This window comes from Felis catus, chromosome A3, assembly GCF_018350175.1.
Source record: "Felis catus isolate Fca126 chromosome A3, F.catus_Fca126_mat1.0, whole genome shotgun sequence".
NCBI classification, from domain to species: domain Eukaryota; kingdom Metazoa; phylum Chordata; class Mammalia; order Carnivora; family Felidae; genus Felis; species Felis catus.
The window spans coordinates 10253819-10497611 of NC_058370.1; the positions used below are offsets into that span (position 1 = coordinate 10253819).

General features: G+C 49.3%; 2 protein-coding genes and 2 long non-coding RNA genes across 10 annotated transcripts; 2 read left to right on the forward strand and 2 right to left on the reverse strand.

The window, feature by feature from the left end:
• The first annotated feature begins 77587 nt into the window (after positions 1–77587).
• On the forward strand, positions 77588–100107 carry SALL4 (spalt like transcription factor 4). Of its 5 annotated transcripts, none has more exons than XM_045053486.1 (4): positions 77588–77742; positions 92983–95328; positions 96432–96712; positions 99449–100106. In XM_045053486.1, the coding sequence occupies exons 1-4, from the start codon at positions 77727–77729 to the stop codon at positions 99866–99868; spliced, it is 3063 nt and encodes a 1020-aa protein (XP_044909421.1). In that variant the 5' UTR covers positions 77588–77726; the 3' UTR covers positions 99869–100106. The 5 variants fall into 5 exon arrangements, with proteins under 5 accessions (XP_044909421.1, XP_019681902.2, XP_003983429.2 ...); XM_019826343.3 differs by lacking the exon at positions 77588–77742 and adding an exon at positions 81057–81411 and having other exon boundaries at positions 92983–94002; positions 99449–100107; XM_003983380.6 differs by lacking the exon at positions 77588–77742 and adding an exon at positions 81057–81411.
• A 12252-nt stretch (positions 100108–112359) lies between these two features.
• On the forward strand, positions 112360–243144 carry ATP9A (ATPase phospholipid transporting 9A (putative)). 3 transcript variants are annotated; one of them, XM_023251092.2, is made up of 28 exons: positions 112360–112509; positions 143106–143250; positions 145131–145244; positions 150688–150796; positions 164509–164567; positions 165716–165767; positions 168174–168268; positions 172466–172546; positions 173336–173411; positions 179132–179208; positions 181093–181253; positions 182243–182385; positions 183339–183451; positions 191204–191416; positions 208140–208301; positions 218727–218819; positions 219879–219962; positions 221327–221497; positions 223733–223831; positions 226180–226269; positions 226391–226535; positions 227355–227419; positions 228740–228895; positions 232427–232491; positions 234326–234434; positions 235089–235146; positions 237308–237511; positions 238769–243144. In XM_023251092.2, the coding sequence occupies exons 1-28, from the start codon at positions 112442–112444 to the stop codon at positions 238903–238905; spliced, it is 3144 nt and encodes a 1047-aa protein (XP_023106860.2). In that variant the 5' UTR covers positions 112360–112441; the 3' UTR covers positions 238906–243144. The 3 variants fall into 3 exon arrangements, with proteins under 3 accessions (XP_023106860.2, XP_019681912.2, XP_006929719.2); XM_019826353.2 differs by lacking the exon at positions 112360–112509 and adding an exon at positions 123238–123275; XM_006929657.3 differs by lacking the exon at positions 112360–112509 and adding an exon at positions 130087–130239.
• Positions 177360–186418, reverse strand: LOC109497932. The gene is made up of 3 exons (XR_002154399.2): positions 185993–186418; positions 185009–185446; positions 177360–178333 (listed from the first exon to the last, which is right to left on the reverse strand). It is a non-coding gene; the product is annotated as an uncharacterized LOC109497932 (long non-coding RNA).
• On the reverse strand, positions 214318–216222 carry LOC123384271. The gene is made up of 3 exons (XR_006595081.1): positions 216034–216222; positions 215347–215403; positions 214318–214870 (listed from the first exon to the last, which is right to left on the reverse strand). It is a non-coding gene; the product is annotated as an uncharacterized LOC123384271 (long non-coding RNA).
• Positions 243145–243793: the final 649 nt, after the last annotated feature.

Genomic DNA, 243793 nt, shown 5'->3' on the forward strand with positions numbered 1-243793 from the left:
GTCGTGAGTTCAAGCCCCATGTCGGGTTCAGAGTTTACCTCCAAACAAAAAGCAGGAGTCTGGTATGCCGCTGGGAACTCAGTACAGATCTGTAGAGTGATTGGGTCCCCGTCATCAGGTTATGCCTTCACGTTATATACTGTTTTGAAATCAATAACGGACGTGTATGATCTGGAGGTAAATAAATGCATCATTTGCTCATAGGCTGCCAGCTCCTGAGAAGCCACATCCGGACTAAAGCAGAGGAAGGCCCATCACCTAGAAGTACTCGGAGACTGAAGTGCCTCCTGTTGGGTGAGTCTGCTTTACTATGTTAACGCAGGGCAGCTGAGGTGGCATTTTTAGAATTTTGTGCAAGGACGGAAGCCGGTTGGAGCTTGAGACTTCCTGTCATTGCAGATCCTTCAGTCACTTTGTCCGCCGGCACGGATGTTTCTCTTTCTTCGTATGATGATCAGGGATCCGAAAGGCTAGGGAGGCACCGTTTGTTCCCGGCGGAATGGCAGGCTTTGCAGCAATTGTTGCGTATGGACCATATCAATTGAAGAGCAGGGGAGGTACTAGAAGGTCTGTTCAGCTGATCCACGTGCGTGTGGCAGCCCAAGGCTTTGTCGTGGGAGCAATGACCCTGGGTATGGGCTATCCCATGTGTAAGGAATTCTGGGCAAAACCTAAACCTTGGAAAAAGAGAAGCTGTCATGGGACGCCTGGGTGGCTCGGTCGGTTGGGCGTCCGACTTCAGCTCAGGTCGTGATCTCGCGGTTTGTGAGTTCGAACCCCCGCGTTGGGCTCTGTGCCGACCGCTCAGAGCCTGGAGCCTGCTTCGGATTCTGGGTCTCCCTCGCTCTCTGCCCCTCCCCCGCTCATGCTCGGTCTCTCTCTCTCTCTTTCTCAAAAATAAACATTCCAAAAAAAAAAACATTTAGGGGCGCCTGGGTGGCGCAGTCGGTTGGGCGTCTGACTTCAGCCAGGTCATGATCTTGCGGTCCGTGAGTTCGAGCCCTGCGTCAGGCTCTGGGCTGATGGCTCAGAGCCTGGAGCCTGTTTCCAATTCTGTGTCTCCCTCTCTCTCTGCCCCTCCCCCGTTCATGCTCTGTCTCTCTCTGTCCCAAAAAATAAATAAACGTTGAAAAAAAAAAAACATTTAAAAAGAAAAAGAGAAGCCATCCTGGTGTTGTTGGTGGTGCTAGCTCTGTACATCTCATGTTGAGTTTATATGTTGAAAATAAATGGCTTGAGTGGGTCAGACAACAACATGGGAATTTAAATATTGTCTTCCTTTCTTGCAGGCTCAATTTGCCTGGTAACCAAATTACTAATGACTAGTTAGCCGGGTCATTCCGGGGAGTCACATTAGCCCAAAGGAAACACGTCACTTATAAACATACTCGTTAGTGGTAAAACGTGCATCTTAAAGTCTTCTGACGAAATGAGTGGCAAAGAGAACAACTTGGCAATCCCGAACTCCTCCCAGTGGCTGCAGATTGTCCCGTGCTTTGGATGTTGTGTAGGAATCCTGTGTAATTTAACTTTTTTCTGCCTGTTTTGCAGATTGGTCGAGTACTTCAGTTTCTAGGGCTGGTTGGCTGTTAGACCCCTTTCAGAGCAATGCATAGAATATGCTTGCCCACAACTGAACGTGTGTGTGTGTGTGTGTGTGTGTGTGTGTGTTTAAACCAAACCTAAAAACCTGATGACAGCTGCTTAGAAGTAGTATTTATTTCAGAATCATGTGTACACCTGAGAATAACTTAAGTATGGGTCCCAGTTTACCTTTTTTTTATAACCGCAGAATTATATTTATGCTGCTGTTGTATTAGAATAATTTTTAAATGTCATCTGGAAATGGGAATGTGTATTTTAAGGACTAACGCAAAGGTAAATGGAAAACACTTTTTAAATGTATGAAATTTGTTTATGTTTCTTTGTAAGAAGCATTGATGTGAACAAATTACCTATAATCGAAGTGATTAGTGATTTGTCAGCAAGGTGGTTTGGTCAGACATTATACACAAACTTTGGTATACTTCAGAATGCTTTATTGCACTTGTGGAATTTTCTTGTCTGACCTGAATTTACATTCCGTGGTGATAACATGGTAAATGTAGTGTTATTAAAGTAAGTGAACACACACACACACACACACACACACACACACACACACAATTTGTGCAAGGACGAAGGACATTTACGTCCGTGTGATTCTCTGAGAATGATGGCCCCTGGGGTTGGGCAACAGATTGCTCCTGTCTTCCAGCAAGGTTTCTTCCATGGCCACTCTGCTTTCCTTGGAGAACTCCCTCCCCACCTGGACCATGGGGAGACTGCCAGTCAAGGTGTCTTATTGTGTCTCCCCCACCCACTCACCCAGAGATCAGCCAATTAGAGAGCTCTAGTCCAGTCCCCTACCAACAGTGCCTCCCTGATTGGTTCAGAGATGAGCAAGGGCTGACACTGAGCCTATCAGAGCACACCTTGGGGCTCCTCTGCCAGAGTTAGCATGGAGAATAAACTTAGCCTTAAAGGTTAAGGAAAGCTCCCCAAATTGGATGCCTTTAGGTCCAAGTTATCCTCCGCTTCAGCTCTGTCCCAGACATTAGATCTACTTAGTGGCCTTATCGCGAAGGCACAGAGGTTTCTCTCCCTCCCCGTAATGGCCATCCTCACAATACCGATTCACATATACCCAGAAATTCAATTTGGGAAGAGAGATGGGCTGGCAATCGTAGGGGGGAAAGAAAGTAGTGGCCTCCTAGCTTTATATTTAGAGTATTCTTTAAAAAAAAAAAATGGAGGGGTGCCTGGCTGGCGCAGTCGGTGGAGACGTGACTCTTGATCTTGAGGTTGTGAGTTTGAACCCCATGTTGAGTGTAGAGATTACTTAGAGTTAAAATCTTGGGGTGCCTGGTGACTCAGTCAGTTAAACGTCCGACTTCGTCTGAGGTCATGATCTCACCGTTGGTGAGTTTGAGCCCCGTGGGGGGCTCTGGGCTGACAGCTCAGAACCTGGAGCCCACTTTGGATTCTGTGTCTCCCTCTCTCTCTGCCCCCTCCTCTGCTCTCCCTCTCTCTCTCTTTCAAATATAAACTTAAAAAAAAAACAAAATTAAATGTAAAATCTTTAAAAAAAAAAAAAAGGCAGAGGGGAGGGGAACTCTGGCTGCGTATTGGTACCAACAGTGACCAGGTTTAAATTTGGATGCTGAATTCCTGGCACTGAAGGGTTTGACCCAGCCTCTCATGCTTACTCCTGTCTATTGCACAGTGATTCGATGCTAGTCATTGTGATAAGCTCTGAGAACACAACCATGAGAAGACGGACCGTGCTGGGGAGGAACAGCGGAACATCAGAATTCAACTCCCCCTGGCCATTCGCTATGAGAATTATTTTCTAAACCCACTTACCAAGAGGTAGCCTCAAACCTGTGTAGCCTCAAACCTGAAAGACCCATTTTCTTCCTCAGGGTACTTGAAGTTCGATAAATTCCAGAAAATATTCTCAGATTTGTCTCCCACCCTGGCTACCTGGTCACTGAACTTGAAACAAGTTGAACTTTCCGAGTTTGGTTTTATTTTGTGGGGGCCATTTGTTTTTTATTTCAAAATAAATTGATCACAGAGGTTATCCAGATTCCAGAGTTGTTAAAAAAGTGGGCAAAAAGGTTTGAACGATGGGCTACGTGGGCGGCTCTGTCGGTGGAGCGTCTGACTCTTGATTTCCGCTCAGGTCACACTCTACGGGTTCATGGGATTGAGCCCCTGCATGGTATTAGCATGGAGCCCACTTGGGATTTTCTCTCTCCTTCTCTCTCTCTCTCTCTCTCTCTCTCTCTCTGCACCCCACCCCTGCTCTCTCACTCTGTCTCCAAAACAAAAAACAAAACAAAAAAAAATGAACTTAAAAAAAAATGTTTTTGGGGCGCCTGGGTGGCGCAGTCAGTTAAGCGTCTGACTTCAGCCAGGTCACGATTTCGCGGTCGGTGAGTTCGAGCCCCGCGTCGGGCTCTGGGCTGATGGCTCAGAGCCTGGAGCCTGTTTCCGATTCTGTGTCTCCCTCTCTCTCTGCCCCTCCCCCGTTCATGCTCTGTCTCTCTCTGTCCCAAAAATAAATAAACGTTGGAAAAAAAAATGTTTTTAAAAACTCAATCCAAAAGAAAGCAAGAAAAAATAAAAAGATGAGACAATAGCAAACAAAGAGCGAGATAGCAGACTTAATTCCAACCATAGAAAAAAATCACTCTAAGTATAAATGTGTAAATGACCTAAACATTCCGATTAAACAACCAGAGCTTGTCGGGCTGCATAAAAAAGCAAGAGCCAGGCCACCTGGGTGGGTCAGTCAGTTGCGGGTCAGTTGAGTCCTGGGATCGAGCCCCGCCTTGGGCTCCCCGGCCGAGCATGGAGCCTGCTCGGGATGCTCTTTCTCTCTCTTTCGATGCCCCTAAGAAAAAAAAAAAAGACAGGGGCCAAAAAACCAACTTTAAATATAAAGACACAGATTAGAGGGGCGCCTGGGTAGCTCAGTCAGTTAAGCCTCGGACTCGATTTCAGCTCAGGTCATGATTTCACAGGATTCTCTCTCTCCCTCTCTCTCTGCCTCTCCCCGCCCCCCCCCATCTCAAAAATAAATAAACATAAAAAAAAAACCCCGACAGCTAAGATTCTTTTGAGGACCTACTGTGTGCCAGGCTATTCCCATTTATTTTATTGTTATGAGAGGGCACTCTGCTTCTGTCCCCCCACCTTTTTTTTTCTTTTTTTTTTGAGAGAGAGAGAGAGCACGCGTGCACAAGCAGGGGGCAGGGGCAGAGGGAGAGAGAATCTTAAGGAGGCTCCACACTCAGCGCAGGGCCTGACAAGGGGTTCGATCCCACAACGGCGAGATCATGACCTGAGCCAAAGTCGGGTCGAATGCTCAGCTGACTGAGCCACCCAGGCGCCCCACTTCTGTCTCACTTTAGAGCCGATCATAAAAGGGACTGTGAATGCAGGGGGGAACTCAAGTTCCGATCATCACAAATTCTGGATATCTTCCCTTACACACGTTTTTCACTCTTCCTGCCTAGTTAGGGGGCCGAAAATGGAGAACAGAGTAACTGGTTCATCTCCCATGTTTCCCTGGCTCATAGGATCGCTTTGCTTCACTATTTTAGCCCCAGAGGCTGGGCGCTGCGTTACGATAAAGTTTTCTTTTCTTTTTTTTTTTTTTTTAACGTTTATTTATTTTTGAGACAGAGAGAGACAGAGCATGAACGGGGGAGGGTCAGAGAGAGAGGGAAACACAGAATCCGAAACAGGCTCCAGGCTCTGAGCAGGTCAGCACAGAGCCCGACGCAGGGCTCGAACTCACGGACCGCGAGATCATGACCTGAGCCGAAGTCGGCCGCCCAACCGACTGAGCCACCCAGGCGCCCCACGATAAAGTTTTCTTAACGGAGATGGAAATATAGTCGCATAACGTTCTTATGCCTCGTGAAATAGCCTTTTTTTTTTTTTATTGTTTCTCAGCCATTAGCCGGAATAAAGTGTTGCACGTTGCTGTGTGTGTGTGCACTGCGTGTAAACCGAACACCGTACCCCTCCCTTTCAAAGATTTTCAACCGCCTCCACACCCCCACCCCACCCCCACCCAGCTTAACATGTTTCCTTCTATTGTGAAGAGAAAATTCCGTGCATGCAGAAGCTGAGGCTCATGAATTTTTTTTCTCCTCAAGGTGCTTACCTAAGATGAGCTTTGCGATTGGAATGCAAAGGGGCACCAAACAGAATCTCAATCGCATTAGAGAAGATAAGCAGTTATCAGATGGCTTGACTGATTGGGTGGTTAAGGATTTTGCTAAGGAAGCCACTTTCGGTATTGCATTCGAGGGGCTTAAGCTGGAGGTGGCCTGGTAAAGTCCTGTCACTAACTTGCTTTTTGGTAATATCACTTTTTTTTTCTCCTAATCTGTTGCTGCCAACCCAGGTTGTGATTTTCCAAATTAAAAGCCTGGAAGATCTCCCTACTTTCCTGCCCACCGAGGCAGTCCCCAAATCAGTGGGGTCATCCCCCCTGCAATCAAAGTCATCGGTCTTCTTCTAAAACGAGGGTGTGGAAGTAAGGCTGTCTGGGGCTCCCTGCCAAGATGCACGCAAGGAAAATTCCAAGCCCAGTTGAGAGCCACCCGTGGAAATTCTGAGGTTCGAAAACCAAAGTGCACAACGGCCTCCAAAGCAGACCGATCATTTCGAATCCACTTTTCGTTCTGCCTAAAGACATTCGCAGCATCTGAAAAAGCCCATTCAGCGGGCAAGAGGTGATAATTATCATACTCCTAAAAATGACAAGGGTTTAAAAAGCCAGATGCCAACCCAGGGAGACTAGGGCTTAACAGGGCTTTGGGCAGAGGGACCCAGAGAAGTTTCCCATCTGCGGTGCGTCACTGGAAGGGAAATCCTGACTCCAATTATAAAGCAAAGACAAAATCCCTTGAATCCTTTCAATACATCCATCTTCCCCAGCCAAATTGTGTTCTTTTTCCTCCCCACACCCTCCGCCCTCCCGCATTTCCATAAACAATATGACTATCGGCTGAGCCCCTTGGTCAGCAAATAAAGGCAGAGGGCTAAGTAAATTTGCTTCCCAGCAATTATTTTTGTGAGGTCACGGAGTTAAGCATTAAAAGAACACGGCTGCGGCTGGGGGTATTCAGTAACTGTATGATTTGTGCTCAAAACTGACAAAAGGGCCCGGCCAGTCTTTTACTTCCATACCCACAGAAATCATTGACCACGAGGGCTTTGTTCCCTAAATTCATCTAAGAGGAATCTTTCACATGAACGCCCCTGCATGACAGCTAATCCCTCCTGCACTCTGCTTGCCAAAGAAAGTCCGTTTGGTTAGTCGGTCTGAGTCTACACCTGCAAATTATCAGGATAATTATGATCTTTAAAAAAAAAAAATGGAAGAAAGTAAAAGAAAAGACAAAGGTGGGGGGCGGGCTGGGGAGAAAAAGGAAAATCCACCAAGATCTTTAGTCTCCGGAGTAGGAATTAGCCAGCTTTGTCTGTAATGGGGCAGAGAGGGAGCATTTTTTTTTTTTTAACGTTTGTTTATTTTTGAGACAGAGAGAGACAGAGCATGAACGGGGGAGGGTCAGAGAGAGGGAGACACAGAATCGGAAGCAGGTTCCAGGCTCCGAGCTGTCAGCACAGAGCCCGACACGGGGCTCGAACTCACGGACCGCGAGATCGTGACCTGAGCCGAAGTCGGCTGCTCAACCGACTGAGCCATCCAGGCGCCCCGAGAGGGAGTATTTTCAGCTTTGAGGGTCACACACAGGGTTTGTGTGGCGAGATCACTAACTCTGCCTTGTGGCGCAAAAGCAGCCAGATAATACTGAATGACGGTCGCACAGGGTTCCGAGACAACTTTATTTATAGTCACCAGAATTTGAGTTGATACAATTCGCATGTGTCATAAAAATCTTCTTCTTTTGATTGTTTCCCAACCATCTAAAATGTAAAAATTGTTGCAGGTTGGGCCCAGGGGCTGTAGCTGATCTAGAACAGCCAGGCTTGGAAACCCCTTTTGGTCTTGGTGATGTGAATCATTTTTGAGGGGTCTCACTACACTCACAGGGAAGCGTGGACCCTTGACGACACGGCTGGACAGTGGTTTCTGGATTTGAATATGCTCTTCAAAATGTAATGAGGGACTCCAGGGATTGAAGCGGGCTATCAGTGCCACAGGCACTGAAGCGTCCTCGTCGGGCTTTTAATTGCAGATTAATCCATCTAAATCTTGGGAAACTTAGCGTTCTGGTCGTGCAGAGAAAATTCTCACCCAAGTGTCTTCCTGTAAACCACGTTTCTCAACTTCAGCACTACTGACCGGTTGGACCAAGTAACTCCTCGGTGGGGGCATCCCTGGCCTCTGCCCTCAGTTGGTTAAGCGTCCAACTCTGGATCTCGGCTCAGGTCATGTCTCACGGATCGTGGGTTGGAGCCCCGAGCTGGGCTCTGTGCTTGCACTGACAGTTTGGAGGCTGCTTGGGATTCTCTCTCTCTCTCCCTCTCTCTCTCTGCCCCTCCCCTGCCCATGCTTGCCCATGCTCTCTCTCCCTCTGAAAATAAATAAACTGAAAAAAAAAAAGTCTCTAGGGACACGGGGGTGGCTCAGCCGGTTGAGCACCTGACTTCAGCTCAGGCGACCGTCTCACAGCTTGTGGGTTCGAGCCCCGTGTCGGGCTCTATGCTGACGGCTCGGAGCCTGGAACCTGCTTCGGATTCTGGGTCTCCCTCTCTCTGCCCCTCCCCTGCTCGTGCTCTCTTTCTCCTTTAAAAATAAATAAACATTAAAAAAAAAGTTAAAAAATATATATATCTAAAAAATGTATTTAAAAAAATTTTTTTAACGTTTATTTATTTTTGAGACAGAGAGAGACAGAGCATGAACGGGGGAGGGGCAGAGAGAGAGGGAGACACAGAATCGGAAGCAGGCTCCAGGCTCCGAGCCATCAGCCCAGAGCCTGACACGGGGCTCGAACTCACAGACCGCGAGATCGTGACCTGAGTCGAAGTCGGACGCTTAACCGACTGAGCCACCCAGGCGCCCCTAAAAAATGTATTTCAAAAGAAGTCTGTAAACATAGCCAAGGGCCCCTGGCTCTAAGTCAGCTGTGTCAATAGAACTTTCTGTGATGATAGAAATGCGCTCTTATCTAGGCTACCTAGTACCACTGAGTGCTTGAGTACTCAGTACTTGTGTGTACCGAGTACTTGAAATGTGCTAGTGTGCCTGGGGAGCCAAATCTCTACTTTTATTTAATTTTAATTCCTTGAAAGTTAAATTTGAGTAGCCACTAATGGCTACCAGATTAGATGGTGCTGCTCTAACCTCAGGACCATGACCGACCCCCCCCCCCCACCCATCCCCAGCACCCTCCCCATCACTGTGTAGGTCACGAGAGGAAGCACAGCTTTAGTGCCTGCAGCAGGGACTCAAGTCAGACATGGAATCTGAGGCTCATTCATTTATTTAGTTAACAAATTCATTGAGCACCTACTGCATGCCTCGGGATAGACATATAGATGAAAGGGAGGAATAAAATCCCTTCGGGGACCTGCATTCTCCCGTTGAGAATTGACCACACATAAATGTAAATAAAGTAAATGTGGGGCGCCTGGGTGGCGCAGTCGGTTAAGCGTCTGACTTCAGCCAGGTCACGATCTCGCGGTCGGTGAGTTCGAGCCCCGCGTCGGGCTCTGGGCTGATGGCTCGGAGCCTGGAGCCTGTTTCCGATTCTGTGTCTCCCTCTCTCTCTGCCCCTCCCCCGTTCATGCTCTGTCTCTCTCTGTCCCAAAAATAAATAAATGTTGAAAAAAAAATTTTTAAATAAAGTGAATGAAAGCCATGATCCGGGCTCTGTGCAATAGAAAAAGTGGGGTTGGGAGAGGTTCTCCTTTAGATCAGATATCCAGCGATGGCTCTCCAAAGCGCCACTTAAATGAACTTTGCAATGTGGATTGCTTAACACAGTGCACGCTGCCTGGAACAGAACAAAGACTTAGTGAATGTGACCCACTTTGCCTTTTAAAAGCCAGCACTCCTTGACCTTGTAAGACATTTCCTGTGCGGCAGGTACCCTCGTAATCGTTACAACAAGGTTGTGTCTATTACCCCCATTTTACAGATGAAGAAAACTGAGTCCCATTAACTTGTTCAACAGTACACATCTATGTTACGAGAACGCTAGGATTAGAACCCAGACAACCAAAGTGCCTGCTGGTACGTGAATGTGAGCAGCACGTTTGAATTTTCCAGAGCCCAAATATACTAGCATCAGTTTTTAAATATGCCTCACGAATTAGAGATAGGGAGGTAACAAGAATGTGCCTTCCTGTCCTGGAGAAGAAGGACTTCTGCAGTCTTCACCTCTTGATGGAAATCTCCTGGCCACTGAGAATTCTTCAGTAACAAATTGTAACTTGTCTTGAATGTGTAGAAATCTCTGGTGTTTAGATACGATGGAAAACATCGCTTTTGCTTCATGATTCCTGAAATACGAGAAGCTGGGTCAGCTGGGAGACTCACAGATGCAAACAACTGAGAAACTTTACCGCAACGTTTCCCCTGCCCTGACACCTTGATCATCATGAGGAGGCTGCCTCATCTGACCGCATGAACACCAACGTGATCTTCAAAAGGCAGTGGATTCCCATCATTCCAGAATTGCATATTTTAGCTGCCCACAAAAGCTTATTTCCAACCCCAAAATCAATACTCTGGGTATTTTCTCAGTCATTTGCAGACCTATGCAAAGAGCAGTGCCCGGTACACATGGCAATTTCTTTTTTCTTTAAGATTTAAAAAAATATTTATTTATTGAGAGAGAGAGAGAGAGAGAGAGAGAGAGAAAGCAAGCACAAGCAGGGGAGGGACAGAGAGGGAGAGAGAGAATCCCAAGCAGGCTCCGTGCTCAGCTCAGAGCTCAACACGGAGCTCGATCTCACAAATCATGAGACCACGACCTTAGCCGAAATCAAAGAGGACTCTCAACCGACTGAGCCAGCTAGGTGCCCCTAAAGAGTTTATTTATTTTATTTAATTTTTTTTAATTTTATTTTTTATTTTTTAAAATTTACATCGAAATTAGTTAGCATCTAGTGCAACAATGATTTCAGGAGTAGATTCCTTAGTGCCCCTTCCCCATTTAGCCCATCCCCCCCTCCCACAACCCTTCCAGTAACCCTCAGTTTGTTCTCCATATTTTTGAGTCTCTTCTGTTTTGTCCCCCTCCCTGTTTTTATATTATTTTTGTTTCCCTTCCCTCTGTTCATCTGTTTTGTCTCTTAAAGTCCTCATATGAGTGAAGTCATGTGACTTTTGTCTTTCTCGGACTAATTTCACTTAGCATAATACCCTCTGGTTCCATCCACGTAGTAGCAAATGGCAAGATTTCATTCTTTTCAATTGCCGAGTAATACTCCATTGTATATATATACCACATCTTCTTTATTCATTCATCCATCAATGGACATTCGGGCTCTTTCCATACTTTGGTTACTGTCAATAGTACTGCTAGAAACATGGGGGTGCATGTGTCCCTTCGAAATAGCATACCTGTATCCCGTGGATAAATGCCTAGTAGTGCAATTGCTGAGTCTTAGGTAGTTCCATTTCCAATTTTTTGAGGAACCTCCATACTGTTTTCCAGAGTGGCTGCACCAGTTTGCATTCCCACCAGCAGTGCAAAAGAGAGCCTCTCTCTCCACATCCTCGCCAACATCTGTTGTCGCCTGAGTTGTTAATGAGCCATTCTGACAGGTGTGAGGTGGTATCTCATTGTGGTTTTGATTTGTCTTTCCCTGATGATGAGTGATGTGGAGCATTTTTTCATGTGTCGGTTGGCCATCGGGATGTCTTCTTTGGAGAAGTGTCTGTTCATGTCTTTTGCCCATTTCTTCACTGGATTATTTGTTTTTTGGGTGTTGAGTTTGCTAAGTTCTTTATAGATTTTGGATACTCACCCTTTATCTGATCTGTCATTTTTAAGTAACCTCCACACCCAAGGCAGGGCTTGAACTCGCAACGCCAAGATCAAGAGTTGCACGCATTGACTGAGCCAGCCAGGCACCCTCCACCCCTATCATTACAATTTCTCACTTCAGCTCTCATGCTATACCCATGTCCTTTCCCCCACCTATTTGTTGCCATGTTTTGCATATCTTTGTGCTTTTTGTTGGAGACTGCGTTGCTTAGAATGGGCAGGGAGGTTCTGACAAGTTCTGAAGCAGGGGAAGACTGGCATGTGCCTTAGGAGGCAAATCCTAGTGTTAATTAGGCTGCCTTCAGGCATGAGTTACAGTCATGTTGGCCATGAGCTCAACGTTAATGAATCACCGTTGTATATTAAATAAGGTGTCTTTGAACAGAGACACATGTGAAACAAGGATGTGTATTGATTGGTGGATGAAAATGTTGTGACCATAGGCTCGGAGGAGGAACCTAACTCTGTATTTGTTCTAACAGCAATGGTTCGGCATTTGAGAATTCGGTGTTCACGGCAACTTTATAGAACACGGCTACCTTGAATAAGGAGAATCAGCATGGGTAGCTAATTTGGCAGGTGCCAGTCAGAATACACCCTGGATATAAACCCCCTGGGTGGTACCACCAGTTCATACAAGCGAACCCCTGCTCAGAGCCGGCCATAGCAAGCACTCACTATACGTCAGCAAGGCTTATCCTGCCGATCTTGTTTTCTCTTTTCCGGTGTGAATTTTTCTTTTTATTCTTTATCTACTTTGTATACAAGTCTTTTGTCAGATATCATAATATCTGTCTTGGGGCGCCTGGGTGGCTCAGCCTGTTGAGCATCCGACTTCAGCTCAGGTCATGATCTCCCGGTCTGTGAGTTCGAGCCCCGCGTCGGGCTCTGTGCTGACAGCTCGGAGCCTGGAGCCTGCTTGCGATTCCATGTCTCCCTCTCTCTCTGCCCCTTCCCTGCTCATGCTCAGTCTGTCTCCGTCTCTCAACAATAAATAAATGTTAAAAAAAAATTTTTTTTTTAATAATATCTGTCTTGCCGCCTCACGGGACTGGGCAGATAAGATAATGAGCAGGAAAACGGTCTGCAAATGGGGGAACATAATTCAAATATTATTCATTAAGGGCGTAAAATCCTTCCTGTTGTGGTCACAGAAGCCGCCTCTCCTTGCTTTTCATAGACCAGTGCTGTGGAGCCGCCCAGGCCGCCTGTGTTGGGTGCTATTAATCAGAGGGTTTTTGTCTGTCTTTCCTTCCCATGTCATTCCAATTTGCGACACACAGTCAACCACCATGTGTGTTTTTGGTTATGACGCTGGCCTTGGAGGCCAAGAAGTGATGTGAAGCGGGTTTCCCTGATTTTGCAAACAATTGTGTGTGTCGCGGGTCTTATTACGCCGTCTTCTTCCAACACGAATTCATGGCGAGAGACCTCGAAGACCTTCTCCCTTCTTTCTGAATTTGATTTCTCATTATTGTAATGTCTGTTTGTTACTTTATTCTTTTTAAAAATAATTTATTTCTTAATGTACATCCAAATTAGTTAGCATCTAGTGCAACAATGATTTCAGGAGTAGATTCCTTAATGCTCCTTACCTATTTAGCCCATCCCCTCTCCCACAGCCCCTCCAGTAACCCTCTGTTCTCTGTATTTAAGAGTCTCTTAGGTTTTGTCCCCCTCCCTGTTTTTATATTATTTTTGCTTCCCTTCCTTTGTGTTCATCTGCTTTGTCTCTTAAAGTCCTCATATGAGTGAAGTCATATGATATTTGTCTTTCTCTGACTGACTAATTTCACTTAGCATATTACCCTCCAGTTCCATCCACGTAGTTGCAAATGGCAAGATTTCATTCATTTTGATTGCTGAGTAATACTCCATTGGATATATAGACCACATCTTCTTTATCCATTCATCCATTGATGGACATCTGGGCTCTTTCCATACTTTGGCTATTGTCGATAGAGCTGCTATAAACATGGGGGTGCATGTGTCCCTTTGAAACAGCACCCCTGTATCCTGAGGATAAATGCCTACTAGTGCAATTGCTGCATCATAGGGTAGTTCTATTTTTAATTTTTCAGAAACTTCCACACTGTTTTCCAGAGTCACTGCATCAGTTTGCATTCCCATCAACAGTGCAAAAGAGATCCTCTTCCTCCCCATCCCCGCCAACATCTGTTGTCGCCTGAGTTGTTCATGTGCGCCATTCTGATGGGTGTGAGGTGGTATCTCATTGTGGTTTTGATTTGTCTTTCCCTGATGATGAGTGATGTGGAGCATTTTTTCATGTGTCGGTTGGCCATCGGGATGTCTTCTTTGGAGAAGTGTCTGTTCATGTCTTTTGCCCATTTCTTCACTGGATTATTTGTTTTTTGGGTGTTGAGTTTGCTAAGTTCTTTATAGATTTTGGATACTCACCCTTTATCTGATATGTCATTTGCAAGTATCTTCTCCCATTCTGTCAGTTGCCTTTTAGTTTTGCCGATTGTTTCCTTCGTTGTGCAGAAGCTTTTTATTTTGATGAGGTCCCGGTAGTTCATTTTTGCTTTTGTTTCCCTTGCCTCCAGAGACACGTTGAGTAAGGAGTTGCTGTGGCCAAGATCAAAGAGGTTTTTGCCTGCTTTCTCCTCCAGGATTTTGATGGCTTCCTGTCTTAGGTTTAGGTCTTTCATCCATTTTGAGTTTATTTTTGTGTCTGGTGTAAGAAAGGGATCCAGGTTCATTCTTCTGCATGTCGCTGTCCAGTTTTCCCAGCACCACTTGCTGAAGAGACTGTCTTTATTCCATTGAATGTTCTTTCCTGCTTTGTCACAGATGAGTTGGCCATACGTTTGTGGGTCCATTTCTGGGTTCTCTATTCTGTTCCATTGATCTGAGTGTCTGTTTCTGTGCCATACGGTATGAATTTTTAATACGTGTAAGATGGAGAGCAGAAAAATCCTTTAGGCTGTTCATCAGGTGCACCAGAATAGTATAACCTTGGCAGCCTAAATAATAAGAACAGCCAACACTTATTGGGTAGAAACTAGGTGCCAGCCATTCTTATAAGGGATTTGCTTGAGTTTGCTTATAACCCTCCCAACTATTCTGTAAGGCAAATTCTATTATCGTGTCCATTTTACAGATGAGGAAACTAAGGTCTCAGGAAACTAAGGGTACTGGCACCACCTCACACAACATGTAAGCCATTGAGCCAGGATGTGAATTCAGAGCCCATGCTCAGAACCATGAAATTGTTCTGCTGTCTAGTCCCTGTGCCCTCTGTCTCCCTCCCTGTCGCGTCACCTTGTGCCTTCAGTGGGTGTCAAAGAGGAAGGAGCACATCTGTTCTTTGACTCCAGTTAAACACTGCAAATTTGCCTTCCCAGAAGATAGATCCCGAGAGGCTGCCTTTCCAGAGGAGCTTCTGTAGAAAGAAAGGCTGTCGAATTTTGATGATATTCTTTTGTAGCAAAAATCTGATCACATAGGACTGTCTATGCAAGTGTCCCCCAGTTCAGATGACCAAGGTGTCTTCGTTGTGCCTTAGCCCATGCGTGCCTCTATGCCCAGAACCCCCCTGGGACTTGTCACCGTCTTAGATTAGTAATTGATCAACTCCCAGGATTTCTTGAACACTATTTATTAAGTGCCTACTGTGTGCCAGGCACTATTCTAGGCTCGAACGGTGAACAAAACAGACACACCACTGGCATTCACAGCGTCTAACAAGAGAGGCAAAATTTTAACAAGAACTTACAGAAATCACTTAATTTTGCTTTGGAGCACTGCCACGACGGAGACACCCAGGACTGAAGGGCAGGGAGAAGGCAGATGTGGCTGTCACATGAGAAAAATGGCACCAGAGTACAGAGAGTGAGGCTCAGATGTGAGTTGGGGCCACGATTCAGGGGGTCTGGGGGGCAGCAGAGAATGGGGACTTTCTCCTGACACAACTGAGAGTAATGGAAAGTGGGGATTGTTTCTGCCAACACTATTTTTTTTCAATTAAGATGTAACTCAAGGGTGTCTGGCTAGCTCAGTCAGTAGAGCAAGCAACTCTTTTTAAAAAAAAAATTTATTAACAATGTTTATTTTTGAGAGAGACAGAGACAGAGCATGAGCCAGGGAGGGGCAGAGAGGGGGGGGAGACACGGAATCCAAAGCAGGCTTCAGGCTCTGAGCTGTCAGCGCAGAGCCCGATGCAGGGCTCAAACCCACAAACTGTGAGATCGTGACCTGAACTGAAATTGGACATTTAACCAACTGAACCACCCAGGCGCCCCTAGAGCATTCAACTCTTGATCTCAAGGTCATGAGTTCAAGTCCCATGTTGAGTATAGAGCTTTGTTAAAGAAAGAAAGGAAATAATATGACTCATATACTATAAAATTTGTTCTTTTATTTATTTAAAGATTTTATTTTATTATTTAAAAAAAATTTTTTTAACGTTTATTTATTTTTGAGACAGAGAGAGACAGAGCATGAATGGGGGAGGGGCAGAGAGAGAGGGAGACACAGAATCCAAAACAGCCTCCAGGCTCTGAGCTGTCAGCACAGAGCCCCACACGGGGCTCGAACTGACAAATCATGAGATCATGACCTGAGCCAAAATCAGGCACTTAACTGACTGAGCCACCCAGGCGCCCCAAAGATTTTATTTTTTTAAAGTAATCTTGGGGCGCCTGGGTGGCTCAGCCGGTTGAGCGGCCGACTTCAGCTCAGGTCATGATCTCGCGGTCCGTGAGTTCGAGCCCCGCGTCGGGCTCTGTGCTGACAGCTCAGAGCCTGGAGCCTGTTTCGGATTCTGTGTCTCCCTCTCTCTCTGACCCTCCCCCGTTCATGCTCTGTCTCTCTCTGTCTCAAAAAATAAAAACGTTAAAAAAAAATTATAAAGTAATCTCTACACCTAATGTGGGGCTCGAACCTACAGCCCCAAGATCAACAGCCTCATGGTTCACTGACGAAGCCAGGTAGGCGCCCCTGAAATTCACCTTTTTTTTTTTCCTTTTTAATTTTATTTATATTCAAGTTAATAAGCGTACAGTGTTGTCTTGGCTTCAGGAGTAGAACCCAGTGATTCATCCCTTATGTATAACGCCCAGTGTTCATCCTGAGAATGCCCTCCTTAATGCCCATCACCCGTTTAACCCATCTCCATCTTCCCTTTAGCAATCCTCAGTTTGTTCTCTGTGTTGAAGTCTCTTACGGTTTGCCTCCCTCTGCTTTCCTCTTATTTTTTCCTGCCCTTCCCCTACGTTCATCCGTTGTGTTTCTTAAATTCCACACACGAGTGAAATCATATATTTGTCTTTCTCTGACTTACTTTGCTCAGCATAATACCCTCTAGTTCCATCCATGTCGTTGCATGACTTTCACCTTTTTAAAGTGTACGATTCAGCCTGGGACGGCTCAGTAGGTTGAGCGTCCGACTTCGGCTCGGGTCGTGATCTCGCGGTCTGTGAGTTCGAGCCCCGCGTCGGGCTCTGTGCTGACAGCTCGGAGCCTGGAGCCTGCTTGGGATTCTGTGTCTCCCTCTTTCTCTGCCCCTCCCCTGCTTGTTCTCTCAAAAATGAATAAACATTAAAAAAAAAAAATTGAAGTGTAAGATTCAGTGCTTTCTGAGTATGTTCCCGGAACTGTGCCACCATCACCACTATCTAAGTTGGGAACATTTTCCTCCTTCTCCCCAACCCCCATAAGGAGGAGTACCCACCAGCACTGACCCCCCATCCTCCACTCCCTCCAGCCTCACCTAGTTTCTGTCTCTATTGATTTGCCTGTCTGGACATGTCACATACATGGGTTCACGCGGCACGTGGCCCTTTGTGTCTGGCTTCTCTCGCCCGGCCGTGTGTTTTCAAGGCTCATCCGCGTTGTCGCGTGTCAGCACTTCATCGCTTTTTCTTTGTTGTGTTTCTCCCACTTTCTCTTTTGTTTCAGTTGGTGTGCTTGGTTTTTTGTGTTTGTGCTTTAAAGATTTCATCTTTGGGGCACCTGGGTGGCTCAGTCGGTTAAGTGTCCAGCTCTTGATTTCGACCCAGGTCGTGATCTCACGACTCGTGGGTTTGAGCCTTGCCTAGGGCTCTGTGCTGACAGCACGAGGCCTGCTTGGGATTTTCTCTCTCCCTCTCTCTCTCTGCCCCTCCCCTCCTGGAGTTCTCTCTCTCTCCCTTTCTCCCTCTCTCTCTCAAAATAAATACACATTTAAAGATTTTATCTCCGAGGGAACCTCTACACCAAACACGGGGCTCGAAACGCACAACCCTGAGATCAAGAGTCATACACTCCACCGACTGAGCCAGCCAGGCACCCCTGTTTTGTTTTTTCAATGTGCCCTCCTAACAGTGTTTAAGTGTATATTACAGTAGCATGCCCACTGCAATCCCACAGACCCCCAGAACCCGTTCGTCTTCCAGGGCTGAAACTCTGTCCCCACTGAACAGCAACTCTCCGTTTTTCCCTCCTCCCAGACCCTGGCCACCGCTCTTCCACTTGCCATTGTTGTAGGTTGGTTATTTTTGATGCTTCCTAGAACCAGAGTGATGAAGTGTTTGTCTTTGTGTGGCGGGCGCATTTCGCTTAGCATAACGTGCCCTAGGTTCATCCATGTTGCAGCACGGGACAGAATTTCCTTCTTTTTGAAGACCGAGTAATACTCCATCGCACGGAGATACTCCGTCGCCCTCATTCACATGTCAGCGGACGTCCGAGTTGCTTCCACATCTTGGCTACTGTGCGTAATGCCGGAATGAACGTAGAGGTGCACGTCTCTCTGTGAGGCCCCGTTTTCAACTGTTTCGGTTAAATTCGCAGCAGTGAGATTGCTGGATCGCGTGGTAATTGTTAAAGGAAACTTCACACCGTTTCTGTCAGTGGCCGCACCGTTTTACAACCCCACCAAGGGTGTGCAAGTGTTTCAATTTCTCTACACTCTTGTCAACACTTATTATTTTCAGGGTTTTGTTTTTTTTTTTGACGGTGACCATCCTAATGAGCATGAGATGATACATCATTGTGGTTTGGATTTGTATCTTCCTGATGATCGGGGATGTTGAGTATCTTTTCCTATGCTTGTTAACCATTTGTATATCTTTGGAGAAATACAAACCTTTGCCCATTTTTAATTTAAATTTTTTTTTCAACGTTTATTTATTTTTTTTTTTGGGACAGAGAGAGACAGAGCATGAACGGGGGAGGGGCAGAGAGAGAGGGAGACACAGAATCGGAAACAGGCTCCAGGCTCTGAGCCATCAGCCCAGAGCCTGACGCGGGGCTCGAACTCACAGACCGCGAGATCGTGACCTGGCTGAAGTCAGACATTTAACCAACTGCGCCACCCAGGCACCCCCCTTTGCCCATTTTTAAATCAGTTTTTTGTTGTTGCTCTTTATTTATTATTGAGTTGTAGTTTTTTTTTTTTTAAGTAATCTCCATGCCCAATGTGGGGCTTAAACTCACAACATTGAGTGTGTATGTGTGTATACACACACACACACACACACACACACACACACATACGCATATACATATATATACACACACACATACATATATATATACGTAAGTAAAAATATTTATATTTATATTTATATTTATTTATATTTATGTATTTGATCAAAATATGGCTTGCAGGGGCACCTGGGTGGCTCAGTTAGTTAAGTGTCTGACTTTGGCTCAGGTCATGATCTCGTGGTTCGTGGGTTCAAGTCCGATGTCGGGCTCTGTGCTGACAGCTCGGAGCCTGGAGCCTGCTTCAGATTCTGTGTCTCCTTCTCTCTCTGCCCCTCCCCTGTTAGCACACTGTCTCTCTCTCTCTCTCTCTCAAAAATGAATAAACATTAAAAAAAACTTTTTTTTAATATGGCTTGCAAATACTTTCTCCCCTTCCATCTGGGACAAAATGATCACTCTGTTGATTGTTTCCTTTGCTCTGCAGAAGTTTTTAAGTTTGATTGTGGTCCCATTTGTCTATTTTTGTTTTTGTCACCTGTGCTTTTGGTGTTGGGTCCAAGAAATCATTGCCCATTCCGATGTCACAACGCTTTTCCCTATGTTTTCTTGTGGGAAGTTCATAGTTTCAGATCTTATGTGTAAATTAATCCATTTTGAGCTAATTTTTGTATATGGTGTAACAGTCCATCTTTATTCTTTTATTTTTCTAAGTTTATATACTTATTTTCAGAAAGAGAGAGAGCACAAGCGGAGGAGGGACAGAGAGAGGGAGAGAATCCCAAGCAGGATTTGCTCTGTCAGCATAGAGCGCATTGTGAGGCTCGATCTCAGGAACCGTGAGTTCATGACCTGAACCGAGATTGAGAGTCAGACATTTAACTGACTGAGCCATCCAGGCGTCCCGTCCATCTTTATTCTTTTGCATGTGGACATCCAGTTTTCCCAATGCTGTTTGTTGATGAGACTATCCTTTCCTTACTGTATTGTCTTGTCACCCTTGTTGAAGGTCATTGGACCATATACATGAGGGCTTATTTCTGGGCTCTGTTCCATTGGTCTGCTTCATTCCTTCATTGTTGTTGTGGTTGTTTGAGAGAGACAGAGTGTGTGTGCAAGTGGGGGAAGGGCAGAGGGATCCGGAGGGAGAGGATCTTAAGCAGGCTCCACACCCAGCAGGGGTCCAACGCAGGGCCCCATCTCACAAGTATGAGATCATGACCTGAGCCAAAATCAAGAGCTGGACGCTCAACCAACTGAGTCACCCAGGCAACCCTACTTCATTCCTTTTCATGACTAAATGATATTCCATTGTGTAAACGTACCACATTTTATTTAGTCATCACTAGATAGACATTTGGGTTGTTTCCAATTTTTTCGATGGGGAATAAGGTTGCCATAAACATTCATGTACAAGTTTTTGTGTAGACATACGTTTTCAATTCTCATGCCTAAATACCTAGACATAGAGTTTCTAGGTCAATGGAAATTCTGTGTTTAATATTTTAAGGCGCTGTGAAACTGTTTTCCAAGGTGGTTACACCATTTTGCATTCCCATGGCAATGTGTGAGCATTCCAATTTCTCTACATTTTTATCAATGTCACTTTAACATTTTTATTATTATAGCCACTCTAGAGGGTGTGAAATGATATCTAATTGTGGTTTTGATTTGCATTTTCCTAATAACTAATGGTGTTGAGCATCTTTTCATGCGCTTATTGGCCATTATGTGTCTTCTTCGGAGAAATATCTATTCAAATTTTTGCCTACTTTTAATTGGATAATTTTATGGTCTTAAAAGCAATCAAATTGTTAGGTTGTTGTATTTTTTTTTTAATTTTTTTTCAACGTTTTTATTTATTTTTGGGACAGAGAGAGACAGAGCATGAACGGGGGAGGGGCAGAGAGAGAGGGAGACACAGAATCGGAAACAGGCTCCAGGCTCCGAGCCGTCAGCCCAGAGCCCGACACGGGGCTCGAACTCACGGACCGCGAGATTGTGACCTGGCTGAAGTCGGACGCTCAACCGACTGCGCCACCCAGGCGCCCCGGTTGTTGTATATTTTGAATACTAGTCCCTTATCAGATATATGATTTGCAAATATTTTATGACAAGGTGTTAATCAGGCAGCGACATGATCAGATTAACGGTATACAAAGATGTCTGTACAGGTTCATCCATTCTTACTGGTTTACCAGCGGATGGAGTCAGTAATGATACACATAGGTGTCTTTGTGTGTTCAACTCATCAACTACGAATGGTATAGATTTTAAGAATATTAGTAGTGGCTAGGGGCACCTGGGTGGCTCATTCAGTTGAGCGTGTGACTTCGGCTCAGGTCATGATCTCATAGCTTGTGAGTTCAAGCCCCACGTCGGGCTCTGTGCTGACAGCCTGGAGCCTGGAGCCTGCTTTGGATTCTGTGTCTCCCTCTCTCTCTGCCCCTAACCCACTCGCATTCTGTCTCTCTCTCAAAAAAAATAAATAAACATTAAAAAAAAAAATTTTTTTTTAAGTTTTATTTATTTTTGAGACAGGGAGAGACAGAGCATGAACAGGGGAGGGTCAGAGGAGAGGGAGACACAGAATCCGAAGCAGGCTCCAGGCTCCGAGCTGTCAGCACAGAGCCCAACATGGGGCTCGAACTCACGGACTGCGAGATCATGACCTGAGGTCGGCCACTTAAACGACTGAGCCACCCAGGCGCCCCTAAAAAAAATTTTTTTTAAAGAATATTAGTGGTGGTTAGATCAATGGTATATTTGTAAGTACATAATTTCCCATGTGTCAGATACTGTCTTAAGCATTTTACATGTTTTAAACTCATTTAATTACTACTGTAATTACTCTCATCTGCATTTTACAGACACAGAAGCTAAGGTATAAAGAATGTTAGGTACTTTGCCTAGGGTCCTACAGCTGGTCAATGGTGGAGCTCAAATTTGAACCCAGGCCTCTGGCTCTCAAATCTGAGTGTTTAGCCACAGCACCGCAGTGAGTCTCGTGGGCAACTGGGGATCTTTCTTTTCATCTGGAATATCTTTTCTAGTTTGTGACCCAAGGTAGGCTTCCAGCCTCATCGTTTTAAAACTGGGTTGTTCAGGGGCGCCTGGGTGGTGCAGTCAGTTCCATGTCCAACCTCAGCTGAGGTCACGATCTCACATTTCATGGGTTTGAGCCCCACATCGAGCTCAGTGCTGACAGCTCGGAGCCTGGAGCCTGCTTCGGATTCTGTGTTTCCCTGTCTCTCTGCCCCTCCCCTGCTCATGCTCTGTCTGTCTCTCTCTCAATAATAAAGAAACGTTAAAAAAATATTTTTAATTGGGTTGTTTAATAAGATGATTCCAGTGCCTTTTTCTTCTCAAAAATCTGTGATGTCATGGCCACATCTCTTTCCACCAGGCATTTAGAGATGACTTTACAGCTTACAGTTCATCTCATTTACATCATCCCAGAGACGCCGCTTTAGGTTGAGTGACTTAGAGTACGGTTTTTGCCATCAGGTGTTCCTGGGTTCAAGTCCCAGCTGTGCCACTTGGAGGCTGTATGACCGACCGCAGGCAAGTCCCACAACACCTCTGTGGTCCAGGGTCTTCCCTCCCCCCACCATCACATGGGGGTGCTAATAACTCCCACTTGATGAGTTATTTTGGAAGTATAATGGTACATTCACAGCACCTTGCTCATAGTTTATACCCAATTAAATCACTTGCAATTACAATGAAAATAAATAATAATAATTGATCAGGAACATAGGTATTATCAGCTTCATTTTACCAATAAGAATATTTGGGATCAAAGACAATGAGTTAAGGGCTCAAGACCACACTGTTGCCAGGTGTCAGGGTAGGACTTTCCCTCTGGCCTTCCAACACCACGTCTTGTGGGGATTTTCTCCCGTGCCCTCCCCCAGAGGACCTGGAAATCAAACATACACATTTCACATATGAATTATTTATTCGATTGGATTCTGGAAATGCCATAAAATCTTGTGTGAGTTTATGCAACAGTTTGTCCACTTTTCTTTTTCTTCATATTTCATCCCGGGAAATACAAATATATATTTCCAAGTTAAATATAAATTGTATTCTGTTTTTTATTTTATTTGGTGAATATTTATTTTATTATTTTTTTAATGTTTTTATTTATTTTTGAGACAGAGAGAGACAGAGCATGAGCAGGGGAGGGGCAGAGAGAGAGGGAGACACAGAATCCGAAACAGGCTCCAGGCTCTGAGCTGTCAGCACAGAGCCCGACGCGGGGCTCGAACTCACAGACCGTGAGATCATGACCTGAGCCGAAGTCGGACGCTTAACCGACTGAGCCACCCAGGCACCCCAGTATTTATTTATCTTTGAGAGAGAGAGTGTGCACGAGCAGAACAGGGGTGGGGGGTGGGGGGTCGGGGGGAGAGAATCCCAAGCAGGCTCTGTACTGTCAGGGGAGCGCCCTTACGCAGGGCTCGAACTCACGAGCCCTGAGATCATGACCTGATCTGAAACCAAGAGGGGGACACTCAACCGACTGAGCCACCCAGGCTCAATACACCCCCAAACTGCATTATGTGAAAAGGAACTATGCAAACCAAATGGGGACGGGGTAAAGTGCTGATACCACAACTTAACAACAACGACAAAAAAGTAACATTCAGTTGTAAGATTTGAGTGAGTAGTCAGGAAGGGTCAATGGATATTGTGGCATATGCGTTTTTCTGTAAAAAAAAAAAAAAAAAATGGGAGCGCCACAATGAGCAGGATTGGAAGGAGTAACCTATTTCCTTGTTCCTTCAAATTACAGATTCCGAGATTAAACCTGAGGTATCGGTCACACACTCTGGTTTGTTTCTCATCACTCATGGGTAGCACATCTGGGGGGGGGGGGGCACCCTCAGCCTTCAACCAGGCCTATTTCAGGAAGAATGTCCACTGATTGGTTACAAAAACAAAACAAAAAAACCCCACCGTATTTATTTGTCCAGAAACTCCTCTCCCCGCTGAGAGGCAACAGTTGCCTGGCTTTGTCCGTGTTAAATTCCTCATCAGTGAGCCATGTGGGCCATCTGCAGACGCTCGCTCGCCGTCCGGGCTCAGCACAAAACTGCACTCCTGGCGGGCGGACCCGCCCAAGATGAGCATCCTGGCGGGACAGTCCTCGCTGGACGCTTGATGCGGTTTCGTGGGTTTCATTCCGCCGCGGCCCGAGCAGCTTAGGCGTGTAAATTGCAGGAAGCACTGCGGAGCCAAAGACGCTTCCTCGGAAGCTCGGTCAGGAAGGGGTGGGATCGAGGGTCGTAAATTGCCCTGTGGCTTTTCAGGACTTTATGAGCTCCCAGGCCCCCTCCACAATAGGCTGCAGGATGACTCTTAACACCTCATTAAGGGTGGTTTTTACCAAATGCTAATAATAAAAAGGAGCCCTAAAAGCCTGGCTCATTTTTATTCAGAATCCTCTCCTCTGGAATAGAAAAAGATGTCATAAAATGGAAAACACAATGGAGAGCCCACATCTCGGGGAGCCCCATTGAGATTTTCTTGTTGACAAGAACCCAGGGAAGTCAAGGCTAGGCCCCTGGGGTGGAGGGGCCTCCTTCCCCTCCTGGCAAAGGTACCTTCTGTCTCTGCAGAAAAGTAATGCCTCTGAGGCCTGAAATTCGTATATTGCCCATTTCCGGCTGTGCAATATTATTTAGATCTTTTTCTTTCTGATCACAACACCGGGGCCTTCTCATGAGCTGTCTCTGAAGGCCTTTTATTTATCATATAGTCCACAGCATCTACTAGGGCCAAAACCAATTTAAAAATAAATAAAAGAGGGGTCAGTGCGAAAAAGAGGGGTATGTTCATAAAAACCGGGACGGGGGGAGAAAAGATACTGCGTACGAGCTCTGAAAATTGTTCTTGTTTCTGGATGTCCTGGTGTGGGACAACACAGTGCGATGGGGAACCACCTTAGAGACCCACAAAGTCTCTGTCCGGCTGTCTGGCCCCAGCATGGGACCACTCCTCTCTGCGCCTGCCTCCCTACTCTGCAGACAAAGTCCAAGGGTAACAGTACCTGCCTCTGAGATGTGGGCAGATGTTCTGCGAATTGAATGACCCACGCTCCCTGGGGTGCCTGGCGGACAGAAAGCCTTCAGTGAATGCTACTTAGTATTCTTTCATGCATCCATTCAACACGTATTTCCAGAGCATCTGTGTTGTGCCCAGCACTGTTCCAATATCAGACAAACAAAATGTCCATACCTTCCTGGGCTAAGCTTTTAGTAACTGTTCTCCAAGGTACATGACAAGAAGGGCAGGAGGGAACCTGTCACTACTCTGCCCCTTTTGCTGGGCATGGGACGACAGATACATCCCTTGAGCTCTGGGATGAGGACGCATGGGCCCTTTCTTGGGTTAGACCAGTTTCTCAGCCTTGGCGCTTTTGACATTTGTGCCTGGAAAATTCTTTGTTGGGGGAGAGGGGGTCGTTCTGTGCACTGCAGGATGTTTAGCGCTCCCCCCCCCATCTGCGATAACCAGAAACATCTCCAGAATTGCCCTGTGTCCCCTGGGATTGAAGTTGCCCCTGGTTGGGGAACCCCTGCTCTGGATGACTCTCTCAAGCTCCCCACACCTCAGTTTCCTCATCTCTGAGCTAGAATAACAATCTTATCTATTTCGCAGATAGTTAGATGTGAGAAGTGAATGGAATAAAGCCCCGCCTGGCACGTAGTAAGCCCTCAATAAAAGTGATCTATTAGCTGACGTTGATGCTTCGGGGAGGCCAGGGTTTCCCCTGTGGTCACAGGTGCTCTGAATGCTGCTATGCCTTGAATTTGGTGGGGCAACCTCGCCTCATCCCATCTCTCGTCCTCCCCGGTGCTGGGACAAACAGGATGTGTACATCTGCGAGTGATTTATTGACCGTCCTTCCAACTTGGCCTCTGCCAGTGAAAAGGTCCAGGCAGCCCTCGAAAATTAGACTTGACTTTTTAACACACAAATGCATTTCAGCTGCAAGTCCGACCCCTCGCGGGGCATTCTCCTACCATCCTGGTGCCCAAGTCTGCTTGCTCCCAAGTCTCTCTTTGTGGGAAGCTTCTGAACCCCACCCCCCAAGAAAGCCCAGTTTGTGCAGGAGACAGGTCAAGAAGGAAGAGGGAGAAGAGAACAATTCGGGGGATGAGTTATGGAGACATAGACACCGTCCAAGGACGACCTTAGGTAAGTCACTTCAGCGCTCGGAGCCTCAACTTCTGAACCTGTCAAATAAGAACAGTGGTTGATTGGAGGGAGAAAATGCACGAAAAGGGCTGTCTTGACACGTAGAAATGGCAGCTAAATACGAAAAAAAATTCTGTTGCCCTGCTGAGTTCCAAGACATGTTTTTCCTCCGGGGACAGAGGAAATGGGGTGACTTTTTCATTCCAGGTTTGCCTGGGACTTTCTGGGGTTGAGCCCTGAAAATCTCAAGCCCCAGGAAATCCTGCGGTCCTGGGCTAAGAAGGACAGTTGGCCACCCTACGGGATGACTTTGAGAGAGATTTTCTGGTTCAGTGTCCTGGGCAGAGAGCCCAGCAGGGTTAAACTGTGAGCAGCTGGTGGTTTTGGGGGAAAAACTGTGAGCCCCTCACCACATGGGCCACTCGGGAGAGAATCTGCTTTGTGAGTTTGGAGAGAGGGTTTACGAGCACTCTTCGTGATGGTTTAATGGTCCCGGGTGATTTATCCTATCTGGAGAGTCATTGCGCTGAGGAGAAACCTGCTTCTCTGAGCTTCGGCTTTCCTTTATCATCAAACCTTTCATCTTCCCTCAGAGTGGTCTCCATCCTCCATAAATAACCTTATTACGGCCACACAAAGGCAGGACCCGGCCGCCTGTGAGACTGGACTTCTCAGACTGTGGTTTCATAAACCAGTTCGACCAGAACCTGGGAATACTTAATGGGATCTGCTGGGGATGTTTTAAATGGATGGAAAGATGGGGGGTGGGGGTGGGGGTCCATGGAATGATAAGCTCAGAATCACACACAACCCACTCTCCAAAGTGGCAGCTTAATAAAGAAAAGGTATCCGCTAAATTACCTCTTCCTGGACATCTCTGAGTACTTCAAATGCAAGAATGCCTTCCCACGGAAAAAATCCTATCAAATGAGGTAGACAATGCTTTAAACCAGTACTATTCAATAGAAGTTTCCACTTCGATGGACATGGTCTATAATCTGCACCATCCAATATGGCGGCCACTAGCCACAAGCAACTGCTGGGCGCTTGGAATGGTGTTAGTGTGCCCTGATTACACTCCCTATGCTATATGGACAGCACGGTTTTAAAGGAATAAAATTGACGATAAAATACGTCAAGGGCAGGCTGTGCTTATAATTTTCCTTTCAGATCCAACAGTATGAAGGGAATGTTACCAACTGCATCGGAGCAATGGTCCTATGCTCTTGTAGCCCATGCGTGCTGGTCGGTTCTGAGCCACACACCCCCTCAGGGTGGGGACATTCTGGGTCCTTAGAGATTTGCTTTGTTTTTCACACCTGTGATGGTCAACAGAAAATGTGGACACTTACAAAGAATAATTTGCAAAAATAGGTTTGTAAAAGAACAATAGAAATATGGGACACCTGGCTGGCTTAGAGGAGCATGTGACTCTTTATCTCAGGGTCATGAGTTCAAGCTGCACATTGGGTGTAGAGATTACTTAAGAATAAACAAATAAGTAAACAAACTTTAAAGTGGATAATAATATATACCACTCCTGCAGCCTCTAACCTTACCAACCTCTTAACTCTGGGCCTTTTTCTCTATGCATTTAAAAAAATTATGTGTTTATGTCTTTAAAAAAAAATTTTTTTTGAATATTTATTTTTGAGAGAGAGACACAGAGCATGAGTGGGGGATGGGCAGAGAAAGAGGGAGACACAGAATCCGAAGCAGGCTCCAGGCTCTGAGCTGTCAGCACAGAGCCCGACGTGGGGCTCCAACTCACAGACTGTGAGATCATGATCTGAGCTGAAGCCAGACGCTCAACCGACTGAGCCACCCAGGCGCCCCGTGTTTATGTCTTTTTTTTGTATGAAAATGGGATCAGTTACACACATACTGATCTATATCTTGATGAACTTTTATTTTAATTTTTTTTATAAATTTTTTTAATGTTTATTTCTGAGACAGAGAGACAGAGCATGAGTGGGGGAGGGGCAGAGAGAGAGGGGGACACAGAATCTGAAGCAGGCTCCAGGCTCTGAGCTGTCAGCACAGAGCCCCACGCGGGGCTCAGACTCACAGACTGCGGGATCATGACCTGAGCTGAAGCCGGACGCTCGACCGACTGAGCCACCCAGGAGCCCCACTTTTATTTTAATTTTATAGGAAGTATATTAAAACATTTTTATTGTAGAGGCACCTGGGTAGCTAAGTGGGTTAAGCTTCTGACTCTTGATTTGGGCTCAGGTCATGATCTCATGGTTCATGAATTCAAGCCCCTCATAGGGCTCTGTGCTGAGAGAGCCCTATGAGGATTCCCTCTCTCCCTCTCTATCCCTCCACAATTTGTTCTCTCTGTCTCTCTCTCAAAATAAACTTTAAAAAAAAAAAGAAAGAAAGCAAGAAAAGAGAAGAGACACAGAGACATAAGAAGAGAGCGTTACTTGAAGACAGGAGAGATCAGGGCAGTGCACCCACGAGACAAAGATTCCCAGGAGCCACAGGAAGCTGGACGAGGCAAGGAAGGATCTGGTCTCTGAGCCTCCAGAGGGAGGATGGCCTTGCGACCCCTTGGTAGCAGACTTGCAGCCTCCAGAACTGTTGGAGAATAACCTCCATTGTTTTCAACCACCTCATTTGTGGTTTAGGAAACCGACATACCCTTAAAAAGGTTCGACCAGTTGATACTCCTACAAAACAACACGCGAGAATCCTCAATAGTCCTTCCTTAATTCCGTACCTTCCCCAACACTGAATGTTATCCCTCTTTTTTTTTTAAAGTAGGCTCCACACCCAGCGTGGAGCCCAACACTGGGCTTGAACTCATGACCCTGAGATCAAGAGCTGAGCTGAGACCAAGAGTCGACTGCTTAACTGACTGAGCCACCCAGGCGCCCCATCCATCTTTTTTTTTTTTTTAATAAACTTTTTGTTTCGGAATAACGTAAATTTACAGTAACATTGCAAAGATAGTATGGAGTGTCCCATAAGCTCTTCATTCAGCTTCCCCTAAAGTTAACACGTTGCCCTGGAGTGTTTGTCAAAACTGAGAAATTTGTGTTGGTAAGATGCTACTAACTAAACTACAAACTTCATTTGGAGGTCACCAGCTTTTTCATTATTGTCATTTTTCTGTTCCAAGATCCAACCCAGAAAACTGCATTATTTGTTTAAACACATGCTCTCATATGTATATATATATATATTTTTTTTAATGTGTATTTATTTATTTATTTATTTAATGTTTAGATATTTTGGAAGAGAGAGCACGAGCCGGGGGACAGGCAGAGAGAGAGAGGGAGACACAGAATTCGAAGCAGGCTCCAGGCTCCGAGCTGTCAGCAGAGAGCCAGATGTGGGGCTTGAACCCATGAACTGCAAGATCACGACCTGAGCCAGAGTTGGAAGCTCAACCTCATGAGCCACCCAGGTGCCCCTAAAATATATATTTTTTAAATTGTTTAAAGTTTATTTATTTTGAGAGGGAGATAGAGCGCAAATGGGGGAGGGGAGGGGCAGAGAGGGAGGGAGACAGAATCCCGAGCAGGCTCCAGACTCTGAGCTGTCACTGCAGAGCCCCATTTGGGGCTCAGACTCACAAACCATGAGATCATGACCTGAGCTGAAATCAGGAGTTAGACACTTAGGCAACTGAGCCACCCAGGCCCCCCTAAAAAAAATTTTTTTTAATAGGTGTTTTCATTTACTACCTGAGCAAAACAGTTTGAGAAGGATCCTTCTAATCTTTTAATAAAAGTTTTAATAATCTTGGGACACCTGGCTGGCTCAGTCAGAACAGTATGAGACTGTTGGTCTCCGTGTCATGAGTTTGAGCCCCATATTGGACGTAAACCCTACTTTAAATTTTTTTTTAATGTTTATTTCTTTTGAGAGAGAGACACAGCATGAGTGGGGGAGGGGCAGAGAGAGAGGAGAGAGAATCCCAGGCAGGCTCCACACTGTCATTGCAGAGCCGGATGTGGGGCTCAAACTCACGAAAACTATGAGATCATGACCTGAGCCGAGATTGAGAGTTGGACAGTTAACCAACCGAGGCACCCAGCTGCCTCTGGAACCTAGTTTGTTTGTTTTTTTTAAGTTTTAATGGGACATCTGGGTGGCTCAGTTGTGTCTGACTTTTGATTTCAGATCAGGTCATGATCTTGTGGTTCGTGAGATTGAGCTCCATGCTTGGGATTCTCTCTCTCCCTTTCTCTCTGCCCATCCCCCCTCTCAAAATAAATAAATAAACTTAAAAAAAATTAATGATCTATTTGGAAGCATTTCGGACATTCAGAGAAGTACAAATAATGCAACAGATGGACCTGTTTTGTACCATCCAGATTTAATAATGTTAATACCTGCAAATCCATGAGTCCTTATTTTCAGTTGCAAAATGTAAAAAGCCCTGAAACCCACAAGTTAATGTGAGGCTATTTGTCATCCTCAGATTTTACTTAATTTGAAGTACATATGTTTTATTGCAAATATATCAGTGTGTTTGATTACAGGGGCTGCCCCAGGTCCCTTGGGAACACTGTGTAATATAGGTATATGCACCATATTACCTTCCTAAATTCTAGAAAGTTCTAAATTTTGAAACACACCTGGCCCCAAGAGTTTCAGATAAGGCATTGTGGGTCCATCGAATTAGTTTCAAATCTCTTGATACACAGTTTTTAAGAGAAATAAGTCATCACAGATAAAGCTCATGTCCCACCCACCCTCCATGATCTCAGTTCCCTCCACCCCCCTCCCCAGAGAAAACCCCCAACGTGAAGCTGAAGTTGATGTTCAGTCAATGGTGCAAGATAATTAGTTATCCCTAAGGAGAAAAATAAAATTAGATCTCACCCTCATATCATGCATAAAAATCTGTTCTAAAGGGTGAATTTTGGGGTGCCTGGGTGGCTCAGTCGGTTAAGCGGCCGACTTCGGCTCAGGTCATGATCTCGTGGTCCGTGATTTCGAGCCCCGTGTCGGGCTCTGTGCTGACCGCTCAGAGCCTGGAGCCTGTTTCGGATTCTGTGTCTCCCTCTCTCTGACCCTCCCCCGTTCATGCTCTGTCTGTGTCAAAAATAAATAAACGTTAAAAAAAAAAATTAAAGGATGAATTTTATGGTATGTGAATTACATCTCAAAACCAAAATCAATTCCAGGTGATCAAAGACTAAAAAGTGAAAGGCCAATTTTGAAGATACAATATAGAAAAGTGTTTTTATATGCTTACATTAGGAAATGCTTTCTTTTTTTTTTTAAGATTTTATTTGTAAGTGATCTCTACACCCAGTGTGGGACTGAAACTCACAACCCTGAGAGCAAGAGTCACATGCTCTACTGACCCTGCCAGCCAAGTGCCCCTGAAATGACTTTTTACATAAAACACAGAAGATACAACCATAAAGGGAAAAAATTGATAAACGCAACTACATTAAAATAAATAAAATTGATAAATACAGCCACATCAGAGGACACCACAAAAAAATTGAAAGGATGAGCTAGTGTCTGGGAGAGAATACATTTACAGTTATAAGAAGATTATCCAGCATATGTAAAGAGCTTCTGTAAATCAATAAGAAAAAGACAAAGAACTTAAGAGAAAATGGACAAAATACTTGAATGGGCATTTCACAGAAGAGGAAACATGAATGCCCAACAAATGTGCAAAGTAATTATCGACCTCCTTCATCATTAAGAAGATGCAAATTAAAACCACCAGATTGGCAAAAGCTCATACATTTGAGAGCATCAGTGTCGGTGAGGATGTGGGTCAACCAAAACAGTTTTGCACTGTTAGTGAAAAGTGTAATTGGTATAATCAGTTTGAAAAATAATTTTGAAATATCAGGTAAATCTGAGGATGCACATAGTCTATGACCAAGTAATTCTACTTTTAGGGCACGTACCCTAAAAATGTCTTGCATTTACACACCAGGCACGATGTATGAGAATGCTCCCGGCGGCACTGTGAGAAATAGCAGGAAACGTGGACGCAACACAAATGCTTCTTCACAAGAAAATGGGTAAATAAAGTATGTGGCAGCCGTACAGGAGAATACGATACAGCAGTGAAAATTAATAGTGTTCCTGTATGAACCTCGAGAACATAATCTTCAGTAAAAACGGGAAATACAAAAGAAGGTGTAATACATTTCCAAACAAGTATACAAGAATTAAAAGAATAATTGTTGGGGGCACCTGGGTGGCTCAGTCGGTTAAGCGGCCGACTTCGGCTTAGGTCACTCTCGCAGTCCTTGAGTTCGAGCCCCGCGTCGGGCTCTGGGCTGACGGCTCGGAGCCTGGAGCCTGCATCCGATTCTGTGTCTCCCTCTCTCTCTGCCCCTCCCCCATTCATGCTCTGTCTCTCTCTGTCTCAAAAATAAATAAAAAACATTAAAAAAAATAATAAAATAAAAGAATAATTGTTTACTGATGTAGGTATAATGCAGTCGTACTATTAAAAAAAATGGGAGGGGCAGTAATAGGTCTAAAATTCATTATATGGATGGTGTTGGAAGTGAGCTAGGGGATAAGATATGAAAGATTCCGGAATATGGTGATTCAGGGCAGTGGATGGATGAGTGTTTGTAGTATTGTGATTGTATCTACCCATCATAGATCTCTTGTGGATTTCTTTCAAATATTCAAATTTTAATTTTTAAAAAGTGATTTTTAAATTTTTAAAAATTTTATTTAAATCCAAGTTCACATATAGTGGAATAATGGTTTCAGGAGCTGAATTTAGTGATTCATCACTTACAAACAGCACCCAGTGCTCATCCCAAGTGCCTCCCTTAATGCCCGTCACTCACCTAGCCCATCCCCCCCCCATCTCCCCTCCAGAAACCCTCAGTTTGTTCTCTGTATTGAAGAGTCTCTTATGGTTTGCCTCTCTCTATTTTTACCTTATTTTTCCTTCCCTTCCCCTATGTTCATCTGTTTGGTTTCTTAAATTCCACGTATGAGTGAAATCATGTATTTGTTTCTGTCTTATTTCGCTTAGCATTATGCACTCTAATTCTATCCATGTTGTTGCAAAAATAAAAAAGTGAATTTTTTTTCATGATAGAAACTTGGGTTCAAATCTCCACTCCCTCCTTTATAAACTTAGATCTCAGGCAATTATTTACTTCCCTAAACTCTAGCTTTCCCAACTTTAAAATAGGAATTCTCGGGGCACCTGGATGGCTCAGTCGGTTAAGCGTCCAACTTCGGCTCAGGTCATGATCTCGTGGTCTGTGAGTTCAAGCCCCGCATCAGGCTCTGTGCTGACAGCTCAGAGCCTGGAGCCTGCTTCAGATTCTGTGTCTTCTCCTCTCTCTGCCCCTCCCATACTCATACTCTGTCTCTCTCTGTCTCTCAATAATGAATAAATGTTAAAAATTAAAAAAAAAATTTAAATAGGAATTCTCTGCAACTCGTATAAATAAAAAAAAAGAGGAGATAAAGCAACTGTGGCAAAATATTAATTGGTGAGTTTAGCTGATGCTAAACTTGTCATCATCTTGCAACGTAAAGCAACAGGTGACATAACTCAAACTTACACAATTTATATGTTAATTATATCTCAATAAAGGTACGAAAACTGGTGGGAGGAAAAGAAAAGGTGAGCTTTCGATTATAAATCTGATTTCTTAATCCTTAGCTACTACTTCCTAAAAGATACTTTCAAAAGTTTTATGTTTGAAAGAGAAAAGTAGCACAGTGGCTGACGATGTAGGGCTTTAGCAACAAGGAGACTTGGGTTGCATCTTACAGCTGGCTAACGGTGCCTAATATTTCTTTTTTTTTAATGTTTTATTTATTTTTGAGAGAGAGAGAGAATGAGCAGGGGAGAGGCAGAGAGAGAGGGAGACACAGAATCCGAAGCAGGCTCCAGGCTCCGAGCCATCAGCACAGAGCCCGATGCGGGGCTTGAACTTGTGAACCCCGAGATCATGACCGGAGCCAAAGTCGGACGCTTAACCAACTGAGCCACCTAGACGTCCCTAATATTTCTAAGTCCCAATTTCCTCATCCCAAAGAGATAAGAATAGCACCTACTCGGCGAGGATGCGAATGACAATCAAATGCTGGGCTCTTTGAAAGGTCATTTATGTCTTATTTCTGTGTCTCTAGCATCTAACTGTAGTGCCTGCTGCATAAATATGTGTTGGATGATCCTGATAAATGTATAAGCTTGTACCCCCAATATGGTCATGATTCCAACCAAATTTCCCATTCATACTTCTCATCTGAATGTCAATGCTGTGTCTACACATGTCTACTCTACAGGTACTCATTCAGCCAATTTATCCATGCAACAAATACTTACTGAAGGCCAGACACAGCTCTAAGTTCTGGAGACACAGCAGTGACCAGGAGAGACAAAGTCACTGCCCTCATGGAGGAGACATTCTGCGAGGGTGAGAGGGATATTAAACAAATGAATAATTGAATGGAAAAAATATCTTGGTATGAAGTCACAGAAGGAGATGGAGTGGTAGGGAGGGGGAGATATGTTGACTAGATGGTCAAGGAAGGTCCTTCCGGAGAAGTATCTAGAAACATCTGGGCAGTGCATTTCAGAATGACAGCAAGTACAAAAGCCCTGAGGTGGGAACAAGTTTGGCTTGTGCAAGAGAAGTCAAGAGAGCCAGTGCAGGGCGCCTGGGTGGGTCAGTCAGCTGAGCATCCAACTCTTGATTTTGGCTCAGGTCATGATCTCACGGTCACGAGATCAAGCCCCACATCGGGCTCTGCACTGAGCATGGAACGTTCTTGGGATTCTCTCTCTCCCTCTCTCTCTTTCTGCCCCTCCCCTGCACACGCACACACACACACACACACACACACACACACACACACTTTCTCTCAAAATAAATAAACTAAAAAAAAAAAAAAAATAGAGCTCTCATGCCCGTGCAACAGGAGAAGAGAGTGAGCACAGGGTTGAATCATAAGGTGTCAGGACGGGAGAGGCCAGGTTGTGTAGGGTTTGGAAGTCCAAAGAACGTGCTCCAGGTTTTGTTCCACGAGTGAAAGGTAGTCACCGAAGGACTTTGAGCAGAGGAGTGAGGGGCTCTGGGTTCCTTTTTTAAGGTATAACTTACCTACAATAAAATTATATAGTGTTATTATACAATAATAGTTCAATTAGTTTAAACTTTTATAATCACCACCCAAAAACAAGTAGAGACATTTTTTCCCATCGCTCCAGAAAGTTCCTTGATGCTCCTTTCCAATCTGTCCTCCTTCACCCTTCTACCGGCAACTGTTTTCTGACTTACATCATCACTCATTAGCTTTGCCTTTTCTAGAAACTGATTTTATGTAAATAAAATCATCCGGTATACCCAGCCCCTTTCATCCTGCAGAATGTCTATAAGATTGACCTCTGTCATCGCTTGTACCCGTACGTCATTTCTTGCACTGATAAGTATCCCATTGCATGAACGCACTACAATTGGTCCGTCTGTTCTCCTGCTGGTAGTGATTGGAGTGGGTTTTGGTTTGCAACATTATGAGCAAAGCTGTTATGAACATTCAAAACCTTGTGGGCAAATATCTAGGGGGAGGATTGCTAGGTTATAAGGTACGTGTACCTTTCACGTCGTAAGAAATGTCTAAACATTTATTCAACATGTTTGCACCATTTTCCATCCCCACCACCTGCGTGTGAGAGTTCCGGTGACTCCAGATCCTTGCTGGCGTTTGATATCGTCAAATGTCATTCTTGTGCAGGACACGTTCAGATGCTGCACCCACCATCCAGTATGGAGGATGGTCAGTCTTTTTTATGTTAGCCATTCTAGTGGGCCTGCGGTGACCCAGTGGGTCTCATTGTGGTTTAATCTGTATTTCCCCGATGACTAAATGAAGCTAAGCATCTTTTCATGCTGAGTTTCATTTTTACTAGATTTCACTCTGGCTGTTTGACAGAGACCAGCCTGGAAAGGTTCAGCAGAGGAAGTCAGGGGATGTCTTAGAAAGTGAGCTGGGGCAAGGGTAAGGAGGGACTCGAATGGACGTCTATTTGGGGATACAGGTGGCAGGAGTTCCTAACAGGTGGGATGTGGGTTGTGAGAGAAAGAGAAGAGTCAAGGAAATTGCTCAGCTCTTGCCCTGAAACAAGGGGGTGACTGGTGACATCAATCCCTGAGCTGGAACCCACTGGGGAAAGGCAGGTCTGGACCCGTTACTCTTGTGCGAGGAGATGTCTATTGAGCATCTCAACGGTGATGTTGAGGAAAGAGATAAGCAGGTCTGGAACTCCCAAAAGAGGTCACAGCTGGCGTCATCTGTGGACTGAAGCCGTAGCGATGGCTAAGGCCACCAGGCAGTGGATGTCGGCTTTGGCTGTGGTTTGGAATCACCTGGGAGGGAGCTTTAGAAACACTGATGCTCATATATTGAGTCGGTCTAGGGGCGAGGCTCAGGCTTCAGGATTTCTAGAAGTGTTCTGGGTGATTCTAAAGTACAACCTTCCAGGATTGAGAACCACTGATGGGAAGGAGTGGAGGTGAGGAGAGGAACTTTGAGAGCCCCTGGGCACTCTGTGTTGCCCATAAGGTCCACTCGGTAGCCTCAACCCCATTTGCCGTGTCTTATCCCCTACCGGTGTTCAGCTTCCCAAACTTCTCCAGTTAAGCTCAACAATACGCATCCATGGGAGAGTGGGAATGAGTGTATTGACTGTGCGGATAGCAGAATCTCTGGGCCTCTGAATCTCAGAGTTTGAAATGACATTAAAGGTCGTGCCCACCTCTGTGTTATGGGAAGTTTTCTGCCTCTGGTTGAGTGCTCCAATCAGTGGGGGGCTCACTGTGGCTGGGATAAAAGTGGGGGGAGAGAATAAGTCCAGGGAGAGCTTGGATGGAGAGCTGGAGGCAAGAGAATCCAGCTGGAACCAGGGGCATCGGTGTGGGGACAAGGCAACACTTCCTGCCTGTCCCCCGAGGAGCGTTATTTTCTGGGATATGGACTTCAGGGAATATGTAAGCCATGCCTGCACACATTACAGCCTTTCCCAGTAAAGGAAACTTTTTTTTTTTAACGTTTATTTATTTTTGAGAGAGAGAGAGTGTGTGCACGCACACGTGAATAAGCGGGGTTGGGACAGAGAGAGAGGGAGACACCGAATCGGAAGCAGGCTCCAGGCTCTGAGCTGTCAGCACAGAGCCCGATGCGGGGCTCGAACTCGTGAACCGTGAGATCATGACCTGAACCGAAGTCGGACACTTAACCGACTGAGCCACCCAGGCGCCCCCCAAAATATACAGAATTTAAAGAATAAAGGGGGTGACAGAGTCTGGTAGTGGCCATCCCCAATGAAGAACACAGGCCCCCGTGCAGTCGTGTGACTAGATTCACGTCAATGGGATGCATGTGGACGTGCCTGAGAAGCTTCTGGAACTCCTTCTGGGGAGTTCACCCTCTTCCCTTCCTCTTGGCGGGAGTGGGGGATGTGGAGGAGAGCCACCTCGGGCCTGGAGACGAGGCCAGGCCCCAGGCCCGGCAGCAAGAGGGAAGCTGGGACCCAGGGCGGGGGCTGCTCTCCCAGGCCTGGACTGCTCATATCGGAGGTCGGAGGTCGGCATGTGAGAAAGACATCCCTTCCGTTCTAGTTTATTTATTTATTTATTTATTTTAATTTTTTTTTAAACATTTATTTATTTTTGAGACAGAGAGAGAGCATGAACAGGGGAGGGGCAGCGAGAGAGGGAGACACAGAATCTGAAACAGGCTCCAGGCTCTGAGCTGTCAGCACAGAGCCCGACGCGGGGCTTGAACCCACGGACCGCGAGATCATAACCTGAGCCGAAGTCGGATGCTTAACCGACTGAGCCACCCAGGCGCCCCCCTTCCGTTCTAGTTAAACCTCAGTTTAGCCGACCTACACCCTAAACTAATAGCAACACAATGGCAGCTGGTGCTGGCCCCTAGCTTGTGCCTCAATCTGACAGGAGTCCCCTGACCTCACCCCGCCACACCTCTGCAGCTGCCCTTTGACCGGGCCAAGTGATTCAATGTTTATTTATTTTGAGAAAGAGACAAGATGAGCTGGGCAGGGGCAGAGAAACAGGGAGAGAGAGAATCCCAAGCAGGCTGTCAGCACAGAGCCCGAGGTGGGTCTCGATCTCACAAGGGTGAGATCACTACCCGAGCCGAAATCAAGAGCCAATTGTTTCACCGACTGAACCCCCCGGGGCGCCCCGGTCTTTGATTCTTTTTCCAACCATTTTGAAACGTGGAAACCATTCCTAGAGCACAGGTGGTACAGAAACTTGTCTGTGGCTGTGGCTGGCCAACCCCTGACCTTAGGCAGACCCTTATCTGGAATGATCCATTTAGGGATGGACGTGTGAGCAAAGACAGCAGACCAGAGTGAATCCTGACATTTGCGGTGAAACTCATTGGAAAGACCATCTCCTGAATTTCTTCTGGGCTTGCTGAGCGGATAGTCTGCAAACCAGCATCCCAAGGGGCTCATCACGAGTTGGTTGAATGAACCAGGAAAGCAGATCCAGAGACTAAGAGGTCCGTACCTGAGGACACGGTCGGAGACCCTGGATTCAGCCGTACCTGCAGCCTGCGGGGTTTTGTTTGGTAATTAACTTATTTTTATTTAAAATGTTTTCCTTTTCGGGGCGCCTGGGTGGCTCAGTCGGTTAAGCGTCCAACTTCGACTCAGGTCACGATCTCGCGGTCCGTGAGTTCAAGCCCCTCGTCGGGCTCTGGGCTGACACCTCGGAGCCTGGAGCCTGCTTCCGATTCTGTGTCTCCCTCTCTCTGCCCCTCTCCCCCATTCATGCTCTGTCTCTCTCTGTCTCAAAAATAAATAAGGAAGCCTTGGAGAGGGCATAAAATTATATGCAAGATGGCCTGGGAAGATATCTTTAGAAGCTGAGTTTTGAGGGGACACCTGGGTGGCTCAGTTGGCTAAGCGTCCGACTTCAGCTCAGGTCATGATCTCATGGTTTATGGGTTCGAAACCCGCATCAGGCTCTGTGCTGACAGCTCAGAGCCTGGAGCCTGCTTCGGATTCTGTGTTTGCCTCTCTCTTTGCCCCACCCCTGCTCATTCTGTCTGTCTGTCTGTCTGTCTCTCTCTCTCTCAAAAATAAACATTAAAAAAACGTTTAGAAGCGGAGTTTTGAGTAAAAACCTGCAGGAAGTGAGGAGCAAGCCATGCAGATACCTGGTAGAAAGGAGCAACAAAGGTAACAGCAAGTGCAAAGGTCCTGAGGTTGAAGTTGCGTGAAGATTTCAACGAACAGCAAGGAGGCCAGTGTAGTGGGATGGAGGGAGCAAGAGTGAGAATAGCAGGAAATTACAGCAGAGAGGTGATGGGGGCCAGATGATGTAGGGTCTTGTACATGATAGTCAAGATTTTGGCTTTTATCCCAAGTGAGGGTGGGAGCCATGGGAGTGTTTTGAGCTGAGAATGGATGCAAACTCACTTAGGTTTGTTTTTGTTTTTGTTTTTGTTTTTGTTTGTAATCTTTATACCCAATGTGGGGCTCAAACTCGTGACCCCCAGATCAAGAGTCTCGTGTTCCACAGACTGAGGAGCTAGCCAGACACCCCTCCATGCTTCTCTCTTGGTCTCTCCTGATAGACATTGAGCCTCATAAGGACGGGGCTGGTGACCAGTGTGCATGTCTGATTAAGGACCAGGATAAAATACAGCGGCTCCCTGGGGGCTGAGGCAAAAGACTGTAGGAACAACACGCTTTCCCAGGTTTTCTCTCTCTGGTCCCTTCAGGATTGAATGCTTCCTACAGCCAGAGGCCGAATTTTGCCTTTGCATCTAAACTGGGGTCTCCATGGAGTCCGTTATGTTCTATTTGTTTCTGTAATCTCAACAATCTTGCAGCAAGCACCAGGCAAGGGAGGCATCAATAAGTGAGTGGATAGGTGAATGGATGGATGGATGCATGCATGGATGGATGGACAGTATATAGAAAGAAGGAAGGCAGCAAGAAAAGAAAAGAAGGAAGTGTGGATTGATGAATGGATGAATGCATTAAAGGAAGGAGGAAAGGTGGATGGATGGATGGATAGATGGATGGGTGGATGGATAGATGGATGGATGGATGGATGGATGGATGGATGGATGGATAGATGGACAGGTAGATGGATGGATGGATGGATGGATGGATGGATGGATGGATGGATAGATGGATGGATGGATAAATGGACAGGTAGATGGATGGATGGATGGATAGATGGATGGATGGATGGATAAATGGACAGGTAGATGGATGGATGGATGGATGGATGGATGGATGGATGGATGGATAGATGGATGGATGGATGGATGGATGGATGGATGGGCAAGTGGATGGATGGATGGATGGATGGATGTATAGGTGGATGGATGGATGGATGGATGGACAGGTGGATGGATGGATGGATGGATGGATGGGCAAGTGGATGGATGGATAGATGGACAGGTAGATGTATGGATGGATGGATGGATGGATAGATGGACAGGTAGATGGATGGATGGATGGATGGATGGAGGGAGGGAGGGAGGGAGGGATGACGGATGGGTGGGTGGATGGATAGATGGATGGTGAGTGAGTTGTTGGATAGATGAATGCATAATTTTGTCTTTCCATCAAAGGCAAAAATTTTTGAGCTCTCATTCCATGCCAAACAATGTAAGGAGACCATTTGATCTGATCATCCCCACCATTTTCAATATATGGAAAATAAACTTCAAGAAGGTTCAATCACAAGCCCAGAATGACACCATATTCTGCCGACTCCTGAGTGGACCTGCTAAACCATTATATCCTAATGCTGAAAAATTGATGAGTAAATGAATGAAAGATTTGTCTGGAAACAGGTTTTTCCCAGGGCATATACACAAGGTAAACAAGAATAAAACTGATCTGATATCTTCAGTGTTACCATTGCCAGGAACAAACCTGCAAATTCTTCTCCCGTTGCTTTGCAAACCAAGCACCGTATTTGTGGAGTTTGGAGCATTGAAACAAACAGACAAACAAACAAAACCATAGTGTGGGTGTTTAAGAGGGTTCCAGGGGCGCCTGGGTGGCGCAGTCGGTTAAGCGTCCGACTTCAGCCAGGTCACGATCTCGCGGTCCGTGAGTTCGAGCCCCGCGTCGGGCTCTGGGCTGATGGCTCAGAGCCTGGAGCCTGTTTCCGATTCTGTGTCTCCCTCTCTCTCTGCCCCTCCCCCGTTCGTGCTCTGTCTCTCTCTGTCCCAAAAATAAATAAACGTTGAAAAACAAAAATTAAAAAAAAAAAAAAAAAGAGGGTTCCAACTTATAAATTAGCTTGGGGCCCTTGACCATAAAAGGGTAGAAAGCCTGTGGATAGAGCAGCAGTCAGAGAGCCAGGATAGAAACTGGAATCTGCCCCTGGTTGTCCCTGTGTGACCACAGAACCCACATAGGCTCTCCAGACCTCAGAATCGTACTGGTCTGGTCAGTAGGTTGGATGATCATGAATGTCCTTTCCAGAGACTGTTCTGGTCAAGATTTGCACTCACGCTTGACCAGGACAGGGTGGAGTCCCCCTGAGCCAGGAAGCAGCCATGATGGCGTGATGATGGCGTGATTATGGCGTGGGCTCCAGATTCAGTCAGACTCGGCCTCTGATTCCGACTCCGCGGGCTTTAGACTACTGACTTCACATCTGTGCCTCACTTTCCTCCTCTGTAAAATTAGACTAGAAATAATTGACACCCCATAGGACGGTTGGAAAGCATTATCACAGTGTCGGCTACTGGTAACCTCAATTCAATATCAGCTATTGGGTTTTTTTTTTTCATTTTTAATATTAATTCAAAAAATAAAAATACATAGTCATCACGATTCTTCTTTTTTTGAATGGAGTTAGTCTAGAATATCCTAGAATAAAGTTATTGTATATGTCCTTCTAGAATTTCTACAAGGGCGCCTGCGTGGCTCAGTCGGTTAAGCATCCGACTTCGGCTCAGGTCACGATCTCACGGTTTGTGGGTTCGAGCCCCGTGCCGGGCTCTGTGCTGACAGCTCAGAGCCTGGAGCCTGCTTCCGATCCTGTGTCTCCCTCTCTCTCTCTGCCCCTCCCCCGCTCATGCTCTGCCTCTGTCTTTCAAAAATAAATAAATGTAAAAATTTTTTTAGAATTTCTACATAAATACAATCATTCCGTATAAAGCACTCCTGCCGTTTACTCTTTTTGCTTGATAATGGGACTTGGAGGGATTTCAGCAGAGTGGATATGTCTTTGCCTTATTAATTTAAAAAAAAAATTAATGTTTACTTATTTTTGAGAGAGAGAGAGAGAGCACGCAAGTGGGAGAGGAGCAGAGAGAGAGGGAGATACAGAATCCGAAGTAGGCTCCGGGCTCTGAGCTGTCCGCACAGAGCACAACGTGGGGCTCGAATTCACAAACCGTAAGATCATGACCTGAGACAAAGTCGGATGCCCGACCAACTGAGCCACCCAGGCACCCCTCTGTCTTATTAGTTGTAATGCTGCATTCTATTTTGTGGGTTGTTGGGGTTACAATTTACGCACCTAGTCTTCTACAGATGGCTTTCTTCTTTACTTTTTTTTTTTTTTTACTTTTTTTTTCAACGTTTATTTATTTTTGGGAGAGAGACAGAGCATGAACGGGGGAGGGGCAGAGAGAGAGGGAGACACAGAATCAGAAACAGGCTCCAGGCTCTGAGCCATCAGCCCAGAGCCTGACGCGGGGCTCGAACTCACGGACCGCGAGATCGTGACCTGGCTGAAGTCGGACGCTTAACCGACTGCACCACCCAGGCGCCCCTCTTCTTTACTTTTTAAGCTCACTAATAATGCATGAACATATTCCCTTTGCCAAAAAGAAAAACTAAAACCTTATAAATAAGGTTAAAGTCCACTTTGATGGCCTGCTTACCCAATTTCTTTCCCTCGCTTCCCCAGTGAAAAACCTCAGCCATCACTTTGAAATGTAGGTTCCTAGAACCTTTTCAGTGCATGTCCATACGTAATTATGTAGCCGTGGAGAACGTACAGCACTGTTGTGTGTTTTCTGTGTTTTGTCTTGCAACTTGCTCTGCCCACTCCGTAATGTATGTAGAGCTTCCAAAGTCAGCTCATACAAACCCATCTCTTTTGCTTAAAAAAAATATTTTTAATGTTTTTATTTATTTTTGAGAGACAGAGAGAGAGAGAGAGACAGAGCGCGAGCAGGGGAGGGGCAGAGAGAGAGGGAGACCCAGAAACTGAAGCAGGTTCCAGGCTCTGAGCTGTCAGCACGGAGCCCGACGCGGGGCTCGAACTCACGAACTGTGAGATCGTGACCTGAGCGGAAGTGGGATGCCTAATCGACCGAGCCACCCAGACGCTCCCCCCCCCCCCACCTTTGTCTTTAACTCCGGCAGAATATTTCTAGAGTCTGGACACATCCCAGGGCTTCAGTGTTTAGTTCCCTATCAGTGGGTGGTGTTCAGTTTCTCTGTCTTACCATTAATGCTACAGCCCACGTCCCCCTCCGTGTGCACATGGGACGTCCATTCGTCAGTTGCTTGGAAGCCATGTACGGGATACAGAGTCATCGACCAAGTGAAGGGATTTCTTCTCCATCGGTTTACACCGTGTGACCTGGTAGAAGGAGGGAGGGCGGCAGAACCAATAGAACTCCTCTTCATCCCAGCCTCTTACCAACAGCTTTGAGACCTTAGGCAAACTGCTCTTTCAGAGAAGCTGAACCCCTCCCGGGACTGTCGCGAGGACCGACTTACACAGCATGGCAGGCACCTGCCCCTTAGGGAAGCCTTAGTAGATACAGACTGTTAAAATGTAGTCTCTAGGGGCGCCTGGGTGGCTCAGGCAGTTGAGCGTCTGACTTTGGCTCAGGTCATCCTCTCCTGGTCTGTGGGTTCGGGCCCTACATGGGGCTCTGAGCTGACAGCTCAGAACCTGGAGGCTGCTTCGGATTCTGTATCTCTCTCTCTCTGCCCCTCCCTCCCTCTCTCTCTCTCTCTCACACACACATACACACACACTCTCAAAAATAAATAAACATTAGAAAAACATTTTTTTAACGTAGTCTCCTTTCTGTCATCCCGTAGAACCCGCAGTCTCCAGCTTAGTTCCCATGCTGCTAACTTTTAAAAGGTTACTTCTCGCAACCTCTTTCTAAAGTGACAGTCAAGCGACTTAGCCAAGGTTTAAGCAAAATCCAAAGATTTAGATTTCCTGCCAATATGCCAGCATTATGTAGCGAAACGTGGCACATCAAGGGGGGGGGGGCACTTAGGAGGTTACTTCTGGCAAGATCCAAGCTTCTCGCACTCACCCCAACCCAATAATTAATAGGAGCCAGGGCGAAGCCGCCGCATTTCTAAGTGCCGATCCCCGCTGTACGGGCGCTGCAAACATCTGAAGGAAAAACAGTTTGTTAATTGCTGTCTAGACAGTTTATTGCGGCAATAAGATCAAAACCCAGAATCCTAAGGTTTGTGCTATGAATCATGCAGACTAAACAATTGTTTTATTGCATTTACAGAGAACTTGATTTATAGTGTCACCGGGTAATAAAATTCCTTCATGGTTTATCCAAAATAATTTTGCTCCATTTACACCACTCTGTGATAATTCCACCTCTCCGGGCCATTAAAATGTGTTCTCTGTCACATCTAAACAGTTTCTTGTCAGATGTCTTGTCATCAGGGGCCAGGATTCACCCCGTCCCGGCACAGCCCCTGTGAGGGCAGGCAGCCCGGCTGGGTGGCCTTTGTGACCCAGCTCTCATGGCCGGGTCTGGCCACCCCAGGCGGACAGTTTCTGGGTCGGACACCTTCCTTTGTCGGCAAAGTCAGGTCTGATGGCTCTGCCTTCACCCCACTGACCGGTTCTTGGATGAAATGGGCCCCACTGACCAGTTCCTTGTGCCTCTGAGCCGTAGGGCTGACTTCCTCTACTGCTTACAGCCCCGTCTATACCCCGGTCACCTACGGCATATAGAGAAGGAAGGAACAGGCCAACAGGCACACGTATCCTTACTTCCCCCAGTCCCCACGGTTGCCCAGTAGAACGGGGCTGCCCCCCGTTCAGAGGAGGGGCTCAAAGCTCAGAAAGTCTAAGCAGCTCAGGCATGGTCGGATATTGGGATACTGGTCCTTCAGGCTCCGAGGCCAGTGCGCTTTGGTGCCAGACGCCATTTCTGGGCGTTTATTCCACCACGATGAAAACCTAACATTCACACCAAAACCTGTACTTGAGTGTTTATAGCAGTTTTATTTGCTAACGGGCCCAAAGTGGAAACACCGCCGATGTTCCCGGCAGGTGAATGGTTAAAGTGTGGCGCATCCTGCGGCGCCTGGCCGGGTTAAGCGGCGGACTCCCAGCTCAGGTCATGATCTCGTGGTTCGTGAGTTCGAGCCCCGCATCGGGCTCTGTGCTGTCGGTGCAGAGCTCGCTTCGGATCCTCTGTCCTCTGCTCGCTCGCTCGCTCTCTGTCTCTCAAAAATAAATAAACAACAAAAAACCCCCAAAACAAAACTGTGGTACATCCTTACCACAGAGTGCCATTCACTAATGAAAAGGAACAAGCTGTTGATACATTTAACAGCCTGGATGAGCCTCCAGGGAATAACAGGCATGAAAAAAGCAAATCCCAGAAAGTTACATAATATATAATTTGATTGATGTAACTCCTTGAAAGGGTAAAACAATGGAAATGTAGAACAGATCAGTCCTTGACACCCCCCCCCCACCTACACTCCACCCCCTTGCTGGAGAGGGGGGCAGGGGGAAAGTAGATGGGGCCACAAAAGGACAACAGGAAGGGTCCCTGTGTCCTTATTGTATCCAAATCAACATGCTGGCCGTGATATTGTGCTATGGTTTGCAAGACGTTACCATCAGGGGAACCAGACAAAGGCTGCAACCAACTTTTTTTTTTTTTTTTTTTTTTTACTTTTAATTTTATCTTTATTTTAGAGAGAGAGAGTGCACAAGGTGGGGGAGAGGGGCAGAGAGAGGGAGAGAGAGAATATCAAGCAGGCTCCACACTCAGCACGGAGTCCGACGCAAGGAACTCAATCCCACCACCTTGGGATCATGACCTGAGCCGAAATCGAGTCAGACGCTCAACTGACTGAGCCACCCAGGTGCCCCTCCGCATGGTTTCTTACAACTGCATGTGAATCTACACATATCTCAAAATTAAGGTTAAGTGAAATATATACCTGTTATGTTGCATCATGTCAAAGTTTTGTGCTTCTATGTCAAAAATGGTTTCATATTGACACTTTCACGCGGTTCGACCTAACTTTTTCTTTCTTTTTTGTGCTATTCTACTGAGTCGGTAGCACCTAAAACACAGTGTGATGGCTTCTTTTTTTTCATTTCACTCTACCCCTCGTAGAATATTCCATATCAGCACAGACAGCTGCCTCCAGCTGCGGAACTACAATGCTGTATTATATAGATGACCGTCACTTATTTCGACAGTTTCCTCCCGCGGTGGTTTTGGTTGTTTCCATTATTTGACTTTTACATACAATGTTGCAGAGTATTTCCTCCTCCTGACCTCATTTGTCATGTGTTCAGTATAGGGATCTGTAGGATACATTTCCAGCAGAATAATTGTTAGGTCAAAGGATATGCACATCTTTTATTTTAGTAAGTGTTTCCAAATACCCCCCAGGGAGGTGGAACCAATTTTTAACTCCCACCCACCAAGCCCAGGTATGAAAGAGCCTGTTTCTCCACACTTTACAAAGACAATGTTATCAAACTTTGTATCTGCTCATCTGATAAATGGGAAAAAAAAAAAAAGAGAGAGAGAGATAGCTCATAGGAATTTATATTTGCATTTGTCTTATAATGCCTGAGGGTTAAGAATCTTTTTTTATACATCCTGCTGACCTAATTCACAATATTCATTTGCAATCTCATAAAAGGATTTTGTTTTCTATTTCTTTTTATCACATAGAGTATTTGCATTCAGTGGAAACACTTAATAGCCACACCTGGACCCGGCCCCCTCCCTTCTGAGCCTCGCCCTCACCTCCTGAGGCTACCATAGAAATGGCAATGAGAAATCAGAAATGTGCTCTAAGATGAGTAGCAAATGGAATTCGAGGCAGGGTGGGTCAGTTCCAGTGGAAAGTCAAGCGTTGTTTTCCGGGTGATTTTTACAGGCTGTCAGGACACTAGATCCGAAGACCTATGAGCTTTGCAGAAGCCGAAGAAAAATGCGGAACTCCTAAATAGCTACAAAATGTATCATCATGCTAATTGGCACCTGCTACTGAACTGAGCTAGTTTTTAGGAGTCTTTCAATCCAAAGAGCTAAAGATTCCATTTTTAACAAAATCAATCATTGCACATTTAATTTTTGAAATGTTCAAACCGTATGTGTGTATATATTATAAATGTGTTATATAGTAACATCCATAGAGCAAATTTTAAAGGGCTGTTTATTAGTCCTGATCATTTAGCATAAACAATGAGACGTTCATTGAAACATTCCTTAAAACAGTCTTCGAAGATGCATTTATATGAATTTCTGAATCTGAACCAAAGGCAAAGACCTCTGTTGACCCAATAATAGATCCCAAGATAGCAGAAGCTTCTTATTTTGAAAAATGGGTGGGACTCGAGCTGATAAGGAACTTTCTGTGCATTAATGAATGCTAACTAGGAAGATAGTTGGGAACTTTCCAGATGTTTATTCCTTTGCTCTCGCTCTCGCTCGCGCTCTCTCTCTCTCTCTCCCTCCCTCCGTCCCTCTCTCCCTCTCTCCCTCCCTCTCTCTCCCTCTCTCTCCCTCTCTCCCTCCCTCCTTCTCTCTCCCTCTCTCCCTCTCTCCCTCCCTCCCTCTCTCTCCCTCTCTCCCTTTCCCTCCGCCCCCCCCTTCTCCTTGGGTGCTCCTAGATAACCATCATGGCACTTGGAAACTTCTTTTATTAAGCTGTCGCATTGTATGCTAAGTTATGGTGGGCTCAAGACTGATCCCTTCACAAAAGTCCTTTGTTTGGGGATTCCTTCTATAAACTGGAATCTGTGATCTTTAGCCTATTATATTTACCTAAATAAGTATTATTCTCTGCCTCCTTTTCTTCTTTTTCTCAAGCATTATTCAGATCTCGGGAAAGCATGAAAAAGACAAGGAAATTGCTAGCAAATGACAAGGTATTTCTGGCTTCTATAGTTTGAAAAGGATTGCGTTTGGGGTTTGTTTGTTTGTTTCCCCTAACAAGCATGTGCCTGTTTTTGAAAAATTTTATTTCCCAGGTACTGGGGCCATGGGCTTTTACAGAGGACCTGTTTTCTGCCCCCAGCCCTGGAGATGGCCTGAAATGTTTTGATTTTGCAATATTTTTCCTTTTCTACTGTTCCTGTTCACTTTCATTTTTATTAGTTTTATTTCAGTAGTCAGGGTGGGAGAAAAAAGGATGAAACTAGCTATTGCCTAGTCATTATTGTCATTCTAGAATAAGATCTTTATTCTTTTCTTCTTCTTTTCTTTTTTTTAATGGGATGGGGGTGTGCTTTAAAAGCAAAATTACAGAAATTTTTATTTTCAGTACTCGTTAAAGAACATTGGTGAGACCTTTAAGAAAAAAAAGGCTGAGCCCCATAAAATGAGAACAGCAAAGGAGGAGATGGTAATAAAGCGGGCATTGGGGGATGTGTGTGCGTCCCCTTAGGATGGAGAATGTCCCTCTCCTCCCGTGAAAAGCAGTTTTCTTTTCATGGGAAACCAAGCCCCTGGGTTATTAGGTTCACAATGAGTTCCCCAGATGTAGTTCCCATGAGCGAGGATTCTCAGAGGAATAAAGAGAACCCTCGAGGCTTCTGTTTGTTTTGTTTTGTTCTTGTTTCAGTAAAGTTTTGAATAGGTAATGCGCCCAAGGGGTGCCAACCTCACAAAGTGCAAAGTGAAAAGTCTCTCCGTGGTCCTGGAACCGCCCCGTTTCCCTTCGCGGGGTCAAACACGAGTACTTTTTTTGAGATAGGCTAAGAATCAGAGGTTTACTGTGTACACGTTAACAAATACATACGTTCTGCCTCCTCCCGTTTCTACACCACGTCGGCACAACTTACAGATCGTTCGGCACTTTTCTCCTCGCGGGACCCATTTCCTTGGCCACAGTCCCTCCCCGGACAGGCAAAGCCCATCAACCTTTTCTGTGGCTGCAGAGGGTGTTCCAGTGTCAAGGTGCCTTCACCTACGTAACCGCTCCCAGTCGATGGGCATGCGTTTAGCTGGTCTCTGATCCTCTGCCCTCCTGAGCGACGCTCCCTGGACCAATCTCAGTTGGACATCATTTCACACGCGGGTGGACAATTCTGAAGGGTGAATCCCTCCGAGTGGAAAAGGGAGGTCAGAGGGTGTTATCAGCCACTGGTGCAGGGGAAGGGCTTGAGACACACATATTATCCGTAAAGTGAGCTTTTCTTTCCTTTAAGACTTTCTTGGGGGGGACGCCTGGGTGGCTCCGTTGATGAAGCGTCTGACTCTCGATTTTTGGCTCAGGTCATGACCTCACAATTTGTGAGTTCGAGCCCCGTGTCGGGCTCTGGGCTGGGAGCGCAGAGTTCTGCGTCTCTCTCTCTCTCTCTCTCTCCTCTCTCTCTCTTTCTCTGCCCCTCCCCTGCTCACGCTCTCTCTTTCTCTCCCTCTCTCCCTCTCTCTCTCAAAAAAGAGAGGCTCCGTACCCAATATGGGGCTTGAACTGCAACCCCAAGATCAGGAGTCACACGTTCTCCTGACGGAGGCAGCCCAGTGCCCTTATAAAGCAAGCTTTTCATGCCCTCAGTTTTAGACGATCTTAATAGTCAAATTTGAGTTACCCTAGTCATACATTAACCGGTTCTTCCTGTAGATTAAACAAGAAAGAATCAGAAGGATAGATGGGAAAATGTGGAAGTCCCGCTTGAATTCCCAAGCCCCACCACATTCTCCTTCTTAAAAGCCATTTGCCTTCTCAAAATTCACCACGGTGAGCAATTAATGCATATAATTCCAGACCTTTCTACCCATTTATATTTTTATTCATGTACATACTTCTTTGTATTCGATACACGGATAGCTACAAGGTGCATACGGGTGTTTATGTGTCAGTGTGCAAATGTAAAAGTTTACAGTGATACTTGCAAAACTTTTACGTGCTAAAAAAAAAGTTTGTTAAATTGCAGGCTTTGAGTCATTGTATCTGGGGTTGGGATCTGAGATTCCCCATTTCTGACAAGCTCCCTGATGAGGCCAATGCTTCTGAGTCCGAGTGGGTTTTTTGCTCTGTCTTGTTGTGATGTGTTTTGTTTTGTGTCTACATAAATGAGATCATAGCTACTGATTGTGAACTCATTTTTTCTTGGCCGGGTCATTGGGGAAGGTAATGCGGATAAGGCCTTGAGCAGGTATGTACATATTGATACCATAAGCTTTTATGAAAGAAAAATCGTGGGTTTTTTTAATGTTTATTTTGAGAGACAGAGTGTGCGAGTTGAGGGCAGAGAGAGAGAGAGAGAGACAGAGAATTCCAAGCAGACTCTGTGTTGTCAGCACAGAGCCCAACCAGAGGCTCAAATGCACAAACCATGAGATAATGACCTGAGCCGAGATCAAGAGTCAGACGCTCAACCAACTGAGCCACCCAGGCGCCCCATGAAAGAAAAATCACTTTAATCGATTGTCCACTTGGGAAGCTTCCGAGACCTTCCCCAACTGATGAAGCGGAATTTAAAGGGCCAGTGGTGGTAAATAGCAGCAGTGTTTATTTGCTAATGAAATGAAGCTAGTTTAGCTATTTGCTCATCAAGCGACATGAGAATTTTTTCTGACCCGTTAGCCCATCCCGGCACCGCGCGACAACGTGTCTTTTGAGAATGCAAACAGGCGTGAAAAGAGGAGAGATTCGAGGTTCTCCACATTAATTCTCTTCACTGGCCCAAGCAAGTTTCCGGTGGGGATTTCAATTAACATAGAGAAAAACATAGCCCCGCACAGGCCTTTCCTCAACAGATGTGCTTCTAGATCGGTTCTCACCGGTGCAAGGCAGGGGTGGATGGTTTGAATTTGGGAAGGTCACTGGATCTGCTATTGCTCTAGTCCCTTGAGCCGGAGGCGCGGGGTCTCTGAGTCTCCTGCCCACTCGGGCTCCAGGACCAGACCTCTGAACTACATCGCGAACCCCTCCATCGCACCCCCGTGCAATACTGCCATTGTCTCATCTGTATGGTGGAGGGACCTTCCTCACTGGTCTTCCCCTCCTCTCCCACTCCCTCCAGTGGGTTCTCCAACTGTAGCCAGAGGAGAACTGACCGAACCCAGAGCGAATCCCCTTGCACAAGTGCCCCCTGCAAGATGGTGCAGGTGTTCCCGATTGACCCTCACATGCTGGCCTCGAGGCCGTCCCACGTCCGTGACCGTCTTCCTCCCCAGGCTCGTAACTGGGCCCTCCTCCTTGCTCAGCATCCTCTGACGCCAAGGGCTTTGGTTCCTTTGCTCACCCAACTACCTATAAGACCATGCCATTTCCCCTCTGCCTAGAATGTTCTTCCTGCCCACCTCACCCAGTGACTTCGACCTACAGGATTCAGCTCAGAGGTCCCCTCCCCAGAGAAGCCCTCTCGCACTAACCCTACCTCCTCCCAGTAGCACCCACATCGTTTCTTCATACCAGTCATCTGGAGTGTGATGGCATCTCTCTACGTCTTTGGGAGTGACTATTCGACATCTGTTTCCCTACAATAGAGACTGGATTCCACGAGGACAGGTGCCACGTCTGCTCTTGCTTATGGTTGTGCCCCAGTGCTAAACACAGGGCTCGGTATGTGACGGGCAGTCAGGTCATAATTTTGTTGTTCAAAGAAAGGAGAAGAGAGGACTCGGGGCATGTCGGCTGTTGATGTTGTTGTTGACACTGTTGCAAACGTGAGTCGGGGGGGATGTCGAGGGAGGTGACAGACGGGGACAGTTTGGGTTGGGACGGCGAAAGGGGCCAGAAAGCTCAACTGGAGGCTTTCTTCGCGGCTGGACCAGAAGGTGGGATATCGATGGCACCTCGGAGGCTACCTGGGGTGATTGAGTCTTGGCAGGGCTATCATTTGACAAGGAAAAAGGAGAGCCCCTGCCTGTATATCAAGGCAATATGTTGATTCCGGCCCACCCACAAAGAATTGAGTAAGACTCAACCAGACTCAACCAATCTTAGGCAACGAGTGTGGAGTGGTAAGAAAGCACCACTCAAGGGTCATTTGGATCAGCCTTGCGGGTCATCCCCCCCAAGTTACGGACCAACCCTGACCTCAGTCTGGAAAGATGGTGATAATCAGAGGTCCCACCTCAGGGCGTATGGCAGAGATTAGATTGGTCAGTGCATCGATAGCATCAGGCATCGGTAAGTAATTCAGGAAGTGGGATGTCCCATTGTGCAAGCCGGTCCTGAGCCACAAAGGACAACCTGGCGAGGCCGAGTGGGAAATCAAGCAAAGCAAGACTGCAGGGGAGGTCAGTTAGGACCTGTAAGGTGAGGGGTGGGCCCAAAACTCTGTTTCTAACAGGACCGACCGAGCACCAACATATCCGGCCCCAGAATGCGGAGACCTGATCATTTATCCAGCGTTTCTTTCTTTCCCCTCATTTGTTTTGTTCGCCGCCGTAGTCCCAGTGCCCGGAACAGTGCCTGGCATGGCGCGTGCGTCTTGTGCCCCGGGTACCCGTCTTGCCTCACATTCGATCCCAGCCTGGCCGGGCACATGGCAGGTGTTCCGTAAATAGTTGTTGAGTGAATGACTCCAGATACGTGGAAACAACCAGATCTCTGAGTTAAGATTTGCTCCCAGATGTTTTGACCTCAGCTTGGAGCAGCCTCAGGCTAATTTGGTGACAGTTTCTCTGATCTTTGCCTCCCAGAAAACAAACGTTATGATCACCAGCACTTCGGTGATACTATTGTTCTCCGGCCCGTCTGGAACCTTGTATCTCTGTCTTCTACAGTTCTCGCCAGAACATCTGAAGGAACTGTATTTGCTTGTCATGTGCCACCATTGTGAAATAGGTCATGCGAGCAAGTGAGGGAAAAAGGAGAGAGAGACGATTGGCTACCGTTGTGGAAGATAATTTCCATGTAGAAAAGATAATACAAGGGCCAGCCTCATCGATGTTTCAATCCTGCTCTGACCGGCTTGCCAGCTAATTTAGTTCCGCACTTGCCCTTTACGTCAAAAGCAAGGTGATGCTGTTTGAAGACTTTGGGACGTGTCCCCTTTGCATTCCTGAAAGTTTCTTCGTTTTCTCCTGTTTGTTTTAAATGTTTAAAAAAAAAAAAAAAGCTTCTCAAATTTAATTTTTTTTTAACTTTTACATTTCTATCTCCGCAGAAGGTTTTGGAAAAATATTCAGGGACGCCTGGGTGGCTCAGTCGGTTAAGCGTCCGGCTTCGGCTCAGGTCATGATCTCGCGGTTTGTGGGTTCGAGCCCCGCGTCGGGCTCTGTGCTGACAGCTCGGAGCCTGGAGCCTGCTTCACATTCTGTGTCTCCCTCTCTCTCTGCCCCTCCCCAGCTCACGCTCTGTCTCTCTCTCTCCCTCAAAAATAAATAAAAACATTTTTCAAAAATTAAAAAAAGAAAAGAAAAACATTCACATCGTCAAATAGGTGATACATTCACATGACCCCAAACCTAGACAGAATCAGCATAATGGGAAGATGCCCCCAGGTCTCCTCCCTCCTCCACCCAGGCCCTCCCCATAATCTCCATTCTTGCAGGGCGTTGCCATGCAAGTAACTCCCCCTGTTTCTTTGACATACCGTAGCCCGCTGTGCACATTCTTTCCCCCTGCAGCTCGCTTGTTTTCTCTTTGTCGCGTTACCTTGAAGATCATTTCATATCTGTTTCTAGGAGCTTCCTCCTTCCCCCCTTTTTTTTTTCAAGTGAGCTCTGTGCCCAACATGGGGCTCGAACTCACAACCCTGAGATCAAGAGTCGCATGTTCCTCTGACTGAGCCAGCCAGGCACTCTTTCTTTCTTTCTTTCTTTCTTTCTTTCTTTCTTTCTTTCTTTCTTTCTTTCTTTCTTTTTCTTTCTTTCTTTCTTTCTTTCTTTCTTTCTTTCTTTCTCTTTCTTTCTGTCCCTTCCTTCGTTCCTTCCTTCTTTCTTTCTCTTTCTTCTTTCTCTTTCCTTCTTTCTTTCTTTCCTTCCTTCTTTCTCTTCCCGAAGCAGGCTCCAGGCCCCGAGTCGCTAGTCCAGACCCCAACGCGGGGCTCGAACTCACGAGCGGTGAGATCACGACCTGAGCTGAAGTCAGACGCTTCACTGACTGAGTCACCCAGGCGCCCCTGAGACTTGCTTCTTTTTTTTTTTTTTAATTTTTTTTTTAACATTTATTTATTTTTGAGACAGAGAGAGACAGAGCATGAACGGGGAGGGGCAGAGAGAGAGGGAGACACAGAATCGGAAACAGGCTCCAGGCTCTGAGCCATCAGCCCAGAGCCCGACGCGGGGCTCGAACTCCCGGACCGCGAGATCGTGACCTGGCTGAAGTCGGACGCTTAACCGACTGCGCCACCCAGGTGCCCCGAGACTTGCTTCTTAAACATAATAATATGTATCGGGCATTTTTTTCCTATCGTCACTTATAGTTTTGACCCTTCCTTTTAAATTTGGTTTTATTCTTAACAGTTGTATAGCATTCTAGAATGTGACCAAAACACACTGTCTTTAACCATTCTTCTATTGATCTGGCCAACGTCTTAAAATAATTTCTCTCATAAGGAACATTTGCAGCACGTTACAAAGGATGAACACAACATGAGAAAGGAGGACGGCCATGCAGCAGTCGTGAGGAAGGAGCCCACTGAGGGCTGTCGATAGATCAGGGAATTAGGAGGGTAGCACCTTAACCAAGGGGTCAGGGTGAACATCAGTAATAAGACACGTGGACAACAGGAAGCCCTGGATAAGATGCACTGGAAAGGACACATCCCTTCTATAGCATTTTTGCCGAAAAGGCATAACCTCTTTCGAATCACGAGACATCCGATAATCTCAAGCTAAGGGGCGTTTTAGAAAATAAGTGATGGGTGCTCTTGAAACGTGTCAGAGTCATGACAAGGGAAAATGGAGGAGCTGTCACAGATACAGTGGGGGATCCTGTCTCGGACCCTGGAAATGGAAAAAGGGGGAAACATCAGTGGGAACACTGCTGACATTGGAATGAAGTCTGGAGCTTAGTTCATCGTATTGTATCCGTGTCACTAGTAATGTGCTGGTGTTAATTTCCTGATCTTGGTCATTGTAGTTGGTCATGTCAGATCCCGGCACCTGGGCGGCTCAGTCAGTTGAGCATCCAACTCTCGACTTCGGCTCAGGCCATGATCTCAGGGTCGTGAGATCAAGCCCTGCGTTGGGCTCCGTGCTGAGCATGGAGCCTGCTTATTATTCTCTCCTCTTCCCGCCCCCGCCCCCCGTCTCCCTCTGCCCCTCCCCTGCTTGCTCTTCCTAAAAAAAAAAAAAAAATTGTAAGAGATCTTAACGTAGGGGACAGTGGCGAAAGATATAAAAGAATGTCTGTAGGGGCACCTGGCTGGCCCAGTCGGTGGAGCGGGCAATCCTTTTTTTTTTTTTAATGTTTATTTATTTTTGAGAGAGAGACACACACACACAGTATAAGCAGGGCAGAAGCAGAGAGAGGGGGAGACACAGAATCCGAAGCAGGCTCCAAGCTCTGAGCTGTCAGCACAGAGCCCGACGCGGGGCTCAAACCCACGAATTGTGAGATCATGACCTGAGCCCAAGTCGGAGGCTTAATCGACTGAGCCACCCAGGGGCCCCAGAGTGTGCAATTCTTGGTCTCCAGGTTGTAAGTTTGAGCCCCATGGTGGATGGAGGGATTACTTAAAAATAAAATCTTTAAAAAAAGAAAAGAAAAGAAAGGAATCTCTGTGATATTTCACAACATGTCATTTATATAAATTGAACATAATACTATATACACGTGTATATGTATAGTTAAAGACACATAAATAAAAGTACAGATACATAGAAAGTGGATGGGAAGGATTCATTTTATTCATCTATTTGTTGTTTATTTATTTGTTTGTTTGTTTATTTATTTATTTATTTATTTATTTATTTATGTTTAGAGACACAGAGAGAGAGAGTGAGCAGGAGAGAGGCAGAGAGAGGGAGAAAGATCCTAAGCAGACTCTACGCTCAGTGCAGAGCCCAACACTGGGCTTGATCTCATGACCCTGTGATCATGACCTGAGCTGAAATCAAGAGTCGGGTGCTCAACTGACCGAGCCACCCAGGGGCCCCTGGAAGGATTCATTTTAAGTACACAAGAGTAGTAGCTCTGTATGACAAAGAAGGACATGGGATTAGAGATGAAGGGGAAGAATTGTAAACCAATATTCTACTCCTGCATATGGGTCCTGTACATACACTTGCATGTGGGAAATTGTGTATAAAATGATAGATACACTCTCCCCTCCCCCTCCAAGGGCACTGCTTATAATCACAAAATACTACAAACAGCCTAAATACTTAGATTGAGGGTTCTGATCCCATTAATCCTGGTCCATCACATGGTGAAATGATATGCACCTATTAAGAAAAATGGAATGGGGCGCCTGGGTGGCTCAGTCGGTTAAGCGTCTGACTTCGGCTCAGGTCACGATCTCACGGTCCGTGAGTTCGAGCCCCGCGTCGGGCTCTGGGCTGATGGCTCAGAGCCTGGAGCCTGCTTCCGATTCTGTGTCTCCCTCTCTCTCTGCCCCTCCCCCGTTCATGCTCTGTCTCTCTGTCTCAAAAATAAAATAAACATTAAAAAAATTAAAAAAAGAAAAAAGAAAAATGGAGTAACTCCATGGGCGGGGCTATGGAATAAATCCCAAACTAGTTGTTAAATGAAAAAAGCAAAAAGCAAGACAAGTACGTAAACAGAAAGGCAAGTCTGTGCGTCCGTGGACTCTCACTCTCAAAAGAGACACAAAGAAACTACTCCCCGAGGGACCTAGTGGGAGGGAGAATTTGGTGGCTGGGGCATAGGGAGAGGGAGACCCTCTTTCCCTGTTAACACCCGTTTGAACCTTTTCAATTTGCTAACACTTTCATTGCGTAAAGAAGTAAGAGATTTTAGCAAAGAGTCCTCGTGCACAAACCCATGATGAAAGCATGAATGGGAGTGCACGGTCAGTTCATTATGCGCCCTGGAGGTTCCTCAGAATCAATCCAAAGGCTCCGTGACAATGTGCAGATGATAATACCAGTGAGCATCCGTTGATAGGCCCAGCCTCTGCTCCAATTAGCTCTGTGACCGTCAACAAACCATGGCACCTCTCTGTGTCTCAGGGTCTTTGTCTGTAAGATGGAAACAAAAGTGTCGCCCTCCCTGCCGAGACCTTGGGAGGATGACTATGAAATTGAGATCGTGCACAAGCAGCATTTAGAACTGCCTGGCCCAGAGTGCATTCCTTTTCTTCCTTTTTTTTCTAAGGAAATGTTTGGGCACCTGGTTGGCTCAGCTGGTTAAGCGTCTGACTTTAGCTCAGGTCATGATCTCACAGTTTGTGAGTTCGAGCCCCGCAGAGGGCTCTGTGCTGATGGCTCAGAGCCTGGAGCCTGCTTCGGATTCTGTGTCTTCGTCTCTCTCTCTGCCCCTATCCTGCTTGCCTCTGTCTCTCTCTCTTTCTCAAAAATAAATAAACATTTAAAAAACATTTTTTAAATTTTTTTAAAGTTTATTTATATATATTTTTTTGAGAGACAGAGTACAAACGGAGGAGGGCCAGAGAGAGAGAGAGAATCCCAAGCAGGGAGCCCTATGTGGGGCTTGAACTCACAAACTGTGAGTTCATGACCTGAGCTGAAAAGAAGAGTTGGACGCTTAACCAGCTGAGCCAGGCGCCCAGGCGCCCCCCTCCCCAGGAAAATTTTTAAATAAGGGAAATTTTTTATTTTTTTTCAAGTTTATTTATTTATTTTTGAGAAAAAGAGCACGCAAGTGGTGTAGGGACAGAGAGAATCCCGAGCAGGCTCCCCGCTGTCAGTGCAGAGCCCCAGCGGGGCTCGAACCCGTGAACCGCAAGACCATGACCTGAGTCGTCACGTTTAACCGCCTGAGCCCCCCCAGGTGACGCCCGCGCCCCAGAGCGCCCTCCTAATGACTCCACTTCATGTTCCTTCTGCCACCTCTAAGCATTTCAAACTAGATTGACTTCAGGAATCCGAATCATCGAGTGTTGGCAGAGAGAAAAAGGGTGCTTCGTTTCAGGGATGGTTCAAGAAATCTGCCTGTGGTGGGGCTGCTTTAGGCTTTCCCTCTCCACCTTCTCCGAAGAAAGAGCTGGAGATTTGAGGTTTCTACAGGCTGTGCAGGTTGCCTAAGGGCCGTGGGGCCGGGGCAACCCTCGGTCATTCATTGTCCTCCTTTCAGCCTGTTCCTGTGTTTATACTACCTTGTTTAGCTTAATGCACATCCCAAGATTACCCCTAATACACATCCTCAGAAATGTTTATGGAAATTCTTTATAAGCAAACGGCTTTATTTCCCTTGAGTAGCTGCAGATACAAAGCAGGGGTCACTTTTTTTCTTATTGACAGGCTTAAACACCTCGTGATGCCCCGGGCCCCCACCCGGGGTGGGTCTGTTACCCCAGCCCACCCACGCTTACATCGTGGGATACCGCAGTTATGACAGGCCAATGCTTGCCCACTCTGGATCCGTCCTGGATTCCCAGCCCCTGGCCATCTTTCCAAAGCAGGATCTTGGCGGTTCTTTTAGACATCTGGCTCTTTCCTCTGCTGGTGATTTTGTGCAGGTAGGGGGAGGAAGAGGGAGGAGAGAAGCACACATTATTCTGTATTTGTTTCTCCCCCCCCCACCCCTCCCCACATCTGTTAATGTCAGGCAGTGTTCTAGGCCCCACAGATTCAGCAGTGAGCAAGTGACAGCATTGGCTACCAGAGAGAGAAATCGCATTCCGACGACAGAGGCAGATCATGGGGAAACCCGCAAGTACATAAACATGATAACTCCTGAGGGTGATAAGTACTGTGAGGACAATAATAGAAAAGGAGGCAGTTAAGAGCTGGGGGAGCAGGAGAGCCAAGCTAACCAGGAAAGGGTGGCCAAGGAGGACCTCAAGGAGGCAGTGTTCAAGAGGACACCTGAGAGGTGGGGAGGAAGCCAGAGTTCTGGGAAGGGCATTCCACGCGGAGGGATCAGTAAGTGCAAAGGCCCTGGTGCTGGAGTCACTTGATACATTGGAAGAAGAGCAAGAAGGCACATGTGGATGTGCGGAAGGCAGTGATCAGGGAGGAGAGTAGGAAGTGACATTGGTGGGGCAGACACAGACCAGTTTATCGGGGCCTTGGAAGCTAGAGCAAGTGCATGTGGATTTTGTTCTATTTCTTTTTTTCTTTTCTTTTCTTTTCTTTTCTTTTCTTTTCTTTTCTTTTCTTTTCTTTCTTTTCTTTTCCTTTTCTTTTCTTTTCCTCCCTTTTCTCTTTCTTTTCTTTCTTTCTTTCTTTCTTTCTTTCTTTCTTTCTTTCTTTCTTTCTTTCTTTCTTTCTCTATCATCTTTCTATCTTTCTTCCAGTAGATTTTGTTCTAATTTTAATGGAAAGCTACCAGGAGCTTTAAGTAGGGAAAGACATGATGTGATTTGTGTTTTTAAAGGATCTCTTTGGGGCGGCCTGGCTGGCTCCGTGGATAGAGCATGCCACTCTTTTTTTTTTTTTTTAATTTTTTTTTTCAACGTTTATTTATTTTTGGGACAGAGAGAGACAGAGCATGAACGGGGGATGGGCAGAGAGAGAGGGAGACACAGAATCGGAAACAGGCTCCAGGCTCTGAGCCATCAGCCCAGAGCCTGACGCGGGGCTCGAACTCACGGACCGCGAGGTCGTGACCTGGCTGAAGTCGGACGCTTAACCGACTGCTCCACCCAGGTGCCCCAAGAGCATGCCACTCTTGATCTCAGGGTCGTGAGTTCAAGCCCCACCTTGAGAGCATAGAGATTACTTAAAAAAAAAATTTCATGGGGCTCCTGGGTGGCTCATCTCTCTCTCAAAAATAAATTTTTTTAAAAAGATCTCTGTAGCTCCTATATAGAGGATGATTAGTATGGGAGAGAGTGAAATAATAATACTGAATTTAGGAGGTCACTGTTAGCTCAAGAGATTGTCCAAGAGAGGATGGTGATACAGCTCCTTCTGACATCTAACTTGGGGAGGAGGACAGAGAGTGTCCTAGGAGAGAGAGCAGTCGGGCTCACTGATGGCATGAAATGGAGATGATAAGAAGGCAGGAAGGGGCGCCTGGGTGGCTCAGTCGGTTGAGCGTCCGACTTCAGCTCCGGTCATGATCTCACGGTCTGTGAGTTTGAGCCCCAAAAGTCGGGCTCTAGGCTGCCGGCTCGGAGCCTGAAGCCTGCTTCAGATTCTGTGTCTCCCTCTCTCTCCGCCCCTCCCCCGCTCATGCTCTGTCTCTCTGTCAAAAATAAATAAACATTAAAAAAAAAATCAGAAGGAAGGAATCGTGGATGGTTGAGCAAGGGGGGGTGGGCTTTTTCATAGATGGGTAAGATCAGAAAAGGAGCCAACTGAGTGGGGACACCTGTAGACATCCCAATGCACATGGCGCCCAGAGGTCTAACACTTGGACATTAATAAAAGAAAGGCCCCAATTCATGCAACATCTGTCATGGGCCGGGCACTTTGGAAACATTCTCGCACACATGGTTTCAAAACCATCATCCTGAGAAGCAACGTGGCAAGATTATCTCCATGTGTTAGATGAGGGACTGGAGACACTGGACAGTTTAAGTAACTGGATTTGAACTCCTACACATCGGACTCTGTGGTGGGGTAAATTGTCTACCCTGAAAAGACATACACTGTAGTCCTGTCTCCAGGATCTCAGAATGTGACCCTGTTTGGAAATAAGTTCTTTCCAGAGTTAATCAAGTTAAGATGAGGTCATTAGGGTGGGCCCTTGTCCAATATGACCGATGGCATTTTGGGGAAAGGTAGACTCAGAGACCTGATAGAGGGAAGACCGTATGAAGAGACATGCGGAGAAGACAGGCTTCTAGAAACCAAGGAGAGAGGCCTGGAACAGACCCCTGCTTTGCAACCCGCCCCCCCCCCCCCAAAAGAACCAGCCCTGCTGAAACCTTGACCTTGGACTTTTCTGGTCTCCACAACTGTGAGACAATTCATTTCGGTGGCTTAAGCCACTCAGTCCGTTATAGCAGAACATTAATTAAGTTAATTAATGTTAATTTTGAGAATCCCTGCCTTAGAGAAGAGCTTCATTTACACACACTCCCAAACTCTACTGCCAGACCCTAACACCCATGCTCTCCAACTGCTAAGTCATGTTACGGTTTCTCATGGAATTCTCTATCTTCTCCGCTGACACAGATGCTCTCTGGACAGTTGGAATCACGAATAGCTTGCGTCTCCGGTATCTGATGTGTGAAAGGCGCCTACGTGACATCAAATATTTGGTGTTTGGCTACCGTCTTGAGCTTGACCTCTCTGTGGCAAGGACTGCCTTCCACGGGGACAGGGAAGCCATCACGATATAAAGGCCCAAAGCTCCTGTAAGACTTTGAGTTCTGACCGTCCTATGACAGCTGTAAGTGGGTCCGTTCGGGGGTGCCAGCAAGAATTAGAAGGCTTGGGGTGCCTGGGTGGCTCGGTCGGTTAAGCATCCGACTTCGGCTCAGGTCATGGTCTCGCGGTCCGTGAGTTCGAGCCCCGCGTCGGGCTCTGTGCTGACAGCTCAGAGCCTGGAGCCTGTTTCAGATTCTGTGTCTCCCTCTCTCTGTGACCCTCCCCCATTCATGCTCTGTCTCTCTCTGTCTCAAAAATAAATAAACGTTAAAAAAAAAAATTAAAAAAAAAAAAAGAATTAGAAGGCTTATCCAAATAGGCTAACTGAGGAGTGTTTAATTAGGGGATGTTTACAAAGGTGCAGGTAGGGTGTGGAGGGTTGAGTGGCACCCTGGAGCTCCCAGCAGCAGGGGGCCCTTCCTTCCCTCCTCTAGGGCCTGAAAAGGCAGCAGGAAGTGACCTTGCGAGAGCTGTGGGAGAGGGTCACCCCACAGGAGCTGTGACTTCAGTACAGGGGCACAGCCACAGCTCAGTCCAGCAGGCCAGGGAGTCAATACCTTGTCCTCACTCTCCCCTAAACTCACATCTCCGGCCCCTGCTCCCTCTTGGCCGAAGCCAGCAAAAACCCCCGGTGTCGCAGGAGCTAGAGAACGCAGTCCCCACAGCTCGGCAGGAAGGAGAACATGGAGAGTGGAGCAGCAAGGGCAGATAGAATATTCCGCACACTCCAGATGTCCACGCGGCTCACACCGGGTGAGTCGACAGACCCCATTTCTCGAAAACCATCCAATCGCCGCTGGTTATTTATGTCGCTACCCTTTCGCAAGAACCACATAAAATATTTTACATGCTTTTAAAACTCATAAATGTAATGAAGCCAAGATGTTTCAGCAAATGTGCTTGACAGACAAATCCTGCCGAAGATCCGCTCTTAGCTGATGTCGGGACCAAAGGCGATCTCATGACCTGCAGAACGTCTGACATGGAAACCAATAAATTCATCCCCTGGCCCGCGTGGCTCCCAAGACGTCCAGGCTGTCACTGCATCTTGAGAAGGCGTCTGTCCCTTCATTTGCTTCCTGCCGGCTTGCAAGTATTTACTACTCTTTAAAAACCGAATCTGGAAATTCGAAGTTGGAAATGTATCAGTTTGCAAATGCAAAGAGAGATCCCTGCACTTCGGCTGGGCCTCATGCACACAACCTCTGATACGGGCTTACCTGAGACATTAATAAAAACCCGTGTGTCCCAAACCCGGGTCGATCATTTCGAGGGGCTCAGCGAAAGAAAATCAGTAACAGTTTAACACAAAGTCTGGTATGCGAAAATAGCTCATTTGAGTGATACATCACGTGTCAAGGATGGTTCTGGCCTGTTCCGTGTAGTGACCCCATTCATCTTCCTAGTGGATGTAAAATGCATGTTATTCTTCCCATTTTGCAGATGGGTAAGTGCGGACCAGAGGCAGCTGAATCAACTGGCCTGGGGCCACACAGCTGGCAGAGGGCGCCAGGAGTCCAGTCTAGACAGTCTGGTTCCAGAGGACGTTTTCAGCCTCTGTGTAATGCCACCATGACAAATGAAGGATATTCTTGGGAAAATAGTTTAGGGCAGTGGCACATGTGCATGGCATGGGTTTAAGTGTTCGATAAACGGGTATCGATGGTACATTTGGAAACTCAGTCTTTAAACCTGGAGCTCAGGCTGAGCCACGGTTCTGGTACGTGAGAGTACCCAAAGGCACACTCAGGGCACTAGGGATCCAAGACGGGGTCAAACGGGTGTGGCCCCCCACTCGGCTGACACCTACCGTCTAGAGAAGGAAGAGAGACCTTAGTCAAGTAAACTCACAAATAAAGCAACATTGTACCCATGATAAATGCTAGTGGAGAGGTGTCCAGCTCTCCAAGGGCCTTGGGTGAAGGAGCCTATTCTAGTGGTGGCCGAAGGGGAGACAGGACTGAGTTAGGGCTCACGTTTGAGTCATTCACAAGATTAGGGAAGGCAGAACGTTTCAGGCAGGGAGTTGCAAAGGCACTGTGGTACGGGAGAAGGTCTGAAAAGAAGCTGGTGGAGGCTTGGAGGCTGAAAGTGAGGAGGTCAGGAAGATTTGGCAAGAGCTGTGACTTCTCTCCCTGGGAAAAGAATATGCAGGCCTACACAAAATGTTTTACACGGTGGCAAAGGGTTCGTGGCCCCATCCCTCAGACCTTAGACTGCGGCTAAAAATTGTTGTCTTGGGGATGGGAGGGAGAGGGGGGTGGGTGATGGGTATCGAGGAGGGCACCTTTTGGGATGAGCACTGGGTGTTGTATGGAAACCAATTTGACAATAAATTTCATAGTTAAAAATAAAAATTGTTGGGGCGCCTGGGTGGCTCAGTCGGCTAGGCATCCGACTTCGGCTCAGGTCACGATCTCACGGTCTGTGAGTTCGAGCCCCGCGTCGGGCTCTGGGCTGATGGCTCAGAGCCTGGAGCCTGCTTCCGATTCTGTGTCTCCTTCTCTCTCTGCCCCTTCCCCATTCGTGCTCTGTCTCTCTCTGTCTCAAAAATAAATAAAAACGTTAAAAAAAAATTAAAAATAAAAATTGTTGTCTTAGGGGTGCCTGGGTGGCTCAGTCAGTTAAGCGTCCGACTCCTGGTTTCGGCCGAGGTCGTGATCTAACAGTTCTGTGATTTTGAGCCCTTCCTTGGGCTCCACGCTGACAGTGCAGAGCCTGCTTGGGATGGTCTCTCTGCGCTTTCTCTCTCTCTCTCTCTCTCTCAATAAATAAATAAACTAAAAAAAAAAAAAATATTGATTTAAAAAAAAAAATCTCTGCCTTAGAGAAGAGCTTCATTTACACGTACAAAGGGCTCAAAAACTCTGACCTAGAAACTAACATTTGTATCACAATAACGTGATATTAAGTCACCTGATGAATTAAGCAACAAACTTCCATGCCTCCAGTGCGGATTCTTTTCAGCCACACCCACGAGACTTCAAGCACAAACACTAAAGAACAAAAGAATAGAGGAAAGCGGGGAGGAGGCTGAAATACGGAGGATATTAGAATGTGAGCATAACACAGGAGATGGCAGAGCCCCGAAATTCTAGAAAGAGATTTTTTTTTTAATTTTTTTTTTTAACATTTATTTATTTTTGAGACAGAGCATGAACGGGGGAGGGTCAGAGAGAGAGATGGAGACACAGAATCCGAAACAGGCTCCAGGCTCTGAGCAGTCAGCACAGAGCCCGACGCGGGGCTCGAACTCACATACCGCGAGATCGTGACCTGAGCTGAAGTCAGACGCTTAACCGACTGCGCCACCCAGGCGCCCCTAGAAAGAGATTTTTTTTTTTCCCCCACGCTGGGACACACCTACAACTCCACCCTCAGACGCTTCCTGTTTGATTCTCCAGCTCAGAAACCAGAATGGTTTGAGGCGACTGGCTTAAGGTCATGCCTGAAAGCAAAGGCAAGGATCGGGCTCTTGCTGTAATTGACGGGCCAAGCTCTCGAATGTTCAAATGCAGGTACAGGTTCAAATGCAGACTCCGGGAACCCGGGAAGGTCCCTTGACCTCTCTGGGCCTTTTGTTTGCTCATCTGTAAGACGGGTAGAACGGTAGGTCCTTCCCGCTCGCTTCTTCCTCCTTTCTTGCTCACTCTGGGATTTTCTCCTATTTCTGCCAAACCGGCCAGTGCTGGTTCTCACCCCTGCTTGTGAACAACACTCTTGTCAAGATGGCCCACGGATTCCCTTGCCCTAGCCCCAGAAGCACAACCACAAATTAAACCACGCTCCACTTTCTCTAGGCTCTAGAGCCTTCCGTCCTCAAGTATCTGAACATCTCCCCTTCCCCACCTAGCGCTCCAAGGAACACAGGAGGGGGACTCCATCAGAAGGGGGAAAGCCCCCACTTGCCCAACCGAATGTGCAAGCCCAGTTATTCCTGGATGCACTCATTCATTCACAAACAATTCTCAAGCATTTACTGTCTGCCCTACACTGTAGCAGGAGGTGGGGATACAGCCATGAGGACACCGGACAAAGGCAGGGAGCCTAAATTCTAAGAAGGAGACCATGGGACATGAATAAATAAATGGCAAACACTTAGGACAGGGTGGGATGGTGCCACGCAGAGAAACTCAAGCGGGACCAGGGACAGGAAGTCGATGATCACGAGGACCTTGAAGGCAGAAGGATGCTGTTGCCCAGGGGGGTGGTCAGGGAAGGTTCTGGAAAAGGGACATGAGTGCAGAGACTCCCGGAAGCCAGGCACCTGGCCACGTGGGTCTCTGCAGCAGGTGTGCGTAGCAGAGGGAAAAGGGAAACAAAGGCAGGAGCCTGGCTGCAGGACTTGAGCAAAGACCAGAGGGGACGGGCAGCTGAGCAGAGTGGGGACGAGGCCCCAGGCAGATGAGCCAGAGCAGAGCAAGGACCCTGTGGGGAGGGATTTCCTGCCTCGGAAGGTCTCTGGCTTTGCCCATCTCCGTAGCTTCTTGCCTCCTGTTGAAGGTTTCTTGGGTTTCGATTTAGGACATTGGCAGGTGAGCCCAGAGCCCCTCTGAGCACGTAAGGAAAGCTATGGACCTTCTCCCCCAGGAACATACCCCAAATTTGGCATGCACTGTTAGATGACACAAGCACCCAGGGAACCTACTTATGGAATTTTTTTTTTAATGTTTATTTATTTTTTTTGACAGAGAGAGAGACGGAGCATGGGCAGGGGAGGGGCAGAGAGAGAGGGAGACACAGAATGCGAAGCAGGCTCCAGGCTCTGAGCCGTCTGCACAGAGCCCGACGCGGGGCTCGAACTCACAGACCTCGAGATCATGACCTGAGCCGAAGTCGGACGCCCAACCGACTGAGCCACCCAGGCGCCCCACAGGGAACCTACTTATGGATCACAGAACTAAGATTATGAGCCCCAGAGTTCATGTCTCATTTACGTGGGTCATTCAAAATCTTGGCCGCCATGTTGCAATTTAAAAAAGGCAGATCTTCTGTTTTTCCAACAACTGAGCAATTCATTTGGAAGTGGATTATTCTCCTGTAACAGGTGGGATCTTGGGCCCCCCCTACAAATAGGACGAATGGTGTAGAAGAGAGGGGTATAAAAGGGGATAAATAACAAAAGAAAGGCCACTCTCCCTCCATCCTGAGTGTGGGGCTGACCAGCGCCATCACTGAAGGAGCATACCTCACCCCCCAAGTAAAACGCATAATCTCATTTAATCCTGACAACAACATCCCTGTGAAGCAGGAACTCTGTTCCTCCCCCTTCACAGTTGTAGAAACGGGGGCTCAGAGAGGTGCCGACTACTGCCCAGCTAGCCAACGATGGAGCCTCTGACCCCCGACTGCCTAATTCCAGAGTCTGACCGTCTCCAAGGCTGAGCCAGGGTCTTGCAACCTTCTCCCGGTTTGAGTTTCCAGACCCTCCTCGTTTCTGATCTTCAGACTCTTCAAGCTCCTTCCTGCCTTGGGGCCCTTCCTGTTTTCAAGAACATTCTTCCCTGAGCTCGGAGCGGTCACCCATGAACATCCCAACTCAGGTGGCCTCCACCTCCGAGTCAGTCGCGTATTATCTTACCCTGTTTATTCCCTTCATGACCTAGAGAACAATCTGGACTTATTTGGTGTATAATTTACCTGTTTATTGTCTGTCTTCCCCACTGGGCCGTGAGCTCCAAGAGGCAGGACTTCTATTGCTGAATCGTGGGGCCTAGAACCTTGCCTGCCCCGTGAGTTGTACAAGGAAGCAAACGGATGACTGACTGACAGGCAGACAAGCTGACCCAAAGCCCGCATTGGCTGCTTCCAAGGTGTGTGCCCTGGGACACATCACAAATTTCCCCATCCTTGGTTTCTGCCTCTATAAAATGGAAATAGTGAAATCTGTTTCTCAGAAACGTGAGGACATTTACATAAGGGCACATTGCCTTCAATTTAGTTGAAACCAGTAAATACTGGTCTTTCCTGATAAACTCTTCTCACGGGACCCGCCCTCCAGAACCTTCTCCCACACCTCCCAACCACACCCAGTCTTTTATATTCCCTATAAAAATATCCCAGAGGTATACAGGGCTTTCTGCAGAGCTATGGAATTTCCTATCGGGGTCAGATATGAAGGGCAATCGCAGATTTGTTCAGATTCAGTTAACGCTGTGGGGGTCTACGCTGACCAAATGAACCCATTTCTGAAACTAAATTCACTGTTTCTGACTCACCCTCTCTTGATATGTTCTCTGTCATGGTGAAAGATGCTATCAATTTCAACCTCCCCCCTCTCTCCTCCCGCCCACCAATTCATTCAAAAGCTAACATTTATCTAATACCTTTTGGGCAACACCACAGGGCTGGACTCACAGCCTGATTGTTGTTAAGTTCCTACGAATTGGGCGCCAATGATCATCCTGAGGTCAACAATGACAACTAACACTTAGGGCACCTGGCTGGCTCGGTAGGTAGAGTGTGCAACTCTTAAGCTCAGGGTTGTGAGTTCAAGCCCTACGTTTGGCATTCAGCTTGGAGCCTACTTGAAAAATAAAAGTCATAAAAATTTAAAAAATTAAAATAAATTAAAAAGCTAAAACAAAAATCTGACAGTTGCCGAGCATTTCCTCCACTGAGAGCTCTTTGAACATAGTCCAGAGGTCAGAAAGCTTTTCTGGTAAAGGGTCAGATGAAACATGTTAGGTTTTGCAGGCCAAGAGGCAAAACTGAGGATATTCTGCAGATTCCTACACAAGAGGGGAAAAAAAAAAAAAGATTTTCACAAATTTTCTTTTTTTTTTAAATTTTTAAAATGTTTATTATTTATTTTTGAGAGAGAGAGAGAGAGACACAGAGTGAGAGTGGGGGAGGGGCAGAGAGAGACAGAGACCCAGACTCGGAAGCAGGCTCCAGGCTCCGAGCCGTCAGCACAGAGCCCGACGCGGGGCTCGAACTCACGGAGTGTGAGATCACGACCTGAGCCGAAGTCGGACGCCCAACCGACTGAGTCACCCAGGTGCCCCGACCCTTCACTCTTTGAAACCGTGAGATCCTGACCCGAGCCGAAGTTGGACCCTTGACTGACTGAGCCACCCAGGCGCCCCTTGATTTTCACAAATTTTCAACGAATGAAGTACGAAACGTAATAATAACTGATTATAATTTTTCCTAATACAGATCTACTGATGAAAAGAATGGAATTGTGTGGGACGATAACATTCTGTTTGACTGGGGTTCAAAGTACATGTTTCTCGTCCCCAAATAGACGGTGAATGTTCATGCGCAAAGCTTGCCGGTCACGCACAAAGAAATGTCAGGTGGACTTGACCTTCAGGCCGCTTGATCCCTGGTATGGTCCTGAGGAAGTTGCCTAGTTCTGAATGTTGGCCTAAGGCTGTGAGACCCTGGGCAGGTCACTTACTTTCCTCGTATCCTCGTCCTCACCTGGAAAATGATTACGATAATAATCATAATAATAATTGCCCCCCAGGATAAATGATTAGATACATGCGCAGTGGTTAGAACCGTGCCGGACCCCGAGTAACTAATTCCACAAACCCAGTTACGTCTACGACCCGATCTGCACCCAACCCCCAACCCCCAACTTTCTCCAGTGTCTTCTGGTCTCTCGTGGCAAAATCTCCCTTATGCCCATCCTTTCCTCTGAGTGTCCCCCCCATCCTTTTGTTCTAAGCGACCCTCGGTTCTGCCCTGGGGACACTGCTTCCCCTCCAGCTCTCTCAAGGCCACCATCCTGGAGTTAGGTTACGCGAGCTCCTTGCTTATTCCCTCAATTATCCCCCTTTTTCTTCTTCAAACCGTTCAGCCCACTGGGGGCCCAGAACTCAGAGATTCGTGTCCACACCCCCTCCCCACTACATCCTCCGCGCACCCGTGAGATCCTGCCCCTCGGTATCTCGCTCACCTGTAAGGATTCTTGGCGTGTCTATACCTATGACGAGGGTCCTTTGCGTGGCCTGGGTGCCGAGTCCCGAGACCGCCTCTCCATTCGGGGGCTTGGCACGCACTCTGTGCTCAGACTCTCCTCGTTCCCGATAATGACCTCACCCCCAACACCCCAATTTCAAACCTCTTCCCCTTCAACCTCGTCCCAGTATCTTTCTAGCTCAGTCCCTTTGGGACCCCGAGCCCACCGGTTCCTTGCCCTTCCCATAGCTTCTGCATCTGCTGGCCCTCACCGTTTTCCTCGTCACCCCTTCCTGCCCTGCCAGGCGTGGGTGCTGTTCCGCCCTACACACCCGACCTTCACCCTGAGCACCCTTGCTCTTTTCTTTCTCTGCTGGCGTAACCCAGCCCGGGCTACATCCGACTCTTCGCTCCTTCTGCGCCTTCGTGGAAACAGCCGAAGACTGGGGGAAGAAACACACAATCCTGAGAACTTTTCTTCAAATGTGCCACCACCCACGTGGGCCCGGTCCCCTCCCTGCGTTTCCCTCTTCCATTCATGGTCCCGGTCTCCTGGAAGACGGCTTCCCCCTTCCTTTCTCAGCAACTCTCCCTTCCTTACTTTTTCTTTCTCTTGTTCGTTCGTTCTTTCTTTGTCTTTCTTCCTTTCTTTCTTTTGTTCTTTCTTTTTCTCTTTCTTTCTTTCTCCTTCTCTCTGTCTCTCTTTCTTCCTTTTGTTCTTCCTCTTTCTCTTTCTTCTTTCTTTCTTCCTTTCTTTCTTTTGTTCTTTCTTTCTTTCTTTTGTTCTTTCTCTTTCTCTCTTTGTCTTTCTCTCTTTCTTCCTTTTGTTTTTCCTCTTTCTTTTTTTTTCTTTTGTTCTTTCTTTTTCTTTCTCTTTTTCTGTCTTTCTCTCTTCCTTTCTTTCTTTTGTTCTTTCTTCCTCTCTTTCTTTGTCTTTCTCTCTTCCTCTCTTTCTTTTGTTCTTTCTTTCTCTTTCTTCTTTCTCTTTTTCTTTCTTTCTTTTGTTCTTTCTTTGTCTCTCTTCCTTTCTTTCTTTCTGAGAGAGAGATTGTGAGAGGTAGAGGGAGAGAGAGAGAGAGAGAGAGAGAGAGAGAGAGAATCTTAAGCAGGCTCCATGCTCAGCACAGACATGGGGCTCTATCTCACAAACCTGGGATCACAGCCTGAGCTGAAATCAAGAGTTGGACGCTCAACCGACTGAGCCCCCCAGGTTCCCCGTCCACGGAGCCGCTCTTGATGACCGTCCATCTTTACGTTGCCCCAACTCGGTGGTCAGCCCAGGGCTTGTCTGCCTTGACAGACAGTGGATCGGCCCCTCCTTACGAGGCACGTTCCTTTCTCGGCTTCCTGGACGGCTCACTCTCCGTCCTTCTGATTCACTGGCTCCTCCTTCCCAGGCACCTTTGCACGTTCCTCCTCAGCCTCCCTCCTTTCAAGTCGGGAGGTCCCCAGGCCTCAGCTTTGCACTTGTCTCTTCCTTATCTCCCTCCCTCAGAAGGTCCCAGCCAGTCCTGCGGCTTCAAATATCATCTCATGCCGTTGTCACCGGACTCCTGGGCTTCACCCCTGAACTCCAGACTGATCTATCCTCCTCCTGATAGGGCTTTTCAACTCGAATGTCAAATTGGCATCTCAGACGTAAGTCCCGAGCGAGTGAAGTCTCTCATTCCAGGCATCCTCTCTGCCGGGCTGGGAAATCGGCTTCTCCCGAAGCCTTCCCTGTTCGTGCACACGGCACTTGCCTCCTTCCGGGTGCTTGGGGCACAGCCCTAGGAGTCACCCTTGACCTCCCTGTCTCATAGCAAGCCCTGTCAGCCAAACAATCACGGCGCATCCCTCGGTCCAAGTGCTTCCCCCCCCCCCCCCCCGGGCCGGCCGCCACTTCTGCCTTGATCCCAGCCTCCATCCCGTCCCTCCTGGACTACTGCCCTAGCATCCTCCCTGCCCTTCCCCCATCCACTTTCCCCACCCCCGCATGCCCCTGTCTACCGCGGCATATTCAGAGCTCTCCTAAATCTAAGGAAAACGTGTGATTCCTCTCTGCTCAAAACCCTCCAACAACTTTTCATCTCACTAATGAAAAAAAAAAATGTTCTTTCAGAAAACAAAAGGAGGGGGAGGGCTGTACTGCTATGGTCTTAGCATTAAGATGAAGCCTAGTAAATATTTCAACTCTTAGATGGTCTTGGTGCAGGACGATTAAGACTTCCTTAAGCGTCCTGCTCATCACCGCTTCTGAGTTCTGCTTTGCATCCTTGAAATGCCCTAGTACTTGTTGGGGTATCTGTCTGGTAAGGTGCCAGTGTGAGAAGACCCTTAAAATACATGGAGAAGGACAGCAGCTTTTGTTTGGGAGAAAAATGCAGATATAAAGCCTGGAAAAAGACGCTTGGTCTCACCAATCGTTAGGGGACTGCAAATCGAGACCACGATGAGATCCTGCCTCACACCTGTCAGATGGTTACTGTAAAAAAACAGAAGGCAAAAGAGGGGCACGGGGCTGGCTCAGTCAGAAGAGCAAGCGACTCTCGATCTCGGGGTTGTTTCAGCCCAGCGTTGGGTGTGGAGATTACTTACATAAGCACACACACACACACACACACACACACACAGAGTAACACATGCTGGTGAGGATGCAGAGAAATTGGAACCCCCATGCACTGTTAGTGGAGGGAGGGGCACGTGGAGAGTTATGATCTAATGGGAATAGAGTTTCATGGAGTTTCAGTTGCTCAAGATGGAAACACTTTTGGACATTGCACAACAACGTGAATGTTCGTAATGCCACTAAACTGTACGATTAAAAAGGATTAAGATATTGAATTCTATGTTATGTATATTTCACAATTTTTTTAATTGGAAAAAAAAACACACAAAAAACCTAGATTACTAAAGCCATACAACTCCACCTCCATGACCTCTCACTTACTCTACTCCAGCTCCACTGGCCTTTTTAAGGTTCTTCAAACACGTCAAACATGTTCCTGCCTCAGGGCCTTTGCACTGTCTGTTGCCTCTGCCTGGAATGCTCTTCCCATAGTTATCTGCCTGGCTCACCTCCTTCATGTCTCTGCTCACATGTCTTCTTATCAGTGAATCCTTTCCTGACCACCCTACGAAAAAGCATCCACTGACGTTCTCTATCCCTTTACCTTGCTTTAACTTTTTGCAGCCCTCGCTTTTGACATATATTAAAGGTATTTGCTTATGCAATGGTGAATGTGATGACCACGGCCCCTGTCATGTCGTGTCTAGTCTGGAAGGGGATGTGTCCTTATTTATGCCGTTCATGACTTCAACTCACCCCCAGCCCCATTCCAGGCAGAGTCCATGTATCACGGATCACAATTTTTAAAAAAATGTTCATTTATTATTTATTTTGAGAGGGTGGGGGAGAGGCAGAGACAGAGGGAGAGAGAGAGAATCCCAAGCAGACTCTGGGCTATCAGCACAGAGCCCGACATGGGGCTCAATCTCATGAACTGTGAGAGATCATGACCTGAGCTGAGATCAAGAGTCAGACACTTAACTGACTGAGCCACCCAGGTGCCCCTACATAGGTCCGTCTTTGCATGAGCCCACAATGCTGATGTTAAGCTTTCACACATACGAGGTTGTGACTCTTTGAAATTTTCATCTCTAACATTCTGGGCACCTAGCTCAAGTCCTGGTACACAGTGGGCAAAAGGATGACTCATTAAATGGAGGCATGAATGACCTAGTAAATCAAGTAATTCTGATCCCCGAACTAACACATAGATGGTGGGTCAACCTAATATTATGAGCATCCCCAGATAAATATTCCCGCCCGAAACAATGTGTGCGATAATGATAGATGTTTCCTGAACACCAGTTATATGCCCTAGACTTTACTGAAGAGGCAATGCCACAAGCAGACATTAGTCTCCCCACAGAAACTACATGGAAACTACAGGCATGGAGAGACTGAGACAGCCTGGACAGTCTTGCAAGGGCAAGACCCACACCGAAGCCTGTCTTCGTGGGCTTGTCCACGTCGAGGCTTTCACACATTAACTTTGAGATCACCTGGAGGGTGAGAAGTGAAGGAAAACTGTCTCGTTCTTCCCTGTGCTCAACTCCCGTTCTGTTTCCTTGGAATATGATTCCTTCTTTTTTGCTGTCTTTGATGTATTCCCCGGCCCGCTGTAGTTTTCTTCTTTAACATTTGCCTCCTTCCGCTCTTGGGTGCGTCCTTGGCTTCGCCCCCACCTCTCGCCTCCACTTTGGTATCCCCAGTCCTTTGGTAAGCCAACCGGACTGGGACCGGGCCGTTTGTTGACCTCGGAGTCTGGGATGAAAAAAAAAAAAAAAGAAGAAGAAGAAGTTAAAATCTCTCCACACATTAAAACAAAGAAAAGAACATTTTATATTCCCTTTCATGGTCAAAAGATGATCCTTTCTTCCCGTGCACAAAATCCATTTAGGTGTTTATAGACCAGTTATCTTAACAATGACTGTCCTTCGCTCTTCTCTCAAAAGGTGCCAATTAACATTCTTAATTGCCTCGCTCCAACTGTCTCACTTTTTGTGTGTTGGGGAGAATTCCCTGACAAGTTTATTTTCAATTATAATTTATATCGCAAAGACGGGGAGATATTTATGACAGTAAACTTTCCTGCGTGCTGGGCTTTTAGCTCTCTAAAGGTTTGTTATAATAAAGAACACTTGTGGCAAATTTACAGAAGTGCCTTCTCGGTGAGTTTTTTTTTTTAAAGACAGAGTTCAGAACAAGCACTTTTGGGGAGAGGGAGGCAGTATTTGTGTCTGGTAGATTAAAAAAAAAAAAGCGGGAGAAACCTTTAGAAAAGGTTGTGGGTGCCAATACAGAAATGTTTTCGGTAAAGAATGAATCAGAACTGCCAAAAAAGGAAATGGAGTGGAAAAGCGTTTTTAGCTGAAAAGTTGTTCAATCAATTGAACCTTCAACTTGCTTTTGAAAATCTATATATTTCTCCTGTCCGGTTACGAAATATGTGAGTGTCCTGATAAGCATGTTTATGGGCTCAGCCATTTAGCTTGATCACTCATGTTACCAAGGTGCACGTCTTGCACAAGAGCCCGCAAAGGGAGTAAGATAGTATTTGGAAAAAGCTCTTGAAGGGTCGTGAATCTGTGAAATACCAACATTCGTTTCAGAAAAACTCAGGACATGAGGCCGTGGGGAAAGAAATCCAAAATTTGAACAGAGCTGTATGCACAGGAGGTTCACTGAAGTATTATCTGTAACAGAGGCAAACAATTCGAATGTAATGACAGGCGCTGCTGAGGCAAATTAAGAATTCGTTCACAGAGTGAAACATTGCACTGTGAAACACATCTACAGTGTGTTTGTTTTTTAATGTGGTGGGAAAGGCTTGTGACATCCTGGTTCCGTGAAATAGAACGCCGGACTCTATTTTCAAATTGATCTCGATTATGTTACAGGTATGATATTCATGGAGGAAAGATTAGAAGAAAATTCACTAGAATGTTATCTTTTTCTGATCTACAGAGGAAGCAGATAAATTACTCAAATCATCCCACAAGCGAATATAAGATTGCGGTTGTGCAATCTTTGAGGGAAAAGGCAAGAATGCAGGGGTTTGATTTAGTTGGGGGAGGTGAAGAAGGCTCCCCTGGAAAAGATGAAAGGATTTGATCGTGACTTCGCGTTTTAAATTTTATTAGAAAATGTTTTGCTGTTAAAAAAGAAACAAACGTATCAGGTGGGTGCCATGGTCTTGAAGTCATACTTCCTATAGACCTGGTTTTTCAACTCGGGCACTATCGACACTTGGGATCAGATCATTTCTTGTTGGGGGTGGGGGGGTGGCGTCCTGGGTACTGGAGGCTGTTAGCAGGATCCCTGGCCTCTACCGTCTAGACGCCAGTGGCACTCTTGAGTTGTGACAACCAAAAACCGGCTCCGGACATTGCCAAATGTCCCCGGTTGGGGAGAGAGAAAAATCGCTCCCCCCCCCTCCCCATTGAGAACCTCTGCTGTGGACTCAGAGACCCAACATTCTCTCCAGCACGTGAGTGCCTGAGATTGACCTCAAGATCTGCATGCCTGGACTGGAGTGAGCTAGTCAAGTGGCTGAGGCACATAAGTGGCCGTCAGATCCACTCTTCAACGGAAGAATCTACAGGAGCAATTCTCCTTGCTGCACTTCATTCCTGCTTTAACGAACTCTCTGGAGTATTAATACTTTTTCCTTTTCTTTTTGAATGTACACGTACAGGCTTCCATATATTAGCAGCAACTAGGAAGGCTCATTAGAGCAGGAAATTGTTCGATACCAATTTGGGATTGATAAAATGGGAACAAGCAGAGAGATATCAAAACGAGGGAGGGGGACTATCATTAGTTAAGTGGTGATTATTGCAATTAGCCAGACTTTGCAACCATAAATCATCCCAACGGAGGGGCTCCGGGCCAGGACGCTCAGAAAAGTGGACATGTGGCCCCATCATAAAGCACTCGCGGTGAATTACAAGCATGATTTCTTCAGCGATTTTAGCTCGACTTCTAAATCTCCAGAATTTGAAGAGTTCCTTCCAGAAATAAAGCCTTCCAGGAGGCAGGCAGATATCAAATCGATGAAAGTCGGCTGCCTCCAAGAGGCTGATCCATGCTGAGAATACTTCCGGAATCCAAACCTTGCATTTCCCAAATTAAAGCAGCTGGGGTGACCATGCCGGTCCACATGGCCGTTTCCTGGCACGAATAATTAGAGACCCAAAGGGGCATACTTTTGCAGTCGTAGATCATGATTTATGGACACACCAGCCTTGCCACTGCAGCCGTTTCAAGCTTGCGATGCTGGGAATCCCACATAGGAAAAAAACCAACGCATACTTATGGCCCTTTCAATTATAGGGATAACCAACTATCTAATCGCCTTCTTCAAAACAGCTTCTATTAGGTATGCTTTACATGTCATAAAACCCACCCACTGGAAGTTTGATACTTTGTAATAAAGCGCTACAATTGGGCAGCCATCACTTTGCAATTGCCTTCTTCCCCCAACTGTGAGAAAACAAAATAAAATTCTTTAACCTAAAGATGGTAAGAGTTTCCCATCTTCACTGTCTTTAGGTGCACTGCTCAGTGGTATTAAGAACATTCACATTGCTGTGCAATCTCCAGATCTGTCTCCGTCTTGCAAAACTCCGTACCCATTAAACAACTAACTCTCCACCCCCCCCCCCACTAAGTACCTCATATAAGTGGAATCAAATGGTATTTGTCTTTTTGTGACCAGCTTACTTCCTGTAGTATGATGTCCCCGAGGTTCACCCATGTTGGAGCATGTGTCAGAATTTCTTTCATTTTTAAGGCTGGATAATATTTCTTTGTATGTATACACCACATTTTACTTATCCATTCATCTGTTGATCAACCCTTGGGTGGCTTCCGCCTTTTAGCTATTGTGAATAATGCTGTTATCAACACAGGCGTACAAAGATCTCTTCACATCCCTGGTTTTTGGTTCTTTTGGGCACATACCCACAACTGGAAATGCAACGTCATATGGTAATTCCGTGTTTGATTTAAAAAAAAATTTTTTTTAATGTTTATTTATTTTTGAGACAGAGAGAGACAGAGCATGAATGGGGGAGGGGCAGAGAGAGAGGGAGACACAGAATCGGAAGCAGGCTCCAGGCTCTGAGCCATCAGCCCAGAGCCCAACGCGGGGCTCGAACTCACAAACCGTGAGATCGTGACCTGAGCTGAAGTCGGACGCTCAACCGACTGAGCCACCCAGGCGCCCCCCGTGTTTGATTTTTTGAGGAACTGCCATACTGTTTTCCATGGTAGCTGTACTAATTTACATTGTCACCAACAGGAATTACCTTTTAATACTTTATTTTGATATTCTGGCCTGCAGAGTCATTGGCCATTGACAGAGTCATTCATTATCACTTATTGTGACTTCTGTGTTCCATTGCCATGGCTAAGCGCCAGGAACTCGGTGGTGAAGGGGTCTGCCTTAATGTCATGGCTTGCACTGTGGAAAAAACAAGCAACAGACAGATATACAATGAAATCTATAATCATACATTTTGAACCATGCTATGAAAGAATTAGAAGGTAAGTAGTTGAGACCCGATTTGGATGAGGAAAGGTGGGTGGTAGGCAGGGAACTCTGCACTGAGACTGGACGCTTAGTAAGGGAGGGCCGGGTGAAGCAGACGGGGAAGTTTTGCAGAACAGGGCAGATGCGCTGAGTGCAACAGGGACCTACACCCTTTAACTGGACAGTCATAGCATTCACACATCCGGCTTATACTTGTCGCTCTGAGCTTGTTTTCCCATCTTGAAGCAGGAATGAAAACGGATTTTAATGAGGATGCCGTAGGATTATGTATCCCGAAGATTCTCATTGACAGTAAAGCCTCGGTTTTCATAGAGCGCCTGCCTGAAAGATAGAACAAGACATGAATTTCCCGGGGCACCTGGGGGGCTCAGTCGGTTAAGCATCCGGCACTTGATTTTGGCTCAGGTCATGATCTCACGATTGGCTTCGTGGGATCGAGCTCCACGTCAGGCTCTACGCCGATAGTGAGAAGCCTGCTTGGGAGTCTCTCTCTCCCTCTCTTTCTGTTCCCCAGCCCCCACTCCCACATGATCTCTCATTCTCTAAGTACATAAATAAATAAATACATAAGCAGTAAAAACAATAATTTCCCAACAATTTCTGCCTGGGGCAAACAGTAAGAATGATTGGATTATATAAACCCAGTCACCTAACGAAAGCTTAATATCTCTTGCTTTGATTTTTTTTTTTTTAAGATTTATTTTATTTTGAGAGAGAGCAAGAGTGGGGGAGAGGAGCTGAGGGAGAGAGACAGAGAGAGAGAGAGAGAGAGAGAGAGAGAGAGAATCTTAAGCAGGCTCCACACTCAGCACAGACCCCAACTTGGGGCTCGATCCCATAACCCTGAGATCATGACCTAAGCCTAAATCAAGAGTTGGACACTCAACAGAGTCAACGGGGGGCCTCAATCCTTTTTTTTTTTCCTAACTCTGGTCCCACCCAGGTCTTTTGGTTGTTTAAGGAGTATTAAATAATCAGAAAAATTACCTTTGATTAGGGAGTTGCCCATAGTCCTGCTGTCTGCATTTACCCTCTCTCTGCTCTGCTCTGGTGGCTTCACCTCCTGCCCCTGGCTCTTTGATGCAGCTCACCATTGGAGGCAGATTCAAAACGTGTACTGCGTCTTTCTTTTCTTGACACGGCGTTCATGGAAGGTTTCCGTTTGAGGAAAATCTCTCCTGGATTTTACCTGTGGAATTTACTTCTACAGACCCTGGGATTTTCAGGACATGCTTCACTTAACATGTTTTCTTTTACCACCATTTTTTTTCTTGTTCAATCATCTTGTCTATATTCAGCTTCGGATGCATGACTGGTGTGGGGATATAAGAATAATTTTGGAGCTGGGTTTAGGGATTGACCCCCAGCTCAGACACTTCCTATTTAAGTCACCTGACGTCTCTGAGCCTCAGTTTCCTCATTTTCCAGATGGACAAAGCAATGCTGACCTCCCTGGGAAGAGAAAACAAAGGAGTGTGCATTTAGCGAGTCTGAGGCATACAACCGGGGCTCAAACAAGAATTGTTATCATCACCACTTGGAGACGCAAGAGACATAGTTTTATGACCTCGTTCTAAGTAGAAATGGTGAAACGATCATCAACTAAAATAACTAAATATAAGCAGCCGTATCTTTAATGAAGGTTTCTTAAGCCACTAACATGGCTTGAGCTGTAAACCTATTGTACATTCATTTAGGCTTGTCATTTACATGTCCCACCACGCTATGTTAAGCAGAAAAGGTGTTGGGAATAGAAGTAAATTAGTCAGCAAGGCAGGTGTTAATTGGCCTTTTTACTCAGTATGAGAATTCTAAATGGCTTCTATGTATTATTAAGCCAAATTCCTACCTTCCCAACTTTGGCCATTGACTGTTAATTCTATCTTTTTTGCTTTAGGGGACTTACATAAAACAATGCAAAACATTTTCAAACAGATTCAAAAACTGGAGGTTAACCTTCCTTCAGTAAGTCTTTATTGACGGCCATGAATATCAAAAAGATGATCAAACTGATTTATTTTCTGCCTTGGGATGTCCAAACACCCAGGTGAATGTATTTATGAGCCCGGCATTCTGGGCTTGTGTTTCTGATGAGCTTACAAGAAGCTCTTACAAGCTGGGAACTTGATATATAACTAATCGAGAAAATGTAAGGCGCAAATGTGGGTGGTTTACAGTTGCACAGTCTCTTACAATGAAGCAAATGCCAAATAAAGACTCAGGCCCAGAGGCATCGTATGGAAACACCAACCCAAGACTCAGAAGGCTGCACATTTCATCTTGGCTCAACGCTTACTGAGCATTTACATTGCACAAGGTGGTGGAATTAAATACCTATTTACTGTATCGATATATGTGCATGTAATATGCACACGCAGTTTTAGAAAGTGCCAGGCGTCCCGGGTCAGGATGATCCAATCGCTTTGAACTAAATCCCTTTTCCATAATGAAGCCATGCAAAAAATTTCAACAATGGTTAAGATTACCCATAACGAGTTACTCTGACAGGACTCATTGCTATTTCGTGGGAGATGTTAAGAACATTGTCTCCGTAATAAAATATGATGTTATCAGACATTTATGGCTTGCGGGGGGGAAAAAATGCAATTGCTTGCTGTTTTGATATTATCTCTGACTATACTCGCCTTGAATCTGCCTTGTCTGTATTTAGTATCCAGTCATTTTAGAGTAAAAATAAACCCCCGAAGCAAAAATCAAGGTCGCACTGCAACAACAAACGAATCCTTGTGAATATGAATGGGGGGGAGGGGGTGCTATTATTTAGTATTTAAAGGAAATAAATGGTCTGAAATCCTGGAAAGTCCAAGGCCACTTTAAGGGGTGAGACGGACTGGTAAGGTTGAATAAAACACCCTTTCGATCATCCTTCAGGCATCTCGAAATTCAATTTAAACATTTCAATCCAAAATAAGATCTAAGGAGACAGGGGTCCTCTCTCAGTTTTTTTTGTTTGTGACTTCTTTTGGTAGATGTAAAAATCGAGCCAAACTATTCCACCGAAAAGCCCTTCCGACCTGGGCTTGCGCGGATATCAGCCTTACAAAAGTAATTTCTGGAGCCCACTGCCAAACACGCTCGTTCCAAAACTTTTAAGCTCCTAGTTTTTAATAAGCACACAATTATTTTCATTCTTCTCTCCAAGGACTCAGAGAGCGGGGGCGAGGACGGGTCCCCCTCCGATTTCGTGCACGACCTAGCCAATCTGAGCCCGGATGCTAATTAGTTGCCCTCCCCAGATGAACACGCCTTTGTCGCCTGTAGGGCCGGACTACAAAGCCCAGAATGCCTCGCCCCTCCCTGATCAATGAGGGCTTATTTAAATGATCTCTGAGGTCTTGGACCCAGGCCAATCAGCTGTCAGGGCTCATGATAAATCGCAATGCATTATTGATAATAATAATTACTGGGACATGCGCGTTCTGGCCGAAGGGGGGTAAATTTCCTAACTCCAGGAATTTGTGGCGGAGTGGGCAAATTACCGCGGCTCTCCAGGCGGCCCGATGCTCGCACCATGTCGAGGCGCAAGCAGGCGAAACCCCAGCACATCAACTCCGAGGAGGACCAGGGCGAGCAGCTGCCGCAGCGGCCGGCCGCGGAGTTTGCAGATGCGGCCCCAGCGGCGCCGGCGACGGGGGAGCCGGGTGAGTGGGGCTGGGGGCGCGCACCGGGGGCGTGCAGTTTCCCGGACGTTCGTGGGACCCTCCACGAACTGGCTTCGGGGAGCCAGCGGCTTCTAGCGCGGATTCTGGAACCAAGATCTGGGGGCTCGGTCCTAGGAAGTCACCCTCATCCCCCCCCCCCACCCCCGCCCTTGTTCATTTTACACTTTTACCGCGTCCCTCTCGTGTAAGTTTCACCCCCAGGTCCGGCTCCTCTTGTAAGATTGACCCCCCCCCACCCCCTCTTGTCCCTCTTATTCCTGAAAGGTTCCCTTCTCGTTCCTAGCCCCTCTCTTAATTGGTTCCACTCCCCTCGCTAGTAGTAACCTCCCCCCCCACTTGTAACTTAGGTTCCCTCCCTCTCGGGCGCCGCTTTTAAAAGAAAGACCCCGAGGGTCCCCACCTTTTCCTTCACCCCTTGGGGGCTTTTCTAGGAGGCTGGAGAAGGGGCACACCCCTAGAAGACCCCCCCGGGGGGAGGGCGATCTGTTGCACGCGCCCCTCCCGGGCCCAGCGGGGGGAGGGGGCGCGACCTCTCCCCACCTCCCGGAGCTGGGGTGCGAGCCACCCGCTCCGTGGAGGGGACTGGAGGGCCCGAGGAGGTGGGGGAGGAGGGCCCGGTATTGCCCCTTTTCAGAATTTACTGAGGGTTTTGGCTTTTTCTCCCTGGGCTTTGCCGCCTGCGGATCTTCGCCCTAACCTTTCGGGGCCTGACCTCCAGCCATCTTTGATTTCCGACTTCCTAAAAATAACCGCGGCGAGCCGGAGGGGTGCAGGCCCCCAGGGGCCGGGGTCGCGGGCGCGCGGCCGCCCCTCTGGGGTGCACCCGCCTGGCGTTTTGCAGGGCTTTTCTGGGGCGCCCGGCTTTTCAGAAGCGCGCCCCAGGGGCCAGAGGGGAGAGGTCGGGCCAGGACTGGGCGGTCGCGGCCAGGGCGAGCTCCCGGGGCTGACCCGCCCCACGCTTCCGCGACCAGCGTCTCCGGGGTCGGGAGGCGTTCGGGACCCCAGCCCCGCCGGGAGCGGCCGGGCAGACTCCCCTCCTCCTAGTCACTTAACCGAGGCGGTTGTAGGAGCGAGTCGATTTCCCACTATCGCCCCTCCGTCCTGGCCCGCCAAATTGTCGCCTGATAAGTTTCTAGCGTACGCGTGGGGGAGGGGGCGTCGTAAACCTCCTCTTGGGCCTTGTGGGTCGCTTCCCTTCTGCTCCCCGCCTGCTTTCTAATTTCTCAGCCGCTGATGGGGGTGAGCGCTGCACGCCCAGACGCTCTGAGCCACAATTCCGATGGGAAGGAATTGGCCACCTTCTCTTTTTTTTTTTTTTTCCCCGGGAAGGGAATGTAATAACGTTTCCCAAGTTTGTAATAGGTGAATGTAAACCCCTTTTTTTCCCGCAAATAACATTTTTCCAGGGCAAATTAAAGAGATCGGCTTCACCAGGGGAGGCTGTGCGTTTTCGGGGCGTCTGATGGTCAGGGCTGCGCGCACCCGAGGTCCCAGGAGGATGGACTCTTCTTTGTGCCTCGGGTGGGGGGGTGCTGGGGGGGGGAGCATGGAGAGGCTCGTCGCCTGGCCCACCTGGAACAAAAGGGTTAACCCTCCGCCCGCCCGCTTCCTCCCAAGAGGAGGGGCGAGCTCCGGGCTCTGACCCCTCCCCTGGTTCTGCTCTGACCTCCCCATTCTCCTACCCCCTTCATTTTTGGTGGGCGCATGCAAGTGGTGCTTTTCGAGTTGTTTGGCACCTTTGGGGGGGAGCTTGTTACGGGGTAGCTTCTTAAATGAACCCTGGTTGGAGTTGGCAATCAGTTAACCCGAACTGGGCTTAGGATCTCTGGCCTGGCTGTGCGCTATCTCCACGATTTGGGAGGGGGTGGGTTCGCTATTGATCGCTGGGTTGGAGCGGACCGCCGAGTTGCGCGCGGGCGCCCCCTGGAGGCCCGGCTTGGAGCAGCACGCTTTGCTGAGAGGCGGGTCCCCTTCGCAGGTACCGGCTCACACCTGATGGGTGGGATGGGTTGGGGGTGGAGATGCAGAGCCCTGGGCTGGGCCAAAGGACGGGCGCCCCCGGGGACTTGAGCCGGTGGCTAGCGCGATCCCTGGCTGTGCCTGGCCTTCTTTGCCAAGTCTTTGGAATTCTTGAAAAGAATTCCTCGAGATCCTAGATTGTGTTTGCAGAGGCTCCGGTTGCCAGCGTGGGACAGGAGGTAGTGTCCCCAAGCAGTACTTTTCAATGGCTGCATTTTGCATTTGAGCAGCCTGGGTGTATGGACCTATCTGTGTATTATGGATGTGTAACTATACAGATACACGTGTCTGTATAGACCTGTATAGACAGATCCGTATATATATAAATAGAGACATAGATAGGTATAATTAAAAACAGATTGGGCCGGTCCTGTTTTGCAAGACCAATTGGAGATCCACTTGTAAAAAGAACGCAGTTCTAGAGGGAGGAAAATGGAGCTTGGCGATCAATTAATTAGATTTAAAAATCTGCAGGTGGGCAGGGGACTCCGCGCTACATACGGGAAAATTAGCATTTTCTCAAAAGAATTTCGAATGCCCTTTGTGCTAAACTGGATTACAACCACCAACGATTAAGATCCCCAACTTTCAAACAAGGGCCTACCCCTGGCTGTAATGACTCGGAGGAGAGGGCACTTGGGAGTTCCTATTTTAATTGCGGGGGAGAGGGAAATCTCGTTGATAGTAGCTTGCGTGTTGCAGGCCGACTTTCTGTGCTTGGATCCGAGTTTGCGATAAAGGGGCTCCAACTTGCCCGCAGCCCCTTTTGTTCCGTTAAAAGTAAATTGCACCAGTCGGTACTTGGTCATTTAAGCCTCTGCTAGCTTCCTCATGGGTGAAGAGTTGGGGAGCCATCTTGGGAGACAGAAGATGGGCTCAACACTTCACCTCTTTGTAAATGAAGTTAGGCTTTTGGTAAGGTTTTAGAGATGTGCATTCCTGTCGGGTATAGCTTTCAGCTGTGTAACCTTGAGACCTGCTCGGTTTCTCTGAGCGTTTGGATTTTTTCCTTCCCTCTCTACAGTGGAGGTAAAGAATCCTGTTCAGATAATTTCAACTACAAAGACCCAACTGTGTGCTGGGAATGTGATGAGTAATTAGTTTTGTTCACAATAACCATGTTTTCCATTGTATTTACTTACCGTGTCAAGATGGGTACGAGCTAATTGAGAGGCTGCCGCCTACCAGGCTGGGGACCTCAAGTACATTATCTGTAATTCTCATTTTTACTCGTTTTGAGTAAACAGCAGCTCCCAGTTGAAATGGCATGCTCACGGTGGGTTTTAGCCATGCTGGGAATCCAAGGGACTGTTTTATCATGGTCTGACTCGGATTGGTTATGGGATGGGGTTTTCTATCAGTCCCTTTGGATGAGGAAGCCACGATGAGTGTTTAATGTTTGAGGTGTGCCTTTTTGGACTTTGGATTAAGGGATCCTTGGGAAGAGAGTTCCAAATAAAGCCAGCGTTTGCATCTCATGCTCTGGGCCTTCTTGCCCTGGAAAGATGATGGGAAGAGTTCAGCAAGTTCTCCTTTTCATCAGCCCTTAACCTGTTGTACTTGTGATTCTTGAGAGCAAGCATCCGAACCGTTTTTAAAAGACTGAATCCAGACAAGCTGCGCATCTCCAGTCGCCACCGTCCTTTTTTTTTTTTTTTTTCTCTCCCAAATGAATTTCACGTCTAGGTCAGTCTTTGTTCTGGAGGGGCTCTGTGGAAGGGGACAATAAAAGCCCCTGCCTGCATGGAGTTTACAAGTTTGCCTAAAAGTTGAGGGAAAAGGGGGACATATCTCTTCATGTAAATAGCCAAAGTCAGACGCTTTACCAGCGATTATAGCCTTCTTTGGTTCTTTGTTTTTTTCCCTTTTCAGCAGAGCCCCTGAATTTTGATCCAAGACTGTTTGCAACAAGTTTTTAGCTCTTAATCAAGTAGAACTTAATTATAGCTCTAATTTGCCCACTATGAATTGAATTAAAGCCGTGTTACTGAAGCCTTTCTCTCCGATTGCTGAATTGAGATGTAAAACTAAACTGGTAAACGGGCACTTTCAACTGGTTCAAAGAACGTCTCCATTTCCTTTTGTTTTTTGGTAAGCAATTATCCTGTGGGTGGGGGAGGGTGGAAGATAGTGTATACTTCAGATAATCTACTCATTGTGGTTCTTTTAATATAGGAATGGGGGAAAAAGATAAGCTTGAGTCCTAATGCTTTGCTCAAGATTATGGAGGTTTTATTTTTGAAGCATTTCAAGTCTGCAGAATGTGATTGGCTTCTAGTAGATGAGCTTTTCTTCTATACAATAGTAAGAGTATTTTCTATCCATTTGGCAGTGATTGAATCTAGGACCCCTGCTGGGTTTACTGCATTCTTCCAACTTATTGGATAACTAGATGCTGAGAGATAACATTCCTAAAATTCGGAGTGGGGGTGGGGGGGGATGGAAGAACGAGTTGCTGGGTAATCTCTCTGAACTTTGCTTTTTTCCTTTTGGGAAGGGTTAACGCGCGCATACCCAGCAGTTGTTCATAACCGAGCCCTCTTAACGCTCTGGCGAATACGGATTCGGTTATTTGCCGGTGGTGGTCTGGATGTGGAAGCACTTTTTACTGCACATGCATTCAGAGCTGCTGTTTTAAGACCCAAGTGGGATGTTGCTGGTAATGCATGGACGCTACAGAGGAGGCCAGCCTGTGTATACAGTGAAGGCAAGCTGGTATTCAGGCTGTAAATCACTCTTGGAAACGGTTAGCTCCTTCGGGGGGGGGGGGGGGCTTAACCTTTTTTATGCCGTAGACGCCTTCTCAACAGAATGTATTTCACTGCAAAAAATAAAGGGCCTAGAAATACCAAGGAAACTACCTGGAAATAGAGTTCTCAAGAACATTTGTGATGTCATAACATGTGCTTCTTTATGAACACATTAAGTAAGATTAGCACAGCTGGTCAGGTAACTACCAGAATTGTCACTCCTGCAACAGCATTAATATCATAGGAAAATACCTGTTTTCTGTTGATGATGAAGTTACAGGTTCTGCAAATACCACTGTGGTATGTTCTCTACATTTATCATGGAAAGAGATGTTAAATTTTAGTTCGGATTAGTGAAAATAAAGATCTCATTTTTTTCCCTTACCTAATTTCATGGACTCCAGTTAAATTTTTTTTTTTTTTACATTTATTTATTTTTGAGAGACTGAGAGAAACAGAGCGCAAGTGGGGGAGAGACAGAGATAGAAGGAGATACGGAATCCGAAGCAGGCTCCAGGCTCTGAGCTGCCAGCACAGAGCCTGATGTGGGGCTCGAACTCACAAACCGCCAGATCATGACCTGAGCTGAAGTTGGACACTTAACCGCCTGAGCCACCCAGGCGCCCCTCATGGACTCCAGTTTAAGAATGCTGGTTTACAACCTGTTTTCAGTGAGGGAATATTGTCCCCAAGGGGGGGGGGTGAACATTTCTTGGGGGGGGGGGCAGAAAATGTGATTACAGTGGTTTGTGGCCTTCGGAAGGCCCATGGTGCATAAACACATACAATATATTTGTGGCATTAAAATTTAATGGGCGGGGGGAGCCATGATTAGGAAAGAAGCTTTAGAAGCCTCCATAGAAGGATGGAATGAAGGTTTGAGAAATAAATGACACCACTAAGTTTAGTGCCCTTGTAAATAGTATTTAAGAGTCCAATCCCTGGTCGTCTTCTGGTTCGTCTGTTACCCTGGGCCACCTAATTATGTCTGCTCGTGCCTCAGTTTCCACATCTGCGAAATGGGCACAAAGATGCTTGTTTATGTGGCTGCAAAGATGGAGTTAAGATGCACGTATTTTGTTGTTTGTGGAAGGTGGTGGTCGTTTTCTTTTGCAAAGTGGAATGGGCGTTCTCGCGTGGGCTTTATTGGGAATTTCCAGGAGTTAGAATTGTTTGAGTCCAAGGGTAGGATGTGCTAATTAAAAAAAAAAAAATTTTTTTTTAATGTTTATTCATTTTTGAGAGAGAGACAGTGTGAGGTGGGGAGGGGCAGAGAGAGAGGGAGACCCAGAATCCAAAGCAGGCTCCAGGCTCTGAGCTGTCAGCACAGAGCCGGACGCAGGGCTCAAACTCCCGAACCGGGAGATCGTGACCTGAGCCAAAGTCAGACACTTAACTGACTGAGCCACCCAGGCGCCCCCATCTGAAAATTTTTTTTTTAATGTTTATTTTTGACACAGAGAGAGAGACAGGCAGACAGACAGAGCATGAGCGGGGGAGGGGCAGAGAGAGAGAGGGAGACCCAGAATCCAAAGCAGGCTCCAGGCTCTGAGCTGTCAGCACAGAGCCCGACGCAGGGCTTGAACCCACGAACCGCGAATCATGACCTGAGCTGAAGTCAGACGCTCAACCAACCGAGCCACCCAGGCACCCCAGGAACATGCTAATTTAAAAGAAACCATAGTATAAAAGCATATATTGAAAATTTTTCTCTTCTACCCTCAATCTTCAGGCCCATACTCTAAGACCTAGAAAGCAGCCTCAGTTTCTTTTCAGAAAATTTCCAGGTACAAATTTATATCTCTACCCACAAACGCAGATGAGACCACACATAGATACACATCCCATCCTCTACCTGTTTTTCCTCCCCTTGAAATCAATCTCCGGCATTTGTCCTGAAGCAGCACGTGTAACATAGACCTGGTTTTATTTTTGTAGGGACCAAGTGCCCCCTGCCTTTTTCTTTCTGTAGCCTGGTTTATTTAACCAGAACCTTACTGCCTGACCAGGGTGCGTCCGTTTTTGTTTTTGCTGTTTGTTAATATGAGAAATGTATCCTTGTGTTATACAGAGTAAGTTCCTCACAAAGATTCATGCGAACATGATGTAGCCCAGAGTTCTGGAGGAGCACCTACCACCGCGTATTTCCCGCCAAGAGAAACTTTTTAAAAAGTTCCTTTTCAAGTTCTTGACACATAATTGCCAGGATTGCTTTTAAGAGTGCCGCTTAACATCCTCACAAACACCTCATTTCAAGTCTTAGGAAAGTGTGGAGATAGATACTATATTCTTGGAATTGACGCGTGTGTATGTGTGTGTGTGTGTGTGTGTGTGTGTGTGTGTGTGTGTGTGTGTTTCCAAATATTTTTAACTTGATTCTTGGGCTATGACTGATGGGGAAACAGTATTAGGGCTGTAAGGAAGGAGGTACCTGTTGGGCTCCACCTGGACGTAGCAGGAGTATATTGTGTCCTAACTTAATTTATTTTTATTTATTGATTTAATTGTTTTTAATGTGTATTTTTGAGAGTGAGACAGAGCGTGAGCAGGGGAGGGGCAGGGGGAGAGAGAGACAGACAGACAGAGAGAAGGAGACAAAGAATCCTAAGTGGGATCCTGGCTCCCAGCTCCCAGCTGTCAGCACAGAGCCAGACGCAGGGCTCAAACTGCTGCAAGATCTTGACCTGAGCCGAAGTCAAGACACTTAATAGACTGATCCAGCCGCCCTATACATTGTGTCCTAACTTTTAAAGTGGCTTGGGGTGGGGGGGGGGGGGGGTGGAAGGATGGCAGCAGGTGTCCTAGTCTCCTTTCCCTCTTGCCAACCTGACCCTCAGGCTTTTCTGTCCTCCCTAGGGGGTCTTTGAGAGGAAATAGAGTTGCAGTCTTAACAGAAGAAACATATTATGGTAGGAAGTGTAGGAAGAGGGAGGATCTGGGCGCTGCATGCCGGGGTTTTAGTATTGGCCCTGCAGTTTATCAAATGTATTACTTTGGGCAAATCAAGGTCTCCTGTGCCTCAGTTTCCCCCTCTGTTACATAGAATAGCCCCTACCTCATAGAGTTGTTAATAATGTATACGTTGTTTAGAATCACACCTAGATGGGGCACCAGGGTGGCTCAGGGAGCCTTAAGTCGGTCTTTGTGTTGACAGCCCGGAGCCTGCTTGGGATTTGCTCTCCCTGTCTCTCTGCCCCTCCCATGCTCTTGCTTGCTCGCTCGCTCTCCCTCTCTCTTTCTCTCTGTGTGTCTTACAAAATAAACTTTAAAAACAGAATTATAAGGCTCCTGGGTGGCTCAGTGGGTTGAGCATCCAACTTTAGCCCAGGTCATGATCTCCCGGTTCGTGAGTTCGAGCCCCGAGTCAGGCTCTGTGCTGACAGCTCGGAGCCTGGAGCCTGCTTCGGATTCTGTGTCTCCCTCTCCCTCTGCCCCTCCCCTGCTCATGCTCTGTCTCAAAAATAAATTAAAACATTTTTTAAAAGTTTTAAAAATAAAAAAAGAATTCTGCCTGGCACACAGTAAGTGCTCAAAAGCTATTTATGACTATTTTCATCTGTAAATGGGGCCAGTATTTAATAGGCTTGTGTGATATACATATGGGGCACCTAGAGGTCCCTAGTCCGAACTGTAGTGCAGGACATAAGCCTCATTCGCGAGCTCTCCCCCGCCTTGCACACAGTAGGGAGTGGGAACTGTTAGTGACTTAGGCTTTGGATGACCATTTTTCTACGTCTTCTTCTCCCACAGACCTAGTTGACCTGCTAACCATTTGAGCCATTAGAGATAAATACGGAGAAACTAATGTTCCCTGAACACCTGCCAAGTCTGCACTTTCCCCACATCCCATCCAGGGTGGTGCCCCAGGCACATTAGTGGTACTTGACTCATTTGTTAATCGCTTCACTTAACCCGGACACATCTACCTTACGAGGGTGTCATGATTATGCATGTTTCAGGCAAATTCTGAGGGGGAAGGCTACCATATCACACCTGTTTACAGGCAAATGCTGCTGGATCAGCCCTAACCTGATTTCCCTTCCCTGGCCAGACCTGTGTATGGTGGTTGGCTCTTTCTCCCTGGCCCCCCCAACCCATACACACCTTGCAAAACTTCCTATTACTGGGTCTAAAATTCATAAAGATTAGGCTACCTTACATAAATTTTAAAAGAGAAATAAACTTTTTCAAGATGAACTCCTGTTTCATACTGTGGGCCTCCTGTCAAAACCCCATGGTTTTAGGGAGTGTAATCACCCAAGGAGTTGAGAAGCAAAATAAATTAGTTTGCTTTAAGCAACAGGAATTGAACGGGGCACCTGGGTGGCTCAGTAGGTTAAGCTGTTTGGCATTAGCTCAGGTCATGATCGTGAGTTTGAGCCGGGCTCAAACTGAGTCGGGCTCTGGAACCTGCTTCAAATTCTGATTCCCTCTCTCTCTGCCCTCCCCTGCTCATGCACTCTCTCTCTGTCAACAATAAATAAACATTAAAAAAAAATTTTTTTTAATTAAAAAAAAGAAGCAACAATTTATTTAAAAGTAATGTGTATCGGGGCTCCTGGGTGGCTCAGACGGTTGAGCGTCCGACTTCGGCTCAGGTCATGATCTCACAGTCCGTGAGTTCGAGCCCCACGTCGGGCTCTGTGCTGACAGCTCAGAGCCTGGAGCCTGCTTCGGATTCTGTGTCTCCCTCTCTCTCTGCCCCTCCCCTGCTCATGCTCTGTCTCTCTCACTGTCAAAAATAAATAAACATTAAAAAATTTAAAAGTAATGTGTGTCTTTCTTGGCCTTCCCTCCACACATCGGTACATTTGAAACAGGTTTTCAACAAAAATGGTCACGTTTTACATACTGTTCTGCAGCCTGTTTCTTTCACCTAACTTCTGTCTCCATGTCAGAGCGTACAGAAGTTAATGCAGTTTTTGGTCTATGAGTGAATCAAAATTTACTTTTGCTGCTGTAAACGTTGCTTTTAAAAAAATCCCTACTTATATGGATCTTTATATTTGTGCAATTATTTGTGTGATTTAGATCTGTATGCCTAGAGTTGGCTGGCTCCGAGGTATACTGCCTCTGTGACTAATTAGTTGGGGGGGTGGGGTATACATAGACTAGGATAGCCAGGAAGTGAGAGCAAGTAGTTTACTCTCAGGACCCAGGCATCCAGATAAAGCAGTCCCAAGATGGGCGCTTTATTTATTTTTTAATATTTTTATTTCTTTTTGAAAGATACAGCATGAGCGGGGGAAGGGCAAAGAGCGAGGGAGACAGAATCCGAAGCAGGCTCCAGGCTCCGAGCTGTCAGCACAGAGCTCAACATGGGGCTCGAACTCATGAACCGTGAGATTACAACCTGAGCGGGAGTGGGATGCTTAACTGACTAAACCACCCAGGCGCCCCCAAGATGGGCATTTGAATGTGCAGGCTATCATGAACCCCGAAGGGAATAGTGCCTAATTACAAAAGAAATATGCACACACACACACACACACACAAGGAAATCCACAGACCAATCCTTTTTAGGAATGTAACTGTCCAGAATTGATCCTATGCATGTAATTCCAGGTATATAACAGTAGTAGAAGTTGCCAGTTCAGGGAGAGGCGTGAAACCCTTCGTTCCCCTCCCCTCTTCCCATTCTGGGGCTTCTCATTATATGTGAGGTCGTTGAAGTCTTTCTCTATCGTCATGCCTTCCTTGAACATGAAAGCATTTCTGGGAATATCTGCTTGGCCTTCCTCGTCTAAATGTACTGTTTAGACAGTGTGCTGTCTCCATATTTTCGGTGAATTAGGCACTGCGGTCGTTGTTGGCATCTTGGAAGTGGGAAGGTGCACTGGTCACACTGAATGAGTGATTTACTGCAGTTTCGCTTTCGGTGGCTTCAGGATGGGGATGAGCACCTGTGATTTGAGCAGGTCTCCAATGTCATTTGTGTTGACTGCATGAAATTCACTTGCCTTTACAGGCAGACCCCGAGTAGGGTGCAGAGCTCTAAGGGGATTACTTTAATAATAAATTGTGTGAGTTTCCTACGGTTGCCACAACAAATTGCTACAAATTGGATGGCTTAAAGCAAAAGAAATTTAGGGGCCCCTGGGCGGCTTGGGCAGTTAAGCGTCCGACTTCAGCTGGTGAGTTCGAGCCCTGCGTCGGGCTCTGTGCTGACAGCTCGGAGCCTGGAGCCTGCTTCGGATTCTGGGTCTCCCTCTCTCTCTGCCCTGCCCATCTTGAGCTCTGTCTCTCTCAAAATTAAGTAAACATTCAAAGAAAATTAAAAACAAAAAACAAAACAAAACATAGAAATTTAGTCCTACCTTCCTGGAGGCTAGACATCCAACATTGAGCTATCAGTGGGGTCCGGCCCTTCTGGAGACGCTGAGGAAGAAGCCATTCCAGGCCTCCTTTCTACCTTCTGATGGCTTCCCACATTCCTGGCTTAGGGCCACATAAGTCTTTCACGTGGCTTTTATTCTGTTTTGTCTCTTTCCCCTATCTCTTTAAGGACACCCGGGCATTGGGTTAGGGACTCACCCCAACTACATCTGCAAAGACCCTATTCCAAATCAGGTCATGTGCACAGGTATCTGGGACGTATTTTTTTTTGGGGGGGGGGTATCACAATTCAACCCCCTGCATAAGTTCCCTTTTACAGTCTCCTGCCTGTGGGGACGGGACCCGGGTCGCCGAGGCCTCTGCGTGGTGAGCTGCGGTTTTTGCCTAGAAGTCGCCCCGCCTCCTTTCTCGGGCAGAATTCTTAGCTTTTTCTCTCTTGTCCCAGGTGCTCCAATGAACCACCCAGGGAGTGGCAATGACGTCAGCAGGGCTGGGGTGTCAGGGAAGAGGCCTCGTCGGGAGGAGACTCACGTCTGCGAGAAATGCTGCGCGGAGTTCTTCAGCCTCTGCGAGTTCCTGGAACACAAGAAAAGTTGCACTAAAAATCCCCCCGTCCTCATCATGCCCGACGGCGAGGGGCCGGTGCCTTCAGAAGACTTCTCCGGGGCGGTGCTGGGCCACCAGCCGCCCAGTCCAAGCAGTAAGGACGGTCCCAGGGAGGATGGCGGCGGCCCGGGGGACACGAAGGAGAAGCTGGGGGCCGAGTCCGTCGTGTTCTTGAAGACTGAGACGGCCCCGCCGCCCGCGTCCCAGGACGTGAGCTGTCTGCCCAAAGGCAAGGTGGCCAGCACCAACGTCACCCTCCAGGCCCTGCGGGGCACCAGGGTGGCCGTGAACCAGCGAAGCGTCGAGGCGCCGCCGGCCCCCGTGCCCGGCGCCAGCAGCATCCCGTGGGTCCTCGAGCAGATCCTGTGCCTCCAACAGCAGCAGCTGCAGCAGATCCAGCTCACGGAGCAGATCCGCGTTCAGGTGAACACGTGGGCCTCCCACGCCCTCCACTCCGGCGTGGCGGGGGCCGACACCCTCAAGACCTTGGGCAGCCACGTGTCCCAGCAGGTGTCTGCGGCCGTGGCCTTGCTGAGCCAGAAAGCTGCGGGCCAGGGCCTGGCTCTGGACGCCTTGAAACAGGCCAAGCTACCTCACGCGCACGTCCCCGCCACGAGCGGCTCCGTGTCCCAGGGGCTGGCGCCCTTCGCCCTGAAGCCGGACGGGACGAGGGTCCTGCCCAACGTCGTGTCGCGCCTTCCCGGCGCCCTGCTACCTCAGGCCCCCGGCTCTGTGCTCTTCCCGAGCCCTTTCTCCACCGTGGCGTTAGACCCGTCCAAGAAGGGGAAGGGGAAGCCCCCGAACGTGTCCCCGGTGGAGGTCAAGCCCAAAGACGAGGCCGTCCTCTGCAAGCACAAGTGTAAGTACTGTAGCAAGGTTTTTGGGACCGATAGCTCCTTGCAGATCCACCTGCGCTCCCACACCGGCGAGAGACCCTTCGTGTGCTCTGTCTGCGGCCACCGCTTCACCACCAAGGGCAACCTCAAGGTGCACTTTCATCGACATCCCCAGGTGAAGGCGAACCCCCAGCTGTTTGCCGAGTTCCACGACAAAATGGTGGCGGGCAATGGCGTCCCCCATGCGCTCTCTGCACCGGTCCCCGTAGACGAATCGAGCCTCTCGTTAGACAGCAAGCCCGTCCTCGTGACAGGGACCCCCAGTGCAGGGCTACCTCAGAGTCTCTCTGCGGGGACTAACCCCAGGGACCTCGCGGGCGGCCCCCCGCCCGGCGACCTGCAGCCCGGGCCTTCTCCAGAGGGCGGGGATGGCTCCCTGCTGCTCTCCGGGCTGGGGCCACACCACAGTTCCCCCAGGGTCGGTGGCTTCCAAGGGAGCGGGACGCCCGAGCCGGGCTCGGAGACCCTGAAGCTGCAGCGGCTGGTGGAGAACATCGACAAGGCCACCGCCGAGCCCAACGAGTGTCTCATCTGCCACCGGGTCCTGAGCTGCCAGAGCTCCCTCAAGATGCATTACCGCACCCACACCGGGGAGAGGCCGTTCCAGTGTAAGATCTGCGGTCGGGCCTTCTCCACCAAGGGCAACTTGAAGACGCACCTCGGGGTCCACCGGACCAACACGTCCGCCAAGACGCAGCATTCGTGCCCCATCTGTCAGAAGAAGTTCACCAACGCGGTCCTGCTGCAGCAGCACATCCGGATGCACATGGGCGGCCAGATTCCCAACACGCCGCTGCCCGAGAATCCCTGTGACTTCGCGGGCCCCGAGCCAGCGATGGTCAGCGAAGACGGCGGTGCGGGGGCCGTCTGTCACGACGATCTCATCGAAAGCATCGACGTCGACGAGCTCGGCCCCCAGGAGGCCCCCGGGAGCTCCTTGAAGGTCCCGCTGCCCCTCCCCAGCGGGCAGGCCGCGTCCCCCACCCTGGGGTTCGCCGTGACGGCTTCCCTAGACGCCCCCCCCGGGAAGGCGGGTCCCGCTCCTCTCGTCCTGCAGCGGCAAAGCAGCAGAGAAAACGGTTCGGTGGAGAGTGACGGCTTGACCAACGACTCGTCCTCCTCGGTGATGGGAGACCAGGAGTACCAGAGCCGAAGTCCGGACGTCCTGGAGACCACGTCCTTCCAGGCGCTGTCCCCCGCCAACAGCCAGGCAGAAAGCATCAAGTCCAGATCTCCCGATGCCGGTGGCAAAGCAGACAGCGCCGAGAACGGCCGCGCTGACATGGAAGGTGATAGAGCTTTGGATTTCGCTTAGGTCCATTTTGGGCACGAGGTCGTCCCGCAGGAACCCGGGTCGAACGTCACAAACGGACAGTGTGATCTTTGCAAAGCAGCTCTCCCTCATTAGGGCAGTTAGCCTCTCTGGGTAGAGGGAGATGATAACTCCCCCCCGTCCTAGTACTCACATCGTGTTCTTTGCGGTGGTTAATGCGCACGGGGGATGGACGACAGCAGGCTTGTTGGTCTTTGCTTCTGTGTGTGTGTGAGCCCCGGGGAGACACTTGGGTAATCTTCGGGAAGTGCTCCGGGGGGAGAATGTGTGCAAAAGTGGGCGCCCGCCTTCTTGGCCACCGAGATGAGTCCTAGGTCTTGCTTCTGAGGTCCCGCTCCCTAATGTAAGGTCCACAGGTTAATAAATGTTGACAGGGAGAGAAAGAATCTAACCCATTATAAACGCACACGTAAATCGTGGGGTACCTGTTGGTGTCGTTAATACTTGTCTTTAAGTAGTAGTCTCTCGGGGCGCCTGGGTGGCTCGGTCGGTTAAGCGGCCGACTTCGGCTCAGGTCACGATCTCGCGGTCCGGGAGTTCGAGCCCCGCGTCAGGCTCTGGGCTGATGGCTTGGAGCCTGGAGCCCGTTTCAGATTCTGTGTCTCCCTCTCTCTCTGCCCCTCCCCCGTTCATGCTCTGTCTCTCTCCGTCTCAAAAATAAATAAATGTTAAAAAAAAAATTTTTTTTTAAAGTAGTAGTTTCTCTACACCCAACGTGGGGCTCGAACTGCCGACCCCGAGGCCAAGAGTCGCGTGCTCCACCGACTGAGCCAGCCAGGCGCCCCTTTTAAAGATAAAAACGTCTGATGCAGGAGCTTGAATTTCAGGTGTTTCCTGTCCATACCTCTCTGCCCCAGTGGTGACTTTTCGGAAGCGTTTGAGTTGTCGCTCCCGAGCGGGTCAACACGCTAAGGAGGAAAAGCCGCCTCTGAGGCACACGATTCCAGAAAGCCGTTTCCTGGCTGTCGATGGGCAGTGGTCATCACAGCTCTTTTTTGGTTTGAGAAGGAATGAGTACGGGATGATAAAGGTCTGGGGTTTCTTTTCTCTGGATACTAGGTCGTAGCAGCCTGCCATCGACATTTATCCGCGCCCAGCCAGCCTATGTGAAAGTCGAAGTCCCTGGCGCGTTTGTTGGACCTGCGACCGTGTCCCCAGGCATGACTCCTTTGCTGGTGGCCCAGCCACGCCGGCAGGCCAAACAGCACGGCTGTGCACGGTGCGGGAAGAACTTCTCCTCGGCGAGCGCCCTCCAGATTCACGAGAGGACTCACACTGGGGAGAAGCCTTTCGTGTGTAACATATGTGGGCGTGCCTTTACCACCAAAGGCAACCTGAAGGTGAGTTTCTTCGGGCTCTCCGCAGGGATGGGGGCTAGGCGTTGGCCAGCACAGCCTTGTTGGTGTCCCCCATTCGTGATGAATTCTTCCATTAAGACCAGATGGGATGGGGGTGCCCCGGTGGCTCAGTCGGTTAAGCGTCCGACTTCAGCTCGGGTCGTGATCTCATGGTTCGTGAGTTTGAGCCCCGCGTCGGGCTCTGTGCCGACAGCTCGGAGCCTGGAGCCTGCTTTGGATGCTGTGTCTCCCTCTCTCTCTGCCCCTCCCCTGCTCATGCTCTGTCTCTCTCTCTCTCTCAAAAATAAATAACCATTTAAAAAAAAAAAAAAAAAGATCAGATGGGATACTGTATAGCCCTATCTCCCAGCTGACTCTTGAAATAATTCATTAGACAGTATATTTTCTCACATCACAACATGCTGAAATTGGGATGCTTCTTATGGTCAGTGCCTGAAATTGGTATTTTTTTTTTTTTTTCCTAATCTTAGGGGCACAAGGAATAGTGATGCATTTTACAAAGGATTCTGTCTAGGAATAGGACACATGGTCTATTAGAGATGCTCTTGTCTCTTAGTATAAAGTAGTTAGTTACACTTTAGGGTTGTTTTCCCTCCAATATTGGGGCAGACCATGACGTCTTTCAACAATAATCGAGTAGATAGGTAAAATCTAGCCTGGAAACCAGTGATAAATGTCACACAGTATAATGTGTGGAGAAATCATTTATGGGTTTGTGTGTACATCCAGACTTGATGAGCACCCTGTATGTTTTGTTTTCCTAGCCTGCTAGGTTGAAATAAATAGCAGGAGTTAAACATTTATAGGATCCAGTGCCAGTGCAGTTAAAAAGAAAAAAGGCCTCAGGTTATCCGCTGTGCTTTCGAAACTGAGCAGCTGGGTCCTTCTGGAGAAGAGCCTGATATCAATAGGGACAGTCGACCTAAGATTTTACCTGGGGAGCTGGGAAGGAGACCTCCCCCACATGAGGCCTGAACGTGGCCTGTGTAAGCACAAGGGATGAGAACTGGGGACCTGGGGTTTTCCCTTTTGCCCTGTCTGTGGTTTGTGAGAACCGGGCCTCTGGATCTCTGCCTGTCTCCGATGAGTAGACTAATTGAATTCTTTGTGGTTCAAATAAAGGTTGAAACTTAAAAGTTGACCAAGGAGACCGTATATCATTTAAAAAATGAAACGTACTTATTATAAAAGCAAGCTGTCCTCTTTGATTTATTTTTTAAGTTTGTTTATTTTTGAGAGAGTGCGAACAGGGGAGGGGCGGAGAGAGGGGGAGGCAAGAGGGACGGAAGGGTGGTTCTGCACCGTCCACACAGAGCCCGACGCAGGCCTCGAACTCAACGGACCGTGAGATCATGACCTGAGCCAAAGTCGACGGTGCCAGGTGCCCCCAAGCTATATTCTTTTAATTTTTTAGTTGGTGAAAACGACTAGGTAAGGGGCATGAAGTAATTTCTTCTCTAATACCAACTTCTAGAAACAGAAAGCTTAAATTACGTCACAGGCCCTGGGATCAGCCCAGGGAAGGTCTGGAGCTGCTGTGTTTGTTTTTGTTTTTTGTTTTGTTGTTTCTCTCTGCACAAGTGGCTTTGGGCAGATGGCTCCTTGTGCCTCAGTTTCCCAGGCAGATGGGTCCTTGTGCCTCAGTTTCCCAGTTTCCCATGACTCACTAATGGTAGTGACAACTTGAGAGTGCTCCTAAAGATGAAATGAATTCTATTCCTAAATGTTTCAAATACAGCTTATAGCGATTAAGAGCAGGTCGCTTCTGAGCGCACTTGGCCAGCTAACTACTAACTTCTCAGCTTGTCAGGAAAGCTGAAACTGGGTACCTGAGAAACCTAGTGCCCATCACATTCTCCCCACTCTTTTTTTTTTAAGTTTATTTATTTTGAGAGAGAGAGAGAGACAGTGGGGAAGGAGCAGAGAGAGAGAATCCCAGGCAGGCTCCAAGCTGTCAGCGCAGAGCCTGATGTAGGGCTTGAACCCACAAACTGTGAGATCATGACCTGAGCCGAAATCAAGAGTTGACGCTTAACTGACTGAGCGGCCCAGGCACCCCTCTTCCGACTCTTTTTGAAGAAGCTCAAAGGGAGTTAGAAACTCAAAAGCCAGACTTTTCACTACTCTGGAGTAGTGATGATGATCATTGACGTCCTGTGTATCTGGTCTGTCCGTGCCATCATCAGGGCAGCATCTGTTCTGTTCCAGAGTTATTTGTTAACTCACATTTTTTATTCAGGTAACGGTGGACTCCCGTGCAGTGAGAATTCACAGATCCTTACACGCTCTGCCCAGTTCCCCCAGTGGTAGAATTTCGCGAAAACTATGATGTAACCGATAAGAACCAGGATATTGGCATGGATGGAACCTACTGGTCTCCTAGATTTCCCCCCATTTTATTTGTACTCCACGTGTGTAAGTGTGTTACCTTCTGCACAACTGTGTAGGTTTGTAATTCACAAGTTTTAAATCTAGCACTTGAGAGGATACATAGTATCCTAGTATTTGAGCCTGACACATAGTAAGGGTTCCTGTAGGTGCACCCTGGAACAGTGGGACGGGGACAGAATTGGAGCCTGTGGCCCTGCCTCGCTGGGCTTTACTTGCCTCTAGGCAGGAATGTGGGCCCCTTGTTGCCAGATCCTCTGCTTCCTCCCCTCCCCCACCCCAAGCCGAGTCCCCGTTTTGGTGGGAACCTCTCTGTTCCTGTTCCCACAGGTCCACTACATGACGCACGGAGCCAACAACAGTTCTGCACGCCGAGGGAGGAAGCTGGCCATCGAGAACACCATGGCTCTGTTAGGAACTGATGGGAAGAGAGTTCCCGAGATGTTTCCCAAGGAAATCCTGGCCCCTTCGGTGAGCGTGGACCCCGTCGTGTGGAACCAGTACACCACCATGCTCAACGGAGGTCTGGCCATGAAGACCAACGAAATCTCCGTGATCCAGAGTGGCGGCATCCCCACGCTCCCAGTTTCCCTGGGGGCTAGCTCCATTGTGAACAACACCACTATCTCCAAGTTGGACGGCTCCCAGTCTGCCCTCGGTGCCGAAGTGGAAAAACCGGGTGCTGCTGACGGTGTCCCCAAACACCAGTTCCCTCACTTCCTGGAAGAAAACAAGATTGCAGTCAGCTAAGCTCCGGAAGGGATCCCTGGTTGAGGGAGAAATGCAGAGGCAGAATGACCTCCCCGACTATACTTCCCCCCCCCCTTTTTAAAAGAACCCATCCCCTCCTGTTTGTTTTCTTACTGATGTGCAAATGATGTTTACAGTGTGAGATCACAACCTCAGGCAAATCCTACAATCAGATGTTATGCTGCTTTGCAAAAAAAAAAAAAAAAAATTGAAAAAAAATTGAAAAAAGAAAAATTGAAAAAAGAAAAAATTGAAAAACAAAAAAAACTAAAAAAGAAAAAATGCATACTAAAAAACAGACTAGGATTTTTTTTTTTTTTTTTTTTTTTAATTTTGGAAGCGGGTCTTGCAAAGTAGCTTTGTTACTTGCGACAAACTGTATACATAAAACCTTTGTACAACCTAGAGTAACTATTTCCAAAGATGATCCCCCTTGTTTCAAGTTGGAACTTACTGAACCACAGTGGAAAAGGCAACTGTTAGCCTAATTGTGGGGGGTGCTGTATACTTCCCCAGTGACTGTCTGTATGCGGGTACACGGACAAGATCTAGCATCTGTTTAGGGACCTGTTTTGTATGACCCCCAACCCTGCACCCATCCTTTGTTTTTTGGTTTTTTTCCCCTGAATGTACTTTTTTTTTTCTTTTTAACTAAGGTTGTCAAACGAATTCCAAAATTCCTTCAACCTTGGAACCTTAAATAGGATGCCCTCGAATGGACTGATTTTTGTCCTTAGGGAGTCAATGCGTGTTGCTGCTTATTTAAATACAGTTCAGTTGGAACCCCAAGAGTGCCAATGTACTCCCTATGCTTTGCAAATGCCTCCTTCCTGAACCAGCAGGAGAGGTGGCCTTCGCAGGGACCCTCAGGTGACTTATTTTGGTTCGCCAGTGCCTACGCTGTGGAACGGGGTTTCCATTCTTTAAGAAACTCATGGAAGGGCGTGTTTCTTCTAGGTACACATACTAATTTGTACAAAAATGTCCTTGGTGCAACTTAAATGCCAAGTGATTGTGAAGATTGTTTTTGAGTATTGCATGAAGGCTACGAACAGGCAAGTCATGGGTGTGAAAGCTTTAATTTATCTACCTCATTTATTTTTATTTTTGTAGCCATAGTCTCTATTTTCCTATTTTATGACCGCTGAAGTGTTCTGACACCCTGTCTTCAACCTGAGTTGATGTATGGTGGGAGTGACTGGACATTTAAGATATCTTGATGGTTCTTTGTTGTAAACGCCCCCTCCCCCTGTTTGTATATGTAATATGAAACGAATGAGGGCACATTGCTCTAATGGTTTAACAAGGAAGGAGAAAGAAAGACCTTAATTTCTGAGTGGAGAAGTCTCCTTCTATGTGGAAAAGTAGATCAAGACTGTTATCAAAAGTTTGTGTTATTGCACCTGACTTTAGGATCCAAAAAAAAAAAAAAAATTTTTTTTTTTTTTTTTTTTTTTTTTTTTGCCACATTGTGCCTTTCTTCCTGGAATTGTAAGTGGGACACAATAACTAGTACCTGTCTACACTGTGAAGTGGATATTGTTACAGAGAACACCAGAGGCTTTCTTACTGTCAAGCAAACAATGCCTTGTGAATGTATGATCTATGGAGAAACCCCTGTAGTTTCACCTGCTGATGCTGTCTGTGTTGTTGGAGAATAAATTTCGGATGTTTTTTTTTTTGTCTTCCCCCCCCCACCGGGTGCATATGTCTCTGGTTAGTTTCTGCTCTAAACCTGAGAGTTCTCATTTGAACAATCACTTGCCCTCGTGACCCCCCCCCCCCCCCCCCCCCAGGTCTTAGAATCAAAATACATCCGCTTACGTCCCTACTGGACCCATTTCTCAAGCACACACAAAGAACTACTTGCTGGTTGTTTTCTTGCTTTCTTCAGGCATACAAGTTGTGTTAGAGTAAACTGAGTCTAGAGAACTTTTGCTTGTGTTCCCTTGTGACCGCAGACGGCTTATCGGGCTGTAGATTACCCCATATTTCAATCCCAACCTGGTACCAGTCATTGGGCAGAGGGAACCACGTAGGAGGTGGCACTTAATTCCAAGAGAAGATTCTTTGAGAGGGTGGTGGAAAAGTACCCCCTGGGGAGAGACACAAAGGCAAGGCCAGGGTAGTGTCCAACTGGCAAAGTACCCTGTTACCTCCCTTTTGTTGTGTTTCTCTTTGCAAACCCAGTGGCAAGAACCAGCATCAGATTCTAGGAGAATCTTCCTGGATGCAGATAGGACTACATCTGTGAATGGATGCTCCTGACATCAGAGAAGGCTGGGGATTATGTTCCCCAGATAGGAGCCCTGCATGGCAATTTCCTTTGCGGGTGGATGCCCTCTCCAAGGTCTGTCTGTTCTTTGGCCTCAACTCCTCTAGATTTGGGGTGGGATGGTCACTCTTGACTCCGAAAGCAAGATTAACGAGGTCCTTCAGATAACTGAAGTGGAATTACCTAAGCCAAGATCCATTAGTTCCAAGTGTCTATGCTGACCCCTTCTCTCACTTGATAACTAACCCACAGTGAAGTTTTAGGTTTAGCTTGAAATGTATGAGGATTATTTTTACTTGCGTGAAAGTCGTTTCCTCTTCTCCCAACATGTTTCAGACGTTATTTCAAGGGAACAGCCGTTTCTGGCTAATCCTTGTTAAATACATGCGGTAATACCAAAATGTTCAATCAGCTATTGCTGGACAAACTCTTGTTTTCCTCCAAACTATTAAATAGCTTGGGTCATCATTGTGGCATAGTTTTCCTTCCACCCAGTTAACTGCAGGGTAAATTCTTCCTTGAGAGATTGCTAGGGCAAAGATGAACATTTCCATGTGTTTGCAGTTGTGCATAAGAGTGTTGTGTCTGTACCTATGTTCTCAGCCCTAATCTTTAAAGCTAGTCCTCCAGTAGATTGCGATGTGAGCACACTACCATCCATGATCTAGGGCATTTCTCTGTTTAAGGAGCAGTACGGGTGCCATAAAACTTGCTCTTTGAGACCTGCCTACCTCTTTGCATGTTCCTTTATGGGTTCTGTGTATTCAAAGCTTTTTTTTTTTCTTAATAAAAAAAATTTTTTTTGATGTTTATTTATTTTTGAGACAGAGGGAGACAGCACGAGTGGGGGAGGGGCAGAGAAGAGAGGGAGACACAGAATCCGAAAACAGGCTCCAGGCTCCGAGCTGTCAGCACAGAGCCCGACACGGGGCTCGAACTCACGAACCGTGAGATAGTGACCTGAGCCGAAGTCGGCCGCTCAACTGACTGAGCCACCCAGGCGCCCCTAAAAAAATTTTCTTAATGTTTGCTTCTTTTTGAGAGAAAGTGTGGGTGAGCACGGGGAGGTGCAGAGAGAGAGAGAGGGAGACACAGAATCTGAAGCAGTCTCCAGGCTCGGGGCTGGCAGCACAGAGCCCAACACAGGGCTTGAACTTGTGAACTGTGAGATCATGACCAGAGCCAGAAGTCGGATGCCTAAGCAACTGAGCCACTCAGGTGCCCCTAAAGCGCGTTTTTCATACGGGATGGAGGATTTAAGGGAATCGCAACATCTTGACTTTAAGAATAAACGGGCAATCAGTGAGATTGGGGGGAGGGGGAGAATAAACTTCCATATTTCCCCCTGACGCTCTGCCCTCAGTTTAAAGACAGGTGTTCTGGGGGAAGGAATTGTTGCTTTGTATGGGGTAGCTGTGTTTGTAGAGAGAGGGTCTTGGGGTGGATGGGGCAGGCCCCTCCCTCCAGGTGAAGTTTGTACTTATTTGGCAGAACTCGCCTAAGAGCTGCGCAGAAGGGGGAGGCAGTGTGCGAGGTGGCTTGTCCCGTTCTGTGGGGCAGGGCCAGGTGTCACTCGAGCTAAACTGTGCCAGAAGTTCTTCGGTTTCAAAGGCAACTCTCGCAGCAATATGACCTGTTTACAATGCAGTAGATAGCTTGAGCCCAAACAGGAAAGTTCATGCACGCTGGCATGCGTAGAACACTCAGAAACAAAATCAGTAAGGGGTTTGATGATCCGGGTACGTTTCAAGTCTGGGGAAAGGATGGGTTCGCGAGGTAACTGGTCATTTGGAAAGGAAGTCTCAGGCCGACATATAAGCTGGGTGCCCTACGGCAAGATAATCTGTAGAACCCCAAGTACCTCATTTGCACAATAGGGATAATTTTTTTTTTTTAAGTTTTTCTTTAATGTTTTATTTCTGAGACAGAGAGAGCATGAGCGGGGAAGGGTCAGAGAGAGGGAGACACAGAATCAGAAGTAGGCTCCAGGCTCTGAGCAGTCAGCCCAGAGCCCGACTCGGGGCTCGAACTCACAAACCGTGAGATCGTGACCTGAGCCAAAGTCGGAGGTGTAACTCACTGAGCCACCCAGGTGCCCCGAAATGTATGTTTATTTTTGAGAGAGAGAGAGACACTGTGAGCAGGGGAGGGTCAGAGAGAGAGACACATCTCCAGGCTCCAGGCTCCGAGCTACCAGCACAGAGACCAACGCGGGGCTCAAATCCATGAACCGTGAGATCATGACCCAAGGTGAAGTTGGATGCTTAACGGACTGAGCCACCCAGACACCCTCTATTTCTTAATATCAAAAGAAAACGAGCATTAGTTAAACTAGGCCAAAATCAAGATAAGGAAGTAAATTTACTCTTCAAAAGTGGACAATTTTCACAGTTAAGACCTTGCAAATGTGTTCGAAAGAAGCATCAAGCTCTGCTTTCAAGTCTAAAGTATATTGGAAAGTGACCCTTGTGGGAGAAGAAACATCCCACATGGCCTGCAGAACCACCCCTTTGTCCCCTCCCTTATTATTTCTACCCTCCAACCTTTTGTAAACAACTGAATGTTTTAAGCAAAGAGTGAGTTGGAAGGAAAAGGAGTGTCCTAACTGAGCCATGGAACAAGGATGAAGTCAGTTTTATCCTGAGTGGATCGTTATGGGTCCTTAAAAGCTGGAGACCAATGACGTTGTGCCCGCTGGCCCGTGCTGCAGGCATGCCCAGTGTTGAAGATGCTTTGCCCTTCTGTTTACTTCCCATAAGTCAGTTTTGGGTTTTTTTTTTTTTTTTTTAATGTGTATTTATTTTTGAGAGAGAAACAGAGCGTGAGTGGGGGAGGGGCAGACAGAGAGGGAGACACAGAATCCAAAGCAGGTTCTAGGCTCTGAGCTGTCAGCATGGAGCCCTACGAGGGGCTCGAACTCACGGACCGCAAGATCATGACCTGAGCCGAAGTCGGACGCTCAACCGACTGAGCCACCCGGGTGCCCCTTTTTAAATTTTTTTAACGTTTATTCATTTTTGAGAGAGCATGAGTGGGGGTGGAGGGGCAGAGAGAGAGGGAGACACAGAACCCAAAGCAGGCTCCAGGCTCCGAGCTGTCAGCACAGAGCCCGACGCGGGGCTTGAACCCGTGAACCAGGAGATCATGACCTCAGCAGAGGTGGAACCCTCAACCAACTGAGCCACCCAGGCCGCCCCTTGTTTTTTGGTTTTTAATGTTTGCTGTTACTCTGATGGCTTTGGGGCCATCCTGATGGGAAAAATTACTTTCACTGAATTCTCTAACAGTCCTTGAGTTACTTGACATGTCAGAGGCCAATTCCGTCTTCATGTTCATTTTCTCACTTGGCGAAGACCCCAGAAAAGGGAGAAAAGGAGGCGGTACCAGAATTTCAGTTTGCTGCTCTTTGGGATTGCACAGGCCAGTGAAATAAGGGGGAAAGAGGAGGAGACTGTGTAGGTTTTGACTTTATCAAGTAAAGATGATTAACAACTCAACAAACATGTCGTTCCCAACCATATCGCATTTTGTACTCTTAAGAATGTTTACTTGTTGATTTGCTGTCTACTCTTATAATATTTAAAACAAAGGAAAGTCATGGCTCCCACAAATGTAAGATGACAAAGATTTTACTCTAACAGATGTCCAACGGATTCAAAGGAGAAACAAAGACCTCTCAAACCCAGGCAATCAGGAATGTCAAAGTAAATTTACAAATAGATGGAAAACATAGTCAGTATCTACAGGGCAATAATCAATTGCATTCCTCTGGATAGCACCATTTGCATTTCTATGGTGTATTACTGTTGTTTCACAACAGAGTTGTGAAATAGCTCAAAGACATCGAAAGGCATTGGTAATCTGGAGAAGAATGCCGGCCAGTCTACCTTTGTTACTCATCTCAGAGCCTTCTATAACATCTAGAAACCAGGGATTGTGTGTCTGTTACCTGTGTCCCCAGTGCCCCGAATCTTGCAGGCCCCCAGTGAAGATTACGTGAATGAATGACTGTTCTGTACAATTTTGCCTAAACTCCCTAGTGTCTTTTTGGAGGTAAAAAGCAGTACCACACAGACCAAATGGTATTATTAAATCGTAGGGAAGTATTGTTGTTTGTGAAAAGCTCTTAAGCAGTTCTTATTTTTTACCAAAAAATGGGGTGGGGGGATAGAGTGGGGAGGATGAGATTAGTGTTAGAGACACAGCCTTACTAGAGGTTTAAAAATTATCTAACCTCCCGTTCTAGCCTGGTGGGTCTCAACCAGGGACAATTATGCCCTCCAGGACATTTCACAATATCTGAAGGCATCTGTGGTGGTTTGGGGGTGGGGTGGGGAGCTGCCGTCGGCATGTAGTGTAGAGAAACCAGGGTTACTGCTAAGCATCCTACGATGCACGAGAAAGCCCCCACCATAAAGGAATGTTCAGCCCAAATGTCCGTAGTGCCCCGTGCCCCGGTTGAGAAACGGATCTAGGGACCTAGCACGTTCACCGAAAACCATTCAGAGAGAAGATTCCAGGCACCCGAGGAATTTCATCGCTTCTCCCCTCAGCTGAAGTTTACCCGAAACATTTTTTATTAATTCTGGGTTCCCATATTCCCTGCCTCCCTGTCAGCCCTGCTCATGCCCTTGACTTCTTGTCTACTTACTGCCAATACACTGTAAGCAGGAGGAGCCCGTCTGGAGGCCTGTGAAAACAAGGCCTGTACTGAGAGACTCCACATAGATTGGGCCTCCGCCTACCATCTGTTGGTGAGGTTGGGTGGCATCTTGCACCTCAGTTTCTCTGCTTTCTGGAAAGCAGAGGCTGGACTAGGTTGGCTTACCTGTCAAAGACCTTTCTGTTCCAGCTATCAGTACCAGGAGCTTCCTGTGCTCAGGGCCTACTGGTTAGAGAGGGCTCTCAAGGGTCCCTGAAAGGGGCTGTTCCTCTGAAAGCAGAACCCTGAGGTGACCATTCCTAGGACCATGAAGAGAAGGCAGGGCCGGGCCAGGAAGAGGGAAGCCGTGTCCTGCCGGGTGGGACCCCAGTTACCTGCCCCTCCAATTACTGTCCTGCCCCAGCCCTGCCTCTCTCCCGGCCCCTCGCACTGCTCTCAGAGGCCCCAGGGGCCTCTCTCCTACCTCCTGCAAGCATCTAGATCTCTCTCAAGATGAGATGAATGCTTTTAAGTGCTTCTCTTCCTGTGGAGTTGCTTTTCTGGAAGGGTCTTAAAAAGTGCCTTCTCCAATGGTTATAAAAGTGCCCTGGAAAAAAATTTTGGAAAATACACTAACAGTCACCTCCCGCCTCTTTTTTAAATTTTTTTTTTTAACATTTATTTATTTTTGAGACAGAGAGAGACAGAGCATGACCGCCTCTTTTTTAAAATTAATGTATTTTTTTAGATTTGCATCCAACTTAGTTAACGTATAGTGTGATCATGATTTCGGGAGTAGAACCCAGTGGTTCATCCCCTACATATAAAACTCAGTGCTCCTCCCAACAAGCACCCTCCTTAATGCCCATCCCCCATTTAGCCCATCCCCCCCCACCTCCCCTCCAGCAGCCATCAGTTTGCTCTGTATATTTGAGTCTCTTATGTTTTGTCCCCTTCCCGTTTTTATACTATTTTTGCTTCCTTTCCCCTGTATTCATCTATTTTGTATCTTAAATTCCGCATATGAGTGAAGTCATATGATACTTGCTTTTCTCCAACTGACTAATTTCGCTTAGCATAATACCCTCCAGTTCCATCCACGTGGTTGCAAATGGCAAGATTTCATTCTTTTTGATGGCCGAGTAATACTCCATTGGATATATAGACCACATCTTCTTTATCCATTTATCCATCAGTAGACATTTGGGCTCTTTCCATACTTTGGCTACTGTTGATCATGCTGCTATAAACATGGGGTGCATGTGCCCCTTCGAAACAGCACACCCGTGGATAAATGCCTAGTAGTGCAACTGCTGGGTCATGGGGTGGTTCTATTTTTTATTTTTTGAGGAACCTCCATCTGTTTTCCAGAGTGGCTACACCAGCTGATTCCCACACCCCTCTCTTTTCATATGAAAATGTTACCACCTCTGGAGACTCAGAGGAGGCTCTGTGGTCTTTTAAAAAAATTATTTATTTGGGGTGCCTGGGTGGCGCAGTCGGTTAAGCGTCCGACTTCAGCCAGGTCACAATCTCGCGGTCCGGGAGTTCGAGCCCCACGTCGGGCTCTGGGCTGATGGCTCGGAGCCTGGAGCCTGTTTCCGATTCTGTGTCTCCCTCTCTCTCTGCCCCTCCCCCGTTCATGCTCTGTCTCTCTCTGTCCCAAAAATAAATAAACGTTGAAAAAAAAAAAGTTAAAAAAAATTATTTAAAAACATTATAAAAGTGATACATATTCGCTAAAGAAAATAGAAAGGATAAACAAAAGTTATAAGATTCGCCTGGATGTACCCCACTAATGCAAGATGTTAATAATGTGGAAACTGCTGAGTTTGGGGTTGGGAGGGGTGGATATGGGATGGGTATAGGAAGCTCTTTCTGCTATCTGCTCCAATTTTCTGTAAATCTCAAACTACTAAATACATAGTGTATAAATTAAGTTACATTTTATTTTTTATTTTATTTTAAAAATCTTTTTAGTTGTTTTTATTTTTTATGCTTTTTTCAATATATGAAATTTATTGTCAAATTGGTTTCCAATATTTTATTTTATTTTATTTTATTTAAAAAAATTTTTTTTAACGTTTATTGATTTTTTTTGAGACAGAGAGAGACAAAGCATGAACGGGGGAGGGTCAGAGAGAGGGAGACACAGAATCTGAAACAGGCTCCAGGCTCTGAGCTGTCAGCACAGAGCCCGACGTGGGGCTCGAACTCACGGACCGCGAGATCATGACCTGAGCCGAAGTCGGACACTTAACCGACTGAGCCACCCAGGCGCCCCTCCAATATTTTATTTTTTAAAGATTATTTATTTATTTATTTATTTAATTTTTTTGAGAGAAGGAGAGAGCACAAGCCGGGGAGGAAAAGAAAGAGAGAGGGAGACAGAGAAGTCATGGCAGGTGCCACACTGTCAGTGCAGAGCCCAACACAGGGGCTCGAACTCACGAACCATGAGATCATGGCCTGAGCCAAAATCAAGAGCTGGAGGTTTAACCGACTGAGCCACACAGGCACCCCTACACTATATTTTAAATATCTACCTAGAATCTTTTTTGTCCAGAGACAACCACTGGATGATCCCATTTTGCTCACTCTTTAATTAGGGGAAAATAAAAATATCCCTAGCAGTAGGGGGTGGAAGGATTGGAATGGCTGACCTTCTAGGAGTGTTAACCACGTGCTCGCATTGTGCTCTGTGCTTTATGCTCCCGTGACGCACTGAACTTTTCCAACTCTGTAACAAGCCTTACACAGCGCTTCCTCTGGGTAGCCACTCTTCCGACCGTCTTGTATTCACGACGAACTCATCTAATCCTTCCAACAATCCTGTGAGGCTGGTACTATCCCCGTTTTGCAGGAGGAAACTGAGGTCTGGCAGTTTGTAAGTTGTCTCAGCCTCTGCAGTGGGGAGGTGGTGAAAGTTATACAGGATCTCTGACGACACAGTCACTTGGATGTTACTCGAGATTTTAGAAAATGAGGGCACGGTCCGGTGATGGTGGCCACGCATAGGTTCCACAGGAACCAGAGGAAGCTTGGAGAATGTTCGGAATCGGGGTAAATACCTACTAACCGGAAGGGTCATCACTGTGATTCAGCTGATCACAGGAGGCCCTTTGTCCGGCCTGCCAGAGCATGGAAAAGCAAGGCCCTGGAACCCAGCCTCGTCCCTTCCCTAACCGTGTTGCTCTGTGCGGGCCACTCTGAGCTTCAGTTTCCTCACCTGCAAAATGGGTTTGATTTAGGCCTAGCTGGCAGAACCGTGGGAGGATTAAATATGAAACTCCGTGCGTGTTTTAGGCACAGGATGAAAACCAAAGCTCACGTGTATTGACCCCCAGCTGTGTGGGGGGACACCGGACTACAGGTGGTCACAATCCCTGGCCTTTTCTCTTAGTCTGTGTGGTAGTGGAGTGGAGAAGGGGGTCTGGGTGTGAACCGGGTGGGGCTTGAGGCAGACTTCCCTTCCCGGGGAGCACGCGGGAGGGGGTGGGGCCTACTTTGATGCCAGGATGGGGACAACTGGTGTTTCCATTTCCTCCACTCAACAAGCACTCGTTGATGGGGCGCCTGGGTGGCTTGGTGAAGCACCTGGCTTGATTTCGGCTCAGGTCGTGATCTCGCTGTTCCTGAGATGGAACCCCAAGATGGGACAGCACAGGGCACGTTTGGGATTCTTTCCCTCTCTCTCTCTCTCTGCCCCTCCCACACTTGCACATTTGTGTGTGCGTGCCCTGTCTCTCTCTCAAAAACCCAAAAAACCCCAAGCATTTGCTGACTGTTGATCGTGCTCTGTGTCACGTGCCCAGCAGTGTTGTGGATGCAGGAGAAAGCAGGAAGCAAGGCAGACCAGGTCTGTTTGCCAAACTGTGCTATTTTCCCCAAGAAAGGTGCAATGCGGCAATTCTAAAGGCATGTTTCTTTTCATGAGGAGCTTCATGTGGCCTGAGGTAAGTCACACTTCTTAGTTGGGGATCTGCCCTTCCTCAGCCAGGGTCCCAGAAACACATATTTGGTGGCTCCACCCTTACTCACAGCAGACATATGAAAAGGCACCCGTACTCTGCGTGAAATAGATTAGGTGTCACTACTTTAAACTTTGCTTTGGCTGTAGCAGGTTAGTTTATAGGGTTTTACGTTTTGATGGTCTTCAATCACATACGGCTTAAAAAATTTTTTTGTTCATTTATTTAAAAAAAATTTTTTTTTAACGTCTATTTATTTTTGAGACAGAGAGAGACAGAGCATGAACGGGGGAGGGTCAGAGAGAGAAGGAGACACAGAATCTGAAACAGGCTCCAGGCTTTGAGCTGTCAATACAGAGCCCAACGTGGGGCTCGAGCCCACGGACCATGAGATCATGACCTGAGCTGAAGTCAGACGCTTAACCGACTGAACCACCCAGATGCCACATTACCTACAGATTCTTAACCTACCCCAGCCTTCCCTCCTGTCCTTCCTCCCATCACCACTACTCGTTTTCTTTCTGTTCTCAAAATTTAACAGGTCCTTGAAAGTTAATGGATCCTCAACACTGTGGGAGAGGGTATAAGCAAGTAAGTGTGGCTGTAGGTCTGGGTGGGAGGATTCATGTGTGTGTGTGTGTGTGTGTGTGTGTGTGTGTGTGTGTGATTCTCAGCACGCTTGAATGTGTTGGAGCGACTGAGAGGGCAAGTGTAAGCCCCAGAGGTAGTTGAGGGAATGTGAGAATGAGTGAGTGCACGTGTGTGTGATTGTGAATCCCAGGGATCCAGGGGGGCGGGTGAGGGTGGGTGGTGGTAAGGGATGGTGGGTGAGGGAGTCTGGAAGTGGAGTGAGTGAGGTGGGGGTGTCTGTCCCTATGCCATTGTGATTCTGGGGCACAAACGTGTGAGGCCTAAGGTTCAGGATTGGCCGACGAGGGGGAATAACGGGCGTTGAGTGTGGTAGGGTGTGCAGGTGTGCGATTGCGAATGTCAGATGTTGAGGAGTGAGGTGGCAGGGTGTGTGTGCAAGGCGTGCCCGTGTGATGGTGAATGTCAGGCAGTGAGGCGGGGGGTGTGCATTCGCGCGGTTGGGAATGGGCATGTTGCCGGGGAGCGAGCGGGTTAGAGTGAGCGTGTGTGTGTGCGGGGCTCGTGTGTGCAACTGCATGCCAGTGCCGGCGTGAGCACGCGAGGAAGTGCCTGCGGTGGGGTGGGGGGAGCGCGGCCGGGGGTGCGCGTTTGCGGGTGAGGCGCGGCTGGCTGCTGGGGGGGCGGGGGGACGACGGGCGCGCGCGCGCACGGCGGGGCGTGGGCGGGGGGCGCGTGGCCGGGTGGGCGCGCGTGGGGGGCGCGCGGCGCGGGCGGGGGGCGGGGACACTGCGGCGGCGGCGGCGGCGGCGCGGACACAGCCGGCCGCCCCCCGTGGCAGGCGCGGGGCGAGCGGGCGCAGCGCGGAGCTCGGGCCCATGGTGCGCCCGTGTCCGTCGGTCGGGCCGCGCGGGCGGCTCCGCGCGTGGCCCGGCGCTCGCGAGCTCGCCCCCTCGCTGCGGGCCCGGCCCGCCCGCTGCCGCCGCCTCCTCCCCCGGGGCGGCGCGGCGCCGGCGGGCGGCGGCGCGGAGGCCGGACCGGGCGGCGGCCCAGGCGGCGCGGGGGGCGCGGCGGCCAAGGCGGGCGGCGCGGGCGACATGACGGACAACATCCCGCTGCAGCCGGTGCGCCAGAAGAAGCGGATGGACAGCAGGCCCCGCGCCGGGTGAGCGGGGCCCGGGGACGCCGGCCGCCTTTGTCCGCGCGGGCCGGGGCGGCCTGGCCGGGCCTGACAGCTTGGCCGCGCCCGGCGCCATGAGCTCGCGGCCGGCGGGGGAGGCGGGCGGGTCGTCGCGGCTGCAGCTCCGGCCCGGGCCCCCCCTGCGCGACCGCGTCCCCCTGGGGCCCGAGCGCGCGGCTGCCTCCGCCCCGGCCCAGCTCTCCTTGGAAGCCCCGGGAAGCCCGGCCCGCCCCAGCGCCGTGCCCCGCGCGCGGAACTGGGACCAGCCATGGCTTTCCACCGTTTTATTGTTTCCTGATTATCCTTGTTGTGATTACGCTTCGGTCCCCAGCAAACCCTGCTCCGCGCCTGGAACAGCCCTCGGGAGCCCGGATGTGCTGGGCTTACTGGGGCGGGGGAGACGCGGCCTTCGCCGCAGACCCGCGCCACGGGGGTCCCGCATCAGCGCCTCGGGGTCCCGGCCCCTGGTCGGCCGCCTTCCCCTCCCGGCCCCGGGTGGGTCAGAAACCGGCAGCCGCAGGAGGCCGGGCGGGGCTCCTCCTGGCCGACCGGAGAACCTCCGGCTCCCCACAGTTGGAGGGAAGGCGTCCCCTGGCCCGGGTGGGGGTTCCACCTGCTGTGGCCTTTCCCGCCCCGGCCGACCCCATGGCCGCCTAGGCGTGGGTTTCCCTCCTGGAGGGCGAGCGGACGGGTTGTCGATTTCCGCCCAGCCGTCCTGTCTTGCTGAGGTTGTAAGGGACTCTGTGGCATCGCCCGCGACAGTTACCTGGGGGTAAGGGCTGGGGGGGGGGGGGGGCTGGTTAAATTGCACATTCTCTGGCCCCTCCCAGGCCCTCCGATCGGAGTTTGGGGGCGGGGGTGGGTGGGAGCTGGAAAGGTGCTTTTTTCTCAGGCTGCCCAGGTGAGGCTGACGTCCCCTGAAGGCTGAGCCCGGCAGCTGGGCGGGGCTGCGGCCTTGGACCCGCCCTGCCTCCTAACATCCTGTCGGCTCTGGGCATTTCCTTGTGGCGGCGGCTTAGTGCGGAGTCGGTTGCTTCGTGCCGGAGGTGGAGAGGGGGAACCCTTAGGGCTGCTTGCTTCCATCAGGTGTCCATGGAATTAAAAAAAAAAAAAAAAAAAAAAAGTCATGATGCTAGCTGCCATTTTGTGCGGTCTTTGTCCCTGTCTTCCTTGAATGTTCCGGAGGCCCGGTTGATGTAAGACAGGAGGACCCGAACGCAGTGAGGTTAAGGACTGCCGGGAAGATGCTGCAAAATGGAGATTGAAGTCGGGATCACTGGGCTCCCAGACAGTGCTCCCTCCCTTCCTTCCCTGTTCTCCCTCGTTATACTCCTGACTACTCAAGGCGCAAGAAAGATCCTTGAGCTCTATGCCTGGATAGCGTATGCGTGCAGTTTCCAGCCTCAGTAAATCATGAATTTGTGTATTCAGTGGACTCGAGTCCTCTAGATGTTCGCGTTTAAAGCAATTATGAGATGATTACAGTGTGCAGGGGCGGTGCCAGGCGACTGGGATACAAAGATGAATTAAATTAAACAAGCCATGTCTGACCCGTGCAGGCCTCCTGACTCTGGCTGTGTGCAGTCGCTCAGGGAGCTTAGCAAACCACTGCCCCTGCCCTGTTTTAGACCTTTGAAATTATCTGGAGTGGGACCGGGTTATCTATTCTATTTTTTATTTTTTTTTTAAGCTCCCAGATGATTTTAACATGCTGTCATAGTTGAGAACTCCTGATGCAGTGCATGAGAGGAAAATGTAGATAATTCTTTAAAAGTGTTAATTAACCATGATAGAAATATGCACTGTTAACGTGGGGGCTGACAGGGAGCGGTGCAGACAGTTAAAAATTTTTCTGTTTGGTATTTGAATGGAAGATCACATCCCCTTTTAGAATTTGCCACTTTGGAACTAATTTGTTTCCTAAACAGTGACACAGATGCATATTCAAAGCATGTATCAGGAGAGCCAGGCAATTGTGTATATATATGTTCCTGTGTTTAATTTGCAGTTTTAGGAGTAGCTACCTCAAGGTGGGAAGCTGGGGTTTTGGAAACACTTTTGGAAGCAAAGTGATGGAGAGTCTCCCCGAAATATAATGGGGGCGAGGAGTTAAAGAAAGAAGAAACTAATATAGATGTTTCTTTACTTTCCAAGGGATTACATCCCGGTAAACCTATTGTAAGTTGAAAATACCTTAAGGTGAAAATGCATTTACTACACCTAACCTACTCAACATCGTAGCATCGCTTAGCCTGCCTTAAACATACTCAGAACATTTACATTAGCCTACAGTTGGGCAAAATCATGTAGCATAAATAGCCTATTTGATAGTAAAGTGTTGATTACCTTATGTAATGTACTGACTACTGGACTGAAAGTGGAAGACGGAGTGGCCGTATGGGTGTGGGATGGTTGTCAGTGTGTCAGTATTTACCCTCCTGAGTTCCTGGCCGGCTGGGGCTCCTTGCTGGCCAGCATCACAGCGGAGGGTTGCACCTCCCGGAAGAGATTACAATTCAAACTACAGTTCATATGAAACGCATGTTGATTTTGTACCATTGTAACAGCGAAAAATCTGAGGCGGAACATCAGAAGTCAGGAATTGTATCGAATGGTCAGGCTCTCTGCTTGGGTGCTTGACATAAATAGCCCTGTTTTATTTTTTTTAACTTTTTTTTTTAATGTTTATTTATTTTGAGAGACAGAGAAAGGGAGAGCAAGCAGGGGAGGGGCAGAGAGAGAGAGAGAGAATTCCAAGCAGGGTCCCATGCGGGGCTCAGACTCACGAACTGTGAGATTGTGACCCCAGCCGAAATCAAGAGTCCATCGCTCAGCCGACTGAGCCACCCAGGTGCCCCTATTTATTAAAATTTTTTTTTAAATTCTATTTATTGATAGTGCAAGTGTGTGAGTGGGGGAGGGGCAGAGAGAGGGAGACACAGAATGTGAAGCAGGCTCCAGGCTCTGAGCTGTCAGCAGGCCTTGAACCCACGAACCATGAGATCGTGACCTGAGCCGAAGTCGGACGCTCAACCGACTGAGCCAGCCAGGCACCCCAAATGGTTGGTGATTTTATGGTTAAACCCCAAAATGGGCACCAAGGCGGCACAGTCAGCTGAGTGTCAGACTCTTGATTTCTGCTCAGGTCAACATCTCAGGATTCAGGAGTTCAAGCCCTGCACCAGGCTCTGTGTGGATGGCAAGGAGCCTGCTTGGGATTCTGTCTCTCCTTTTCTCTACCCCCCTCCCCATAAAAAAAATTAAAAAAGAAAACAAAACCCCAAAACATAGATGCCATGAGCCCCAGGAGACAGTTTAATTAATGCTGGGGTTACTCAGGGTATGTTTCCAAGACATGCACTTTATTTGCTGAGGGCATCTTGTGGCCCCAGTGCTGTTTTCTCTCTCTCAAGAAAGTTACCGCATCCCGATGCTGAGAAAACCCTTGCCGGGGTTAGGAAACGCGGCCTGTGCGGCACATTGCTGGAAGCCGTAGTCTGACTTCACGCGCTTTGCTGCCAGCTGAACGTTCCCTTCTTGGTGAAACACCAGAGGTTGGTCGGTAGGAGCGTGGGTCCCAGAGGGGAAGAGCTTGGTTCGAGCTCAGGCTCCATCACAACTCGCGTTCGACTTTGGGAAAATTATCTTCCCTCTCTGGGTCTCAGTGCTTTCATCTGTAAAGTGGGAGCGACAAGAATTATGGAGACCTCAGAGGGTTGTTTTAGAGATTTCATCCATGTAAAGTTTAGAACAGTAAGCACTTAGTACACCCTAGTATTTGCTGGGGCTGAGGGTGATAAACAGGTCTTTGTAGGAGGTTTGCTACCGGGGACTCTTGAGAATGCTCCTTTGATGGGGGGACATTTAAAAATACTATGAGGGCATCTGAGTGGCTCAGTTGCTTGAGCATCCGACTTTGGCTCAGGTCATGATCTCGCAGTCTGTGAGTTCAAGGCCCACGTCGGGCTCTGTGCTGACAGCTCGGAGCCTGGAGCCCGCTTCGGATTCTGTGTCTCCCTCTCTCTGCCCCTCCCCCACTCATGCTCTGTCTCTGTCTCTCTCAAATATAGATAAACATTAAACTTTTAACAAGTATTACGGATTTCATGACTCTGTTCTGATCAAATCTGGGGAAATGATTCTGCATAAGTGTCCAACCAGATATGTAAAGGCTCTGTTGTGCTGTGTAGGGCAGGGAGCAGGTGCTGTGGCTAAACTAAGACTTTGCCTTCAGGTTTTGTGACCAGACTGGAGGAGAATGCTTTGATTTTTGATGTATTTGGACTAGGAAGTTTTAGATGGGAACTGGGCTTAGAAAGAGCTGACTAGGTTCATATTCTACCACATTTTTTTTTTTAATTTTTTTTTTCAACGTTTATTTATTTTTGGGACAGAGAGAGACACAGCATGAACGGGGGAGGGGCAGAGAGAGAGGGAGACACAGAATCGGAAACAGGCTCCAGGCTCCGAGCCATCAGCCCAGAGCCTGACGCGGGGCTCGAACTCACGGACCGCGAGATCGTGACCTGGCCGAAGTCGGACGCTTAACCGACTGCGCCACCCAGGCGCCCCCCACATTTTTTTTTTAAACAACTTTGAGGCATACTTTACATAGCATAAAATATTTATATAGGAAATGTACGGTTCATCGATTTTTTTCTTAAAGTTGCAGAGTTTGTGCAGCCATTACCACAGTCTAGTTTTCAAACATTTCCATCACCCCAAAGTCCCTCATGCCCATTTACATTCAGTCCCACTGATCTTTCTGTTTCCGTAGGCTTGCATTTTTTGGAAATTTCATACAAATGGAATCATGCAGTATGTTGTCTTTGTGATTGGTTTCTTTCAGCACAACAGTTTTGAAGTTCCTTTTTATTGCTTAGTCAAATTCGTTTGCCTGGATATGCCACTTTTTGTTTATTTACCGAGATGGACATTTGAGTTATTTCCAGTTTTTGCATATTATAAACAATACTGCAGTGAATATAAATGTGTCTGTGTGGACATATGTTTCCATTCCCCCTGTCTATCCTGAGACTGATTGATTGATTGATTCTTGTTTTTTAAGTTTATTTATTTGAGAGAGTGAGAGAGATGGTGGGGGGTGGGAGAGAGAGAGAGAGAGAGAGAGAGAGAGAGAGAGAGAGAGAATATGAATGAATCCCAAGCAGGCTCCAAACTGTTAGCCTTATGTGGGGATCGATCCCATGAACTGTGAGATCATGACCTGAGCTAAAATCAAGAGTCAGACGCTTAACCGACTGAGCTACCCAGGCACCCCTATTTATTTACTTACTTGTATTTTTTTTTAATTTTTTTTTAACATTTATTTTTTGAGACAGAGACAGAGCATGAATGGGGGAGGGGCAGAGAGAGAGGGAGACACAGAATCGGAAGCAGGCTCCAGGCTCTGAGCCATCAGCCCAGAGCCCCACGCGGGGCTCGAACTCATGGACTGCGAGATCGTGACCTGAGTTGAAGTCAGACTCTCAACCGACTGAGCCACCCAGGCACCCCTACTTACTTCTGTTTTTAAAACTGTATTTTAAAACTGTATTCAAAAACTGCCAACTTTTTTCCAAAGCAATTCTATTTTAGAATTAGGAATTGTAGGTACTCCATATTCTTGCCAGCAGTTGGTATAGTTTTTTTTTTCTTTTCAAATTTTTAATTTAAATTCTAGTTAGTTAGCATACAGTGCAATATTGTTTCAGGAGTAGAGTAGAATTCAGTGACTGATCACTTACGCACAGTACCGAGTGCTCATCACAAGTGCCCTCCTTGAGACCCATCACCATCTAGCCCATCCCCCACCCACCTCCCTCCACCAACCTTGGTTTGTTCTCTGTCTTTGAGAGTCTCTTGGGTGGCTCAGTCAGTTAAGCATCTGACCTGATCAGCTCAGGTCTTGATCTCAGGGTCATGAGTTCAAGCCCCATGTTGGGCTCTGTGCTAGGGCTGGAGCCTACTTAAAAAAGAAGAGTCTCTTATGGTTTGTTTCCCTCTCTTTTTTTCCCCTTTCCGTGTGCTCAGCTGTTTTGTTTCTTAAATTCCACAGGAGTGAAATCATACGGTATTTGTCTTTATCCGACTGACTTAATTTGCTTAGCATAATACACTCTAGCTCCATCCACGTCATTGCAAATGGCAAGATTTCATTCTTTTTGGTGGCTAATATTCCATTGTACATATATATATATACACACCACGTCTTCTTTATCCATTCATCAGTTGGTGGACAGTTGGCCCTTCTCCATAGTTTGGCTATGGTACCCTGGGTTTTAGAGACACGGGATGTTGGTGTTTCCTATATCCTCTGTGAGAGTCGAGTTCTCCTGCCCATCTTTGACCATTAAACGTTGCAGTTGCTCAAGATTTGGTCTTGGACCTCCTTGCCCTTAGAAGTTGGGTTGAGCTCAGTATCTCCTCCTAGGCTCCCTCTTGACATAGGACCCTTGCACCTCCTGTTCTCTGCCTGAAATGTCCCCTCCTCTCTTCATCTAGTCAAAGCTCAGTCTTCCATTAAGCCTTACTGGACGTCCTCAGGGGAGCCTTTCCTGATGTTCCTGACTAGAGATCAGATCCCACTTGGAGCGTCTCTGAGCACTGGCTCCTTTTCTTTCTCTCACAGTTGCCGCGTGACATGTGCTCATGTGATCATTCATCTGGGAACACCCTGGGCCCCAGTTGGGGACAACTTAATCACCATCACCCAGAGCCTGGCACAGAGTAGGTGCCCAATGAATCCTTTCTGAGAGAAGGGAATGCCTGAAGCTGATCTCCAGTTTATGCTGTCCTGGGGGCGAGGAGAGGATGCCTTTTCTAGAAGGTCCAGGCAGGGAGAGGTCTTTTGGACATTCCCAGATGGCTGCCTACTCATTCTTCTGATCTCCGTGGCTCAGAGATCTTCACTTGGTGGCACCAAGTCTTCACCACGTGATTTGAGCACGAGGGTGGGGAGTTTGGGGTGTGAGGAGCAGAAGGGAGCCGCAGGCAAAGAGAAGGCCTCCTGGGGCCCCTCTGCCTTGGTGTCGTTCCCTCCACTGAAGGGCAGCAGCTTAGGAGGTGCTCGGGCTTGGGAGGTGAGGTAGTTTTCATCTTTAAACACAAGGCGCATGATCGTGTGAAGAGTTTTTTTGGTGGATGATTTATGGGAAAACCTTGATATGCTATTAATGCAAGAAGTCAAGCATTTAATGGAAAAGAATAAAAACATAGGAAATCTGGATTGTTCCAGAGGTTATGGCATGTAAGGTGTGGTGGGCAGAATAGTGGCCCCCCCGGGACCTGTGAGTGTGTGACCTTTCATGGCAAAAGGAGCTTTGCCATTGGGATTCAGTTAATGATTTCAAGATGGGGAGACTGTCCTGGATTAGCCAGGTGGCCCCGGTGTCATCATCACAAGAGTCCTTGAAAGAGAGGAGACTGAATCTGAGAGATGGCAAGGGGCGCCACTGCTGGCTTGGAGGGGGGAGAAAGCGGCATGCAGGGGGCATCCAGAAACCGAAAATATCCGGAGAAACAGCCTCCAGGGGGAACCTGGCCCTGCCGACGTCTTGATTGGAGGCCCGTGGGACCTGCTGTGGACGCCTGAAGTGTATGATCGTGAATTTGTGGTGACCGCTTACAGCAGCAAGCAGTGACCAGTGCAGACAGGTGCACCCCGTAAGCCTGGGGGACACATGCCTGCCCTGGCTTCGTGTCCCAGGGAGGCTGTGGGGGGCGGGGAGGGGACAGGGGCCACCTGCCTGCTGGGCGTGGGGGAGGCATCTTGGGGGCTCAGGCTTACGTTTTACTTGAGGACGCAGGATGTAAGTGGACACGTTGTGCGGCCCATTCCCTGACCACTGAGGAGGAGCCCAGACTTAGGGTCTGCGGTGCCTTGGGTCTGGACCCAGGTTTTCTTGCTCCTGCTGAACGGTGGCCCTTTGATGTTGGTATTTTTTTTTTAATGCTTTATTTATTTTTGAGACAGAGACAGAGCACAAGCAGGGGCAGGGTGGAGAGAGAGGGAGACACAGAATCTGAGCAGGCTCCAGACCCCGAGCTGTCAGCACAGAGCCCGACCCGGGGCTTGAACTCACGAACCGTGAGATCATGACCTGATCTGAAGTCGGATGCTCAACCCACTGAGCCGCCCAGGTGCCCCTGATGTTGGTATTTTTTTGTTTGTTTTACTGATAAGGAAACTGAGGCTCAGAAAAGTGAAGCAATTAATCCAGGGCAAGAACGAGTGGCAGAAACTAACAAGAAGTCGGGTGGGCTTGCCGCCAGCCTCGGAGAACTTGGGAGGGTTTCCCAGAGCAGCGAGACAGGTGGCTGCAGGTGTTGGGCGGGTCAGCTCTGCCCCCTCGATGCGGTTTTCCCCAGTTATTTTTCCCTCTAGTAACACTGAATGATTTTTCTTTTTGCTTTTGCTTTTTGTTTTTTGCCACTGGCTGAGAATTGGGGAGAAATCAGAGAGAAATGTGTATCGCATTTTGAAAACTGCCAGAAGAAGAAAGATAATATTGTGGGCTGTACTTTAAATATTTTTTTATTTTTTACCTTTTCAATGTTCATTCGTTTTTGAGAAAGAGAATGCGAGCGGGGGGAGGGGCAGAGAGAGGGGGACAGAGGGTCTGAAGCATGATCGGAGCTGACAGCACAGAGCCCGATGTGGGGCTTGAACTCACGAACCGTGAGATCATGACCTGAGCCAGAAGTTGGACGCTCAACTGACGGAGCGTCACTCAGGCACCCCTGTGGACGGACAGGCTGCTGGCCTTGTCGATCTGCAGTTAAGAGTCTGGATTCCAGGGTCACACAGACCAGTTTTGCCATTTTATTGCTTGTATTATTCCGGGCGACTGTCTTCTCCCCTCTGCGCTTCAGCTTCCTGTTTTGTAAGTTGGGGACCCAGGAAGGGCGCCTGGATGATGAGGCATCGAGCGCGCAGAGTAGCGTCATGAGCGCTGGTGAGCATCAGAAAGTGTTCTTCTCCCAGAGCCTCATGGGGACTCTTGTACTGGCTGACATCACCTCCTCTTCCTTCTGGGTCTTGGTAGAAGGTCTTCTTGAGTGAGAACTCCAGCTGGAAAATGCCCGCAGGCCAGAGACTGGCCGCCGCCGGAAGCCATCTCAGACCTCGCATTACTTAGCCTAATGACAGGTTTGTGGCTGGCCGAGTGCGTCTTTGCAGCGGCTCTCGGCATCGTTCCAGGACCAGATCCATCAGTAACCTGGGCTTTTCACTGTTTATGTGAATGAAAACAATTAATGCCAATATAGGGAGTTCTTGTTTTTTTTTTTAATTTTTTAAACGTTTATTCATTTTTGAGAGACGGAGACAGAGCGTGAGCAGTGGAGGGGCAGAGAGAGAGGGAGGGAGACACGGAATCCGAAGCAGGCTCCAGGCTCCGAGCTGTGAGCACAGAGCCCGACGCAGGGCTTGAACCCATGAAATGTGACATCATGACCTGAGCCGAAGTCAGATGCTTAGCCACCTTAGCCATCCAGGTGCCCCAGGAGGTCTTCTTATAGATACATTCACTGAGCTGGCAGGTCTGAAGCTGCCCCTTCTAATTTGCGGGGTTCCAGTGCCCTTTCTCTTTTGACATAATGGAGGGGGTATTAGGTTTATAGCTTAGTTGATTCTTGTTATTCACGGTGATTGTGTTTCAGAAAGTCATTCAGGGTTTCTGCCAACCCCGAATTAACGGGTACCGAATCATTGCTCCTAGGGGAGGTACAGGGTCAGTTTCCTGCAAGCCTCTGGTCATGGTTTACCTTGTGGTAAAGGGATATTTTGGTTTCCAGCCACTATTTAACATGCATTGTTGATTCATTAATGTTGAACTCCTGACCAACAGCACTGCAGCTCACAAGCTTCCTGTTGTCAGGGGACTGGACAGCAGGCCAGCCTTATGCTTGGGGGCCGTAGTGATGTCATGAACAAAAGGCTCCAGTACAGAAAGGAAAGCACTAAATAGACCGTGAACAGGACACGTGCTTACAGTAGGAGAGCTGAGACAGGAAGGCAGCGGCGTTGCCTTGTTTGACCTCAGCTGGGGAAGCCGCGTGAGGTGATACAGGTGTTTTTACCACTCCGCACCTGTCCGTGAGTGACCACAGCGATGCTGCGAGTATTGACTTTGAGGTTATAACTTTCAGGCAGTAGGTGAATTTGCAAATACAGAAAGCACACATAACGAGGATCGAATGTACGTAGGCGCGTGTACGTGTTCAGGGTCCTTCTGACACGGTGGAGGTGGTGTTAGGTACACAGCGTATGGCGGTGTGTCGGGGGCAGGATGAGGACGAGGCTGTGCTGATCGGTGACATCCGCAGAGCCCCGCCCCTCCCCTCTCCATGGCGGAGCGGAGAGTTGCGTAAACAGCTCTTGGCCCCCTTGGATGCGAACAGTCAGAACAAGCCTTGGCAGCGGCCCATTGGAAAGTGCCCTCCGTGTCCTCCGCCAGCCAGCCCAGCTGCCCTAGTGCCATCCACTTCCTGTTACGGAGTCCCTGCCCGGGACCAGGTCAGGTGCCACCACAGGCAGTAACACCAGGGGATGTGGAATCACATACCCAGGCACGAATGCTGAAGGGTACGGGTGGATACCAGAGCCATGCTTTGGGCTGGGGTGGGGTGGTGGGGGGGCTTTCCTGAGACAGGCCAGCGACTGGAGGCCCTGCATGCCAGTCCCGAGGAAAGAGCATGGCCATTTGACCTTGACCTAAGGCACCCATGCAACAAGTTGGAAGGGAGAGGTGAGGCACCGACCCATCTGTCGTTGGACTTGGGGTGGTTACTCCTCAGGATAGAACTTTCTTTTAGGATCGTTACCCAGGTGCAAACGATGAAGGTTCTGAATTTGCTCTGGCCGTATTTTGGGGCCACCTTTGGGAATGGACATGGCGTGTTGTCTCCAGCTTCACTTATGACAGCGAGTGGAATTTGGTTTAGTTTCCAAAGAAAAAGACTATTCGTCATGTTCTTATCGAGGCCTCTCACCTACAGAACTAGAACAGTGCTGATTTCTCAACGCTAATGTCTGTTTTCTTTCATTTGTGTGACTTGGAAAGATTGATGGAGAAACGTCGCCAAAGATCACTTTGGGTGGCTCGTGGCCAGAGACTGAAAGGCTAGCAATTATTTTCATGGTTCTTTCTCTTTGTGCCAAGTGATACTTGCTTTGTTTTTGCAGTCGGGACAGGGAGTTTCCTTTTGGAGTACGTTTACAAGAAAAAAGCAGAGAATTGGCTTTAAGAAAAGTATGAACTCAAAGTTCATGAGGTTTGTAGATGCGCCCCCCTCCCAGCCACGTCTGACCTTTAGGAATTGGCCGCCTATGCTAAAATCTTGCTTTTAGTCTAAAAATATATCGCTGTAAGGGGGAGGAGGTGGGATAATCTGATTTTGTTAAGAGATTGAGCTTTTTTTTTTTTTTTTTTTTTGCCATGTTACCCGTGAAAAACATGATTTCTTTCTTTAAAAACGTGATTTTAAAACCGCGGTTACTTTACCACATCGATTGGGGATCCCGTTGTTGCTTCTCTCATTGTAGAAACAGTTTGAGGGGGATTATGGGAGAGGCAGTTGGAAGGGGTCCTGGGGAAGGAGAGGCTCCCTGTGGGAAGTGGAAGGGTGGCCGGGTGCTGTTGTCACCACAGCGAGATCTCTGTGGCATTTGCTGAAAGCCAGGAGGGGGAGGCTGCTGGCTGGCCGCCCTGAGGAAGGAGCAGTGTGGACGGGGACCACGCTGTCCCCATACGACAGGGCCCGGCAGGGTCTCCTCCCCCCCTCCGCCGGGCCATCTGCTGTGACACAGGGTGAAGTCAGACCTGGCCAGGTTGGACCTCAGGGGTTCTCAGCTCAGCACTACTGACGGTTGGGGTTGGCTAATTCTCTGCTGTGGGGCTGTCCTGCTCCTCGTAAGAGTGTGACAGCAGTCCTGGCCTCGCCCGCTGGATGCCTGCAGCACCATCCACCCGGTTGTGACAACTGAAGATGTCTCCAGACGTTACCGAGTGTCCCTGTGTGCTGCGGGGGGCGGGGCGTGCGTGGGCAGAACCACACCTGTTAGGAGCCACTGGACTAATGGAATGAATATTCCCTGTGCATGGCCAGGTCCCTATTGTCCTTCAAAGGCTGCCTCCTTCTCTCTCTCTCTCCCTCTCCCTCTCTCCCTCTCCCTCTCTCCCTCTCTCCCTCTCCCTCTCTCTCTCTCTCTCTCTCTCTCTCTCTCTCTCTCTCTCTGTCTCAAGAAAAACCTGTTAGGCAAGAAGTTCATGTTTGGACTGTCCTACTTCACTAGGAGTTCAGCTTTCTGATAGTGACTATGAAGCCTTGAGCGGTCGGAAGAGACTGGGAAGTGTTAGGGGCTGCGGTGCATCCCTTCACCCAGTCCTGTGCTGAGCCCTTAACCCCCAGTACCTCAGATCGTGACCCCTCTCTTTGCAGATGGAGCCTTTAAAAAGACATCATTAAGTTAAAGCGAGAGGCCTTTAGGGTGGGCCCTATTCCGGTATGACTGGGTCCTTATGAGAAGCGGAGATCAGGACGCACAGAGAGAGGCCAGGGGGTGAGAGGAAGAGACGACTCGAGGACACAGGAGCAGGGCGGCCGTCCTCAAGCCGCGGGGAGAGGCCCCAGAAGAAACCAGAGCTGCCCACACCTTGCCCTTGGACTTGTAGCCTCCAGAACCGTGAGAAAATAAATTTCTGTTTAAGCCACCCAGCCTGTGGTATTTGGTGATGGCCGCCCAAGCAGATTCATACAGGAAGCGCCTCATTTTTGGCCATTTTGGCAAACGTGGGGCCTCTTGCTGTTAGTAATAAGCCTTCGTTCTGAATTGATGATGAGTTCGTGAGGAATTTCCTTTAGAGAGTCCGGTCTCAAGAGCTCTGTATAAGCACATTGCAAAGTCACGTGGACCTGAGCTGACCTGACCACCCCCCCCCCCACTTCCTTTTGCTTAAAAGAGTTCCCAGGAGCCTGTCACACACCCATGTTGTGCTTTGCGTGGTTTGTTGTTAGCTCATGTTGCATAGACTGTGCGAGATTAATTTGATGAGAGTTATAATAGTTGCTCACCACTACTCCGTGCTTATCAGGTGCCCGGCGCTGTTCTAGAGCTTTAAGTGGATCATCCTCTTTCTCCCGACAACCCTACTTTACAGATGGGGAGACTGAGGAACGGAGGGTTTTTTTTTCCTTTTAGAATGGTACGGGCTTAGAATGACAAAGACTTCCTTTCCGTGTTTTTAAAAGGCTCATTTTAATTTGAACAGAGGCAGCAAATTGCAGCTTGTGACCCGTCTTGATGACTTCTACTCTTTGACTTTTTCTGGAATACCTATTCAGAGCAGGTGATTATCGTTGAGGGGAAAGGATTGAAGGTTTGTGAGACTTCAGTAATTTGGAGACGAGTGTGTGTGAATTCCACTGTTACTTGTGAAGGCTGGTTGCAGAGGAAAATTCTAGAAACTTCAAATTACCCCAATAGCTATGAATTCTTGAGAAACATAGTATCTGTTTCCAGAGTTACATGTTGATTCTTATTTTGTTTTTCTTTTTAATGTTTATTTATTTATTTGGGCAGGGGAAGGGGCAGAGGGAGATCGAGAATCCCAAGCAGGCTGGTAGCCCTGGGTATTGTCAGTGCAGAGTCCGACGTGGGGCTCGATCCCATGAACTGGGAGATCATGACCTGAGCCGGAATCAAGAGACGCCCAACCGATGGAGCCCCCCAGGCGCCCCTCTTATTTTCTTTCTTGCCCTCTCTGTATGAGACATGTTCATGCTAATGGGGGGAGAGTGCAGAATATGCTAATGGGGGGAGAGTGCAGAATATCCATTTCTAAAATAGCTATACTCACCCCACAAAAGGAAATAATCCGATGCTGAATGCTTTTTAAAGCTTTTATATAGTCAGTCCCCATAAAAGTGCAACTGTATAAACGGGAGAACTCCCTCCTCCCTGCCACTATCCTCCCTCTCGTTCTTCTCCCCGAACTAGAGGCACCTGGGGGCTCTCATACAAGGAATGACACCCTCGTGTCCTGATAAATCACACAACCAGGTAGTAAACACGTAAGGCGGCTTGTACTACCTGGCAGGGTTCTTTCCCCCCTAACTAAGCTGATTATGCATACTACGTGCATAAAAATTGTGCATAAATATGCATACATACATGCACATTAACACACAGAAAAGTGTGCAAATCATGCACAGCTCCGTGGATTTTCATAAAGTGAACACCCTCCTGTAGCCAGCCGGAGAACAGGCTGTCGCCACGGGAGCCCTCTCATGCTGCCTCCTCCCGCACCTTACCCTGTGTCCTGACTTCGTCGTGTAGGGATGGGTTTTCCCTGGCTTTGAACTTTCCGTAGATGCAGTCATGTGGCACATGCCCCCTCGTGCCTGGCTTCTCCTGCCCCATGCTCCATCATTCAACCACGTCGCACGCGTATTGTAATCTGTTCATCCCTGTTGCTGTGTATGTAGTCATTTGTGTGACTGTATCATGATCTCTCTACTCACCTCTTTAAAAAAAAAATTATATTTATTTTTTGAGAGGGAGAGAGAATGCAAGTGGGGCGGGGGCAGAGAGAGAGGGGACAGAGGATCCAAAGTGGGCTCCGTGCTGACAGCAGCGAGCCCAGTGTGGGGCTCGAGCCCTGGAACCATGAGATCATGACCTGAGCCAAAGTCAGAGGCTCAACATCTCTTGATGACGTTTGGGTCATTTCCAGTTTTGCCTGTCGGGAATAGCGCTCAAACATATCTGTCGGTACATGTATTATGTGGCTTTGCTGGGCCCTAGGGTATATTTGTGTGTGGTTTTCCAAAGTGTTTGTATTAATTTGGGCTTCTCCGGCCGGGAGAGTTCTGGGCGCTGGCACTGGTCCTGTCTGTCTCCTTCATTTCAGCCATTCTCGTGAGAGTAGTGCTGTCGCAAGAAGTGTGTCTTCTATGGTTCATCTGAGACAGGCCGCCTTTTCTCTATCCGAGGGTAAGCTGTAAACTTAGAGGTTAGCCAAGCCATGGTAACCCTGAGCCTAAACTTGGCAAAATGGTCCCCTCGTGGTGGCTTTTCCTCTCTGACCAAACACCTTCTTAAGTGGTTCTACATTACAAGAGAAGGGTAAAAAGTATATAAAATTTATTTTCTTTCAGTTGCAAAATGAGCGCATGTGTATTAAGAACAATTACGGAGCAGAGAGGAGTAGAACACGGGTGTTGGCTTTCCCTTCAAAGACAACTGCCCATAACACCAACACCTACGACGCGCTGTTTTCCCCCTGCCTTGTTTCTGTGTGTACAGTGTTCTACGCATGATAACCCATGTTTTTGCTTCCTACTGTTTTTTCTGTCTCATGAGGTACTTTGTAAGTTACCTTTTTAATGGCAACATGCTATTTCTTTGAGTAGCTGTGGCTAATTTGCTTTAACCAGCGCCCTTTATTTTCACAAGTTGTTTCTTATTTTATTTTTTTTATTTTTAAATTTTTGTTTCAACGTTTTTATTTATTTTTGGGACAGAGAGAGACAGAGCATGAACGGGGGAGGGGCAGAGAGAGAGGGAGACACAGAATCGGAAACAGGCTCCAGGCTCTGAGCCATCAGCCCAGAGCCTGACGCGGGGCTCGAACTCACGGACCGCGAGATCGTGACCTGGCTGAAGTCGGACGCTTAACCGACTGCGCCACCCAGGCGCCCCAAGTTGTTTCTTATTTTAGTTTCACTTTTTTAAAATACATTTTTAAAATTTGATGGGGGAGGGGGGCGGGAAGAAAGAGAATCGTAAGCAGGTTCCAAACTCAGCACAGAGCCAGAGGCATGACCTGAGCTGAAATCAACAGACACTCCACCAACTGAACCACCCAGGCTCCCCTGGTGTTACTTTTTAAATGTTTTCATTCTGAATGCTGGCCCTTGAACCAGAGGCCCCCCAAAGACACATAAAGGGAAAGCTGAGGGAGGCACAGACCCCTGGGCTTGAGAAGTGACTTGTCTGGGTCGGGATGAGCTCAGTCTGCAAGGTGACTCTCGAAACAGCAGTGCTTACTGCCCCGGAGAAAAACCGGAAACTCAGCAGTGAGTTTTGTACATTTCAGAGGATTGCTGTTTGTTCACTGGGTATTTGTGAGCAGCTACTCTGCCCAGGCACAGTTTCTGTTGTTGTTGTTCTTTTAATGTTTATTTATTTATTTGAGAGAGAGAGAGAAGCAGAGAGAGAGGGAGACAGAGAATCCCAAGTGGACTCTCACTGCAAAGCCCAGGGGAAAGCCTCGAACTCATAAACAAAGAGATCATGACCTGAGCTGATATCAAGAGCTGGACCCTTAATGACTGAGCCACCCAGGTGCCCCTTAAAATAAATCAACTTGAAAGAAAGAAAGAGAGAGAGAGAGAGAGAGAGAGAGAGAGAGAGAGAGAAAGAAAAGGAAGGAAGGAAGGAAGGAAGGAAGGAAGGAAGGAAGGAAGGAAGGAAGGAAGGAAAGAAAGAACAGAACATTTTAATAGGCTAGACTCTCCAGGTCACCGGGTTAAATGGAACATATGACCACATGTCCAGGGGCTGTAACTGTGTTTTACTAAGGGGTTTTCTGGAAGGGCTCTGCCATGTTGTGCCCTGTGAGAGCCAGAGTTGCCCTGTGTTCCAGGGTCGGGATCAGGTGATGGCCTTCTTCACCCACCACCGTTTTCATTTTGCCTTTTGTCCAGTGGGTGCCAGTGAGATTGGGAAGGTTTAAAAAAAGAAAGACAGGAGCTCGCGGCTTGCTCAGCTGGTTAAGTGTCTGGCTCTTGATTTCAGCTCAGGTCACGATCTCACGGGTCATGGGTTTGGGCCCCACTTCCGGCTCTGTGCTGACAGCGTGAAGCCTGCATGGGATTCTCTCCCTGTCCCTCTCTCTGCACCTCCTTCACTCGTGTGTGCATGCACACTCTCTCTCTCTCTCTCAAAAAAAAAGAAAAGTGTCAAAAACTTTGAAAAAGTAATGAAAAAATGAAACCACAGATTTACTATTTATGTTTCCTGATGTGTGGGACGGGTGGGGGGCAGAAGCAGCCCCTGGGTGGTTGAGACGCTCCTTACACGCCAAGCCTCAGTTTGCTACCTTTGGGAGCACCGGACACGTATTTGTTGAATACGAGAAACTCTTCCCGTGCGTACCGTGGCTCCGGGCAAAGCTGTGCGGAGACCCCAGGGCCAAGGGCAGGGACGTCTGGCTTCCCTGCAGAGAGCGGAGGTGTGCGGCGCAGGCCTCTGGGGGCCCGGGCTGGCATCCCCCTGCCGCAGTACCGGAAAAGGCGTGGCCGCGCGCGCCACCGGGCGAGTGCCCTTCCCCACCTGGGCCGTCACTGTGCCCGACCCTCCGCCGCTCCGCCGCCTGCGGCCAGAGGCGACCTCCGGGTAGGGGGCCGGAGTGGTGCGCTCCGGCGGTTCGCGAGCCCGCGCCCTTGGCGGCCTCCCCCTGGCCTTCCCGGGGCTGCGGCCGCGCCAGAGCCACGCCCCAGGCGCGGCGGTGCCGTGGCTGCTCACGTCCCCACGGGAGCCGGGGCGGGGCCGGGAGCCAGAGTCCGGGAAGGAAAGGGGCCCCGGCCGAGGCGACAGCGGCCCGCGGGTTGGTTGCGCGGCATCCTGAGGGGTTGCGAGCGCGGATTCGAGCCGGGCTGTCCCGGTGCGGGTTCGGGCTCCCTCCCTGGCCCCATGGCCTTGGGCAAGTGAGTTCCCCTCCCGAAAGCCAGCGTGTGGGTAGGGCCGCGCGGTTGGGGGGGAGGGAGGGAGCCCGCGTCCCGAAGGCCGAGACCCCCCCCCCCCCCCCCCCCCCCCCCCCCCGGCGCCTGGCAGGTGGAAGGACGAGGGGCGGGGCAGTGGCGGCAGCGGCGCAAGCTGAGCGAGCTTGGAGGGAGGAGCCAGGTGGCCAGGCCGGGCGCGGGGACCCTCGATGTGTGCTCCTGCTGTGTCCCCATCACGGGGCTCCTCCCCAGGGCGCTGTCGTCCCCGCTCCCCCCTCCTCCCTGTTCAGAGGCGGCGCTCAGATCCTACCGTGGGGCGAGATCCCCGGACGCCGGGGGGGGGGGGGGGGGGGCCAGAGTGCTGGCTCGGAGGGCAGCAGCACCGGCGGCGGCTGGGCCTGTCCTCATGGACTGCAGGGCTTGGGTCTGCGTTTCCTCCTCTCCCGCCCGGAGCCACCCTGGCGAGGCCCGAGGGACCGGTACTGCGGGCTGTGCTGGCGCCCCAGCCCCGTGTTAGAACCTGCGAGCAAATAGCCCGACAAAGCGCAGACGCAGGAGGTTAAGGCGGAAGGTCTCTGGGTGCTGAGGCCCAGGGGCCACCCCTCCCTGCATCCACGCGGAGGCCCTGAGCGCCTTCTGTGTACCAGGTCTGGGGTGTGAGAGGAGCACTGTCACCAGGGCTCTGGTGTCCGAGCCCCGAGCTGCGGCCCAGATCCGAAGCTGCAGAGGGAGAGCTGCGTGCTGCGTGGGCCGCAGGGTGGGGTTTTTTGTACTGTTTGCAAATTACCTTCACCGTTTAAAAGGTACGGAAGTGTGTCCATTGCTGACTCAGTCTCCCTCCACCTCCCCCCGCCACTTTAGCCACCCTGTACCCCTCCTGAGGCACCCACTGTCCAATTTCTTCTGTGTCCTTCTAGAGAATTTTCAACCATTTCCCCAAAAAGGCCCATGTGCTTTACATTTATCTATTTGCACACACACAGAGTTTTACCTTCTTTATGCAGTTGTTCGCATATGTTGCACAGTACGATGTATTTCTTCTACTTAACAGTACACGCTGGGCCTGTTCCGTAGCAGGTGCATAAAAAGCCTTTTCCTTCCCTTTTTAAAGAAATGGCACTAAAGGATTTCATTGAGCAGACTTACCACACTTTTTTTTTTTTTTTTAACCAATCTATCACTGGTGGACGTCTAGGTTATTTCTAATGGTTTGTTATTGCTAGAGCGTTATGGTGAATGGCGTTGAACATAAGGCTTTGTGGCCATGGTAGGATGTCTGGAATATCTCAAAGGGGAATCACTGAGTCAAAGAGAATGTAAATTTGTAATTTTGAGAGCTGTTGCTAGGTTACCCTCCCTCAAGGTTCTACTGATTTGGACCCACCCCCCTCCCCCAGCAGTAAAAGTGTCCGTTTGCCCATCCTGACCAACACAGGTGTTATTAAGCTTTTTGATTTTGGTTATCATGCTAAGTAAAAACTGATACCTCTGTGTGGTTTTAGTTTTGTATAATATTTAAACATTGCATCAGTTACCAACATTTAAAAACTGAGGGTTTGGGCTTCAAAATGTGTGCTTTTTGTCTTGGTCATGAAGAATCTTACAGTCTGTCGTGTTAGGCTTGTGTGAGGGTGTATCTTGGTCAAGGTAGGATGGCCACTCCCTTCCCACACCTCTGGGCTCTGCAGTGTGCCCTGTCCCACTGGACCCTGTGTTTATTTTTCTTCATTTATTACTGTATGTTGCTCGCTGGGCGTCTGTAGGTTTGAGTTTTCCAGGCAGGTGAAGCGTAAGGGAGAACAGAGCTGCTTTCTCTTCTCTCTGTGAAGAGCGTGGAGTTGGGTTTTGAAGGATACGTAGAAGGGGGAGAACGGGTTGCCCAAGGACATCTGATGTGAATGAGTCTTGCAGAGGGGTTGGAAGTTGGAGAGAAGTACAGCAGAGTTCTGAGCTCACTTGCTTTGGCTGTAGTCAGTGGCTTGATAACCGAGGACCTGGGATGAAAGGTGACAGGCTTGGGCTTGAGTCCACGATGATTGACTCATGGTGGGGGCAGGATGCAGCATGAGTCACACTTTTGTGAGAGGTGTCCTGCACTCCTGAGCAGGAGGGCACCGGCAGGGAAAGACTTCCAGGGTCGGAGAACTAGGGATGGCGACAGATGCCCCCACCCGTGACTGCCCCCTTCTCCCAAGAGAGCCGGAGTCAACAGTCTGGTGTGTGTGTGTATTTGTTTCTCAGTATTATTTCCCCATTATATATTACTATGCTATTTTGATCAAAGTACGGCATAATAAATTGCATATCTTTTGCTGTAGGTTTTTTCCCCTCCCCCTTCATCACTTGGGTCTTCCCCGGTCAGTGTGTGCGTCAGCCTCACTCTTTGATTGTCGCAGGTCCATTGCACGGTGCTTCCTCTCTGATGGGCATTTGTTCATTTCCAGGGTTTTGCTTTCTTGCGGCTGTGAGCATCCTTGTGTCTTTCCTGATGTTCACCCATGCTAGAACCCCTATATGATACACCCCTCCAGGTGGGCTTGCTAGATCAGAGGATCTGTTTCTGTTTAGAGAGAAATTGCCACATTGACTTGGCCTTTTCCTTTGATACGACCCAATTTTTCCTCCAGCCAGTTTTCCTTCCTTTGATACGGCCATTGCTATGGTCAGAGATACATTCAGGCGTCAGTGAACTAGCTTCCTTTTATGCATTCTTTCTGATTTAAGATTTTATTTTTATTTTTAGTTTTTAAAGGTTTAATTTATTTAAAAATGTTTAACATTTATTTATTTTTGAGAGAGAGAGAGAGCGTGAGTGCGTGAGCGTGAGCGGGGGAGGTGCAGAGAGCGAGGGAGACACAGAATCCAAAGCAGGCTCCAGGCTCCCAGCTCCCAGCTATTGGCACAGGACCCAGTGTGGGGCTTGAACCCACAAGCTGTGAGATCATGACCCGAGCCGAAGTCGGATGCTCAACCGACTGAGCCACCCAGGCGCCCCAAGATTTTAGTTTTTTTTAAGTAATCTCTACACCCAACATGGGGCTCAGACTCACCACACCGGATCAAGAGTCACATGCTTTACCAACTGAGCCAGCCAGGTATCCCTGACTTCAGGGTTTATATTGCCCTAGTTAAAAAAAAAAAAAAAAAAAGCCTCCTAGATGTTTTTAGAACACAGAGCAAAAATTTCCCTGGTACCTTCCTTTCCATGCCTTCTAGCACCCACTCCCCAGGCATCTGTGCTTATTAACAGCTTGAGTTCTGTTCTTCCAGTCCTGTTATGCAGCATGCTATACACAGACCTATGTGGCTGTTTAAATTAATTAATGGAATAAACTGTAAACGTCACATTGTGATCGCTCAACAGCCACATGTGGCTCGAGAGAACATTTCCATCATTGCAGAAATGTACCAGGCAGAGCTGCTCCAGGCCAGGGTTCTCAGACTCAGGACTATTGGCATTTGGGGCTGGACGGTCCTCTGTGTGGGGCTGTCCTGTGCATTGTACCCGCTAGATGCCAAGAGTACCTCCCTGCACCTGCAGTTGTGACCAAACGGGTCTCCAGACATGGCCACGTGTCCCCCGGGCACGGGGCAAATCCCCACTCCTCCCACCCTGTGGAGAACCATCGCTGTAGACTGTTTTTTCCATACGGCTTTTATTTATTTATCTATTTTTAATATAATTATTGTCAAGTTAGCCAACTCTGTATTGCTTTTGATCTTCTTTACATTTTTTTTAAAAAATCTTTTAAAAATTTTTATATAATTTTGAGAGAGAGCGAGTGAGACAGCGTGAATGGGGGAGGGGCAGAGAGAGAGAGGGAGACACAGAATCCGAAACAGGTTCCAGGCTCTGAGCTGTCAGCACAGAGCCCGACGCGGGGCTCGAACCCCACTAACTCGCAACATCGTGACCTGAGCTAAAGTCGGACGCCCAACTAACTGAGCCACCCAGGCGCCCCTTTCTTTACATTCTCCCTGGATCTTCCTGGTGTCAACACAGAGACTACAACTTCCCAGACTCTGGCTTTAGGAAAGTTCAGCAACACCGTGCAGGCAATTCAGCAAATATTTACTGAGTGCCCACGGATTGCGGTTACACCCAGAGCTGAGATGTTCATTTCTTCGGGTTGCAGCTCCTCGTTACAGTAGTTACTTTTCCAGAAACATTGTTCCCTTGGAGCTTCCCTCTGTGATCTTGGCTTTTCCCTTGCCTTTCGGCCAGATTGTGTGAAACCACCTGACATCTGGTCAGCGGGCTGTCCTCCAGCAAGACCTTCGTCTGTTTTAGTCAGATCATAAGAAAAATTTCCTTTAGGTTTCCTTTGTTTAAATGGTCTAAGCTAAAAGCAGTGTGAACTAAACTATTTGTAGCCTTACATCTTAACCTAGTTGAATAGCTGTTGCTGCCAACAGGTAAAAACATTGTTTCACATTTTCTTTTCTTTCTTTCCTTTTTTTAATCTGGAAAGGTAACAAGAGAAATAACATATATGTACCGTTAAGGGAATGCCTGTCATGTGCTGGGTATTGTCCTATCCCTTTCATATATAAAGTCCTGAATCCTAGTAATTCAGCAAGGCAAGTCTTACTGTCATTTTATAGAGAGAAAGAGTGGGGATCACAGAAAATGAGGAGGCCCAAGCCACACAGCCAGTGTGGAGCTGGGCTGGGCTGGGCTGGGCTGGGCTTTGCACCCAAGTCCGTCTGACTTCAAAGCTGGCGTTTCCTACTCTACCCCTTAGGGGCCTGCTGTTTCCAAGCTGTGGCTCTCACCCGTTACTTCTTCTGTAGTCTCTCCAGTAATTTCTCGTTCTTAAGGAATCCTGTCTTGTAACCCCTCACCCTAGGGACGTAGGAGTTACTTCGTCATGGCAAGTGACAGCCTGGTTTGGTGTTAAGAAACAGTAGCAGCAATCCAGGGCACCAGGGTGGTGGCGGCCACAACCAGCGCCAGACAGCTGCCCCTCTGGGGCCTCCAGGGGACTGTGGTCCGTGCTCTAGACCGATGGGGTGTGGTGGCAGCCTCCAGGGGTAGCGAGAGTCACAGGTATAAACGCAGATGTTGAGAAGGAGCCTGGCTGCCATCTCTTCTGTTTGGAATGGGGTGGGGGTTGGGGGGCGGTGGGGATGTGGTGGCTTATAAATTTGCCACCAAGCCCAAAGCTTCTACTGCGGGACAGTAGTTCCCCAAATATGGGCAGGCAGATACGTAGGTACAGCTGTGAAAAGGTCCACACAATTCATGGACAGGAACTAAATCACGTTGAGACTTGCAGTAGGGTACTTACTTCCTTTTTCAGTTTTCCTTCAATGTTTCTAAGCCCGTGGGGGCCCACTTTTTAGGAGCCGGCACTTGCTTATCTCTGCATTATAATGGGGAGAAGTGGCTGGAGGCTCAGAGACACTGCATCCAGTTTGAATTTAGTAACATTGTTTGCTTTTCATTGTGTTGATTTTTGATGTTTACCTTGTGTTTATGGGGAGTGATACTGGTTTTCCATTTATGATAATACTACAAAGTTACCTTTTACAGTTTACGTAGGGGCGCCTGGGTGGCTCTGTCTGGTAAGCCCAAGACTCTTGATTTGGGCTCAGGTCATGGTCTCATGGTTCGTGGGTTCGAGCCCCTGCGTCGGGCTCCACAGCTAGTGGTGCAGAGCCTGCTTGGGGTTCTCTCTGTCGCCCCCCTCGGTGCCCCTCCCCTGCTCACCATGTCTCTGTCTCTCTCAAAACAAATGAACTTATATACATTAAAAAAAAAAAAAAAAGAAAATTCCCTTTAAAATTTATGTAAATAAAATCTAGAGCAGGAGTTCTCAACCCCGGGTGCTGCTGGCATTTGGGGTCAGACCATTCTCTGCTGGGGGGCTGCCCCGTGCACTGTAGGACGTTTAGCAGGATCCCCGACCCCCACCCCCACTGGACGCCCCTTTCCCCAGTTGTGACGACCAAAAATGTCTCAACATCATCAGGTACTCCTGGGGTGGGACCAAAATTGACCCTAGTTTAAGGTAAGCAAGTTTAGCCTGTACCATGACGGTAGGAGATAGGGATGGTTGGATATTGTAGGAAATACCACGTGTGTATGAAAATCTCTTAGCCTGATTTCTGTCAGTTGTGAGGTCCGCTGACCGATGTTCCTGTGTGTGTCCTGGGCGCTGATACCGCACAAAGATGAGGCGGAAGGAGATGTCTAGAAAGGGATGCTCTAAGCAGCGCTGTCCAGTGTAACTTCCTGCTATGCCTGGAACGTTCTGAATCTGCACAGCCCAGTCCCTAGCTGTGGGCCACATGTGGCCATAGAGCACTCAGAATGTGGCTAGCGGGAATAGGGAATTGAATTCTTCGATTTTAATTAACTAATTTAAATTAAAAAAAATTTTTTTAAGTAGGCTCCATGCCCAACGTGGGACTTGAACTCACACCAGCCAGGCAGCCCTCTTCCATTTTAATTAAATTTACACATAAATAGCCACATGCAGGAGAAGCTACCACATCGGACAGCGCTGCTGGAGAAGTCAGAGCAGTGAGGTCAGGGTAATAGGATGCAGGCTGGAAGGTGTTGACTGTACCCTTTAAAAGCTTAGAATTGGATGGGGCGCCTGGGTGGCTCAGTTGGTTGGGCGTCCGGTTTCGGCTCAGGTCATGATCTCGCGGTCCGTGAGTTCGAGCCCCGCGTCGGGCTCTGGGTGGACGGCTCAGAGCCTGGAGCCTGCTTCTGATTCTGTGTCTCCCTCTCTCTGACCTTCCCCCATTCATGCTCTGTCTCTCTCTGTCTCAAAAATGAATAAATGTTAAAAAAAAAAAAAAAAGGTTAGGATTGGAGACACACAGAACCCATAGGATTGTGTCTTCAAGGACAGTGCAGCTCTGTGGTAGACAGGAATAGCAGACAGGAGGTTTGAGGCAGTGGTTAACACAGACCCAGCTAAAACTGCCTTGAGCGAAAGTAAAATGAAACCGACGAACTGATTCCTAAGACGGAAAAGCCCAGGGCGTGGACAGACGGACCGACCTATGCCCGAGGGTGTCAGGAACCTGTTGTGGTCTTTGCCTTCCTCCTCGTGACTCCGTTCTCAGCCCGACTGTCCCCTAAAGAAGGACAAGGTGGCCACCTGCAGCCCCACACTTGTTTTCTGCCACCTTAGCAACGTCGCGGTGAAGGGCACTTCTTTCCTAGTATTTCTGGTGAGACTCTCAGCCGGGGTCTTGCTGCCCTTTGCTGAGCCCCTCGCCATGTCGGGGGCTCTGCTCGGCCACGCCTGGATCCGTGTGCTCACCACACCTGGGGCTAGGGGGTGGGTCTGGCTCAGCTAACCCGGGTGGAGAGATGGAGGGAATTGGCTTAATAAGTGATGATAAAGGATAATTGTAGAAGAAAACCCTGGGGTAGTGTAGGCTAAGGGAGTGGACCCAAGAAGGATGCATTTGGAAGGGGGCCCTTCCCCAAGGCTGGGGCCCAGATGTAGGTGGAGACGGGCGAGTGCAGGCTGCTGGAAGGCAGGGCAGGAGCTGCTCTGCAGGCACGGGGCAAGCAGAAAGCGACCCCCAGGGTGCACGTGGGGCGGCCGGCACAGCTGGTGGTTGACACGGTGGCTGTGCCGGGGGAATGGGACACTGGGGCTACAGTGACAGGAGGACCTCGGAAGACAAGCCTGCGGGTGAAGGGATCAGGGTGCTGGTGCAGAGGAGACAGGATGTCCCTACTGTGAGGGCCCCGGGGAGGTCTCCACAAGGCCACGGCAGGGCCTGGAGGACTCCAAGGGACAGCACGTCCTGGGCGTGGGGCTGGGCAGAGCGCCATCGGGTGGCCTCACGCCCGTGCCACTGATCCCCTGGGCCGCTGCCTGGGCAGCACAGGAGAGCCTGTCCTCCAGCGGTGTCCCTCCGGGGCCCTCTACGCGAAAGCTCAGCACTGTGCTCACTGTACGGGAGAGGCAGAAGGGACCTACGTCTGTCATCCCAGAGCAGATATTGAAGGGCGGCTGTGCGTGGAGCCGAGAGGCGGAAAGTTCACAACAGGTGTGACGGTGAGTGGCTGTGGGGCAGGCACGGCCCCGAGGAGCACGCAGGCAGGTGGCCACGGCTCTCGGCCCCTACGGTGTCTTCCAACCTCAGGAGATGAAAGCCTAGGAAAACGCTGTGAAATAATTGTGCTGATCAGGCCATTAATGGCGGTGCAGGGGGCTCTCAGGCGCTGAGGATCTGGATCCCACAGGCCTGGGCTTAAGGCCAGCTTCCCCTGCTCAGGCGGAGCCAGTGAAGTGTAGATGTTGGGGAAATCACTGAGTCCCCTCGGGCTCAGTGTCTCCACTGTGAAAATGGAGGCAGGGGCGCCTGGGTGGTTCCGTCGGTTGGGCGTCCAGCTCTTGGTTTTTGCTCGGGTCGTGCTCTCGCACTTCGTGGGTCTGAGCCCCGCATCGGGCTCTGTGCTGACAGTGTTGAGCCTGCTTGGGATTCTCTCTCTCTTTGCGCCTGCCCCACTTTCACTTTCTGCCCCTCCCCAGCTCACTCGCTCGCGCTCTCTCTCTCTCTCTCTCTCTCTCTCTCTCAAGAATAGAAAAACTTAGGGGTGCCTGGGTGGTGCAGTCTGTTGGGCGTCCGACTTCAGCCAGGTCACGATCTCGCGGTCCGTGAGTTCGAGCCCCGCATCAGGCTCTGGGCTGATGGCTCAGAGCCTGGAGCCTGTTTCCGATTCTGTGTCTCCCTCTCTCTCTGCCCCTCGCCCGTTCATGCTCTGTCTCTCTCTGTCCCAAAAATAAATGAACGTTGAAAAAAAAAAAAAAGAATAGAAAAACTTAAAAAAAAAAAAAAAATGGGGCAATGCTCTTACACACCATGTAGGATTGCTGTGAACGTTACATGAAATAATGCATTTTTTTTTTATGTTTGTTTAAAGAGGGTGCATTTCTACATCCGCAACATTTTGGAACTCTGTACCCGCTTGCCCCACTCTAGTCTGGACGGCTGTCTCTGCTTGCCTGGATGATGGCCAGAGCTTGCTAAACAATCCCCGTTTCCCCTTTTTTGGGGGTAAACACACAGCCTTATTAAGATACGGTTCACGTACCCTGCAGTTCACCTATGGAAAGTGTGCAATTAGCAGATTTAAGTATATTCACAGAGTTGCGTGACCGTCACCCCAGTCAATATTCAAACACATCATGACCCCAAAAAGCAACCTCACAGCTATTACCTGTTCTTACTCTTGCCCACTGCAGTGTCTTCTCTGCTCAGCAGGCAGACAAGACCGTTCAATAATGTCAGTCGGATCAGGCCAGCCCCTGCCGGTGACCCTCAGTGATCCCCGCTGTGCACGGAGTAGACTCCAGACTCCCTGCCCCAGACAAGGCCCCGTGTTTTCTGGCTGCCCCTTCCTCCTCTGCCCTGCTCCCCTGGGGTTGGAGTATTCCAGCCACGCCAGTCTTTCCCCGAGCACGTGCACCAGGCTGCCTCCCACCTCTGGATCTTGGGTTTCCGTTCCAGTTTGTCCAGATTGTGCTTCCTTCGTACGGTTGCATGCAGCCGCTGCTTGTCCCCCGGCTCAGCCGTCACACCAGCCTCCCTGACCATCCAGTCTCCCTGAGCCACACGCCTCCACCCCCCTCGCCCTGCTTGCCCAGGCCTTATTTAATTTGGGTGGTTGTACCCTGTCTCCCTCCCTCCACTAGAGAATAAGCTCCAGAGGGGGAAGAGCCGTCTGTTTTGTTCACTCCCGAATGCCCAGTGTCCAGGTGAGGGCCCGGCACGCCGAACACACAAGACAGAGTAAGTAGGTGAAGGAGCAGGGGACCAAAGAGAAGCAGTGATTGCTGGTCTTATGTTATTGTTGTTGGTACGTGTCCAGTAAATGCTATTGACCTGAAAGTCAGCTTGATCGTGTATCGAACGTGTGCGGGTTAGGTCCAGTGCAGGTGAAAGTGAATAAATGAGGTCAAGTGGGCTAAATGACATGGCCTCGGGGCTAACTGCGCTTGGCTCAGGTGACATGAAGTTTTTTGTTTTGTTTTTGGTTTTGCTTTTATTTATTTGTTTATTAAATTTACATCCAAATTAGTTACAATATATAGTGCAACAGTGATTTCAGGAGTAGATTCCTTAATGCTCCTTATGCATTTAGCCCATCCCCCCCCCCCCCAACCCCTCCAGTAACCCTCGGTTTGTTCTCCATATTTTTGAGTGTCTTCTGTTTTGTCCCCCTCCCTGTTTTTATATTATTTTTGCTTCCCTTCCCTTCTGTTCATCTGTTTTGTCTCTTAAAGTCCTCATATGAGTGAAGTCATATGACTTTTGTCTCTCTGACTAATTTCACTGAGCATAATACCCTCCAGTTCCATCCACATAGCTGCACATGGCAAGATTGCATTCTTTTTGATTGCCGAGTAATACTCCATTGTGTGTGTATGGATAGACATAGATATATAGATATAGGTATAGATATAGATATAGATACAGATACAGATATACATCACATCTTCTTTATCCATTCATCCATCGATGGACATTTGGGCTCTTTCCATACTTTGGCTACTGTTGATCGTGCTGCTATAAACATGGGGGTGCGTGTGTCCCTTCGAAACAGCACCCCTGTATCCCGTGGAGAAATGCCTAGTAGTGCGATTGGTGGGTCTAGGGTAGTTCTGTTTTTAGTTTTTTGAGGAACCTCCATACTGCTTTCCAGAGTGACTGCACCAGCTTGCACTCCCACAAAGTTTTTATTTTAGCCTGTGCCGAACGCTCACCCCTGTTTTGTTGTGGGGCTGTGAGAAAGGAGCAAAGATGCTGCTCCAACATGCGGTTCCCGGACCAAATTGTCCTTCGTTCCAGCGGGACGCTCGATAAATGCTTACTGTTCTGAATTTCGCAGAGAATGAACCACACCGAGCCCCTCTCCCATCTTTTGCCACCACAGTGCATCCTGCGACGACCCTCCTGCTACTTCGTGCACGTGCACACGTCTGCGGCTTACGTGACGAGCGGCCCGACCTTGCAGCTTGCTGTGCAGAACGTTCTGCTAAAACAAAACAGACAAAACTCATGTGAACAGCCGACCTGATGGTTTTGTTAAGGTCATTCTGTAGCTTTCGCTTAGAAACCCTCAACTGCGGGAGCCATCGTTACAGGATTATTACAGGATGGGGAGAGGGGTGCTGGTTCACATCACGGAGGGGTCAGTCATGACCGCGGTTTCCACTAACCCAGAGGTCTGCTCCCCGTCAAGTGATTCCCCCTCTCTCCTTCCTGTTTCCTGCCTTCAGTGTGCACTTAGCGAGTGTCCACCGATGGCCAGCACGGGTGCTGCTTGTACACAGACAGCGGCGGTTTGGGTCCCTCTGGTCCAGGCCTGCGTGTGTCTCTGGCCTTTGGACAACCGAGAACAGGGCCAACACAGATGAGTTACTAGGAGTAAAACCTGTCCTGATCACATATGCTCCACTCGAGCACCGATTTACTGGAATGAAGATGCTAGTTGTATTTCTTTGATTTTTTGTTAACTGTTTATTTCTGAGAGAGAGAGAGAGAGAGAGAGAGAGAGAGAGAGAGACAGAGTGCGAGTAAGGTAGGGGGCAGAGAGAGAGGGAGACACAGAAGCAGAAGCAGGCTCCAGGCTCCAAGCTGTCAGCACAGAGTCTGATGCCAGGCTTGGGCTCACGAACTGGGAAATCATGACCTGAGCCAAAGTCAGATGCTTAACCGACTGGGCCACCCAGGTGCCCCCGAAGATCCTATTTTTAAGGAAGAGCATTGTGTTTCGTCATGGGAATTTTGAGCATCTGCACAGGCAGCTTGCTGATGACCAGGGCGCTGAGTCTGCTCCGCTCTGTACCCCAGCACCCCACCAGGGCCTGCCTGGCGCGTAGGAGGATGGGAAGAAGGGAGGACCGTGGTGGACCTGTAATTACATAAGTCACCATTTCCCTGTCTGCTTGGTTTCACTTCACTTGGCAACGTGGTGGGGGGGCCGGCAGGGCTGGGGTTTCTGCCTTGTGTTTGGGCTCTCCGGAAGGACAGGTGTTCTCAAGAGTGGCTTCATTCCCCCGGACGTGGATTGCCCTGCCTTGTGCGGGCCACCTGGGAGCAGGTGCACGAATGCGCCGACCTCGCAGGGCAGCCCGGGCAGCTGGGGGCTCGGTCGGCCCACAGTGGGCACGCCGGCCTGGCTCTGGGTGACACCGGGCCCCGAGCCCGGTGCTTGGAGGAGGCTGCTCGGAGGTGCTCGGAGGCTGGCTCCTCTGGGCTGTGGCTCAAAGGAGATCCCGGTGTGGAGAGATTCTTCCCCTTCTTTACCTGGTCATCTTGGCGCAGCCGGGCAGCATGCTGGAGAGACACCAGGTTTTCTATCAAGACGGAAGTCGTTCAAGGCCGGACTCTGTGGTTTCTCACATCTTGGCGCGCTTGGTTGCTTTACTTTTTATTTTGTTTATTTTTAAGCAAATAGACATTTTTGGGGGTGATTAGAATTGCGATTTGAGAGACACAGATTGAGGTAGACATCTGAATGAGATTCTCCGTGGGTGCCGTATTATAACTGCTGTGGGCTCTCCTCTCTCATCAGCAAAATGTAAAGTAGAGGTAATGTGTTGCTCTGTATTTACTTTTTAACTTAAATCTCCTTTTAAAAATGAATCTTACACTTTGATGACGTAAGTAATCTGGGCTTGCGGACAAAGCATATTTTGGACCACAGCTTCTTAGAAGCCTTGGCTCTGTTTTCCCCTCTCATGATGATGAAGTCCCATTCGTGGCCGTTGTCCTGACCCAGTAAAGTTGCTCTAGAGGAACACGTTCGGAGAGGAGTGGACAGGTGTGGGCGTGGCCTTGACGGTGTGGCTGTGTCTTTCCCACAGGTGCTGTGAGTGGCTGAGATGCTGCGGCGGAGGGGAGCCCAGGCCCCGCACTGTGTGGTTGGGGCACCCCGAGAAGAGGGACCAGAGGTACCCTCGGAATGTCATCAACAATCAGAAGTACAATGTCTTCACCTTTCTTCCTGGGGTGCGTACGGGCAGAGGCCACAGCCTTTTCTTCTCACACCGGATGTGGGTGGTGGTACCGGGTTTTAGAAGACCGAGGTCCCCGGGATACCTGGGTGGCTCAGTCGGGTAGGCGGCCGACTCTTGGTTTTGGCTCAGGCCATGATCTCACGGTTGGTGAGTTCGAGACCCGAGTCTGACAGCAGGGAGTCTGCTTGGGATTCTTTCTCTCTCTCTCTCTTGCCCCTTCCCCACTCACACTCTTCCTGTCTCGCAAAAATAAATAAATATTTTTTAAAAAGAGAAAAAAGACAAACGTCCCTGTGGCCGGATAACCTGGGTCTTTTCCAGGCTGCCTTCGCTGCTGCCTGTCCATCTCCCGTGTCCTGAGTACCTAGCGGTGGGGGGGTGCTGCCTTCTGAGATTTCTGCTTTGAGACGCCACCTGATCCATTAGAATAACTTCACATTTAGTTGGTGTGTTAGGGGCAGGAGTGAAAAAGATATTTTGGGGACCCAGCATTGTAACCAAAGTACCAAAAAAAAATCTACAAAAACCAAAACCCCATCATTGCCTAAAGTATCCCTTCTGTCATCATGAAACGCATATTCAGTGTAGGGAAGTCAGGAGATACAAGTATGGAGATGTTTTTTTTTTTAAAGGTAAGTTTTAATCCTACCATCCAGAAGGAATTGCTGTTGGCGTTTTTGCTAATGAATATTTTGGTTGTGCTTACTTATTATTTTGTGCTCTGGAGTCCTGGTCCTAGCATTTCCACATTAGCTTAGGCCAATCTGTGGATTTCAGCTCTACAGACCTTCCCCCGCCTCCCAACATGTGCTTGAATTGAATGCCTATTTTTACCCGACACACACTGGCTGACTTTAGAAGCAGCAGCAGTGATCAGTTCCAGTGCTGGAAGGGGAAAGGAAAAAAAAAAAAAATGAGTGTTTGATTTATTGAGAGAGGTTCCAGAAACACAAACGTGTAATGCTGTAGCTTACGGTCAATTTGAATGTTTTTTTAAGGGCAACTCTGACTGCCTTCACTGCTGCGTTCGACCCACATCTCCCCCCTCCCACCCCCCCCCACCCCCCCCCCAAATGTCAGCATCTTAAATCAAGAAAAATTTTATTTCTCCTTCATGGAAATTCTGGTGCCGAGCGGCCACACTCTCTTCCGTGTTGCGGCTACACCGTCTGGAACACGAGGCCTCCAGTATCTCCATGACTGAGCAAGAGTGAGTGGGCTGAAAAAAGGCTCTTTACTGCCTCAGCCTCCAAGAGACACATCATTTCCGCTCAGCGCCCCAGGCAAGGCGTGTGGTGCTAGACTCCCCCCCCCCCCCCCCCCACCTCCCAGGGCACTTGGGAGCCATCGAGGCTCCCCCACAACCCGCCTCCACACAGGACAGGATTCTGCTCTATTTTATGGTGTTGAGATCATATCGTGGAGATGAGAGGTTACCTCGTTTTCTTGATCAATAAAGACATTTCCCACTAAAACCTCTTCTGAGCATTTTGAGCGGCCTCCCTGTACTTACAAAACAGTTTTTAAGAAACAACTTGTCACAGATAAAGTCGAAGCCCCCGGCATGCCCTCCCCGGCCCCAGAGGCACCCACTCTCTTGAATTTGGTGTTAATAATTTCCATGTGTATCATTGTTTGTTTCTTCATTTTTTTTTTTTTTTGACTTTTACGAATTCTGTTTTGATTACCCACACGTGTTTTCCTAAACAATACGCAGGAGCGTTGAACCTCTACGTAAAAGGCATCATGGGAGTTGTGCTCGTCTGCAGGGCCGCTCTCAACTGTTAATCACCTCGGACTCGACCCCCCGCAGGTGCATCACTCGAGCCGTGACTGTCTCTCTTCTCTCTCTCCTCTCTCTTGTCATTCCAGGTGTTGTTCAACCAGTTCAAGTATTTTTTCAACCTCTATTTCTTGCTTCTTGCCTGCTCTCAGTTTGTTCCTGAAATGAGACTTGGTGCACTCTACACCTACTGGGTCCCGCTGGTGAGTAAGGGGCGTGGTTTGTTTGCTGACCCTGGGGTTTGGGAACAGACGCTTCTTTGTCTCTCTCACCCGGGCATCTGCAGCCTTTTACGCGACAGGACAGCCTCAAGCCTCCCCCCTCCCCCCCCCCAGGATTAAAAAAATTTTTTAATGTTTATTTATTTTTGAAGGAGAGAGAGACAGAGCATGAGCGAGGGAGGGGCAGGGAGAGAGGGAGACACAGAATCCCAAGCAGGCTCCAGGCCCTGAGCCCGATGTGGGGCTCAAACCCACAAACCACGAGATCATGACTTGAGCTGAAGTTGGACACTTAACTGACTGAGCTGCCCAGGCACCCCAATATTTTTTAATTAAAAAAAATTTTAATGTTTATTTTTGAGAGAGAGAGAAAGAGAGAGAGAGCGCACAAGTGGGGGAGAGGCAGAGAGAGAGGGAGACACAGAATCGGAAGCAGGCTTCAGGCTCTGAGCCATCAGCCCAGAGCCTGATGCGGGGCTTGAACTCCCGGACCGCGAGATCGTGACCTGGCTGAAGTCGGACGCTTAACCGACTGCGCCACCCAGGCGCCCCCTGTGTCCGCATTCTTAAAAAAAAAAAAGAAAAAAATTTTTTTTTCAACGTTTATTTATTTTTGGGACAGAGAGAGACAGAGCATGAACGGGGGAGGGGCAGAGAGAGAGGGAGACACAGGATCGGAAGCAGGCTCCAGGCTCCGAGCCATCAGCCCAGAGCCCCACGCGGGGCTCAGACTCACAGACCGCGAGATCATGACCTGAGCCGAAGTCGGACGCTCCACCGACTGAGCCCCCCAGGCGCCCCAAGCCCCCCCAGGATTTTAATGGCGAGGCTGCATTTTGTACACCACCGGGGCCAGACTGGTGAAGTGGTGAAGGCCGGGCCCTTCATTCGTCCTGTCCTTCAGCCAGTCCGTCTTTTCAGCAACTGTGCATTTCATGCTTACGGCCTGTCTCACCCGTTTCTAGACTCTGGGGATGCAGTGTCAGGCCAGAAGGACAAGGCTTCTATCTCTGTGGGTTGTGCTATTTGAATTGTTTTCTGAGATCCTGTTTTCTGTCCCTGTAGAGTCTGCCAGCAGGAGGGTTTGAAAAGTACCAGGTTTTGCGCTTTGTGTCTGAAGTGAGACAGAACTGACCAGAAGGCCCCTCCATTCCCTCCCTTGCCGCCTTTGGGCAAATGGTTATCGACTAGCGACTGTGTGCCGGGTTGGGGGGAGGGGGCCTGTGCTATGTGCTGGGGGCACAGCGGTGAATGAAACATAAAAATTCCTGCCCCTGTCCAGTTGGTTTTCAGAGGAGACAGACAGTAAACATTTCAAATTGTGAAAAGTCCTGCAGAGGTTCTAAGAATAAGGCCACGGGCCAGATAGGGTATCCCAGGCCCATTTAATATTTGTTGAATGGATGAGGTGGGGGTGGGGGATGTAGAGGGGCAGCCTTGGCCAGTGTGGCCATGGAAAACATCTCGAGGAGGGGATGGGCTGAATAGGAAGGCGGGAGTATCCCAGGTACAGAGAGCAGCAGTGCAAAGGCCCTGCTGTAGGCATTTGCCCAGAGCATTTGAAGAACAGAAGGAAGCCCAGTGTGACCGGGGTGTGGAGAGGGTGGAAGTGACATCTCTTTCTATCCAGGTAGAAGCTGTGTATTTCACATGAAGTGGGGCTTTATTTATGTATTTATTTATGGTGGCAGGTGGGAGAGGATAGGGATTTGGTGCACTGACACAGACGGTGTAGGGAGCCAGTTGCTAAGAGACCCGTGAGTGGCCGGGTGGCCATAAACCGCGAGTGCCGTGTCATCAGACAGGTTAGGCCGGCAGCTCCAGCCCAGAGAAGGGAGAGGGGGTTGGGTTTTTCCACACGAACAGCAAAGGTGCTTTGGGGATGTGCAAACAGTTCTCTCCCGACCTGAGTCATTTGTGGGTGAGTTAGGACCCTGGGAGCGGGAGGAGGCTTTTGTCACACATCCTTGCCTCGCGTAACAAACATTCCTGTCGGCGCGTTCTCACCCACGAACGCTGCAGACTCAGAGGCCCGGCTGACACAAGCAGGCCTCGGGAGAACCGGGGAGCTCACATCCCATGCAGAACGGAAGGGTCCGCTCTGTTCCAGCAGGTGCGAACGTGGTCCTGGAGTTGCCAGGCCCAAGAGTTAGAAGCTTTGGAGTTTTATGTGAAATACCCCAACGTCCTTGGAGGTTTTTAGTTCCACAGCTGCTAACTACATACCTATCTAGAGTCAAACCCTAAGTTACTTGTGTAAAAAAAGTTAGTCTCTAATGTATACAAAATGTAACTTATCACCTTGCCTTTTCCGGGGTGCCTTTTTAAAGTGTGGTTATTTGAAAGGTAAGACGTTCACATGATTCAAGAAACATAGAAATCGCCCCAGTGAAAATTTCCCTCTGGTCCAGTCCAGGTGGGCGGGAGCAAGTAGCCAGCACTGGGGTGCCCCTCCCCACCCCCATTCCCCAGCTCCTGCCCACATCGCCTTGCTGAAATGATGCCAGGAGTTCCCAGAAGCCTGACCTTCTGTGCATGCAGTCAGAGTGGCCTTTGCCCCCCCCCCCCCCCCCCCCCCCGGAACGGTGGCCGCAGGTGGGAAGCAGGCAGGGTCACAGCTGCCGCTGGCGGTCCTGACATGTTCGACTCCGCATCTGGGTCTCTCTTACAGCCACATTTTCACTGTGAAGGTTTAGGATGTTGGTCTTACCGCCCTGCCTCTTCCCAGGGGCTACAGAGAAGAAGGTTTGGGGGTCGAAGAGAGACGAAGTGGATGGCATGTTTCTAGGGGACAAGAGCTGATGTCCCCTAGATTTTTGTGCGCAGAATCACTTTCCGGTTCTTGACCAGAACGCATTTTGAAATGTCTCTGACCACCCTGAAAGGCCTCTCGTTTCAGAGCTAGCTATGGATAAGGGCTGAGTGAGGGCTGCGGTGTGGTCCCTGGCTACATGTTGGGAAGTTGTGTAATTTGAACCTCAGTTTTCTCATCTGCAAAACAGGCGTGATCGTGTCCACTTGCTTGGCTCATTGGGAGGATTAAAAGGAAGCCCTGCAAATAAATTGCCTCCTTTTGCTCCCAATGGACAGGAAATTCTCAGGAAATACGCTCATTTGAATTTTAAATTTCTGGCACTGGTGTCATTGTTCCTTGTCTGGATTAAGGTTTAGCTTTTGATAACTTTTTTCTTGGTACTAATATGTTAGAGGGAGAAATTCCTCAATAGGTAGCTGAAATGATCCCTAAAATTGTTTGTATGAAGAGCTAGATTTTTTCGTTACTGAGATATAATCTGTGTATCATGAAATACACAGATAATACGTTGACATTTGTCAACACCGTGGAAACACCACCTCGGTCAAAATACAGAGCATTTCCACCACCCTAGTCCCCGAGTGCCCCTTTCCAGTCAATCCCTCCTGAACCAGAGGGCACTGCTTTTCTGATTTCTAGCTCATAGATTGGTTTTGCTTCAGGAAATCTATTTTTGATGTACGACTTTACAAAAGGAGGCTTAACACTTTCAGAATGGCCTGTCTGGCCACTGTCACTGCCTCTGAGTCCCTTTCCGAGCTCAGACAATCCCAGCCCTCCCTGTTAAAGCCTCTTTCTAAATATCCGTGGATCTTAAGGACCTCTGAAGTTGGATGGTTGGAATTTATTTCTGGACGACATTTGCATCTCTGAGCAAAAGCATTTTCTAGCCTAAGGGATGGCAGGTCCTTTGGGTTTAATGGGAACTGTGTGTTGGGGGGGGCGGGGCAGGGGGAGTAGATGGGATAACTTAGGAGGCGGTATTTATTTGCAGCGGGGAGGTCACGGCTCCTGTCTTTGTATGAGCGCACACTTTCCGTTAACATCAGTGGGATTTCGCTAGGCCCACGCAGCAAGGGATAGGAACGGGAACATTTGCAAAAACAAACAGCAAACGCCTGGGTTCTGGCCCGGAACAACGACCCGGCGGCCTGGGAGGGGCGCCCGTTCTGCAGACTGGGTCTGTGCCCTGCCACCACAGGCTTCCTCTCACCTCCGGCTCTAGAGCTCTCATTCTGGAATGTCCCAGTCTTGCTCTGGCTGCATCTTGATTGGAAACAGGAGCAATCCTTTGATTGGAAAGACAAACGAGCCCTTGGAGAAGTCCCACAAAGGAGCGCATCTCTGGCTAGATTTACATAAGAGATTTAAAGTCCTTTGAATGGAAGTTCATCTATTTCACAGGATAAACAATATAAAAATGAAATCCCCAAAGAATCACGGCTGCTAACCTTCAGGGCGATGGTGCTTTCTGTATTAAAAAAAAAAAAAAAAAAAAAAAAAAAAACTTGAAAAGGAGAGATGACAAGGGTATTTTGTAAGAAAAAATGAACGAATGCTCTTGCCTTTATTGACACAAGAGGAGGAATCTGGATGGAAATAGATTCCTGTTACGGCTGACTCACACCCCAGCCCCCGCCAAATTTTGTATGAGTTGAGGTACCTGACCCGGGAAAGGTCGGGCAGTTTCAGTGTTCTTTTTATTAGCTGCTATTTATGCAATCAATACTTCGATGTGTTTTCTTTTTTTTTTTTTTCAGTATATGAAATTTATTATCAAATTGGTTTCCATACAACACCCAGTGCTCATCCCTCAATGTGTTTTCTTTAGAAGGTTTGAAAGCGTTACAGAGAAGACTGGAGTCCCCTTCGGCCCTTCCCTCTCCCTCCCGTCTTTTCCTTGCGTAGGAATCTAGCCACTGGTTAAGGAAATTGGAAACTCTGTACAGAGTGTGGTCATTGCAGTTGGTGCTTGTATGCACGGGGTTACATTGTATGTGGTGAAGAGTTGATGTCCCTACTTGGGAGGTCAGTGCAAAAGTGATGGCTCTCACTCTTCTTAACTGGTCCGGGTGTGCTCTGTGTTGTTGGCTGATCTCCTTCCCACGTTTCTCTGGACGCTGAACGATGTGGCTGTTAAGGGCAAGGACTCCGGAGCCAGTGTCCTGCCTGTCACTTAGGAGCTTTGTGTCCTTGGCAAGATTACTCAACCTTTCTGTGCCTCAGAGCCCTCATGTCCGCAGTGGTAAGAGCAGGGCTGTTGTGGGGCCGTGACACCCCTCCAGTAACGTCCGCTGGATGCGGTACAGATGTCACCAGGTACCATCGCTCGGCCACTGCCTGTGGACCGACCACCTTCTTGACTCTTAGAAACCCTGCCGTGGTGGTGGGTAGGGATGCCCCCGTCTGTGTGCGTCAGCCAGTGTTCCCCCAGGGTATGTGTAGAGGAAGGAGTCAGAGAAGTGGGCTTGCCGGGGCAGGTGCGTTTGGGGCGGTTGGCAGGACCCGCCCTGCTGCTGTCCCGTGTGGCCTCTGGCCTTGTCTGTCCCCAGCACCAGGAGAGGGAAGTCGCTTTCCGCGGGGCTCACCCTCTCTCCCCTGTCTCTGCAGGGCTTCGTGCTGGCCGTCACTGTCATCCGAGAGGCGGTGGAGGAGATCCGATGTTATGTACGCGACAGAGAAGTCAACTGCCAGATCTTCAGCCGGCTCACAGCCAGAGGTCAGCCTCCCTCCCGGCTCCCCCAGGGCCGCGGACAGTCAGGGAGCAGAGGTCAAGGCCAGGGGCCAGTGGGTGTGTGGACACCGCGTGGCGGGACAGTCACTCGGCTGCTGGCACCCGGGAGGCCAACGTGTGCCCGGGGCCTGGAGGGACTCAGGCTGCCCCCTGTAGGCTGCCACGGGTCTCTCTTGCAGCCTGGCCTGTGGCTGACTTGTGCATCAGGCTGGATTTAAGCCCCATTCGTTGGGCAGCCTCCTCTGGCTGACCCTGTCCCCCGGCCGGCTGAGGAGGGAGGGAGGGAGGGGCCCCGGGGCCCCTCTTGTCCGTGCTGAGGTTGCAGGTTGTAGAGGCTAGGAGGCTCTCCTACGTATTTCTGGGGAGCGCGGCTTTGAAAGATACTCTTTCAACATTGAGAAACTAATGCCACAACTTTGCAACATTAGTTTTTTTAAGTGGGCGCCAGATTTATAGCTGCATCTCTGAGGATTCTGTTGAGGGGCATCTTATAAATCCTCCAACTTGGGGCACCTGGGTGGCTCAGTCGGTTGAGCCCCCGACCTCAGCCCAGGTCATGAGCTCATGGTTGGTGGGTTCAAGCCCCACGTTGGGCTCTGTGCTGACAGCCTCACAGCCTGGAGCCTGCTTTGGATTCTGCATCTCCCTCTCTCTCTGCTCTTCCCTGACTCGCTCTCTGTTTGTCTCTCACAAAAATGAATAAACATTAAAAAAATTAAAAAAAAAATCCTACAACTTAAGGTGGAGAGTCTGACCAAAGAAGCAACCAGATAGCCCTTAAGCACTGAATCCCTTGCAAAGCACATGCATTAAAAAAATTTTTTTTTCTTAATGTTTATTTATTTTTGAGAGAGAGACAGAGCGTGAGCAGGGGAGGGGCAGAGAGAGAGGGAGACACAGAATCTGACAGTGGATCCAGGCTCCAGGCTGTCAGCACAGGGCCAGTGGATCACCAGATCATGACCTCAGCTGAAGTCAGATGCTTAACCGACTGAGCCACCCAGGCGCCCGGAGGCATATGCATTTTAAATTGGTGGAATTAAAAACAAACAAACTCCTGAATATCCCCAATGAGAACCCACCTACCGATCCAGCCAGCGTTAACTTGTGTTTCAACTACAGGAGATATCTCTACAGGAGATAACCTGTAAGGATGTGTTTAGAAATAAGAGGCTGTTACCTAAAGTCCCTGAAGATGACAGGCCGTTCAGGGACTGATAATGTTTTAGGAGCAGCGGAGATGGATGAAAGCCGTGTTTAACCTTCAGGACGTCGAGAATTCTGAAAACCAGGAGGTAGATAGGTGTCTCAGGGAGGGTGAACTGCTTTTGATGCCTCAGTCTCCCCAAGGCGCTCACACACGGTTTCAGGGTTTTATTTTCTTTCTATTAATATTGACGGAGGAATATGTTTTGGGCTCAAATTTTTTTTTTAATCCCCTGAGGGCATGAAGGTATTTTGTTTTAGTGCATTTAAATACATTTTCAGAGTTGGTGGTCTTAACATTCGGCAGAATGTCTCTGGGAGAAGTGGGGGTGCAGCGTTGGCATGAAAATGCTTTATTATGGCTAAACTACTGTATTTAGGACATCTTGCTGCCTAAAGAAAGAAAACCCAGTGTCGTCTTTGCCAAGGCAGGTGGCTTGGGCTTTCCACGTGGGTTATCAGAAGACCCCTCCGCAGGGTGTTTTTTGTGGCCCGTGTATATTAAATCCTCCCTTAATAACATATTCTGACTATAACATTTAAAATGCTAGGCAACCGACAAAAGCCCCATTGGAGAGGGTGCTGTGGGTCTATTTAGGTGGATTCCGTTCATTCATCTGTCCCAGCTCCAAACCTTCTTTGGTCCTTTTCATATTGCAATTGCGTCTCCCGTGAATGATTTTTCTGCCCTCCCCTGCAGATTCCCTTCTCGCCTCCTCCTTTAGCTTCACTCACTTCTTGAAAAGATCCTTAGGAGAATTGGCAGATGGCTCCAGCATTAAACACTTGTCTTCCTTTGTCGGTCTCCTTTTGTGGCCCGTGGTTTCTGTTGTCATGCCAATGCAGCCATGGGGGAAACCGAGCAGAGTTCTGAACACTGACCCAGCCCCTGCTTGGCCATTTGTTCTGAAAGCCTCCCCCCCCCCCCCAAAAAAAAAAGCACTGAAGAAACTGTCAGCTCAGAAAGTGATGGAGGTGAGTATAGTTACTTGACACGCTTTAGTGGGGAGGCGGGGAGCAGAGTGTGAAGGCCCAACTGGAAGATTTCAGAGAGAGGAAGAGAAAGAAAGCTTTCTTCACCTTCCTGTCTAGTTACTTACTATTTTCTTGAGTGAGGCTTTTCACCAAGATCTTCGTTTAGTAAATTCAAAAGCAAAATGAAACAAGCGTGTGTGTGTGTGTGTGTGTGTGTGTGTGTGTGTGTGTCCATGTCCATGCAGAGCTCTTTTCTTTTGTATCCCATGATATCTTTGAAAATGTATTTTTCAACACCATTTTTAGACTTGAGACACGGCTAGAAGCCAAAATATCAAGTCCTTGATCCCTGGATTATACGGGCCACGTCATTTACCTACATTCTGATATCACTTCCTGATTAACGATAACAGTACTTGTGCCGATTGAGTTGAAAACATTTTTTGGGAACAATGTCTAATGAGAAACAAAGTTACAAAACTCCTGTGGTTGACTCCAATACCCTCCTCACCGCGCGTACATCAGTTGTTAACATTTTGCCATATTTGCTTTTTAATACTCTCGCTCTTAAGTCGTTAGAGTTAAGTCGCAGACATCATTCCCTTTACTCCTAAGTACTTCCGTGTTTAATTCCTAGCGGGGCATTTATAACACGGTACAGTTGTCAAAATCGGGAAATTTAACAGTGGCGCATTACTATTAATCTACAGCCCTTACTCAAAATTTGCCATTTGTTCCTAAAATGTCCTGGTTCCCCCCCCCCGCCACCCCCCAGCATCTAAAATGCCCTGTTTTTAACAGCATTTTTTTTTTCTTCTGGTACAGAAACCTGTACAGGGTTGCCACTGACATTTACTTGTCCTTGCTCCTTATCTCCTCTAGTCTGGCACGTATTGACATTGACATTTTTGAAAAGGCCCTGCCAGGGGCACCTGGGTGGTTTGGTCGGTTAAGCGTCCAACTTCCGCTCAGTCATGATCTCACTGTTCCCAGTTCCCGAGTTTGAGCTCTGCATCAGGCTCTGTGCTGACCGCTCGGAGCCTGGAGCCTGCTTCGGATTCTGTGTCTCCCTCTCTCCCCGACCCTCTCCTCACACTCCGCCTTTCTCTCTCTCGTATATAAATAGACATTAAAAAAAAATTTTTTTTTTTTTAAAAGGACCGGCCTGGGGCGCCTGGGTGGCTCAGTCGGTTAAGCGGCCGACTTCGGCTCAGGTCATGATCTCGCGGTCCGTGAGTTCGAGCCCCGCGTCGGGCTCTGTGCTGACAGTGTGGAGCCTGCTTGGGATTCTCTCTCTCTCCCTCCCTCTCTCCCTCCCTCCCTCTCTCTCTATCTCTCTCAAAATAAATAAATAAAAAACGCGACTAATAATTACACTTTAGGTGTGGGAGTGGGGTGGCCGTCAAGGAACGTCCCCTTTCTCCACCACAGCGTTCCTGGTTCTGAGCACAACGTACGACAGTTGAAGAAAGTAGTGTTTCTGAGCCTGTGCTCTGCCTCGATTCAGGAGTCCTGCTTCCCCCTACACTCTGCTCCGTGGGCACATCCTTAACCTGTCAGTACGTCGGGGGTAATAACAGTGCCCTACCTTATCAGAGTTGCTCTAGATACAACTCCTGTACGAGAAGAATCTAACACCGTGCCCGGGATTTGGTGTGTGTTCAAGAAAGGCAGTGTTGACGGTATCGTGGGAGAGGTCCATTAAATGTTGGTGGGTGTGAATAAATAAATGGAAGTATGAGCCAGGGGCCACGGGAGGGCCCATCAGAGAGGAGGTGATAGGTGTTCTCAGAAGAGGTGACCTTCATCGTAAGTCTTACAGGGTGGAAGAGAGCGGGACTGGCTGCGTGAATTGTGGTGCATCGTGCAAAATGAACACATGGGGCCCTTGTTCAAAAATTTAAGAATTTAAGGGGGCGCCTGGGTAGCTCGGTTGGTTGAGCATCCAACTTTTGATTTTGTCTCAGGTCCTAATCTCACGGTTCTTGGGTTCGAGCCCTGCGTCGGCCTCCGTGCTGACAGTGTAGAGCCTGCTTGGAACACTCTCTCTGTCTCTCTGTCTTTCTCAAAATAAATAAAATAAACGTATAAAGGAAATTAAGAATTTCAAGATGGCAGCAGGTGAGCACGAAACCAAGAACAGGACCCTTCTGAGCACGCGGCCCCGTGCTAGTTCCCAGATCACACAGGCACAGAGAGGCCGTGGTGAAGAGTCTTCCTTCCAAAGGCCACAGGTGAGATGTGGGTGGGATACATACCCCAGGTTCTGGCTGCATCTTGTCCATCTTGTTCTTCCCATTTAGGCTGTATTTCCTGAGTTTCCCTCCTGGGAAAACAGAGAAGATCATGTAGGCCAGTGAGGGCCTGGAAACTGTGGGGAAGCCCATCCTGTGGTCTGGGAATCCACGGATAAGGCACGCTACAGGGAGAAGTTGGTGTTGGAAGTGTTTGAAGAACACTGTCCAGGGGCACCTGGGCAGGTCAGTTGGTTGAGCGTCTGACTCTTGGTTTCGGCTCAGGTCACGATCTCAGGATTGGTGGGTTCGAGCCCCTGCGTCAGGCTCTGTGCTGCCGATGCGGAGCCTGCTTGGGATTCTCTCTCTCTCTCCCCCTCACTCTCTCCCCCTCCCCCAGTCTCACCCTCTCAAAAATAAACTTTAAAATTGCAACTCTTTACAAAAAAAAAAAGAAAAAAATACTGCTGACGTTGGAAAGCAGTAGAAAAAAATGAGCGATGACCCACCGAAAGCCAGCTACGTGTTGAAGCAGGTCTAGGGTGTAATTTCTTAGACAGCCAGGTGCTACAGATGGGAGCAGCAGCTAGTTAAGGGCAGGACTGTGACTTGAAGCCCGGCTTGTCTGCATGCACGTCCGTGGCCTGTGGGTCTAGGCACCTACTGTGTGCCAGGAGCTGCGGGCAGCACCTTCCCCCAGGGTATCTCAACCGTAGCTACGACATTCAGCCTTTATACATACGCTACAGAAGCGCTCTCAGATTTAAAGAATTTCAAAACACGTTTGTGAGTCCAAAGGGACTTGTTACCCCAGCACCCGCATTCCAAGGTGGACAGACTCGTTAGACAAAGTTGGCGGAAACCCAGTACGGCTCACACTTTGGGATAGATAAGCATTTCTTCTCCTCCTTGAAATATGCATTTGCAGCGTGATCAGAGACTGGAGGGAGGTTCTTGTGAGTTGAGGGGTCTCCTCTGACAGCATTCGGTGGCACTGTCATCCCAAAGCCAAAGAAGAAGGGGGCTTGAAGTGGTAGCCGACTCGGCAAAACTTCTTCCTGTTACTGGAAGGATGTGGGTTGGGTGGGGAGGGAATAATAAGTAAAGGGATTATTTCTTTTTCCTTGTGTCTTGCTCAAACCAAAAGTTGAAATCTGGGGGTGGAGTGCTTTGCCTCGATGATCCCGGGTGCTGAGGGCAGTGGATTTCTTTGCATTTTCATGAGATCTTCAACCAGGAATGTTTGCCCAGACTAACCTGTGATCAGGGGCTAAATGAGGCACACAGATAATTAGCTTTGAAAGAAAGTGCAAACAGAGGCACAATGAATACAGTTGCTGGATGCTTCTTTCCTGCTGGGGACATCTGGGCATGCCTCGAGCCAGAAGCCAGAAGCTGGAAGTCTATGTGAAATGGAGAGAATCCGCCTTTCTTCAGTTCTGGGGTATATGTATGGTGTTAAAACCCAGCTGCTACCTTTCATCTTCCCCATTTCTTTCCAGATAGTTCTGGAAAGGGTCTCTTCACCCTTTCCTAGTGATAGAATAACCTCAGGGTCTCACTTCCGCTTAAGAGTGACATCTTTTTTTTTTTCCAATTTATTTCAGAATCCGCTTTGGACTGTTAGTTAGTATTGTGGTTCATGTGACAGAATTTTGAGGTCAAAGGATATACGTGTCTTTCTTTTTGGCATTTGTATTCCATTGAAGTTTATCAGGAGAAGGTACGACGATATAGGGAAGATGCATTCATTAATGGAGAGTTGTTTCGCTCGTGGGTAGTTAACTAAATGGGAACTTCGTGTTCCCAAACCCAAGTACTGTTCGTGTTTTTCATAGTATAAACTCTGTTCAGGCATGGGAGAACACTAAGCTATGTTTTATACTTTTAAAAAATTTTAATTGTATTTTCCTCAAGTTTCAGATATTTAGTAATCCATGCAAACCCCAACACAATACACCAACATGCTTTCGTGCGTTTATAATGTTTATTTGTTTTTGAGAGGGGGAGACCGAGTGTGAGCAGGGGAGGGGCACAGAGAGAGAGATACACACATACACAGAATCCAAGCAGGCCCCAGGCCTGAGCTGCTGGCACAGAGCCCGACATGGGGCTCGAACTCATGAACCATGAGATCATGACCTGAGCCGAGGTTGGACGCTTCACCGATGGATCCACCCAGGCACCCTGATTTTGTGCATTTAGAGGGGAAATATTTCCTGGGTAAGTGGAAAATTGTGTGGAGGGTTTCTGGGAGACCTCCATTGTAAGCAGCTTTATAGCGAGACGTCTCATGTACAAGTCTGGCCTTTCTCCAGTTTGCTGTAATGTGCAGTCACTGAGCAGAACCTTGTATTGACCATTGGGACCCCGTTTCCCCCAGGGCTCTGGGTTACTCCTCCTATCCCTGCTGACATCTGGATTGAACAGTCCCAGGCACGAGACATACAGCACTGCCCTAATGCCTCCTGCTCCAGTAAATGCCAAGAGGGGGATCAAGTTCTGAGGCTTCTTGGCCTGACCGAGATCTGGTGGGACACAGCTGTGGCAGGGGCCAGAAGAAGAGATCACATCCGCACGGCCTGGCGCTAAGTAGTCCCTGCACCCAGGATCAACAGACACCCGTTTTATACTTTTTTGAGAGAAGAGAATTACAGTGAATGGTCTTTTTGATAGTAACCACAGCAAAAGTACCACAAAAGTCCTTGACTGAGGATCTGAAATCCAGTTTGGGAAGCAAAGTATTCCCCTGCCCAAGCTTTCCTCATGAAGACCCGAAGCATTCGCTTTTACAAGTCTTATTTAAAACACATCTTGCCAGACACTTTTCTCATACCGTTCTCCGAGACATGCCGAGGTATTTCAGACCCGTGGGTTTCTTTGCTTTTTCAAAGCACTCAACTTCTCTTTACTGCAAATCGTTGATGAACTCATCTGTTGTTTAATTAAAAAAGCCAATAAAAGAGGCGCCTGGGTGGCTCAGTCGGTTAAGCGTCCGACTTCAGCTCAGGTCATGATCTCACGGTTCGTGGGTTCGAGCCCCGCATCCGGCTCTGTGCTGACAGCTCAGAGCCTGGAGCCTGTTTCAGATTCTGTGTCTCCCTCTCTCTCTGCCCCTTCCCCACTCGTGCTCTGTCTCCCTCCGTCTCAAAAATAAATGAACATTAAAAAAATTTAAAAAAAAAGCCAAACAAAATAAAACAAAAAACCTGAAAGCAATCTCACATACACATTAAGGTGTTATCTTTCCCAAAGGATAATCCCTCTGATGCTGGGGTGTTGTTGTTCTGTTTCTTCATTATTGGGCACCAGAAGCAGGGGGGACCATTTATATATTTATTTTAAAAGCCTCTGTTGGGCATAAACTTGTTACATTTAAGCCTCAGCCTTTTTTTTTTTTTTTTTTTTTTTTTTTTAAGTTCCCGCTATTTTAGACGAAGGCCCTAGGAAGTGGCCATGGAATTTATAATAATGCTTTTCAACCCTTTGCCTGTTTTCAAATAACAGTCTTTTCTTAGGCTCTGGGGAATGCGGACAACTCTCTCGGATTATGAAAATTTCAGCTTTAAACCTGTGAACTCTGCCGGGTCTGCAGAGGCGTTTTAATGTCAACCCCAGGAAATTTACAACTCATCACTGTCACAGAGTGTGAGTTCAAGAGTAATACATTAACCGGGGTCGGTGTGTGGAGATGCGGCTACCAAAGCGATCCGTATCCTGCATGCACAATGGAAAATCAAAGCAGGGCTGGAGGTGTTCGGGGTCAAAACATAGGCCCACACATGCTCGTGCCCCGGAATTTATTTTTAAGAAATTTCTTTTTTTTTTTTTGCGGGCCGTTGTGCAGTTTGACTGAATTGTCATTTGCTTGTTTGGACTCCAGGGAAACATCTGGTTTCTCCCTGCAGTGTAGACAAACTGGTCTTATTCTGAAGCTGTCACCCATGAAAAGCACGGTTTGCGCTCAATAGCTTGGCTTATGAAAGGCTTGGGGTCCGTCTCTACAGAAATAAACAGCTCTCGTAATTGGAATTTTGTTCCCTGTTACAAACTCTGGCCCAGAGGTGACTTGGGTAAAGTGTCGAAAGCCGAAAGGGATACATTTACTTTATCGAAGGCATTTAGTGATTTAGGACGTGGCCAGCAGACAGTTTCCCACTTAACCTTGGTAAAAATCTCTTACCCAACTTCTGTGACGTTTCTGCAAATGTATCTAAAAATCCCAGAGGCTGGAGGTGGGAGGCTGGGTGTGAGGAGGAAGTTCTGGGCCTGCGGTTCTCAGAACGGGACCAGGTTTTCCTGTACGCTGTGCACCAAAGAGCTTACTAGGTGTTTTTAGTTTTGTAGTTCGCTGCAGGAGCGGCTACGTCGTTTGTGGGAACCGGAGCAAAATGAAAATGCAGGACTCCTTGTTGAAGAGTTAAGAATTTTAACTGGATAACTGGTCTTTCATTCGCTCAAGGGTTGGGATGGGGGTGCCTGTGTGAACACACGGGTCGCACACCCCCGGGGCTGGCTCTCCTTCCGCCTTAGGAACCTCAGGGAAGATGAGAGAAAAAAAGGGAAGTACCTGTGTCTGCCAACTTCTCGGTGGGGTGTTGGGGAGGGTGTCTTCTTCCAGGCAGAGAAGGGGCGGTAGGAGCTGTCCTGCTGTCTTTGGAGACCTGTCGTAATCCTTGGAGATGTGCCATTTGTATTTCCCATATTTCTTTATTTTTATTTTTTAATGTTTATTCATTCCGGAGAGACAGAGAACATGAGTCAGGGAGGGGGAGAGAGAGGGAGACACAGAATCAGAAGCAGGCTCCAGGCTCTGAGCTGTCAGCACAGGGCCCGATGTGGGGCTCGAACTCATGATGAACCATGAGATCGTGACCCGAGCCAAAGTCAGACGCTTAACTGCATCCTTCCTTCCTTCCTTCCTTCCTTCCTTCCTTCCTTCCTTCCTTCCTTCCTTCCTTCCTTCCTTCCTTCCTTCCTTTTCTTTCCATTTGTAGAAAACTCAAAATAGTTGTTAATGTAAGGTTAGGAATCATGTGTTTGGAGCCCTTTCCACGGTTTGAAGGTTTTTTTCATCGTGTGAGTTAATCCCAGCCCCCAGTGCCTGGCTAGTTGATCTCATTTTGTCCCCATTTCCCCCCTCATTTCCCTCCCCCGCCCCGGCCGTGGCAGCAGCAGCCGGGGCCACCTCGAGCTCCCTTTGTCCCTCCGCAGCCAGCTGTGGGGCGTGGCTGATGGAAAGCCCAGTAACCATTGGAACAGACACACTGGTATCTGCTTTCCCTTCTCTTTTATTCCTGCCCCCTTTTCTCCTTTTGGTTTTATGTCTGTCCTCATTCAGAATACACACCTGCCTAGACACACGCTAACCACGTGTCCTGCACGCAGGCCTGAACCGTGCCTTTTTGATGGCTAAAAAAAAAATGGCAGTATGGAAAGGGAAGTCCAAATTTATGGTCAAGACTGCATGATTAGCTCTAGAGAGTGGGAGGCTGAGGATAGCCCTTCGTTGAAGCTGCAAGGTTCCCCCCACCCCCCAATGCTGAAATGCTAATGAGGGAGCCACCGCGAAGGTCTCCAAGTGGCTTCCGCTGGTCCCTTCCCCAGATGGTGGATGACAGAGTAGAAGAGCTTGTCTCAAGGATCTGCCGGCCGGCCTTAGGCAGAGACTCCTCGGCATGCACAGCGGATTAAAAGGGGTTTTTGTTGAGGTGGAGCAGATGGACAGGGAGAGGCAGGGTTCACATTAGCTGATCATAAATCAGGACTCCGTCGTAGAAGGGAAAGATCTGGGTCTGGTCACTTAAAAGTTGGAGCTGATTTAATTTGTTCTTTTTTTTCTTATTGGAAGAGCCCCTCCTGCTTATAAACAGACAAACAAAAAAATCACTGTGAAGAATTTAGAAAGCATACACGCTGGAGAAAGGGATAAATTCCCTATGTCTCCAGAAAGAATCACCATCCACCCTTCCAGCATAACCCTCCTGATTTTGTCTTCCGTCCTGCCGTCATCCACACATATACATGTATAGTTATTATTTAATAAGACTTGAGATGCACGTTCCTCTTTGAGTTACACGTAAAAGAAGATTTGTAGCTAGGTTTCCAACTTTGGAACACAGGCTCTGTGATCGTTTGGGTCAGTCCGCCGGCTTAAATTTTAGTAATAAAACCAGAGACAATGTGTAAATTTATGTTTGGGAAAGCCGGGGCAAGCTCAGGTGAAGGAAAAGTTCATTGGCACAGAGGGCCATGTTGAATTTATGATCTTCCTTCCTTCAAGCAACGCCTTGGTAAACTCCCCAGGAAGAAAAGGGCGACTCTGCCTATTTTTCCCGTTGCCCCCTGGTGGGACCAGAAGAAATGCTCAGGCAGGAAAAGAATTCTGCACTTTGGACTCTCTTTCCCCCTATTTCTAATGCTCTGACTCTTTGTGTGTGTTTTTAAATTCTTCTAATGTTGTATTTATTTTTGAGAAAGACACACACACACACACACACAGTATGAGTGGGGCAGGGGCAGAGAGAGTGGGAGACCCAGAATCCGAAGCAGCCTCCAGGCTCCGAGCTGTCAGCACAGATTCCAACACCGGCAGGGCTCGAACTCACAGTCTGTGAGATCATGACCTGAGCCGAAGTCAGACGCTTAACCCACTGAGCCACCCAGGCGCCCCTCTGACGCTTTGGATTTTGGTGGAAGTCTTCTATTCCCTCTGCAGATGTCTCGACATAATGAATGCTTGAGGCTGTGGGTCTCTCTCCAGCGTGCTAGGGCTCAGGCCCACGAACTGAATTTAGGCCTGTGTTTTGAGAAAATGAGGCACATTAAACACTGATGTGAGATGAGTGAGATGCCCACGCTGGAAGAGTCTAGAAGGCCCTCAGAGCAACTGACGGCCCAGCACATCGCCACTTGCTACGTTCTGTCTAGAAGTTGTTATTAGTGTTTGTATGCTTTCCTTTTTTACTGCCGGTGCTGTTACCATGATGAAATTTAATTAAACACAAGAACTAATGAAAATGAAACCTCCTTGAAAAAGTTGTTTCCATAGCGATGACTTGGAATGCTCTGGAAAGCCTTGATCGTGGTGGATAATTATTACAAAGACACGCTGAATTATGGGAAAAGTAGAAAATGCTGTGAAAAACTGTAGAAGTCTCCAGTCGTATGCTTAGATGACCTCGTCAGTGTCTTTTAAGTTCTTCTCAAAACTAGCGGAGCTCAAACGAGTGAGCGAATGCGCCTCCTTCGTGAGCACCGGGCGTTTGTTGAGTGAACAGGGAGGGAGTAGCAGCCCAGTGCTTCCCCTTCAACTTTTGCTCTGGGTGCTGGGGAAAATGATATTTCCCTGCAGAGGACTGAGAGCCATTCCTGCCATTTCCTTTCTCCCTCGGCTGATCTGATCGTTTGTAAGTTAAATGGGCTTTTTACAAAAGGCCAAAGACTCGAAGATTTTAATGTGTGAGAATGTGCCCCGCCCCCAGAATCTAGGCCCGTCTCCTCTCCGGACCTGTTCTTAGGACCACCGGCCCCGACCAGCCCTTCAGCCTTTGTCTTTTGCCGGTCCCTGCCTCCCATGCGGCGCTTCTGGTCTCGCTGAAGGAGGTGCAGCCTGCCACTGCACGCGCGTGTGGGCAGCTGACACGCACACACTCTCCAATCTCGTGCCTTCCGCTCCTGGGTTACTGGTCACCAGTGTCCTTCATCTGGCCATTTCCCGTCTCACCTCTCGTGCACCTCCCTGAGCCCCTCCCACCCGGTTATTATTTGCCCATCGCCTCCTTCCCTCCACTAGACCGTGAGTTCCGTGGATCCCCACCTGCGCATGACCTGGCATACAGCAGGCATTCCATAAATGCTGCTGGCATGTTGAATGCATGATCAAGGGGCTTCTGTGTGCACACTGGGCTCCCCTGCATCATTTCACACACAAGTTAGCACTAACAGCATCTGTCTGACTCTCTTTCTCACCCGCTCATGGGTTTGCAAACTATAGCCCAGGGGCCAAATCCAGCCCCCCACCTTTTTTTTTTTTTATTTAATTTTTTTTAACGTTTATTTATTTTTGAGACAGAGACAGAGCATGAACGGGGGAGGGTCAGAGAGAGGGAGACACAGAATCTGAAGTAGGCTCCGGGCTCCAAGCTGTCAGCACAGAGCCCGACGCGGGGCTCGAACTCACTGACCGCGAGATCATGACCTGAGCCGAAGTCGGACGCTTAACCGACTGAGCCACCTGGGCGCCCATTTTTTTTTTTTTTTTTTTTTTTTTTTTTTTTTTTTGGTGTGGGCTGGGAGCTAAGAATGGTTTTTAGCCTTTGGTGGGGAACAGTCGTTGGCCCAGTGGGGAACCGAAACTGTTCACTGCCGTGGTCTCCAGCAGCACATTTGTTGACTCCTGGAGACCAGGCTTTTTTTTTCTAGGATAAGGGGACTGTCTTGCATCTTTGAATTCCCATAGCATAGCACTCAGTACATGTGTTTTGGGGGGGGGGGTTGAACTGAACTCACTTTTTTTTTTTTTTGGTATTTTTTATTCACCCTCTGGAGTCAGATGGTGGTGTGAATCCTGGCTCTGACCTGTTCTCACCGTGAGACTAGGGGTTTGGGTATGGTGCCGGTCTGAGCCTTTTTTCCTCCTCTGAAAACTTCAGACAATAATCCCTGTTTCTGAGGGCTGTCGTGAGGGTAAAAGGAGTTGTCAGTCTGTCAGCATCTGTACTGTGCGTAGCACAGGGTTGGTGTTTAGTGTGAGCTGTTACTGTTTATCCAGACATCCAGCGAAAGTTGTGTAGTCTGAACATCATCACATAAGCAAAATACCTAGCAATTGCAAATCTAAAAAAAAAAATCGGTCATTTTCGGTTGGCCCCAAATTCTTTCTAGGGGTGTTGAAAATTAAGAGCCGACCTTCTGTCTGTGGATCCGACTCTTTGTTTTCTTCCCCGTTTCCGTGCTGTTTTTTGTTTTGTTTTGGGGCCGAATGAATGTCACGGTGCCGACTGAGGAAAGTTTATATGGCACCGGTGAGGCAGAAGGCCTCAAGTGAGGGGTGAGTTATTCCGGGGCTCGAAGGGGTGGGGACTCACTCCTCGAGCAGCCCCCGCAGCGGGTGAATCTCTCCGAAGAGGGGCAGGCAGTGTTGGTGAGGTGGGCTGGGCAGGGGAGGCACATACTTCTGGGTGTATGACATTGACTTTGCAGGCTAGTGGGCACTCTGCAAAGGCGTGAGGAGTTGAAATGCATTCATACGTGATGTATCTTGGATGTCTTTCTTCGCAGGGACGGTGAAAGTGAAGAGCTCCAATATCCAGGTTGGAGACCTTATCATCGTTGAAAAGGTGGGTGGGGTCTCGCAGTTTGTGACCAGGCTGCCGTGTGGGTTTGGTGGCAATGTGGGAAGACATTGCCAGTTCACAAGCCCAACCATGTGGATTTGTGTATCTCGTAGACTAACTGAATGCAGGCTTTGGGGGATTTTTCTCCTCTAGCTTTGCCTGGGGAGGAAAACGTTTTTCCCCATGAGACGTACGTATAAAATACTTTTTCAAGGTTTATGTGGTTGGTTAGCCAGAAATTCTCCTTATAAACTCAAGTACAAGTTATTTTTTTTTTTTAATGTTGATCTATTTTTCAGAGAGAGAGTGTGAGTGGGGGAGGGGCAGAGAGAGAGGGAGACACAGAATCCAAAGCAGGCTCCAGGCCCTGAGCTGATGGCACAGAGCCCGACAAGGGGCTCGAACTCATGGACTACGGAGATCGTGACCTGAGCCAAAGTTGGACGCTTAACCGTCTGAGCCACCCAGGCTCCCCTAAGTTTTGATTTCCTATTTGCTGCATCTTTTTTTTGTTTTTGTTTTTTTTAACTTACTACAAAATCTTTCCTAGAAGTCTGCTTGCTGAGTAAAGCACGTAAAAATATTGGTCATTTACCATTTGAGCAGTTTTAGCTTGCATTTTGTGACATACGCATAGTACTTTTCTGTTGTTTTGTGGGGAGATGGGGTTAAGTGTAATATGAGAACGGTAAGGAGGCCAGAAAACACATTTTTTAAAATAGCACCCTTAACAAATGTTTGTAACTTTGGCAAACATCTCTTTTTAAAAGCTGTCTTTTTGGAAGGGAAGGTAGCGGGTCTGGGGGTGGCCCTGGAGAGTCTTGGAATGATGTTTGATCGGAATGGGATCGTACTGTAACTGGTTTCTGTAGGAAGTGAACTATGCTCTTTTAAAAGGATTAAATCCAAGAACTCAAAGTCGATTTGAGGTAAAGTGAAGCTCTAGGGGATTAGGAAAGTAACAGCAGTGTGCAAGATTTTTCAGATTCAAAACCAAATAAATCCCCAAGTCTGTCTGGGACAAAGGCAGAAACTTCAATGAGGCTGTGGGTTTCTGGCCCCCTCCCCACCGAGAGGGGCCGGGTGGGGGGGGGGGGCGGAAACCCCACACGTGGGCATTCACAGTAACAGTCTTTCTTTTCATTACGCAGAACCAGCGGGTCCCTGCTGACATGATCTTCCTGAGGACATCGGAAAAAAACGGTAAACATCTGGGATCAATTTTGAAAATAACCATTAACCTTTCAGTGGTAATTTGGCAAAATAATCATTTGAAAATGGAACAGAAGTAGATGATCGTTTTGGAGCCATGGAGGCAAATCAAAAACATCTCTTTTAATAGAGCAGTCTTTAAAAAAAAAACAGAGCAAAAAACCAAAACGTCCTTGGGGCTCACAGCTCAATAGATTTAGATCATCACACCGATACAATTAGTCGGGCCCACGCCGAGTCACAGCTGGTGAAGTCGCGCACGGTGGCCGTGATTTTCCTTCCTGGGCTGCTGTTAGGCTCACCTTCGGGGGTTGGCGGGATAAGGAAGTGTGTCCAACGTGCAGAAGCAACGGGGGGGAGAGGTAGGTGGCCTTTCTGGCCCTTTGCTCACGAGCGGTGGGGCCGGGCCTCCCCTCACCCATCAGTTTATTTGTTATCACAGCCTACTTGGGCCTGAGGGAGCTGCTCCAGCCTCTTAAGGAGACCCCGCTGGGGGCAGTTCTTTCCCGGTGGGGCCGACGCCACCATGGCCTGCCCACCCACCCATCTGTTGACTCTGATCTCCTTCTTATTTTTTGTTACTCAAGCCGTTGCGTTGCGAGGAAACGTTGTGGCTGTTTTTCTCTTGCCTACAGGCACAATCAGATCTTTGCACGTCTGAAAGAAAAGGTCCCGTTATATTCCTTTGAGGTGGCTGCAGTCTATTTTATTATCAATCAAATAAAAGTATAGATGAAATTTTATACTAATAATATATTTAAAAAGCCCAGAGGTGGGGTAGAAGGCACTAGATTGAAAGTCTTTCTTTGAAATCTGCAGCTGTGTCCTCCGTTGGCTCTGACGTCCTTGTCAGTGAACATAGACCATTATGGGTTAGGGCCCCTGAAATGTATCCCCCCCCCCACTCCCTGAAAAAGAAAAAATTAGGCGTGTTTTTTCTTTTTTCTTATTTGTCTTATTTTATTTTATTTTATTTTATTTTTTATTTTATTTTATTTTATTTTTTATTTTATTTTATTTTATTTTTTATTTTATTTTATTTTATTTTTTATTTTATTTTATTTTATTTTTTATTTTATTTTATTTTATTTTTTATTTTATTTTATTTTATTTTTTATTTTATTTTATTTTATTTATTTTATTTCATTTCATTTTATTTCATTTCATTTCATTTTATTTATTTCATTTCATTTTATTTCATTTCATTTCATTTCATTTTATTTATTTCATTTCATTTTATTTCATTTTATTTTATTTCATTTTATTTTATTTTTGAGAGAGAGAGAGACAGAGAGAGACAGAGAGCAGAGGAGGGGCAGAGCGACACAGAGACGGATCCAAAGCAGCCTCTAGGCTCTGAGCTGTCAGCATAGAGCCCGATGTGGGGCTCAAACCCACCAACTATGAGATCATGACCTGAGCCAAGGTTAGACCCTTAACCGACTGAGCCACCCAGGTGCCCCCCCCTTTTTCTTTTTTTTAAAGTTTATTTATTTTGAGAGAGAGAGCATGAGCAGAGGAGGGACAGAGAAAGAGGGAAAGAGAGAGAATCCTAAGCAGGCTCTGTGCTGTCAGTGAAGAGCCTTACTTGGGGCTCAAACTCATGAACTGTGAGATCACGATCTGAGCCGAAACCAAGAGTCGGATGCTTAACCGACTGAGCCGCTCAGAAGCCCCTAGATGTGCTTCTCCTTAAGTCTCCAGAGGTGTTGGCCGCAGTGTCCACGAATTCAGTGCATCTGGGGTCTGATGAATACACAGCTAACCCATTGCTGAGACTTGCACGCCAGACTGAAATAGGCGTTCACGGGCCAGTAGTACCAGCACGGGTCCGCTCGTAGCGCCTTCTGTGTTCCGAGCTGTCTGGCAGGATCAGCCGTCGAGTCTTCCTCATGTGAGGCTGCTGCTGCTGTGTCCATGTTCACCGTCAGGGAAACCGAGGCTTGGAGAGCCTAGGCGGCTTCCCAAGGGCATGCTGCTGGTACGTGGTGCCTCTGGTCTGGCTTCCAGGTGTCTGGCTCCTGATGAGTGTAGACGACTCTGCCCAGAGTGGCCCGAGGTGCCAGCTGTGTCATGCCAGCCACCATGCCGGGGGCTCGGTCACCCTCAGGTCTTTACAGCAACCTCCCGAGGTCTGCGTTTCTCCCCGTTTTCCAGACAGGGCCTGCCGGTGTTTATTTAGCAAGGTCAAGGAGCTGGCCCAGGTTCCTGCTTGGGGCGGATGGTGGAGTGAGGATTTGAACCCAGATCTCTGGACGCGAGAGCTTACAGGGGAAGTGGGAAACGGGGCGTTTGTCTTCCCTTTTGGTTGCTGGCCACTGGTGGGATTTTTACGAAGGCCAGAGCGGGAACTACACAGAGCTGCCCGGGGTAGACGGCACCCACCTTCTTCCACAGGGTCGTGCTTCCTGCGGACGGACCAGCTGGACGGCGAGACCGACTGGAAGCTGCGGCTCCCCGTGGCCTGCGCGCAGAGGCTCCCCACCGCGGCCGTGAGTAGCTTTCCTGCAGAAACACAGCCTGGCAACCGTGTCCTTGCAGGGCCAGCCAGCTCGGGGGGCGGGGGGGGGGGCGCACGTAGATCAGTGTGCGGGTTGTCACTTGTGAAGGAGGGGTGACAGGGTGGGGGCTGGGGGGGGGCCCCGAGCACCTGTTCTTTCGAGTTACGTGGCTGTGTGAAGCACAGCGGGGAGCTCTTTGGAGGGAAGCTCAGTCTTTTTTTTTTTTAAGTTTAGTTTTTTGAGAGAGAAAGAGAGAGCGGGGGAGGGGCAGAGAGAGAGAGGGAGGGGGAGAGAGAGAGAGGGAGGGAGGGAGGGAGGGAATCAGGGAATCCCAAGCAGGCTCCACACTGTCAGCGCAGAGCCCGACGCGGGGCTCGAGCTCGTGAACTGTGAGATCATGACCTGAGCCAAAATCAAGAGTCGGACACTTAACTGACTGAGCCGCCCAAGGGCCCCATAGCTCAGAATCTTAAGAAGCCCCGACAAGGTACTAGCCTAAAACTAGAAGGGAAGGCAGGTGTATCATTTCTCTGCTCAGCGCCTCCAAAGGCCTCTCGTCTTACTGAGAACCCTCCCTCCAGCCCTCGCTGTTGTCCTCAGGCCCCACGTCCTCTGTCTCGGTGCCGGAGCCCCACCCTCGGCCTGGGTGCTCTGCCCGCCAGCGCCTTCTCCCTCCTGATCAGGCGTCCTCTGCCTCCGAGTGTTTGCCCTTGCTGGCTGCCTGGGTGGACATCTCCATTCTGTCCCTTGGGTTTTGTGCTCAGGTCTCCTTATCTGAGAGGCATTTTCTGACGGTTCTCTCCTTGCATTCCCACCCCACTCGCTTCAAGGCAGTATCTCCGAGAGCAGAGTTCTGCCCAGTACGTTCACTGCTGAACGTCCTGTGCGTGGAACAGTGTGAGGAACAGCACAGAGAACAGCCTGTTAGCCCCATTAGCCCCACGTCACTCATGCCATGATTTGTAAAGGGAGGGGGGACAGGGAGCCAAAGAGTAAGTTTAAACATAAGCCACATAGGTTGGATGTGGCCCAAGGACGAGGTTACAAAGTCACAAAATGTAATTGAAACACTCAGAGACCAACTGGTCCGAAAGGGTTAGGCAGAATGTGTAAGCTTTTCCCAGGCTAGCGGTCGGGTTCACTGTGTTCTGTGAGGAAGGAGCAGGCAGGATACAGTTCCGTGTTAACCTGCCAATAAACACGCCCACTGTCCTGATGATTTTTCATAGCCAGTGACGAGTAAGATAACACTGGTATTAATATTAATTTTTGAGCCAGGCATTCTAGAGCAGCGAGTTTCTAACCGTGGTTAGGAGCCCCTGGGAATCCTTAGAACGCACTCACCTGCCCCTGAGATGGTTCTGATTTTTCTGGGTGATGCATTTTAACTTCCCGGTGAGATTTCTGCAAAGAAAGCTTTCCGAGCCTCAAAATGATTTGAAGGATTCTCTTTAAGAGACAGCCTGGAAGAGCCTAGAATCATGAAGATACTTGACCGTCAGCTGCACAGAGTTGCATTTCTTGGTGTGTGCTTTGGATGTGTCAGTTTAATAAATGCTCATGTCCCCCCCCACCCCCACTCCCGCCACCCCCGTCTGGCACAGGCCTGGGCTGGGGTCCGGATGCTACTGGACCGAAGGGATCTGAATGGGGTGCAACAATTTAACAAAGTTGTAAGTTAGAAGAACCATATGAAAAGATTACATGGGCATTACGTGCCTATATTCTTGTTTAAAAAAAATTAAGGGAGCCTGGGTGGCTCAGCCGGTTAAGCATCCAAGTCTTGATTTTGACTCAGGTTGAGCCCATGACCATTCGTGAGTTCAAGCCCCGCATTGGGCTCCGTGTTGACAGCATGGAGCCTGCTTGGGATTCTCTGTCTCCCCTCTCTCTCTGCCCCTCCACTGCTCTCTCGCTCTCTGTCTCAAAATAAGTAAATAAACATTAAAAAAGTTAAAGCATGTGGAAAGCCCTGGAGGAAAAAGCAAACAGTGTCGTTCATGGCCTCTACCCCACACCTGACCCGCTTCCCCCGGGGATCACGTGAACTCCGTAGTGATCTTTGCAGACCGTGGTCAGCACCCTTTCCTACAGATGTACAGCTGCAAACTTGTTGGAAGGGGGAGCTTTTACAAAGAAGGGATCCTACTGGATTTGCAATTCCACACCTTTACCCGCGCACTTTGGGTGTGCCTCAGGGCCTTTTCTTACCAGTGCCTAGGGGCCACAGAACAAACACGCCTGCATACGGGGCCTCCTAGTGAGTTAGTAGAGGGCTCAGGCCCCGCCTGAGGGGCCGGCCGGTAGCCTCCACCCCACTCCAGACCCCTGATGGCACGGGGTATTGTGGTCTGAAAACCTGTGGTATCAGGTCCTGACCACCTGATTGGAGATTTGTTTTCTAAATCTTTTACTGTAAAATACACACTAGATTTACCATTTTATCATTTTAAAGTGTCCAGTTCGGTGGTGGTAAGCACTTTCACACTGTTGTGCAGCCGTCCCCACCATCCATCCCCAGGTCTCTTCATCCTGCAAATCTAAGACTCCACGCCCGTGAAACAAAAATTCCCCATCGCCCAGCCCCCGGCAGGCACACTTCTACTTGCTGTCTCTATGACTTTGCCCTAGGGACCTCTTGTAAGTGGAGGCCTACAGTATTTGTCCTTTTGCGACTGGCTTTGCTTCCCTTAGCGAAAGGTCCCGAAGCTTCACCCACGTGGCGGCCTGTGTCGGAACTTCCTGTTTAAGGCTGGGCAACGTTCCGTCCTATGTACGCACCGCATTTCATTTGTCCACGTATCACGTATCCATTGATGGGCCCTTGGGTTTGTTGCCATCTTTTGGTAATTGTGAGTAATGATGCTATGGACGGGGCGCATGGTCTCTTCGAGACCCTGCTTTCGGTTCCCAGCAGGTGGCTTGCTATTCATGTGCTAATTCTGTGCCAGGGTTTCTGAGGACCCGCCATACTGCTTTCCACAGTGGCTGCACCATTTCACATTCCTGCCAACGGTGCACAAGCTTTCAACGTCTTCGCATCCTCACCAACACTGTTTTCTGTTTGTTTGTTTTTGATGTTCATTTATTTTTGAGAGAGCGAGAGACCGAGCAGGAGTGGAGGAGGAGTAGAGACAGAGAGCGAGAGACAGAGTCCGAAGCGGGCTCCAGGCTCCGAGCTGTCAGCACAGAGCCCAACGCCGGGTTCGAAGTCACGAGATCATGACCTGAGCCAAAATCAGACACTTAACCGGCTGAGCCACACGAGTGCCCCACTTTTTCTGTTTTTTGAGAGTAGCCCTCTTAATGGGTGTGAGGTGTTCTTTTTTTGCTTTTCACCCCTCCGTCTTTTCCAGGGCTTTACACAGAGCAGGTGCCCAGTAGCCCCTTGTTGACTGAGCAAGAATTTTCTTTGGTACCAACAGCCCTTGTAAAGCACAGCGTAGCAAAACCGGTGTGGGAAACCAGTTTGGGAAACACTGGGTGTCCACAGATAAACAGGCATCTTCACAGCAGACTCTGTCAGGGTGTCTTGGGATATGGCGACTCCTAAGCTTCTTGAATAGAAACATTTTCTTCCTTCTTCCACCTGCCCTGTAATTTTGAGAGCCTGTTTGCTGTCTGAGAGCAACAGCTGCTTTTGAAAACTAGTGGGTGCCTCCCGAAATCTTCTCTAATTACGAACTTTTCAAAAAACAATTTTTATTTTACATTTATTTATTTTTTTTTAATTTTTTTTTTTTCAACGTTTATTTATTTTTTTTGGGACAGAGAGAGACAGAGCATGAACGGGGGAGGGGCAGAGAGAGGGAGACACAGAATCGGAAACAGGCTCCAGGCTCTGAGCCATCCGCCCAGAGCCTGACGCGGGGCTCGAACTCACGGACCGCGAGATCGTGACCTGGCTGAAGTCGGACGCTTAACCGACTGCGCCACCCAGGCGCCCCTACATTTATTTATTTTTGAGAGACACCGAGCACAAGTGGGGGAGGGGCAGAGAGAGAAGGAGACACAGAATCAGAATCCGGTTCCAAGCTCTGAGCTGTCAGCACAGGGCCCGACGCGGGGCTCGAACTCACAGACCACGAGGTCACCACCTGAGCCGAAGTCGGACGCTCAACCGACTGAGCCACCCAGGCGCCCCACGAACTTCGTTTTTAACTCCAAAACGTTACCTCTGTTGAACAGGACCTTCTTCAGATCCGATCCTATGTTTACGCAGAAGAACCCAATATCGACATTCACAACTTTGTGGGAACTTTTACCAGAGTAAGTAAGCCTCGCTCACCGAGGAATCCTGCCTTTATCGAGTTGTGCTGGTAACAGACCTGCAAAGAGGTGTTGACGGGTCTGTGTCAGGGAGCAGCTTTGCTCGGGGTGGGGGTGAAATTCCCTTAAGAAGCACCCCCCTCCCCCACCCTGGCCTTGAAAGCTGACACAGTGTTTCTCAGTGAGGTCGGCCCAGCTGGATTTTCTTCCAGCCTCTGACCAGCTAGAATTACCTGACAACTTAGAGCCGAGCGTTGTTCCGATTAATGTTAAAGCTCCGAAAGCACTCTTTCTGTCCCCTTCAGATGCATCCGTGACCCCTTCCACTCGCACAAGCCCCGTCTGCCTCCGTTACAAGTTTTAAGCCACGTCCCAACTTTTCAGAATAGAAATTAAATTTGGGCTGAAATGCTGTGAAGAATCTGGGACAGGAGATTTGTAGACTCCAAATTAAACCCATGGTCTCCTTCTGGAAGCTGTAGGGCTGGCCGGCAGAGGGCTGTTTCTGTTCGATTGGCTTCTGCATTCTATTTCTAGCCTTGTACGACATTTCTTCAGTGTTAGGAGCCTGTCCGGCTTCAGTCACAAAGCACCCTTTTTACCTATCACCGTGGGATGAAAACGCCCAGGAGGGTGGCTTGTGAGCTCGGCCCTTCTCTCCTGGCTGAGCTGCAGGCATCCGAATAGGGGTCCTCCTCACTTCCTGTCTTGGGAGGAGCCAGCTGGAAACAGCCTGTGGATTCTGCCCAAACCTTGGTAGATAAATGCGTGTCCATTGGCCTTTTCCAGGAGGACAGCGACCCTCCGATCAGCGAGAGCTTGAGCATAGAGAACACTCTCTGGGCCGGCACTGTCATCGCGTCGGGTAAGGGCGCCCTTGTTGAGGAATGTGTTAGCAATTTGAAAAGGAAAGAAAATCCTTTTGTATAATTAGAATAATCATCTGTCAGTTGGGAAAATTAGTCGTGGTCAGATGGTGTTTTCCACTTGCTCGCGCCCCTCCAGGGAATCAAACTGACGTCTAATTGGCCCTCGGACACTTGCGGACGTCTGTGAGAATCTGCCGTGCCAGTGGACTTCTCTGCAGCGTCCGCTCTGGGAATAACCCTTAATTGCCTCCCGAGATTGACATTCTAATCTGTACCAGAAATTGGGGCAGCCTGGGCGTTCTGGCCGGAAGTTGTGTCCGTGGGGGCTGCGGGGCTGGCCCCGCCCGTCCAGGGGCCGTGGTGCCCAGGCAAAGGCCGTGGGCCCGAGTTGGAGCCTTGGTGTTGAAAACACCAAGATGCCGTGGAAATTGGTACCTTTTAGTTTTGCGAACACTGGGATGAAACTGGGCAGAAGGGGCTCCAGGGGCTGAGGTGTCTGCGGTGGCCGCGGTTGACCTTAGTGGGGTGCCTCTGGTCTGTCGGGCACTTTGTTGAGCCCTTTATGTGCATTACACACTTCACTTAACCCTCCCTACGTTACCGTGAGGGAAGGTGCCGGTATCATTCCCATTCTGCAGATGAGGAAACCACGGCTCAGTGAGGTTAGTAATCTGCCCAAGGTCACACCGCAGGTAAAAGGCAAAGCGGAGGCTTGAACCCAGGCACTTTGCTCCAGAAGCAGAACTTACAGTGCATTACGTATGTTATGTAATAGTATCCACTGTTACTAACGTATGATTATACTGCTGGCAACTTTCTGTCTTTGCTGTTTGCTGGAGTTTGGCTTTTTCCCTCTTCACGCACATGTCCCTCCCGCCAGCCTGTTTTCTTCCCTTTGATGCTGCCTGTGGCTCTTCAGTACAGCAGATGCTTGGTCAGGGTCTTCTGCGACAAGGCCTGTGGATGACCAGCACAGACCAGCACAGAGTACACACGGGGGCTGCAAGTTCACCCTCCGCAGGGGCTCCGCTTAACGCAAACGGGCAGAGTTGAGCGCTCCCTTGAGGTCCTCCGACCTTTTCCTTTTCCGCTGCCTGCCCGTATTGACGGCGTGATCCGGGATGTCTCAGATCCTCCTGATGACTAACGAAGTGAGGAATGGGTCCCTGAGTTTCAGCGTGGCCACTGGGCACTGCCGGCCATACCTTGGCCAGGCCCGAAGCCACGCCCACACCCGAGGCCCCGCCTGCATCCCCGCCCACACCCATGGCCACGCCCACCAGGCCCTGCAGGAGCCCCTTCCCCTTCAGACTCTGCCCTCTGGCCTCTCCCCTCCCGCTTGTCCACGCATCTCTCAGAACTGGTTTACTCTTCCTTCCCAGTTGTTCTCCACTTTGAAGTCACTTATTAACAAGTAATTATTTTTTATTTTAAAAGTTTAATTAATTTAATTAACTCTAGAGAGCGAGTGCGAGTGGGCGGGAGGGACAGAGGGGAGGGGGAGAGTGAGCCTTCAACAAGCTCCAGGCTCAGCCCAGAGCCCAGCCCGGGGCTTGATCCCACGATCTGAGCTGAAATCAGGAGTTGGTCACTCAATTGACTGAGCCACCCAGGCGCCCCTAAAGGATTTTTAAGATTTTATTTTAAGCCCAGTCTCCTCCCCAACGTGGGGCTCGAACTCACGACCCCAAGATCAAGAGTCGCGTGCTCTATACCAACTGAGCCAGCCAGGCGCCCCCAAAAGGCTTTGATCAAGCACCTCTATGTAATGCGGCCATGTTCTGTGCTGGTGCTGCGGTAGCATTCCAGAAGATTCTTGTCTCCACCCTTGTGGTGTTTCTGGTTTACTCTAAACTTCATACAGATTATGATTTTGAGGTGGAGGGTCTGAGGTGGAAAAGGTTTCTCAGCCTTAATCTCAGAGATGAGCAGCAATAAGTTTTACTTACCAGGCTCTTTTTATTTACAGAGTGTTTTGCTGTCATTCTCTTGTTTTGGTCTCACAGCATTAAATGAGGATTTAATGGAATGAAGAGGAATTGAGTCTCAGAGAGGCTAAGCAACTTGCCTAAGGTCACACAGCCTAGGAGGTCATCTCCCGGAAGGCAGAGAGTGGAAAGCAAGTTGGGACCTTGAAGAGGGGAGAAAAAAATTTCAGACCGTTTGTGAGTGGTGCTGTAGGAACAGAGAGAGCAGTGATTTCAACGATCCGGTAGCAGCACCTGCCAAGCCCTTCAGCGGGCACAGGTTTTCGAGTGAGTCTGAGAAGCCGGACGTTTACCGTTTCTTTAGCTGGCCTCAGTTTCCCCTGCTTCTCAGTAGTACTTCTCTGACTACGTTGTGGTTCTAATGCGACCGTGAGGTTACATACGAGCCACTTCCTTCCTGGTGCTCAACTCAAGAAACGGCCGTCCTTAATGACCTTGATTAGATGAGATTTTACTTCTCTGTTCTCTGTAGAGTCTAACTCCTGTGTTTTGGTCACTCTGCTCTTATCACTTGAAAGTTTAAAAAAAAGAAAACTTGCCAGGCAGCACGTAGGGTCCAGTGACATTGTTCGGCATCAATCTGTAGAGGATGCAGTTGCCACGGTAACCTGCCACCGGGCCGCTCGGCTGAGGAGTCACTGGGGTGAGACACGGAAGGGACGGCTTAGGGGAGGCCTGGGGCCTTGGCAGAGCAGGTGGCCCGGCTGTGTCATGGAGCCCGGTTCTTCCCAGACTCTCCAGTCCGTTGTGCCGCTGCCTCCCCCGACCCCAGCCTGGCGGGTTGATTGTGGTCACCGTGTGACCCACATGCAGTCACGCCACGTGCCCCTCGCCCCCAGGCTTGGCGGGACACGTCCTTTGGTCGCATGCTTGAATGTTGCAGCAGCATTCTAACTGCCGTAGACGTTTCTGAAGGCTTGCGCTCAGGGGGTAGCATTTGTCCTGTCACAGATGGGGAACAAAGGGGTCACAGAGCAGCGCTGACCCCAGGACCGCGCTGTCGTGGAGAGTTAGGAAGAACTCCGTGTGAAAGCCGACCGCAGCGGTGTGACTTGGGGAAAGAAACCAGCTGGCCAAACGGGGACGCGTCTGACTCCTCAGACGGATGGCAGAGGGTGACAGTGTGGAGGGTCAGGAGAGCTGACAGCACAGGAAGTGGGGGTCAGGCGTGGGGGGTGGAGGGGCTCTGGTCGGAAAGTCTTGAAGGGCTTGATTGGGCCCCGTGGGGACCAGGATGAGCCGAGGGCCTCCCCTGGCTGAAGCGAGTGCCTGTGCTTCACACCTGCTGGTAGTACAGTGGCAAACGCGGACCCAGTGTCACCGCATCTTCTGATGTTCCGCGAGAAGCCAGAATTCTTAATTTCTTTTTTTTATGTTTTTTTATTTTATATATTTTTTAACATTTATTTATTTTTGAGACAGAGACAGACAGAGCATGAACGGGGGAGGGTCAGAGAGAGAGGGAGACACAGAATCTGAAACAGGCTCCAGGCTCCGAGCTGTCAGCACAGAGCCCGACGCGGGGCTCGAACTCACGGACCGCGAGATCACGATCTGAGCCAAAGTCGGCCGCTTAACCGACTGAGCCACCCAGGCGCCCCTCTTTTTTTTATGTTTTTATTTATGTTTCAGAGAGAGAGAGAGAGAGAGAGAGAGAGAGAGAGAGAGAACGAATGGGGGAGGGGCAGAGAGAGAGGAGACAGAATCCGAAGTAGGCTCCAGGCCCTGAGCTGTCAGCACAGAGCCCGACACGGGGCTTGAACTCGTGAACCGCAAGAGCATGACCTGAGCTGAAGTCGGACGCTTAACCGACCGAGACGCCCAGGCGCCCCTTAATTTTTTTTCCATGAAAACTCCTGTATTTCAAAGTTGGCAATGAATTCAGAACCTTTATTGATTTAGGTTTATTTATTTGTTTTGAGAGAGACGGAGAGGGAGGGGCAGAGAGAAAATTCCAAGCAGGCTCTGCGCTATCTGCATAGGGCCCGAAGCAGGGCTCGAACTCCTGAACCGCAAGATTGCGACCTGAGCCGAAATCAAGAGTCGGACGCTTACCCGACTGAGCCCCCAGGCGCCTCGAATCCCAAACCTTTAAAGTGCTGTACAGACCAGCACAGGTCTGTGGTTTCTCTCTGGGTGACAGTGGCCGGCCTTTGGATCTTGTGGAGGTGGTTTTGGTCTTTAGCGCAGGCGGAGGGTGGGTGGGGGGAGGCCATTTTCAGCGGCCTTGGGAGGCACTGAGGTCGGCTGGCGCCAGCGGGGGACCCGTTCAGAGGCCCTAGTGGTTAGGACCCTCTCGGACCCTGGACGTCGGTGACTGAGACCCACCACCTCTGTGCAGGAGTGGGTGCAGTGGCTGCGTGGCCACCCCTAGTCTAACTGTCTCCGCGGCCGCAGGCCTGCGTCACTGGAGCCTGCCATCTGCCAGGGAGTCTCCAGGGAGCTCTCCCCGGCCTGCCGTCTGCTGAGCCTTCCTGGAAGGGAACCGCATCGTGTGCATTAAGCTTGGAAGGGGGACTTTGGCGTCTCCTCCCAGGGCTTTGTCCGGGGGACACAGTCCCTGTGCTTCACCTGGGCTCGGGCCCTTCCACCAACTCTGTTTGAGGCTCTCTGAGGCTTTGCGTGTCCCTCTGAGGGAGGAGAGTTCAGATGTTCCAGCAGAGACTAGGTTGCTTGTGCTCCTGGGAATCTTCCCTGAAGGTTTGGCAGGGCTGGCCCCTTCTCAGGGTTCGAGCTTCCGCTCAGGTGTCCTCAACTCAGAGACTGCTTTGCTGACCACCCGGCACAGACCGGCAGCCTTCTCCGGCCTCCCTTCCCGTTCTTCTGCCTGAACTTCACCATGGCACCTGCCGCTGTCCGTGACTACCTGTTCTCGTTTGCTCCCTCGCTGTCTGTCTTCCCCACCGTGTTGAGAGTTGTGACGGCATACCCTGAAAAGGGCAGACAGTGGTAAATTTTTAATCTTGCCAGTTTCACCCCAGAACAGGTTGTCCCAACATACGCTCCAGCCAACCGCATGTGCGGCAGAACCCATTTCTCCGCCTCTCGGCTGACCCTGGATGTTCTCAAGCTGTGGAATTTCTGTTGCTGTGATAGGGATTGAAATGGCTTAGTTTGCATTTCTTTGATGATTCACAAAGTTGAGCATCTTTTCTAATGTCAGCTAGCCTTTGATATTCCTCCTATAAATTGTTGACTTCTAGAAAGCGCGGTATGGGGCGGGGTGAGAGGGAGCAGGGGAGTTCTCAGGAAAGAATTATCTTGTGGACAGACATTCCCCCCCCCCGCCCAGTAGTCTCGTTAAGACACAGTGTCTGAAAGGAATCGGACTCAGCGGGAAGAATATGCTCTAATAAGAAGAGTGTGTATTTGAACTTCCATAATTGTTTATGAAGATAGGAATGTTCTAGGCACCTCTGGAGACCTCTGAGGGCAGAGGCACAAAGGACAGACCTCCACTCCCCCCCAGGCTGCTGGGCCGCACAGACCAGCACTGAGCAGCGGACCTTATGGCAACGGTGCAAGTGCTCTGTATCTTTGCCGTGACTGTTGAGCACTTGAACCTGGCGAACGTGGAGCGAGAATGGGCCGCTGTATTTCACATACTACTTTCAATTGCATTTAAATCTAAACGGCTTCATGTGGCCACTAGCTACCATACTGGTCACTGTGGCCATAGATCATCGTCCTTGTTAACAGCCCTTTGCATTATGCTTTCCTGATTTTAGGTACCGTTGTGGGTGTTGTTCTGTACACGGGCAGAGAACTCCGGAGTGTCATGAATACCTCAAATCCTCGAAGTAAGGTGTGTATGTGGTCCTAAGATGCATCTCCTTGTCAGAACTTTTTGACTTGATGTATCTTGATGATTGGTGTTGTCTGGGTGAGGGGCTAGATTTTGGCTTTTTATGTTTATTTTTGAGAGAGAGAGAGCGAGCATGAGCACGGGAGGTGGAGAGAGAGGGGGACAGAGGATCCAAAGCGGACCCCACTGTGATAGCAGAGAGCCTGATGCAGGGCTCAAACTCATGGTCTGTGAGACGCGACCTGAGCTGAAGTCGGACACTCAACTGACTGAGCCACCCAGGCGCCCCCAAGGAGCTAGATTTAAAGACAGTAGGGTCGCCTGGGTGGCTCGGTCAGTTGAGCGTCCGACTTCAGCTCAGGTCACGATCTCGTGGTTCGTGGGTTCGAGCCTCGTGTTGGGCTCTGTGCTTGACAGCTCGGAGCCTGGAGCCCGCTTCCCATTCTGTGTCTCTCTCTCTGCTCCTCTCCTGCTCATGCTCTTTCTTTTTCAAAAATAAATAAACATTTAAAAAAAATTAAAAATCAAGATAGGAACACCTAACAGTGTTATTTCATTTATACAAACTTACCGTCTTTTCATATACGTGTGTGTGTGTGTGTGTGTGTGTGTGTGTTTATGTATCTACAGATGCGTTCACGTAACACATAAGCAGGTATGCGTATGTATGTATGTGAATTCATAAAAATGTTAAAGCTTGTAGGTTAAAAGTGTTGAGCACCCGTGTGCTGTGTGTTCTCCATCCTTCACCCGCATCCCACTTGACCCTCACCCCAGCCTCTGAGCCCAGGCACTTCCACGGGCTCATCTGAGCCGAGCGGTGGCCTTGAGAAGCACCGCGTTCGGCCGAGCCGCACAGCGAGGAGGGGGCAGCCTCGAGTTCCCCCACCCCGCTGATGGCTGGCTGTGGCAAACGCGGTCCACGGTGCCCTCTGCCCGGTGGCGGCCCCGTTGTCGCTTCTTTCGCACCGTGACCTGCCCTCCCAGCCAGGCCCCTCCTCCAGTTTCGAGGAGCCAGAAAGTACAGAACGATTTCCTCTGTCGACACTGTGAACGAATGCCACTCACCGTCATGACCGTCCTTACAGCCAGAAGGCCGTTTGTTTGATGTTTCAGCCTTACCCTGGGCCACGTTTCTGTGAAGTTCTGGCTTTGGTGTGCCAGTTAACGTTTTTTTTTAACATACATGTTAACGTAAATACACAGTTGGTAAGATCCTCGTGTTCAGCAATACAGCCCTTAAACGTCAGGTGCCCCCGGTGTGTGTGCCCTGAGCTCAGGCAGCGCTGGATCAGCGTGTGGTGTGGGTCTGAGAGGTGGGGGCGGAGTCATTTTACAGGCGGCAGTGGCGGATGGCAGAGGTCACGCCACACAGAGCGCCACCAAATGCAGCAGTAACCTGCTTATATGTTTGCAAGTCTCCATCTTCTTTTTTTCTTTTTTAAGTTTATTTTTGAGAGAGAGAGAGAGAGAGTCTGTGCACGAGTGGGGGAGGGGCCGAGAGAGAGAGGGAGAGAGAGAATCCCAAGCAGGCTCTGAGCTGTCAGCGCAGAGCCCGACGCGGGGCTCGATCCCACGAACCGTGAGATCATGACGCGAGCCACAGTCAGGAGTCGGTTGCTTAACCGACTGAGCCACCCGGGTGCTCCAAGTCTAACTCTTCTTAATCGTTAAAAAAAAAAAAAATTGAAATCCAAATTCTTTGAGGTTCTTTGGATGTCTGTTAGGAAGTCCAGCCCACAGAGCCCGGTATTCTCAACCAAAGGTTCCGGGGGCTGATGGGTCCTACCGACTCACCGGGGTGGAGGTGTTCTTGAGTGGAGGACCAATTCTCCGGGCAGTGGACCAGCACCCACCAGCTCTCCTTTGTGCCTTGTCCCGCAGATTGGCCTGTTTGACCTGGAAGTGAATTGCCTCACCAAGATCCTCTTTGGTGCTTTGGTGGTGGTGTCGCTCGTCATGGTTGCCCTTCAACACTTTGCCGGTCGTTGGTACCTACAGATCATCCGCTTCCTCCTCTTGTTCTCCAACATCATTCCCATCAGGTAAGCGGAGGACGAGCCATGACATTGTCTTCTGTCTCCTCGTGGTCCCTTTGAAGAACGATGACCGGGAACTGTCAGGGTCAAGGATGTGAGCCGCGCTCTGTGGCTGTAGCATCAGGAGGGAGGGCGCCTTCCTCCCTGAAGCATCCTTTCCCGAATCAGTCTCTGCTCGGAAGAGCTTGCCTTGCCTGCTTTATGCCAGGGATACCGCTCAGAGTCCTGTCTCCTCTGCCGGCTCAAGAGGTTGGGAGTGGCTGCTGGGAGTGCTGCGTTGAGACCGGTCCTGAGTCCGGGCTCAAAGGGGACCACAACAGGGATGAACCCTGAAGGCACTGTGCCGAGGGAAACCAGCCGGTCCCCAAAGGACAAATCTGTGTGATTCTCCTCCTGTGGGCTCCCTAGAGCAGTCAAATTCAGGGAGACGGAGAGTAGATGGGTGGGTTCCAGGGGCAGGAGGAAGGGGAGAACGGGGCGTTGTTTCATGGGTATGGAATTACAGTTTGGGAAGATACAAAGTTCTGGAGACGGACGGTGGGTGACGGTGGTACAACAGGCTGATCATACTTGATGCCGCTGAGCTGTGCAAGGACTGGTTTCAGCAGTAAATCTGTTAACGTAGATTTTGCCACGAGTTAGAGCAGCACATTATCAAAATACGTTGGCTCAGAGGACCAGTAATTAGGGAAAAAAAAAAAAAAGGACTAAGACAACTACCCTTTCAGTATTTTAAAAGCATTTAAAGTTTTCAGTGTCTTATCTTAGTCCAAAATAGAAGCGCTTCACGAAAGTGAAAACTTGGATGGTGAGTTATCTGAGAGCGGTGTTGACTCTCGTCAGATGTGGGGATTCAGCCGAAGACGCGCGTCTGTAGGCAGGGGTTCCAGATGTTGTGGCCCAGATGCGTGTTAAGAGTCCTCGCCATCTGCAGAGACCCTAGGAACCTCGCAGATGTGCTGTTGTTAACCTGTTTGCTCTGGTCTTCTGACTAGTCTGCGTGTCAACCTGGACATGGGCAAGATCGTGTACAGCTGGGTGATTCGGAGGGACTCGAAAATCCCCGGGACCGTGGTTCGTTCCAGCACGATCCCCGAGCAGCTGGGGAGGATTTCCTACTTGCTCACAGACAAGACAGGTGAGCTGTTTCCTGGGCCTTCCGAGGCTTCTGGGTGAGGCGGGTGCCTGGCTTCTCTTTCTGGAGGTGTTACAGATGGTGCTCCTGGACCTTTGGATGAGGGCTGATTATTTGGTGACGGTGACCGTGAGGGTCGTCACCATCGTCAAGCAGCAAAGCCTTACACGGTACTAATTACGCACGGGGCGCTCTTCCGGGCGTTCATTTATACTTGTTTCGTTAATCCTCCACCTAATCTTGTGGGCATTTTTATCCCCATTTTACAGACGAGGAAGTGAGGCACAGGGAGGTTTACTGCCTTGTTAGAAGCGCAGGGTGACAGAGCAGGCAGTCTGGCTTCAGGCCCTCAGATCCACACCCCAAAATACTTTGCAGTTTAATATCAGAGTGACTACGAGCAAGGCCGGGGGCATGGCGATACCTGGGCTTAAGCTTCATCTCTACCCTTTGGCGGCCGTGGGACAAAAGAGCGTCCGTTACAAAGGTCTGGGGTGGCTCACCAAATCAGAGAGGAATTAGGTTGCAGGAGGGAGCAGAACCAGAGAATTTCTGGGTACATTAGCAGGAGGTCTCTGTAGGACCCCGTCACTGGGGTGAACTTGATTCTGTTCGTCTCCCGTCCAGGTATCTGTCTGCTCGAGGTTCAGACGCCTTCAGCATAGAATCTAGTGCACGTCCTGGGCCACCATCCCGGTCGATGGAATGACTCAGACACCCCGACCCGCCCAGGGAGGGACGGTGGTCGTGTCCCCATGGAACCCCAGGATGCCGTTTCAAAAGAAAAGGAATTAGGTTCTGGGCAGGCCACATAACACAGAGGTCTGCCCGGCGGGGGCAGTGTGGAGGCCAGCGCAAACACCTAGCAGTAAACTCTCAGGAAACGGCAGCCGTGGTCACGGTGAACGACAGCCCCAGGATGTGGGCACAGTTACTCGATTTGTCTTGTGTTTCAGGAACGCTTACCCAGAATGAGATGGTTTTCAAACGGCTCCATCTGGGCACCGTGGCCTATGGCCTCGACTCCATGGACGAAGTACAGAGCCACATTTTTAGCATTTATACCCAGGTAAAACCCTTCTGTTTTGACACTTGAAACAGTTCCTTTGCATTTATTAACACTTGTGTTGAGCTATCGTTCGTAACACTGTTCAGTTCGCCCGTTTAGAGTGTGCCCTTCAGTGGTTTTTGGTTTGTTTATAGTTTCGTCTTCATCACCCAGGAGAGAAATCACATCCCTGTTCGCCGTCATTCCCGCTCTCCCCCCCGCCCCCACCTCGTCTTCCAAACCCATGGTGACCTTCGGTCCTTTATGTTTTGGGTGAAATTGCCGTTGAAGGGCACCTGGGTGGCTCAGTAGGTTGGCCGTCCGACTTCAGCTCAGGTCATGATCTCACGGTGCGTGAGTTTGAGCCCCATGTTGGGCTCTGTGCCGACAGCTCGGAACCTGGATGGAGCCTGCTTCGGATTCTGCGTCTCCTTCTCTCTCTGCCCCTCCCCAGCTTCCACTCTGCCTCTCTCAAAAATAAATACATGTTAAAGAAAAATTAAAAAAAGAAAAAAAGAAACTGCAGTTGAGACTTCCCCCATCTACCTCCTTCCCAGAGTTAACCTGCTCTACGGAAACGCTTACGGCTCTTAGGAAAAACCTAAGAGAAACTTGTTTGCCCTTTACCGAGTGCCAGAAATAGCTTTGAGAGCCTCCTGGTGCGCGTCACTTCCTGTTCCTGGTCAGGAGCCAACGCAGCGGGAATGAGCCACCTGCTCCTGAAACAGTGTCACCGATCAGCTTCCATGTCAACCCCGCGACCGCATGCGGGAGAGTAGCCTGTCAGAGATGGCCTTCCGCTCTGCTGCTGCGCCCACATTTTTTCCCACAGAGTTTTTCAAAATCGATCCTTTTTTCACAGAAAGGTATTGCTAACATTCCTTAAAAGTCACACCAGTGGCTCTCACCTCGGCTCCTCGGAATTGCTGCTGACGTTTTAAATACAAAATGGAACAAAAGCAAGGAATACCCGAGAGATTCTGATGTGTTACGATTAGGGGAGGGCTGGGCTTCTGTGTGTGTGTGTGTGTGTGTGTGTGTGTGTGTGTGTGTGTAATTATTAAAAAATTTTTTTAATGTTTATTTTTGAGAGAAAGAGAGAGAGACTGAGTGGGGGAGGAGCAGAGAGAGGGAGACCCAGAATCCGAAGCAGGTTCCAGGCTCCGAGCTATCAGCACAGAGCCCAACGTGGGGCTCGAACCCACGGACCGTGAGATCATGACCTGAGCCGAAGTCAGACACCCAACCGACGGAGCCACCCGGGTGCCCCTGGGTTTCTGTGTTTTAATCTTAAAATGAGGGGGCGCCTGGCTGGCGCAGTCAGTTGAGCATCCGACTCTTGATTTTGGCTCAGGTCACGATCTCATGGTTCGTGGGTTCGAGCCCCGGGTTGGGCCCTGTGCTAACGGTGCATCCTGCTTGGGATTCTCTCTCTCTCCCTGTCTCTCTGCTTCTCCCCTGCTTGTGCTCACTCGCTCTCTCTCTCAAAAATAAATAAACTTAAAAAAAAAAAACCATAAGATGACATACCAACGGATGCCTTGGTAATTCTGAGACACATCAGGGCTAAGTGCTTACCCGCGGGTACATGTTGTGGCTCTTGTTTGGAGAGGAGAAGAAAGAGGCCCTGTTTTACTTAAATTTGTCAAAATAGACGATGATTTTGTTGTCAGAAATCCAGTTAGAAATGTGCGGGAAGTATTTCTCTACAGGGGTCAAAGGTGGAATCCATGAGTACTGCATGGCACAGTTCTACCGGGCATTTAATTTTCCGGGACATTCGCTGGTAGGCATGCCTGGGTTTCCAGGTTATCTCCTAAAAACGGCAGAGCAGGAGATGCAGCTGGGAAGTGGGAGTGGGTTTTAAATGGAGGACAGTTAATTGGATTTATGTAAGTTCTCCTGTACAGTCAGTGGTGAAACTCCTGTAGTTTCTTCGAGGCTCCCCGTGTGGGCATTTGTGGCTCGTCTCCAAACGGGTCCATGGACCGTTTTCAAAGATGTACTTTAGGATTCCTAAAAAATCACGAGGACTCTGTTGGACAGGAAGGAAAGGCCACGGCCAACCCCCGTTTCTGCCCCTCTCTGACCTGTCTTCCTCTGTGGCACCGGTGCCCCCAGGGCTCTGTCCCAGCTCCTGTACCTCCTTCCTAGGCGGTCCCTTCCCCCCCCCCCCCCCCCCCCCGGCTTCCATTGCTCTGCAGATACTGGTGTTCCCCCTCGCTGTCTGCACCCCAGCCCTTCTCACTCGCTAGAGCGAAATTCCGCTCTCCCTTGCTCGGCTGTCTACAGTCTCCCTCCCGACCCCCCCCCCCCCCCCGCACGGTTTTCCTGCTTCTCTTGCTCAGGGGTCCCCCTTGTACCGTCAGCTCCCTCTTGGGGCTGAGACTTGCCCGTGGTCCAGGCGTGGCCTTCATGCCCACCCTCCTCCCTCCCCCCTTCCCTTCCCTCCCCAGGGCAGGGGAGCTGCCTCGGAAGGGACTCTTCCGTCTGAACCATCGGCCCCCAAATGCCTTCTGGGCCCCACCCGAGGGGGTCCACCGTGTGGGATCTCACGCTTACCAGCGCCTGGCCGGACACCCCTGCCTCTCCAGCCCCCTTCTCAGCACCGCTGGCCGGCTGATGATTACACTGCACAGCTTCACGGTCACGGTGCGTGTCCCCCGGCAGGAGACACAGCCTGGCGCATTTCGGTGGTGCTTTTATGAGCTTGTGGTATTTACAGAAACCATCCCTTCTCGGGGATATTTGCGTAGCTCAGCTTTTATGGTCCGTTTTCACCTTAGCACAGATAGCACTCATAGTAAAGTGTTAAAAGGCAGAAAACGACACGTCTTAACCATGAACTCTACCCCACACCCCTTCCTTAGCGGAAGCTCGTGAATTGATTTGCCCGTCCTGGCCTTGCATTTAAAATGCCTGGGTGTTACAGGGTTAGGTTGTCTGGAGACTGGAGTGAGCTCAGAATAACAGTACCCGCCCACCTCAGCGAGGTGTGTCCTTTCTTTTCTCATGACATCTAAAAATCCTGCAGTGAGCACATAAATACTTTTGTGATGGGGTTATGGAGGCTTTCCGGGTTTTTAAAACAGCCATAAAATTCAGCTATGTTGTGTCCCTTTCAGTAACTTTGTTAGTAAGTTTACAGAGTTGTGGAACTATAACTAAATTAGATCACTACAACCCAATTTTGGAATATACCCACCACCCGAAAAGATTCTCCTGAGCCCATTACAGTCACTCACTTAAATTTAGAGTTGGATAATGGGATTTTTGTGCCAGTGTTTCACGAAGCCCAGTATTTGGAGCAACTGGGTCAGGTCACTTGGGACAGAATCTCTCAACATAAAACTTGTAACAAGGGAGCCTTCCAAACAACAGCAGTGTTTGAAAACAGCTACTATGAATCTGAAGTTTCCCCTTATTTTTCAGAACATCAGTGTCTAAATCCGTGGGCTCTAAAACAGTTTGCAAGATGACCCGTGGAGTACCGGAAGAAAATTCACTCTTTATTTTCATCTTCAAAATTAAAGCAAAATTTATTTTTATTTTTATCTTTTTTTTTAAAGTTTATTTTTGAGACACAGAGTGTGCGTGGGGGAGGGGCAGAGAGAGAGAGAGAGAGAGAGGGGGAATCAGAAGCAGGCTCTAGGCTCTGAGCCGTTGGCAGAGTTCTGCACAGGGCTCGAACTCATGAACGGCAAGATCATGACCTGAGCCGAAGGGTGACGCTTAACCAACTGAGGCACCCAGGCGCCCCTAGGATACTGAGGCACCCAGGCGCCCCTAGGATACATTTCGTTGCTGCAGAAGAAATAAAGAATGTAGATAGGCACGAAGAAAAAACATAGATTTACACTGCCAAACTGTTCCTCTGCTTTTGCGTGTCTGGAGGGAGGTATGTTTTGTTTCTGTGTATGTTTCTTTTTCTTTCTCAACACAAAGCCGTCATACTTTCCTAATTCTTTTTAACTAGAGCGGAGCATCAGAATTGTGTGTGAGGTTTAGAAAATCTCTCTCTCTATCTATATCTATGCTTGGGCCTTACTGCATTCTTTAGGTGTAGAAGGCCCAAACATATATATTTCTTAAAATCTTTATTGGTTATTCTGAGAAGCGTTTCCAGTTAAGAACCACTGTTAGAATATCACTATCAAACTTACTTTTCTTCACACGCACACACACACACGCACGAGCCAACTTAACTTTTTTTTCACTCGTGTCCGTGATTATGATAATTTTAATGGTTTTCTAACAGGGCCAGGACTAGGGTAAGGAGACTGAGGTTTTCCCCCAAGGAGCAAAACTTAATGAGATGCCGGAAAAAACCCGCAACAACCCCAAACACAGCAGTCAAGATAAATCCTATGGTGATGCGATATTTAAAAAATTCAGGCAGAAGTCCGTGATGAACACAGTTCTGCAGTTTGGAATCGATGGGATCCAGCTCTGGATTAGCACGGTGAAGTCTCCCCTCCCGCACCCTAGTCCAGGCCCTGGCTTTGTACCCCGGTTCTCAGCCCGGGCACAGTGACGTATCGGGCCGGATCGTTCTTCGTTGTGTGAGCTGTGCGTCGCGGGATGGTCAGCAGCGCCCTTGGCCTCTACCATCCAGGTGTCTGTAGCACCCCCTCCCCCAGCTGTGACAACCAAGAGTATCTCCGGACACTGCCCCGTGACGGGGGGGAGGGGCGAAAGTGCCCATGTTGAGAACCCCGGTGTTCTGTGGGGTTCAGTTTCAACAAATTGAAAAGCGCTGCCTGTGTCATGCTGGAGGATGTCTGTTGAGCGGTAAACGTTGTGGTTATTCAGCCGCTTAATCATCCTGTGCCTCCGTGGACTCATCTGGAAGTAGTGGGTGTGAGCCCGTCTCTGTGGGGGTGGCCCTTTGAGGTTAATGAGCTCTCAGCTTTGAGCTTTATTTGGGGAGCGAAGCAGGGCTGCCGAAACAGGAGTCCTTCCTCTTTGATGTGAGTGTATTTTTACCAGTGGCGGCCCATTCCTAGTATCCGTGAGTATTACGCATGCTCGTAAGTGGTGACGTTTTCATCGCATTTCAGAAAGAAAAGGGATGCTTGTGGTGACTCAGCATTGAGTTTTTGCATTAATCTCTCCTCCGGTACAGAGACTGGAGTTCTCGCTGGGGCGCGTCCCTGCCATGGATCGATAACGAGAAATGGAGGTCTATGGTTCATTTTCACCTCTGCGTCTCGTGTGTTGGCTGGGATATGTCGAATGACCTCGAAGCATTATGTGGTGCGAGGTTCCCACCCGAGGGCCGGGGCCAGGGGCCCTTGGACGTGGGGGTCTTGACTCCTCCTCTAGCTTCTGACCTCATGTGGAGCTGTGCTGTGCCCCTTCCACGAGAGGACCGGTGGTTTCTCCCCAGGGCGAAAAGAGCTGTAACCTGCCTCTGTGGATACCACATCTGTTTTTATTTTCCCCTGGTATTTTTTAAGTAAGGAGAAATGTGTGTGGGTTAAAGGGCCTGTGGGGAGGAGGCTGGAGATAAACACTGTACGACGTGAAACTCTTCCATATGGGCAACGTGAGGGTGTTTGAAGACCGGGCTCTAATACGAATGGGGAAGCTGGCGGAGCCCCTGGGAGTTCCCAGCACCTTAATGATCTATGTGGATTGCCATTCGGTGTGTGGATGAGCCTTTCCTTTGAGAATTAAAAGCCAGTTTCAGAATCGGCAATTCTAATTCCTCCTCCCTGAGACATCTTGGTTGGAAAGGGGGATGATTGTTGATTGGGGAGAGAGACAAACGAACGTGGGGACATTATACCAATCCCTGTGGTGTTGGTTGGGGCCAATCAGCCTCGCCTTCTGACTTGTTGTCAGATGGTGCCCTGATCTGGAAGTGAGGTCTTTGCAAAGACCTGAGCGGCTGTGTTTCTCTCTCTGCCTCGCTCTAGTCTGGTTTCCCCTGGGATACAAAACCCCAAAGCTCTGTGCCAGCCCACATTTGAAATACTGCTGGAAGCGTGTGACTTCTGCAGACGTGACATCAGATTGCTCGTAAAATCCAGAGGTTTGCGAAGGATGCCCTTCGCTCGTCCTTCCCTTCAAACCCGCTGTCCGCAAACCTTGCCGGCCAAAGCGATGGCTTGGTCAGAGGTCTTGCTGTTGCCCCTGATGTTAGATAATAATTTGGTCCAGGTGCTGAGGAATGTGGGCAAAATGAAGACACGCGTCTGTGGCTAGAACATAAATTACAGAGCTCAGAGAGAACGTTCTGGATTTGGTCTTTCCAGCGGAGAGGACCTTTCTGTAAATCTTCAGTCCTTGTTATAATTTTAGAGGTAAATTCTTTATAATTAAAAGCACTTGGCAAATAATGATTCATTTAAACTGGAGTTCTGATTCATTACCCTAATTATCGTAACCATGCAGTGCCCTTTGGCCTGGAAGTGAAACTCGTGTCCTCTTGGCACCAAAGGTTAACAGAGCAGGAAGCCGGAGCACCGTGTGTGCCTGGATGACCAGAATAATTTAGTAATTGTCTAATTACCTGAGGAGTCTAATGCCACTGCTAAAAATAGTATTAAAAAATTAAACGAAAGTCGTTTCTTCTCATCTGTTCTCTATTCTGGGCAACCACATGTTCACGGGTAGAAGACAGGATTCATTCGAAAGGATCGGGTCCCTTCTCTCCTGCTGGATGAAATACGTTTCTAATGGACCGTGGGCTCCAGTCGCTCCCGAAACTTCTCTGACTTCCGGGGCTCAGCCGTGGAGCAAGACTATGCTGCAGGGGTTCTTTTCGTCCCAAACTGTGATGTAAAACCCAGAACTGATGTCGGCCAATTTGATACTTATTTCTTCCTGGAAATAGAAAAAAAAAAAAAAAAATCCTGTCCGGGCAAGATGTGCCACTGTCGCCTTAGCAACACAAAGTTGTTCATTTGCTCCTCAAATACCGGTGCATGCCAGGCGCGGCCGTGGGCCCTAGGATTGCGGTGACAGACAACACACACATGGACAAGTTCCGTTCTCACGGCTTAACGGGAGAGTTGTCAGGTCATCAAGTCGGTTTTCGCCGGAACGCGACATCCCGCGTTGCAGCGTGGAAGCATGACTTCTGGCAGGAAGATAAGCTGGGGCTCTTGCGGAGGGCCTCTCTGAGGATGCAGCATTTGAATCGCGACCTTCGGTGATGAGATGGAGTGAGCCAGCCCTGCTGAGATCTGGGAAATGATGTGCCCGGCAGAGGGCAAGGCAGGTGCAAAGGCCCTGAGGCAGGGAGGAGCGTGGCACTGTTCAGAGAACAGGAAGGCCAGTGTGGGTGGAGCAGAGAGGAGGACGAGGAACGTGGCAAGAAGGGAGGTTACAGAGGTGGGCAGGGGCTGACCAGGTAGGCTCCATGGACCATGGGAGGGCATCTGAGGTCTATTGAATACGGAGCACAGGACAGCCCCTGCAATAGAGAATCATCCTCCCCGCGTGTCGGTAGCACCCAGCTTGAGAAGCCCTGACCTCACCGGCCTCGCCTGCCCTGACACCACCGAAAGGAAGACGGATTCACTTGTTCACGGGTAGAATTATCCTCATCCCCTGAATTGTAATTTTTTCCTCTATTTTGCTGTAAATGATTGGGCTCCTGAAAATTACTTGCCGTTGAGCGCAGTGTCACTGCAGATGTCGTCTGAGCGCTGTGCATCGAAGCCACGTGAAGAAAAGCAGTGTCTCCACATGGTTGCTCTTCCACACATTCTAGACCCTTCTGTGTCTCCAGTCATCCTCCTTGTTCTTTTGTCTTTCCTGTAGCAATCCCAGGACCCGCCTGCTCAGAAGGGCCCCACGCTCACCACCAAGGTGCGGCGGACCATGAGTAGCCGTGTGCACGAGGCCGTGAAGGCCATCGCCCTCTGCCACAACGTGACTCCCGTGTACGAGTCCAACGGTGCGACCGACCAGGCCGAGGCTGAGAAGCGCTATGAAGACTCCTGCCGCGTGTACCAGGCCTCCAGCCCGGACGAGGTAAGCCGCCGGCAGGCGTGGCGAGGCGCCGAGAGACGCCGTGCGCCTCTGTTCCACACGCCGGGCGTGGGGTTCCCCGGGGAGCCACCTGTGAGCAGACACGAGCCAGGGTGACGCGGCCCTGCCAGGGAAACACACTTTCACACGCATGCAGAACTTCCTTCCCCTAGAGGAAACACTCTCGGACTTAAGATATGTCCCAAAGGTGGGGCGCCCAGGGGGCTCGGTCAGTTGAGCGTCCGACTTTGGCTCAGGTCATGATCTCACAGTCCGTGAGTTCGAGCCCCGCATCGGGCTCTGTGCTGACAGCTCAGAGCCTGGAGCCTGTTTCGGATTCTGTGTCTCCCTCTCTCTCTGCTCCTCCCCCACCCACCCCCTGTCTCTGTCTATCTCAAAACTGAATAGACGTTAAAAATTTTTTTTTAAAAATCAATGAGGATACTCAGAGTACTTCATTAAAAAAGAGAAGAAGAAAAAAAAGATCCATTCCAAGTGCACAAATAGCAAAGAGGTGTTGTTTGTGATTCAGATGGCCAGCACATAAGGGTCCCGTTTAATCCACACCTTCCCTTTTTTAAAAACATCAGCCTTATTAAGATACAATCCACATGCCATACAATTACCCATTTACCATTTAGTATCCTCGCGGCCTGAGGCCTCCATTACGCGATCAGGGGGAGAACGTTTTTATCACCCTTAAAGGAGGCACTCCATCCCACATCTTCTCCTGACTCCTGCCCGCCCCCCCCCCCCCCCCCCCCCCAGCTCGCTCTCTCCGGATTTGCGGAGTCTGGACGTTTCACACGAATGGAAATTTACAGTATGTGACACGTGTGTCTGGCTTCTCTCACTTAGCGTTTGTTTTCAAGACGCATCCATGCAATGGTACGTCTCAGCCCTTCGTGCCTCTCTGTGCACGAATAATGTTCCATCGTGTGGATAATACTACATTTTGCGTATCCGTTTGTCAGTTGATGGACTTTCGGGTTGCTTCTTTTTTTCTTTTATTCTTTTGCCGCCGCGGACCTTTGTTTCACAAGTGTTTGGTGTATCTTTGGAGAATCTTCATTTCTCTTGGCGTATCTTTAGGAGTAGGACTGCCGGGCTGTATGGTCAAAACTACACGTTTGACCTTTTCGAAACTGCCACACTGCTCTCTAAAGGGGCTACATTATTTTGCATCCCCGCCAACCACGTGTAAGGGGTCCAATTTCCCTCCTTCTTTGCCATCATGTGTCCTTGTCGGGCCTTTTGATTCGGGCCATCCTAGGGAGCGTGAAGTGAACTCTCCCTCGGGGTTTTCATTTGCTTTTCCCTGATGGCCACTAAGGCTGAGCAGCTTTTCATGTGCTTCTTGGCTATTTGTGTATCTTCTCTCCAGTGTCCTTTGCCCCCTTTTACTTATGTGTCTTTTTGTTGTTGACTTGAAAGAGTTTTTTTTGTATATTCTAGACCAGAGTCTCTTATGGGATATATGATTTGCAGGCAATTGTACTTTCACGATGGCGTCCTTTGAAACACTAAAGCGTTCTGATGAAGTTTCGTCAGCCACGTCGTTGTTTATACGTGAGCACATTATTCTGCTAGGACCACAAGGACTCATCTGATTCCATGTTCAAGAGCAGAGAGTCTCGTAGCATGGCTGATCTTTATTTTTTGTAACAAGCCCCTAATTGCTTTTCCTCCCGGGGTCTCATATGATGGGAGCACTCTGCATACGTGTAGCAGAGCACTTGGCCAGTATGAAAATAATCTATTCTTTGCCTTCCTGACGTGAGTATGATTCAGGCATAGGGAACATTCTGGTCTTTTTTCCTTCTCCCTCCTTCCCTTCCAGAAAACTTGTATTCTGATTACGAAAGCCATTATACTTCAGGATAGAAAATTTGGACACTTCAGACAACTATAAGAAGAAACTGGGTCACGTGCAGTCTCGTTCTTAAAAGATGACAATAGGCAACTTTCCTTGAGCATCTGATACCCGTCAGATCACATTTGAAGTGCTTTCTGTGTATTATCTTAGTTAATCTTTCTAGCAACTAAGAGGTACTTTTATTATCTCGATTTTCAGAAGAGAAACATCCAGGACAGAGAGGTTAAACATTTAGCCTAAAGTCACCTGGATTTTTTTTTTTAACCTTTTATTCTGGAAATAATTTCAGACTTACAAAAAAAGTTGAAGAACTAGTACTTAGAATTCCCCTTTCACCAAAACTTTACTCAGATTCCTCCAATGTTAGCCTTTTTCTGCCTGTGCTTTATCAGTCTCTCTCACCTTCGAAGAGTCAGCTGCAGACATGATCCTTATTTGCCTTTTTTTTTTAAGTTTATTTATTTTGAGAGAGAGAGAGAGAGAGAGAGAGAAAGAGAGAGAGACTGAGAGACTCCCAAGCAGGTTCTGCACTGCAGTGTGGAGCCCAGTGTGGGGCTTGAACCCACGAACCCTGAGATCATGACCTGAGCCGAAGTTAGACGCTTAACCAGCTTGGCCACCCAGGCGCCCCCAATCTTTTTTTGCTTTTAAGTGTTTTATTTTTTCTTCCTAAAAAACAAGGACATTCATCAGAATCAGAAATTAACATTGCTACAGTACAATTCTCTGTCCTGCAGGGGTTACTGAAATGTCATCAGTTGTCCCATGACTTAGCTTCTACTTACTTCATGAAAAAAAAAAAAAGAATCCCCCTTCTCCCCCAACCCCCACCATCAGAATCCAACCCAGGAACACAAACTGCATTCTGCTGTCACACCTCTTGTCTCCTTAAATCTGGAACAGCTCCTCGGCTTTCCTGGACTTTCATGGCCTTGACGCTTTTGAGCAATACAGGCGATTATCTTGTAGAACGTTCCTTAGTTTGGGTCTGACACTTAGTTACGGGGCAGGCTCCGTGTCTGTGTCGTTGCCGCTGTCCTCAGTGCGCCTTGTACGGAGGCGCGTGCTGTTGGCCTGTCCTGCTCTCAGAGATGCTAACGCGGCAAAGTTTCCCTTCCCCTTGCTGATTCATCGTATTGCGGCAGCCCCCTGAGTGACAGGGCCAGGGTTTTCACCCAGGGGACGTCTTGTCAGAACCCGAACTCTTAGTCATTTTACTAAGTTATTTTCTAGAGGCCACTAAGAAGTTTTTGATGTGTGATCTTCCAATATCTTTTTTCTTTTTTAATATTTTATTTCTGAGAGATCTCTGCATCCACTAGGGGGCTCGAACTCACCACCCTGAGATCAAGAGTCGCATGCTTCACTGGCTGAGCCAGCTGGGCACCCCCAATATCTTTTCATATGTTTTTAACTGAAAAGGGAATTTAGCATAGAGTTTCATACCCTCTGTTTTAAACTTGACATTTCATCATCCCTCCTTCCCAAATTTTTGAATAGTCTTAAAGACAGCTTTTTATAATTATGTGTATGTACCCCAATACCTTTTTTTAAATGTTTTTATTTATTTATTTATTTTTATTAAAAAAATTTTTTTTAACGTTTATTTATTTTTGAGACAGAGACAGAGCATGAACGGGGGAGGGTCAGAGAGAGGGAGACACAGAATCTGAAATGGGCTCCAGGCTCCAAACTGTCAGCACAGAGCCCGACGCGGGGCTCGAACCCACAGACTGCGAGATCATGACCTGAGCTGAAGTCGGCCGCTTAACCGACTGAGCCACCCAGGCGCCCCAATGTTTTTATTTATTTTTGAGAGAGCGTGAGCCGGGGAGAGGCAGAGAGAGAGAGAGGGAGACACAGAATCGGAAGCAGGCTCCAGACTCTGAGGTGTCAGCACAGAGCCTGATGGGGGCTCGAACTTACAAACTGCGAGATCATGACCCTAGCTGAAGTCGGACGCTTGACCGACTGAGCCACCCAAGCGCCTCCTAGAATCATTTTTAAACCATCTTACTCTTCCCTCAGCGTTACAAGGGCTTCCGGTTGTTTTTGTTGTTCATTTTAGGGAGGGACGGGGCTTCTCTGGTAAATGAAGTGTTTCGAAGGTCCAGACTAATTGGAGAACATTGGTGAGCCTGGTGCTTGATGGTGTTTGGGGAGGGGCGGGGTTACCACAATGAGAACCTGTTCCAAACTTCAAAAATTAAAGGACTTTGGGATGTGGCTTTCCCTGTCCAGTAGCTTCTTTCTCCTTCTTGGGGGCACTGGATTGTGGCCCCTGGGGGATGACCCCTTGTCATCTGTCCTTCTTGGGGGCACTGGACTGTGGCCCCTGGGGGATGACCCCTTGTCATCTGTCCTTCTTGGGGGCACTGGATTGTGGCCCCTGGGGGATGACCCCTTGTCATTTGTCCTTCTTGGGGGCACTGGATTGTGGCCCCTGGGGGATGACCCCTTGTCATCTGTCCTTCTTGGGGGCACTGGATTGTGGCCCCTGGGGGATGACCCCTTGTCATCTGTCCTTCTTGGGGGCACTGGATTGTGGCCCCTGGGGATGACCCCTTGTCATCTGTCCTTCTTGGGGGCACTGGATTGTGGCTCCTGGAAGGCGACCCCTTGTGGTCTGCTTGGTGTTTATGGAACAGCACAACTGTGCACCCAGTTCATCCGTGACCACTGACATTTGAACCAGATTTCCAGGGGTGAAGGATGTTGCAACCCTTGGCCAGATTCTGAGATGGGCCTTGTGTGTAGAGCCAGGGAAAGTGGGAGGAGGACGGATACGGATGATCCGACCCATTTCTTCAGACTTGTGCTGTAGTAACCAAAAACTTCAGATCTGTCATCATCTCTCCACCGAATTTAGTCTATTTGATCTTGCTTTTCCATCTGGAACTGGGAGACACTATCCCTGAATAGATGTCTAAGAGGGCCAGATTCTGGGTAGTTGTGGGCGGAGGACCAGTAGCTTGGAGGGGGTTTAATGGGATTGGCATTTGAACAAGTTTCAGAAATGGCGATCTGGTCAGTACCGCTCCCTGTGAGCTCCTAATTTTGGCTGTTGATTGGCACGCGTACGGGAGGCCTTCAACGCCTGTCCCAGGCTCCTGGTTCCCACCCAACTTTGATATATTTGGTTTAGGGCCGGGCAGAGTTTTTCCATGAGGGTTAATCTTTCACAGAACGCTTTGTGCTTCTCCGCTCCTGTTCATAAATTCCCCTCAGATTCAGATTTCTCTCGGTTTTCTAAGATTCCGAGTAGTGATTGAAAAAAAAGAAAAAAAAGAGGTATTTTCTTTTGGTCTTTTGTGTCTCCACAGAGGTCAGTGTCCCCCCCCCCCCCCGCCAGCTTTATTTATTATCGTATAGTTATTTCGCGTTTATGGCAGATTATGTGAAAATACAGATAAAATAAAAAGCAAGCTGTCGTCCTACTAACTAAAGGTGTAACTGCTATTAATATTTCACTGACCTGCCTTCCAAACTATTTCAAAAGATGCAGTGTGCATCTTCCGAAAATACAAATCTCTGTGTATAAATACACCAGGTGGCAGAAAGGAGGCTAAATCTAGTTCCAGCAAAATCTTTCAGAAAGCTGTACTGTTTCTAAATCCCTGTAGAATTCCGCATCGACTTGGCTGCGTCTAGAATCCCACCTTTGAAATTCTATATCAATAAAACATTGCCGGTCCAGGCAAGGTCACGTGTACGGAATCCACATAGAGGCCAGCACTCGTTTTACTTCGGAGGCTGCCTGAATAATTTCTACCAGTTGGGGTAGGATTCATTTCCTGTAACAGAAAGCAGGATTTCCTAGATTTGTTTCCTGTGTGCATTCTGCTTTGGAAGGCTTGCCGTGTCTTTATTCAGCTATTGATTACAGCCCGAGGGGCGCTGGGCCCTGCCTGCCCCCGTGCAGTAACTCCCAGCGGAAATGAACTAGATCTAATCTGGCCAGAGAGAGGTGCTCCTGGGTGCCCGGCCCGGACAGCATTCCGTCGCTTCCCAGGTGTTTGTCAGCGTCACGGGTGGGGTGCAGTGGGAGAGGGTGGAGGGGTCGTGGTCGTGATGCAGTTTTTTCTAACGAGTTCGTTTCTTGGCGTGAATGGTCAAGGAGGTGCTCTCCTAAGGCAGGTAGAATCAACCCTGCGATCCATTCGTTTGTCTTTTTCAGGAATTCTTTCATATGAAAAAAACAAAATACAACTTTTTTTAGGCATGTGAAATCATAAGTACTTATGTCTTCGTTACAGAAAAAGTAACAATGTAGATTCAAAAGAGAAGTTGATAAACATTAATTTTATCCACCACGTAGAGATTACAGTTTACATTGTTATAGATTTTCCCCAAGCACATGCGTCTCTATGTAGAAACATAATTGCATGTTTCTGTGGTACAGATTCATCGTGTAGCCCAGGGAAGGAAGGAGGGTGAAGTGAGTGAAGTCACATCCCTTACCAAATCCTATGGCTGTCACATTCCTGTTGGATTTCTGTCTGCAACAAGTGTGTGTGTGTGTTTATGTATCCGTGTTTGTATATATGTAGGGGTGCTTGTGTGTGCACACACATGTGCCCTGTGAGTACCTGTGTGTGTGTGATGTGTGTTTTGATTGAAAGTTTCTCGATGCCTTGGCCCTGCCTTGAATAGCTCGCTAATTTCAGAGCGATTAATTACAAGTTCTCATCGCGTATAGGATGTTCTGCAAGCCTGCCCCATGCTCGTGTCATAGGATGAGAAGCGTGTCTCCTTCTTACCCTGAAACCTTCATCTTGCCCCCTCTACACAAGACCTCCCCCTCCTGGACATCTTTCTCTGAGACGCCCATTGTCACCAGTAACCGAGTATTCATGCAGAGATCTTTCTTTGTATATATTAGAATTTTTTCTCGCCCCTTAATTATTGACACATTTTTAAAAATTTAAGAATTAAGAGCACATTGGAGATTATAGATTCACTTTTGTACCTTGCTTTCAGTAGCTCTTGTTTTTAAATATATGTATATATTTTTAAGGTTTATTTATTTTTTTGAGACAGAGAGAGACAGAGCATGAACAGGGGAAGGAGCAGAGAGAGAGGGAGACACAGAATCCAAAGCAGGCTCCAGGCTCTGAGCTGTCAGCACAGAGCCCGACACGGGGCTTGAACTCACGGACCTCGAGATGATGACCTGAGCTGAAGTCGGCTGCTCAACCGACTGAGCCACCCAGGCGCCCCTATAGCTCTTGTTTTTAAAGCATGTCAGTACTTGGAGCATCACTGAGGTGTGACATCAGTAGAGGCCTGAGGTTGACCAAAACATTGGGTTGCCGTGGGTTCGTATCGTCTCTCGATGGCATTTCAAGACCCTCCTGTCTGCTGACTTTCATGGAAGGCGAGGGCATCACATTGGCCTCCTGAAACCCCCGATCGCAGCTGCTGGCTGTGTTTAATTGCCACATTCTGACCTGATTACCGGGGGGATTTTATTTTTATTTTTATTTCTTTGGCGGGCGGCGGGGGGGAAGGGGTGGAGCAGAGAGAGAGGGGGAGTGGGAGGGGGAGAGGGAGGGGGAGAGAGAATCCCAAATGGGTTCCATGTTCAGTGCAGAGCCCAGCATGGGATTTGATCCCACAGCCTTGGGATCATGACGTGAGCCGAAACCAAGAGTTGGGTGTTTAACCGACAGAGCCACCTAGGCACCCCATTTTACTTAGTTTTTGAATTTAAAAAAATTTTTAATTTTAATTCCAGCATAGCTGACGTACAGTGTAATAGTAGTTTCAGGTGTACAATATAATGTTTCAGCAATTTCAGACCCCACCCGGTGCTCATCCTAAGTGTACTCAATCCCCATCCCCCAACCCCCATCCATCTGTCCTCCGGTAACCATCAGTGTGTTCTCTATAGAAGTCCGCTTCTTGGCTTGTTTCTCTCTCTTCCCACCCCTACCTTGCTCATTTGTTTTGTTTTAATTCCGCACCTAAGTGAAATCATACGATACTTCTCTTTCTCTGACTTATTTTGCTCAGCATTATACTTTCTCACTCCATCCCTGTGATTGCAAATGGCAAGATTGCATTCTTGTTTTAGGGCTGAATAATACTCCGTATTCCATACAGACACGCGCACACAGTGGGATATTCTTTATAGATCATCTCTCACTTCTTTATCCATTCATCTGTCAGTGGACACTTGGACTACTTCCATAGTTTGGCTGTTGTAAATAACAGGGGTGCGTATATTCTTTTGTTGTTTTATTTTTGGGGTAAATACCCAGTAGCGTGATTACTGGTTGTAGGCTAGTTCCGTTTAATTTTTCCGAGAGAGAGAGAGAGAGAGAGAGAGAGAGAGAGAGAGTGTGCGCGCGCGCGCAGGTGGGGGAGGGGCGAAAGGAAAGGCGGGGAGAGAATCTTGAACAGGCTTCACGCCCGTCATGGAGCCTGACACAGGCAGGGCTCAGTCTCACGACCATGAGATCACGACCTGAGCCCAAACCAAGAGTTGACAAAAAAAAAAAAGAGTTGACACTTAACCGACTGAACCACCCAGGTGCCCCGAGTAGTTCTATTTTTAACTTTTAATTTAACTTAATTTAATTTTATTTTTATTCTTTTTTAACTAATCTCTCTGCCCGATGGAGGGCTCGAACTCACGACCCCAAGACCAAGAGTTGCATGCTCTACCGACTGAGCCAGCCAGACGCCCCTACTTTGTAACTTTTCGAGGAGGCTTCATCCTGTTTTCCACAGTCGCTGCACCAGTGTGCATTCCCACCAGCAGTGCAAGAAGGTTCCTTAGTGGGGTGATTTGGGGCAAATCGCCAGTGAGCTGATGACAGTAAGACACGGCCACCTGCCGAGTTCCTGCTTGGTGTGCCAGGGGCACTGTGCTCTGGGCACCTCCTACGGCTCACGGGTACTGCGGTGGTGCCCATTTAGCGGATGAGGCGTAGGTTAGCTGATGGGTGTCCCCAAGGCCATGTGGCTGGCGAGACGAAAACCAGGCAGCCCGCGTCCCGGGGCTGGTTCTGTGACTGCAATACTGCTTCTCTGCCCGTGGGAGGAGGGCTCGCATGTTTGTCGCTCACGAAACACTACTGAGTGCTGTGCACCTGTGTTGGGAGCTTCAGGCTGATGTTGGGTGAGCTTCCAGAGCGTCTGGTTATTCTGGCCTGTTCTGAGCCAGCATTCGGGGTCTGTTTGCCTCCCAGGCTCCGTGAAGTGTGTTTTTTGATCCCTTCCCTCTGTCTCATCTGGAGAAGCTAACACACTGGGTGCTAAGAAAACTTCTGGGAGCCCCCCGAGTGCCTTGTCTTCACCACCCATCTCTCCAGGGCCCTGTCCTTAGAAAGACAAACCAAAAGGGTATGTTTCTCCTCTGATCTCCAGTGACCTTGAAACAGCCCTCTTACAGACAGCACGAGAGATCAACAAAGAGCTGTGTGCACAGGTCCCCCCATCGATGGCAGAGTCTGCCAAGGAGGCCATTCCTGAGCCCGTGTCACCTTGCTGGGAGATAGAAAAGTATGGTGAACGGGCGCCTGGCTGGCTCAGTCAGCGGAGCGGGCGACTCTTGATCTCGGGGTTGTGGGTTCAAGCCCCGCATTGGGTGCAGAGATTACTTAAAAAAATAAAATCGTAAAAAAAAAGTACAGTGAAGATACAGCTCAGCGAGAAGCAGATTTTATAAGTGTAACATAGGCTTGTTATAGAAAAGGTAAACAATTAGAGAAAAAAAACTATTTTGGTATTTTTCCTCTCTCTTCCATACCTATAATTTAAATGTTTAGTCATTCCATATTCTATCTTGATTTGTCCACCTGGTAATATATTGTCTTATCCCTGTCCAGTAGCCATCTGTGATAGGATTTTTATTTTATTAACGTTTATTATTTTCAACGTTTATTTATTTTTGGGACAGAGAGAGACAGAGCATGAACGGGGGAGGGGCAGAGAGAGAGGGAGACACAGAATCGGAAACAGGCTCCAGGCTCCGAGCGGTCAGCCCAGAGCCCGACGCGGGGCTCGAACTCACGGATCGCGAGATCGTGACCTGGCTGAAGTCGGACGCTTAGCCGACTGCGCCACCCAGGCGCCCCTAAAAAAATTTTTTTAATGTTTATTGTTGAGAGAGGGAGAGAGACAGCAAGCAGGGGAGGGGCAGACAGAGAGGGAGAAACAAGAGTCTGTAGCAGGCTTCAGGCTCTGAGTCGTCAGCACAGAGCCCAACGTGGGGCTTGAACTCATGGACTGTGAGATCATGACCTGAGCTAAGTCCGTTAAGACACTTAACCGACTGAGCCACCCAGGCGCCCCTGTGATAGGATTTTTAATGGCTATGCTCTTTCCTGCTGTTTAGGTACACCACAGATTATTTATTTTGTCTCCCGCTTCGTCCATCTTAAATTTTGATGTCCTGACATAGCCTGACGGGTTTAATCTCTGCACATCTCGGAGTGTGTGTGTGTGTGTGTGTGTAAGTGTGTGTAAAAGGCTCCAGGTGTCTCTTTTTGCATCTTTGTAACCGTGTTGCAGAGAGTGAGGATAAAAACCACCCCGGGGAAGGGCAAACCTGTGGCCTTGCTGGGGTCCTGCCTTCTCAGCCCTTGTGCGGACCTGAGGTTTTTCCCTCCAGGACCACATTCATTGCTCAGGGGTGCCCTTCCTTAAATGCCTCCTTGTACCTGTGCTCCGGGCTGTTGGACAATGACTGCATTCAGACGTGTGTGCAAATGAGGGAGAAAGATTTAGGAGGTGGGTGGGGCTTTGCCCTCCTGCTGCCTTGTTTTTGCCCCAGGGTGAGTTCAGAAAACAGAGGTCAGGAACTTAAGGAGAAAACACTGCGACAATGTTATTTATTAACCAGTGGGGTAAGAATCTTGAAATAGGGTGTTGGTTGCTCAGAAGAGAGGGGGTGTTGGGAATGTTTTAGGGACGCTGTAGAAAACCTATCAAATGACTTATGCTTCGGATTAGCTGTTGGTGGGCCGGTTCTGTCCCGTTTCTTGTTAGTGTTGGCCCGGAATGGACTTGAGGGCAAAGTTATTTCTGAGTGGCTAAGATTTTATGGAGATGATGTCATTCTTTCTTTTCAAATCTAAATTTTCATCAGATTAAGTGATAGGAGCCTGAATTTCAAGTACAGGGTCAAAGAAACTTGGATCAGGGAGTGGCCTTTTAACCACCATCTTGCCCAAAGATTCATAAATAAAACAGGGGCAGTGTTTTGTTTGCTCCGTGCTGTGTGTGGTAAAAAAAAAAAAAAAAAATCAGCAATATTTTTTTATTTTTATTTAAAAAAAAATTTTTTTTTCAACGTTTATTTATTTTTGGGACAGAGAGAGACAGAGCATGAACGGGCGAGGGGCAGAGAGAGAGGGAGACACAGAATCGGAAACAGGCTCCAGGCTCTGAGCCATCAGCCCAGAGCCCGACGCGGGGCTCAAACTCACGGACCGCGAGATCGTGACCTGGCTGAAGTCGGACGCTTAACCGACTGTGCCACCCAGGCGCCCCCTTTTTTTTTTTTTAAATCACTTAATGTTATAGAAAAGTCAGCTTTTCTTGGGAAAGGTCAGATCTGGAAACAGTGGGCCCAGTTTCTCCTGGGCAGTGGCTGGCCGAACGGGGTGGCTCCTGCCTCAGTTTACCCCTGCCCCCATGGGGCCAGCCTTACTCCTGTCTGCTCCCTGTCCAGCCCCCCCCCCCCCCCCCCCCCCCCCCCCCCGGGTAGTGCATTGTCCATTGAGCTTCCTAATTAAGAATACCTTCGGTCTCTGGATGCATTCATGGTCTTGAAAGACCGGATTAGTGCGAACTGGCTAGTCTTTGCGAGTCTGGGTGTTGATCCTCTCGAAGGCCACCAGAGATACCAGATTCACGCACGCTCTGACGATGGCCGCGTATCCTACTCCTGACAAGAATTCAAGGCTTTTTAGCCTGACCTGGCGTATTTCCCAAGCACGCGTTTCCCAGGTACAAAGGGAAAATTATTAAGACTTGTCACAGGTGGTTTATTGCTGACCCACAAGTGATGAAAAAGCCCTTTCATGGATCGTTCTGTCCTGAATTCTTCAGATGGGCATTTTGGGGAGGGAGCATAGCAGCCCGTCCTTTTGATTTCCTGGCCCAAACCAAAACACGCGGCCGACTCAGGAGCCCCCACTCCCCGGCCTTCCGCCCCCTTCTCCGTTTCCATTTGGTAGAGTTAATTTATTTGTTCATTCATTCACCTTAACGGGTTTCTTTTGCTGCTGCTGCTCTGACCTCTGGATATTCTGACCTGAAGTCTCAGAGCACCCCCTCCCCCCGACTTCTGGCTGTTGGGGACAATGAGACTCAAGACCCCCAAATCCTTTCTGATCGGACGATATGGAGTGATTCTCTTGAACGGAGGTTTGGATCCGTCAGGATAAGAAGTAACCTCATTTCATGTCCTCTTGTTTCGCAAAGACATGCGTTGGTCTCTCCTGACCCCTGAAATGTGTGTTCCTGCTGCATTTGAGAAGGGTCGGGGAGCACCCCGATGCCAAACCAGTCTCTTCTCCGTAGGACCTTGGGGATTTCTGTTAGAAAGGAGCTTCAGATTAACGCTGTGGGCCAGAGAGTAGAAGGTGAGAATCAGTGACCCGCCCCCTTGGTAGGGCTCAGGTCCTGGGGGCACCAGTCCCCAGAGAGACCGGGGAGGTTTTAATGAGGAGGTTGGACCCAGGGTGGGGAGCAGCAAGCCTGGCGGTGGCTCGTTCCTTCGCTCCCCTGAGGGCTTCGCTGCAGAAGAAATCGAGGTTGGAAGATGTTTGCCTACAGGCGTATTTCGCTCATCAGCGGCACTTGTCAGTGCTCACCATTTCGGAATTACAGACCGGCTGTCCCTCCAGTACAGCCCTGAGGGTCCCTGGCGAGGGGGCTGGGCTGGCCCAGGCGGGAACTGCCACGTGCTCTTGGAAGCCACTGCCGGGTTCCGCATTCTTCCCACTGTAGTTAAGAGCAGGCTTTGGGGGAGTTAATGCATTTCCATGAAGCCCACTACCACTGGCCTTTCACATCTGTTCAGAACAATGAAATGGGTTTTTGAGGGGCTGTGTAGCAGCAGCTTGGAAACAAGAATGAAAAAAACCCCTTTTCACTGACAGTCACGGTTGAAGGCATCTCGAGAGGAATCTTTCTTTGTTACAGAATCGGTGTGTAAAGGAGGATGTAAACTTAGGGGTTTTTTTGGCTCGTGTGTACCTATGTGTTTGTAATATGTTGTGTTGAGATATGTGTTTACTTAAAAGAGGGGCATGTGGGTGGCTCAGTCGGTTCAGCGTCCAACTTTGGCTCAGGTCATGAGCTCATGGTTTCTGAGTTCGAGCCCCGCGTCGGGCTCTGTGCTGACGGCTCGGAGCCTGGAGCCTGCTTTGGATTCTGTGTCTCCCTTTCTTTCTGCCCCTCCCCTGCTCATGCTCTGTCTCTCTCTGTCTCAAAAATAAATAAATGTTAAAAAAACTTTTTTTTTAAATGAAAAGAAATGCAGGTACATGAGGAAGATATTTCCGTGGTACAGAGAGAGAGAAAGTAGGAGATAGAAGTATTGCCCATCACACGTGTCACCCTATAAACAGTGTACATGGAGATGCGATCATTTTGTGCGTGTCCAATCTTCACTGATCATTTTAGACTTGGAGAGATGATTGTTTGCAGGTAAGACAAGCCCTATGGAAAGAGTCATCGACTCAGACCAGTCAATGAATGGTTTTTTTCAAAGACTGATGCAGACTATTAGCAAACAAGACAAAAAACAGTCATTGCTAGACTAGCCCTTCCTTTGCAGGAGGAGGTCAGTGTGACAGTATCTTCTGTCGGTCAGAGGGGAAAGCTAGTCCATGGGAATCCTGGTTGACTTGTTCTGACATAATTCGAGCAGAGTAGAGTTTCTTGAAGACAAACCTCTTGTTCCAGCATAAATCCAGTTACTGGCCACAGCAGAAAGCCAGTTAGGTATCTGAGCAGAACCCACTAAGGATAGATACACAGAATGTTTAGGGCTCGGATAGAAATGGGAAAGAAGCCACCTGGCGGGAGTGGGGACGGGGGGCGGGCAGAGTGGAGCTAGAACCCCGGTTTGATCTGTGCCCCCCCCCCCGCCCCTCCCCGCTCCAGGGAGTAGCAGGGCAGCCCAGGACAGCCTGGGGGTTCCCGAAACACGGAGTAGCAGGTGTCTGCCTGTGCAGAATCTCTTGGTAGAAGGAAGGGGGAGCTCCGGAAGCATCCTGGTGAGGCAGAAGCTTGGGCAACTGTGATCCCCCGGGAAAGTGACTCTCGGTGCCCTCCACCCCTGCAGGGACACTGAAATACTGCACAGTTACTTACACAGTGATGGCCCCTTGTGACCCACCACCCAGCTGAAAGATAGTAAAGCATCTCAGAATGAGCACCTCCTGGGTACCCCGTCTCTGTCACCCTCTGTCACTCCCCAGGTCTGCTCTGTCCTAAAAGCTGCCTCCTTTTCCTTCCCTAAAAGTTACACTTTATAAGAAGAAAGGGGGAGGGCGTACCTTTTCTAGACTCCATCCTCTCGGGCTTGGTTTGGAATAAAATGGCGGCTTGTTGGGCATTAAAATTGGAAGCGTCTTGTGTGCGTTTCCTGTCGTTGGCTGTAGCAAATTGCTGCACTTCTGCTGTTTGGAAACACTACAAATTTATCACAGTCCTGTAGGTGAGAGGTCCGATCTAGGGCTCACCAGTTGGCCGGGGCGCTTCTCTTCCTCCCGGAGGCCCCAGGGGTGAATCTGTTGCCTTGCCTTTCCCAGCAGCTAGACGCTACCCTGTTCCTTGGTTTATGTCCCTGCCTCTCTCTTCAAAACCGATGCCATCTCCTCTCTCTGACCCTCCCTCTGCCCTCAACTCCCTCTCTGCTGCGGCCAGGAAAGTTCTGCCTTTTGAGGACCCCTATGATTACATTGGGCGCACCCGCATAATCCAGGAGTGGCTCCTGATGGCCAGGTCCTTAACCTTCATCACCCCTGCCAAGGCCATTCGGCCGTGCAAGGTAACGGGTTCACAGGTCCCGGGATTAGGTTGTGGGCATCTTTGGGGGCCGTTATTCTGCCTGCCGCACGTCTCAACTTTCTGCCGGTGACAGTGTGTCGGGTGGATGCCTGAGTGCGGCCAGGCACCACCGAGGATGGGCCGATGAACTTGTACCCCAGTCTAGGCCCCTGTGCTTGTAGGGCAGGCCCCCAGCTGATCTGGGGTTGGCCGTTTCCGTTAGACCCAGGATTAGACCCCACGTCGGGCTGTCGCTGCTTTCAGCCGGGAGCCTCCCACCTTGCTTGCTTCTCTGAGTCCGGTTTTTCATATCCACTCAGGTGGAGTGGGTCATTCTTAGCTCAGTGGGCTCCCTGCTGGGCATGCGGGTGGCCCTGTCATTTAGGCTGTGTCTGTCAGGCACCCCGTGGGCGCTCCACACGCTCTTGTGCCTCCTTCCTGTGGCAGTGGGGGAGGGGGGAAGGGCAAGTCCGGGTGGGGACCCAGCACTGTCCAGCCCCTCCCCAGCTCCCCTCTCTGTTGTTTTCCTTTTCCCCTTGTATTTCCTTCTCTTCCTGGAGGCCCCTGGCCAGGTTCACAGGCTTTTATTTTTATCACTATTTTTTAATGTTTATTTATTTGAGAAAGAGAGAGGGAGCCATGCATGAGCAGAGGAGGGGCAGAGAGAGAGGGAGAGAGAGAGAATCCCAAGCAGGCTCCGTCCGTGCTGTCCGTGTACAGCCCGGTGTGGGACTCGGTCCCATGAGCGGTGAGATCATGACGAGCCGAAATCAAGAGTCGAGGGCTTAACTGACTGAGCCACCCAGGCGCCTGCAGATTCACAGGCTTTTAAAACATGCAAAGTAATTGTTTATATTTAAAGGGAGATCTCAGGCACAGGTCCAGATTTCTGTTCTTTTCTCGAGAAACCAGAAGCTCTGGCCATCCGGGGCCGCGCCCCCTTGGGGGTAGCCTCCTCCATCAGTGCATCGTGGGGTCATGGGGTCGCCGCCCCTGTGGATGTGATGCGGGCGCGTCCCCACCCTGCCCTCTTCACTTTCTTGCATGACCAGTCCGGTCCCTGTCTTGGAGTTTGCGCCCCCCCCCCCTTTGACCTGAAGGGAAGCCAGTCTCGCTGAGGCTGCAAGAAGGTTCCAGGGGGCGACAGAAGCCACGCCCCCAGGAAGCGCAGTGCGTGCCGGGCGGGCTCATGCTCCAGGCAGCTCCAGGTTACCCCCCTGGCCTGGCAGCTGAATGAGTAGCTTCCTCCAGCGCCTGTTTCCTCTTCCGTGTAGACCGGGGTCCTCATCCACGGGCAGGACTGTCTCCTGGGGCGGGGGTAAATCTCTGCTGTGTGTTGGGATGTCTAACAGCCCCTCACGGTGGAGGCCAGGAGGTGCGGGCACACGCCCCCTTCTCCAGCTGCGACCACCAGCAGTGTCCCCGGACGTGGACGCACGTCCCCTCGGGGGCAGAGCCGCCTGGCTGAGAAGGGCCGTGGACACCTATCGGGTTGCTTACTCGTGGGGCTGCCTGTTGCCGTGGGCTCCGTGCAGGTGTCGCAGACACGGTCGCTCCCGACCCTCTGTGCGTTCCCTCTGCCACGGCCCTGGCACGCAGCCTGCCTCTGGGCCCGGAAGAGAAGGTGAGTTGTACCGCGCCGAGGGCAGCTGGGAGGTGGGCACCCGCAGGCCCGGAGGAGCCGAGGCCGTCGCGGGCCGGCCCAGCCTCCCCCGGGGCCCCAGTGGCTGCCTGTGCCCCGTCTCCGCTCCCAGTTCCACCCTTGTGTTCATTTGCTTGACCTGTGAGCCGGGGCCCTGGGCGGCGTGTCTGATTTCGACCCTGTGTCCCGTTTAGGTGGCCCTCGTACAGTGGACCGAAAGTGTGGGGCTGACCCTGGTGGGCCGGGACCAGTCTTCCATGCAGCTGAGGACCCCTGGCGACCAGATCCTGAACTTCACCATCTTACAGATCTTCCCTTTCACCTACGAAAGCAAGCGCATGGGCATCATCGTGCGGGTGAGTTACCCTCCTTCAGACTTCAAGTGAGTAAACAACTCAAGCTGGCTGGCTGCTTGTGCCCCTGTAGCTCCGCGTCCTTTCTTAACCCTTTCCTACCCTCTTGATCGTGACGTCTGTTGTCCATACTCAGAAGAGAATGTAATTGCCTGAGCAGAAACGATATCAGTCCCTCAGGCGGACAAGACCTCGGAGAGCTGATCGGCTTCTGGTTAACCTTGTTCTAGAGGGAAAGGTCTAACGTTCTAGAGGGAAAGGTCTAACGTTCTAGAGGGAAAGGTCTAACGTATGCAGATGGGGCGTTTCTTGGTAATAATACACTTCTCATTCTGTACGCTTTTGTTGAACTCGACATATCTCTCTCGAGGTGAGGTTGACATCAGCGAACCAGTAACTCAGCGGCATTTAGGACTGCCGTCAAGTTTCAAAACATCTTCGTCACCCTAAAAGGAATCCTCCTACCCGTGAAGTAGCGGCCCCGCATTCTTCTAGTCCCGGAACCACTGCTCTGCTCTCCGTCTCTAGGGATTTACCTACGCCGGATGGTTCGTGTAACTGCATACCTGTGACATGTGACCCATCCGGCATAATGTTGTCCAGGTTTATTCACTTTGTAGTAGACATCAGAACTCCATTCCTTTTTTTTTTTTTTAATGTTTATTTCTGAGACAGAGACAGCATGAGTTGGGGAGGGGCAGAGAAAGAGGGTCGAGACGCAGAATCCCAAGCAGGTTCCAGGCTCTGAGCTGTCAGCACAGAGCCCTGTGCGGGGCTCAAACCCACGAACTGCGAGATCATGACCTGAGCCGAAGTCGGACTCTCAACCGACTCAGCCACCCAGGCGCCCTGAACGCCATTCCTTTTTATGGCTGCATCTGTTGAAAGACACTTGGGTTGTTTCCACCTTTTGACTGTTGGGAATGGTGCTACTTTGAGCATTCGTGTACAAGGATTTGAAGATCTGTTTTCAGCTCTTTGGGGTATATACTTAGGAGTGGAGTTGCTGGGTCCTGCTGGGTCCATTACCCACTTGCTGGATAATTCCATCTTTTAGCTTTATGAAGAACCTCCAAATGGTTTTCTGTCATGTTGCACCATTTGGCATTCCGCCAGCAATGTAGGAAGGTTCCGGTTTCTCCACATCCTCGTCAACAGTTTTTATTTTCCTTCTTCACTATTTTGATTAGAGCTGTTTTTGTGGCTGCAAAGTGGTATCTCGCTGAGGTTGTGATTTGCATTAACTTTATGACTAACGATGTTGAGCATACTTTCATGTGCTTATTGGCCGATTTTATATCTTCTGTGGAGAAATGCGTATTCAAATCCTTTGCCCGCCTTTTAATTTGGTTGTCTTCATTGTTGAGTTGTAAGTGTTCTTTATATAGTGTGGCTATTAGACCCTTATCAGAGAGATGTTCTGCAAATATTTTCTCTTTCTCTCTAGGTTGTCTTTTTATTTTTATTTTTTTGTCTTTTCACTTTATTTGATAAAATTTCTTTGATTCACAGAAGTTACTAATTTTGGTGAAGCCTAATTTATCTATTTTTTTCTTTTGTTGCTCTTAGGTGTCATATCCAAGACTTTATTGTTAAATCCAAGCTCATGAAAATTTACTCCTATGTATCTTTTTTTTTTTTTAATTTTTTTTTCAACGTTTATTTATTTTTGGGACAGAGAGAGACAGAGCATGAACAGGGGAGGGGCAGAGAGAGAGGGAGACACAGAATCGGAAACAGGCTCCAGGCTGTGAGCCATCAGCCCAGAGCCTGACGCGGGGCTCGAACTCACGGACCGCGAGATCGTGACCTGGCTGAAGTCGGACGCTTAACCGACTGCGCCACCCAGGCGCCCCCCTATGTATCTTTTTAAGAGTTTTGTAGTTTTGGCTCTTTCAGTCATCGATCCCTTTGGGGTTAATTTTTGTATATGGTGTGAGGTAGGGGTTCAGTTTCATCCTCTCGCACGTGTGCAAACGTTGTTCCAGCACCATTTGGTGAAGGGACCGTTGTTTATCCACTGAGTGGCCTTGGCATCCTTGTTGTAATTCAGTATTTTCAATGGTTTTTCATTCGTACAGTCACTGAAGTTATCGGGAAAATACGGCGATCGTTCAGCAGCATCATTTTGTCATATTTATTTCAAATTGTGTTGTTATACATTTTGAAACTTGAATTGCAGTATAACCTGCACAGAGAACCGTGCAAACATCATAAGCGTGCAGCTCAGGTGTCTACAAAGTTAGCACACCCACGTCACCAGCATCCAGAGCAAAGATCAGAATCCCACCCATTGTCACCCCCAGCAACTCCCTTGTGCCCCTTCCTGGTCACCTACATCCCTCTCTCTCCTCACAGGGATATGACCACCCTGTTGATTTCTACCACTGATTAATCTCTTTTTTGAGATTTTTTCTTTATAGAAATCATGCAGTAGTTTCCTTTTCATGTTTGAGTACATTTGCTCAAATTTATATTTGTAAGATTCATCCATGTTTTTGTGGGTATTGTAGTTTTAAAACGTTTTCATTTTTATTTATTTATTTAAATTGTTTTAAATGTTTATTTTGAGAGAGAGAGAGACAGAGACAGAGAGTGAGAGGGGAGGGGCAGAGAGAGAGGGAGACATAGAACCCAAAGCAGGCTCCAGGCTCTGAGCTATCAGCACAGAGCCTGACGTGGGGCTTGAACTCATGAACCGTGGAATCATGACCTGAGCCGAAGTTGGACACTTAACCGATGGAGCCACCCAGGTACCCCTAAAAAAGTTTTTAAAGGAATAAAACATTGTGTGTTCAACTGAAGGCCCATCTGCCCCTCCTGAATATGCTTCCTTTCTATTCCTGCACCAAATTCAAAATTTTAATGAATTTTAAAATACTATTATCAGACATGTTTGGGTATAAGTAACGTGTATTATGGTGGTGCATATTTTTATTCTTTGTATGAGTGGCATCATATCATAATCCCACTTCCTGTTTTAAATTTTGTTAATGTTTATTTATTTTTGAGAGAGAGACAGAGCACAAGCGGGGGAGGGGCAGAGAGAGAGGGAGACACAGAATCCGAAGGAGGCTCCAGGCTCTGAGCTGTCAGCATGAACCGCGAGGTCATGACCTGAGCCGAAGTTGGATGCTCAACCGACTGAGCCACCCAGGCACCCCTGTTTTTAACATTTAAAAGGACTTTATGTTCATACTTTTCATCTTACTTTGTTAATTTTAGCCGTGTTACAGTGTTGTGCTGTATGAATACACCTCTCTTCCTTAAGTCTCCTGGAGTTCCCTGTTGATACGTATTGAGCTAGTTGCCACTTTTTTGCCATTAGAAGCAGCACTGCCGCATGTCCTTGTCTGTTGTGGCCTCCGTTGTACATAATGTGAATATGTCCAGAGGTCAGGTTGCTGGGTTGGTGATATATACATCTTTAACGCTACCAGATCCATCATCAACTCTTTCCTAAAGTGCTTGTACTAATTTTGGGCTCCCCATTCCTCCACATCCTCACCAATATTCTACAGTGTCAGACTTTTAGGATTTTTTTTCAACGTCTTGTTTCACCATTTGCTCTTGTGCTCAGAGAATCCCTTTCCTTGCTGGGAAGCCTGGGATCCCCGTGTTCATAAACCACTGTGTTCAGTCACTCTTACAGTTCGTGGATCATCAGAATTACCAAGGGAGCTTTAATTTCTTTTTTAACGTTTATTTATTTATTTATTTATTTATTTAAAAAAAATTTTTTTAACGTTTATTTATTTTTGAGACAGAGACAGAGCATGAATGGGGGAGGGGCAGAGAGAGAGGGAGACAGAATCAGAAGCAGGCTCCAGGCTCTGAGCCATCAGCCCAGAGCCCGACGCAGGGCTCGAACTCACGGACCGCGAGATCGTGACCCAGGCTGAAGTTGGACGCTTAACCGACTGAGCCACCCAGGCGCCCCAACGTTTATTTATTTTTGAGATACGGAGAGACAGCATGAATGGGGGAGGGTCAGAGAGAGAGGGAGACACAGAATCCGAAACAGGCTCCAGGCTCTGAGCTGTCAGCACAGAGCCTGACGCGGGGCTCGAATTCATGGACCGCGAGATCATGACCTGAGCTGAAGTCGAATGCTTAACTGACTGAACCACCCAGGTGCTCCAAGGGAGCTTTAAAAGTGCAGATCACTTTCGTCCCATCCAGATCTGTTTTGGTCTTGGGATGGCTCCTTGGTATTTGTAAGGTTTTTCACATTATTCGGCTTGATTGGGGTAAACCCTGCTCAATCCTGGGCAACTTCGGAATGTGACTCCTCTTTTTGGTTTGGTCTTTAAAAGAAAGGAGACTCCCCTCTACCTTGATGTACCCAAGTGTGTTATGCCTGAAAGATCAAAGAGCTGTAGGTTCTATTATAGTAAGTTGGTAACAGTAGTGTGAGTACTTAGCGATCAGGGTAATTAGGAGCAGAGGTGCCAGCGACAGTAGGGATGGTAACGGCTGTAGGAACAGCAATAACGTGATGACAGGTAGCGTTTAATGATGCTCGTTGTGTGCCAGTGGCTGTTCTAAAGGATTTCCAGAAGCTCACTCATTAAGCCTTAGCATAAGCCAACGAGGTAGGTACCGTTTTGATTGGCATTTGACAAAGGAGAAAATGGAAGGGTGGGAGGCTCAGCCTTCTCCCCACGTTCACACAGCTGGATAATGGCGGAGCTGGGGCTGGACCCCAGGCGATATGGCCCCCAAGTCCAGGCTCTTTAACCACTACGACCTGGGACTTTGGGTGTGGTGAGTGGGGCATCAAAAAGCTTGTGGAGCACCCCTAGTAATGCTGGAGTACTGTGTCCTGTGTTCTGCTTGGCAGATTTCCCCACACTTAGCGGTATAAAACGGTAGAAGGTAGTATCTCGCGGGGTCTGTGGGCCAGGAATCTGGGTGCAGCTTCGCTGGGTCCTCTGGCCTGTGGTTTCTCACAGGCCGCTGTCATCCGGGGTTCAGCCGGGGCAGGATCCAGCTGAAAACCAGATAAAATCAGTGCTGTGGGTGGGATTCGGCTCCTTGCGGTTGTTGGACGGAAGGCTTTAGTTCCCCGCTCTTTTGGTAGGAGGCCACCCTCGTTCAGTGTTCCACCGGCCTCCCTGTAGGTCAGCTCCCTTGTCGGCAGGCTTCATCAGAGTGAGCAAGATGGAGGGCAGAGTCTTTGCAACCTGATGTCAGAACTGGCCTCCCATCGCTTCTGCCTTGCTTACTAGAAGCTGGTTACAGTGTCCAACCCCCACTCAGTGGGAGTGGGTCTCACCAGGGCATGGAGTATGAGGGAGTAGGGGTCATTGGAGGGGGTAGGGATCATTGGAGGGAGTAGGGGTCATTAGAGGGAGTAGGGGTCATTGGAGGGGGTAGGGGTCATTGGAGGGGGTAGGGGTCACTGGAGGGAGTAGGGGTCACTGGAGGGGGCAGGAGTCACTGGAGGGGGTAGGGATCATTGGAAAGGACAGGGGTCTTTTGAGGGGGCAGGGGTCATTGGGGGGGCAGGGGTCATTGGAGGGGGGGCAGGGGTCATTGGAGGGGGTAGGGGTCATTGGAGGGGGTAGGGGTCTTTGGAGGGGGTAGGGGTCATTGGGGGGCGGGGGTCATTGGAGAGGGTAGGGGTCTTGGAGGGGGCAGGGGCCATTGGAGGGGGTAGGGGTCTTTGGAGGGGGTAGGGGTCTTTGGAGGGGGTAGGGGTCATTGGAGAGGGTAGGGGTCTTTGGAGGAAGTAGGGGTCATGGGAGGGACTAGGGGTCATTGGGAGGAAGTAGGGGGTCATTGGGAGGAAGTAGGGGTCATTGGGAGCCACAGAAGAAACAGCTCCATGAGCTGCTGTTCTGATGACCCAGTGTCACAGCCTGAATGTGCTTTGAATTTTTGTTAACATTTATTTACTTATTTTTTGAGAGAGAGAGACAGAGAGACAGAGCATGAGTGGGGGAGGGGCAGAGAGAAGAAGACACAGAATCCAAAGCAGGCTCCAGGTTCTGAGCTGTCAGCACAGAGCCCGATGTGGGGCTCGAACCCACGGACTGTGAGATCATGACCTGGGCCAAAGTCGGACACCCAACTGACTGAGCCACCTAGGGGCCCCGAATGTGCTTTGAAAATGACACATTCTAAGGGATTTTTGTGTCCCTGATTCCAACTTTTGGGTGGGAGGGGAGCTTTTTCTCCCGTGCTGTTGCTGCTTTTCTCACTGGCCCATACCTGGTCTGACCCATGGCTTCTAGACTGTATCTTGAGCACACATCTGATGTCAAGAACGTGGCCTGGCAGCTGCAGCACGGATCGTGTGTGGGGGTGTTTCCTGGGGAGTCGGAGTCATGAATCGCCTCCGGAATCGCTTTTGTTCCAGCCTTTATTTTTTCAAGTTCTAGGACCGGGGTCTCCGCTGAAGTCATTCGAGGGTTGAATCATCATCAGATAGTACCCAGTATCAGCCGTTCTAGGATAAGTGAGCAATATATCCGCCCTTCCTTTAGCTGTGAAGGGCTTTCATTCCCAGATACACGTCCTATTTTATGACATGTGGGTCCACATCTTCTCACAGCAAGAACAGGGCCCTGTGAAGTAGGGGATACTTACTGGATGGGAAAAATCTATCATTAAACTTTTTTTTAAATGTTTACTTTTGAGAGAGAAAGAGGGAGACAGACAAAGCATGATTGGGGGAGGGGCAGAGAGACAGGCAGACCCAGAATCCGAAGCAGGCTCCAGGCTCCGAGCTGTCAGCACAGAACCCCATTCGGGACTCGGACTCATGACCCGTGAGATCATGACCTGAGCTGAAGTCGGATGCTTAACCGACTGAGCCATCCAGGCGCCCCTATATCTATCATTATTTTAAAATAGCACCCCCCCCTTCCAAGGTTATGGAAAACAAACCAACTCGACATTGAATTAAAGCATTCAGAACAGATACATACATCAAGAGCTCAAATTGTTCTTTGTTTTCACCACCAAAGACCAACCATTCATCCCTCTTCAGAGACTTTCCCTTTTAGTTTTTTTCTACGCGTATACGAGTATAAATACCCACACGCATTTGTATGAACTTGGCATTGAGCGTCACATGAGGCTTTCTAAACTCTTCCCCCTGTTGAACAATATGTGGAAATGTTCTCATATTAGTAAAGTGTGATTTTTATGATTTTAATGCATGCGTGGTGTTTTGTTGAAAAAATATACCATTATTTGATTAAATATTCTCAGATACTTCACATTTTTCATTTCTCACTACTAAAAGTCAGTCTGTGAGCATCTGTCTTTGCTAGGCTGGCTTTAATGACATGCGTATTATTGCTAAGTTTTGTTTTCTGACCTGTCTCCCTCCTTATCCTTGCCTTTGACCCGTGGAAATCAGCCTTCGGGGCAAGTGGACAGGTTCTCCATTCTCCAGAAACCTCCCTAAACTCTTCTAATGCAGCCGTTCTCGCCCTGGGGCCATTTTGCCCCCAAGGGGACATTCGAAAAAGTTGGGAGACATTTTGGTCATCCCAAGTCAGGGTTGACCTCCTCTCCTAGGTAGAGGCCAAGACGCCTCCTCACGAAGAATAACCCACCCCAGACGTTAATTGTGCCGGGGCCAGCAGCTTAGTTCTCATGCAGCCAGATATCCTGTCTGGTTATTTGGAAATACCCACCCGGTCACCTGAGGTGAGGGAATGTCAGCTCCGCTGTGACACATCTTGGTTTGGTGACTGTTGGCAGTTACGGGCTCACTCACCTCGCTCACCAGCCCTCCCGACGCGTGCGAGCTCTTGGATGGCACTTGGCAGGGACTTGCAGGCAAAGTCCTTCCCTGGCGTGCGTCTCTGCCTTCTGGGGGTTTCCTTGGGGGCTCGTGCGCTTGTGTCTCTGAAAGGAAGGCTGCCGTCGCCCGCCTTATTTCTGTTGCGTGTAGATGTTCCACTGCCCTCCCCCGGCCCGTCCCACGCGGAACGATGGAGGCCGATCGGTGCTGTAGATCAGACCCTTGTCATTGTTTGCATAGAAGAGGCCTTTGAACAGGGGCCAGGATGAGACCACAGTGGAAAAAGATGAGGCCCCAAAACAATGCCGCGCAACTGGCAGCTCTCCGTACACGTACAGCGTGATCTCGCCATCGTATGGGAGCGAGGTAACCTTGTGATGAACCGAGTGGGAGGAAGCGAGTAACGGGAGGAGACAGTCGGTGCAGTGTTTGAATTGGACGAGCCGCCCGCGCCCTCCAGAGCGCCCTTCGCAGTAGAGGAAACTGGGGAGGGGACGCTATTTCCTACGGCTCTGTTGTCAGGCACTGTTCGGGTTGAGGCAAGAGGGAAAAAAGCCCCGGGATGCTTCTGTGCTCAGACCCCACGGCTCTCTCTGGCCCGAGTCACAAGCAGGCGTGGGTGTGTGGGATCCGTCAGAGGTGACGCATGGGCTGCTGCTGGCTTTAGAGACCCAGGTGCCTGTTCGTGGCCGGCGGGCGCTTTTGTGAGCAAGCATGTAGTTCTCAAAGATTATCAGTGATGAGAGGGCCCTGGAAAGCTGTTCTGAAGAAGGAGACGTGCACCACTAATTTGGCCCTGGGTATTTATTTCATGTTTAGTTAACGCGTTCACAGGCGGGCTTTCGGGGCTTTCCCGGGGGAGGAAAACTGAGGCATGAGGTGGTAATGGCCATGCTCTGTTCCCTCACCCCTCTCTCCCCCCCAGGCCCCCCCCCCCCCGTGGTGGGAGTTCCCGAGGAAGGAGTCACAGAGTAAGAACCAGGGCTCAGAGCCATTGTTCCTTGAAGCCAGGACTCCTCAGCCTCCGTGCTGTTGACACTGGGGCCAGATGGTTCTTGGTTGTGTCTGTCCTGTGCACCCTGGGACTCTCAGCAGCATCCTTGGCCTCTATCCGCTGGATGCCAGGAGTAGTCACCCCCTCGTTGTGACAGCCAAAAAGGTCTCCAGATACTGCCCCCTGCAAAATCCCCTCCATTGAGAACCACTGGGCGAGGCCTTGGTCCCCACACACAGTGCGGTTGAGGGACGCGCAGAGTTACCGTCACCCTAGCGGGCTGATCAGGCTGAGTGGGCGTTTTCTGTGTGTCTGGCCCTTGGCTGCGTGCTCTGTGTAGGTGACTTCGTTTAAGCCCCAACAGCCTGCGTGGTAAGAGTTGTTCCTGTTTTACAGATGAGAGAACTGAGGCTTAGAGAAAAGAAGCGGCAGGTCCCGAGTGCACACAGCTGAAAGCCGGTGTCGGGTCTAAGCCTCCGACGCCTGGGCCGTGGTGTTATCTACCCCCCCCCCCCCCGAAAAGCTGGTCAGTGTGAACAAAAATCTGGGTCATTTGATGGCTTGCAAGTCCTCAAGTAGACACGGGTCTGGCATGATCGGGATTAGCAGTTCTCAGTGAAGGCAGTTTGCTCCCCAGGGGACATTTGTTTATGTCTGGACACATTCGGGCTGTCCCCCTGGGGGTGTGGCCGACCTCTAGTGGGGACTGGCCAGGGATGCTGTAGAAGGTCCTGGAATGCACAGGCCAGCCCCCACGGCAAGGAATTCCCCAGCCCATATGTGAACAATGCCAAAACTGAGAACCCCGCTCTGGGATAAGTACCTTACTTCCCCATCTTTTTGGGTAGACCACAGTTGGGTGATCCTGGCAGTCCTGTGTGTAAATTAAAGATGATCTGGGGGCGCCTGGGTGGCGCAGTCGGTTAAGCGTCTGACTTCAGCCAGGTCACGATCTCGCGGTCCGTGAGTTCGAGCCCCGCGTCGGGCTCTGGGCTGATGGCTCAGAGCCTGGAGCCTGTTTCTGATTCTGTGTCTCCCTCTCTCTCTGCCCCTCCCCCGTTCATGCTCTGTCTCTCTCTGTCCCAAAAATAAATGAACGTTGAAAAAAAATAAAAAAATAAAAAAAATAAAGATGATCTTACGGGGGCGCCTGGGGGGCTCAGTCGGTTAAGCATCCGACTTCGGCTCAGGTCGTGATCTCGCGGTTCATGAGTTCGAGCCCCGCGTTGGGCTCTGTGCTGACAGCTCAGAGCCTGGAGCCTGCTTCGGATTCTGTGTCTCCTTCTCTCTCTGTCCCTCCCCGCTCACGCTCTGTCTCTGTCTCTCAAAACTGAATAAACATTTAAAAAAAAAAAAAAGATCTTACAGCGTGCGAGTCTGTTTCTGCTGAGATAGTAATAACTTTAAACACAAACTTCTGAAATCCTTTTGATCTTTCTTTCCTCATTTAATGCTTTTCCAAACGCTTTGAGTTTTCTTCTATTTTCTGTGGCCTTTGCCCCCAAGTGAGCGCCGCGCCCCCCTCCGCCCCCTTCTGGCTTTTTATCTTTGGCCAAGTGACAAAACGTCGGCGTCCGCTGAGTTTGTACGCCATCTGTCATGGGAGGTGGGCACTGGAGCAGAAAGCGGGTGTTCCTCTTGGGTATTCATTCCACACCCCCCCCCCTCCCAGGACGAGTCAACGGGAGAGATCACGTTTTACATGAAGGGAGCGGATGTTGTCATGGCTGGGATCGTGCAGTACAATGACTGGCTGGAGGAAGAGGTACGTGGGGTGTGGGGAGCGAGAGCCGCAGGGGCATGTCTTGGAGGCCTTGCGTGGTGTGGTAACACGGGTCTCTGTGCTCATTGTCTGTGGCTGTGTAACACATCACCCCCAAACGTAGCAGCTTAGAACGACGCAGTTTTATTTCTCATGGATTCTGTGGGCCAGGCCTCTGTCCGCAGCTTGGCCGGCCGTCCTTTGCAGGGTCTCTCAAGCAGTTGCTTGGGACTGGGGTCTCATCTGAAGGTTCAAGCGGGGCAAGGCCCACGTCCAGGCTCAGGAGTCCGCCCCTCACTGGTTTTTGGCTGGAGGGCAGGTAGCAGGAGGGTGGGGATCCTTGAGGGTCCGCGTCACGGGCTGCCTATCTTGATTGGTGATGTGGAGAATTGGCCACAGCAAGGAGAGAAGAAACTCTTGGGTTTGTTGGGTCATTTTTCTTTTGTCTCTCAGCTCCAGGTCGGGGGGCGGGGGGGGGGGGAGGCACAGTTTCCATTCAGTAATGTTATATTTTCAGGTAGAGGGTTTGCAAACTCAAAGGAGGGGCTGGGCGGGTAAGTCAGATAAAACAGGCCAGGGGGGAGTCTTTCCAACAGGGTCGCACTTTGTGTGTTAAGCCTATCGGAATATTCTTCACCTGACAGCTGTTTTCTGGGAATACGTAGAAGCAGCCGCTTTTCATCCATCATTGGCTGTGGTCTTTTGGGAGAGCATGCATGGTTGTGTCAGAGGTTTGGTTTTTTCCCAACAAGCCAGACATCCAGGTTTGTCTGTGAAGTCTTACAGTGTTGACTTAGCTTTTGAAACATGTACCTTGCCCGTCAAAGAAAACCTATGCGTAGACCATGGTTGGCCTGCAGGCTGCCGTGTTGCAATCTCCCTTTCGAAGGTCTGCTTCAGGGAAGGTTGCTTTAGGGGAAAGCGATGTTTGGATTGGCCGGTTTGTCTCTGCCCCTGGTAGGGGCCTGTCCACGTTAGCGTCCAGCCTTCCTCCGCGAGAGTCAGGGGCTCGGAGGCAAGGCCCTGAGTGTGGCTCTCCACCCACTGTGGTCTGCTTTTCAGTGTGGAAACATGGCCCGAGAAGGACTGCGGGTTCTCGTGGTGGCGAAGAAGTCTCTAGCAGAGGAGCAATATCAAGACTTTGAGGTAAGTGGTCCTGTGGTCTTTCCATTGTGTTTTGCAGTTTCCGTACGTCTTCCCCTCTCTGGCTCTATCTCCTCTTCATCTGCCCCTCGCTCAGTCTGGTCTAGCCATGCCGATGTCCTTTCTGAGCACCCCAGGCTCACTTCTGTCCCAGGGCCTTTGCACTTGCTGTTCTCTCTGCCTGGAACTCCCTTCCTGCACAGACCTCCCTGGCCTGCTCCCTCGCTTCCTTTGGGTCTCTGCTCAAATGCCGCCTCCTCTGAGAAGTCTTCCCGGACTCCCCATCTAAGGCAGCCCCACCTCACCACTCGCCGTCCACCACCCCTCTTATTAGCTTTCTTCACTGCACTAATCACCATCTAGAATGGACTCGTTTATATGTTTACATCGAACATTCTTCTTAATACCTCCTTTCGGGAATAAAATCTTTTCTAGAGCAGAGGCGGTCAGTCGGGTTTGCTGTCACATCCTAACATTTAGGGTGGTCACTGGCACATAGTTCACCCTCTGGAAAATTTGAAATGAATCACCGCCTTGGAGGCCTCGGTTTTTTGAGCCGTAAAAAGAGTTTAACTAGATCGTTGACTTTCACGGCTCAGGGGCTCCAGCGTAAATAGGCCTGGTTTATCGTCCTCTTGTCCCACGGATTGCATGTTCCTTGAGGGGAAGGGCCCTTGTATCCCCAGGCCTGGCACAAAGCCAAGTGGAGAGACAGGTGTTTGGGGACAGGCTTCTGGGGTCCTTGTCATGCTTCACCCAGAGAAGCTGTGCTTGATGGTGTCTCTTCCACGTGCTCGAGTTCTTTGTAAAGTTTTCTTTAGCAAGAGTTCCGGCCCTGATAAATTCTACTGTCTTTTCATGTTTAAAGGCATGTGTTTGAATCCGCTCCTTAGGGGATTCTTGATTTTCTTCCATGTCTTTACCACCCCTGGAAAGTGGCTAAACAGAAGGGTTGGGTCGGTGGTCTTTGGAGGTGGGACTTCGTCTTCAGAAAACCCAGTGATCGGGCATTCTTGGTCACAAAGTGCACGTTGTGTGTGGGAGATCTTGAGGGTACCAGTCCTTGTAACAACCCAGCGAGGTGGGGGCTGTTACTGCCGCTTCCTGGGTGAAAACAGCTAAGGCTCAGATAAGTCGAGCAACTTGCTGGAAGTTGCACAGCCAGGTAAGTGTCGAGGAAAGGGTGGAGTCAGGGCCCGTCCGAGGTCTGGGCTGATCAACTTGGAAGGAGGCTGGGAGCCTCGGTTCATCCCTTTGAGGTCCAGCCACGCGCCGGGGTCCCCCCTTGGTGTCCTACTCCTGACGGCGGTCGGCCCGGCCCCCTCCCCACCGCCAGCAGTGACCGTGTGTCCCCTGCCGTGTCCCAGGCCCGCTACGTCCAGGCCAAGCTGAGCGTGCACGACCGCTCCCTCAAAGTGGCCACGGTGATCGAGAGCCTGGAGATGGAAATGGGCTTGCTCTGTCTCACGGGGGTGGAGGACCAGCTGCAGGCGGACGTGAGGCCCACCCTGGAGACCCTGAGGAACGCGGGCATCAAGGTAGGGAGCACCTGCCCGGGACCCGGCCGCTGAAACGGCCGCCGCCTCGTGGGAGCGAGCTTCAGAATCATCCTGCCGCGGGTGTAGAGACGAGGAGGGGAGGGGGGTGGGGGGAGCGAGGGAGGAGCGAGGAGCGGAGTGCATGGGCAGCGACCCAGAGCCCTGTCTCACCTGGACCGCTGCGTCCCTCCCGCTCCTCCAGCCCTGCCCCGAAGGCCACACCGGGCCCCCCGAAGGGCCAGGCTGTGTCCAGATGCTCGGGGTGTTCAGTACCTTCTCGCTGAGTGACTGGACGGCCAACCGTCTGCTGCTGTTCTGGGTGAATGAGTGACCGCCCACACCTCAAACTGCCCTATTTATTACGCTGTTTGGGGTCCAAAAGACAAAGAAAAAAAACCCAACCTGACAATCCGGTAGTTTCATCCGGAGAGGCCAGTAGAGGGCGTCGGAGGAGCAGGCTATGCCTCAGAGGACCCCAGCCGAGCAGCCTGACTGGCTGGAAGCTCCTGGAAACGTGTCACGTTTGCCCAGAAGCAGCTCTCCCTTGCGTCCCCCTGCCAGTACGCGGCACAGGCTCCTGTGAGTGGGGCCACCGTAGGGGCCGAGCTCCGGCCACATAAGCGGGGAGGGCTCACGTTTCACCGTGAACCGGGTTCTGTCACGTGTCCTTGGCCCCCAGACCTGGTCCCTGGCGAGGGAGTTGTCAGCCACGTCCCAGTTTCGGAAGAGCCGTCCGAACTCGGAAGGGCTGGTGCTTAACGTTGTCACTGGCAACTTCTGAGGCCGCTTCTCTCCGGGTCGTGGAATATTCTGGTTCCTGCTTCTGGCTTCATCCTCAGCTGCTCCTCCCCGAGGCCGCTGTCTCCAGAAGGAGGGGTGTTTTGTTCCCACTGTGGACTGGACTTTCTGCTTTCCCTGGTCAGACGGGAGGGGGAAGGGAGCACAGGGGCGAGGCGTCCAGGGGCTCTGTAGGTGCGGTCTAGCAGAAAGCTCTTTCACGGGCCGGAACGTGTCGGAACTTGGACAATGGCTACTTCAGCCCCTTCCCAGAGGCAGCAGGCGGGGCCAGGCGAGGCAGGAAGGTCCTAGGGCTCAGGCCTGGGCACTTACCCACACGTGCCCCCCTGTCGTCCCCACGTGGGACGTCAGTCATGTGGTGCACCGATGACTTTCCATGGGTTTCTAGAACTTGAGCCTCCCAGCTCTGTCCCCGGTGTTTGCTTTCATACAGCAGACCCTGAAAACTGGCACCAAGCTGGGGTCGCTTAAAAGGATATTATCTTTATGGGCAGATGGGACGTTGAGAGGAGGGGCTGACAGCCACCAGGGGCCGGGCCAGGGGCAAGGGCCCCAGAAGGGCCCGCCTGTCTCACTGCCTGGGTTGGAATCTGATTTCTCCGCCGACTGCCTCGGCGATCCTTGGCAAGTGGCTTCTCGGCGCTCCGTGTCCTGCCTTATAAAGTTACCGTGAAGGCCACGTGTGCTAAACGTGGACCGTGTTTGATGGGTACCTAGCACGGTGAACGCTTGGGAAACCGTTGCTCTTTTCCTTCCTGTACCTCCCCACTGCCAGCATGCGCTTTGTCCAGTGACTCTGGGAGAACACACGGCTGATGTGTGGACTTAGCAGAGCAGGAAGTGTATTCCGCTTACACTTGGGAGACCTGGATTCTGGGCCTGGTCGGGACCGAACTAGCTGTGTGGCTTTGGGGCAAGCCGCTCCCCTCTCTGGGCTCACGGCGGCAAAATGCAGAATGACGTCTTAGGAGGTGTGGAGGAGCCTGGCGCGTTGACCGTTGGCTTAACCGACCGCGTAGAGAGACCGGATGCGACGTGAGAAATCAGTGTTTCCTGTAGGACCCGGAAGTGACCCCTCCCCCATACCGCCTTCCCCTTCTTTGAGATTATTTATTGCCTTAAGAGAGATTTCTGGAAGGGGGATTATGAGGTCAGAGGCCAAGCTTCGTGGTGTCTGTTGAAGCACGTGGCCAAGTGCTTCTCTGCAAGTATCGTACCAGCCTTTGCTGCCACCAGCAGTGGTCGCTTGGGGGTCCTCGAGCCCCCCAAGTGGGGTATCCCCGTGGTTTGTGCTGGGGACACCGGGAGCCTCGAGGTAAATGGAATGAATCAAGTTTAGCTCGGTGTTCTTGGGGACCGGGGCTGACAAGGGCTCCGGGCTGGCCTTGACCACTTACAAAGAGGAGGCCCCCCCCCCCCCCCGTGCTGCGATTCCAGGTTTGGATGCTGACGGGGGACAAGCTGGAGACGGCCACATGCACAGCCAAGAATGCACATCTGGTGACCAGAAACCAAGACATCCACGTTTTCCGGCTGGTACGGTGCTCTCTGTGTTGGGGCCTCGTGGGGGTGACGCTGCAGTTTTGCCCTGTGACCTCATGACCTTGAGTGGGCCCCTAAAGTATAGAGGGGAAAACATACAGCACTGCTTTGGGTGGGATTACTGAATGACCCAGGTGGGGCTACAGGATTCCTTCTGGGGGTGGCTCAGCAGCACCTTGTTACTGCTGTGTTCTTAACCTGGCGGGGGTCACGGTCCCTTTGAGAAGCTGTCAAAAAGCACAGTCAGGACGAAGGACGCAGACGAGCCCACACATGTGAAATTGCACACACGAGTCCAGATTCCACTGAAGCCTTGAAGGCCGAGTCCTTGGATGAGAAAAAAATTCCGGATCACAGACATTGGGCTGTCTGCCCTCCTGAAGGAAAACCTTTAGGAGCCTTTAGAAGGAGGTATATTGGGTGGGCAAGCGAGAAATTTCTTGCCCTGGTGGCAAGCACTTGACCTCAACAGGGCAGGCATGAGGAGGTGCCCTGAGGCCAGGAGCCAAGACTGGCCTGACCGGGTGGGGAGGTGAGTGCCACTCTGTAGGCGGGACACAGCAGTCCTGCTCCTGAGGTCGGAGCCCCCATACCCAGTGAGTGGAGAGGCTCCGCGTGCGGTGGGAATGTCCCCTTGCCCCCGCCTTTGGTCCCTGCCACGCAGAGCCTTCAGGAGACGCAGCCATTCTGGCAACAGCACAAACAGCATCGTGTGGAGGCACATATGGTCGGTCTCCATTATACGCGGACTCCATATTTGCAAATTCACCTAGTTACTAAAATTTATTGGTAACCCCCAAACCAGTGCTCAGGGTGCTTTCAGAGTCCTCCGTGGGCATGTGCAGAGCAGCGAGAAATTGTGGTTGCCAGATGTGTGCATCATTCCCAGCTGAGGTCAAACAAGGCGATCCCCTGCCTTCTCCGCTCTCGTGCTGCACAGAAGCCCAGTTCCCGATCTACTTAGTGCCGCCTTTTTTTTTTTTTTTTTTGCATTTTTGTGTTAGTGATTTCATTGTTTAAGATGCCCCCCTCCCCATCACAGTGCTGGAGTGCCATCTAGCATTGCTGAGCTCGGGAAGGCTATGATGAGCCTTGTGGAGAGAGTATGTGTGTTGGATCACCTTCCTTTGGGCATGAGTTACAGTGCTATTAGTTGTGAATTCAGTGTTAATGAATCAAAAAAAAAAGTCTATTTTAAAAGATGTCTTTCAACGGAAACACATATAAAACAAGGTTATGTGTTGATTGACAAAAATACTGTGGCCAGAGGCTCACAGGAACCTGGCCCCGTATTCCCCCTACAAGAGCAACGAACAGATAGTTACTTGTTAAGTCGGTGTTCACAGTGACCTCATAGAGTGTAGCTACTAGAAATAACAAGGACAGACCGTATGTTCTTTATATTCTGTATTCTATGCATTCTGTATAGTTAGGGGTTACAGGTGCCAGCCCGTGTGACCGTCTGCTTTTGTAAATAAAGTTTTATTTACACACAGATATGCCCCTTTGTTTTCACCTGTTGCCTCTGGCCGCTGTGATGCCATGGCAGCAGAGTTGAGTAGTGTTTTTTTTTTTTTAATTTTTTTTTAACGTTTATTTATTTTTGAGACAGAGAGCGACAGAGTGAACGGGGGAGGGTCAGAGAGAGAGGGAGACACAGAATGTGAAACAGGCTCCAGGCTCTGAGCCGTCAGCACAGAGCCCGGCGCAGGGCTCGAACTCACGGACCGCGAGATTGTGACCTGAGCCGAAGTCGGACGCTCAACCGACTGAGCCACCCAGGCGCCCCAAGAGTTGAGTAGTTTTGACGAACATGGTAGGGTCCACAGAGCCTGTTTGACATCTGGTCTAGTACAGAAAAGTTGGCCACCCTGCCAGATGCTGGCTGCTGACGCCTGCCCCACGGCCCCCTGGGTGTGTGGCTTTAGAGGGGCTCACACAGCTCGCCACGCTTTCATTTCCTTACGTGTGGAGTCCAGCCGTGGCCGTCGCGCACCTTGTAGGGTTGCTGGGCGAGGTCAGTGGGGACGATCCACGAAAAGTGCTTAGCGCGGTGCCTGGCACTCAATGAAAGTACGGTCATTTTTAGCTCCTGTTTTTATGCTGTGGGTCACAGCCGTCCTGGGGGAAATGCAAGGTGATCGTTGGTGCACAGGCCCTCCCGATTCCCACAGAATCATAACAAACAGGATTGAATTTGGCTCTGGGTCTGCCGGCAGGGGAGGGGCAGGGGTCCTTGGCTGGGGTGGCCATTGTCTCCGGACCGGCTTCAGGAAGCCACTGTTTGTTGTTCTTCCATCTCCGGAGAGCGGGGCCCCCTCCACGCCTGTGTTCCCTTCCAGGTGACCAACCGGAGTGAGGCCCACCTCGAGCTGAACGCTTTCCGCAGGAAGCATGACTGCGCCCTGGTCATCTCGGGGGACTCCCTGGAGGTGGGTGCGGGGCCCCCGCCGGCCGGGCTCTCCCGGGGAGCGCGCGCCCCTCCCTGCTCTGGTGGGGGCCGCGGCCTTGGTTGACAGCCCCCCCCCCCCCCCGCCCGCCTTCCCCTCCCAGATTTGCCTCAAGTACTACGAGTACGAGTTCATGGAGCTGGCCTGCCAGTGCCCGGCTGTCGTCTGCTGCCGCTGCACCCCCACCCAGAAGGCCCAGATCGTGCGCCTGCTTCAGGAACGCACGGGGAAGCTCACCTGTGCGGTAGGTAGGTGCCGCCCCCGCCCCCCACCGGCCCCGGCCCGCTGGCACGTGGATTCGCTTTGTAAGGGTAACGGGGACCCTGCTGCAACTCAGATTCCCCAGGCCATGTTCCTCGGGTCATGATCCTTTCCCCCAGCCGACGCGGGCTCCGGAATTCATATGATTATGATTATTATTTTTTTTAGTATTTCCCTTTGGGTTAGAGTTGATAAGCGTGTTCTAGGGCTTTCCTCCATGGCTTGCTCCTCCTTTGCTAGTGATGCAGGAGGCAGCACAGCCGAGGGCTGGAGGCCGCACGCCGTGGAGGGGACCCGGGTTCCCAGTCTGAGCTGGTTTTACCCGCTGGGCGTCCGTCCGAGCCTCGGTCTGCCCGTTGGTAGAATGGGGTAATAAGCACTCATCCAGTGGTGAGGGTGGAAAGGGGTGGATTCAGAAAGCGCTTACGACAGGGCACGGTGTGCGTTGAGCAAGTGCGGCGTGGGTCACTGCTGCTGATGTGATGTGGGGCCCACGCGCCCCACAGGCAGGGGTGTGGTGGTCGTAGATAGCGGTGAGGCGTGGACACGACCCCCCCCCTCCACTGCCACTCGGCGGCCGGACTCTAGCCAGTCACCCGCTGTCCCTCTGACGCTCAGCTCCTCCGCCCGTGAGACTGGGGGGTGTCGGAGCAATTACGTGGAGCCGTGCAGAAGGGACACTTAGCGAGCCCTCGGCGAATGGCGAGACACGCGCGAGTCTTCAAAGTAAGAATGACGTGGCGGGGTCCCGCTTCTCACCTCCGCCCAATTTCCCGGCTTTTCTCTCCGGCCCGTGTGGCCGACAGGTGACGGAGGCAATGACGTCAGTATGATTCAGGAATCCGACTGCGGTGTGGGGGTCGAGGGGAAGGTGAGTGCGGGCTGTGGGGGGTGGGGTGCTGCTGGCCGTGGAGGGGTGGGTGCTGGGGGTGGGGCTGCCATGCCGAGGGCTGCTCTGCCTCCCTCGCGGGAGTTTCTTTTTCCCTCGAGACACAGCTCTGACGCTTCTGAAAACTCGAGATTAGAACGACGAAGTGTAAGGAACCACGTCACGGAATTGCCTGGCGTTATTACCTGGGGGTCGGAGGTCCGTGTCACCGTATCTTACGGACGACGATGCTGGTTTTCCGCGTGTCAAAACTTGAATTAAAAACGAAAAAAAAGAGTGTTTTGCTGTGTTGTTAGGGCACAGTGAATGCACTTCAGGCTTTTGCGTGGTGGCTGCAGCGTCCGTAAAAGCATCGGTCGCCACGCCCCGTGCTAAGGTCTGGGGGGTCGTGGAGGGAGGTGACACAGTGTGTGGCTCAGAGGCCTCGGCAGCTGCAGTGTCTCACGAAGCTCGTGTGCTGTGACGCAGCTGTTGTTTCCTGCCCTTGTCACGCGTGTGCTTGTCCCGCAGAGTTGGCTCTGTCCTGAGTTGTGACCTCTAAATGGCTACGGGCAACATTGGTTACCAGGCTTGTTGGAACTGTGTGTGAAGTAAGAGTCCAGAGGCCTGAGGGAGGGCCGGAGGCGCTGTCCTGTGCGTTAGGTCCCATAGCTTCACGGATTGGGCTGACGCATACGCTTTAAAAATTTTCTTCTCTCCACCCTTTCTGGTTTTGTGGTGCTCATCCAGTTGACAGTTATTCGAAGTTGCAGGATTCGGTGATCTTTGAGATGTTCCTGGAACGGGCCCTTTTAACGCAGGTGTGGCCCCTTAGTGGCATCCATCATGCGTCCTTTCCAATTAGAGAATTCCATTCCACGGTGGCACTTCTGTGAATGTGCAAAGTTGTATGCTCAGGAATATTCCGTTTGGGATCGTTAGTAGCCTCAGCCCCCCACCCACCCCAGGCTTCCATTTCACTTCGAGGGTCTGAGTGCCTGTCTCTGAGGATTCTTTGCTTCTGGTACACATTATGGGGTGGGCCTACCCCCCCCCCCCAGAGGCTTAATACCAGATCCATTTGACCTCCGAATTATCACGATCTGTGATTCAGAATGTTTTTTATTTAAATACATTCCTCTTTTTAAATCAAATTTAGTCTTGGACCACCAACCGAGTGCAGCGTGAAACCAAAGAAGCTCTTTATCGAAGTTTTCCAAAGATCTCCTTACAACGTCTTGCTTTTTTCAATTAAAAGAGAAAAAAATGTGTTTGCCTTGACCTCTGGTGCTCCTGACGGTGCCCAATTTTATTGGATTTTAGGAAGGAAAACAGGCTTCCCTGGCTGCAGACTTCTCCATCACCCAGTTCAAGCACCTTGGCCGGTTGCTCATGGTGCACGGCCGGAACAGCTACAAGCGGTCAGCTGCCCTCAGCCAGTTCGTGATTCACAGAAGCCTCTGCATCAGCACCATGCAGGTGGGTGGGCGGTGGGACCTCCGCACGGGCCACGTGGCCGTCCTGGAGAAAGCCCGGGAACGAGGCTGTGCTTTGGAGCCGTTACCCCACCTGGCCAGTTTCTTTCTTGACTTAATTATTTTTCCCACCCGGCGAGTTTAAATCCCAAACCGGGTTGACCTTGGATTGTCACAGATCCTTCCCCCGCAGACAGTGCGGGCCATCCTTGCTGCGGGGGAGCGGATGCAGGCATTTAACACCAGTGCCTGCCCAGCGCTTGGCATAAAGGAGATGCGGTGTAAATGCCCAGAGGTGTTATGATCAGTTTGCCAGAGAGAAAAATGCAGAGAGGTCAGTGCTGGTCCCGGCTTTTCCAAATGCAAAAATGAGGGCCAGCAGAGAAGAACCGCCGAAGAATAACTTGCTTTTCTTGAGCACTTCCTGTACCCTGGGCATCAGACTCCGTGTTCGCCACGCAAGTGGCTCACGTGGTCCTCACAGTCGCCTGTGCCCATTTTACAGATGGGGAGTCTGAGGCTAAGTGAGAGGGAGAAACGTGCCGCAGGGTCCCTCGGGGGTTTAGACTGCATTGGCGCGGGGATTCCAGAGCCCGTGTTCTTCATCACGGTGTCTCCTTGGGTGCCCTCGATACGGGGAGGCCGGTGCTGCCTCCGCTTGCGGGGGCTCCCAGGTGGGGTGGCGTGGCCCATGGCCCTGGGGGGCGTCTGATATCACAGTTCTGCCTCCCGCCATCCCAGGTGGGAGTGGAGCTCCGTTACCGCGATTGTTCGTCTTCTCGGGAATAACGTCTCGCGCCCATCTTTTTCTCACAAAAAGATTCTAGAGTATTTTCCCACCTCCTGTCTCCCCGGCTCCTTTAAACATCCGTCATCAGGCTGTAGCAATTAAGTGCATACTGGGAGGAAGGCCAAAGGGTGGGAAAGAAACTATTCTGGGTGTTGAAACTCTATTGACTGATTCTCCTCCGTGGACACTTAGGTGAAAACACCCCCATTAAGCGGAGAGAACATAGGGGTGATGTGTCTTGACACCCACCTCCCTTTCTGACCCCCCCCACTATGTGTCTCTGAGACTTTGAGCAAGTCGCTTTCCCCCTCTGGGCCTCAGTCTACCATTTGTGACATGGGGATGGTAAGATGTGTCTTGCCTCTCGGCCAAGGCCACTTTGAGAAGCAGAGTTTTCTAAGGCATCGAGTGCTGAAGGCATCCTTACCGCTGTTAATCAAAACGAAACAGGGAGATGTGTACCGTAGGGGACATTTTAATCTGTGGGAAAGGAGCTTAATCACAACATAAAAGACATCCTGCCTTTCCAAGTAAGTGCACGTGAGGCCTCCCCTCCCTCCTCTTTCTTTTTTAAAAACTTTTTGAATTTTTTAAATGTTTATTTTTGAGAGAGAGAGAGAGCATGAGCAGGGGAGGGGCAGAGAGAGAATCTGAATCGGGCTCTAGGCTCTGAGCCATCAGCACAGAGCCCGGTGTAGGGCTCGGACTCATGAACTGCGAGACATGACCTGAGCCGAAGTCGGACACTGAACCGCTGAGCCCCTGATTTTATGTTTTCAGTATCTGTTGCATTTGAGAGCATAGAAGCCTTCAAGTGATTTTTATCAACATGATCAAAATAGCTGTTATGATTCATCAGACCACATCTGTACTGTACTTTTTTTTTTAAGTGTATTTATTTATTTATTGAGAGAAAGAGCGCACGCACAGCCTGCAAACCAGGGAAGGGCGGAGAGAAAGGGAGAGAGAGATGCAAACCAGGGAGGGGTAGAGAGAAAGGGAGAGACAGAATCCCAAGCAGGTTCCGCACTGACAGCACGGAGCCCTGATGCGGGGCTCGAACCCATGAACCGTGAGATCATGACCTGAGCGCAAATCAAGAGTCGGACGCTTAGCTGCCGGACCCACCCAGGCGCCCCAGACCACATCTGTGCTTTTAATTTAGGTTAGCTCATGAATCACACTGGATATTACTATGATTTAATCACTGGAAGATTAATCAGCTTGTCCGTGGCCATGCACACAAGAGCTGGCCTGGATGAGCTGACTTCAGTAATGTCTGTATGTTACTATGAGCCTCAGTTTAGAAAAAAATTCCAGGATGAGAAGTTGTTCTTTGTGCTGTGGGAAAATGCGTTCACCCCTGTCCACTGTGCTGAAAGTGATTGGCTAAGAGCAAGTCCCTGTTAGGACTGCACTTTGACGTTGTTCTCTTTGATAGATGTGGCCACAGTGGTTTATTTTCCCTAAAGTGTTCTCTCCAAGATGAAGAAGGCTTTTGGCCAGCCAGGCCCTTTTAGGGGAAGGAGGCTCTTGACCTTGATTTGCAAAACTACGCACCAGATTCTTGACTTTTTTACAAACGTCCTTTCTGTGCCACGGCCCCGCCTGGGTGAAAAGTCATTTGAAAGGTGGCTTTCACCTTTGAGTTCTGAAATATGACCAGGGGGTGCAGCTGGGGCTGCCCAGAACCGCGGTCCTGGGTGGCACCTGCATTTGGAGCTCCGTGCCAGGTCAGCACCCAGAGCGGTGCTCCAGTGAGATACCCTTGCTGATGGCCAGCCTGCCTCCGCCTCTTGTACTTAGTCTTTGAAAAGCCTTCAGTTGTTGCCGGCCTCTTTTTGGTGTTCCGCTCACAGGAATTCGCTTTGAGGCCACTTTCCTTCTGTTAGCCTGTAGGTGTCCAGAGAAGGACCTAACAGAGCATCAAGTCAGATTTTATCTCCCCAGCCTGTTTTTCACTGCCAGTAGCTAACATTTTCCAAACCAGGAAGTAGACATTTCAGTGAAGGTTTGGAAATGCTGCTCTTGTCTAATTGCAAAGGTGTTCCTGGTTGTGGGCTCTTCGTAAAAGTTTCCCAAAATTGTAAAAGGTGTCACGTGAGAAGGGAAGCCTTGTCTGTAACCCCGCCCTCCGGGGTAACGGGTGCCCATCCTCATGGCGCAGGTGTCTCTGTGTCTGTTTCCATACCTCTGCTAACTTGTTTCTTGGGCGCATGCCCAGAGAGGCGGTGCTTCTGAGCTGTCAGGAGTGCGGGCTGTGGAGACAGAGCTGGGTTTAACCCTGCAGTGAAGTTTACCTGCTCAGATTCCCCGTCTGTGAAAGGCAGGCGATATTAGGACTTGATCTCATGGGTGGTTCTGGAGATTCACAGAGGTCACGGAGAGAGCGCCCCTGGGTGTAGCCTGTGTAACTCAGTCAGTGCTCACAAGGGGGCTGAGCGTGGTCTCTGGAGCTAAACTACCTGGGAACGACTCCTGGCTCTATCACTCGTGAGCTGTGTGATTGTAGGCGAGTCACTTAACCTCTCTGTGCCTTACTCTTCTCCTCTGTAAAGAGGGGTTGATGACAACAGTACCTGTCTCATGAGGTGCTTGTAATTGTTAAATGAGCTGATTTACTCAAAGCACTCACAACTGTGTCAGTAAAGCTTACGTTTCGTTAAGGGTGGGGTGTTGTTATTATATAAAGGTAGGGCCTTTGTCAGTGATTCTTGGTAACATCTTCCTTTCTCGTTGGCACAGGCTGTCTTTTCCTCTGTGTTTTACTTTGCATCGGTTCCTCTCTACCAAGGATTCCTCATCATTGGGTAAGGAAAGCTATGCAGGGTTATTAACTTTTTATGAAACCTCCCTAACAATCCACAGAGAAGAAACATTGTGTCTTGACTGTTCAGCCCCCGACTTGCCCGGGATGCACTTGAGAACCTAACTTGGATTTTTATTTGTAATGTTTTTGGTTTGTTTTTTTTTTTTAATTTATTTTTGAGACAGAGAGAGACAGAGCATGAGCAGGGGAGGGGCAGAGAGAGAGGGAGACACAGAATCCGAAGCAGGCTCCAGGCTCTGAGCCATCAGCACAGAGCCCCACACGGGGCTCAAAGCCCCAAATGTGAGATCATGACCCGAGCCGAAGTTGGACGCCCATCCGACTGATCCCCCCAGGCGCCCCGGATTTTTATTTTTGAATGGCTCAGCCTATACCCAGACCGAGAAAGTGGAGCTCGGTGGGCTTGTGGTTCACAGCGCTTGGCGGTTTGGACCTGGAGGAGGGAGAATGCTTGCCCATGAACGTCCGAGCTTATTGGTGATGGCGACCAAAGCAAGATCAGAGGTTCCCAGACTCAGTGATTTCATTGGGGTCTTAGAAAAAGGGGAAAGACGGGTCTGGAAAGTACCCTCCCTGACGTGGACCCGGTAGAATGTCCTGCTGCTGGGTCTCTCGGGCGGGCCAGAGCCTTGCTGTCCCGGGAGATGTCCCTAGCAGAGCCTGACTGCTGTGTGCCAGTGACCTGTCAGGGGTCACATGGACATTTGCTGCCATCGGCTCCACCCCCATTCCTGAGTCGGAACTCATGACGTTCCTTTTGATCCTTCAGAGAATGTTCTCAGTGTTCGAGTCACCCAGGTAGGTGGATTGGGTGACACGTGTCCTAGATAGAGACGTGTGTAGGGCACACGCCTGGTTGTGAGGAGGCAGGAAGCACAGAAAGGCTGGCTGGTCCCCGGGGAGAGTCTCACAAAGAATTCTGCCTGCTTCTTTTTTTTTTTTTAATTTTTATTTTATTTTATTTTTTATTAAAAAAATTTTTTTTAATGTCTATTTATTTTTGAGACAGAGAGAGACAGGGCATGAACGGGGGAGGGTCAGAGAGAGAGAGGGAGACACAGAATCCGAAACAGGCTCCAGGCTCTGAGCCGTCAGCACAGCTCGAACCCACGGACTCTGAGATCATGACCTGAGCTGAAGTCGGCTGCTTAACCAACTGAGCCACCCAGGCGCCCCATGCCTGCCTCTAACTGGAAACGTGGACTGTCCTTTGTCAGGTCCTAGAAGAATGAAAGAACCTGCCAGAACGTAGGGGCTCCCTGAAATGTGTTCCGTGTGGCCTGCCGCGGACCCCTCGCCCCCCTCAGTTCCCATCTCCTCTCTCCCCCTCACTCACTCAGCTCCAGCTGTACCGGCTGCCTTGCTGTCCTTCAAACAGGTCCTTGCCTCAGGACCTTTGCACGTGCTGTTCTCTCTGCCTGGGATGCTCTTCCCTTCATTTGGGCACGGCTGCCTCTCACCTTTTATGGGTGTTTACTCAACTGTCACGACCTTTGGGCACCCACTCTAAAAAATCATACCACCCCACGGCTCTTTCCCTGTCCTACCATTACAGTGGCCTTCCCAGCACTTACCTGCAACACACAGTGTAGTTTACCGACTTTGTTGGCTCACAGATGAGCAGGATAGCTCTCCGAGGGCAGGTGTTCTGTTTCTCATCTGAATCTCCAGTCCTTAAAACCAGCCCTGGCACGTAATGGGCACTTAGTGAGTAGTGCCTGAATAAATGCGTGGGAATGGGGTCCAGAGGCTGGAGAAGCAGACTGTTCCTTTCCCATCGGCTGGTCTCACTTGCGGTGGCTTTTCTCCCCCAGGTACTCCACCATTTACACCATGTTTCCCGTATTTTCTCTGGTCCTGGACAAAGACGTCAAGTCAGAAGTTGCCATGCTGTATCCTGAGCTCTACAAGGATCTTCTCAAGGTTCAGTGAACTCCTCCTTCCCTTCCTCCTCCTTCCCCTTCTTCCTCCCTCTCTCCCTACTTTCATTTCACACAGACCCTCCATTTCCGGTTTGAACACACGGATTTCAACGATTTGAACTGGTGGCGGCTTTCTTGAGAGGAAGGAGTGCGGTTTTACATTCTTTTTTCTTAAAAAAGCCATATGTATGCTCCTAGAGAATATTAAACTGTACAGTAATATGTAAACTGAAAACTTAAACTAACCAACCAAAAACTGAAAAAAAAAAAAAAAAGAGCCCCTGACAGTTCCATTCTGCCACTGAGGCTCGTGTCTCCTCCTGGAAGCATTTTTGTGTATGCTTCTAAAAACTGTGTGTGTGTGTGTGTGTGTGTGTGTGTGTGTGTGTGTGTGTGTGTATGATTTCGTTTATTTGTCTTCAGGGAGTTTTACTAAAGGGCAGATTTATTCCCACCGCATCTCAATTGTCTTTTAAACGTGTGATTTCTCAAACATGTCCAGACATGTGCGAGATGCTTTTTTTTTTTTTTTTTTTTTTTTTTTTTTTTGATGAAAACAGGCAGGTTGTCTTGTTGGTGGCAGGGAAGCGTGGGGCAGCTGACACCCTGGGTGAGCCACACACCATAACCTGCTCTTTCTCGTTCTCTCGTTTAGGGAAGACCGTTGTCCTACAAGACCTTCTTAATATGGGTTTTGATTAGCATCTATCAAGGTGAGAAAAGTCACACCAGCTGTGGGGTTACGCTGGGGGTTCTGTTGTCTGTAGAACACGAAGAAGCTGGAACCCTGAAACTGGGTTAAGGGGCAGGACGGTGCACCCCAAGGGGGGCCCTACCCGGCATTTTGTAAGGACCAGAACATTCAGCACGGTGATAGATCTGTGAGGAGGTGCTGTCTGCTTCAGGAGACAGACTCAGAGAAAAATACAACGAACACCAATCACAACCTGCTGGGGTGTGCAAGCCACTGTAACAAAAAGCGGTTGCTTTCTGGAATGTTCTGATACTTTTTCTGAGGTCCTTATAGTTTTTGAGAAATGTGTCTGCTTCACTGGCCTCCAGGGAGGGTCTCTCAGACTGCAGAGAGACTTTGTAGGATGCCTTTTAAGTGTAGGAGGAGAAAATACCAAAACCCCTGTTGGTGTTTATTTCTATTTTTATGCGTGTTTTACAATATATGTAATTGTGCAGTGGTCTTAATATCCATCTATGTCTGCCCAGGTACAGACGTCTACTTTACAAATATACATTGTGTGTTGTGGGGGGTGGTCCTACTGATGGCATGTGCAACCAATAGGTGTAGATACTGTTAAAATTGTTGGCAGGAAGTTAAATTATCAGTGAAAAAAAAATCGGGGGGAGGATTTTGAAGAAGTACGTCAAAGTATTATATACGCATTGATTTTTGCAGCCACCTTTTGTATGTGAAAGTTCATAAATCAGGGGCACTGAAGCCCCATTTCACCCCTTCATCCTGAACCCCTGGCACGATGGGCAGTCGCTTGAGGAGTTTTGGGGCTGAGCATCTCCTGGCCCTTCCTCTGTGTAATATTCTTGTGCTGTCGGATATTTGAGCTGTGCGTGAGCACCATCCATCTGCTTTTCTGCTGTGCTAGAGAGACACGTATCCGTTCCCTCTCCCGCTTTCCTTTCTTGCCTCCTTATAGGTACATAGGTACAGGATGCTCTGAGTGTCTCTGGGTTACCTCTGGCATTGTGTGTGTGTGTGTGTGTGTGTGTGTGTGTGTGTTGTGGGCATTAGGGCGTAGAACAACACATGACTTAAGATTGACCATCTTTTTTTTTAAACTTACATCCAAGTTAGCATCTAGTGCAATGATGATTTCAGGAGTAGATTCCAGTGGTTCATCCTCTATGTATAACACCCGGTGCTCATCCCAAGTGTCTTTCTTAGTGCCCCTCACCCATTTAGCCCATCCCCCACCTACAACCCCTCCAGCAACCCTCGGTTTGTTCTCTGTATTTAAGAATCTCTTATGGTTTGTCCCCCTCCCTGTTTTTATCTTATTTTTGCTTCCCTTCCCTTATGTTCATCTGTTTTGTATCTTAAATTCCACATATGAGTGAAATCATACAGTTTTTGTATTTCGCTTAGCACGATACCCTCCGGTTCCATCGGCGTTGTTGCAAATGGCAAGATCGCCTCCTTTTTGATGCCTGAGTAATACTCCCCTGTCTCCATACACCACATCCTCTTCATCCATTCATCTGCCAATACCGTCTTTTTAAGGGTACACTTCGCGAGTGCTCAGTATGTGCATGCGTGTGAATTACATTGCACATCTCTAGTCTTATACTGTTGTAAGGAAAGATCTCCAGAACTTTTTCATCTTGCAAAACAGAAACTCTGTCCCCATTCCCCCTTCCCCACCACAACCCCTGGGAACCAGCATTATCCTTTCTGTCTCCATGAAAGGGACTAGTTTAGGTACCTCCTGGAAGCGGAATATGCCTTTTTGTGACTGCTTACCTCTTATTTTAAAGAGTGTATTTAAATTTAAATTTGTTTCCTGTCTCACCCACTCCAGATACTCTCTCCTGCCTCTCTTTTGTTTTTTTCCGCTTTCCATTTCTCCCCTTCCCTCCTTCCCTCTGTCTCTCCCTCTGTCTCTCTCTCTTTCTTCTCCCCGGCAGTTATAGACTCCTTATGACGTAAGGTCCAAAGAGAAAATAGGAAGTCAGAACGAGACACCTCACTCATCAACCTCATTTAGCAACTGCCATCTTTCATGTCTAAATGGAAAATAAAGGAAAAGGAGCCCAGGCCGAGGGGGCTCTGGAGGGCAGCGGGAGGGGCGGCAGCTGCGGGCAGGCAGGGCTGTGCGGGGACACCGGCTCCGTCTGCCTTCGCAGGGAGCACCATCATGTACGGGGCCCTGCTGCTGTTCGAGTCCGAGTTCGTGCACATCGTGGCCATTTCCTTCACGTCGCTGATCCTCACGGAGCTGCTCATGGTGGCCCTGACCATCCAGACGTGGCACTGGCTCATGACCGTGGCCGAGCTGCTCAGTCTGGCCTGCTACATCGCCTCCCTGGTGTTCCTCCACGAGTTCATCGGTAAGACCCGCTCTGTGGCTGAAGCCGGGCAGTGAGGTCCAGGGGCCCCCTCCCCAGCTCTCATCCTGGGGTCTTGGTCCAGCTGGCCTTGGCACTTAGCTGCCACCATTTTCTTACTGGTGTCCCCGTGGGGCACATAGCACCTGTGGATCAGCTTCCCGGAACAGAGGCTGGTGGGCACAAGGTCAATGGAGTGTTTCCTTTTAAAAACACACTGCACTAAGTGACTTAGAAGGGGGTTCCGTTGAATTCGACAGAGACCTGGTAGGTTTCTCGAGGGAGCCGGGCACAGTGCCGGGCTCTGGGGGGCGAATGCGATGTCGGACATCCAGGTTTTGTTCATGAATAAATGGTAAGTCCCGCAGGATTTGTCCTTATCGGTAGGTTAAGAAACTCCACCTTCCCCTGAAGGCGTCTCTGATCAGGTCTCGTGTTCATCAGCAAACGCTCCATAAGGTTTTGGTCAAGGTGAAAGGAACATCCGGTTACTGAAGTCTTAGTTTCACACTTGTCCTGAGAGTCTCTCAGAATGCGTTTTTGTGAACACCTACTGTGTGCTCAGTGGCTTGGGGGTGGCGAGCTCTGCCCTCAGGAAGCTGTCACGGGCTGGCTGGGCAGACGCACGGGTGGGACCATGGCCCGTGCCAGCCACACGCTCCCCATCTGTGCCCCAGAAGTGGTGTCCACTCCACTACTGAGGAAGGCTGCGGGCTGTGCTCTGCTCTCTCAAAACCCTCCAGACCGCGGGCTCACTGTCCTGCAGCGGAAGCGGGCGTCCGTCCCTCAGTGGAAGCCCCCTAGGCCACCCGGTTCCCGCTCTGCACCGCCCTCAGACCCGACCCGTCCTGGGCTTTGGTGACCATCCCGGAGGCGGGGGGAAAACACGTCTGGTGTCACAGTGCCTTTCTGCTCTCGGGAGGCGGGGTTTGCAAAGAAAAGCGCCAGCTGTCAGATTCCAGATCAGAAACACCTGTAAGAATTGTTTCTGCCCGTAGTTTTCTTTTCCTGGTGTTGGAAGTAGCATTTCAGTGACTGTCAGTGAAGGCACAGGTCAGAGAGAGGAGGGAGTGGGGAGAGTCCCAGCCCTGGAGACGGAGCCCAGGAAAGGGGCCGGTGCCAGGAGGCCATGTGTCAGTGAGGAGAGGCAGCGCCCCCCCTCCCCCCGCCCAATAGCTATGCTGGCAGTTCCTGAGCTGCACAGGCCTTCTGGAACATTCCGTCCGCTCACCGCCGTCTTCCCTTTTGCTTGCATTGCAGATGTGTACTTCATCGCCACTTTGTCATTCTTGTGGAAGGTGTCCGTTATCACTCTGGTCAGCTGTCTCCCCCTGTACGTTCTCAAGTATCTGCGGAGACGGTTCTCCCCGCCCAGCTACTCGAAGCTCACCTCGTAGGCGTGCGCGGGCCGAGGGCACCGCGGCCTCTGCGCCCTCCCGGTGGACAGAGTTCAAGTTGCGTCTTTTTTAAGCGCCACCTGTGGATCTCGCGGCAATGGCTACCACGTGCCGTTTGGACGCGAAGCGGCTGAATGTGCAGAGTCCCGAGGCTGGTTCAACGGGGCAGGCTCCTGGGACGTGCCCGCGGGGGCCTGCTCGAGCCCCGGATGACTCAGCCTCAAGTGAATGTGTATACGTGAAAGCTGGTGGCTCGGCTAACACATTTATACGTGGGTCACCGTGCGAGCTTCCGAGCACTGGGATTCTGGTGTCGTGTGATAGAAGTTTCTGTCCGGCTGCGGATTGTAGAAGGGTTTGTTTGTGTTTTTGTTTTAAACAGTCCTAACGTGTGTGTGCTCCCCGCGTCTTTCTCGCTCTGAAAAAGCTGGCTGTGGAGAAGCGTCAAGCTCGCGGTCTACAGGTTTGCGGGAAAAGGCCATGACTCTGGTCAAAAGTGACCCAGACGGTGATCGCACGGCCGAAGTGCTACCCACCCCGCCCGAGGCCGCTCTGCTTGCCGAAGCCACGCTGCCTTCCCAGAGCGACACAGAGCGGACCGGGGCGGAGCGAGCCAGCCGTAAATCCCCTCTGTTCTCCTGCGTCAGATTCAGCTTCGACAGCGCCCGAGTTAGCGCCACCTGCCTCCTCGTAAAAGAATTTCAAAGGTGTTACCCTGCTGTGTTCGGACCTGGTAACAATTACAAAGCCTGTGGCCATCTGAGGACACCCCTCAGACATTTTCAGCAGTTGTTTTAGCAGGAGAGGTGCCACCAAACGGCTCCTAAATGTGTCGACAGGGTGATAAGAGACTCGGCTAATTCTTTAGACAATGTAGCATATACGGCTCAGGCCTCCTGAGTCCAGAGTGCAAGGTCAGGGCTGGGGGCTCTCGGCTTCCACAGAAATCTGTTTCCCATTAGGAGGATGAAATGGCCAAGCCAGAGGCATCATAACCATGCCCTTCGTTGGCGGCAGCTTCGAGCAGAGAGTTCCTGGGAGGAGGAGGCCCAGGCTGCCGGCTCTGGGGTCGGGGCTCCGTTCCGCTGCCTCTCGAGATCTCCAGGGGGAGCTTGCTGGAAGGCCGCCAGCGGTGGAGACCCCTCCCCCACCGGGATGGCGTACCCGCACGTGTGTTTCTTATAAAGCTGTGGCTTCTCTTTTCCGCGGAGGGAAGGGAGTTTTCAAGCGCTGGGCGTGGCGGGGCAAGGCATTCTTGGGTTTTCGAGTCACTCGGTGCCACATATGCGTGCCATCAGGGTTAAGTCGGCGGATCTTCCAGTGACTGTTTGCGATCTCGGATCCGTGGTTAATTCCTTCAGCCCTTCAGCATGACGCTTCTTGTGCGTGCTTCAGAGACGTGAGCTCCAGCCTGGCCGCCGCGCCCACGGCCCTACGCTCAGCCTGCGGCTGGGGGGTTGGGGGCGGGAGGAGCGGGCACGTCGGTTCCTGGCCTTGGGAGCACTCTCCATATGCTCATGTACTTATGTTGCCCTTTTAAGCCCTTATAAAATGATACTAAGTTTCAGGCACTGGGTAAACTGGCTCTTGGCATTGCTTCTGTTTTAAGATTCTGCATTTTTGCAGTATTTCGGCCGTTCTGTTCCAGCCATCTCTGCCACACCGGAAGGATCTGCAGGGAATATAGGTCGCCGTGAATGAGTGGTTATTTAGGAATAGGACCTTTCAGCCGGAAAGATTGAGTGGGTCTGACTTCTGTCTGAGTGATGTTACATAGTTTCAAAGGTAGAGGAGGGAGCCTTGGGCTCAGGGGTTCATACTTTGATCTGTCTCCTCAGAAGTCCGATTGTAAGTCTTAAGTTGTTCTGATCTGAGGTTGCAAACCCTGAACCTGGCCTTGTTCACAGACAGGCGATGGCTTCTGCAGGTAGGTCTTGCCAGAAGCGCTGTGAGGAAATTTTGGACGTTCCCAGCAGATACAGGGAGACGGTCTCTTGCTTTGTTTTTTTCCCCCCTCAAGTCCCAAGTTCGATCCAGGTGTGTGAGCTGACTTTTGAAGTCAACGCCTGAGATGCCACCTGACATCTCCCAGGAAGAGAGCTGTCGAAGAAGCCGCGCCTGGAAGTGGAGGGGTGCTGGTCTTTGCCATTGCAAACCTTGTTCTCTCATCCCAGCTGCACTCCGGCGGAGGCAGTCGGGGGCCAGAGGGACCTAAACCCCAAGCGGAGCCCCGACCCCCACGCTGTGGAGCCGCCCCATCAGTGGGCAGCCTGCTCCCTCCTCCTGCCGGGGGTCGTCGGGTGTCTGGGGATGCATGTGCTTCTCAAACTCTGGAGCCCCAAAGGGCAGGAGCCTCAAGTCGGTTGAGGGTACAGGATCCTTACCTGCACCCGTCAGACCAGTCCCAGCAGAGGACCCGTGTGCATGTGGATTATCTCAGTTGTGGGGAAGATAAAACAGGAACCTCCTGAGTTCTTAGAGCTTGAGCAGACGGATCCCGTTAACCTTTCTCTCGGTTTACCAATCTGGAAGGAATTTAGGAAGCACCACTGACCCCTGCCCCTCACCTTGGACCTCAGTGGGACCTAAGTCTCTGGCAGCCTATTTGGTTTGAGGCCGGAGGCCCCACGGCACACAATCAGTGCTATTCAAACCTTTCTCCTCAAAGTAAAAATTAACCCCCCACCCCCGCCCTCTGACACCACTAGGTATTGTGTCCTGGTTAGCACTTGTGTTATCTTATGATTATTTTTGTTCTGTCTTTTGGTGATGGTTGTGCGCGCATGAGGATGACGGGATCCATTCGGTTTCTCCTCCCCCCGCCCCTTCCTTCCTCTAAGAAAATGACCAGACAAGCGTCTCCGTTCCAGTAATTTCTGAAGCCTGACAGTTTGGGTCCTAATTTGGAGGGCGCACATGCTCACGTGTGTGTTGCCCGTGGTGCTAGGGGGGTCTGGTTGCACCATCTCCGGCCGCTTGGGGCAGCGGACTTTGCCACAGAGCGAAGGAGGGGCGTCCCCGGGGGCATCTAGACACCGGAGCAAACCACCTTCGCAGCCACCTGGAGCCGGGAGACCGCGAGCTGGGATGTGTCCCGCTGTTGGTGGTGTCCCATCCGGGCCCCAGGCCAGCTTCCCTTCCTAAGCCCTTTTGTGTGCAGTCGGCTTCGGTACCCGTGTCTGCTCCCCTCCGTGTGCTCTCTGCTGAAAGCTTAGGTCACACTGACAACTTCTGAATGTATTTTGAGTTCTGTGCTCATTGGGAATGGACACAATAAGGCCTCTTCTCCTTTTCCAGATTTTTGCTTTTATACTTTGTTTTGTTTTTACTGGGGTGGGGATGGGAAGCCCTCATGCCTTTATGGGGCAGCATTTTAAACCTTTGCCAAAATCGCCAGTGGGACCTACACGTGCTTCCGCGCCATCCTGTTGAAGACAAACACCTCTCAGCTGTTTTTATCTTTAATCTTTTCTGTGTGTGTTTGTGTGTGTGTGTGTGTGTGTGTGTGTGTGTGTGACCTGAGTTTTTGATGAGATACTTGATTTGCATCAAAATCCCGTCACTTCCAGCTTTGTTGTCATCAAAAAACATAAAAGGAGCTTGTAAATATAACAGGTTTTACTTCTCCCCCCTTCCTTTCATGTGAAACCTTTTGCCACGTATGCTTATTGGAAGATATTTCCATTAATGATGTTCATTTCATCTTGGGAAAATACGTCTTGTGTTTCGGAAGGGAACCGAGAGGCATTGCCACCGTGCGGGCAGCGTCCCCGAGACCTCGCGCTCCGCGGCGTCTGCTCACGCCATGGCGCTGTTCCTGCGGATCCGGCTTCTCTGTCACCGCGTGCTTGGGGGTGCCGGCTGTTAACGTCACTGGGCAACGTCAGTGGATACTGCGTTTGTGGGGGGGGGGAGACTCCTGGGGGGACGCGGTATTAGCAAACAAAACTGGTGGCCACTCTATGATTTTGTTGCAGGGGGGCTAGCCGTAAACTCATCTAGGAGCCGGCGGCCTCCTCATTAGTCGATTCGTCCGTGCACATATCCACCAGGACAGCGTTCTTTCATTAGCGGGAAGCTCTGGTACAGGATGCTTTAATTTAGCAGGAACTCCCAGATGATTTAAATCCTCGATCCCGTGATGATGCACATGTGATCCTGCGTGTTTCTGACCGGTTGTCCTTTCATTGTGTGCCAACATGGCTCATTGCTGCTGCCCAATAAAGCTTGTGTACTTTATGCCTTTGGGGATCATTTTAATTTGTGCGGAAACAGGAATTCTGGTGTCAAAATGAAGGCTTTTTATGATAACGCTCCTATTTTGTGTGTATCTCATGGTACAAAAAGGGAAGGACTGTTTCTCCAGTTATTTGGATTTTGGCAAAAAAAAAAAAAAAAAAAAGCCCATCCCAAACCCGTGCGTTATTTATTATTCTGTACCGTTGTCTACTCCAGACATGTCAGAATTTCAAAAGGTGACCGATATAAATAGGAAAAAGGAGAAAAGTATTCTATAGGATTCAGATTTGATTGATACACATGTAGTCCTTGATCTGTTTGGACACCTTTAAAAAAAAATCAAGTAAGATTTAGGAATGCAGTCACCTAGGTTTTAGGGAGGAGAGGTTTCTAAGCTGTTGTGTAGGAAGCAGAGGACATATTTTATTAATCTCACCCAGTGATTCTCAGCTGGAGGGCTTTTGTCCACCACGGGACTTGGGGCAGTGTCAGAGGCATTTTTGGTTGTCACAGTCGGGGTGGGGTGCTCAGGGGCCTGATGAGAGGCCAGCGATGCCGCAGGACAGCCCCCCACCACGTGGAGTCATTCGACCCCAAATGTCGAAGGTACCGCGGTTGAGAACCCCCGATACGACCTGCACACGTCCGC

What these genes read in the sequence shown, in the direction of transcription:
- SALL4 (XM_003983380.6), top strand. Translation starts at nt 81,282, where the DNA reads ATGTCGAGGCGCAAGCAGGCGAAACCCCAGCACATCAACTCCGAGGAG. An exon ending in GCCGGCGACGGGGGAGCCGG is followed by an intron (nt 81,412 to 92,982) that starts GTGAGTGGGGCT and finishes CTCTTGTCCCAG; the next exon opens with GTGCTCCAATGAACCACCCA. An exon ending in CCACCAAAGGCAACCTGAAG is followed by an intron (nt 96,713 to 99,448) that starts GTGAGTTTCTTC and finishes CTGTTCCCACAG; the next exon opens with GTCCACTACATGACGCACGG.
- ATP9A (XM_023251092.2), top strand. Translation starts at nt 112,442, where the DNA reads ATGACGGACAACATCCCGCTGCAGCCGGTGCGCCAGAAGAAGCGGATG. An exon ending in CAGCCGGCTCACAGCCAGAG is followed by an intron (nt 150,797 to 164,508) that starts GTCAGCCTCCCT and finishes CTTTCTTCGCAG; the next exon opens with GGACGGTGAAAGTGAAGAGC. An exon ending in GAAGCTCACCTGTGCGGTAG is followed by an intron (nt 226,536 to 227,354) that starts GTAGGTGCCGCC and finishes TGTGGCCGACAG; the next exon opens with GTGACGGAGGCAATGACGTC.